Source organism: Bos mutus, chromosome 13 (assembly GCF_027580195.1).
Source record: "Bos mutus isolate GX-2022 chromosome 13, NWIPB_WYAK_1.1, whole genome shotgun sequence".
Lineage (NCBI taxonomy): Eukaryota > Metazoa > Chordata > Mammalia > Artiodactyla > Bovidae > Bos > Bos mutus.
The window spans coordinates 56,665,743-56,896,087 of NC_091629.1; the positions used below are offsets into that span (position 1 = coordinate 56,665,743).

Genomic DNA, 230,345 nt, shown 5'->3' on the forward strand with positions numbered 1-230,345 from the left:
GACCTCTGTGTCTTCAAGGTTGAATAAGAGGTAAAGAGTCAACCAGGAAAATGGGTCAGAGGCCCATTAACTTGGACTCAACTGTTGCTGAAAGCCTGTGTCACCAATGTCTGCTTTAACTGTCACATGGTTCCAGGATGAGGCCTGGTTGGAGTCACCTGAACTTGCCCTTCCCTCCACCCCACAGCCAGGGAGTCACTCTCTCATTCATTCAACAAACATTTATTGAGCACCTACTATGTGCCAGGAGCTGTTCTAGGCTCAAAGGAGAAACCAGCAAACCAAATGGACAAAACTTTCTACATTCCATCTCAGGGAGACAAACTAAACCAGAAACATAAAAAAGAAGCAAAAGAAATGTGTTAGAAGATGGAAAGTACTGTGGAAAAAATAGAGGTGGATAAGAGGAAGTGGGAATCTTGGAAGATTAAGCCAGCAAGACTTCCTAATGAATTGGATGTGGAATGTGAGAGGAAAAGAGGAGTCTGGGGTGACCCCCAGGTTTTGGCATGAGCATCTGAAGTGCAGAATTGCCGACACTTGAGTAAGGGTGAGGGTGGAGCAGGGTTGAGGGGACGACCAGGAGACCAGTTTGGACATCTGAGGGTTGAAAGGTTGGACATCTGGGGGTTGAAAGGCCTCCTAGACATTCAGGTGGAGATGCTGAGAGTGAGCTGGTTTTGTGGAGCTTGAGTTGGGGAATGAGGCCGAGGCTGGAGTTGCTGGCATGAAGGGATATAAAGCCATGGCCTGGATGGTCACCAGGGGCTAAGCCTTGGGGTGTGGGGAGAAGGGAAGGATCACAGAAGAGGCAGACAGGAGTGACCACTGAGGTAGGAGGGCAAGTAGGAGAAATATGATGCAATGGGTCTAGTAAGTCAGGCTTAGGAACTAAGGGGGTCGTCCGTGGCCTTTCGGGAGGAGCCTGGCTGCAGTAATTCTCCATGTCTGGGTGACTTATCTTTTACCTTCATGGGAGGCTGAATGACAGCCTCCAGATATGTCAGGTCCTAATCCCTGGAACCTTTTGTTACCTAACAGTGGGAAATGGTCTTTGCGTGTGTGATTAAGAATTTTGAGACTGGAAGATTACACTGGATTATCTGGCTGTCTTTGTAATAGAGGCAGAGGGAGACCTGACCCAGAGATGACACTGTGACCATGGAGGGGAGCTCGGAAGGCTGCAGCACAAGTCAAAGAATGGGGGCAGCCCCCCGAAGCCAGAAGAGACAAGGATCAGATTCTGTTCTAGAACCTCCAGAAGAAGTGTCGCCTTGCTGACATCCTGGTTTCAGATGTCTGGCCTCCAGACCTGTGAGAGAATGAACGTCTGCTTCTTTACGCCGCCGAGTTTGTGGCATTTTGTTACAGCAGCGACAGGAAGCAAATACAAGCTGCCTGGTCTCAGATAGTTCCGCCCCTAACTTAGTCGTCGTCGTCATCCAACAATTGTAACAGCCCCGGCACCAGACTGCCTGTCCCAAAGCCTTGCCCTCCACACATAGACTGATGGGTAATTCCTTCCTGAATTCCCTCAGCACAGAGCCAACATTTACTAGCCTGAAGCACAGGGCTTTTCCTGACATGGTCCCTGAGTACTTCTCCTCCTTTATTTCTCACCACGTGGCCCCATCACTTTTGCTCCAGCTGTATCAACCTCGCTGCAGTTTTCAACTGTTACATGTTCTCTCAAACTGCTGAGCCTTTGCACATGCTGCCCCCTTTGCCTGGAACACTCTTCCTCACCCCAGATATCGATACGGCTTGTTTTCTCATTGACTTCAGGTCTTTGCCCCAAAGAACTTCCTTGATGATAGATTTCAAAGCTCAACCCCCTCTTCACCTTCATGTTTCTGATTCCCTTGCCCTACCCTATCTTGCCCCCATGGTACTTATCACTGCCATGTACTTAACTTATTTGTTCATTGTCTGTTGCCCCTGATTAGAATTAAATTTCACAGGAACAGGGAATTTAAACTGGGTGGCTTAAACAATAAACATTTACTACAGTTCTGGAGGCGCCGGCACATAGAGTCAATGCCTGCAGAGAACTTTGAGCTCTTCATCCCCTTATAAGGGCACCAATCCCATCCTAGGGGCTCCACCCCATGACCTCATCCAAAGCTAATCACCTCCCAAAGGTCCCACTTCCAAACACCATCACACTGGAGATTAGGTTTCAACATATGCATCTGGGGGGGATACAAGAATTCAGTCCACAGCAGGAGGATTTGGGGGTGATCTGGAAGGTCTCCTGGGATTTTCAGCCCCTTGTAATCCTTGAGATCAAAGATTCCTCTCCTTTCTGAGCCATGGATCTCTTCACTGAGCAAATCTTTTGAATGCATAAGATACGTTATATTACAAAAGATTCTAATTATTTTGAACTGCAGTTATCAAAATATTAAAAGCAGACATTTTGATATAGTAATAAGTGTGTTTATTAATGAACTGAATACCAAGAGCTAGGGACGGGTCTAATTAGTACCATAATTTTGAAGCGGTGATGAGCATAAGTGATCTTTCAAGATAGCAGCAGCAACAGAAATGTGATATGAAAATATCTGTGATTTCTCTTGGTGACAAACACTGACAGGCACTGCAAGCACTGTGGTTTGCCATTGGTCTTCACAAGGGAAGGAAACGGTGAATTTCAGTAAGAGGTGAGTAAAGAGAAAGATGATTTTTTTTTTTAACGTCCAAACCAGCCCTCTCCATTAAGATCCCCTGTCATTAATGGAGTTAGAGGTGAGCTTGGACCCCATGATTTTTCAGTGTGGAGAGACGCTTCTGACAAGTGTACCCCCCTGGCTAAAATAGGGACTCCTGGGGGACAGCCTCTTCACCAGGCAAACCTGAGCAACGTGTTGGGCCTGCCCCCTCCTCCCTTCAACCCCTGGCAGTCACAGACCGTCCGTTCTCAGGAAGACCAAATATAAACATTTCGAGATTATCTCGAGAACAAGATGTTTGTTTACTTTAGAAATTGCAGACATGGCGAAGCACTCAAGCCCACAACTGCAATTAATAATAATTTAGGTCAATCTTTCCTGGGGCGAAGCTACATCTTGATTTTAGAGACAAGACAGTGTTTTTCTTGTTTTGTGTTCAGGTAACATTATGTTGTTTATCTATTCTTAGTCATAGATATTTGTATTGCTTTTTTCCCCTTCACTTATACGAGCATTACATGCTCACTGTAAACATTTCTGAACACTGCAGAAAGTGAAATTTCCCCCATTGTAACCTGTTCCCCAAGAGAACCACTGATGACGGGGCAGAATGCATCATATGCGCCTTTTGTCATCACGGTGTGCTTCCTCACCTTACCACTCATTTAATTCTTTTTTTTTTTTCCAAATAGCGTTCTATGAAAATTGTTCTATAACTTGGGCTTTTCACCTAAGATACCACAAGTGTTATTTGCCTATGTGTCTGTCTCCTCAACTGGAATTTGGGGTTTAGAGGGGGAAGGTATCTACATTTTAGTAAAAGTGAAAGTCATTCAGTTGTGTCTGACTCTTTGTGACCCCATGGACCATATAGTCCATGGAATTCTCCAGACTAGAATACTGGGGTGGGTAACCTTTCCCTTCTCCAGGGGATCTTCCCAACCCAGGGATCGAGCCCAGGTCTCCTGCATTGCAGGTGGATTCTTTACCAACTGAACCACAAGGGAAGCCCGAGAATACGGGAGTGGGTAGCCTTTCTATGCTTTATCAATCTTTATAAATCTAAAACCTTGCCAAATAAATTGTACATAATAGAATTCAACAAATATTTGCTGAGCTAATAACCAAATGAATGACTAAGCGAACTTTTTTCAAAACTATGTCATAAACACCTTTCGGTGTTTGTCCACTGACGGATCTTTCATTGTTACAGGGTAGCTGAAAATGACATTGTATGGATGTGATTAACTTTCAATAACCACTAGCAGGTACTTGAACTTGGGCTGCTTCCAACTTTTCAAGCTTATATTTATTCTGCACTGAAAATCCTTGTAACATATATATGTTTGCTTACTTCTTTATGCATTTTTTTAGACTCAGAGAAAGGTTTATTTTGATAGGTATTGCCAAATTTTCCTTACTCTAGGTTGTACCAGCTTATAATCCTATCACCAGAGAATCTGTGTTTCTGTTCCCTCACTGAATATTTTAAAAAATAATATACTTTGAATTTTCAAGCTAATAGGAAAGTTTCTGGAGAACTCCAAAGAACTCCCATAGAGCCCCTCACCCAGATTCTCTTTTTTTTGGGAGGGGGGTGGCGGCAAGAATACTGGAGTGGGTTGCCATTCCCTTCTCCAGCCAGATTCTCAAACTAACATTTTTATCACATCTGTGGTCTCTTTCTCCATGATTCTTTTTCTGAATCCTTGGAGGGCAAGCAGCAGACATAACATCCCTCATCTCTAAACACTTGCAATGCATATTTCCCCAAACCAAGTTCATTCTGCTACACAACCCCCATGCAACCCTCCAAATCAACAACATTGCTACAGGCACCACCACCCAATCGACAGAATCAATTGTGCTGACTTTGTGCCTTTTCTCTTCTTGTCCAGGATGTTCTCTAAGAATATGTATTGCATTTAGTTCTTAGGCACCTTCAGTTTCCTCCAATCTAGAGCAGTGCCTCCATTTCCCCCTGTCTTTTGAGTTCTCAACAGTGCTAAAGGGTATGAGTCTTACATTCTGTAGGATGACCCTCAATCCAAATCTGCCTCATTCCCTTCATTCCATATTCAGGTCATGCTTCCTGGGCAGAAGGACCACAGAAATTATGCTGTGCTCAATCAAAGCACCACGGGACTCCCCTGGTGGCCCAGTGGTTACAGTTCCATGCTTCCAAAGCAGGGGACGTGGGTTGATCCCTAATCAGACACGACTGAGCGACTGAACTGAACTGAAGATCCCACAAGCTGAGTGGTGTGGCCAAAAAAAAAAAAAATCAGTGCCCCATATCAAGAGGCATGTGGCAGTGCTTCATGCCACCCTGGAGATGTTAAACTTGGTCTCCTGGTCACATTGGCGCTTGCCAGCTTTCTCTACCTAAACTCACCATCCCCTTTTGTAATGGACCTATATGTCGTGGGTAGGCTCTCTGAGATTATGTCAATATCCTGTTCCTTGTCAAATCTCCATGGATTACTCCTGATGGATCAACCACCTCTGTGCCTGTTGCCAAATGGAGATTTTCTATTCCCATCATTCCTTCTACATGGATTCATTGGCTTTCTATCATAAGGAAAAACTTTTCCCTTTCTCCAGTTTATTTGTATCACCAAGAGTTCATGGATTCTTATTTTACAATCAATTTTTATCATTGTTTATTTTTATGCTCAACGTGTCCAACAGGAGCCCCTTCAAGGACAAAGTGTCTCCTGTGGCCTTTTTGACATGTCTCCATGTTTCACTGATCATTTCCTTACTTCTGGGCACAATGAGAATTTCTAGGTTCATCTTCTCCCATTGCATTTTCCTGGCCTCAGCCTTGGAATCAGCCATTTATTTGATTAGTTTTGATTCATTTCAGTGGAGGATGGTAAAAACCAAGGTATGGGTGCTCAGCATGCTTGTTGCTACTAGGATGTCTTGCTTCTGTCTAGACATCGCTTGGTTATCTTGGAGTTGGTGATGAACAGGGAAGCCTGGCATGCTGCACTCCATGGGGTCACAAGGAGTCGGACAGGACTGAGCGACTGAACTGAACTGACCTAACCTATCTCTACCTATCTGTGTATGTATGTATCATCTATCTTTGGATCCATTTACCTTTGTGTAACTATATACCCATATCAGTTCACTTCAGTTCAGTTCAGTCGCTCAGTCGTGTCCAACTCTTTGCGATCCCATGAATCGCAGCACACCAGGCCTCCCTGTCCATCACCATCTCCCGGAGTTCACTCAAACTCACGTCCATTGAGTCGGTGATGCCATCCAGCCATCTCATCCTCTGTTGTCCCCTTCTCCTTCTGCCCCCAATCCCTCCCAGCATCAGAGACTTTTCCAATGGGTCAACTCTTCGCATGAGGTGGCCAAAGTACTGGAGTTTCAGCTTTAGCATCATTCCTTCCAAAGAACACCCAGGGCTGATCTCCTTCAGAATGGACTGGTTGGATATCCTTGCAGTCCAACTTATAAATTCGTTCTAATGTACTTCTATGTATATTACAGAACCATGAGTTTATATCCATACCTCTAATTCCAATCAAACATCTCAAGGTTCTTTACAGGCTTCCCTTTTGTGTTTGTAAATATCTTCTTAGGCAATGAAAATCTTGGCTCTTGTTATCCTCAACATTTTTCTTTATTTCTTTAATTGATTTGCTTATTTTCTTAATGTCACCAACCTCCCAATCTTGCCTTCTGTCTTCTTTGCCCACCAGCTCAGCATCCCCGTCGTCATCCTGCAGCTTTGGCTGCTGTGACTGTCAGCTCATGTCTCCAGGCTGCCCCGCAAGCTTCCCTTACCACTCAGCTTCCTCGGTCATCAGGCCCACAGGCCTCAGGACCTTAGCATGACCACCCTCCCCGCCATGCCCTTGGCCACTGCCTAGTGCCTCCGTGCTCTTACTGCACCCCCCTCAGAATTTTCAATTACTAAATTTTGCCGATTGTAGAGTTTCAAAGAGCTGTCGATGTTGTAATTTGCATTCTTTAATCATCAGTGAGGCTGAGTATCTTTTTATGTTATTTCTTACTTGAAAGGCTTGCTCATTTATTTTGCTCATTTTCTACGAAGTTCAGCTATTTTCCTATTGATGTGAAAGACTTCTTTGTACAGTAGAGACCTTGGTTCTTCTGTATATATACTACAGTTTGTCTTTTGATTTTGTTTATGGTGCTCATTACCATTTTAAAATGTTATATGATAAAATTAACCTTTTTTATGGTGTCCTATTCCTCAATTTTGGTGTGTTTTCCCAGCATTTTAATTATTTAAAAATATGTAAACCATTGAACTCTGGAATTTATTTTGGTATTAAGAGGGTGGTTGGGTTTTTAACCCCCAAAGGGCCAACCAATTATCCCACCATCTGTTTATTGTATAAACCATAATCTTCTCACTCGCTTAAAATGCTGCCATTATTATAAATTAAACTTCAATATATTTTTGGCTCTAAATTGGATTCCCCATTCTGTGTCACTGATTTGTCTATTGCTTTAGGCAACCTATCTCATTACTGATCACTATAGTTTTATAGTACATTTTACTACCTGGTAAGGAAAATTCTATTCATAGAAGGGTTAATCCAAACAAGAGTGTAGACAGGAGATAAGAAGTATTTATATTTAGCACCTGTTAAAACAACTTTGGACTTCCTTGGTGGCTCAGATGGTAAAGTGTCTACCTACAATATGGGAAACCCCGGTTTGATTCCTGGGTCAGGAGGATCCCCTGGAGAAGAAAATGGCAACTCATTCCAGTACTCTTGCCTGGAAAATCCCATAGACAGAGGATCCTGGTAGGCTACAGTCCATGGGGTTGCAAAGAGTCAGACACGACTGAGCCATATAACTAAGGAAAATTCCCCTTTATTGTTTTTTTTCTTTTAAAGGATTTTCACAGCTCTGTACATTTACTTTTCTTTGCAAAATTTAGAATTATCATGTTAAGATCACAAAGAGTATTTTTGAGTTTTTAATTTGGATTGTGTTAAATTTTATATGATTTGGGGAAGAATTTATATTTTTTGATGTTAGGTTCTACTTAGAAAAAGGTATCTATTATTATTAATGCAAATCTTTTTTTATATTTTATGTACCTATGTGTGTTTTATTTTCTTCTGCATTAAAGATTCTACCCATTTCCAGTTACATTCATTCCTAAGTATTTTCTTGTTTTTGTTACTATTGAGAAGTGTGTCTTTTATTCCATAGTATTTTCTGACTAGTTTTTACTTGTGTATGTGAGCATATTGACAGGAAATAGCAGTCCCTGATATGAATCAAGGCAAACTGGAAGTGGTCAAACAAGAGATGCCAAGAGTGAATGTCGACATTCTAGGAATCAGTGAACTGAAATGGACTGGAATGGGTGAATTTAACTCTGATGACCATTATATCTACTACTGCGGGCAGGAATCCCTCAGAAGAAATGGAGTGGCCATCATGGTCAACAAAAGAGTCCGAAATGCAGTACTTGGATGCAATCTCAAAAACGACAGAATGATCTCTGTTTGTTTCCGAGGCAAACCATTCAATATCACAGTAATCCAAGTCTATGCCCCAACCAGTAATGCTGAAGAAGCTGAAGTTGAATGGTTCTATGAAGACCTACACGACCTTTTAGAACTAACACCCAAAAAAGATGTCCTTTTCATTATAGGGGACTGAAATGCAAAAGTAGGAAGTCAAGAAACACCTGGAGTAACAGGCAAATTTGGCCTTGGAATATGGAATAAAGCAGGGCAAAGACTAATAGAGTTTTGCCAAGAAAATGCACTGGTCATAACAAACACCCTCTTCCAACAACACAAGAGAAGACTCTACACATGGACATCACCAGATGGTCAACACCAAAATCAGATTGATTCTATTCTTTGCAGCCAAAGATGGAGAAGCTCTATACACTCAGCAAAAACAAGACCAGGACCTGACTGTAGCTCAGACCATGGACTCCTTATTACCAAATTCAGACTTTAATTGAAGAAAGTAGGGAAAACCACTAGACCATTCAGGTATGACCTAAATCAAATCCCTTATGATTATTCAGTGGAAGTGAGAAATAGATTTAAGGGCCTAGATCTGATAGATAGAGTGCCTGATGAACTATGGACTGAGGTTCGTGACATTGTACGGGAGACAGGGATCAAAACCATCCCCATGGAAAAGAAATGCAAAAAAGAAGAATGGCTGTCTGGGGAGGCCTTACAAATAGCTGTGAAAAGAAGAGAAGCGAAAAGCAAAGGAGCAAAGGAAAGATATAAGCATCTGAATGCAGAGTTCCAAAGAATAGCAAGAAGAGATAAGAAAGCCTTCCTCAGAGATTAATGCAAAGATATAGAGGAAAACAACAGAATGGGAAAGACTAGGGATCTCTTCAAGAAAATCAGAGATACCAAGGGAATATTTCATGCAAAGATGAGCTTGATAAAGGACAGAAATGGTATGGACCTAATAGAAGCAGAAGATATCAAGAAGAGGTGGCAAGAATACACAGAAGAACTGTACAAAAAAGATCTTCATGACCCAGATAATCACGATGGTGTGATCACTGACCTAGACCCAGACATCCTGGAATGTGAAGTCAGGTGGGCCTTAGAAAGCATCACTACGAACAAAGCTAGTGGAGGTGATGGAATTCCAGTTGAGCTATTTCAAATCCTGAAAGATGATGCTGTGAAAGTGCTGCACTCAATATGCCAGCAAATTTGGGAAACTCAGCAGTGGCCACAGGACTGGAAAAGGTCAGTTTTCATTCCAATCCCAAAGAAAGGCAATGCCAAAGAATGCTCAAAGTACCGCACAATTGCACTCATCTCACACGCTAGTAAAGTAATGCTCAAAATTCTCCAAGCCAGGCTTCAGCAATATGTGAACCGTGAACTTCCTGATGTTCAAGCTGGTTTTAGAGCACATGGGCTTTGGAATGTGACTACCTGGATTTCCATCCCAGCTCTGTTATTCACAAGCTGTGTGACTGTGAGCAGGTAACTTTGCCTCTCTGAGCCTCAGTTTCCTCGTTTTTAACATAAGAATGAAAATGGTACCTATTTGATGGCAATGTCCCAGCAAATCCTTGATAAATATTTGCTATTGCTATTATTATTGTTATATAGCTACTGTTATTATTTAAAGTTTTGTAATGAGTTATTTTCCTGAGCTATTATCATCTCACCCTCGCCTTCTCCCACAGAGTCCAAATGTCTGTTCTTTACATCTGTGTCTCTTTTGCTGTCTCACATATAGGATCATCGTTACCATCTTTCTAAATTCTATATATATGCATTAATATACTGTATTGGTGTTTTTCTGACTTACTTCACTGTATATTAGGCTCTTTTTTGACTTTTTTGACGGGATGTACAATTCTATAGATTTTAATACATGTATGGATACGTGCAGTCACCACTATAATGGAGGTACTGAATTATCCTATGACTACATACAACTGTCTGTGGTTGCTAACCAAAGAGGTGGGGGCAGGGAGGGAGAGAGCAGTGATGACCAAGAGGAACTCGTGGGGCACAAGTTGTGGGGTTCCCAGGAATGCTTTCATGGGGAATGTGGCAGAATGATGGACTCTAGTTAGTGGGATGGAAGGCTGAGAGTCATAATGATTGGGGTCTTAAAATTACTTTGTGGCCATTGAGTATTGAAATCTGAGGGCATATCAGTTAACATTTGTTTGAAATGTAACCGTTTAAGCCTATGAATTTTCTTCTCATTATGGCTTGAGCTGTTTGTATTGATTTCTTCTTTGAGGCAAGAGTGGTTGAGGATAGAAAATGTCTCAATTTCTGTTTTCTTTTGCCTTTACTATTACTGTACATTTTTATTGCATCAAGGTCAGTGTTGGTGACCCATGGTATATCTACTTTTAGAATTTTTAGGTTTTCTTTGTGGCTTAGCGTATGGCAAACTTATACAAATCACATTGGCACCCAAAGAAGAGTAATATTCTCTGCACCCCATGTACAGAGTGTAAAGATACCATATATACTCATATTTGATCAATTGTTTAAGAGATTTTTAAAAGTTTTAAATTTAATTTGCTAATTTTATTTTTGGCTGCACTGGCTTTTCGTCGCTTTGTATGGGCTTTCTGCAGTTGCTGTGAGCGGGGGGCTACTCTGTTGCAGTGCACGGGCTTCTCTTATTGTGGAGCACAGGCTATACGCACACGGGCTTCAATATTTGCAGCACGTGGGCTCGGTAGATGCGGCTGGTTGGCTTAGTTGCTTCGTGGTGTGTGGAGTCTTCCCAGACCAGGGATTGAACCCGAGCATTGGCAGGTAGATTCTTAACCACTGTGCCACCAAGGAAGTCCATAATCAATTTTATTAATCATATTATTAAGATCATTTATATCCTTACTTGTTCAACTTAACTATCAAAAATCAAAAAAGGGGGAGTTCCCTACTCTTGTATTTCTATTGATTCCACATTGTATTTATATCTATAATTTTTGCTTCATATATTTTGATGCTACTTTATCTGGAACAGAAAATGTCATGACGGTTATTCTAATGTTTTCTATCCTTTATAGTTATGGGCAATGCTTTTCTTTTCATTCAATAATTTTTGTTTTCAATTCAACCTTTTCTGATATTCATAACATAGTAAACTAACATGTAGTTTCTTTTTTTCAAGTTTAAGGTATATAATGTAATCATTTGATATATGTGCACATTGCAATATTACTACTACAATAAGGTTAGTTGACACAGCCATCACTTCACATAGTTATAATTTTTTGTATGTGGTGAGAACTTTAAAAGTCGACTTGATTGTGATTTCTTTTAGTCTGCATTTGCCTGGCACATCCTGGAAAATCATTTTACTTTCAACTTCTGTTCAGTCCTTCTCCTGGCCTCCCACTTTCTCTGAAGGATTGATATTTCCTCCCCAACCCAATTTAGTTATGATCCGAGAGGGCTCAGTGGTAAAGAATCTAGCTGCCAATGCAGAAGACACAGGAGCCATGGGTTTGATCTCTGAGTTGGGAAAATCCCCCAGAGGAGGAAATGGCAACCCACTCCAGTATTCTTACCTGGAAAATCCAATGGACAGAGGAGCCTGGTGGGCTTCAGTCCATAGTGTCACAAAGAGTCGGACACGACTGAATATGCACACATGTCATGGCAGTCTGGGTTTTATGTCCAAAACTGTTTAAAGAGAAATGTTGATGGATCTTACGTCCTTGAGTAAGTACGGATAAAGTATTCGTTGGGTATAGCATTCTTAAGTCACACTTGTGTTCCCTCAAAACTGTGCAGATGTTACTTTGGTCTTTGGACATCAAACGTTAGTGTGGAGAAATTGAAGGGATTCTGATATTCTTCCTCTTGCTAATAATTTGGTATTCCTGGGTGGGGTGTTTATATAATTGCCTCTTCGATTCTTTAAGTTGAACATCTTGAACATCTAGATTTTCATATACACTTTGAATGTTCGTATTCACTTTTCCCTTTTTATATGATGGGTTATTTTTGTGATGTATTTGTTTTGTCCTCTTTAAGGCTACTCATCTTTATGTTAACCTCCATTGTCTGTCATCCATAACAATTATCTTCTCTGAATTGCTCCTAACTCTTTGTTTCTTTTGCATTTTGTATGGTTTTCTTTCTTTTTTTTTTCCCTGTAGACTATCTTTAACATTCCCAAGTTATTTTTCTGCTGTGTCAGTTCTGCCCTCATGGTTTCTTATCTGTTTAGTAGCAGCCTCGTGGTATTACTCTGATCCATAATTTCTTACCTTGGCCCTGCAATTCTTCTAATCTTACTTTGTTATCATCTTATTTTCAGTTTCTTTGGGATTGTGATACATTTGTGGTCTTTTTTTTTTTTTTTTTCCTGTTTCCTAGCCCATGTCTTTTTTCAAACCTGTCTTTGTTTTTAACATGATCTACCCCTTCCTTTCCTTTCCTGCTGTGTTTTGAAAATTTCTGTAGTTTTAATATTATTTTGTTGTTATTTCTGTTGTTATTTCAACTTATTTATCTTTGAACTGGAGGAGTTATTATCACGTCTCTTATTTGCCTAGATCCAGAACAGCTGGAGTCTCCCATACTTCCTTGTCTGTTTACCTGGGTCTTCTCTGTACCCATCACATCTTGAATATCAAGGCTGCTTTTCTGGTGCCTAGAAGGTAACAAAGGAGGAGCTGGGGACCTGGATGGGAGTTACAAGTGAAACTTTTGTGACTTTCTCCATATAGCACCTGGAGAGCTTAAAGCCATGCAGGAGAGTCACTCAGTGCAGTTAGGGACACATCCAGCTGGGGACAGTGGCGAGGGGGGACACTCTTAGTTTCAGATGGTGCCAGCAGTTTCGGAGACAGTCCACCTTTGGAGACCACGTCTCGGCTATCAGAACAATCAGTTTCAGACCATGGGTCCAGCCAAGCTCTTCCCTGTTCTTGTGAGATGGAATTTTAAAGATCTCAGCTCCTCCAGCTACTGACAGGGAGGGAGAGAGGCCAAGTGGGTTATTCTTTGCATTCCACATCTTTCCTGGGCTGCCTTGCCCACAGGAAGTGTTGTTTTCTCTCCCCATTCTGCAAAGCCTCTATTTGTTGTCAGACTGTTTGTCCTGATGTTCATCCCCTTGAAAGAGCTTTGCTTCCCTCTCAGCTACAGGCAGGGATCCTAGGCTTGTCTGCATTTGGCCAACTCACTCTTTTCTAGGGTAAGGAGGGTGGTCTTCTAGACCTGTGATTCTCACCTAGAAGTGATACTGGCCCCTTCCTCCCAGGAAACACTCAGCAAAGTCTAGGGATACTTTTGGTTGGCACAGTTTGGGGGGGACAGACCAAAGTGTTAGTCGCTCAGTCATGCCTGACTCTTTGTGATCCCATGGACTGCAGCCCACCAGGCTCCTCTGTCCATGGGATTTTCCAGGCAAGGGTACTGGAGTGGGTTGCCATTTCCTTTCCAGGGGATCTTCCTGACTCAGGGGTCAAACCCAGGTCTTCTGCACTGCAGGCAGATTCTTTACCAAATGAGCTACCAGGGATCAAACCTGGGACAGACCAAGGATGCTATTAAGCATTCCACACCACCCAGAAAAGCAAAGAATTCTCTTGTCCCATGTTTCCATCCTGTGAGGTTGGAAAGCCTGCTCTAGACTGACATACCCTGGCCTCTCTCTTGGACAGTGCATTCTCCTGGTCCCCACCCCACCAAACGGGGTGATGTCATGAGGTTCCTCTGAATGTCATCCATTCAACCTTTTCACCATTGCAGGGATAATCAACATATCCGTTCTTAAGTCCTATTTTTCCTGTTTCCAAATTGGTCCTATTTTTTTCTTTTTCAGGAAGACAGTTTTCAAAATTCAACCCAGGGGGTTGCAGTCCATTCCTAGCTTCAGAATTGCTGGCTAATTCTTGGTTATTTAAAATGTCTTATTTCCTACTGTATATACAGGGGACTGTGCTCAATGTTATGTGGCAACCTGGATGGGAGGGGAGCTTGGGAGAGAATGAATACGTGTGTATGTATGGCTGAGTCCCTTTGCTGTCCACCTGAAAATATCACGACATTGTTGTTTGGCTATACTCCAATATGAAATAAAAAGGTTGAAAAATAAAATGTATTCTTGCTCATTCTATTCAGTTGGAAGCAAGGGATGTTTAGTAAGCCCATGTTGACTCTTCGATCTTCCTTGAATGTTTCAGATAATTTTAAAGAAAACCTTACAAATAATTCAGTTATTTGATTTCCTATGACTATTGGGGGGTACATTTTCAAATCTCTCTTTCCTGTGCATTATCTCATTTAATCCTCCAGCAGCCTATTGAAGTAGATATGATTGTGCCCATGTTTTAGTGGGTTTTATTTGTCTGTGGCTAGAGAGCCGATGTGGCTTAGATCTGCTTGACTCGAAATTTTCTGTCCTTTCCACTACACTGCAATCTTTATCAACAAATGAAATAATAACCTCCTTGTCTGCTGGCAAGTGTGTTGATCAAGGAAATTGGATTCTGACAAGACATTTTCCACCGTATCTGTTCTACCTACGGGCATGTTTAATTGAACTTAACTGGAACAACTACCCAGGGTTTTCGCGTTTTTGTTATTTCTTTGTCTATCTCATTGTTGGACAACTGTAAAAATTCACCATTGTTATGTTATTAGAAATGCGACGATATGTGAATGTGGTTTTCTCCCCTGCCTATTGGAAGTGGAAGAAATCTCACCAAAATATTGGCTCACCTTGGGTTGGAATTTTCCACCTGGACCCCTTATATTGAGGAGTCATCCTAGACTATGAGAAGAAAGTCTAACCACAATAAGGCTCATTTTTGGAAGGATCGCCAACTCCCTAGGGTACCCCTCTCTCCACAAGTCTATAATAAGAAGTTCAGTTGTCTCAGGACTCCTTTATTGGAGGACAGAGATATTTCAAGCTAATCCCATCCCTCCGTTTCCTGCCAGCAGCTGCTTTTCCTGTGAAGGCTCCTTACCTCTGTGCCCGACCCCAGCACGGAAACCAGTGACTTGTCCAGGATTCTTCAGTCTTCCTCAGTTTCACCATCCAATTAATTATTCTGTCCTGCCTCTGTCCCCCACACAGCTCAATCATACATCCCCCAGTCTGGCTGGACCCCTTTCCTCGTAGAGGAAGAAAGAGGAGAGAGGAAAGGTAAGAGGAAGGAAACAGTTTCTTCTCTTTGTTGCCAGCGTATTCTAAGGAATTTGATATCACGTGGATTGTGTCAAATCCAACTTGGCTTTGTGTCCTTGGCAAAGCAACACATCCCATTTCTGAGCTTGTTTTCTCAACTCGCAAATGGGGGTAACGACACAGGTTTTGAACATGAAGTGGCACAGTGGACCCGGCACACAGGGGTATATTTGTGCCAGCCTGCCTGTCCTCCCTTCCTTCCTCTTTCTTTCCTTTCCTCATGGAGAGTCTGTCTACTGAATTCTATTTATCCATCCAGGCAAATGTTTCCCCCACCCCTGCCCTCCTAGTGTGTGCACTGTTTGGGAGGGTGGGCCATGGGATGAGGCTGTGAGTTGCAAACACATCAGCTCCTCCAGTTGCCGTTGCTGGCCTACAAATGTCAGATTCATCCAAACAGTGATTTCAGGGCAGACTTCTTTTCTGATGTGTTGGTGCTTCTTAAAAATTAAATGGAGAGAACACTGAGATGTCAGAGGACATGATGAACTCATGGCAGGAGAGAGCTTCCCCGGCCCCTAAAGCTCTCAGATTAGACCCTGTGAGGAGGGCTTGGTCCACTCCTCCCCCAAAGCAAAGGGTGTTCCACTTGCCCCGAGGTCCTGAAGTTTAGGGGGCAGACCCTCAAGGCTGCCCTGAGTTTATGGCATCTCATCCCTTTGTGCACTTCCATGTAGAACTGGGTCCCACAGGAGACCCGCACACCTGCCAGTCAGCATCTCCCTGACTTGTCCTTCCTTTTGAAGATCGACTTACTGAGGTATAATTTACATATGGCAACATGCACCCATTGTAGGTGTCCAGCTCAAGGAGCCTTAGCTGGGGCCCACATTCATGTAACTACCATCACAATCAAGACAGAACCTCAATCAGTTTTTTTAAATTTAGAGATATTGCAACCATCAAAAAAAAAAAACAAAAAAAACAGAGTTTAGTATTTCAAAATAGCACGAATTTGCCACCAGGGTTTTTGTTTTGCTGTATTTGCTGTGGTTTGTTCTATTTCTCACTCTCTCTCTTCCTCTCCCTTCATCTACTCTCTGTTTTTAAAGAAATGGAATAAAATTCTTTTGAAGAAATTAAGCGTTGCAGATACGCTTGGAGACTTCCTCACTCCAGTCCCCGAAGGTAACTGCTGTCACTTCTTGTTGCTTAGTCTCTTCAGTCCTATCTTTGTGACCCCAGATAGACTGTAGCCCGCCAAGCTCCTCAGGCCACGAGATTCTCCAGGCAAGAATACTGGAGTGGGTTGCGGTTTCCTTCTCCAAGCGAGCTTCCTGATCCAGGGATCCAGTCTGCGTCTCCTGTGTCTCTGGCATTGGCAGGCAGGTTCTTTACCACTGAGCCACCAGAGAAGCTCAGCCACTGTCACTACCTGTGTTTAAAGGTAACAAGCTCTCCCCAAGTTTTAAAACTCATTGCATTGTATGTGATCACAGATAATTATACTACACTGTTCTGGAGACTTCTGATATTTACATAAAATAGTGTCACAATGTATGTGCATAATGCACACAACTTATTTTTACTCAGCGTGTGCTTTTAAGATCCATTTACCTTTCTGTTAGTAGATGTAGTTCATTTGCCGTAACATAGTGTTAGAGCGTAAGAATGGTTTTAAATTTCCTTAGCCAGTACCCTACTGACAGGCCATGAGTTTCTTTCCTTCTTTTCTTCCTATTTATATTCATGCTGGAGTGACTATTCTTGAGCCCATGTGTAAGAGGGACTCTCAGGTGTTTTCCTAAAAGTGGGAGGATTGGATCATTGGGTCATAGGATCACAGGACAGACACATCTCCGACTTCACTGGGTTTTGCCAAATCTCCAAGGTGAGAGTACCAACACCCTCACCCAGAATGTATGAGAGGTACTGTTTATTCCACCTCCTCCACATTTGGTCTTGTCAGATAACTCTCCTCAAACTGGTTTTATGAAATGGTCTATCAGTTGTTTTAATTTGTATTTCCTGGATCATCCAGCTGCCCGGCCGGCGCTGGTGGTGAACAACCAGCCTGCTAATGCAGGAGACATAAGAGACACGTGGTTCGATCCCTGAGGGAGAAGAGCCCCTGGAGAAGGAAATGGCAACCCACTCCAGTATTCTTGTCTAGGAAATCCCATGGACAGAGGAGCCTGGCGGGCTATAGTCCATGGGTTTGAAAAGAGTCCGACACAACTGAAGCGACTGAGCACACAAGCACGATCATCAGTGATGCTGAGTGTGTTTTCATATATGTATTAGCCTTTCAAGTTTTTTTCTGAGAATGCCTGTTGATACCTGACTGTTTCTATTTCCTCTACAAACTAAAAGACAAGGTCCACAGTTGAGGTGGTGGGGATTGGAGATTTGAGAGGAGAGGAGAGGAGCTGAAGAGTGTGAGTTATCTTCCTTTGGGCTGCTCAAAAGCAGTATCTGAGACAAGAATCCCAGAGCATGTGGTTTATTTGGAAGGTGATCCTAAGATACACAGGCAGGGGATGGAGGCAGAGAAGGAGAGGAAGCCAGTAAGAGGAGCATGGTCAAGCCCATTGCCACAGTGGGCAACTGAAGGCCCATCCCAGTGGAGAATTCTGGGATCCACCCATGAGGAGAGGGAGCTGAGGTATCTATATGCCAGCTTGGGTGGTATTTGCTTGAAGGCTGCTCCTGGCTGGGCATTCCTTTAGGTCCCCAGCACTTAGACGGATGCAGGGGTGGGGAGACAGCTCTGGCCACCAGGGAAAGCCCTTAGGCAATATGCAAATGATGGCAACTAGAAGTTGGGTCAGCACTGGTACGGTTAGGGTCCAGGGGTCAGAATGAATTTACCAGCAACAGACTCTGAGCAGTACCATAAAGGGTCTCTTGGGGTGAAGGGTGGTGGTTTAAAGGAAGCCCCAGAGCATAACAAGGGCTCAGAGGACCTGGGCTATCACCAGCCCTCTGGCTTACAGATGAGAAACTGAAGTACCCAGAGGAAAAGAGAAAAAGAAACTTTTCCAAAATCATAAAGTACTTTTAGCATGCCAAGGTGGCAAGTTGAGTTCCCTTGGGACCTTGTACAAAAGAAAAAAGCCATTTAAAAACATTTTTATTTTATGAAAGTAAGACACAATTGTTAGAGAAAATTCAGAAAAGATAGCTGGAAGGAAAATTAAGAATCATATTTATAACCCAGAGACAACTATTGTCAACAACTTGGTCTGTATCTTTCTAGTCTTTTATTCTAGACATATTCATATCATATCTGTATGCTGGTTTGTTGGTTTTTTTTTTTTTGCCAAATTTCAAGCACATTATACATGCAGAAACTACTGTCCTGTAATATGATATTTTTCATGTTACAGTGTATCATGTATCTCTTTCATTATCATTGAACACTCTTCTACATCAGTGTTAAAGTGCTTCCCAATATTCCACTGTTTAACATTTAAGTTGTTTGCATTTTTTCATTATTATAAACACCACTGCAGTAAATTTCCCAGAAACTAACTCTGAGCATGACCATGCTTCTTTCCTAAGAATAGATTCCTAGGAATAGAAAAACAAGAGTAATGTTTTTTAAGGCTGTCACTGCTGCTGCTGCTGCTAAGTCGCTTCAGTCGTGTCCGACTCTGTGCGACCCCATAGACGCAGCCCACCAGCCTCCCCCGTCCCTGGGATTCTCCAGGCAAGAACACTGGAGTGGGTTGCCATTTCCTTCTCCAATGCATGAAAGTGAAAAGTGAAAGTGAAGTCACTGAGTCGTGTCCGTGTCTGACTCTTGCGACCCCATGGACTGCAGCCTACCAGGCTTCTCCATCCATTGGATTTTCCAGGCGAGAATACTGGAGTGGGGTGCCAGCTGTCACTACATATTGTCAATTTGATAAACTTTGCTAACTTTAGAAACTGTACCCAACTGCTTAGGTCAAAATTCTTGAGTCATTCTACATATAGTAATTTTGTATTTTGAGGTAGAATTTCTGTAGAGTCCCTGGAATTGGGTTTGCTGAATAAAAGGGTATAGTTATTGTCCACTTAGATAGACACTGTCAATTACCTTTTAAAAGTGTTTACCCCATTCACAGAACAAGGGAGGAAGACCAGGATTTGTTCTTATAGGCAGAATAAAATATAAAAAAAAAATAAAAATAAAAATAAAAATAAAAAATAAAAGTGTTTACCCCAACCAATTTGTTCTTATCCCCCCAAATATTATTTTTCTTTTTCTTATTTTTTTTAAAACTATTAGATACTTTAATAAAGTTAAGTAGTAGTTTTTTTTTCCCCATATAGATCAGGAATAGTTTTTAAAGTTAATTTTTAGGTATCTTTTACTTTTATTGTTTACATGAATGCAATTTTTAAAATCTGCCATATTTTCTAATTGATCATTGTTGGAAATCTAGAAAAACTATTGATTTTAGTGTATTTATTTTTAAACCACCTGCTTTCACTGAGATGATGATTATTTCTAACAGGTTTTTAATTGATTTTCTTGTTTTTTTTTTCCCTACATAGAAAATTATATAATGTGCAAATATTGATCGTTTTGCTTTTATTCTAATATCTACACCTCTTATTTCATTCTTTTGCTGAGTGACGCTGATAGCACCTCAGAAGAGAGTGCAAAAAGGGTAGTGATAGCAGTCTCTTGTTTTTCTCATGATTTATGGGGAATGTTCCTGAATGTCTTCCCATTGATTATAAGGCTAACAGTCATTTGTTGTCAGTGTGAAATTTCAGGGGGCGGGGAGGAGTTCATGCTATGAAAATATCCCTCTATTATTATTTTATGAAACAGTACTATCAAAGGTAGATACTGTTTTTTAAAAATGATTTTTAGGCATTCATTGAGATTATTCTTTTTCTTTCTATATGGATAGTCTATCAAATTTAGAACAATCATGGCTTAATCTCACACTTTTTTTCTGCTAACGTTTTTAATCTCATCTCACATTGCCTCTTATTTGCTTTATTTTATTTAATATTTTTTCAGGTACATTTAGAATTGGGTTTATAGTGGTCCATTTCATGCTTTGTCTACTTTTTTACATTGAGTCTGCATAATTTGTAAAAATAATTGAATTTTAACTTCATTATGCATTGGAATTATTTAAATGGCAAGAGACTGCTATAGTATTTGAATGTTTGAGAGAATTCTACTTTGATGTTAGCATTGCAGCTCCGCCTTTTTCTTGTTTGTTAGCAATTCCTAGAACATCTTTGCTTTTCCTCTCACTCATAATCTTTTTCAATCATTTTGTTTTACTTGAATGTTTTGTTGACATTCTGGAACTGTATTTTATGTTTTAATTCAAGTAAGTTTTTTTTTTTAAAAATATGTGTATATCCCATTTTCATTTATTGCCATAATAATTTCTGTTGTTTAAAAGTGTTGTTAGGCTATTGTGTCTTTTGTGCTGTGATTCATAGCAGTGTTATTTGCTTTGAGTCTTTTGCTGTATTGCTTATAATTTTAAAAGTAATTAATGACCACATAGATTCCATGCTTTGGATCTATTAATAATTGAAGACAGTTAACCCTATATTCTCTAATTCATCAGTTTTAGAAGACCTGGTCTTTCATGTCTCTCTATAAGAGTAAGAAAATATACATTTTTACTTCCTTTTATTTTTTTCCTCAGTCAACCTCAACTCCAAATCTAAACTACCAGATTTACTTATCTATGTATCCTGAATTTTTGTTCCACTGTATTATGTGCATGCTAAGTTGCTTTAGTCACGTCTGACTTTTTGTGACTCTATGGACTGTAACTCACCAGGCTTCTCTGTCCATGGGATTTCCCAATCAAGAATTTGGAGTGGCTTGCCATTTCCTCCTCCAGGGGGTCTTCACAATCCAGAGATGGAATGAATGCACATCTCTTACATCACTTGCATTGGCAAGAGGGTTCTTTACCACTAGTGATTCCAGTGTATTATAATGAAATTATTATCAATTCTTGTATCATATGCCTATTTCTCATAGTTATTAAGTCAATTCCATATTTGGGATTTGAGGCTCACCACAACCCTTCCATGACACAACTTTCCTGTTCAAAAATATTTATTTATTCAAGTAGTTCTTGAGGAAGAGTTTTAAAGTAATCTCCTCCTCAAATTCTCCAATGTTTAATAACATCTTGTCTGTTTCTTTAACAGGTAACAGGTATCTTGTCTGGGCTTAGAATTCTGGGACCAAGTTCCTTTTATTCCTTCAAACCTTTTTTGTCTTCTGGCAGCAATCTGAATGGCAGAAAAGTCAAGATTCTATTTCTTCTCCATAGATATTTACATAAATTTCTATTTATATGTAAAATGAAAGAATTATATCAGAATTTGCCTTGCTATTGTTTTTTATTTTTCCTCTCTTTGGTGGGCTGCTTCCTGCTTCAATCTGAAGTCCTCTTTCATATTAGGAAAGATTTCTTCTTTTATGTTTCAAATGTTTTTTCAGTTTATTCAGGTCTTTCTTTAAGAATACCAATTACCATATATGGGATCTCTGTTGTTTTTCCTATTTGGGTTTTCTTATTCTCTTGTTTTTCACCTCTATGTTCTGTATTATTTTCCTCACATCTTCCTGCAGTCTTGCTGATTTGGGTTCCTTCAGTGATGAATTTGCTTTTCATTGCTTCTTATGCCGCATTTTTTAAAATGTTACAATATCATTGTTCATTTTCTTAATATTTTTCTTAGTATTGCCCATTCTTTTGTTAACTGATCTGTTGTTCTAGGACCTCATTCTTCATCCTTTTTCTTTAAGAGTGTTTAATTTTTCCCCATGCTGTTGAAAATTGATTCACCCCAAATTTTCATCTGTTTTATGGGTTCAGTTTTCAGAAACATACTCTTCACATCTCTATACTGCTGTGTTTGCTTCCTTCTCTTCTGTGGTGAAGTTTTTGCTTATGTCTCCTTTTTTCACCTTTGACTATGATTCTATTTAGGATTTTTATTTGTCTCAGACTAACATGGCCAACTGAGCACCCAAGAATTGATGCTTTTGAACTGTGGTGTTGGAGGAGACTCTTGAGAGTCCCTTGGACTGCAAGGAGATCCAACCAGTCCTTTCTGAAGGAGATCAGTCCTGGGATTTCTTTGGAAGGACTGATGCTGAAGCTGAAACTCCAATACTTTGGCCACCGGATGCGAAGAACTGACTCATTGGAAAAGACCCTGATGCTGGGAAAGATTGAAGGCAGGAGGAGAAGGGGATGACAGAGGATGAGATGGTTGGATGTCATCACCAACTCAATGGACATGAGTTTGAGTAAGCTTCGGGAGTTGGTGATGGACAGGAAAGCCTGGCGTGCTGCAGTCCATGGGGTTGCAAAGAGTTGGACACAACCGAGTGACTGAATTGAACTGCACATGGCCAGATTTTCCTTGGTGATTCCCCATACCTCACACTCCATCCCCTATGTATTTGAGTGGCTTTGGAATCACCTTACAAGTACCATCTAAGTGTCTACATATTTGGATGCAATTAGAGAAAAATTAAGAGGGATACAAAACCAACAGAATCTATCAATTACTTCAAGGTAGGAGTAGAGGGAGAGAAAAACTCAATTTTGTTCTTTAAAAATCTCTTTTTAAAAATAGGCAAACATTATGAATGGCAAATAAAATTTGCTTGTAAAAAGATGCTTGAGTTCACTGATATCTATTGAAATGCAAATTAAAACAACACTGAAACATCATCTCTTGGAAAAAACATTAAAATTCTATAATATCTAGTACAGTAAAAATATGGGGGAAGATGCACTATTACAAGAAATTTTTTTAAAGGCAATTTTAAAACTGTGTCATGTAACTTAAAATGCTATTTCAGGCATTTAAAACCCACACTGAAATGGGGCTATGGATAGAGTGGGTGGATTTAGTCTTAGTGTATTTTGTTTTCAGTGGAGAAATAATTCATATACTCTTAAGAATACTATGAACAAATTCAAGATCAGACTTAATTTTGCATTAGGATTGCTTTCAGTTTTTCTGGACTGATATTTCACTTACAATGGTGGTATCTCTCCACTGCTTTATCATATACCAAATACATCAACATTGGGAAATAGATACATACAAAGCCTGAGGGCTACAAGATGACCTTTGAGCCCTAGTTGGTGGCTCTTGTCCTCAAACTCTACCCTGGAGAAACTGTAGAACTTAAATTTGAGGAATTAACAAAGAAATACTGGCAAATTCCTGGCAGTCCAGTGGTTATATCTGTGCTTTTCTACTGCAGGATTTGATCCCTGACCTAACAGAAGCAGAAGATATTAAGAAGAGGTGGCAAGAATACACAGAAAAACTGTACAAAAAAGAGCTTCATGACCAAGATAATCACGATGGTGTGATCACTCACCTAGAGCCAGACATCCTGGAATGTGAAGTCAAGTGGGCCTTAGAAAGTATCACTATGAACAAAGCTAGTGGAGGTGATGGAATTCCAGTTGAGCTATTTCAAATCCTGAAAGATGATGCTGTGAAAGTGCTGCACTCAATATGCCAGCAAATTTGGGAAACTCAGCAGTGGCCACAGGACTGGAAAAGGTCAGTTTTCATTCCAATCCCAAAGAAAGGCAATGCCAAAGAATGCTCAAACTACCACACAATTGCACTCATCTCATACACTAGTAAAGTAATGCTCAAAATTCTCCAAGCCAGGCTTCAGCAGGACATGAACCATGAACTTCCTGATGTTCAAGCTGGTTTTAGAAAAGGCAGAAGAACCAGAGATCAAATTGCCAACATCCGCTGGATCATGGAAAAAGCAAGAGAGTTCCAGAAAAACATCTATTTCTGCTTTATTGACTATGCCAAGGCCTTTGACTGTGTGGATCACAATAAACTGCAGAAAATTCTTCAAGAGATGGGAATACCAGACCATCTGACCTGCCTCTTGAGAAACCTATATGCAGGTCAGGAAGCAACAGTTAGAACTGGACATGGAACAACAGACTGGTTCCAAATAGGAAAAGGAGTACGTCAAGGCTATATATTGTCACCCTGCTTATTTAACTTCTATGCAGAGTACATCATGAGAAACACTGGGCTGGAAGAAACACAAGCTGAAATCAAGATCACCAGGAGAAATCTCAATAACCTCAGATATGCAGATGACACCACCCTTATGGCAGAAAGTGAAGAGGAGCTAAAGAGCCTCTTGATGAAAGTGAAAGAGGAGAGTGAAAAAGTTGGCTTAAAGTTCAACATTCAGAAAATGAAGATCATGGTGTCTGGTCCCATCACTTCATGGCAGATAGATGGGGAAACAGTAGAAACAGTGTCAAACTTTATTTTTTGGGGCTCCAAAATCACTGCAGATGGTGATTGCAGCCATGAAATTAAAAGATGCTTACTCCTTGGAAGGAAAGTTATGACCAACCTAGATAGCATATTCAAAAGCAGAGACATTACTTTGCCAACAAAGGTCCGTCTAGTCAAGGCTTTGGTTTTTCCAGTGGTCATGTATGGATGTGAGAGTTGGACTGTGAAGAAGGCTGAACGCCAAGAATTGATGCTTTTGAACTGTGGTGTTGAAGAAGACTCTTGAGAGTCCCCTGGACTGCAAGGAGATCCAACCAGTCCATTCTAATGGAGATCTTTAATGGAGATCTAATGGAGATCCTGGGTATTCTTTGGAAGGACTGATGCTGAGGCTGAAACTCCAGTACTTTGGCCACCTCATGGGAAGAGTTGACTCATTGGAAGAAAGCCTGATGCTGGGAGGGATTGGGGCAGGAGGAGAAGGGGACGACAGAGGATGAGATGTCTGGATGGCATCACCAACTTGATGGACATGAGTTTGAGTGAACTCCGGGAGTTGGTGATGGACAGGGAGGCCTGGTGTGCTGTGATTCATGTTGTCGCAAAGAGTCAGACATGACTGAGCGACTCAACTGAAGTGAACAGAATGGCCAAAAAAGCAAAAACAAAAAAACTGTCAAAAATTCTTGAGGACTTTGAAGGTCGCCAGGTTGCCTTGAGCTGGTGTGTGTGTGGTGTGAGTGCATGTTCATAGTGTGTATGTGTGGTGTGGCGTGTTATGTGCGTGATATGTAGTATGTGTGGTGTATATGTGTGTATTGCATTTGGGGTGTGTGTGTGTGTGCTCATGTGTGTTGATGGGTAGGGGATAAGGCAAGTAAAGGCAATGGTGGGAAGATGGCTTAGAGCTGTGATTCTCAATCCTGGCTGCACATTAAATATTACCCAAGGAAGCTTCTAAAAATATTCACACCCGATAACAATAGGAGAATGTTGTTGTTCTTAGGAGAGTCATGCTGAAGTCTTAGAGATGAAAGGTTATGTCTGCAAGTTACTTTCAAATGGTTCAGCAAAATAAAACAAAACACTCTGTACTCCCATGAAGCGGGGAGAGAGAGAGAGGAAGGGAGAGAAAGAGACAGAGAGGGCAAAAGCAAGTGTGGCAACGTTTGGTGAATCCAGGTGAAGATCACACTGGTGTTCATTATACTATCTTTTTCAACTGTTTTATAGGTTTGACTTTTTTTTTTCCCTAAAATACAGTGTTGAGAAAATCAAGGCACATCCCCAGACCTCTGGAGATGCATATTGTAAATTTCCAGGTATTCTGATTTTATCAGTGTGTGATGAGCTGGCACTTTTAAGAACGAGGATAAAAACCCGTTGTTGGGATGAAGGAAAGCTTTTTAAAAGTCCCGCCTTTGCTGCTCCTGAAACGCCGTGATACCACCTTGGACGGTCACTTCACCATAGAAACTGGAAGCAACAGCCCAGACCTCCAGTGTCAGCGGAACCAACACAGAACAGCAAGGGACTCTGCTGGCATCATGGAGTCACGGACTCACAGCCCCCAGAATAACTAGACAGGGAGTGCCTTTCTTAGGGAAGAAAGACGGGAAACTAAATGCATCCCACCTGACACAGAATTATTGAGACCGATGGATCCAGAATTTAAAATAAGCATTACAAAAAGACTCAAAGAAATAAAGCAAGATGGAAAGAGTGTGAAGAAAAACTAAGAAATTGTTTAAAAGAAGCGATATTAAGCATGAAAAACAGAACAGCTGGAGGAAAGAATACAAGAGATGGGATGGATCAAGCAACAATTGATAGAACCTCAAGGAGATGTTGATAATTTATTATTTGCCATTGGACGTTTTATCATATTCTACTCTGAAATGGACAGATTAAGTAGGCTAAAAATAATCAGAAATATTTTTTAAAAATCTTCTATTTGCTCCCAGTGTTTTGAAATTTCACAATGATATCCTTTCGGTGGACCCCAACTTTTTTGGCACGTGGGACAATTTCATGGAAGACAATTTTTCAGCAGATCAGGGTGGGGGCATGATTCAAGTGCACTGCATTTGTTGTGCACTGTATTTCTTTTTTAAATTTCTAGTCTAATGCCACTGCTGATCTGACAGGAACTACCGGTCCATGGCCTGGAGGCTGGGGACCCCTGCTTTAGTCTTTTTTTGTGTGCGTCTTGCTAGATACTTGTGGATTTTTTCAATCTGGAAGTTGAGATCCTTCTCTTTGGGGAGAATTGCTATTATTTTGTTACTGACATATGGTAATATTGTGATTTATAATGAGAAATATACGTTTAGTCTTTGACCCCTTTCCTGGCACAGAGCTACTAACACCCTTCGAATTTCCCGTGAGAAGAGTGTCTTGTTACGTTATTGAGGTCACTTTTGGCTAGCCCTTAGGTAACCTAAGGATGGAGGCTGGTTGCCAGGGGAAACAACCATGTCATTAGAGGGTTAGAACTTTCAGTACCCCACCTTCCATCGCCCACTCCAACCTCTGAAGTTGGGGAGAGGGGCTGGAGGGTGAATCAGTCACCAATGGCAGATGATAATGAAGCCTCCAAAAAAACCCCAAAGGACCTGGTTCAGACAGCGTCCAGATTGGTGAACACATGGAGATGCGAAGACAGTGTCTGTCCTGGAGAGGGCTTACAAGCCCTGTGCCCTTCCTCCACACCTTGCCCTGCACAGCTTTTCCATCTGGCAGTTCCTGAGTTTTATCTTTTCTATAATAAACCAACAATCTAGTAAATAAATTATTTCTCTGGGTCCTATGAGCCACTCCAGCAAATTGCTGAAACCTGAAGAGGGGGTGATTGGAATCTGATTTCTAGCCAGTGGGGTCAGAAGCACAGGTGAAAAACTGGACCTGTGATTGGCCTGGGTGAGGGAGTCACATAGGATTGAACCATTTACCCGTGGAATCTGATGCCTCATCCAGGTAGATGGTGTCAGAATCCAGTTGAATTGTAGGACTCCCAGCTGGGGTCTGAGAATTGCTTATTGGCGTGGGGACCTTCTCCCACATTGAAATTGCTACCAGAACCCATGTATATACTCCCCTATGCTCCTCTGGAACTCCTCTTATTTGGATCATTTCTTGCCTTTCTTGCCAATTTTCTGTATCTTTGTCTTTTTGGTCCATTTTATGGGAGATTTCCTCATCTATATCTTCCAACCCTGCTGCTGATTAAAAAAAAAATTTCTCCTATCTTATTTTTAACTTTAAGAGCACCCTCTTGTTCTCAGAATGTTGCTTTTATCAAAAATAGAATCCTGTTCTTGTTTCATGCTTGCAACCCTTCATACCTTTGAGGAAATGAATACTTAGTAAAAAGAGGTCTTCTTCCTAAATCATATCTCTTTTTTGAAATCCCTTTGTATTGGTTTTTATTGCTGTTGTAACAAATTAACATGACACAAATTTATTGTCTTACCATTCTGCAGGAAAAAAAAGTTCAATATGAGATGGTTAGATAGCATCACCAACTCAATGGACATGAATTTGAGCAAACTCCAGGAGATAGTGGAGGACAGAGGAGCCTGGCGTGCTACAGTCCTTGAGGTTGCAAAGAGTCAGACCTGACTGGACGACTGAACAACAGCAGATTTCACTGGGCTATAATCATAGGACTGTGTTCCTTTCTGGAGACTCCATTTTCTAGGCTTTCGCAGCTTTTAGAGGCTACCACATTCCCTCCTCACAGCCCCATTTCTCATCTGCAAAGCCAGAGACTCACAACCCTCTGACTCTTTCTCTAGTTGTCACATCTCTGTCTGACCATAGCCAGGAAATGTCCTCAGCTTTCAAGGCTGCGTGTCATTAGATGGGGTTCATCCGGATAATCCAGGATAATCTCACCTCAAAGTCAGTTGATTATCAAGCTTACTTGCCTTTGCAGCCATGTAACATATTTAGCACATTTACAGGTTCTGGGGATTCGGACATGAACATTTTGAGGGGTCATTATCCTGCCTGCCATTTTTTTAAAAAACAAGTTTGAGTTCTGATTTTCACATTAGAGGTTTTCTCAGATATCTGGTAGTCCAATATCTGAGTTATCTGAACATATTTAATAATAGGGGACTAAGAAATGTATCAGAAGCTCTGAAAGCATGAGCCGAGCTTGTTGACTGTGAAATTCCCTGTGAGTGATTTGACTGGTCATGCATGCGTGCCCAGTCACTTCAGTCGTGTCTGACTCTCTGCGACCCTATGAACCGTAGCCCACCAGGCTCCTCTGTCCATGGGATTCTCCTGGCAAGAATACTGGAATAGGTTGCCATGACCTCCTCCAGGGGATCTTCCTGACCCAGGGATCAAACCCGAGTCTCCGAACTTGCAGGTGGATTCTTTACTGCTGAGCCACTGAGGAAGCCCCTTAACTGGACATATCCATGGGCAAACTCAATGTTAGCAGCTTTGGGACTTTCCTAATGCACTGCTCTGATTCCCAGAGAAAACTTTCACAGTCGCCTGCCTGGAGGAAGAGGGCCTGCCTTCACACTCTGAAGATGAATAAGGGAGGAGTCGGGGGTTTCAAAATCCAGGGAGTGAGTGTTGGCTTTGTTCTTTGTTTCCTTCAGTGTGGCTTGGTGTCCTTTTTTCAGGGACTAGACCTTCAGTCCTCTGTCTGGGTATGATCCGTCGGGGAGGGGAAGGGGCAAGGGTATTGGACTGTTTCCCTAAGAGACTTCCAACCCCCCATCCAGCTTCTACTTGAATCTTCTCTGCCTCTAGAGATTCCTGATAACAATTGCCGATTATTTTGGCAAGGTGGGAGGGGTTTTATATAAATTGAGTTGGTTCTTGGATTTACCCCTGCTGTCTTAGAACTCAGCTTTCTTAATTCTCAGTTAATATGTTTCACTTGTTCCATCTTTCAAAATGTTGTTGTTGCTTTTCCTCTTACTGGTCCTTTTTAATCTGTGCTTTATTTGTTGTTGCTAAATCCCCTTTCATTGTTTTCATGGAATTTCTAAAGAGAGCAGAGCGCAATGCTTGGGTTCAATTCATCAATTCATCATCTTTAACTGGAAATTGGTACATTTTTCTATATTTGTTGTACCTATTGGGCAACATGGAGATGGGGAAGTGCCCTGGCCCACTGGGGGGCGCCTCTTCTGATTCTCATTTTTCTCCCTTTTTGGAAGTGGATCAATCAGATTGAAGAGATGTCAAGCTAAAGGAAAAGCTCATTACTATAGGCTTTCTGTGTTGAAGACTAAGGATATTCTCACCCCAACCTTATTTGTTGATGATGTTGGTCTATATTTGTGAGAATAGTCTCAAGATGACTGTCCCCATCTTCCATGATTCTGCCTTCACCTTGATAACATCTGGCATATGTGTGTGTGTGTGTGTGCATGCATGCATGCACATGTGCGTGCATATACTCCTCATTCTTTAGAATGCTGTACCCTCAGCAGTATTCAGACTCTGGCTCAGAGAAATGTGATAGGAGCATTGCTCTTGTATGGCTCCATTACCATGGTTTCAGAATGCTGTTTATGCAGGGACCTCGGTCTCAGATTTTCTCAGGACTTACCTAGGTCTTTCTCTTCATGCCTCCTATGTGGAGATAGCGCCGTAACTTTGCATTAGTTTTACAGCCATTTGTGCTAAGTCTCTAAGTCCGACTCCTTGCTATTCTATGGACCAGAGCCCACCAGGCTCCTCTGTCCCTGGGATTCTCCAGGCAAGATTTCTGGAGTGGATTGCCATGCCCTCCTCCAGGGGATCTTCCCGACCTAGGGATCCAACCCAAGTCTCTTACATCTCCTGCACTGGTGGGTTCTTTACCACTAGCACCACTTCGGAAGCCCCTCAACAGCTGGGTTGCCATTTCCTCTTCCAGGGGATCTTCCCAACCCAGGAAATGAACCCAGGTCTCTTGCATTGCAGGTGGATTCTTTACCATCGGAGCCATCAGGGAAGCACTTTACAGCCATAGGAACATCCAATACCATACATGTTTAATTAACTACAGGGCAAACCAGAATATAACACATATCTCCATCCATTTTCCAATTTAGAATAGCCTCTGGAGAATCCCAGGGACGGGGGAACCTAGTGGGCTGCTCTCTATGGGGTCACACAGAGTCAGACACAACTGCAGCGACTTAGCAGCAGCAGCAGCAGCACCAGATTCTTCAGTTCAGTTTGGTTCAGTCGCTCAGTCGTGTCTGACTCTTTGCGACCCCATGAATCGCAGCACGCCAGGCCTCCCTGTCCATCACCATCTCCCGGAGTTCATTCAAACTCACGTCCATTGAGTCAGTGATGCCATCCAGCCATCTCATCCTCTGTCATCCCCTTCTCCTCCTGCCCCGAATCCCTCCCAGCATCAGACTCTTTTCCAATGAGTCAACTCTTCGCATGAGGTGGCCAAAGTACTGGAGTTTCAGCTTTAGCATCATTCCTTCCAAAGAAATCCCAGGGCTGATCTCCTTTAGAATGGACTGGTTGGATCTCCTTGCAGTCCAAGGGACTCTCAAGAGTCTTCTCCAACACCACAGTTCAAAAGCATCAATTCTTCACAGTCCAACTCTCACATCCATGCATGACCACAGGAAAAACCATAGCCTTGACTAGACGGACCTTTGTTGGCAAAGTAATGTCTCTGCTTTTGAATATGCTATCTAGGTTGGTCATAACTTTCCTTCCAAGGAGTAAGCGTCTTTTAATTTCATGGCCGCAGTCACCTTCTGCAGTGATTTTGGAGCCCCCAAAAATAAAGTCTGACACTGTTTTCACTGTTTCCCCATCTATTTCCCATGAAGTGATGGGACCAGATGCCATGATCTTCGTTTTCTGAATGTTGAGCTTTAAGCCAACTTTTTCACTCCCCACTTTCATCAAGAGGCTTTTTAGTTCCTCTTCACTTTCTGCCATAAGGGTGCTGTCATCTGCATATCTGAGGTTATTGATATTTCTCCTGGCAATCTTGATTCCAGCTTGTGTTTCTTCCAGTCCAGCGTTTCTCATGATGTAATCTGCATATAAGTTAAATATGAACAGATTCTTAGTCATCTTAAATATTAAAAAAAAAAAAAACTTTAGGGCATAGTGGAAACAGGTGTTTACTTACAAAATTTTTTGGAATAATTACACACATTTAGAATTATATATTACAAAAATAATTTTATTTATTGCTTTATTGCTTTTTTCCATTTATTTTTAACAAAATTTATTTATTATTTATTTTCGGCCGCCCTGTCTCCACTGCTCCTGTTCTCTAGTTGTGACGAGCAGGGGCTACTCACTGTGGTGGTTTCTCTGGTTGCAGAGCATGGGCTCTGGAGCACATGGGCTTCAGTAGATTAAGCTTACAGGCTTAGTTGCCCTGAGGCATGTGAGATCTCCCCTGTGGGGATCAAACCCATATCCCCTGCATTGGTAGGCGGATTCTCAACCACTGGACCACCAGGGAAGTCCTGCCACTCATGTTTTAAGGAGCAGTTTTGTTCAAGGTCTTCACCAGTATCTCGGACATCAGTGTTCTTGTCATCTGTAGGGCCATTTTGGGGGGAATCATCTTAAGTTTTCCACACCACATTATCTTTATTTCCGTTTAAGGCATTTGAGATACACTAACGTTTGAATCTATATTTTTGCTTTCACAGAAACCTGTATCCCAAGCCACAGTAATGCATTGTGTCAGGACAGGTTTGGGTTGTTTAATTTGTCCTGGTGGTGTTTGTGCATGACTTCCACAGACAACCGTTTCCTGTATTGATTTTAAAGCAAGCTTTAAGAGGCTTGTTTACAAAGACATCGGACGCCTGCAATTGTGAGGTGATACCTCCAGCAATAATTACTAAATCTGTGTCAAATTTCTTTGCCTTCCTTATTGACTGACTCTGTCAGGTGCCATCTCTAATCATCCCAAACCAGCATTGATTGAGGTCATTTCAGGTCGTTGTTTCCTCCCCAGACAGGATTTTTGTTCGAAACAAAGAAATTGAGAGTGACTTCCCATAATATGAGAGATTTTGTAAGGACTAAAATTTAGGGCAATTCTTTTCTGAGAGTTAATTTTTAGAAATATATAATACTTTAAATTCGTACTGAAGTGGTCTTATTACTAATTACCAGTCCTCTTTCATCATGATCTCCTTGTTTCTGGTTCTACACTTTGATCCAACAATCAGCAGGCTTTGAGTACAGTTGTTTTTAAATATCATTTACACACTGATGACTTTCAGTTTTATACCTTCTGACATCTCCCTTGATCTCAGCTTATATATTCACCTGGCAACCTAACACTTCCAATTGATGTCTAGTAAGCATCTCCAATGTAAACCATCCAAAGCAGAATACCAAAGTACTGATTGATCCCCTCACTCCCTACTTTAGAATCTGTTTCTCCTTCGTGCGTGCATGCTCAGTCACTCACTTGTGTCCGACTCTTTGCAACTCCATGGACTGTAGCCCGCCAGGGTCCTCTGTCCGTGAAATTTTCCAGGCAACAATACTGGAGTAGATTGCCATTTCCTCCTCATTTCCAGGGGTTCTTCCTAACCCAGGGATCTAAACCCACATCTCTTGCAGTTCCTGCATTGGCAAGGCAGATTCTTTAGTGCTAAGCCACCTCACTCCTCCTTATTTCAGTTAATGACTTCATGCATTTTTCTGCTCAGGTTCAAACACTAAAAAGTTATTCTTTATTCTGTTCTTTCCCTCATCAACCCCCAGTACCGAATTCATCCCAAATTCTATTAACACTTCCTTCACAATCCACTCATTCTCATCTTCAAACCTTTTATGTGCTACTTCCTCTTTCTGTAACATGTCCCTTTGGACATGCATAGGACTCATTTCATTCAGGTCTCTGATGAAAGAGATGTTTAGATGTCCTCTTCCCAAAAGCAACCCACTGACATCTTACTTTCAGCTTTTCTGTATCCTTCTATTTCAGATTTATCTCTTGTTAAAGAACATATGAGTTTTATACTTTTTAATATGGTTTATCTTTGTATTAATTTTGACCCTTTTGACTATTTATATTTAGTGTAATTAAGAATGTATTTAAGTTTAAATCTACCATTTTACTGTGTAATTTCTATTTTCCTCTATCCTTTATTTTTTTCTGTTGAAGTTTGTGTTTTTGTGGCCTCTTTTGTCACCTCAGTAATTATACATACTTTTACTATTCCTTTAAAGGCTACCATAGAGACTACAACAAGTGTCCTTGACTTATCAAAGTCCAACATTAATGTGTATTTTTATCTTCTTCCCAATCAATGCAAGGGTCTTAGAACACTTTAGCAGTGTTTATCTCCTCCCAACCTGGTTGCGAGATTTAAATGGAATAGGGTATGTAATGATAGGGACCAAATTTTGTTCAATCTTTCTCTCCTCTCATTGAGGGAGAAGCTTCCTATCCTGTCTTCACCCTTTGGTTCTATGAGCTGTCAATCATTGCAGCTTTTTTCCCCTGGACCAGAGCTGGAGAATGGAGCCTATTGGGCCAAGCAGAAATCTTCCTAGGAGTTTTCAAATTGGAGTTAAAGGAAGAGGTGTAGCATCTTTCAGATGGGAGAGTGCGGGAGGTGTGAGGCAGGGAGTTGGTGGCGTCCAGGTGGCCCAGGAAGTCAGTGTGGAAGAATGAAGCCTAGAGAACGCTCTGGAGGCATTTCTCCTTGGTTTCTGGTTATTTCTGCAGCAGCTGTAGCTCGTGCTGTATTAAACAAACATACACATCACTTATTCTATCTTAACCAAGCTAGATTACCATAGATTTCTGACTCACGTCTAAAGTCACCTAATTCAGTGATCAGACACCCAAGGACCCTCAGATGAGGTCATTTTGCTCCTTCATCCTTTCTCTTTTCAGAGCCTTTATCACTCCAGTTTTATATCATTGTCTTCTCTGTGATTCTTACTTTCCCATCAGATCTGAGGTTGTGTGCAGAGAAATTTAGTCATTCAACTTGGTCTTCCTGGTGAGCTATCTTGGGGTTCAATTGGTGTTTGAGGATGTGTTGATTAACTCACAAGGCTCAGGCAACAACAGTTGAGCATCAGAGTCCTTGCTAAGGGAGTGAGGGTACTTAGAAAACTCCAGTATGGTTGCCAGGACTTCTGCCAACTCCCAAGGAGGGCTAAATTTGGACTTCTGTGAATTTCAATGGCTAATTTCATTTCCACTCAGTTCCACCAAACCCAAGTTTCTGGAAGTGCGTCCTGAGACTCCACATATGTATCAAGCAACTGGGAGATTTTAGCATGACCAAAACCCGAGACTCTCTGGAACTGAGTCTTTTATGCAACTCTGAGTTAACAGTCTTACTTCTTCAGATTTCTGAGCAGAGCATTTTGGGAAAAGTTATGACCAAAACGAGCCAGTGAGCTTAGTTTCTTATGCTAATGGTTCCAGAGGCCTCATAATTACATGACAACACGAGTGTCCCATAATTAGCGTCTGCTGTTCTGTTCCTGGGGGTCAATTGTTCTGCAACAATGGCCATGCTCAGCCCTGGACAGCCCTCATCCCGCTCAGCTGCTCCCCTCCACATTCCATTCTCATGAGAGAAGAGCCCCGAGTTCTCAGGGCTTTAACCCTCTCCTGCCAGGACCCAGGGACCAGAGCCAAGCTGGGAGGGGTTCACGATCTGCTGCTGAGCACCTGAGGGAAGTGGAAGAAAGATTCCAAGAAATGACTGAGTGTTTGGAGCAGCCAGCACTTTGCATCTAAGACTGTGTTTCTCACCCTGATCTAACGAAGCATTAACTTTGGGGATGGAGGCATAGGAATCCTCCCGGTGACTCTGATTATATTAGGATTTGGGACATATCGGCTCAATCCTTACCTCTTTCAGGCTGAAGAGTTGGCTAAGAGGGCAGGAAAACTTACCCCTGACACGTTTCTGTCATTCAGACTCCCAAAACAGGCTTTCTCCTCCTCGGTGGAATGACGAGTGACCAAGCAGCAGAGTAGTGTGGTGACAAGAACACCACTGAATCCGACCTGGAAACCTGTGTCAAATCCTGGCTATCAGCCACCAGCTATGTGACTCTAGGAAGCTTGTTTCATCTCTGAGCTGCTAATTCCTTACCTATAAAATGAGGATAAGCATGCTTGTGTGCATGCTAAGTCACTTCTGTCATGTCTGACTCTTTGGGACCCTGTGGATTGTAGCCCACCAGGCTCCTCTGTCCACGGGATTCTCCAGGCAAGACTACTAGAGTGGGTTGCCATGCCCTCCTCCAGAGGATCTTCCTGACCCAGGGATAGAACCTGCATCTCTTATGTTTCCTTGCACTGGCAGACAGGTTCTTTACCACACGTGCCACCTGGGAAGCAAGGATAAGCATACCCACCTTTATTACTTGGATATTTCTTTCCCCTTCTTCTCTCTCTCTCTTTTTTTTTTAAGGAAAGATCCTTTTATTGGGGTGGACATGGAGCACGCACTAGTCCATGATAAAATGACTTAAGAGAAAGATCCTGAAGGGCTGACTTCTCCCCCTTACTCAGTCTCAGAGCAAGGTCTCGGCACAGAATAGGTCCCAGTGGAACTTGAGACAGGGCCAAGTCTTTAAGGCCTGGACTGGTAGGAGAGGGGCTGGGAGAAGGGCCCCCCACCTTTGCCGGCCAGCCGCAGCAGTGTTCCGGCTCTAGACACTCACAGACACGCTCCAGTTTTCCAGAGGAGAACTGGGGGGCAAGAGGAGGAAGGAGAACTGGACGGGGGTGGGGGTGGGGAGGTGAGTAACAATATATATATATATTTTTAAGCATCTACCAACATGACACTACTGGATCTGACGTCCCCTGTAACCATCACTTGGTACATTTTACCAGCGTAAATAAAAACTCAAGGAAAATAAACACATTGGCTTCTATGAAGTTGGAGGCGGTGTGGAAGGGGCATGGTGGGCCGCTGGAGGGGGTGGGGGTGGGGGTGAGGGTGGGGGTGGGGGTGGGGGTCGGATGGGGGTGGGGGTGGGGGTGGGAGGGCGCTACCACAAGGCAGGTGAGCGAGGAGCAGACAAGACAGGAGGCGCCTGTCGGGGAGCGTGAGCCTTAAGTGTCCTCGTCCACGTCGGGCTGTCCTCCGTGCGACCTTGAGGGGGCGCGGGGTGCCGAGCTCTCGCCCCCCAGGGCCACTAGCTCCAGGTCTCTCTTCCTGGCGGCATTCTTTCTGTCCCATTGCTGATGTAGGAAGCACAAAAGAATGTTTTTTCTGTCACGATGATCTGTTCAGACGGGTACTCCCGAGTGGGCAGGGAGACCGAGGGACGTCTGTTCGAGGCTTTGCACCCAGAGTCGGCATGAAATCTACTAAAATTGCTTTTGTTGTAGACAGGCAGTGCTTTCAGAAAATCTACCATCTTGTTTCCTCAGCTGCGGCCACCACAGCTGCCTTCTTGCCCCCAGTAACTCACCCCCTACTTTTACAATATTCTTGGCATTATGAGTTTAGCACCCAAGGTTCTGACCAATGGATGGTACTTGGGTGTCCACAAAAACCACGTGGGGAGCTTTTATAGAATGAAGACCTGACCAGTTGAGCTGGAATCCTGGCAAGGGCATGATTAACTTGGGAATAAGTGTTTGGGGAGAGCTCTGAAGGTCCTCCTGATAACACTGCTCACACCCATTCATGAGAGACTCGAAAGGACTGTGATGTGTAAAAAGTGCGTGATTTTACAGAGGCATCAGTTTAAATTGTGCACGTTGATACGTTCAAGTTAGCAGGGAGTCAGCCTGGCATGGACCTGTCTGTCTTCTTTCTAAGATTCACAGGGGTCCAAACACTTTATCTGATTCTCTTATTTAAGCTTGGATTTGTACTGCTAGCCTGGGCTACTGCCATGAGCTCCAGACTCATGCATCCACCTACCTGCCTGCTCTCTGCACCTAGAAGTGAACAGACTTCTCCAGTGAATTTGTTCCAACAGCTCCTGATCTCCCCATGCCTGTTCCACTCTCAGTCTCAACAGTGACTCAATTCTTATACTGTCACAGGCTGAACCTTCTAGCCCTTACTACATCTTCTTCTCCTTCTACTCCACCTCCCCAAGGCTCAGCGGTATAGAATCCACCTGCAATGCAGGAGACACAGGAGATGCAGGTTTGATCCCTGGGTCAGGAAGATCCCCTGGAGGAGGAAATGGTAACCCACTCCTATATTCTTGCCTGAAAAATGTCATGGACAGAGGAGCCTGGCAGGCTACAGTCCACGGGATTGCAAGGAGTCGGACATGACTGAATGACTGAATACATGCGCGCACACACACACACACACACACACTCAGGGTACGGTATCTTTACCATCTTCATGGCTGCCCATCCTAAGCCACCATTACCTCTCTCCTCAATAATCACTCTAGCACCTAAACGATCTTGCTTCTTTCACCCTTGACTTGCTCCAGTCAAATGTCACCTTAACAAGAGTCCTTTCTGCCTCAAACACAAGCCCCTCACTCCATCCCATTTCCTATTTTTTTGCTTTTCTTTTTAGCATTTATACTAGCTCTGATAATTTTGTTTATTTTCTTATTGTCTGTTCTTTCCTAGAATGTAAGTCCCAAGAAGGTATGAGTGTTTGTCTGTTTTATCAAACATGCTGGGTTCCCAGTGTTAAAAACAACACCAAGTGCGTGACAGGCACTCTGTACATGTTTGTCGAATGAATGAATGAATTGCCCACAACAACTACATATTACTGCCTTCATTTTACTAACCAGGAAACAGAGGTTCAGAAGGTGTTACTTTCCCCAAGGCCACACTATAAACAGAGTATGAATAGATTTTTGAACCCAGGACTGATGAGTTTAGAAATCATTCTTCTGCATGTAGAGGAGGGGCCACTTTTGCAATCTACCATAATTTCCTTCTAAATGTAGCTCCTGCAATGGCATTTCAAATCGAGATTACTATTCTCATAGATGAATGTGGAAGCTTAACTCAAAGACAAAGCTCTCTGCTCTGAGCCAAGATAACCCTGTAACGCAACCATGGTCAGTACTGACATGATAAGGAAATCTACCCTACGTGGCTCTTTTGCTCAGTGTTTCCCACTGGAGAGGAATCATAAAAAGAAAAATACTCAAACCATGGGAAGCCCGTTTGTAAAAAGATTTTATTTTATTTTTTCAAGACATGTAATGTCAGTAGTTGCAGTGCCCAGGCTTCACTGCCTTGCGGCAAGTGGGATCTTAGTTCCCTGACCAGGGATCAAACCCTGTGTTCCTGAATTGGAAGACAGATTCTTAACCACTGGATCCCAGGGAAATCCCAGCACAAAGATATCTATCACTTAAGTACTCATTTATTTAGGAGAATCCTTGAGAATTCTAAGTCTGAGCTGCAGGGCCCATTTGAGAAGTCTGGGAGCCGAGAAGGAGTGAGCAAAAGATTCTGTGAAGGAGCCATTTGGGAGGTAGGAGGAAAAGAAGGGGCATGTGATGTTCTGGGAGTCAAAGCAGAACAGTGCATCAAGGTGGGTTCCTGGAAACAAGATCAGAAAATGGTTTAATATGGAGAGAATAACGAAAGAACGAGAAAGAGAAAATAATGAATCTCCACTCAAGGATATAAAATAGGACTTTAATCAATAAAATAATAAGTACATGATAGGGCTTCCTATCCTGAATAGGAAGTGTTGGTATAGAAAGGATTTACATTCTTCTTAGATTAGTCTTTATTTTAAAAAATTAAAAAAAAAAATTTTGGCCACATCACATGGCATGCAGGATCTTAGTCCGCCGCCAGGGGTTAGATCGTACCCCCTGCAGCGGAAGCTCAGAGGCTTAACCACGGGACCACCAGGGAAATCCTCTTAGATTAGTCTTTAATTCAAGGTAATCCCGATAAAAACATGTCCCTCAAATTGATGGGACTTTAACAGTTATTATGAATCTTGACCATTAGGTTTGAAAGAATAGAATAGCCTTTCCTGAAAAGGAAGCAAGAGTGGGACTCGCCCATTCATAAAACATGTTGCCAGTTAAAGAGATGGGGTGATGAACTGAAGAGGGCCCAGAATGAAAATATAGACTCAAAGGTCCATGGCTATTGTCAAATAATGAAGTGAGTATTTCACATTTGGGGAAGAAATGATGAATTATTTATTAAATCCTATCTAAATTGGCTCACCCTTGGGATACAAATTTAAGTTAAAAACTATCGTCAGGTCTTACTCCAAAATAAACTTCAGAGATAAATCAAGGATGAAAAGAGGGGGAAAAAAGCAATCCTTAAATCCATACAGCATAAAAAAATTCAAGAGAACATTTTCGTGATCTTTTAGAAAAACTAAAGGAAAAGATTGACAGATTTAATTGCAAGAAAACAGATTTCTCTTTTAGTTTGCTATTGTTTTTTAGAGGACATTTCTATAGAGCAAAAGAAGGCTTGAAGCTAAAAGACAAACACTAATGTGGAAGAAAAACTTTAAAACATCTATGAGAGAAGGGGTTAATAGCATTAAGATTAATTTTGAGGTTAAAGTTGAGGGTTAAATAAATGCTTAGGTTGACTGCCTTAGACTGCATCGGCCCTTCCTCCAGTAGGTTTCCACCTCATCTTCCAGGTGGGCAGGCTGGGCCATGGGGAGGTTGCTAAGTACCAGGAGCTGAAAGAACCCCAGTCTTCCACCCAGAGGCCCCCCTGGATCCTCCTGTTCCCTCCCCACAAAAGGGGTGGCCATGGGGACCAGGAGGAGTCATCCAAGTCCTCTTTCCCTGAGGCTGATCCCAGGGAAATTGAGGCCATCCTGGGCATCCACCCTGGAGGGTGAGCGGCTAGAACTGGTGGGTAGGGGGTAAGGGGTGTGCAGCCTGAGGGTAGATGGGGGGAGATGTGGAGGTTGTGAGCAACATCAGGAAGGGGATTGGAAGAGAAGAAGATCTGGGGATGAGAGCCATAGGTGGGTAGGATTTGAGGTCAGAGGGGAGTGTCATAGGCCCCAGAAATGTCATTTTTGCACACCCCAATCCTCCAGTTTGCAGTGAGTTCCCTTTGCTAAAGGGGAGGTACACTCATGTCCTTGTTTTCAGGAAATGATGTGATGTATGAAAGCCCGTCTTAGGACATTAATTACCTAATTGCTTTATTCATTCAAAGATGACTTGTTGATCATTTGCTCTGATCCACACGGTGCTGGGTGCTGGTAATACTCCCCATGCCTTTGTTGACACATTTTGAGGCAATGTGAGAACACAGGTTTAAAATGAAAAACCACGAATAACAGATTTCTCAGCAACTATAAGTCGCTGCCTTCTAGGGGAGTGGGAGGGGGTCAGAGAAAAAACAGGGTTTGGGTTTCCATCCTGTTTCCTAAACCTGCTGTGTGCCAGGACTGGGGGAGACACTGAGATAAAGGGCTCATGAATCTCCATTGCTTACTAATTTCATGGAGGCGCAAACACAGGGTCACACAGTGTCCACAGTGAAACAATCTTTGAACTGACACAGCCAGTTTCAAAGCAGCTGAGATGGGTTGCCTTTTTGGCATTTGATTTTTGGTGCTAGGCCAAAAAAAAAAAAAAAAAAAAAAGAGGGTGGGGGATTTTATCATAAATACTGCTATCTAATCCTCTGTCACTCTGTAAGGGTCCCTTTGAATTTTTGACGGAAAAGATGTTTGTGTCCGGGTCCAGTTTCAGGACAAAGGGATGTTAACGAGCACAGAGCTCAGTTGATAGTGTTTAAAAACAAGTTCAAAGATCCTATATTTTGTAACCGAGTTGCTGAGTAATAATAGAAGAATTGCTGGCCCAGCAGGGAGAGCCTGGCCGAGCCCTGCCCACAGAGGCTGACAGCACAGGCTCCTCCTCCCGGCTGCCAGTAAAGGCCAATACTCAGTCCTGATGGCCACAGGCTGCTCTCCCCAAGCTCAGGCAGAAGAGAGTGGTGCACTGGGCTGTTTTTCTGAAATGACACAAAAACCTCAGTCGTGCTCTGGGGGATTGATTTAGAGGTCGGGGACTAGGTGGGTCAGCACAAGACTGGGAAACAGATGCCCCGGGTTCTAGTTCTGGCTTCTGACTTTGGCCAAGGTCTTCTCTGAGGCCCTGTTTCCTCATCTGTCTCAAAGGGGTCATGAGCTGGTGAGTTCTATTTCCCAAGACTCCATGAGGATCCAGCGTGAGAGAGTCCATGCCCACCCCCACAAAACTCACCTGCATGGTCCAGTTAGAATCTCAAGCAAGGCTGAGAGCTCAATCTAAGGCTCACTTGGTGGCTGCTCTTGTCCTTGGCCATGACCACACCTCTGTACCCACCTTCTTCACATCCCTGTCACCTCCTGTGTCCATGAACCAAACATCAGGGGCACCCCTTCCATTGTTCTGAAAAGGCGTCTTTCCAGGTGTCGACTACATTTCCCAGCCTGCCTTGCATCCAGGGTGAGCTGTGGACCAGTTCTCATCCAGAGAACGGGAGCGGAAGTGATGGGTCACTTCCTGATTGGGGTTTGTATGAAGTAGCTGGAACTTCTCCCTTCTCCTGGCCTTTATCTGCCTGCTCAACGCAAAGGGCTCCAAGGCCCTTGGGGTATGATAGAGCCTGAGAGAGAGGAAGCATGGATCCCTGAATCATCACATGGAGGAAAGCTGTCAATCAAAGAGTAACAGTGAGGTTAAACCACTGATATTGGGGTGTTATTTGTTACAGCAGCTAACATCACCCTAAAAGAGACACTGTCTCTGTGTACTTGTTTCCTCTGGCACACCTTCCCTTCCAAACCTCTCAGGCATTCACAGGTAACATTCAGAATATTGGGGTCATTGATTTTATCAATTCAGCCATTAATTGAACAAATATTTATAGCTCATTTTCCATGTATGAGAAACGGGGCTGGGCGCCTGGAACACAAAGCAGATTCCACCCCGTCCTTCCTGGAGGAGCTCATGGTCTAGTTACTGGCCTGAGGCTTCACCCTCCCATCTCAGGAGCCAGTTCACAGCCTAATCTTCTGGTCCTGGACTTCACCTTCTCTCTGAAGGCCAGCCTACCCTCACTGCTGAGGACACACCCTAGAGACAGTCTCTCCCACTCCCCCGTATTAAATTAAAACCTGGCGGGCCTCACTATACCATCCTCAGCCTTCTCATAGTTCCTCTAGCCCAATCCCATGGAGACCTCAAAAACCAGAACCTCCACCCCTTTGCATACTCCGTCCCCTCCTGCCTTCTCTTCTCTTAATGAGGATTGACTTGGAGATTGAGAGTTTTCACTGCTCCTTTGCAAATACCTTCACCCTGTGTGTGGAAGGCTAGAAAATTTGGGTGGACTGGAGTGTGCATGTTCCTGGCAACCCAAGTAGGCCCTAATGATCCTGGGGAAACTGCTAATTTATCCTGATTCTTGCCTGGCCTTCCTTTGGACTTTTCACCACCTCCCCTCAACAAACGCTGCCTGGAGCTTGGACTGAGGAAACTGTTGCCCACCCCTGGGAATGGGCATCTGAGTAATATATGTTTTTTCAAACTTACTTTACTGCCTTTTTAAGTAGAGGGATTTGGACGTGGCCACCGGGCTTAGCCAACAGAATGCAGGCTGGATTTCAACTCTACTTGCCTCCTTTACCCAGTACACAACATGTACAACTGTTCATGGTTGCCCTGGCTTTGAGTTCCTAAGCCTGGCTCATAGGGTCCTCCCTCTGGCTTTGTCTCTCCAGCATTATCCAGGCCTCCCTGCCACGCTCTGTACTCTCTACCTATTGCCAGCTTCACAGGGCTATTACATATCATGGACTACTAATACTTCACCACTCTGCCTTTTTGCTTTTGCTGTTTTATCTGAACAAAGCATTGTTCTTTGCTCAGCCAGCTCTGGTCATTCCTTTGTTTGGGAGTGTCCTCGGCCTGGAAGTCTTTCTGTACTCCTTGCATCCTCCCTTCTTGCTTCCTGCAGCCAGGGTCACTCCCGCATTGGGCTCTCGCTGTCCTCCACTGCAGTGTCTGCACACACAACTGTCTGAACGCAGCCCTTGTTGGGCAGGGACCACGTCTGTCACCCGGATAGCCTGCTCCAGCCCTGGACCTGCCAACAGAGGACAGCAGGAACGGAACTAAATGAGGAAGATGACTTTGACCTCAAGGAGGGTTTGGTACAATGAAATGAATCTGTACTGAGAGATTCGCTCATTCTTGATCCACTGGTTCAACAAATACTTTCAGAGTACACCTTGCATGCCAGGCACTGTGCTGGTACACGGTGAATAAGACAGTTCTGGCTCTGTTGGAGACCGCAGTCCTAGCTTCTATTAATACATACATCGCTGGATCAGAAAGAGGAATGTGAAAGGTGATGCTGATGGGAGCAGTGATAGAGAGCATGAAAAATGCTGTAAGAGCCTCAACTGAGCCTAACCTGCAGGCAGAAGGCTCTGGCAGCAGACGGAGGGCCATGGGTGTAGCCTGGGTCTGGGGCTGTTCTCTACCCACCAGTGACCTTGAAGAGCCTAGGCCTGGAAGTCAGGATGCTGGGTTCCTAGCCTTGCTCTCACAGGACCATTTCAGTCATCTCCCTAGGTACTGCCCAGCCCCACTTCCTCCCCGGGGTTTCAGCTTTCCAAGGCTGAGTGGCACACTTGAGCCCCAGATCTGGTCAGAGTATGTGAGGGGTGGTCCCCTGTCCTTAGCACAAGCCCCTTGCTCTTGGGAACAGAGATCATTGCAGATCCAAGGGTGGCCAACACTCTTTTCTGGGCCAGAGCCAGGCCGCTTGCTAAAATTTGAAGAACCCATTTGCTCACCCACTGCTGCTGGAGTTGCCATTTAATAACCAAGTTTAGAAGATTCAATTAAGATTGGGAACCACATCCCTCTTCCAGGGAGGCCTCACAATTGGTATTTTTTCTTTGCAAGAGCATGAGTGGGGCCCTTTGCAGGGGTTTTTATACAGCGAGCAGCACAGAGAGAAAAAGGGGGAAAAAAACAACTTTGGCTCAAAGATGCCAATAAAAGGGGATTTCTTTTCCCGGTCTCCCCATGGAAGGTTGTCAACAGTGCAGGCATAATCGGGCCGGCGGCTGCCCTGCTCAGAGAGGGGGACGTGCGCTCCTTTGTTACGATGGGCTGAATAGGATGTCCCTGCACCCAGACCTGGCCTCCCGGCTAACAAAGGGCCCCTTTGTCACCCCGGGCAAAGAGTGCTGCTGAGGTTGCCACAGCAACTCAGGGACAGAGACTTAACGTGCAAGTGACATTTCAGATGGGAAGCGGGCATTCAAAAATTCAAATTTCTTTATGTATAGTGGCTTCCTTCTCTGGATATTTTAAAGGAACCATATGGCAAACAAAAGAAAAATAAATAAGCCAATGATAAACAAATAGCCAAGCAAACGAACATCACTGCAAGTCGCAAAGCAAGCGGGTTCGTCCTCCCTTGGTGGGTAAAAAGGCTTGTCGACAGCATCACTGGGGCCCCTGAGCGAGCTGTGTGTTCTCCTTATCCAAAAGGCAATCGGACACCAGTAAAGAAAGTTTGAAAGCAAAATCATCTAGAATTCTACCTGCTGGATTCAGGACACTTTTTCTCTCTCTCTCTGCATTCCTTAGACAGTCCTGTATGATCCCCTGCATGCCAGATGAAGACCTGGGGTGGGGGATGCAAAGATAAGGCAGATTCTTTCACTCCAAGGTGGATGGTATGGCAGGGTTCCCAAGTACCATGCTCTCCTTGTAACTCCAAATGGACTTTAGTTGGAACCGAAGACAGTTGCTCATCAGAGGGAGTAGCCAGTGCTGCTTCGGGAAGGGGAGCAGCAGCATAGAGGAGGGGAACCTGAGAAGGGATTTGCTGCCAACCCAGCATTGGCACTTAGTCGCTATTTCCTGGATGAAATGAGGGAGGAAGGGAGGGAAGGAAGGAAGAGTGGGAGGCAGGGCTCTCTCTCCATTCTTTTAAAGGGGAAAGCATCGTAAATACCAGGATGCAGGCAAAGCGGCAGGCAAACAAAAAAGCTCTTTAAACAATTGCCACCACAATATACCAAGATCTTTTCCTTCACCGCTTTTTCATAACAATTTAGTAAACAATACTGGAGGAATATTACAGCCAACACCCTTATGCCCACCACCTGAATTTGGCTATTGACATTTTACATTTTCTGGCTTTATTACATATGTATCCATCTAGCCATTTCTCCACTCATCCATCAATCTTTATTTTTTGGACACATTTCAAATGCTGGCATGGTTTAACTCCCCTAGAATATATCAGTATGTGTGTAATTAATAAAAGTCTGATATTTGTTTACCTTTTTTTCTCTTGATTTGAAATTTACGTGCAATGAAACATGCAAATCTTTTTTTTTTTAACAAACTTCTATTGAGAGTCTGTTACATTTTTTTTGCTTTGTTTAGTTAGCATCTAATCCAATAACTGGTGCATGCTAAGTCACTTCAGTCGTTTCCGACTCTGTGCGACCCCATAGACAGCAGCCCACCAGGCTCCCCCGTCCCTGGGATTCTCCAGGCAAGAACACTGGAGTGGGTTACCATTTCCTTCTCCAACGCATGAAAGTGAAAAGTGAAAGTGAAGTCGCTCAGTGGTATCCGACTCTTAGCGACCCCATGGACTGCAGCCTAACAGGCTCCTCCATCCATGGGGTTTTCCAGGCAAGAGTACTGGAATGGGGTGCCATTGCCTTCTCCAACTGGTGCATACTGGTTGTTTAACAAAGGTAGTTTTTTTTTATTTTATTCATTTTTATTTTTGGCTCTGCTGGGTCTTCGTTGCTACATGGGCTTTTCGTTAGTTGCAAAGAGCGGGGGCTACTCTCTAGTTGCAGTGCGAGGGATTCTCGTTGCAGTGGCTTCTCTTGCTGCCGAGCACAGGCTCTACGGCACTCAGGCTTCAGCAGTTGCAGCTCCTAGGCTCTAGACTGCAGGCTCAATAGGCGTAGCACACGGGCTTGGTCGCTCTGCAGCAGATGGGATCTTCCCGGATCAGGGATCAAGCCAGTGGCTCCTGCATTGGCAGACGGTTTCTTTACCACTGAGCCATCAGGGAAGCTCTGTACAAATCTTAAATGTACATTCTCTGAGTTTTGACAACTGCATATGCCTGTGTAACCCAAGATACAGAACATCAGGATCACTCCAGAAAGTTCCCTCATGCTCTTTCCCAGTCTATCGTTAACACACACGTGTGTGCATGCACGCACACACAGACACACACACCACCACCACCACCATTTTGTTATTTGTTTTTCACTTACCACTGTAGGAAAATAATTTTTCACATTGCTTACTAGCCTTCATGGTAATTTGTGCTTTTCACTGATTCCATTCTTTAGTCTCCTAAGGTCTGCTCTGTCCCAGGCATTGGAGACACGACCCCATATGAGATGGTGCATGAGGGTTCTGGAACTAAGTTGCTTGGATGTGAATCTCAGGTCCAGAGTTCTTTAGGGCAAGTCACCTAACCTTTCTGAGCTTCACTTTCTTGACCTGTAAGCTGGGAAGGCTGACAATGACAACTTCACAGGTGGTTGAGAGAATTAGGTGAATAATACACGTCAGACACTCAGTACATAGTAAGTGCTCAGTGGGGTTCTTCAGAGTCCATAGCTGAGTGGTTGCTGTCAGTATTCCAGGACCGAGAAACTCTTCTTATTTCTCACTGCCATAGCCAGATTTCTCTCTGTCCAATTTCAGCGACTCTAAGCCCTACTTTTCTGAACATCTTTGGACCAGGAAATTTAGGCTTCTCCCAAGTAGTTTCTTGAGACCCCCAAGGAAGAGAACTGGAAGAGAGTGATCAGAGAGTTGTACATCTTTTATTTTAATGTACTTGTTCTGATATTTCTTCTAAGGCTGGGCCTATTTACAAACCATCAGCAATTGGGGAGTGGCTGTCACTCTAAGGGGCTTTGTCAAATATCTTCTTCAACATGAGAAGTACCAATAAACTCTATATTTATTCTCGTTTGCCCAAGCCTGTATATCACTAAGGCTACTACAGGTGATGGAGAATATAGACCAGAGGGGTGTCTGGGCCCAAAGTGGAGTCTTATCCTTAGAAGAGGGAAATATTAGCAGATATTCTTAAGCTGAGTCAACTGAAGATGGGCCCAAGGGTAGAACCAAGAGATACCCAATTTCTTTACTTGCCTAACTCCTAAATATCCTCCCGTGCCCAGTTCATCATCACCTCCTTCAGGAAGCCCTTTTTTGTGTTCCCATTCCCATTCTTTTTCTCACCTCTATTGTGTTTCCTACACTATTTAATTGACTATTTGTTTGTCTGCCTTCTCAGTTCAGCTGTGAGCTCCTTGAGAGCACAAATTAAGTCCTTATCATAGTTCAATCTCTAGTCTCTGATATGTGATCAAAAACATTTTTCACATATTAGCTTTACTAATATTTGCCAAATACTTTATAATTGCCAGATAATTTATAATTGCCTCTCTTTAAAATTATTACTTTTTAATCCAGTTGCTATAGAAAATTTGTGGATTAGAGGAGAATATAGAAAATAGAACATATATAATACAGAAAAAAATATAGTCTAATGACAAAGACAAACCTTGATAAAGAAAAGGAGAGAGAAAGAATGGATAATAGATACAGAAGAGTTCTTAAAACCATAAGACTAAAACACCTTTATACTAATACATTTGAAAAGTTAGAGACAAACCTTGATAAAGAAAAGGAGAGAGAAAGAATGGATAATAGATACAGAAGAGTTCTTAAAACCATAAGACTAAAACACCTTTATACTAATACATTTGAAAAGTTAGAGAAAATGAGCAACTTTCTAGAAATATAATTTACCAACATTTACTGGAGAAAAATATGACATAATGATACAATTATAATTTAAGCAGTTGAATCAGTTACCAAAAGTCTCCCTCAACTCATTAGGCAAAATGAATATAGCCTTGACATGCAAAGCTTGGCAATAACAGAAAAAAATTTTAAGAACAGTTTCAACTACTAACATAGATGCAAAAATTCTAAATGAAATTATGCAAATGGCTTTAGCAGTGAGCTAAAAAATGAATTATGACTTAATAGAATTTCCAACAGTTATCCCAGGAATTCAAGGATGGTTCACCATGAAAATACATATTAACATAATATAATTTACAATGTTAGTAAGTTAGAAGATAAAATCCAGATGATTATTTTAATAAATGCTTAAAAAGTGTTATAAATTAGAATTAATCCATGATCACCAGAAAACTCTCTTAGCGGAAGAGGAACTAAAAAGAAACTTTTTAATTGATAAAGAGTATTAACAAAAGTTTTTGGAGAAGGAAATGGCACCCCACTCCAGTACTCTTGCCTGGAAAATCCCATGGATGGAGGAGCCTGGTAGGCTGCAGTCCATGGGGTCGCTAAGAGTCAGACATGACTGAGGGACTTCACTTTCATTTTTCACTTTCATGCACTGGAGAAGGAAATGGCAACCCACTCCAGTGTTCTTGCCTGGAGAATCCCAGGGATGGGGGAGCCTGGTGGGCTGCCATCTATGGGGTCTCACAGAGTCGGACATAACTGAAGCGACTTAGCAGCAGCAGCAGCATTAACAAAAGTTTACAGTATCTTACTTAATAGCTTAATGGTGAAATGTGAACTGTGTACCTATTAAAGTAAGGAAAAAGACAAGCATTCCTGATATCAACATTTCTATATAGCATTGATTCTAGAGGACGTGGACAATGCAATAAGAAAAAACAAACAAGTAATAAGGTGATTGGAACAGAAAAGCAGATTCAGTTTCCCTCCCATCCTCTTTGTACAGATAATGGGACCATTCATGCAGAAAATTCAAGAGAATCTACAGAAAAACTGTTAGAATAAGAGAGTTTAGTTAGTTTTGTTGACACAAGATATTCATCCACAACTTTAATAGTATTCCTTTATATTTATATGTCATTGTTGTTTAGTCACTAAGTAGAATCTGACTCTTTGACACCCCATGGACTGTAGCCCACCAGGCTCCTCTGTCCATGGGATTTCCCAGGCAAGGATACTGGAGTGGGTTGCCATTTCCTTCTCCAGGGGATCTTCCTGATCCAGGGATCAAGCCTGTGCCTCCTGCATTGGTAAGTGAGTTCTTTATCACTGAGGTGCCAGGGAAGACTTTATATTTATATATATACATATATATATGTATATATATAATTTCTAAATATTGAAAGACTTTTTATCAAGAAACTCTCAATTCTCTCCAAGTTAATTTAGTAACTAAATACAATTCCAATAAAACACTAACAGAGCTTTCTTTTTTGTATAAGGTGAAATTTACATGTAATATTAGAGAGATACAGTGAGGTCTAGTGGGCTTCCCTGGTGGCTCACACAGTAAAGGATTTGCCTGCAATGCGGGAGACCTGGGTTTGATCCTTGGGTTGGGAAGATCCCCTGGAGGAGAGCATGGCAACCCACTGCAGTACTCTTGCCTGGAGAATCCCCATGGACAGAGGAGCCTAGCAGGCTGTAGTCCATGGGGTCACAAAGAGCTGGACATGACTGAGCCACAAAGCACAGCCACAGTGAGGTCTGGTGGTTATGAGTGTAGGCTTTGGAGTCAAATCAACTAGTTGAAAATCCTGCTTACACCGTGTGCTAACTACAGATAAGTTACTTGGTCTCTGTGCCTCAGTTTCTTCATTTGTAAAATAGCAATAAGACTAGAACCTACCTCATGGGGTTGGTCAGGATTAACAGAGGTAATATATGTACAACATTTAACACAGTCAGGCACACATCTGGTACTAGGTACTTTTTAGCTGTTATTAGAATATCTTTTAATTTCTTCTTAGAGAACTGCACATGGTGGTTTATTTAGATTTCTTGTTTCTTTTTTGAGTGGGGTTCGTTCACACTTAATTTTTCTGTGTTCTGTCCTTCTGTAACCAGTGCACAGTAATATACAGGTGTGCACACGGCACAGACAGGTAAGGAATCCTTGAGAGTTCTCAGGGAATGTGGTCCAGATAGCGCACTCATTACAAGCTCTTTGTGTTGTAAGACAATCTGCACGATGTAATTTAAACTCAAGTGTAGTGTGCTGTTGCAGAAGGAGCATGAATTCCAAGTACTCATGAGGAATCCCAGCTCTGCAAAGTTCTGGCTGTGTGTCTGAGGTTCAGGGAATTTTCTCTAAGCCTGTTTCCTCATTTGTAAAAAGTGCCTTGATAATAATGCCCACCATGAAGGCTGGTGGGGGGAGCTGATAATGGGCTGGTTCCCACAGCAGGGCTCCATGATCTCTAGTTCCCTCCCAAGGGTTCTCCAACCTTTCTCCTTCCTCCCAGCACCATCCCCTCTCCCCATGAAAGTCCAAAGAGTGTAAAGTCTCCCAGATGGGCTCTGGCACTGCCCTTCTGGAAAACTGGAGAGGGATTCATGGGTGGGACATCCATGAATAGGACATCAGGGTGGGTGGGACATCAGGGCGAAGTTCCCTCCTTTTCTGAGGCAACTTTAGAGTTGTTGACTAGGAAAATGTGCCTTAATAACAGTGACTCACAACTAACTGGTGCTTCAGAGTTTTAGAAATGTTTTACTATTGATGTCCTCATTGCTTCTCACAACAAACCGGTGGAATGGCACCCCACTCCAGTACTCTTGCCTGGAAAATCCCATGGACGGAGGGGCCTGGTAGGCTGAAGTCCATGGGGTTGCTAGGAGTTGGACACGACTGAGCGACTTCACTTTCACTTTTCACTTTCATGCATTGGAGAAGGAAATGGCAACCTACTCCATTGTTCTTGCCTGGAGAATCCCAGGGATGGGGGAGCCTGGTGGGCCGCCATCTATGGGGTCGCACAGAGTCGGATATGACTGAGGCGACTTGGCAGCAGGCAACAGCAGGCACTACTTTCCCATTTTTCAGAAGAGGAAACTGAGCCTCAAAGAGGTACATTGACTTGGATAGGGCAAAACAGGGAGTTGAGCAGAGCCGGGGATTTAAACTCAGAGCCCTTGGTGTCTCAGTGCTGTTACATGAAGGGCCTGAATGAATTATCCTGTGCTAAAGTCTCTGCCACACATGCATTTGGTTCATTTGATCTTTCCCAGCAGACCTTTTGAGTGGAAGTTGTGGGCTGACTTGGCCAGTGGTCAGAAATCATAGGTTGGAGTGCTGTTGAGGGGGCACAGTGGTTGGGGCCCCAAGAATGCCCAATGGATGCACCAGACAATAGTCACCCACTTCAACCAAGTTCCTGAAGCAGATGCATGCATGCACACGCACACACATGACATGAGAGTGCCTAAAGATAGCAGAGTTCTGCTCTGCTATTAGATGGACTTGAACCCTGCGGCAGACACTACAGGGGCTCTGCCCACATCCCCACAGACTCACCGTTCCAGTGCATGAAGCCCGAACTGCCAGCTCTTGGAACCTGCATCTCCTTGCCTGTTGACTCTCTGGTTGCCAGAGCCCCATTCTACCTTTCAGGCCGAACTGCCTTCTGAGCGCAATCTTCAACCAAGACTATGAGGAGCTGGTGGGTAAAGACTCCAGCTCTCTGCCCCTCAAGTGGAATGACTCTGTGGCAGTGTTCCACATTGTTTTCCAGAATTCCCCAGTGGAGTGAGGCTTCATTTGCCTGCAGTGGTAATTTGCTTGATAACGTGCCTTTTACTGACTGTCTTTCTTTCCTGGGATCACTTTTCCACCCCTTTCCCATGTGTCCTGGAATCCCTCTCCAGTACATTACTTGCACTAGGATTCTTGCTTCAGAATCAGCTTTTGGAAAATTCCAACTAAGAGAAGTGAGCCTTTCCCCAATCCAGCTTAACATATCCATGACATCAAAGCCCGGGTCAGATCTAATGCACAGTGGCCACTGGAGGGGAAGAGACACTGCTGGAAGCCACCCACATGTGCTATACTGTGACTCCCCTGACTGGCAAATGTAGCCCATCTGTTCCCTGGAATCCGAACAATTCAGAGGTGACTTCTTCCTGAGTGTATGTGTGTGTCTGTGTCGGTGTGTGTGTGTGTGTGTGTGTAGATAGGAAATCCCTTGAGAGCTCTAGCTCTCCTGGAAGTGGGCATGAAACATCCATCCTGTGTTAGTCACTGGAGGCACCAAGATGAATGAGGCACCATCATCCCTCCTTAAGATACTGTCAGGGCAGTTGTGTTATTACGGTTGGGTGAAATCTAACTCTAACAGTCCCGTGTGCAGACAGTTATTGGAGCAGCAAATTGCAGCAATGAGTTGGATTCTTGGAGAAGTCTTCACTGAAGAGGTGTTACTTTCATTGAGTCTTAGTGAATGAGCTAGAACTTGTTAGGGTTTTCGTGGTGGAAGGAAAAGAGAAGGGGGTTAAGAATGACCAGACACTTAAATCTCCCACCTGGAAGTGACACACACCACTGTGCTCATGTTTCCTTGGCTAAAGCAAGTCACAAGGTCATATACCTAAGTACCAGTGGGTGGGGAAGTACAAGTCTACCACATGTCCACATGGAAATGATTCAAACTAGCCAATCCTAAATTTGTTTATGCTGCTCTGGCTGTTCCTTCACTTGCGTGTATGTGTGTGCTCAGTCATGTCCAACTCTTTGCCACCCTATGGACTGTAGCCCTCTAGGCTCCTCTGTCCACGCAATTTTCCAGCAAGAATGCTGGAGTGGGTTATTTCCTCCCCCAGGAGATCTTCCTGACCCAGGGACCGAACTGGCGTCTCCTGCATTGGCAGTGGGATTCTTTATCACTGAGACACCGGGGAAGCCTGTTCCTTCACATGGTAACCACAGTAAACGTTCTTGCCTACAATTATTCCATGTCCCTTGCCTGCTACCTGAAGCTGGTATTTCCCTATGTGGCCCCTACGGTATGGCCTGCCTCTTCTCTTGGAAACTGTGAGCAACAAATTATCTTTTCAATGTCAATTGTTTCCTGATCTATCTTCCTTACCATAGCTAAATAATAATAAAACATATTAAGACACATCCATATTCTGAGATATCAGCTATTGATGATATCAGAAACTGAGAACTGGGAGATGCAAAAGCAGATACTCTGGGTCCTCACACTGGATTGTGGCAGGCAGGGCAAGACCAACCCAGCCTCAACCAGCTGAGAGACTCCCATCTCTCAGAGGAAGAGAAGCCCCACTCCCGTTCTGAGAACAACAAATGAGGCTGAGGCATTTCTTTGGGGGAAATGAGTCATTGACTTCCTATCTGATCAACTCCCAACAAAAAACGGGCAAACCCAAGCTCTGGGGTCTGCATGGCTTCCTTGCTGGGCTCCACTGCCAAAATGCCCAGAGATCTCTTTGGTGCTGACCTTGCTCAGGGAAGGGAATGGACATAGGTGACTGACAGGGTGGCTGAATTGCTTCCCGAAGCTGACCCACTGCACTTGGGCCTCCATACTCTGGTGGTAATTGTTCTACAGCCTCAACCAGAGTCAGCGAGACCAAGACTGTGGAAATATGGGCAATGGAAAGTGGGATTCCAGGCTTAGGTACCACTGATTGATTAGTCCAGCTATTAACACTATGATGCTAAGGATTCCTCACTAGGCCTCACACTTCTTATCTGTAAAATCACGACAGCAGTCTTATTTCCTGACCCAGAAGATTTACTGTGAGGACTGACCTCCTCAACCTGCAAAAACAAAATGAAATTAAACAAAAGAGCAAGTAAAAAAAAAAAAAAAACTATAGCAGGCAACATAATAAATGGTGAAATATTGATAGTGTTCCTTTGAGATCAGGAATGAGATAAGGATGCCTGTTACTATTACTTCTTTCCAAAATGTACTGGCAATACTAGCCAGTGCACCAAAGCAAGAAAAAGAAATAAATGTTTAAAGATTGAAAAGGAAAAATGAAAACTCTCATTTTTATAGATGAAGTAGAATGTTCGCCTGAGTGCATTTGTGCGTGCTCAGACACTCAGTTGTGTCCAACTGTTTGCAACCCCATGGACTGTAACGTCACAGGCTCCTCTATCCGTGAGATTTTTTAAGCAAGAATACTGGAGTGAGTTGCCATTTCCTCCTCCAGGGGATCTTCCTGACCCAGGGATCAAACCTGCGTCTCCTGGGCCTCCTACATTGGCAGGTGGATTCTTACCACTGTGCCACCTAACAATCTACAGAGAAATTGTTAGAATAAGCGAGTTTGGCAGGGTTGCTAGATATAGAGGCATTGCACAAAAATCTATTTCTATGTATGTTCCAGATCTCTATTCCCAAGTAACAAATCGTTCCAAAACTTTATGATTTAAAATTATAATTGTTATTAACTCTCATGATTTCTGTGCATTTTGGATTGAGGAAGAACTCAGCTGGATGTTTCAGGGTTTTTCATTGTTTCAGGATTGCGGTCAGTCCGTATATGGAGCTAGAATGGCAGGGGACTGGTGGCATTTTCTTCTCCTTTTTCAGTCTTAAGGTCACTGCATATGGATTCTCTGTGTGGGCTACTTTAGACTTCTTCAAAGCATAGCAGCCTAGGGCTTCTTACATACTGCTTAGTGTTCCAAAGACAAATGTCCCAAGACAAAGAGCCAGGCAAAAGATATATCAACTTGCATAACCTAGACTCAATTCTGTATCACTCCTGCGACATTCAACTTATTAAAAACCATTAAAACCAACACTTTTAAAGAGGAAGGTTATTAGACTCCACTATTTAGGAGGATATCAAATAATTTGCAACCCACTCCAGTACTCTTGCCTGGAAAATCCCATGGACGAAGGAGCCTGGTAGGCTGCAGTCCATGGAGTCGCTGAGAGTCGGACACGACTGAGCATCTTCACTTCCACTTTTCACTTTCCTGCATTGAACAAGGAAATGGCAACCCACTCCAGTGTTCTTGCCTGGAGAATCCCAGGGATGGGGGAGCCTGGTGGGCTGCCGTCTATAGGGTCACACAGAGTCAGACAGGACTGAAGTGACTTAGCAGCAGCAGCAAATAATTTGCTGATGTATTTTAAAACCACCACACTATACTGGCAGCAAACAGAAAATTTAAAAAAATCCTCACATATAAAAAAACCATTGATAATAGCATCAAAACCATAAAATATCCAGGACTAAATCTATTAAAATGTAAGTTCTGTATATAAGAAACTACAAAACACTGCTGAGATGACTTTTTTTAAAAACCTAAATAAATGAAGGGACATACCATGTTTATGGATATGAAGACTTAATATTTACTAATGTCAGTTTTACTCAAATTGACCTAAAGATTCTATGCGATAGCAATCAAATCTCAGCAGGATTGTGTGTGTGCCAGTGTGTGTGTAAACAAACAACCTTTATTTTAAAATTTTTATGAAAGTGCAAATGTCAAGAATAGGCAAGGCGCTCTGGAGGAAAGGTGGGTAGATTTAGTCTATGGGACATTAAAGACTTATTGAAAATTACAGAAGTTCAGTCAATGCGACAATGGCTCAAGGAGAGACAAACAGGCTAATGGAACAGACTAGAAAATTCAGAAACTGTCTGATGAACATATGGACTACCTGGTTTATGACAAAGTTAACACTGTAGAGAAGTGGGAGGAAAGGTGATCTTTTCAATAAATGCTGCTGGGTCAGTTGGATTCAGATTGGGAAAAAAAAGGAGAGGGACCAGTGGGAAATTCATTCTAATGAGATATGACAATGAATTTTAGAAACAGTTATTGATGAAATGTATTTAGAAGTTCTTTCCTTTCTGAGCTGTAATTTCCTTCTGTTGTTCCCAAACCTTTAGTGAAAGCCTCTTTCCCTCACCTATCTTGTATCAGGGCATCTTTATGGTCATAAATAAGTGGAGAAAGCAATGGCACCCCACTCCAGTACTCTTGCCTGGAAAATCCCATGGATGGAGGAGCCTGGTAGGCTGCAGTCCATGAGGTCGCTAAGAGTCGAACACGACTGAGCGACTTCACTTTGACTTTTCACTTTCATGCATTGGAGAAGGAAATGGCAACCCACTCCAGTATTTTTGCCTGGAGAATCCCAGGGAGGGGGGAGCCTGGTGGGCTGCCGTCTATGGGGTCGCACAGAGTCGGACACGACTAAAGCGACTTAGCAGTAGCAGCAGCAGCTTGAAGCCAGGACCAGCAAAGCCCAGATCACAGTTGGGAGCTAAGTTCCAAGCTGGTTCCTGTGAGGGCAAGGGGCTCACTCCCTTTTCTCCAGACGCCATCTCATGTTCTGCTGCCACTCAAGACTCCCATTCTGACCTGCTTCCTTCCACCTCCTGGCCTCAGACCCTTCCCAGCTAGGCATCCTGAGTGTGCCAGAGTCGGGAACCAGAGGGCAGGGCTGGTGGCACAGTCCGTGGAAAGTGAGGGCATAGAGGCCCTCCGAGTAGACAATTCTTAGATGGGAAGGGGAGGAACAACACAGGCTAGCTATCCGCTGGTGATGGGAGGAGTGAGGGGCTTTTTTTTGGGGGGGGGGCCCGTTTCAGTCACCTCTCTGCCCCACTGTGGGAGCCATCTCACTTCCAGTCTCTCGCTCCAGGAGACCGTGGTGGTTAGTGGTGGTGTTTGTTGGTTGTGGTGATGGGGGTGGCCGATTCTGGCCGCTCCCCCAGAACTCCACTTCCTAGTCTATTCTTTCTATGACCCTTCCCTCTCTCTGTCATTAAAGGATGCTTTAGACTCCTCCAGGTGGCTTCAGTCCTGGATCCTCTGGGTACCGCGGAGCCCACTCCATCACCGATCCCACAAGTCCTTGCCTCAGTTTCCTCATCTGTAAAGTGAGAATTTAAGCAGCAGCCCCCCACCCCGCTCAGGGCCACTCTCTCAATGATTCAGATCAGTGGGACCGGGAGCGGGGACATCCTACGATCGGCCGGCCTCGGGCTCTGGGCAGCGCCGGGTAACGCAGCATCCATCTCCGAAAGTGTTCCTTCTCTTCTGCCACCTTCAGGGCTCAGCAACGCCCTGATATCTAGGGCGGGAGAGTCCCACTACTGGGGAAGGGTGTAGTACGGCTTTCTCCCTCCCCTCACCCTTGGTGGCGGAGGGCGGGACGGGAAAGGGCCGTCTGGACGGGCGCGCAACCCTCCGGGACCCGCGGGGGCGGCGAGCCGGGCCGGGGACCCGGCGTCTGCCCGGACCGCGGGAGCGATCTTCCCCCGGGGCCCAGGCCCCCGGCCCTCCGCTGCGCCCGCGGCCGGAACAATAGCGCGCGCTGGCGGGCGGGCGGGCGGGCGGGGGCGGGGCGCTCCGCCGGGCGCCGCCCCCGGCCCGCCCCCCGCGCTCACACACCCGCTCGCACACTGGCTCCCACCCGCCGCCCGCCCAGGCACTGCCCGCGGGAGCCGCCGCCGCCGCCGCCGCGCCCGCCATGGACGTCCGCCTGTACCCCTCGGCGCCCGCGGTGGGCGCGCGGCCTGGGGCCGAGCCGGCCGGCCTGGCGCCCCTGGACTATTACCACTGCGGCAAGGTAGGCGGGGGCGGGGTGGGGGCCCGGCGGGCGGGGCCTGCCCGCGCCTTCGGACCCCGCGCCGCGCCGGAGCGTCCCGGGCTGGAGCGCGCGGGCAGCGGTCACCTGGCGGCTCGGGACACGGGCGCTCTCGGGGACACGCGCGGGGAGATGCCGGCGGTGCGGACGCGCGGGCACACGCACCCCCCCCAGCCCTGCCGACGGGCACACACGCCGCTCACGCCGATCCCCTTGGTGGTGACACTCAACGCCCGGAGTTGTTGGGATCACAGGCAGAAGTCAGCCGACAGTTGCTCACACGAAGTCACAGTGACACACTCACCACGTCCCCCCTGACGGCCTCGCCTGCATTCACGAGCCGACGCGCAGTGACCCACTCTCGCCCAGCCATGCACCTGCTCACACTACCGTCCTGCACAGGTCACCCTCATCCGTACACAATCACACGCAGTCACGCGCCCACCTGCACTGTCACCCCGCCACGCACAAGTCACCGTTCTCACGCGACGCCGCCGCACACCGCGTCCCGTGCCCCCACGCCGCCACACGCAGCCACAACTCGGGACAAGCACACAAAGAAGTCGCTCCGACAGTCACTCGCCCGCGCTCCCAGTGACTTCCACAGTCGCACGCTGTCACCCACAGCCACCCACCCCGTGGACGGTGAACCTCAGGCACATGAATCGCCCTGACAGTCACCCAGTCACGCGCGGTCACACCCAGGGGCAGCAGCATCCCGCCCCCTCTACCCCGCGCCCGGCCATCCACACCCGCGCGTCGGGGTTTTTAACTTCTTGCCGCCGAAGCGCACGAATTGGGCCGTTTACGAATCGGTAAATCCGGCGGAGCCTCGGATTCCGAGCTGGCAATGGCCCATCGAGGCCTTTCCCCTCCCCGGAACGGCGAGCGGGCGCTCTCCCGACTGGAGTTGTGGTGAGGGGAGCCCCTTCTTTCCCGAGATCGCCACCCCTTCCCGCGACCAGGTCCTACCTGGAGCCAAGTCCCCGCCGCGCTGCCCGGCACGGGCGCGATGAGAGCTCGCGCTTCTGAAAGCCGGGACGGGCGGCGTCCGACCCTGCTCCGCGCTGCCAGCCCAGCCCCGGACCCTGCCGGGCAGCGCCGCAGTCCGAGACTCTTCTTTCGCCCGGGAGGGAACTTTCAAACTTAAGTTAGGAAGCTGGACAGTCAGTGCGTCCGCTAGTCGGTTCGTCGGTCCCGGGCCGGCCGGAGCCGAGCGCGGCTTTTCGTCACTCGGAGCCCGGATTGAAAGGCGCGCGTGGGTTTCCCCGGGGCCAAGGCGCAGACGCGCGGGCTCCGTGGCGCTGCGTGGTGAGTGCCAGTCCGGTGGCTGGGTCGGCGCCCCTCCGGGGTTTTAACCGCACCCCGCAGGCTCTTCATCAAGCTTCTTGCTATGGGGATGCTGCGGGGAGGGGGCGTCCCCGCGCGGAACCTGGGGGCCGCCCCGGCTGAGCCTCTCTGGCTGCGTCCTCAGGCCTTGGGGAGCGGCTTCTGGAGTCTGGGGGCAGAGAGCCCTGCGCAGCTCCCCTGGAGCATGGGGTGGGGTCCGGGGCCCCCAGACCTGGGGCGGGGACGGGCGGTAAATGAGATCGCGCGGAGGATGGGGCGATTTATCTTTGGTCCAGTGACTGGCAAAGTTAGAAGCAAAAGAGGAGGATGGTGTCTTCAAGAGAAGGCCAGTTTTCTGGCCGCTTCCATCTGATGGAGGGAAAATTGATGAGAAGTAGTAAGTGGAATCTTTAGGAAGCAGAAGACAGTTGGATGTGTGTGTGTGGGGGGGGTGGCAATTGTCTATCTGCTGCCCTTGGCTTTGTTATTTTTTAAAATATGAAGTTGGCAAGGTTCCAGCCTCTGGTCTGGGGGCATGGGTGAGTCTGGGGATGTGTGCCTCAAAGTCTGGTTAGATGGGTGCCCCTCGCCTGCAGTGCTCCTTTGCAGGGTGATGTTTCTGTAAACCCCTTTAGAGTGGGGTGGTCTCCTAAGGGGGCCTTTGGGAGGTGGCATTCAGCCGAGGCCCCTGCTTTATTCTGATGTTCTGTAAAGCTCTGACTCAGCACCAAGATCCAGTGTGAAACCCTGGTGGGAGGAAACCAGTCAGGGAAGGAGAAGCTGGTGATACTGGTTTCTGTCTGCGATCTCCCGACCCCTAGCCCAGAGCTCAGGGTGTGTCCAGGTAGGAGGAGGGTGGCGGTTGGATCACTAGGGTAGGTGAAAACCAGATCTGACTTTCTACTTGGGAAATGCTTCTCAATCCTGCAGCCTGGGGGCAGGGGGAGACAGAGGATGTCACTTGGCTCAGGGAGGGACGAGTCAGAAGCCTGTTGGTAGCAGATCACCAATGGGCACTCGCCTTCAGTGCTAGTGGTTGGGGGTGGTGGTGCAAGTTGTACCAAGGAACTGATGCCCCTTGTTCTACCAGGCTTCTTGGTACAGCAAGGAGGGATTGGGGAGATCCTGGTCACTCTCCAGACTGGAGGGGAGACACACCCAAGATGCAACCATGACCACAATTGGGATCTATAGACTGGGGTGCACAGCCAGGACGTGACCCACACGTTGGGGGCTTGGTCACTGGAGTCTAGATAAGAGCCAGGTTCCAACAAGGACCCAAACCTGAGAAACACAAGGACAAGCCTTTGCCAAGTGATGCTGGACAACCATGGGGCAGTTGACCTGGAAGGCCCTTGGTGACTGTCCCCTTAGTAACCCTCTAACATAGAGATTCCAGCCTCTTTAAACCAAAGTCATGAGCAGTGGCTGTTCTTTTGGTATCTTTTGTTTGAGAAAATGCACAGTGACAAAGCTGCTATGGTTTCATTTTTGCTTTGAAATAGATGTTTATTTTATTAATCACAATAATATTAGCATACATTTGAAAAATAGCTTATAAGATATGAAACAGGCACATTACTTATTTCATGTAGTGATGCTGCCTGGTTGAGCATAGGGATTTGTGGCCTTGTAGCTCTATATGTGTCTCCCTACGGGGAACAGCTGATCCCCTCCTTCTTCCTTCACACAAGGGGAAACTGAGTCATGGAGTAGTACACTCACAGGTTACACAGCAAATGAAGAACACAGCGGAGGCCTGAACCCAAGTTCCTGGACTCCCAGTTTGATGCTTGACTGGCATTCCCCACAGGTCTCTGTCATGGTTTGGGAGTTAGAAGTTATGATATCCTTCTAGGGTAACTATGAAGTCCCTTTATTTGGGTTTTGGCAAGGTGGTTTAGCAGGATGAGCGCATTGTCTGGGGCTCCCCGCTCAACTACGGCAGACTAGTGGAAACTGGCCAGTGGCATTGAACAAATCTGGATTCAAATCGCGACTTGTGTCTTTGTGACCTAGGGCAAATGATTTTAGCTCATTGAGGTATGATTTACATGCAATAAAATGGAAATTTGAAGTGTACTGTTCCATGAGTTTTGACAAATATAACCACCCTTGTGACCCCTATCCCAATCCAGATATAGAACATTCTGTCACCCCAGAAAGTTCCCTCATGCTTCTTTCCAGTCAATACCACTACGTCTGGAGGAAATTACTTACCTGATTTCTATTATCAGTGGTTTATTTAAATTCAGTGTATGTGTACTAAGTCAGTTTAAGTCCTAGAACTTCATATGAAGCATATACATTTTTGCATCTGGGTTCATTTTGCTCAATGAAGTGTCCTTAAGATTCATTCATGTATTTATCCCTAATTTGTTCTATTTTATTGCTTAGTAATATGACATTGTGTTGGTTTATTTGTTCACCTGCCGATGGACATTTGTGTTTGTTTCCATGTTGGGGCTGTTATAAATAAAGCTGCTGTGAACATCCTTATACAAGTTTTCTGTGAGTGGGGCAAATTATTTAATATCTTTGAGCCTCAGTGTCCTCTTAAGGACATCACTGTCTACTTCTGAGGTTCAGGAGAGTTAATTGAGTTAATATAGGGTATAAAAGTTCTTGGCACATACTGGCTAGTAGTTAGATAGTAATGGTATCAACCACTTGGGACCTATTCCAGTGAGAGGCTTAGCATCTCTGTGTTCCACATATCCTTCATCCCTGTTTCAAACATCCTTCAGGGCCAACTTGGGTACCACTTTCTCCATGCAGTGCTCCATGGTCAGTAACCTTCTGTCTTTTTCCAGGCATCCCCCCAAGAACTGGTTACTGCATGGGTTTTGGCATGTTCTGCCATCCATCATTCAGTCAACAGTTACCGAGCACATGTTTGTGCTAGGCACTGTACTTGGCAATAGAAGTGAAACAAAGTGACTCAAATTGCTTCCCTCTGGAGCTTATGTATCAGCATGGGAAGTCATAAATATATGGATGAGATCGTTATGGTATTGTGACCGATGCCATCAGTACAACTATGGAGAAAAAGGAAGCAGGGAAGAGAGTTAGGGGTGTCAGGTCCAGGGACTGGTTTGCCGTTTTAAGTAGTGAGGTTGGGGAAGACCTTGTGGTCTAGACCAGGAGTTCTCAAATTCATGTACACAATAGCAATCATCTGGAAAGATTTGAAACACAGGTTCCGGGGCACCCCTTCCTGCCCTGAGATTCTGATTCAGCTAATTTGTGCTGGGGTCCTGAGGGTCTGTGTGTCTGACGAGCTCCCAGTCCTGCCGCTGCCACTCCGGAGACCACATGTTATGCAGCAGTGGTTCGGTTGTTTGTATACAGGGCTTTGTGGGCTCCCACCAGGCAGGAACCATGCCCAGCACCTGGCACAGTGCCTGACCGATAATTACTCAGGAAATTGTGCTGGTGGGTGAATGATTCAACTCTCCACCCCCACAGTTCTGGGCACGGCATCTTGTCCCTGGATGCGATCTAGACAAGCTTGGGTAGTGCATGATTGGTGGCTCCTTGTGACGAAAATCCACGAAGTGGGAGGGGCTGGTCCCACCTTCACCCAGACTTGAGATTGGAGAGGCCTGCTCAGCATCCCTGGTAGGTGAGGTCCCCACGGCATCTTTCTCCTGGGACACTGGTGGCTGTGGGCAGGTCCCTGGGGGAGGAGCCCTGGGCTGGCTGGTCCTGGGGGAACTCTGGAAGGGCACCTGTGTTTCTGTTAGGAGGCTTTTTCACTTTCTGTCCAAGGATGTTCTCTATAGGATGTCCTCTATAAGATGTTCTGTATAGGATGTCCTCCCCCAGCCTGTCCCAAAGATTCCACAGCACCACACTTCTATACCTTACCGATGTCAGGAGCAGCAGCCCAGGTCTGGCACAGCTGTCCCCAGTCTACTGGATGACCTTGAGCATGAAAATGCCATACCCTGGGCCTGTGTTCCCCTCTGTGCAAAAAGGAGAGCAAATTAGTGACCCTTAGCCTTGTGAGATAGGGGGCTGTGGTGTGGAAATATAATGAAATAAAGTCTGGGCATGTCTTTATAACTGAAGAGTGTGGTAACTGTAAACTATAAACTGTAAACTATAAACATGTCCTTTATAACTGTAGAGGATTATGCTTTTGGAAGAGATGGGCTCTCATATACTTCAGTAGGTAGGTACCACCGTCTCTGTCTCCCTTTACTTTTGTGTTTCCTGGCACATAGGTGCTAGGTAAATATTTGCTGAATGAATGAATTCAGAGCTGGCCTGTTGTTCCCTGTGGCTTGAAGAACTTAGCATCTGTTTGGCTCTTATAATCTGAAGACTTTTGTAGTGAGCGCCTGGTGTTCAGGGTACGGCAGAGGCCAAGAGTCTTTTGGCTGACCTGACATTCCTAGAAGAGCTTCCCTGCGTAGGCCCGGGGGACTGAGCCCAGCATGGAGAGCAGCCAATAAGCTGGGAAGAGCCTTACCCTTATCCCAAGGATCCCCGGGTGGCATAGCTGCCAGCCCCATGTGGTTCTGTAGGGCATTTATTTTGCTCCTCTAATTTCCCAGTGCTGGTCTCAGGTTAGAAAGGCAGCGTAAATTCTGTAACCCAGCAGACTTGGCTTTGATCCTCAATGCAGGCAAGTTATTTTACCTCCCTGTGCCTCAGTCTCCTTATCTGGAAAATGGGCACATCAATACTTACCCCCCACCACCCCCCGCCCCAACCCCCATAAGGTTGCCTTGAGGACTAGAAATCCTGCTTGTAAGGCACTCAGCACCAGCAGGAAATGCTTTCATTTCTATTCACAAAGAGCAGCACAATTGAAAGTTAAAATGCAAGAGGAATCTAGTTTCAGCGCAGGCTGCTGGGGGAAGGGTCTTCCTAACGTGAGATCTTTTCGTGCCATAGTCTCTAGATCTGATTTTCCCGGGCCTCCGGTTTGAAGCGATCTCTGCACAGCATTATGGAGGGACAAGGGCTGTGCACTTCCTTTGCGTCTTTTTTTTTTTCTTCCTTCTTGAATCTTTGTGGGAGGGAAGGTGGGTTTTGGACGCAGAGAAGACCAGTACAAATTGCAGCTGCGTGGTTCACTGGCGAGGGCTGGTGACCTGTGCACATCATTTAACCTCTCCAAGTCTCAGTTTTTTCCATCTGTACAATGGAGGCATAATGCCTTCCTCATATTGTTGCTATGAGGCTCAGATTAAAGTAACGGATATGGAAGTTCCCTGTAATCTAGAACAGTGTTTCCCATCCTCAGCAATATTGACATTTTGGACCTGACAATTCCTTGTTGTGGGGGTTGTTCATGCATAATAGAATGTGGAGCAGCATTCTTGGCCACTACCAATTGATGCCAGTAGCACCTCCCCTTGAGTCATGACAATCAAAAATATTTCCAGACTTTGCTAAGTGTTCCCTGGGGTGTGGGGAGCAAAATCACCCCTGTTTGAGAACCACTGATCTGGAAAGTGGTGCAGGTAAACTAGGAGATGATGGTGATGAGAGTGGCAGAGATTGAGGTTCACGCTTTCTGTCTGGTATTTTAGTCCTGTGTCTCCCTGTCAGCAAATCCTTTATCCACATGGTTGGCCATTATCTTTTTTTATTTGTTTACATGGACCAAAAACCTACGGTAGTGATGTTTCAGCATGGTTTGGGAGCAGCAGGAAAAACATATGGTAAGTCATTATTAACTTAATGAGTTGTGGTAAATTGTAATTTTATAACTTAGTGAAAACATGTTGTATAACACAAGATAATAAATTTTGATCAATTATCCTGAGGCTTAAATTTCCTCCTGTACAGTTGCTGTTTCTGGTGTCTGCAAGAAGGAGCAACAGCGTTGTGGTTTTACAAGGCTGGATTTTCTGCTGGGTTTTGCTGATGCTCAACAAGTTTTCTTGAGTGCCTACTGTGTGCTAGGGGATTCAGACCTGTCCTGAAGGCTCAGTGACTCAATAGGAAACTTGGCTTTCCTAGATGAAAGACCATGTGGATCTGTAATATTTTAGCTCAAAATGCAGAGTCACAACTATATAACTGTCTGGGGAAATGATAGTGTCAGAGGTATGAGTAGGCTTCAAACAGCAGAGTCTTACAAGAAACACCAAGCGGGCTATGTGGGGTGCATGCAGAGTGGTGGGAAGACCTTCTAGGCAGAGGGGCAGCTCTTGCAAGGTAGTTTGGGGATACTGTCAGCCTAAGTTGGGGTTACCGGCCTGCAGGAGAGAGGAATACCAGTAGGGGTCATTATACAGAGGGTTGAATTCGAGCTGCTTAGGTTTTAGGTGGAAAGATGCGGGGCCGCCACAGTTATTGTTCAGAGTATGAAATATTCGTTGTTGCTGGATCCAGACCATTGTTGGTGACCGTCTCTAGGTCTTCTGCTGTAGGAAAATTTTTGTTTGTTTTTGGTAGAGGGTTTAATATTATTATCAGAGATCAGATCAGTCGCTCAGTCGTGTCCGACTCTTTGCGACCCCATGAATCGCAGCACGCCAGGCCTCCCTGTCCATCACCAACTCCTGGAGTTCACTCAGACTCACGTCCATCGAGTCAGTGATGCCATCCAGCCATCTCATCCTCTGTCGTCCCCTTCTCCTCCTGCCCCCAATCCCTCCCAGCATCAGGGTCTTTTCCAATGAGTCAACTCTTCGCATGAGGTGGCCAAAGTACTGGAGTTTCAGCTTTAGCATCATTCCTTCCAAAGAACACCCAGGGCTGATCTTCAGAATGGACTGGTTGGATCTCCTTGCAGTCCAAGGGACTCTCAAGAGTCTTCTCCAACACCACAGTTCAAAAGCATCAATTCTTCGGTGCTCAGCATTCTTCACAGTCCAACTCTCACATCCATACATGACCACAGGAAAAACCATAGCCTTGACTAGACGAACCTTTGTTGGCAAAGTAATGTCTCTGCTTTTGAATATGCTATCTAGGTTGGTCATAACTTTCCTTCCAAGGAGTAAGCGTCTTTTAATTTCATGGCTGCAGTCACCATCTGCAGTGATTTTGGAGCCCCAAAAAATAAAGTCTGACACTGTTTCCACTGTTTCCCCATCTATTTCCCATGAAGTGATGGGACCAGATGCCATGATCTTTGTTTTCTGATTGTTGAGCTTTAGGCCAACTTTGTCACTTTCCACTTTCACTTTCATCAAGAGGCTTTTAAGGGTGGTGTCATCTGCATGTCTGAGGTTATTGATATTTCTCCCGGCAATCTTGATTCCAGTTTGTGTTTCTTCCAGTCCAGCGTTTCTCATGATGTACTCTGCATATAAGTTAAATGAACAGGGTGACAATATACAGCCCTGACGTACTCTTTTTCCTACTTGGAACCAGTCTGTTGTTCCATGTCCAGTTCTAACTGTTGCTTCCTGACCTGCATACAAATTTCTCAAGAGGCAGATCAGGTGGTCTGGTATTCCCATATCTTTCAGAATTTTCCACAGTTTATTGTGATCCACACAGTCAAAGGCTTTGGCATAGTCAATAAAGCAGAAATAGATGTTTTTCTGGAACTCTCTTGCTTTTTCCATGATCCAGCGGATGTTGGCAATTTGATCTCTGGTTCCTCTGCCTTTTCTAAAACCAGCTTGAACATCAGGAAGTTCACGGTTCACATATTGCTGAAGCCTGGCTTGGAGAATTTTGAGCATTACTTTACTAGCGTGTGAGATGAGTGCAATTGTGCGGTAGTTTGAGCATTCTTTGGCATTGCCTTTCTTTGGGATTGAAATGAAAACTGACCTTTTCCAGTCCTGTGGCCACTGCTGAGTTTTCCAAATTTGCTGGCATATTGAGTGCAGCACTTTCACAGCATTCACTTATATGGATCTGGCATCCTCTTTCCCTTTTTATTGCAGTGTAGTTGGTTTACAATATTGTGTTAGTTTCAGGTGTGCAACAAAGTGATTTAGTCATCATATATGTATTTTTTTTTCAGGTTCTTTCCCATTATAGGTTACAAGACACTGAATACAGTCCCCTGTGCTATACAGTAAATCCTTGTGGTTTATTTTATGTGTGGTAGTGTTCATCTCTTGGGCTTCCCAGGTGGCGCTAGTGGTAAAGAACTCACCTGCCAATTCAGGAGATGTAATAGTTGCAGGTTTGATCCCTGGGTCAGGAAGATCCACTGGAGGAGGGCATGGCAACCCACTTCAGTATTCTTGCCTGGAGAATCCCATACATGGACAGAGGAACCTGGTGGGCTATGAGTCCATAGGGTCACAAAGAGTCAGACACGACTGAAGTGACTTAGCGTGCATGCAGCGTCTATCTGTTAATTGCATACTCCTAGTTTATCCCTCCTCTCCTTTCCCCTTTGTTAATCATAAGTTTATTTTCTATGTCTGTGAGTCTGTTTTTGTTTTGTAAATAAGTTGATTTGTAGTATTTTTTAGATTCCACATGTAAGTGATGTCATATATTATTTTTCTCTGTCTGACTTACTTCACTTACTTCACTATTCTTTAAGTCTGTCCATGTTGCTACAAATGGCAATATTTCATTTTTTATGGCTGAGTAATATTATATATATGTATGTATGTATATAAACACACACACACACACATCACATTTTCTTTATCCATTCGTCTTTTGTTGGACACTTAGGTTGCCTCCATGTCTTAGCAATTGTAAATTATGCTTCTGTGAACATTGGAGTGCATGTATATTTTTGAATTAGAGTTTTCATTCTCAAAATGAAATTAGTTTTCATTACTCAAAAAAACTATAAATAGAGGCTCATCTGAGGCACATTCTTCAAGACCTCTTTGCCCTGCCCCAGTGTAAGTCAGCAGCCATGGTGGTCTCTTTACCAATCTTTCATCTTCTCTGAGTAACCAAGAAGCTCAGAGGCAAATGCCTGGGTCACTTGTAGGCATGATCTAGGATATCATGGGACATCTTTTGCTCATTAATTCACTCTCAATTTCATTTCATTCTTCTGTCATTTCCCTCTTTGTCTTAAAAGTGAAAGTGAAGTTGCTCAGTCATGTCCAGCTCTTTGTGACCCTGATGGACTATAGCCTGCCAGGCTTCTCCATCCATGGGATTTTCCAGGCAAGAGTACCAGAGTGGGTTGCCATTTTCCTTCTCCAGCAGATCTTCCCAACCCAGGCATCGAACCTGGGTCTCCTACATTGCAGGCAGACGCTTCACCTTCTGAGCCACCAGGGAAGCCAATATTATTTTTTATTTTATTTTTTAAAAATTTTAGCTGCACTGGGTCTTCATTCAGGTGCATGGGCTCTTCATTGCAGTGTGTGGGCCCAGTAGTAACAGCACGGGCTTAGTTGTCTCGAGACTTGTAAGGTCTTAATTCCAGGGATCGAACTTGCATCCCCTGCATTAGAAGGCAGATTCCTAACCACTAGACCACCAGGAAAGTTCCCCGCCTTTCTCTCTTTTTTAAAATTGTTTTTATTCTCTATAAAATACCCTGAAATATGTTAAGAGTTAAAAAAAAGTAGAGCCTCTCATTCTCTTTCATTTTCTCCCTGCCCTCTCAGCCCTGCTCCCTAGGGTTAATCATAGAGTGAAGTGTAGTGGGTATACTTCCAGGCATAACCATTCTTTAGTTCAATGCTTCTAATAAGCACCATTTCTATTTCTGTAATCACTTTTTCATTTCCCAGAATACTGTATTGTTTCTTGATTGATCTTATGTTATAGTAGCCCATCCTTTTCTAAATGGATATATGAACATCTTGAATCTTTTTGAAGACGATAATGCAGTTGTTCAAAAAAGTCATTTTCTGTTTGCTGCATTAACTCTGTTTTCTTGTTGACTAGCTCTTCGGTTCACTTCCTGGTCCCTCTTTTATGCTGATATTTTCTACAAATGCCTGGTGAGTCTTGGTTGACATTTATTTGTAAACAAGGTTCTAGATTGATCTATCCTGTGGTTGAAAGTTTCCTCAACATCTGTGAAAGCCACGAGCATGTAGGTAGGCAATGCAAATGTTGGTTTTAGGTGCCCTTGAGTATGGTCTGTGTGTAGACATTTGAAGCTGGGGACTTCTGCTGGAGCATGGGGCAAGCTCACTTGCAGCTGGGTGGGGACCTCTATTTCTCTTATCAGCAGTCACCCGTGGGCACTAGTGCACTTTGTTCCTCCTGCATCATGCCCATCCATGGCAAGGGGGAATCCTTGAGACAGATTTCTTGCTTAATTCTAGAGTTCTTCTCCCTGGCTTGGTCCTAGGTGAAAGCCAACAGTCAGCTTCTCTGAGGACTGTTGTTGTTCAGTCACTAAGTGTGTCCAACTGTTTGCGACCCTGTGGACTGTGGCACGCCAGGCTTCCCTGTCCATCGCCAACTTCCAGAGCTTGCTCAAACTCATGTCCATTGAGTTGGTGATACCATACAACCATCTCATCCTCTCGCCCCCTTCTCCTGCCCTCAATCTTTCCCAGCATCAGGGTCTTTTCCAGTGAGTCAGCTCTTTGCATCAGGTGGCCAGAGTATTGGAGTTTCAGCTTCAGCATCAGTCCTTCTAATGAATATTCAGGGTTGATTTCCTTTAGGGTTGACTGGTTTGATCTCCTTGCAGAGGACTATAGGTTAACACAAAGGTCAAGTCTCTTAGGGCTTTCAGCCCTTGCTGCCTGTTCTTTGGGATTTTCTGGGTTTCAGTTAAGAAAATAGCTTTTCCTCTTCTAAACCCCACTAGAATGACAAAAAAGGGGAGACAGATATAAAACAGATTTTCATAATTCATATACACACATATATATTCATAATTCAGATAGATGAAAGCTGAATAACTCCAAAAGGGTCGGTAAGAAAACAAGAAAGGAGTGGGCATCAGAAACATAGAGAGGGTGCTGGAAAGTAAGAAGTTGAAGAGAAAGAGGGTTGAACTGAAACCCAAAAAACCCCAGTCTAGTGGGTTTAGAAGAGGGGAGTAAAATTATGTGTTCTATGCACCATCTTGAAAAAAAAAAGCACAGTCTCACTGACTTTTATTTCTAAGGTTTGTGCTGTTTTATGGAGAAAAGCAGGGTCAAAATAAGCACAAATTATTCTCTGAGCATTTACTGCAGGCTCAGCCAGGCTCTCTTACTTATATCATCTCACTAAATCTTTGTAAGAACTGTGCTAGACACACACATCCCCACTGTGGAGGTGAGAAGACTGAGGTCCTAGGAAGTCACGTTACAGAAGGCAGCAGAGGAGCTGGCTGGCGGAGCTGGGGTTCAGACTGCCCTCCCCGCTCCTATCTCCTGCAGCCTCCGTGGTGCCAGGTAGAGCTTCCTCCCTCTGCAGGGATGCAAGAGTGGACCAGCTCACCCCTTGTTTCAACTGTTTCGGCACTGTCTATTCTAGGGGTCAGGGGATTCCCAGCTGGGCCTCCTGCCTTGGTTTTCAGCTTCAAACAGCATTTGGTAGTAGAATGCCTTCACATTAGAGCTAATTAAAACGTGCTTATGTCGAAGTTGGGCCTAATTGGTAGGAATGATTTAGAAACTTGTTGGAAAGGAGTCTACCTCAGTAGTCTAACCCAGGGTCAGTCTCATGCATAAATTTTGTTGTCCCACTGTGCTGTGTTTTGACTTGAACTGTACTTGATAATTGGTGCTAGTGGTAAAGCAACTGCCTGCTAATGCAGGAGACACGAGAGACCCGGGTTCCATCTCTTGGCCAAGAGGATCCCCTGGGGGAGGGCATGGCAGCCCTCTCCAATATTCTTGCCTGGAGAATCCCATGGACAGAGGAGCCTGGCAGCCCACAGTCCATAGCAGAGCAAAGACTCAGACACAACTGAAGTGACTTAGCCTGCACACGCATACTTGATGATGTGGAAGATGGACCCTGGGCCTTTCATTGCTCATTTGTTCTGCAAAGATTCAGTAAGTGCCTATTGGGTGTTACCTACGTTATTTAAGGAGATCCCTTTACTGACCCCCGCCAACCCCCCACAAAAAAAAATCTGGGATGGTTCCTTGCTGTCCTTCAAGGGGCCAAATGACCTGAGCAGCAACCCCCACCTCTGCTCCGTGTGTTCTCTGCCTTATATATCCACCTAAGCTGTAAGTGAACTTTTATGCAAAACCAGATAGTGGATTCAAATATGGCTTTTGAGTTCTGTGGAGGTACTTGGGTTCATATCCTGGCACTTACAAGCTGGGTGACTTTGGACCGCTCACTTAACCTCTCTGCTGCTGCTGCTGCTAAGTCACTTCTGTCGTGTTCGACTCTGTGCGACCCCATAGATGGCAGCCCACCAGGCTCCCCCGTTCCTGGGATTCTCCAGGCAAGAACACTAGAGTGGGTTGCCATTTCCTTCTCCAATGCATGGAAGTGAAAAGTGAAAGTGAAGTCGCTCAGTCGTGTCTGACCCTCAGTGACCCCATGGACTGCAGCCTACCAGGCTCCTCCATCCATGGGATTTTCCAGGCAAGAGTACTGGAGTGGGGTGCCCTTGCCTTCTGAGCCTCAATTATCTTACATAACTGTATTTGCATCTCAGGTTTGTGGTGAGGCCTCTGGGAGGTCAAGTAAGTTGTATCCTCCCTTGTTCTAGTCCTGGGTGTTGTTCAGGTCATCTGGGCCCTCGAAGGACAGTGAGCATAGGTGTCATCCCAAGTTTTTTTTTTGGCTGCACCTTGCAGCATATAGGATCTCAGTTCCCTGAACAAGGGTTGAATCCACACCCTCTCTTAACCCCTGGATTGCCAAGGCAGTCCGCATCCCAGGTTTTCATGTCTTTTGTAAAGGAGAGGTCTAAGGAGCTTTCAAGTTCAGAATAAGTGTAGTGGTGTTTCTGATCGGGATAGTCTCTTTCTTCCTCTACATCAGTTCTCTTCTTTCTCATGGACGCTCTCACAAAGACTGTAAGGTTCAATGAAACATTCAGCTTCATAAGACTCACTCGGGAGACCCTTGGTACCTGTCTCCTCGAAGGACTTGGAACAAGAACCACTGCTTGGCCAGCAGGACACACGATCTGTGCCTTCTCTGCAGAAGTTCCAGCAGAGGTCTCTGACGTTGTCCATGGAGGGGGACTTCTCTTTTCTTTGTCAGCTCTCCACAGTGCCAGGTTTTAGTTCAGATGCAAGAGAAGAAGATCCTCAGTAGGTGACTTTGGAAACCACTTGACTTAAAAGCTTCAGTTCCCAAAGGACCATCTCATTCTCTAGTATCTACTTCCCTGCAAGGGGCATGTCGGTTACAAGAGTCATTACACTCGGGGGAAACCTCAGATATGGCTTCTTTTAAAATATGTATTAACTTGGCTGTGCCAGATCTTAGTTGCAACACTTTGGATGTTTGATCTTCGTGGAGGCATGTGGGATCTTTAGCCACAGCATGCAGGCTCTAGTTTCCTGACCAGGGATCGAACTCGGGGCCTCTGCCTGGGGAGCACAGAGTCTCAGCCACTGGGGAGGTCCCACATACAGCCTCTTAATCAGATAGTTATAGTTTATTTATAGTTCCTTCCAGTCCAGATGCAACTTATCAACCAAGGGTCATTTTTACCATAAGCAGAGTGGCCTAGTAACATAGTTAGCATCCTGCCTTCTTCAGGTTTCCGGGGGAGTTATGCTAGACAGTTAACCAAGGTGAAAGGCTCTTGCAAAAGGGTTTGGTGAGCCCTTTATCCACATTCGCCATCCTGTTTTCCCCTAGGGGTGTCGCTTTTTGGCAGCTCTTTCAGAGGGGTGAATGAAGCTCTCAGTATGTTTTGAAATGTATCCCATGTTTTTGTATGTCTTCTGATTGATTATATAAAGACACACACTCACATTCCAGTCAAAAGATATGCCTTGGAGTCATATTGACCCAGAATCAAATTCTGGCTTTGAAACGTAGAGCTAATTCATTTATTCCTTCATTCGTTCAGCCAAGCAAAGAACATTCTCTGCCTGCTGTATGTAGGCCTTGGAGGTAGATGCCAGACATGAACAGATGATGAACACCTAGTCCTTGTCCTTGAGAAGCTGAAGTCTGATATACTAGAGAGACAGGCAGAAAGAAACAATTCCAATGGGTGTGAGACTACCAGGCCAGGCAGAGGCTAGAGTGGGGTGAGGGGAGTCAGGAAGGCTTCTCAGAGGAGCGGACACCTGGCCTGTGCTTGGAGGTGAATTGGCCAGGTGAAGAAGATAGGGAAGAGCATTCCAGGTAGAAGGAACAGCATGTGCAAAGGCATAGAAGGGGCCGAGAGGGCACTTGGAAAGCTACTTATTACCTCTAGGCCTCAGTTTCCTCATCTGCAATATGGAATTAACTGTGTTATCTGTTGATAAAATTAAATGAGATAATAAAGTGTGTTTAAGCATCTGAGATACTTAATTTCTTTTTCCCTTTACAGATCTGTTTATTGATGTCTAAGAGCCAAAGTTTGATTTTAAATGAGACAAAGAGGGAAAAAACTCCAAACCTGAAGGGCCTGTCCTCCCACCTGTGCAATGCATTTCCTCCATCGGCCCTTCTGTTAGCTGTTTTACTTATCTTGTGACTGGAGCACTAAATGTTTGCACACTCTCTTAGATTAGGTCTTACAGTATCAGCGAAGCACAGAAGTGTGTTTTCCTGATGGCACCACATTAACAACAAGCCCTGCCTCTGTTGCAGCATCTTCGCACAATATTCTCTCTGCCGGCGGCCCTGCCTCTGTCCAGTGCTTAGTCAACATGTCCTGTCACTTGCTGCTTTATCTGGCTCTTCCGAAAGGCGGCCACCTCCCACATACCAGCTGGGGACGCTTAGCTTTGGGACAGTCACTATCCGATGGCCAGGAGCCACACAGCACGACGCGCTGAGGAGCCATCTCGACTGTGATTGGGTTTCGTTTGATTTGTGAATGAGATCTTGTCATTTTTCTGGGCAGAATTGCTCATGGGTCTCTATGGTGGCTTAGTGAACTCTGCCCAACCAAAATCAGACCTCTGCTTAAAACCTTCCAGTGCTTCCCCTGGGTGTGTAGGTAACGATAAATGCCTTGTTTGGTCCAGACATCCTGGTGTGATCTAGTCTGCTTTTCCAGCCTCACTCCCAGCTGCTCTGTCCGAGGCCCTGGGCTTTGAGTTGGGGATACGATGGGGAGCAAAACCAGCCTCCATTGACTCCATTCTGGCCACCCCGGCCTTCTTGCTTTTTCCCCAGATGCCCCCACCCGCATGCTTATTTTTGCTTGAAGGTCTTTGCATATGCCATTGCCTTTGTGTGAAATGTCCTTGTCTTCATTCTGCACAAGGCTGTTTCCTGCTCATCCTTCAGGTCTCAGCTTTATCCTCACCTTCTCCAAGACTCTGACCCCCTCATCTTTGCAGTTACCCTGTTATTTTCTATCTCAGCCCCCACTGTGTTTTTCCCCCTTGTATGCTAGATCCGTAGGATGACTTGAGGGCCTGCTCCACCTTGAGGACAGTAAGCTTTCCAACCACTGGAGTCACGCTTGTTTCTTTCAGCACTGAGTCTCCAGCACTTAAACGTGGTGTCTGCTGGGTAGTAGGTGCTCGGTGATAAGTTGTTGAAAGAATGAATGAATAAGTGTGGTGGTTATGTTTGCCAGAGATAGCCATCATAACATATCCCAGGCTGTGTTTCCAAGAATAATTCGGTGTCACCCTCTCTGGGCCTCCATTGGGTATTTGTGCATTGTTGCCAAGAGGATTAAATGCATAAATATGAGAGACACAGTGTCTGGGGCTTTGTAAATGTTAATAAATGTGAGTTCACATTGTAAAGACCATGCTGAGCCCAAGGAAGACGGTTGAAATGGGAGTCAAGAGGGTTGGTGGTAGAAACCCTTAGGATTTTTCATCAATGCTTGACTTGTTGGGGGAAGGGCTGGTGGATCTCAGCCCCATTTTGTCCACTTCCAGTCTCCCTCTGGGTGATGACCTTGCCATTTTTAGGAGGGAGGCATCACTCCCAGTTGCTTGGGTTGGGGGAGCTGGAGTGCAGTCAGCCTGACCTTCAGAGATAAGGAAATCTCTCTCTAGCCCATGGGAATGCTTCTGTTGGGCAGGCAGGACTTTTTTTTTAAACATTATAAGGAAAGGTTTTTAATTACTTGTGAAAAACTAAATTCACCTTGTAAAATAAACCATGTAGAGCAAAATCACAGTTAACTGAAGTGTTAACATCCATAGTGAATGATAAATATCGTAGAGAAAGGTTCCACTGTTAATGTACTACCCCTCATCAAGGTTGCTAAAGGTCTTCCTTAAGTGGTGGCATCAGGCTATAATCAAGATCTCTGTGTGGTTGGGGACTGCCCTGGTGGTCCAGTGATTAATCCACGGTATAATGCAGGGGACACGGGTTCAATCCCCGGTTGGAGAACTAAGATCCCACGTGCCATGGAGCAACTAGGCAGCATGTTGCAGCTAGAAAATCTGTGCACCACAATGAAAGAGCCTACGTGAGTTCACATCGCAAAGACATGCCGATCCCAGGGAAGAAGGTTGAAATGGGAGTCAAGAGGGTTGGTGGTTGAAACTCTTAGGATTTTTCATCAGTGCTTGTCTAGATGGGGGACAGGCTGGTGGATCTTAGCCCCCTGTTTTGTCACAACTAAGACCTGAGGCAGCCAAATAAATAGAAATAAATAGATAAAAAATAAACTTCTATAAAAAAATCAGTGTGGTCACGCAAGATCACCTGCTGCTTCTTACTAAACTATAAATCGTGAAGACTGTGTTCCCTGCCAAGATGTTTAAGGAATGGGGGAGAAACCACCCACTACTGTCCAATCACACAGACTCGAGAGCATGTTTATTTGGGCACTTTCCTTCCTTACAATTTAATGCTGCTGATTTCTCCCTTCCACCCAGTCCATCAGAAACCCCTTACCCGTCTTTTTCTTTTCTCATGTGTCATTTGCCTATTCATTCTGTGTATTGTTTTTGTCCCACTAGATTATCAGCTTCACAAGGGCTGGCTCTCTGCCGGTGGCTCGTGGATGTAGCTACGAGAGCTGTTCTCACTGTGGTGCCTCTGGTTTTGGCATCTGCCTCCCGCCTGGCAGACTCCTATGGACATGTCTTTTAAGTTTCTGCTCAAGTGACACCTCCTCCAGGAGGCCTTCGCTGCTTGCCCCGCCTCCAGCACCTGGCATACCATAGCCTCCCCGAGAATTGGAGTAGTTTCTGCTCCAGGAGATGGGCCTTGAAGGCCATGTCCAGGAGTTTGGACTTTGTCTCAATGGTAGTGAGAGTTGAGGTGTGCTGCTCTTATCTTTGTGGCTGTCCTATGGGGAAAGCAGTGGATGGGACAAAGAATGTCCAAGGGGACAGTGGGGAGGTGGTCACTGTGATTTAGAAGAGGATTGATGATCGCTGCACACTCCAAAATGGTAACCACTAGCTACACGTGACTATTGAGATTTAAAGTAAAATCAAATAAAATGTAGTTCCTTCATCATGCAAGCCATATTTCAAGTTCTCTATATCCCCCATGGACAGTGCAGATATAGAATATTCCTGTCATTGCATAAAGTTCTGTGGACCGCACTGGCTTGGACTATACTGCTGGGATGAGAGTGGAGAGAAGTAGAAGGATATGGGAGATGTTAGGAGGTAGACTATATGTGATTTGGGGATGGATTGGCTATGGGGTATGCTCGAGATGGGGTGTCAAGGTTCAGACCTAGGCTGCTGGCCACAGCCAAAGTTGAACTCCTGGCTCAAAGGAGTGAATGTTTTTATGTCTCTGGATTCAGGACGTGGTGCCAAAGTGTCAGCCATGTCCACCAACAGCCCAAGAAAGCACCCATCTTAAGGCAGCCTCCTGGCACGGCTAATTGTCTTTTGAAAAACCTTCAGTTTTTGTATGTCTCTTGTCAAATCCGCCTTCACTTGGGGTCTAAAATGTGGATCATGAGATCTTTGTGATCAGGGAATTATATGTATATTAATGCAGATTTCAATCAGAAGAGTTATGTTTGCCATTGTGGTACGGTCTGATGCTGTTTAAATGCCTTCGGTAATACCTTCAATCAGACAGCAAATAGAAAACAGGAAAGTTGGTAATAAAAAATGAATTAGAGCGATTAGCAAAAGGTGAACCACTTCCCTCCTCAGGCAACAGGCAGAGATGACAAGCTTTGCACGGTTGCTCCTGTCCAAACACCCGGCAGGATTATTGCAGCCTCTGGGAATGGCCCTGGGGTCCGCTAGGCATGTAGGACTTGGTTATTGCCTTTCCTTTTGCAAAGGTCATAGGCATCCCCTTGGAGGGGCTCTGTGGGGCTCATTCCCTGGGGTGGGCTGGAATGGGGCCTCTGAAGAGGGGTTTCTGACTCATGGCTGGTCAGGAATGTTCTTCTTCCAAGGCAGTGACATCAGTGGCCTTGCTCCCCCTCCCTCCACCCTCCAGGGCCCTGGGGAATCTGGACCTCTTTGCACCATCTTCCCCTAAAAGTGCCCTTGAGGAAAATTTCCTAGCTGTCTGGTGTTGGGTTGGGTCCCTTCAAGAACACAGTAGAGGACTTCCCTGGTGATCCAGTGGTTAAGAATCCACCTGCCAATGCAGGGAACATGAGTTCGATCATGGTCCGGGAAGATGCTACATGCCGCGGGACAATTAAGCCAGTGTGGCACAATTACTGAGTCTGTGCGCCTAGAGGCCGTGCTCTGCAAAAAGAGAGGTGACCGCAATGAGAAGTGCGAGAGCAACTAGAGAGAAAACTCATTGCAATGAGCTCGTCCCACTCATTGCAACTAGAGAAAAAGTCACACAGCAACGAAGACCCCCTACAGCCAAAAATAAATAAATAAATAGTTTTTTTAAAAAAGAAGGTAGTAGAGGCAGACACTCTAATTGACTAATGCAAGCACTGGGACTGGTTTCTGGGGGCATGAAAGAAAAGCAGAAGAAAGAAAAACAGAATTCTGGTGACCGTGTAAAGTGTGTGAGACTGGAACTCAAATCAGAAGAACATAGTACTTCTACCTCGGTTATGCTGGAGCTCACATCCAGCCAGAGCATGGAGCACGGAGATGACATAGCTGCTTAGCCATACAATTGCCACAACAGATGGGCAGGTTTGGGCAATACCATGGTTGGATGATCCCCACGATGGGATAACTATCTCTGTTAAGCCAGAGCGTCTCAAATCATAACTTTCATGGGAATCACATGCAAGTTGGTTTCTATAAAAAGGCAGTTTCTGATTTAGTAGATCTGGGTGGGGTCGGAAAGCGTGTGTTTCTCATGAGGTCCAGATGATGCTGTGCTGCTGCTGGTGAGTGGACCACAATTTGAGGACTGAGGACTTTGTGTCAGGCTGAGCTCCCTAGCGGCAGAGCTGCTTCTTATAAAAGAGAATCGGTGGGGACTGCTTTTATGAGGAGGGGAGTGGGGGCAGCAGGGCAGGGAGAAGATAAGCAAGGAGGTGGTCTGCCTGGAGACCTGCTTCATCCTACAGGGATCCCTGAAGCACGAATGATGCTATAGAACTGGTCCCATCTTGAGATGGAGGGTGGCCTTTTGTACCTCCATCTCAGGTGGTCATGGCCATGGGCTTCCTCAGGAAGGGTGGGGAAGCTGGGTCATGCCCCCTAGGCTTGTCTATTAGCCAAGAGCAGTTCTACGGAGAAGAACAGCTTGTATTATCACTGAGGGGCAGTTGCACAGCCTGAAAAGGAAGATCGGGGTATGGGAGTGGAGACCCCATCAACACCCACACTGTATCCTTGCCTGACAGTGACCTTCAGGTGTGTGGATGGGGGACAGGGTTCTTGGCTTTTGTTTGAACTCACTGTGTGACCTTGGGTAAGCCACTGTGCTCTCTTGTGCTGTAGCCTCACAAGATTTTGGTTGTGATTGGTCCTTGGTCCCTATACTCAGGTTGTAATGGGGCCTGGGGTAGGGTTGGGGATTGGTTTCAGTTCCGTCGCTCAGTCGTGTCCAACTCTTTGCGACCCCATGGACTACAGCACTCCAGGCTTTCCTGTCCATCACCAACTCCAGGAGCTTGCTCAAACTCATGTCTGTCGAGTCGGTGATGCCATCCAACCATCTCATCCTCTGTTGTCCCCTTCTCCCGCCTTCAATCTTTCCCAGCATCAGGGTCTTTTCCAGTGAGTCAGTTCTTCACATCAGGGGCCAAAGTACATGGGTTTGGGGCTTGGGAAGGGCCTGGAGTGTCAGCCCCCAGGGTTTGGATCCTGTAGCGGGGGCCATGGAAGGCCATGGGGTAGGTGTGACGCTTGCAGGGGGAATCATCCAGTGTCGTTCCCCTCTGCTCTGGGAACCTTCTGTCCCCATGCGGGGCCAGCTCCCCCACGTGTCAGCCTCCCTGGATTCAGTCTCATCAGTGTGTGTTGGGGCGGGGGGCGGGCAGTTGCTGATTCCATCCTGGAGCCTTCCTGACCACCTGTTGACATTTGGGGTCCTTGGGGCAGAGGGACCTCCGCATTTGCGGTAGGTGCTTTGTTGGACAGAGGCCAGGCTAAGATGCCGACGTGCTCATGCTCATCTGTGCCCCCATGGACTGCAGCCCGCCAGGCTCCTCTGCCCGTGGGATTCTCCAGGCAAGAACACTGGAGTGGGTTACCATGCTCTCCTCCAGGGGAGCTTCCCGACGCAGGGATCAAACCCACATCTCCTGCATCTCCTTTATCGGCACGGGGTTATTTTTTTTTTACCACCAAGACACTTGGGAAGCCCAAGATGCCGACTGCGGCCCAGGAATCATTCAGGGGTCTCAGAGCTGGTTGCCTTGCCCCGTGATGTGCCCACCTGCATCCTTCCTGAGTGGCCAGTGCCAGGCTGCCTGCTGGTGCCTTGGCAGTGAATGGAGGAAAGACCACAGATAATCATCCTAGATGAAGACAGATGTGGGCTTGAGGTGTGTCTGCCTTCAGGGCAGGGGCTCAGTTCTGAATCTTCTCCATTTTTCTTCATGCTCTTCACCACAGCCTGAGTTTTCTCCCCTTGTCAGAGCTGCCAACATGGAGCTCTTTTCCTCTCATCCTTCAAGCAAGCCTTTCTCTTTTTCTCTCTCGATGTTATGTAAGCTACAGTCACAACTTGTCACCAGGCACAAGATATTGATCTGAAACATGGGAACTCTTACTCCACATGGTATATTGGGGCAAGGTGGCAGAAAGAGGTGCCAGTGGAGTAGAGGTGGGGACAGAGGAGGAACTACTATTTATAGAATTTCTATGTGCCAGGCACAGTGTTCCATGACTTATGTATACTGTCTTATTTAACCCTCACCATAGCCCTGCATATTATGTATTGTCACCAGGTCAGGGGACATGTATCAGGTGACACCTGAAGCTCAGAGAGGTTGAGAAACTTGCCCAAGGTCACTCACCCTGACAGCAGCAGAGGGAATCAGGAACCAGAATCCGTCTGCTCTGAAGTTGTGATCTTTCTTCTGCAGCACGTGTCTACCAAAGAGTCTTTAGCTTCCTCTGGGCAGCTCTTTCACATCCACTCCCTGTTTAGACTCAGTCTACCCCTCCTAGGGAAACTTGGTTTGGGATGTGTCATTCTCACTGCAGAGATGGGCAAACTTAGGCACAGAGGCAGTGGCCACCTTGTCTAGGCTCAAGACAAAGTCACAGACCAGCAGGGCTCAAACCCGGAGACGTGACCTTCACCTCCCAGCTGCTTTCCATTTCCCAAGAAGCTTTTGTTGTTTTCAGCTTGATGTTGTATTGGTCAGACCTGAGCTCTTTGGTTGTGAGCATATCTTAGCTCCTGTATCAGCTACCTTTTGCTGCATAACAAGTCACCCCAAATTAGTGCTTTAAAACAACCACCATTTTATTTGGTCACAATCTGTGGGTTGGCTGGAGGGCTTTCTGAGCCAGTCTGGCCTCTTCAAGGCTCTGTCCTGCATCTGTGGTCAGTTGGCCGGTCAGTTGGCCACTGGCTGATTGAGGATCGCCTCACTGATGTATGTGTCTGGCAGTTGACAGGTGGGAGGCTGATTGTTGGGTCAGCTCTTCCCAGTCTCTCATCCTCCAGCAAGCTCCCTCTGGCATCCTCATCTGCTGCTCCCGGGTTGTGAGTGCAGCGAGTGAGACTGTCCTGGGGCAGAAGTGCTTTTCAGGCCTTTGCTTGCGGCACATTTGCTGCCATCTCATTGGCCAAATGGAGTCACATGGTTAAGCCTGCCTTCAAGGCATGCACAGACAGACTCCGGTGCTTGATGGGAGGAGGTGTAACATTACAGTGCAGAGGTTGCATGTGAAACCTGAGACCCTGTGGCATCATTTTAATCCACCACAGCTGCCCACACTCTTTCAGAACAGCAAACACTTATCAAGTCCCTGCAGTGTGCCAGGCACTGTGCCAGGGACCCCAGCACAGACCTAGTGCTGCACTTATGTGGCTTTCAGTCTAGTTAATAAATAATCCCATAACGAAACCCAATGTGACCATGACAAGTGTGATTAGCAGGGCTGCACGAGTGCTGTCTGACTGGGTAACAGGGAGGGTCAGGAGGACTTCTGTGACCCTTAAACTGAGACTTGAAGGAGAGCTAGGAATTGCTAGATGGTAGGGACTAAGGGGAAGCATTCCAGGTAGGATGGCATGTGCAAAGGCCCTGTGGAGGGAGGAACCTGGCACATTTGAGCTCCCGGTGAAGTGCCAGTTCCCTGGCAGTGTCAGCAGGCTTGGCTGAGAAAGGAACTGTTGCTTCATAGCTGTCCCACGTAACACAGGAGTGAGGAGAGACCCTTCCATGGGTGGCCCTCTCACAGGGGCAGCTGGGCTCTGTGGTCTTCGGGAGGAGTGGGGATTGATGCTCCCATGGGCACCCAGGAAATTCCGATGGAAGAGGAGGGATCTGAGTATTGGAAAGGGCAAAGAGACAGCGAGGGGAGGGACATAGGCATAAAACTGAGGATGTGTGGGGTGCTGGTTAAGTGCGAGGCTTAGATTTAGTTCTGTTGGCCAGCAGTCTTTGAACTGAGAATGGTGTGGTCAGATCTGGGGTGGGGACCTGAGTGTCAGGTCCCCCTGGGGAACTCCCTGCTCACTCCTGTGAGCTGCCGTTGATGTCTCTGAGCATTGGATAGGGTCCTCTCAAGGCATATCAGGAGGTGCAGTTTTGGGAAAAGGCCTGAGTTTCCTGGGAGTCAGAGTAATGATCATAAATGAACCAGCACACAGCTGGAAAAAATGGGACAGGTTAGACAGATCCAAGTTTGAATCCCTGCCTCTCGCTGACCCTGGGCAAGTCACGGCCCAAGCCCAAGCCTTGGTTTTCTCATCTGAAAGTGGGGTTTGGTTCCATCCACACTGGATTGGGTAGAGGGGGGACCTGGGGGTGCTGAGTTACCACCAGTGCCTTTGCTTCTGTGCTTGCAGGCTCTAGCCTGTGTGCAGCTGAGGACAGAGCAAGGGACCTCAGTGATTACACGGTCAGAGTGTAGCAAACACTCGTCTTTACCAGGCCTGGATGTCAGGGAAGCTGTCTTTCCCAGAATAAACAGAAACCATGGCAACCGTGATGTGTCACGTGGGCCAGCAGCCCATCCTGCTGCGGATGGCCAGGGGGAAGGCCTGTCATTGAGGCCGACTAGAGGTGGGGTGACCCCCAGAGACTTCCTTGATCCCCTTCCCTTCTTGAGGTAGGATGGTGAAGTTCTGGAAAGATCAGTCCTGATTCAGGCTTTCTATTCAAACTCAAATTTTATTACTTAATTTTTTTTGTCTTGTTCCAGAAGGCATGTCTTGAATGAGGTAAGTTGGAGCAAACCTCCCTGGCCTCCCCAGCCCTCTGGCATCTGCTGATGGAGGCCTTGGAAGGGTTTGCCAGGACGATGCTGGAGGTGAGGCAGGCACCACTTGGTTGGCAAATCTACTCGGAGAGAGAGGCTACAGGTGCAGTGGGCTCTCCCCTCTCCCCAGATATGCAGTGAGGCGGTGGTTTTAACACTCAGTATATGGAGAGGCTCACCCTCATCCAGGGTTCACAGCTAGTAAGTGGCAGAGCTGGGATTTGAACCTGGCTCTTCATGCTTCAAAACTCATTTCCAGGGACTTCTGTGGCGATCCAGTGGATAAGACTTCGTTACTTTCCAATGCAGGGGGCGCAGGTTCCAACCCTGGTCAGGAAGCTAAGATCCCACATGGCTCACAGCCAAAAAAAAAAAAAAAATCCAAAACATAAAACAGAAGCAACACTGTAACAAATTCAATAAAGACTTTAAAAGTGGTCCACATTAAAAAAAAAAATTCTAAAAAAATTAAGTTAAAAATACCAACAAAACAAAAAACCCTCACACTGCCTTTGACTGAATTGGGCACTCAGCCACCAGTGTGGCAGGGAAGAGGCCTGAGTGGGGGTGGGTGGCCTGGGATGCCTGGCCCCAGCACCAAAGGGTCCAGGGCGGTGGTGGAGAGACAGCTGAGGTGGCCTTCATGGGTGTGTGTGTGTGTGTGTGTGTGTGCACTCAGTCGTATCTGACTCTTTGCGACCCTATGCACTGGGATCCTCTGTCCATGGAATTATCCCACCAGCCCATTCTATCCATGGGATTATCCCAGCAAGAATGCTGCAGTGGGTTGCCATTCCCTTCTCCAGGGGATCTTCCCAACCCAGGGATCCGACACGAGTCTCCTGCATTGCAGATTCTTTAAAACTAAGTCACCTGGGAAGCCCTGAGGTGGCCTTGGAAGACTCGGAATGCCTTCAGTCCTCGTGTTTCTCCCTGGCAGTCTCCCTTTGCATCTCTGGCAGGAGTGAACTTGTGCCCTGACTTCTAGAAGTGCAGCCTTGGCTTGGCCGGGAGTTGGGAGAGGGGCTTCCTGGAGTCCCTGGCTTCTCCCTTTGTGCCTGCAGCCATCCGGACTGGACAGTCAGAGCCCAAGCGCGGCGAACCCCTGGTCTCTCGAAACCTCACGTCCTTATCTATAAGATGAGGGACTCAGTCTACAGCATCCTGCTGGGAGCATGCACAGTAGAGCCCAGAACCTTAGTTCCAGTCCTCTCTGTGACACCTAACTAGCTGTGCACATCCAGTAAGTTACCCAACCTGTACCTCAGTTCACGCCCCTGTAAGATGGGAATACCCTACCTAAGAGGGTTTTCGTGGGGAACACTATTCTTAAATGTGCGGAAACAGTACCTGGGACAGAGGATGTGCTTTTACTAGTGTTACCTCTTGGGGTTGCTGGGAAGTTGGTGTGGACATAGGAGGACCTGTCGTGCTTGGCAGAAAACAGACACTCGGACGCTGTTAGCCTTTTGGTTGAGGAAAGGAGGAAGTGGATGGGATCAGTATGGAGGGGACCTGGGTAGACAGACTCCTGGACCAGCTGTGGGACCCTGGGTGTCTACCTCTCCATGTTTGGCTTTTGGTGCTTGCTTAACTTTGGTCATTCTTTCACAGGAACACATAGGAAGATATAAAAGTATATATAATACATTTAGAAAACTGCTACAGATGAACCCATGTGCAAAACAGGAATAGAGATGCAGATGTAGAAAATGGACATGTGAACACAGGAGGAGGAAAGGAGGGTGGGGCAAATTGGGAGACTGAGGCTGACATATGTGCACTGCATGTCTAGCATAGAGAGCTAGTGGGAAGCTGCTATATTGCACAGGGAGCTCAGCTCAGTGATGACCTGGAGGGCTGGAATGGTGGCGGTGGTGGAGCGGGAGGTCCATGAGGAAGGGGATATATGTATCCATGTAGCTGATTCACTTCCTTGAACAGCAGAAACCAACACAACATTGTAAGACACTTACACTCCAATAAAAAGAGAATTAGAGCCAAGGAAAATATAGAATAGAACAAATTCTAAGTGAAAAATGAAAACAGATATGTTGGCTTTGGGTCCTATAGTTAGTGAAATTGGCGTACACACATCTGGCTCTCCAGGCTTCCTGGTGGACAAGTAAAAAGGGAAATAGATTTATTCCAGGATTTCTTTATCAGGGGAAGAGGCTTGGCAGCTCCTCAGGTTTAACTGGCATTTGGAATGAAGAGAAACCCCTTACCTGCTTTATTGACATTCTCAGGGCTCAGTTTCCCCAGGGAGGGAATGAGCCCCTGCTCTCTCGCCTGTCTGGCTGCTTGTGGGCGAGGGTACGCGTGCACGCCTGGCATGCAGTGGGCACCTAGAGGGAGTGGTTCTCAGCCCTCTGTCCCATCATAGCAGCACCTCTCAGTGTCTGGGCATAAGTTTGAAGTCAGTACAAAGTCAGCGCACACATCCCTGCTCGTGTTCTAGAGCACAGTTCTACCATCAGAACGCAGTCAGGGGGAGGGTTTTGTGTGTGGGGCATGGAAACTGTTTAATTACAGGACAGCCCTGGTGGTCCAGTGGCTGACTCCGCGCTCCCAATGCAGGAGGTTCTGGTCAGGGAGCTAGATCCCACGTGCTGCAGGGAAGACCCGCAAGACCAAATAAATAAGTACATAATAAAAAATAGGTCAGCGGCCAAGGCCAATGGAAGCGTTTATAAAATGAGACTGGCACGTGGCGTGGTGCAGAACTCCCACAGGCGAGTCCATGCAGTGGTTGGAGGACCGGCAAGGGCCCAATGGGTGAAACTGTGCGATCAGACGTGAGTTCAAATGCGGGGAGGGCCGTCGGGATGGAGAGGGGAAGTGGGAGGCAGTTGCAGGGGATGTCGGGAGGCAGGGAAGGGAGCACCCCCACGTGTGCAAGGTGGCCCCACGGTGATCAGCGTTTCCAGCGAGGCAGCACGTGGGGTTAAGCAACCACGAACCCTGGTGGTTGTGAGGATCCAGGCAGGACCCCTTAGAGACTCAGAGTGGCTCCAGTTACTTCCCCGGGGCGAGATTTGTTCTACCTCGAAGCAGCTCCATGGCTTCTCAGCACTTGTAGGTGCTGACGGCGGCATCACAATATTGTGAAATTAAGCCGCAAAGCCGACTTCATTACCGGCTTACCTGGCAAGGGAGCGGCCGCCTTAGTTAGCGCCGATGACTGCGTATGACAGAGCTAAAACTGAACTTGGCAATTACCGCTCATGAGCGCGTCTCGGTGCTGTGAAAGGAAGGTTCCATGGAAATCAACCCTGGTAATCACAGGGTTTAAAATTAGTCAGTTACTATTAAGGTTGTTCTGTCAGTGTATGCTTTGGGGTGATGCAGGGGAAAGGGCCATGGAAAGTGGGGTTCTTGCTGTCTTGAGTTACCTTGTGTTCACCTGCGCCAGATCTGTTTTTTTCCATTAGTTTCAGGACAAAGGTTTGAGAGACCCCACCCTGTTGTGCTGCCAGGTGCCTGTTTGAAATCCGGGTCCTTTTTAGAGTCCTTTCCTCTTTATTTGCATGAGCTCACACCTCATTCTCAGCTTTTCGGTTTTATCTGCACTCTGAAGGGGTTTTCCTAACAGCTTCTTGCATCTCCTTGGGATGCTACACAGGCAGCTTTTGTGGATTCCTAGTCCGAGGGGGAAGAAATGGTGTGCTATTATTGAAGGTTTCTTTCTGAGCCCTTCATGGAATTATTTTTATGAAGCCTTGGCTTGAAATTTTCCATCATCTGAGAACAATGATTCCGTGTTGCCAGTCAAGAGCGAGGCAGTGAGGGGCTGGTGTGCTTGGCTGGGAGAGTCAGATGGAAAGCACAAGCTCGTACAGGTTCAGTTCTCAGTTGGCTTGGGATGTGGGCCCTGATTCTCGGGAATGGGGAGATGGGATCTCGAGGCAGCTTATTGCTTTCATCCTCAGTTTCCTCATCTGTAAAATAGGAACCTGGGCTGGGCAGGGGTGAGGCTTCAGTAAGATAATGTAGGGACAGTAGGACCTCAGCACAGGTGCCTGCTGGTATTAACAGTGATGTTTACGGTCCACCCTTTCCATAGGAGACCGCTGCTTCGTACAGAGATCCTGCGAGACATTCTTAACGCAGGCTCAGATAGGCTTTAACTTTGTCCAGGTCTTCTCAGCGAGTGGCTCAGCTGGTTAAGAATCTGCCTGCAATACAGGAGACCTGGGTTCAGTCCCTGGGCTGGGAAGATCCCCTGGAGAAGGGAAAGGCTACCCACTCCAGTATTCTGGCCTGGAGAATTCCATGGACTGTATAGTCCATGGGGTCACAAAGAGTCGGACACGACTGAGTGACTTTCACTTCACTTCTCAGCGAGTAAGGACCTGGGTCAGCACTCAGACTCAGGCCATCTGACACCCCCCCCCATCCCCCTAGAGCCTAGCTTTTGTCCCTGTCCCCACTCTGGGAATAGCTGATCATCAAGGAAAACAAGGCAGCCGGGATGAGCTGCCTGGAGGACGGGGAAGAGAGAAGCATTAGAACAGAACCACCTTTTCCAAAAGGGCTGCAGCCCTTTCACAGGAAGCTGAGTCATCTCTCTTTGTTTTGAACCAGAACCATCAAAAATCTGAAAAATAAAAATAAAACTAAGAAAATGCTGAGTTTCATCATGGTGCAGGGGCCCCTCCCTGGCTCTGCAACATGGGCAGCTGAGCAGAGGATCTTTCGAGCTGGGACCCCCATCACCCTGCACTGCTGGGCCAAGTACTCAGCGCCGAGCAAAGAGCCCTCCTTCCAAAATCTAGGTGCTGGCGTTCACCTAGCTGAGCTGCCGGTACCCAACCTGCCAAAGGGGCGTTCCTGCCTCACTCAGCACCATCTGCCCCGTGGGGCTGGGACTCTCAGGGTGAGCGAGTCAGGTTGGGACGCTGCTCTGTCACTGCACACTGAGGACAGCATGGTCACAACCCCAGCGTTCCTCCTTCCAAGACATCCAGAATCTTCTGTCCTCAGACTCAGCCTCCCTTCCCCCCAACACGTGGTGGAGTTGTGTTTGATGGAGAATGTCAGGACCTCCTGCCTTTATCCCATATCAGCCCCCCTCTTAACATGCTTCCTCCATTCTCCGTGCACCCAAACTTGGCCCCTCCTGCAAATATCAACCCGAATGACACCTGTTCTGTGAAGCCTCACTCAGCCCATGACCCTGGGCCCTTAGTTGTGAACACTGTCTTCCTCCCACCATAACCTTTCACTACATGTGTGAGCTAGGGGGTCTTTTTTTTTTTTAATTTTAAAAACATTTATTGGTATTTATTTTGGCTGCACTGGGTTTTAGTTGTGGTACACAGGATCTCTTTTTAGTTGCGTGTGGGATCTAGTTTCCTTGACCAGGGATTGAACTGGGGCCCCTGCATTGGAAGTGCAGAGTCTCAGCCACTGGGCCACCAGGGAAGCCCCTGGGATGTCTTTTTGATGATACCAACAGTGCCCTGCTCACACATTGCCCTGGCGTCTGGAAGCCCGCCCTTCTTGATGTGGGACCTAGGCAGAGGGAGCAGAACACGCTCAATGAGTGAATGGATGAAAACATGATAACTGAGGGGCTTTTACCTTCACTCTCTCTGTGTTCCAGTCAGCTACACCTTTTACTTATCAGCATCTCTGGTTTCCAGTGATCGAGATTAACATTCAACAAACGTGAGCTTCTTTCCGTAGCAGTGAATGCTGACCGTTTCATAGGTGCCTAGTATTCCACTGTCCAGAGAGTTGTGATTTAACCAGAGTTGTGATTTAACCCCTCTCAGTGGATTTTATTTTTGTTACCATATTCTCAAAAATAATGTTGCAATGAAGAATTGCCTGACAGAGGCAGAAGCAGGACTTCTTTCTCTTTGAAGCCTTTTCTTTCTTTTTTGAAATTATTTTAATTTACTTATTTATTTCGGCCATGCGGTACGGCATGTGGGATCTTAGTTCCCCAACCAGGCATTGAACCCGTGCCCCCTGCAGTGGAAGGATGGAGTCCTAACCTCTGGACTGCTCTCTCTGAAGCCTTTTCTAATCCCCTCAATCCATCCTACTGCTGACGTGCTGGGCAGTGACCCCCATTATCATGTGGCAGTTGCTGTTGCCCAGGCCCTTCTCTCTGTCTCATAGTTCATTGTGATAAGTGGGGTGACCCCCCAGGACCCTCTCACTTAGTCCTGGATGCCCTCAGCTCTGTGGTGCTTTCTCAGCAGCCTCTGATGGTTCTGTAATGTCCCAAAGATTAAAATTAGCTTCATACCACCCCCTACACTACATGGTATTTAGTAGGCACTGTCATCCCCATTTAACAGATGAAGAAACTGAGGCTCAGGGAAGTTAACTGTTCTAGCAGGCAGCGCAGCAATTCAAACCCAATTCTGTTTTATTCCAAAGTCCACCTTCTTCACCAAGCCCTGATTTAACCGTGCTTGTATGAATGTCAGTGAGGCTGCTGGGGGATCCATAGTGCTTCAGGCCAGCACTGTCCTGGGCTTAATTCCGCTTTATGGTGGGTGACCTTGGGCCTTGCTTGGCCTGCTGGTTTCAGAGGAGTGGGAAAGGAACCAGGGAGGCTCTTATGTTTTTGTTTTAAACCACAAATGTAGTACATGCTTGTGGAAAAGAAAAAAAAATGAAATAGAAAAAAAGCAGCAGCTGAAAATACCTCCTTCTCCTACTCCCCAGGTTAAGCACTATTAACAGTTTGGCATCTTTTACAGTGCGTATCCAAATACATATGCAGTTATGGTTTTTATAAAAAGGGGATCATGTCCTTGACTTTCTCCCAACCGGTTCTAAGTCAGTACCTACACATCTTCCTCATTCCATCATATTCCATAGAATGGATGCACTTCAGTCGATTCAGCCTGACCCCGTTTTAGACGTTTAGCCTGCCTCTAATTCTGCTCTGTAATGAGCAACATCAGTGGGCTTGCATGGTGCACGCAGGTACAGGTATTTCTGCAGAATGGATACTTGGAAGTCTAATTGCCAAATGAAACGGCATGCAAGTTTCACACGTTGACAGATGCTGCCAAATTGCCTTCTGAAAGCCCTTGCAGTCCAGCACCCGCTCCCAGGGCAGTGGACATAAGTGGGGAAGGCTCTTAAGCCACAAATAATACGGAGCCAGGCTGCCTCCCCTTCCGCTCCATGAGACCTGGAGCCACCAGGAGCTCTGAACGCACAGGCCCAAATTGGGATAGAAGATGGATTTTGATAAAAGAGGTTAAATAACAGGTTTTTCCATTTCACCTTATAGGAATGGGATGGGGGGCGGGGGTGCCGGGCCTCCAGCCAATAGAGGACCAAGAGTTGTCAGGAGGGCTTATAAAGCTTGCTATTTCTGGCATTTTTCTCTTTCTCTGCTGATTATGCAGCAGAATTGCACAGAGGCTGTCGCGGGCGCGTTCTCTCGCTGCCTGGGCTTCTGTGGAATGAGACTCGGGCTCCTTCTACTAACAAGACGCTGGTGCATTGCAGGTGTGTTTCAGCAGAAGGTAAGCAGCAGGCGCCCACCACCTCCTGGGTTAGAGGTGGTCAGGCTGGCACTGCCAGGGTGAAGACAGATGATGTCTGGGTGGGGGCCGGCAGGGATAGACAGGTGTCTGTCACGTTGTAGAATGAAGATGCTTTGGAAGGTCCAGGAGGCCTGCAGTTGGCAACTCCTTCCTAAAAAGGAATTCTGGCAGTGGCTGGTGCCAGCCCCTGGAGAGCAGGTGTCGGTGCCTAAATGCTCAGAGAGCATTTGTTCTTTCACTTATCCGTCCATTTAGCATGCCCTGCAGTAGGCCTGGCCAGGTATGGTGGGGCGATATGGCTAACTCAGATTGAAACAAGGGCACATCTGGCCCATGGCATGGTAGGAGCCCAGCAGGTACCTGGGATGAGGGGTGGGAAGAGCCTTTCAAGGCAGCGGGGGTGAGGGGTAGCCGGGGATGTCACCAGGAGCAAAGTTTGAGCTGCCTCTTCCATTGGATTTAGGAGTTTGTGGAGTCAGGAAAAAGCCCTCACCCGTTGTGGTGAGTGCCACCTTTTCCTCTACTCCATTAACGATTTTGAAAAGATAACCAGTTGAAAGGACAGCAAAAAATGAGAAAAGACATGGTAACGGATTTCAGGGGGAACACATACACATGTAACAGGTGACCGGGAATGTGAGTGCAGAAACCCAACATCCGTGGCATTTTCCCCGCTGTCCCTGGGGAGATCGTCTTTGAGATAGGAGTTGGCGAGTTGGAGGTGGGGCTTGTCACACTTGGCAGGGCTGCACCCCGCTGAGCAGAGCGAGCAGGAGGCCTGACCTCTTCTGGCGCTCTGATTCATCACAGTCACTGTCAGTGTTGCAAATCCAGCAGTGAGCATGTGCGTCCCAGAAATGGAAGCCCTGTAACACTCTCAGGCCTTCTTTCCTGGGTTCGGAAAATCCCAGGTCAACTGAGACCAAGAAGTGTGTGCTCTCTACTTTCTGCACACTGGGTGTCAAAGCAGGCAGTCACAGGCTTTGCTCAGCAGGCTTTGGAGCCAGCCATCCATGGAGGAAGTAGCTGTTGAGTGCCCACTGTGTGTCAGGGGCCGATCAGGTACCGGTTGCAAATGTCAGCTCTGCCTCAAATACGGTCTGTGACACTGGGCAAGCTTCTTGAGCCTTGCAAGTCTGTCTCCTCATCCACAAAATGGGAACAATGATACCTACTTTTCTGTGTGGTGCTGACTGTGTGTGTGTGCGTGCATAGGTGTGTACGACCTGGGGAACTCTCCCCTTGTGCTTGTAGCCCGAGGCTCTGTGTTCTGGTTCTCTTCTTAGGAAGCTTGAATACAGGGCCACAGTCGTTTTTTGCAGCCCTGGCTGATACAAATTTCTGTATGTCTCTGATCACACCCATGAGCTCTTGACAGGGAGAGGAGTAAATTACAGGGGTTTACTGGCTGTCTTGACACAGAACTGACTCTTATTTTTAACACTTCGTGAAGGCTTATCGAATACCAGTCACCGGCATTGTAGAATACAATTGGGATCTCAAGACAGTAGTCTCTTTAGTAAACCAGTGTTAGCTGAGAACCCTGGGTCAGGGAGGAAGACCTGGGGAGGGAGGGAGGAGAGGTCTTGGAGGAGACGGTGTGGCTGGAGTATCACCCACACCCGCCCTGAACCGGGAGAACAGAAGCTGAACCCAGTTAAGACTTGGCCATGAGCTCCCTGCTCGCTGTGTGATCTTCAGCACCTTACCTCTCTGAACCAGAGTTTCCTCTCCTACAAAGTGATGGATTGTTAGGAGGATTAAACAAACACTTTGTTGGTGCTCAGTAAATAAAAACACTCATGTCTCTCTCGAGGAAGGCGCCCTGCAGAGCTTTTGACAGGGTGTGGCACACAACAGGCACCCCTGAAAATTACGGAAAGAACAAAGGTTCCCGGGGAGTGGGAAACCGGAGTCGCCTGTACGTAGCCTGCTAAGTAATTGCTTCATGATCGGGGGCAAGTTCTCTACCTTTTTTGGTCCCTGATTCCTTCAGAGAAATAATTTAGGCTGGTCCCAGAAACTCCAGATGCTTTATTCCGTGTTGGAAGTCAAGGCTGTATGGGGACCCTCCAGAAGAGGAAGAACTGCGTGTTTGAAGTTAATTTCCTTCTCATGATTAGTGGCACCCACAAGGCCTCCTCATGCAGCCACAAACCAGTAATTAATGAAATTAGGGGCAGAGGCAGGGGTGCAGAGTTTCCTGAGCGGGTGCCCCTGTGGCACCCCCTGTGATGGTCTTGGGGGCCCGAGGGCTATCCAGGAGTCATGGTCTCTGTCTAGTCAGGGGGCCTGGCAGGTGTTCACACGTGTGGAACAATGACAAGCGAAGTCCTGAACTATCAGAGATGGGATTGAATTCCCTAGCTTCTCCCAGACCCTGCGGTGCCGTTTTCCAGGGAGGGTGTGAGGGTCCCCCGCTATGGAGTGTCTGTCGAGTTGGACATGAGAATGGGCATAGGAGAGCCTGGATGGGCAGGCTTTGCTCTCGTGATTTCTGACTCTGAGACTTCAGGCAACATTCTCACCTTCTGCAGGTCTTACAGCTGAGGCGTGGGAACCGCCAGCCACTAAGGACGGGGAAATAGTGTAGAGAGGCAGCCTTGGTTTGCACATCCTCAGAGCTGCCAGAAAGTTCATTTGAAGGAGACAGTGGCTCTGAATGGTCCTGATCTTGATGCACGTGCGCCCATCCCCAGACATGCCCGCTCCCGTCACCCCATCCTGGTAAACCTCATGGCCTTCCAGTGCTTGGCTTAAGTCATCCCTGACCCCTCTCTCTGCCCTACTCCCTGATGACTGCACCCCTAGGCCACAGCCACGTCTCCCTGCTTCTCTATCACCTGTGCCTGGGTGACACAGGAGCCCCTATCCAGGACTCCCTAGCTGCACCTTCCCTCTTAGAGTCTGCTCTGTTCACAGACCCTCCCCCAGTGCAGTCTCCACGAGCAGCTCCTCTGCTTGAATCCTTGGTCACTTGGAGCCACTGGATCTGTTCTGAAATCTTTCATATGCCTGCTAGTGGGGCTGGGGCCCCTGTTGGATCTCAGGCTTTGCAGTCAGAGCTGGCTTCTGCCTCCTCCCTCCCAGGCAGAATCACTGCCCTCCTGCTTCCTAAAGCTCCTCCCCGCTAGCCGAGAGAACATGCTTCTTGGTTTTGTGCACCCAGACTCTTTTATCCAGAATATGCTTCCTTTACTCCTCGAACTCCCGCCTTTCTTTTTGTGTTAATAAATTGGCTCAGATGATTAAAAAAAAAAAAAAAAGCCACTTTCATTGCAGAAGACCTGGGTTTGATCCCTAGGTTGGGAAGATCCCCTGGAGAAGTGAATGGCTACCCACTCCTGTATTCTTGCCTGGAGAACTGGACAGAGGAGCCTGAAGGGGTCCTGATAGCTTCTGATAGGGTCGAAAAAATTCAGACACGACTGAGCGACTAACTCACATTAAAATTAAGTCATTATTTTTGGCTGTGCTGGATCTTCGTTGCTGTGTGCTTGCTTTCTCTGTTGTGGGGAGTGAGGGCTGCTCTTCACTGCAGCGTGTGGGCTTCTCCTTGCGGTGGCTTCTCTTGCTGCAGAGCAGGGGCTCTAGGTGTGCAGGCTTCAGAAGTTGTGGTGCACAGGCTTCAGTGCTTCTTGGCATGTCGGATCTTCCTGGACCAGGGATCAAACCCGTGTCCCCTGCATTGGCAGGTGGATTCTTAACCACTGGGCCCCCAGGCACGTCCCTCTTTGCCTTTTCCCGCAGACCATGTTGTGGCATAACTGCTCCCTAGAAACCCTCTCTGATCGCCACCTCATCCCAGCCCCAACAATTTGAGCCAGAGGCCCCTCTCTTGTGCCCACTGTATCACAGTCCTTCCCATCAGTGCTATGATGCTCGGAGGGGATTGAAGGCATGTATGATGTACCTAGACAGCATATTAAAAAGCAGAGGCATTACTTTGCCAACAAAGGTCCATCTAGTCAAAGCTATGGTTTTTCCAGTAGTCATGTATGGATGTGAGAGTTGGACTATAAAGAAAGCTGAGCGCCGAAGAATGGATGCTTTTGAACTGTGGTGTTAGAGAAGACTCCCGAGAGTCCCTAGGATTGCAAGGAGATCCAACCAGTCCATCCTAAAGGAGATCAGTCCTGAATATTCATTGGAAGGACTGAAATTGAAGCTGAAACTCCAATACTTTGGCCACCTCATGCGAAGAGCTGACTCATTTGAGAAGACCTTGATGCTGGGAAAGATTGAGGGCAGGAGGAGAAGGGGACAACAGAGGATGAGATGGTTGGATGGCATCACCGACTTGATGGACATGAGTTTGAGCAAGCCTCGGGAGTTGGTGATGGACAGGGAAGCCTGGTGTGCTGCAGTCCATGGGGTCACAAAGAGTCGGACATGACTGAGCAACTGAACTGAACTGATGATGTACCTTTAGTCTCATACCTTCTATAAGTCTGGATAACACAGACTGTCTGCTTGGTAAACATTACTTTAGATAGTAAATGCAGAGAGCCCGTTGCTAATTTACAGCCTTCAGACCTAGACTGACTGGATCAGAATCCTCAGCCTGTGGTTTGACTTGGCTGTGTGACCTCAGACTAGCCACCTAACCTCTCTGAGCTTAGAGGGTCAAGAGGTTGACAGGATGATACCTATAACAAATTCCTACTTCTTTCCCACTTACTGAACAGGAAGTGTCCCCAAAGATACTTGGAACATTTAAACAGCTCCTCCCTGTTGCTCTGAGCAGAGGAAACCCGAAGAGGGGCTGGGCCCAGCAGCCCCTGGCCCCGTGCACAGAGGAGCCCTGCCTTGAACCCCAAACAGGAGCAAAAATAGCAGCCATGGGGGCAGCCTGAGATGCAGAAGCCACAGGAAGAAGCCGCAGGCCGAGCGGATGTCAGCTGCTTGGGGCCCCTCTGAGGTTCCTCGGATGTGCCGGGCTACGTGTGCTGCCCTCACGCCTGCCCTCGCCCGCTCCTCCAACCACAGCATCAGATAAGGCAGGCGGAAAAAGTGCTGCCTTCCTCTCTCCGGGGAGGGGTAATCTCAGTGCCATCTGGGGGTACACTCTCTCCCCTGTTAACCTCTCTGGCCTCCCCTCCCGCCCCCCTCACTAGCTCTGCCCACCTTAGTGGTCTCCACCAGCACACTCCTACCTTTGGGTCTTTGCCCGGCCTCTCCCCAACATACCTGCCTGGCTGGCTCACTCACCTCTTCGCAGTCTTTGCTCGATTGTCACTTTCTCAGGGAGGCCCACCTTGACTACCCTGTTCAAACTCTCACCACTGCCGACTCATCTCACCTGCCCCACCGTTTTTTCTCATATAGGTCTCAGAACCGTCCAACGTACTAAGTAAATGACTTACTACATTTACCATTTTTCTTTTAAAAAAATTTCCCCCAGTGGACTCTGAGGCCTTTGGGGACCATATCTACAGTGGATGCGGGGAGCTCTGGGCTTGTGAGGAGGGTCGATGCTCCTGGGCCTGCCTGAGGGGATGCGCATCTTGCAGGCACCCAATTCCTGTTGCACCTGGTCTTTTAAAATATATTTATTTATGTTATTTATTTTTGGCTGTGTGAGTTGCCCTGAGGCATGTGGGATCTCAGCTCCCTGACCAGGGATCGAACCTGTGACCCCTGCATTGGAAGGTGGGTTCTTAACCACTGGACTTCTAGGGAAGTCTGCACCTGGTTTTGGCCAGATCCCAATGCTGCCCACATTTCCTGTAATGCTAAGCACTGCCTGGAATTTCAGCAGCCTGGCAGATCCATGTGTGCCCATGGAAGGATGTAAGATCTGGGTTCTAATCCCAGCTCAGTCGCCTAATAGCTGTGAGACCTTGGGCAGTTTCCTTTACCTTCCTGAGCCTCAGTTTCCTCATCTGTAAGATGGGCATACAGTGGGATGGTGTCCCAAGGGCCCAGCACATGTGCGCCCAGTGCTCGAGTCAACTCTAAACTGCCTTATTTGAGATCCAAAAGGCTCTGAAACCAGCAGTTATTTTGCAAATATGCTGCAAACTCATTCAGCTCCCAAGTCTGATCTAAACTGACAGACATAATCTCTACCTAGCCCTCTAGGGATTCACTGTAGAAATCTGAAAGTGTCTTAACTCGGACCCCACAGAGGCTACTACCTAATTTGTGGAATTATCACTTCCTCACTTTTCTGAAATCCAAACAAATTCTGAATTCTGAAACTCTGTGGGTCCTGGCTAAGGGCTGTGGACCTGGGCCTGTGAGTTGCTGCTTGAAGACCCTCCTAGGGTCTCAGAGGCCCCATGGGGCCTTTGACAGCCACAATAAAGCTAGAAACCTCTAGTTTCCTCTTGGTTTCTTGGCAGCCAGTGTCTTTTTAGTTACCTGGGTTTAAATTGAGTTCTGTTGGCTGAGGGGCAGAGGTTAAGGCTTGGGTAGGGTAAGCTCCGGAGTTCAAGCATTTTGGGTTTGAATTTAAACGGAGAAATTTTTTTTTCTTATGAATCATCAGAAAAAGAAATCAGAAGGAAGTGTGTGACCAAGGAGAGGAAATTAGGGTTTGCAAAACTGTGTGAGTCACCCCTTTTCTGACTCCTGGGTGATCCCTTGCTCTTGGCAGGTTTCATTCATCTCTGAGACTCTTAGTTCTGAATTTTGGAAAATACACTGGAGATTGTCGTGGTTTTATTCTGACTTCAACCCTGCTTCCCTTTCTAACCATCAATATAAATTTCTATTTTTGAATCACTGCCATGCTCTTTTACTTATTATTTCTTTAGCAAGTGTTTCTACCCTGCTCAGAGTCCTGCTTCCAGGCGCTGGCCCTGGATCATCACAGAAGCTTCTGCCTGGCTCCCTAGACAGGCTGCAATCCTATCTCCCCCAATCCATTTTCCACCCAAGGCCAGAGGCCAGTTTCTAAAATGCAGCTCATTCTATGAAAAATGCCGTTGGTAATTTGATAGGGATTGCACTGAATCTGTAGATTGCTTTGGGTAGTGTAGTCATTTTCACAATATTGACACTTCCAGTCCTAGAACATGGTGTATCTCTCCATCTGTTTGTGTTGTCTTTGATTTCATCAGTATCTTACAGTTTTCTGTGTACAGGTTTTTTGCCTCCTTCAGTTCAGTTCAGTTCAGTCACTCAGTCGTGTCCGACTCTTTGCGACCCCATGAACCGCAGCATACCAGGCCTCCCTGTCCATCACCAACTCCCGGAGTCGACCCAAACCCATGTCCATTGAGTCGGTGATGCCATCCAGCCATCTCATCCTCTGTCATCCCCTTCTCCTCCTGCCCTCAATCTTTCCCAGCATCAGGGTCTTTTCAAATGAGTCAGCTCTTCTCAGCAGGTGTCCAAAGTACTGGAGTTTCAGCTTTAGCATCAGTCCTTCCAGTGAACACCCAGGCCTGATCTCCTTTAGGATGGACTGGTTGGATCTCCTTGCAGTCCAAGGGACTCTCAAGAGTCTTCTCCAACACCACAGGTCAAAAGCATCCATTCTTCGGTGCTCAGTTTTCTTTATAGTCCAACTCTCACATCCATACATGACCACTGGAAAAATTCTTTTTGTTGCGATGGTAAATGGGATTGTTTCCTTAACTTCTCTTTTTGATCTTTTGTTGTCAGTGTATAGGAATGTAAGTGATTTCTATGTATTAATGTTGTATCCTGCAACTTTATTGAATTCATTGATTAGCTGTAGTAGTTTACTGGTGGCATCTTTAGGATTTTCTATGTATGGTACCATGTCATCTGCAAGCAATGACAGTCTTACTTCTTTTCCAATTTGCATTCCTTTTATTTCTTTGTCTTCTCTGATTGCTGTGGCTTGGACTTCTAAAACTACAGGGAACTCTACTTACTGCACCATGGTGTCCTAAATGGGAGGGAAATCCAAAACAGTGGGAGTATATGTATATGTAGAGCTGATTCATTTTGCTCTGCAGTAGAAGCTGACACGGCTACCCTGGTGGTTTAGTGGTGAAGAACCGCCTGCAATGCAGGAGAAAGAAAGAAAGTGAAGTCGCTCATTTGTGTCCAACTCTTTGGATCCCATGGACTGTAGTCTACCAGGCTTCTCTGTCCATGGGATTTTCCAGGCAAGAGTACTGGAGTGGGTTGCCATTTCCTTCTCCAGGGGATCTTCCTGACCCAGGGATCAAACCCAGGTCTCCTGCATTGCAGGCAGACGCTTTACCCTCTGAGCCACCAGGGAAGCCGAGAGTCAGATTCAATCCCTGGGTGGGGAAGATCCCCTGGAGAAGGAAATGGCAACCCAGTCCAGTATTCTTGCCTGGGAAATCCTGTGGACAGAAGGAGCCTGGTGGGCTACAGTCCATGGGGTCACAGAGAGACATAACTTAGCAGTGAAACAACAACAAGCTAACACAATATTGTAAAGCAACTCTACTGCAATAAAAATTAGTAAAAAAATAAAATGTAGCTTACAATCTGGACTTAGGTCTCCACCCCCCACCCCCACTCCATGTAGCCCTGAAAAGCCTCATCAGGTCCTGTTTGCCTGAGCAGCTCAGCTCTCACTGCCTCCCTTAAGTGGGTCCTCCTCTCCTGCCCTCTGGCCTTGGCAAATGCTGTTTCCACCACCCTCTCCCACCTGGTGGTTTCTCCCTCACCTGATTAATTCTGCTCAGCCTGCAGGTAGGTGGGCTTAGAAACCTCCTCTGAGAAGTCTCCATGCTCCCGTGAACTCTGGCTCCCAGTGCACTTATCACCCGTTTATAATGGCTGGTCCTTCCTCTTCAGTACACCAGATACTCAGAAGGACAGAGACTGTGGCCTGTCCATCACTGGTACCATCCCTGGCATGGAGAACAGAAGCTGCTTCCAGGAAGACTCGGTGGACTTGAGACAAATGAGCAGCGTGGTGAGGGGTGACTCTTGGGCAGCCGGCACTGGTCTCGGGCACTCATCTACCCTGCTTCCCGCTGGCTGTCTGCCTGGGGGCGGCTGCCGTGTTCCTTTCCAGTAGGCTGGAAGCTGCTTTCCACGGCAGGAACGTGGAAAGTATCCCAGTTTCATTACAGTAGGTGTGTTTCATGTACATTTCTCCCGTGTTCACAGAATCAAGCGCTCCGTTTTTCCCTATGTACTTGTCTCTTGCTAGATTGCCTCCTGTGTGACGTTCCTGTTCGTTCTTGCTTCTTCTTGTCTGTCGGCACCTTGCTGTCTCTTTAATTTGACTACGCCGTTTCTGCACCGTATATATTAACTGTCTCATAGTTGGTGCTGCTATTTTCTTAGTCTGATGTCCTTTTCATTTTGGTTTTATTATGCTTCCCTCTACAGAAGATATGAATGTGTATATATTTGAATCTGTCAATCTCCCTCCCTCCGTGATTGCTTTGAGGACTGAGGAAGTTATCCTGCTGCCAGAGATCTGATAAGCATTCTGTCTGTTTTCTGATATTTCCCTGTAACGTGACTTTTTATACTTAACTCTAGAATCTGTTCTCAGGACATGTTGGTGGATGGCTGGCCTGGGTATCTAGTCCAGTGTTCCTAAGTGGGAACAGGATAACCCCTCATCCTTTTCATGAAATAATTGGTCTTTGTCTCTTTGTTTCCAAAAGGAGAGGCAAAATAGAGTGGCTGTTATGGGCAGGAGCTAGCAGAGTTAAGATTCTGATTTTGTCACTTTGTAGCCGTGTAACCTTGAGCACTCTGCTTACATGGAGCTTTTGTCCTCTGTAAAAAAGGAGTCGTAGCATCTCAGTTACAGGCTCAGGCTCCTTGCAAAGGCTGTCTGAAATATCCTAGGTGAAGCACTCCATGCTGTGCCTGGCGTAGAGTAAGTGCCCTCTGTAACCGGAATGTAATGTGTTTCCGTACAGAGTTGGGTCTGATTCTGCACTTTCTTTCTGTTTCATTGATGTGAAGTTCTCCGTTGACAACCCTGCCCCGCTGCTTTAATTATTTAACTGTTTATTTAACTGTTGCTTTGCAGAATGTTTTATCTCAGGCCAAACTAGATGGCACTCCCACGCCCCTATTACTCTTCTCTTAGGAATATTGTTTCAGACTCTCACCGTTGTTTTTCAGTGAATGTTGACTCTTCCCGTGCACTCTATATAGCTGACCTCACAGCCACACACACACACACACACACACACACGCACGCACACGCGGCGTTCTCACCCTCCCTGCGGCCTCACCCCCCAGCTCTCTGATCCTGTGGCTCCTCTACCTGGCAGGTGTGCATCTGCTGACCCACCTGGCCTGTCTCTACCTGTGTCTCCCTCATCACTCCAGCTGTCACCAGTGCTGGTGTCTGTACTGCCTCTGGAACCCAACCTTCCCTGGGGATGGTTTCTGTGTCCCTGGTCCCCTCAGAGCCTGGCAATGGCCAGTACATCATAGATTCTCAGGTTGGGGGCTGGGGAATTCGGATATGCTGATACCACCTTGGATTTTGAGGGTAACCAGGATGAGTTTGTCATTTTGGGGGAACACAGGGTCAGAGACCCTAGGAATGTGGTGATTGCAACTCTTGGCATGCTGTTGCCAGTCACTGGGGGCCATCTACCAGGCTCAATTTTCCCCAGAGGGATAATGAGAAGGTCTGAGAGCCCGTCAGCCCTGAGGTTCTGTAATGTATCTCTGACTGGGTGGCCTGATAGTGGAGATGAATCTGAAGAACTCGTTGGCATGTGCTCCGCCTTGGAATGGGGTTTGCTCTCCCTTCCTGAGTCTGGGGAGAAAAGCCCTGTTAAGACAGAGATTCTAACTGCTTCTAACTGCCTTCCTGGCTTCTGTGTTGCAAGGTCCCCAGGGAGAGTCCAGACCTGGGGCATAGGAGTTCCATAGTTAAGAACAGAGGGTGGCCCTCAGCCTAGGCAAGTGGCAGGAGCGACAGAAAGATCTAGCCTCTCGCGGGCACCTCAGGGTGCCCACACACTGCCAGGCAGCACACGCAGTCCTGCCAGTCCCATTCCCACTTTACAGGGGAGACATATGAGAATCAGAGAACTGAGGTCCTTGTCCTAGCCACGCAGCGACCAAGTGCAGAGCCTGGGCTTCCAAAACCGCCCTGCTCCACTGTCCTCCCGGCTCCCAAGTCCGAGGGCTGATTTTCATACACTAAAAAATACAGCAGCAGTGTTTATACAAATCGTTTCCTGGGTTATCTGGCACTGGCAAAAGGAAGTGAACTTGGTACTTTGTCTGTGTTAGGTTTTGGGGTTAGAGGCATCAGTGCCAAGTTCAGGTGACCTAAAAAACCTTTCTAGGTCAAATCACAATTTCAAAAGATTTTTTTTTTCCTTTCTTTTTTTTTTTAACCGCCCCACAATTGAACGCTGTCGTTGACATATTTCCCTTCCAACAATACCAGCCCTTTGTGGCATGATTGAGGGCTTGTTTTGTAGCGCTGGGGAGAAAATATCTTCCAAATCATCTGCTTCTCATTGTCTCAGTCACACTCACTCCCCCCATCCCCACGCCACAGTCCCCCTCCTCCCCCAACGTATGCTCATGTGGCTTTTAGTTAATTGTCTTTGGCAAGGATCAGTTTTGGGACTTGTTCCCAACCACTCAGATGATGGATAATTGTCAGGCACAAATACTGGCCGCTCTGGGCAGCCTGAGGCTCTAGACTGCTGACCGCAGCCCAGCCTCTGGGCAGCAGGCTGGAGGCAGGTAGCTCTGTGCCTTTGTGAGTAGCAGCCAAGGCCATGGAAGTAGCCCAGCCCAGTCATGAGAGAATGGGCTCTGGAAGTGGACATCCTGACTTTTGAGTCCTGACTCCCACCACTTACTAACTATGTGGCCTTGGGCAAGCAGCTTAACCTCACTTGACCTCAGTTTCCTCATCTGTAAAATGGGAGCCTTAGAAGTGGTAACTCAGTGGGAGGGGGTGGGAGGGAGGTGCAAGAGGGAGGGGATATATGTACACATGCAGCTCATTCACTTTGTTGTGCAGCAGAAGCTAACACAAGGTTGTAAGGCAATTTTACTCCAATTAAAAAAGTAGCAGCTCACCTTGCAGGGTTGTTGTAAGGATTATATGAGTTAAAAACTCCCAAAGAGAATGGCTAACCACTCCAGTATTCTTGCCTGGAGAATTCCATGGACAGAGGAGCCTGTCACGTTCTCTTTCATTGACATATTAAGCAGGCTGTAAATGTTGCACAGTTTAGTTACAATGAACGGATGATCATAGCTGTGAAGGAAGCTGTTGTAAATCACCCAGATCCCTCCCTGACTAAGATGCTTATCCTGCCAGCTGTGAGGAGTGGCGGCTACTGCTACTCATAGTTGAGTCTCTCTCTTGGTATTAATTGCCTTTGGTGGAAGGAGGAGCCTTGTCCAAGTTTATCAAACACCCTTCTCTGCCTCAGCCTGGACCCAATGGCTAGCCTACTTGGGAATGCAATGGCTCCTGACTCATCTTTGCAGAGCCGTCCCAGCTCCAGAGTCTCCTTGGGACGGACTGAAGCCTCTGTTTTTGACTGCATCACAGTTCAACTTGCCCTCTGCCCACCAGCTTCCCTTGCTCTTCTTTAGTGCTCCCCAATAAACATCCAGCTGGCAGATTTCACTCTGAGTCTGTTTCCACGGAACTTGCCCTAGAACATCAGTTCATCATCAGATGTGAATGGGGCTTGATATGCATTTTAAAGCAAGCATTTATTTCCCTTGTTTTTCCAGAAGCTCTTTGAGGCGTGGCCTCAGAGCTCTCCACCACCCCTGGTCCCCATCTCTGGGTGGGTGCCTTTTCCCCACTCCATACTTGGTTTGGTAGGCTCCCTCTGCTCCCAGGGTCCTGGCTGAACCTTTGAATGGGGATCGGTGGCTTCAGGACCACTCTTCAGGTGGGAAAGAGAAAGCTCTTAGCTCCTGCACAAACCGCAAAACTTAAAACTTACTGCACTGCAAGGGGCCCAGAGAGCCTCACCCATTCAAACCCTCCATGTCCCAGTGGGGAAACTGAGGCCCAGAGAGAAGAAGCCTTGTTCAAGGCCACACAATGAGTAGGTGCCTCTCCTCCCAGCCCTTGGAGCAGAGGGTGCTATGGGGAAATAGTGGGGCAGGCTGGTCTTACGAGCCAGACATGTGGCAGTGGTTACAGCATTGTTGTTTAATTGCTCAGTGGTGTCCAACTTTTTGTGACCCCATGGACTGTATCCCGCCAGGCTCCTCTGTCCATGGGATTTCCCAGGCAAGAGTACTAGAGTGGGTTGCCATTTCCTTCTCCAGAGGATCTTCCCAATGCAGGGATCAAACCTGGGTCTCCCACATTACAGGCAGATTCTTTACCAACTGAGACACCAGGGAAACCCAGTTACAGCATCAGGGTCCAATAAATGCTTCCATAGCTTCCCCCCAGCAGAGGGGCAGCCAGCCTGATCCGAGAATGGGTGTCAGCAATGGCTTCCTGGAAGGGACAGTGTGGGAGTGAAAGGGAGCTGACAACAAGGAAGAGATTGAGAAGGGAGATTCAGGTGGAGAGTTCAGAGCCACAGAGGCCAAGAGGGAGGGAAAGCATGGTGCATGCCGGGAGGTCCACACATCTCCAAAAGAGCAAGGGAGGAATGTGAGAGAGGGATGAGAGGCCAGGCTGGCAGGACTCAGGTCCTTAAGTGCTTTGAATGCTATGGTAAAGCGTTCTGATTTTCCCCCCACCATAGGGAAGATGGACCTTGGAGGAGAGTCACTTGGACAGAACCAGACAGGGTCCTTATCTGTCATGATCTCCACTGGCCCCTCACTGCCCAATCGAGTCTGTGCATAGTCTGTCACTGTGGAATAGATGAGTGGACACAGGAGGGCATGGAAGGTTCTGGAGAAAGATGGTGCCAGGTGCAATGCAAGGGATGGGTGAGAGCAGGGACAGCTCCTGAGGAGGGAGAGCTTATCGTTCAAGGCTGGGAGTGTGGGTTCCCCTTCCACACCCTAGAGCTGCCCACTGGCTTCAGCTTAGATGAGACTCTGGCTCATTGGGGCTGAGAACATACCTGTGGCATCTTCTGCAGTGGACGCCTCATGGGAAACCATCAAGATCATGAGCCAGGTCTGATGGGGTCCTGGCCCTGCTCTTGAACGTTCCCCTTGGACCCCGCCCTGACCCACTTCTCGGGCCCCAGCTCCCTCTAGCCACAGGCAGCACTGACAGCCCCCTGGGAACCATTCCCCCTCACAGCGGCCAAATGAAAATGTTTGTTGAAAACAACATGTGCATAATTAAAGCTTAATGAGTGCTTGTCTGTTTGGAATGTGCAATTAGATTTATAATCGAGGATGGAAGCGAGCTCCAAATGGCTTTAAATGGAGCTGAGAGAGAAGATAATTTTTGCCATAAATCTGCAGTAACGCAGACGGTATGTAAGTTACCACCAGGGGTAGAATCACAGGCCTGCCAGGCGGCCAGGCTGTGCCCACTGAACCACTCTGTCCATCAGGTTGTCCTGGCAGCTGCTGGGGGTGCTCAGTAGGGGTCTTTGAGGTAGATCTGCTCTGGGTTGGAGCTGGAGTTTTCTTGTGTCTTTCCATCGCTGAGCTCTATGGTCTGAGCTGACAATGGGGAACCGAGGGGTTGATGCAAGTCCGGCTGCCCTGGCTACTCTAGGGGTCCTGGGCCAGGCAAGGAAACCTGCATCATCACCTTGTCACCTCTGGTCTGGAGTATGGGTCCACATTTTGTCCTCTGCTGTATCCCAGAACTTAGAACTCACTGTGGATGGTGACTGCAGCCACGAAATTAAAAGGCAGTTGCTCCTTGGAAGGAAAGCTACGACAAACCTAGAGAGCATGTTAGAAGAAAAGACATTTTGCCGACAAAGGTCCATATAGTCAAAGCTAAGATTTTTCTAGTAGTCATGTACAGATGTGAGAGTTGGACCAGAAAGAAGGCTGAGCACCAAAGAATTGATGCTTTCAAACTATCGTGCTAGAGAAGACTCTTGAGAGTTCCTTGGACAACAAAGAGATCAAACCAGTCAATTCTAAAGGAAATCAACCCTGAATATTCATTGCAGGGACTGAAGCTGAAGCTCCAATACTTTGGCCATCTGATGCAAAGAGCCAACTCATTGGAAAAGACCCTGATGCTGGGAAAGATTGAAGGCAGGAGGAGAAGGGGATGACAGAGGATGAGATGGTTGGATCACCAAGTCAATGGACATGAATTTGAACAAACTCTAGGAGATAGTGGAGGACAGGGGAGCCTGGCATGCTGCAGTCCATGGGGTCAAAAAGAGTTGGACGTGACTTAGCAAGTGAACAACTGCATTTGTTGAGTGAATGAATGCCTCTGTGCCAGCCTCTTGCCTTAAACATCACTCTCCCTCTATGAGTCTCAGTTTCCCCATTTCTGAGTGGAGAATTGGATTCAGCTTTTGCTATCTCTAAGTTTCTGAGTCTGAAACTGTAGTGGCTGGGACAGCATCTTGACCAGCACTGTCCAATAGAAATATTATGCATACTGTCTATATCACTTCAATTTTTTAGTAGTCATATTTAAAAAAGGAAAAAGAAACAGCTGAAATTAATAAAATATTTTAGTTAGCCCCGTATACCCAAAATGTTATCACTTCAGCATGTAATCAATATAAATATATTGATGAGGCATCTTAATAGTCTTTTTTGCTATTGTTGTTCCAAGTCTTTGAGACCTGATGTGTATTTTACACATAAACTCCTCTCAGTTTGGACCAGTCACATTCCAAGTGCTCATGGACTACTGCACTGTTATAGCCCAGGTCTAGAAGAAGCGAGGTTAGAGCCAGCTAGGAAGGCCCTACTTCCCTGTCTGTAAAATGGGGCAACAACTCTCATCTCCCAGAGGAGCCAAGTGCCTGGTAGCACGCTCTGCCACCAAAGTTGTATTGATCACTGTCTTTTCTCACTACCTCCTAGATAGTTTTTATTGATATAACAGATGGCACCATCTTATGTGACTCTTTTTAGTGGTGAGGAGGCGGTTCCTGCAGTGACCACAGCACCAAACTTGCTCCAGAGACTCCCAGCCCCCCAGCAGGCCATATCCAAGGCATAGTCTCTCCTTCCTGGCAGACAAAGTCCCTGGCCCAGGGTCATGAGGTCACCTGCTCTGGTTCACTCAGCTTAGAAACAGTGGGGGTAGGAAGCCAGTGTGGGCTTTGGGGGTTCAGCAGCATGGAATACAGAAATCAGATTGGGCCCTTGTTGGCTGTGTGGCTTTGGGTAGATCCCCTAACCTCTCTGGGCCTCAATCAGAGCCCTGGATTTCTTGGTGGGCAGAATAAGAATGTGCAAAGGACTGATAAGGAGAAAAGCTTTTTTCTTTGGAGAGAAATTGATGTTTGATATTCAGGAACAAAGCACGAAAGTCATCATCATGGGAAAAACAAACCCAATTAGACTCTCTGACAAAGAGTTTAGTTTGCAAATTTTATTTCAAATTATATATGGCAGGCGGGCACCAAATTACATATGGCAGGCAGGAAAGAATCCCACTTAAGCCCTCACAGGTTTGCATGAAACCCCATTCATTTTCTTCATCTACAAAAGAGAAGCAATTATATCAACCTCCTAGGGTTGTTGTTCCCATCACTTCATGGGAAATAGATGGGGAAATAGTGGAAACAGTGTCAGACTTTATTTTTGGGGGGCTCCAAAATCACTGAAGATGGTGATTGCAGCCATGAAACTAAGAGACGCTTACTCCTTGGAAGGAAAGTTATGACTAACCTGCTGCTTCTGCTACTGCTAAGTCGCTTCAGTCATGTCCAACTCTGTGCGACCCCATAGATGGCAGCCCACCAGGCTCCCCCATCCCTGGGATTCTCCAGGCAAGAACACTGGAGTGGGTTGCCATTTCCTTCTCCAATGCATGAAAGTGAAAAGTGAAAGTGAACATATTAAAAAGCAAAGACATTACTTTGCCAACAAAGGTCTGTCTAGTCAAAGCTATGGTTTTTCCAGTGGTCATATATGGATGTGAGAGTTGGACTGTGAAGAAAGCTGAGAGCCAAAGAATTGATGCTTTTGAATGGTGGTATTGGAGAAGACTCTTGAGAGTCCCTTGGACTGCAAGGAGAGGTCAGGCCTGGGTGTTCACTGGAAGGACTGATGCTAAAGCTGAAACTCCAATCCTTTGGCCACCTCATGCAAAGGGATAACTCATTGGAAAAGACCCTGATGCTGGGAGGGATTGGGGGCAGGAGGAGAAGGGGACGACAGAGGATGAGATGGCTCGATGGGCATGAGTTTGGGTAAACTCCAGGAGTTGGTGATGGACAGGGAGGCCTGGTATGCTGTGGTTCATGGGGTCACAAAGAATTGGACACGACTGAGCAACTAAACTGAACTGAAGGGTTGTTGTAAGAATTAAACAGTGTAAGTAATATATTACCTTATAAGTTTTATATATATGTGTGTGTGTGTGTGTGTGTGTAATAGCTAACAATTTTGAGTGCTTTCTCTGCACTAGGCAATGTTCTAAGCACAGAAATTTGTTTAATCCAAATGATAGTCATACACGTTTTCTAGATGAGGAAGCAGAGACATAATAACTTAGTTTACAAGTTGCACAGCTTGAAAAGCCAGCAGATTTGGACCCAGGCAGCTTGGCACCCGAGCCCGTGTTTGTACCCATGGTGCCATCATCCTTCATTAAGAGACGGTGGGCCTGGACTCGAGCATATGGGATCTGGTCGGACTTGAGCCCAAGGCCCTCTCCCTGTCCAGTTGCATCTCTACAGGGCCTCTCTGCCCCTCCTCCACCACCTCCCTGCTCCGAGGTGTATCTCTCTGTGAGACTTCCACATAAAACCGCACTCTCGGCAGGACCCAGGGCGCAGCTGCCACATTTGCTGCCTCGTTGCTTTTGAACTGTGTTTTATCTGCGCAGAACAAGTGTTCTCACGGCCCGGTGTCGGGGCAGGCGGGAGCCGTGTAGGCTGCTTTGATTGTTTCCTCTTTAGATCTCCACGAGGCACATCTCTTGGTGTCTGCAACTGGCCGGGTTGAGGGCTGTGCATCTTTGGTCTTTGATGTGTGTCTCCGTGCAGAGGGGAGGGTCAGCAACTTGTACACAACAACTGTTGCTTTGGTACCTAGAATCGAGGGTAGATTCGGAACTGATTGGAGAGCTATACACAAGCTACCAACCACTTTGAGCCTTGCCTTGCTCACCTCTACAATGGGCCTGGTCGTGCAATTCATTGGGAATTCTGGGGCTTTCCAATGAGATGACCAGGCATGGCTCTGGGAGGAGGTCTGAAATAGAGTAGGTGCCCACTGGCCTGTGCTCCCAGCAGCCTCAGATGTCACGTTCCCTGCTCTTTGCCTGGCCAGCTCCTGTGTGTTCTCCGTCATGGGGCTTCCAGGCTACCCTTTTCAGAAGATTTCTCTCGAAAGACACTTCTCTCTTCCTCCATTCTTCTATGGTAACTTTATCCTACCATGGTCACATTTGTCAAAGATGAGGCTGCCGTTCAATATGATGCTGAGTTCATTGCCGTACTTTGCAAAGTTAGTCTGTCCAAATCAAGCAAGAGCTGGGTTTTGTAGGGTTTGAGGAAGCATGGAGTCCTGGCATAGGGGACTTTCAGAAGCAGGAGGTTCTTGGGACAGGCTGACCGCCACCTGTGGACGTGTAGCTATGGTGGTGAGACTGTTAATTGATCTCTTGACTTTCAGAGGATGGGTGGGTGCAAAACTGTCACTGACCAATTAAGACAAGCTTTCAGACAAGGTTTTTATTTGCTCCTGTCGTGAGACAGTGGCCAAAGAATGGCCTGTGTTCATTTCTCAGGTTTGGAGAATAGGAACATGTTATTTGCCCAAGCTTCTCCAAAGGACTGGGGACTCCTTAGGGGCTGTGTCATTACCATTACAGGATGCCTGGTATCTGTACAATGCCAGGCACATAATCACTAGATACTAGCCAATGAACAATGACTGTTGCCCCTTCTGTGACCTCAGAATTCCTTTGCTGTTACCTCTTTTCAGGGCCCCGTGACAAGCTTTGTTTATCATAAACCCTCGATGTTGGGAGATGTGTTACTCAGTACATTGTAGGTGCTTGGTACCTGATATAAGGGCATTGACTGATTTCATTTTGCCTCAGCACATGTAAATTTGGTCTTAGACCTAAGACCACGAGTGGGAGTGAATACGAGGAAGACACAAGGGGCATGAGGTCAAAGTGGAGGGGCTCACCTTGAACAGAAGGGAGACACTTCACCTATTTAGACTAAAGGAAAGGATGTCAGGAGGGATGTGATGTTAATAAAGTAGGGGAGGGGAGAGAGTTGAGGGGATATCTGATGGCCTCCGTGACACAGGAGACATGGTTCTCTGCAAGACTGAGGGCTACTGGGGCTGATGAAGGGATAATAATCTAGCATATTATAATAAAAGATAATATCTATTAAACACTTGTCAAAAGTTATCACCATTATGAAGTATTATGTTATAGAGTATTCAGTTCAGTTCAGTTCAGTTCAATTCAGTTGCTCAATCATGTCTGACTCTTTGCGACCCCATGAACCGCAGCACGCCAGGCCTCCCTGTCCATCACTAACTCCTGGAGTTTACCCAAACTCATGTCCATCGAGTCAGTGATGCCATCCAGCCATCTCATCCTCTGTCGTCCCCTTCTCCTCCTGCCCCCAATCCCTCCCAGCATCAGGGTCTTTTCCAATGAGTCATCTCTTTGCATGAGGTGGCCAAAGGATTGGAGTTTCAGCTTTAGCATCAGTCCTTCCAATGAACACCCAGGCCTGATCTCCTTTAGGATGGACTGGTTGGATCTCCTTGCAGTCCAAGGGACTCTCAAGGGTCTTCTCCAACACCACAGTTCAAAGCATCAATTCTTCAGCTCTCAGCTTTCTTCACAGTCCAACTCTCACATCCATACATGACCATAGCTCGTATCTAATATATGATAACAGATATAAAAAACTTTTTAAGGCAGTAATAATTAACTGCCATCATTACCATTTTACAGGTGACGAAACTGAGGTAAGGAGAAGTTAAACCCAAGGTTACACACAGCTAGAAAGTGTTGAAACCAATACTTCTATTCAAGAATCAATGCTGTTGACTGGGATGTCACACCATACAGGGAAGATGAATTAAGTCCAAAGCTAACTTGAGATGGGGACTTTAAAATTGGGCCCAAGAATATGGGTTGATAGAAGCAAGCTGCACTGGTTAAGGTTGGAGTGTGTAGCCAGAAAAAAAAACACCTAGAAAGAGTTGGCTTTCAGTGGGTAGAGAAAGGGAGGAGGGTGCTCCAGGCTGACGATGGGGAAATATGTGCAAGCTTCAAGATTCCGGAGGTTTCTTGCAGCCTTAATGGGAGCTGAGGCTTAGGGCTGGTTGTTATGGAGGGTCCCGTATGCCAGAGCTAGTGATGTGGGGTCACTTCAGGGTTTTGATCTGAGCAGTGAAATGATTACCAAAAGATTGCTAGTGATAGCCAGGGTGGAAGGAAGATGGATTGGGTGGGAGGAAGCTGAGCAGAGGACTTCTGCTGGTGATTGATCAGGAGGATGTAGGATGGAAGGGGTCCAGAGTCACCCCAGGGGAACTCTGTAGAATGTGACATCTCTCATGATGGCCAACCGCCAGAGAAAGAGCAGGCTCATCCATGTGTCATGTGTTCAGTGTTGGGTGGGTTGAATTTGAGGTACGCATGAACCAAATGGGGCAATGTTCAGGGGTAAACTGTGCATTGGAATCTGGAGGCAGCTTGGCTGAAGATGAATGTTTGAGAGTGACACGTGGCAACCCTAAGAAGCCATCAGCTCAGTTCAGTTCAGTTACTCAATTGGGTCTGAGTCTTTGCGACCCCATGGACTGCAGCATGTCAGACTTCCCTGTCCATCAGCAACTCCTGGAGCTTGCTCAAGCTCATTGTCCAAAGCAAGTGTGAATAGAGAAGGAAATACCAGACTTATCTATCCCACCCACCTGTTTAACCCATTCCATCAACCCAGGCATCTCACTTGCCCATGCCAATCATCTACTTGTTTATCTCACCCACCATCCCAAGCATCTTCCCATTACCTGTCTCTTCATACTCACTCACCCATCCCAGTTCATTCATCTATCTCTCATCCCTCTCATCTCAGCCACTCATCTGCCCATCCATCCATTCATCCCACCTTCTAATTCCATCTATCTGACCCTTGAGTCATCTCTTTGTCCACCTACTGGCCCATCTGTCCCATTCCTTCCCTAAACCACTCAACTCGCCTGACCATCCACCCATCCATTCATCCCACCCATATACCTCCCCACCATCCATCCACTCATCTTACCCATCCCAACTATTTACGTCTCTATTTACCACCAGCCGCTGGTGACTTTTGAGCACCCAGAATGTGGCTAAGTCTAAACTGAGCCATAGTGGAAGGTTAAATACACACTGGATTTCAAAGACAGTACCAAAAAAAAAAGACTATAAACCATCTCATTTACAATTGTTTTGTATTGATCATGCATTGAGATCATAATGTGAATATATTGGGTTAAATAAAATGTCTTTAAAATTAATTTCACCTGTTTATGCTTTTTAAACTCTGGCTACTAGAAAATTTTATATTACACTTGTGGCTTGCTTTACATTGCTGTGGAACTGTGCTGACTTGTACCATCCATCATCCACTTATCCATCCATTTATCCATCCATCCTTCCCATCCTTCATTCCCTCCCTCCCTTTCATCCATCCATCTACACAGTTATCACATTTGTCCATTCCACAGATATTTAATTCACACCTACTATGAATCAGTGGCTCTGTGGGTCTTAAGAATAAGGAAACTGAGGCTTCAAGCAGTTACAGAGCTTGCCTGAGGTTTCACAGATGGAGCTGGCATCATCTGACTTGCAAAAATCAGGGCGTCTTGCCTTTCACCTTGCCTACCTATTTGCTAAGTTTGCTTAAAGATAGAAAGGGGATCTATCCTTTTCTTGGGGTATGTGGGGGGTGGCTGTTGGACTAGAGGACTAGCTACCCCTCTCACCAAAGGGACCACACATTTTGAGGAGAGACAGACCCTTCAGAAGCCTCTCCTTGGTGGCCGTCATGAAAGGGTTATCCTGACACATTCGCTGTTTGCAAAAATGTGGATTCTTTCAGATTCCCAAACTCATTTCCATGACAAAACTCTTGGGAAGAGAAGATGAAGGGCTGGCTTTTGCAGAACAATCTTCCAGCTGTAATGACGACTGAAGATGGCGCTGGGAAAAGGAATTATAATTAGAATATGAAATGGGGAAAATTAATCTATTCCAGTCAGTGGTAAGAGATGTTCTCCTGGTGTTTCATGGAAATTCTTAGGCCCTTGTCCCCCACCCTCCCATACACACACATATTTTTTTTCATGTTTTAAAGTGTGCAGAAGGTTGTGTGATGTGAAAAAAGATTTTTGACTGAGGGATTGAGAAGCTGAAATATGCACAGAATTTAAGTTCTTGGGTGTCTGTGTGTGTCTCTACACGCTCATGTCATCTGTTTGTGTGCACGTTTCTGTGAATTATGCACGGATTCAGTCGCAGATGGAGGGTGTATTTATTCGCGTCCGGGCATCCCCTCCCTCCCCTGTGTGCAGACTCTAGGTGTTGTGTATGTTGTGTACCAGTCACGTAAAGGGTCTGTGCTGTGTGCACTCGTGCTTATGTTCCGGACACCTTTGTCTGGGACGGTTGGTGTTACCCATGCTGGGGTACGTGTGTAACTGAGTGGTGTCTTGAACACTCTGTGGTGTGAGCTGGGCCCCCTGCCAGTTTGTGTTGCATACGTTGTCACCATGCTTGGGCACACTCATGCATCACATACCTGTGTGTCCATGAACTCACAGCGTCACCGCTGTACGCTGGGTGTCCATGTGGGCGCTTTGGAGCTTTTCTGTGCACATGGAGGAGGTGGCTCTGCTGTGTCAAGGCTTTGCGACATCTCCCCTTCACCCTGGGGGCCAAGCCAGGGGAGCCCGGGGGGTCTCAGGGGCCCCTCCCCTCCTTCCTTTCCCCTACAAGGGCTCAGAGGTGGTGGAACACTGGACAAAGGCTGGCAGAGAACAGAGCCCCCAAACCACCCACTTGGGGCCCTCTTTTCACAGCTGCTCAGTAGCCGGTCCCAATCCTGTGTTCTAGGGCACCATGCAAAGCAACCAGTGGGAAACCCAGCAGAGGCTGACCCAACCCTGCCTTGGGAACTTCTGCCAAATTCTCAGATTTTCCTTGAAGCAGGAAACAAGCTTTACTCTGCCACATGGCTGCTCTTTCTTGTTTGAATAAAGGGCAAGTGAATAAGCCCACTTGAGGGGACTCTGATGACCTCATGGGAATCCCCTGCCCAACCCCTGGCACGCATACCTCAAAATCTAGGATCCCTGCTGCTCTTCCCAGCGTCGTTCCCCACTGCTCACCGTGGGTAGGTCCTCCCTGCATGAACCACAAACACATACTCATCAGATCCCTATTATGTGCCAGGCCCTGAAGAATGACTGGTTATGTCTGGGGACGGGGGCTGCAGCCAGGCCGTGATTCCTGCTGCCAAGGAGCGTACACGCTCATGGGAGAGACCAAGCCCAAGAAGCAAACAGACCACTGCTGTGCAGTGTCTCCCTGACTGTGTGATCTTGGACAACTGTTTATCTTCTCAGCTTATTTCCATGGTTTGAAACGTTGGTAGCTGTTGTTGGTTTAGTCACTCAATTGTGTCCAACTCTTTGCAGCTCCATGGACTGTAGCCTACCAGGCTCCTCTGTCCATGGGATTCTCCAGGCAAGAATGCTGGAGTGAGTTGCCATTTCCTTCTTCAGGGGATCTTCCCCACCCAGAGATCGAACCCGAGTCTCCTGCATTGGCAGGTGGATTCTTTACCACTGAGCCACCAGGGAAGCCCAAAATGTTGGTTGTTGAAAAAGCTAAATGAGTTCTTTTATGAAAAGCATTTTGCTTGGTGCCAAGTATATTCATTCATTCACCCAATGAACAGACACTCATCAAGTATTTGTTCATCGCCTGCTGTACATGTTGGGGAGCAGGGCTGGGGTGGGGAGAGAGAGCAGACCAGGGTGGCTCTGTTCTAGCCAGGAGTTAATAAATGGGATATTACACAGAGTTTGGGGGCATATCTTTTAACCTACATTAAAAGATATGCCCTGTATCTTTAACATACACCATACTGTTTGATGACTATTGCTTTATAGAATGTTTCAAATACCTTGTTAAATTTAGTCCCCTCAGACTTCCCTGTGGCTTAGTTTACACTTGCCAATACAGGGAACAAGGGTTTAGTCCCTGGTCTGGGAAGACTCCACAGGCCATGGGTTGACTAAGCCCATGCACCGCACCTACAGAGCCTGCATTCTGGGGCCTCTGTGCCTCAACTACTGAAACCCGCATGCCTGAGGCCATGCTCTGCGACAAGAGAAACCACTGCAAGGAGAAACCCGTGCACTGCCACTAGAGAAAGCCCAGCAACAAAGACCCACCTAACCCAAACTATCCCAAAGAAAGGCAATGCCAAAGAACGCTCAAACTACGGCACAATTGCACTCATCTCACACACTAGTAAATTCTCCAAGCCAGGCTTCAACAATACGTGAACTGTGAACTTCCAGATGTTCAAGCTGGTTTTGGAAAAGGCAGAGGAACCAGAGATCAAATTGCCAACATCCGCTGGATCATTGAAAAAGCAAGAGAGTTCCAGAAAAAACATCTATTTCTGCTTTATTGACTATGCTAAAGCCTTTAACTGTGTGGATCACCACAAACTGTGGAAAATTCTGAAAGAGCTGGGAATACCAGACCACCTGACCTGCTTCTTTAGAAATCTGTATACAGATCAGGAAATAACAGTTAGAACTGGACATGGAACAACAGGCTGGTTCCAAATAGGAAAAGGAGTATGTCAAGGCTGTATATTGTCACCCTGCTTATTTAATTTATATATAGAGTACATCATGAGAAACACTGGGCTGGATGAAGCACAAGCTGGAATCAAGATTGCCAGGAGAAATATCAATAACCTCAGATATGCAGATGACACCACCCTTACGGCAAAAAGCGAAGAGGAACTAAAGAGCCTCTTGATGAAAGTCAAAGAGGAGAGTAAAAAAGTTGGCTTAAAGCTCAACATTCAGAAAACTAAGATCATGGCATCCAGTCCCATCACTTCATGGCAAATAGATGGGAAAACGGTGGAAACAGTGACAGACTTTATTTTGGGGGGCTCCAAAATCACTGCAGATGATGACTGCAGCCATGAAATTAAAAGACACTTACTCCTTGGAAGGAAAGTTATGAGCAACCTAGATAGCATATTCAAAAGCAGAGACATTACTTTGCCAACAAAGGTCCATCTAGCCAAGGCTGTGGTTTTTCCAGTAGTCATGTATGGATGTGAGAGTTGGACTGTGAAGAAAGCTGAGTGCCGAAGAACTGATGCTTTTGAACTGTGGTGTTGGAGAAAACTCTTGAGGGTCCCTTGGACTGCAAGGAGATCCAATCAGTCCATCCTAAAGGAAAGCAGTCCTGAATATTCATTGGAAGGACTGATGTTGAAGCTGAAACTCCAGTACTTTGGCCACCTGATGCAAAGAACTAACTCATTTGAAAAGACCCTGATGCTGGGAAAGATTGAGGGTGGGAGGAGAAGGGGACGACAGAGGATGAAGTGGTTGGATGGCATCACTGACTCAGTGGACATGGGTTTGCGTAAACTTTGGGAGTTGGTGATGGACAGGGAGGCCTGGCGTGCTGCAGTCCATGGGGTCGCAAAGAGTCAGACACACCTGAGCAACTGAACTGAACTGAACTGAACGAAAAATAAATAAAATTTTTAAAAGATATTTCATTATTATTTAATTATTTAAAAATTTTAGTCCCCTTCCACTTCCTTGACCCCATGGACTCGCCAGAATACTGGAGTGTGTAGCCTTTCCCTTCTCCAGGGGATTTTCCCAACCCAGGAATTGAATCCAGGTCTCCGGCATTGCAAGAGATTCTTTACCAGCTGAGTCACAAAGGAAGCCCTCTTTCTTTTAGAACATACTTATCAATTATGTGTGATTTTTAGAATGGTCTAATTTTTATCAAAGAGTAAATATCGGACCACGGTGACCTATCAGATAGAACTTAGGAGCTTTCGTTGAGAACTCTCTATGCTGCCCAAGTCATAGTCCTATCCTTGATACCAGTCTTATCGGGCATTGGGGGCTTGGGAAACCATCAGGACACGGTTCCAGCCTTCACGCTGCTCCATTCTGGGCAGAGGACAGATGGAGAGACAATCTAGGTTGTTAGAGGGACAGCCAAAGGAAATAAAAGCAGTGATGTCCAGCCTCTTGCAGAAGGTGGTTTCTGAGCAGAGACTTGAAGCCTGAACTCCGTATGATGGATGAAGCCCTGCATTTGGGGTCATGCTCAGACTCTAGACACGGCACAGCCTTTTCTTTTGTGAATCCAGCAGTCACTGAAGGACTGTCCATCCCTGTGTTGGGAAGGCACTTGGGTATAAGTCCTAATGCCACTGCCCTGATGAAAAGATTGGCCTGGTAAAAGACAATGCAAGCGGTTGCTTCATTCATTCATTCAAGAAGCATTTATTGAGTGTCTGTTCCGTGTCGGGTGCTAGTCTAGATATTTGGGAGGCATCATCAGTGTACAGAAAGACTAAGACCCCTTGGCCTCGAGGGCCCTTCATTTTCATAGGGGAAATCCAACTGTGAGCAATGAATGTGGTAAATAAGTAAATTACATAGAAAGCTAGAAGGTGACGGGGCGATGGAACAATGAACAAGGGTGAGCAGGACAGGGGGAGTCGGGCGTGCTGGGCTTTGGAGCCCACCGAGATCGGAGGCTGGTGTCTGAGCCAGTTTGTTATGAAAACCTCTCTGAGCAAAGAGGGTCTGGATGAACTGATGATTGCAGGAATGTGGGCTTTTCCAACCTCCGTATGGACCGCTTGGTGATGTCCATCCAAATTACAGATGCACCCACAGTTGGATGCAGCAATTATTCAGACTAATCCTACAGATAGACTCACACCCCTGCAAAATGACGGATATACAAAAATATTCACCAGAGCAATGTGGAATAGCACAAACCTGGAAACAACTCAATTGCCCATTTGCTCAAGTAGTTCAATATATATGTTATAGCCATGCTAGGGCATACCAGAAGACAAAATTATGATCTGAGAGAAAACACTTTCCAGGATGTGTTGCTAGGAGAAATATAAGGTGTGAAATGGTGTGTATAGAACATTGTCATTTATAGAAAAGAAGTGACTCTAATGTATTTCAGGGACTCTCTCTGAAAGGATATGGAAAGCTGGTAGATGCAGTGATTATCTCTGGAGAGGGGCAGTGGATGCCTGGGAGGTGGGGGCAGGCGACTTTTCATTCTGTTGCTCTTTGTGTACTTTGGGAATTTTAAATCATGTGAATATAACCTAATAAAAAATTCTTTTCAATTACAATAAAATGGACAGCTGGTGTTGGTACTCCACCCAGATCTCTTTGTTGTCCAGCACAGCTGGACAATATTGTCCCCCATCTGCTGTGAAAGTATTAGTTGCTCAGTTGTGTCTGACTCTTTGTGACCCCATGGACTGTAGCCCACCAGGCTCCTCTGCCCATGGAATTCTCCAGACAGGAATACTGGAGTGGGTTGCCTTTCCCTTCTCCAAGGGATCTTCCCGACCCAGGGTTTGAACCTCGCTCTCCTGCATTGCAGACAGATTCTTTACCGTCTGAGCCACCAGGGATGAGTACAGGCTGAAAATGGCTCACAGCTGGCACAGTTCCCTGGAAAAATGTCCTTGGCCAAATGGGGGCCACCCTTCTCAGGTGATGACTCCCTTCTGCCCCTTAAGCCGCCACCAATGACTGACATATATGGGTTACAGAAGCCCCACCCCTGGTTTCATGCAGGAACAACTCTGCGGTACCAGCCATGCCCTGGAGCAAGCTTGTGGTGGGATAAGCCTACAGCAAGCCTCCCACTGGGGCTCCCTCCTTGCTTAGCTCCTTCCCATACCCTATCCTGATCCCTCCCTCCCTTACAGGTTATTGCTAAAGCACACTTCTCAAAGATCACATGCCTTTGAATCCTTGTCTCAAGCTCTGTAGAGAACCCGATCCCAGAGGCTTGTCTCAAGTGAAGGGAGCTGGAATGGAGCCAAGCGCTTTGCACTTTCCGGGGCAGCGTCCCCTGGAGAGAGGTTTACTGTTGTCAGCCCCTTTTGACAGACGAGGCACCTCTGGAGTGCAGTCTCCAGTGCAAGATCACACACCTTGAGAAAGGGGAGCCAGCTACTCCAGAGCCCCTGCTTCTCCAGCTACACCTGCTCCCTCTTGCAGACGAATTTTCCCAAATCCAGCCTTGGCAGCGTCTCAAAACACAGGGTTGTAGTTCCTGTACCTGGTTTCTACCACAGTCCTCACTGCCCGTGGTCAGGGACGGCATGGGAGGCAAGGGTAAGGGGACAGAGCCCTTTGGGATGGTCATTCCTGGAGGATGGGACGGGGGCAGGCTGTCCTGATCCCAGGGCTCTGGAGATCTTGGCCTCCCTCCAGCATGTGGAATTCCAGCTCTAGCTGAAAGCCTGATGTCATTTTGGCCAGGAGAAATATTTGCATACTTCCAGAGATGGGGAGCTCAGTACCTGACAAAGCCATCTGTCACATCTATGGACAAGGTGTAAAGGGCAGAAGGGTATTCCTCTCTGTATCCTGAGTGTGATGAACCCAAACTATGGAGGTCATGAAATAAGGACACTTCCTTCTCCCCTAGAGGGAGCTCTGCTGAAATGGAGACTGGGCATCTTGGGTTCAATCTTTGCTTCTCTGGGGTCCAGCCTTTTCCCCTCAGCACTATAGTCCCCTGACCTCCTCGGGCTTCTCCTGGGCCCTTCCGGAGAACATTTTCATCAGAGCTGCCTCTCTGTTTCTCTGTTCCAGTTTGATGGTGAGAGTGCCTACGTGGGGATGAGTGACGGAAACCCAGAGCTCCTATCAACCAGCCAGGTGGGTGCCCAGCCTCCCTTGGGCTGCTGGAGCTGAGCTGCTCCCAGGGCGGGGTGGCAGGGGTGCAGAGCTGGAGGCATAGCCCACTACTGTCCTCTCTCAGAATGATCAAGAATATCAATTGATTGTTAACATCCAATTGTTGTAGATGTTATATAACATCTAATTGTTAGGGACTTCCCTCGTGGTCCAGTGGTTAAGACTCTGTACTTCCAATGCAGGGGGCATGGGTTCAGTCCCCAGTTGAAGAGCTAAGATCCCAGATGCCTTGCATGCAGCAAAAAATTTAAAAAACAAAAAACATGTAATTGTTAAGAGGCCTGTCTAAATCATAGATGTCATTGTTCTTGTACTGGTGACTTTCCAAATTAGACTATAATTCTTTAACAGGAAAAAAAAAAGCCTTTATAAGCTTTTTTGAACCAAGTCTATAAACTTCTGATTTTTTTTAGAAAGTAATGTCGATTGAGTTTTCCTTCAAATGGACAAACTGGGACTATAGTGTTTCCTGTAAATCAACTACCTGTCTACTCTTGGCATCATTGAAAACTTGATAAAACTCAAAACATATTGTCTACACTCTCCACGCACAGAGGGGAGATTTTCAGCACCAACGAATACACATGTCACATGCCCCTGGTGGCCCTGCCTCTTACTGCCACACAGCAGCCATGGGGACAGGTGCTGGTGTGGAGGCACTCACACCCATGCATCAGCTTTCAGGGTTCTTCTGTCTACCTGGCGTCGTCTCATGCTCTGGGGAGGGTTGTGGACATGGAGGAAAGGGAAGAGAGTGGAGGCTTCCTGGGCAGCTTTTCTTGGTGGGGATGGGAGCTGAGTCATCCCAGGGAAGACCAGCCCTAGGCCCAGTCCAGCCCGCTGTGAGTCCCAGACACCAGTTGGACAGATTGTCCACTGTCAGCCTGGTCTCTCTCAGCCAGGAGCATCCTCAGTCTAGACTCAGATGCCACAGAGGGTCCTCACTGCAGTCTGGGACCCCAAGGAGGGTCCTGCAAAGATCCTGGAAGATGCTTCCCAGTGGTGCCTCCAGGGTGGCAGCAGCTCGGGCTGCTGGATGGAGGATGAAGGGGTTTCGTAGCCGTTGACAAACGTGAGGGATCTGGGAGACAAGCCTGCCCCTAGAGCTGCTGTGCCCTCTCTGGCTGTGTAATCATGGCAGTCATGGCAGTTGGGTGGCTGGGGTCACATTTTCCAGCCGGAGAAACAGAAGCCTATTAATTCACAAATACTTATGTGCTGTGCTACGTGAGAGGTCCTAGTGGGGACACAGATGAGAAAGACATGGGCTTGTGGCTCTTGGGGAACACTACTGACAAGGAAAGAGACTATGTCTCAGTGTGGCGTGGAAATTCTGTTACAGGGCGCTGGAGCCCACACCCACCCTGACCCCCACCCCACCCCACCCCCGCCATTGCAGCAGGGCGCTGGTGGGCCCACATGCCATCCCCTTCTCTGGTCTGTGACCATGTGAGCACCAGAGGGGCTGCTGAAAAGCTGCCTTTATATTGCACTGACAAGCTGCAAGAACTGGTGGGTAAGACTCCAGTCCTGGAAATGCCCATTTTGGAAGAAATCACAGAAGTCATTTAATTGTCCATAATTGGAAATGTGGTTAGTTCAAAAGCCAGAGCTTACTCCTGAACCTCTTATCTGAGTCCTTTCACAGTGTTTTGATTTGTCGTTGCTCAGTCGTGTCGGACTCTTTGCGACCCCATGGACTGCAGCACACCAGGCTTTCCTGTCCTTCACCATTTCTTGGAGCTTACTCAAACTCCTGTCCGTTGAGTTGGTGATGCCATCCAACCATCTCATCCTCTGTGGTCCCCTTCTCCTCCTGCCTTCAATTTTTCCTGGCATCAGGGTCTTTTGCAGTGAGTCAGTTCTTCACATCAGGTGGCCAAAGTACTGGAGCTTCAGCTTTGGATTGCGTTTTGTTAACATCCTGACTCAGAACTGTGCTATGCTGGAGTCTGCTCTGGCTCCGTCCCTAATGGAGAGGGTTGGTACTGCACTTTCACCGAGAAGGGCAAGTGAGACTCAGGAGCTCTGTGTCTGCTCTAGGCTTGGGCAGAGGGGCACAGTCCCTCAAAGGGGAACTGCAGGACAAATAAACGTGGTTATTTCAACTGGCTTTCACGACAGCTTTGAGAAGTGTCATGAAAAAGTAAGATGTTACCATTAACCCCATTTCATAGATCAGGCAACTGAGGCTCTAGGATGTTGACTGACTCAGCCAGGGAGCGGTAGAGATGGAATTTGAATCTGCACGGCTAGAACTCAAAGCTCCGAGTCCCTTACTGTGTTTATGGAGAGCTCCGTTCCCACCTCAAGGCTATTTTCAACTTGCTTCAGCCTAAATGTCACTTACTTACAGAGCTCTTTGTGAGCCCCAAATCCAAGTAGGTCCCTTCTCCATTATTCTTTCTCATGGTACCTCCTCCTTTTAGTTCACAGCGTTTGTCACTGTGGTTTTTGCTTATTTGCATAATGACTTGGTTAACATCTGATTTCCACCCTAGACTGTGACCTCCCTGAGGGAAGGATCTGGTCTCTCTTATTCTTTGTTGTGCCTTCCTACTGGGCCATACTGCCTGGCACAAAGGAGGCATTCAGGAAACACTTATGTAATGAATGCATTCCTTAACAGTGGAACAATGTGGCTGGATTCCCTAAGGGTCCTTCCTGGTCTCATGCACTGTTGCTCAGAGAGTCTCCCTAACTTAGAACTTTATAAAGGAGATAACAGGATTCCCAGAGTCCATATGGTGGTGTGAGCCAACCTTGAGACGAGCAGACTTAGCAATTACAGTCTAGACTTCTTAAAGTGTACCAGTTAGCTTAACTTGCACACCCCACCCCCCAAATTTAGTGGCTTAAAACAACAAATATTCATCTAATTCATGATTCCATGGCTTGGAAGTTTGGTTGAGTTCAGCTGGGTGGCTCTTCTGGTCATGGCTAGGATCATTTAAGTGCAAGAGTCAGCAGCCAGGTAGGCTCTTAGCTAATTGTTATGGGGGACTCCCTTCTACTTCAGATGGTCTCTCCTGTTGCAGCAGGCTAGACCAAATTTGTTTACATGGTGGGAGAAGGGTTCCCCAAGCAGCAAGAGCCATAGCTGCGTGACCTCTTGAAGTCTGGCATATGACTACTTCTAGCACATGCTGTTGATCAAAGCAAGTCACAGAGTCAGTCTAGAGTCAAGGAATGAGGAAATAGACTCTGTTGATGGGAACCACTGCAAAGTAATATGGTCTTTTAACAAACTATCACATGTGGGAAACATGTCAGATGTAGTACATGCTAATTTTACTTAAAAATAAAAATAAGACCTGCAGCTCCAGTGGTTTGGTAGGGTTCCACTGACCTCTAGTTCTTTTTGTTTTTTGAAGTATAGTTTATTTACATTGCTGTGTTAGTTTCAGGTGTATAGAAAAGTGATTTGGTTATTTTGTGCATACATATACATATATATATGTACATATATTCTTTTTCAGATTCTTTTCCATGGTAAGTTATTACTAGCTATTGAATATAGTTCCCTGTATTATCCAGTAGGTCCTGTTGTTTATCTGTTTTATATATAGCAGTGTGTATCTGCTAATCCCAACCTCCTAGTTTATCCCTCATTCCTTTTCCCCTTTGGTAACCTTAAATGTGTTTTCTGTGTCTGTGAGTCTGTTTCTGTTTTATGAATAAGTTCACTTGTGTCATTTTTTTTAGATTCCACGTGTAAGTGATGTCATAAGTTATTTGTCTTTGTCTGGCTTACTTCACTGCAGAGTGTTATTCTCTAGGTCCATCCATGACTCTGCAAGTGGCAATATTTCATTCTTTTTATCGCTGCATAATATTCATTTTATATATATATATGTATATATATAGACACATATATATACACACCATATCTTTATCTATTCATCTGTTGAATAGATGAAGGACATCTATTGAATAGGACAAGGCCTCTAGTTCTTAATGGCAAAAGTTCTGTGTCTTTCCTTCCAGTCTTTTCCTTGGAATGCTTGCTTGAACCCACACATGCACATTTGTACCTGAGAACCAGTCGTGGTGCGTGGTCTTATCAACTGTAGGAATTGTATTGTCCCAGTTATCAAGGCATGGACATAAACATGTGGGCAAACAAAGGCCTCATAGCTAATAGAGGATTCAGAGGATAAACACTTGAAATGGCATGAAATGCATTTATAAATATGTTATAATAATTGTATTTATATGTATAAAATAAATTTTATTTACATTGTATTATTATAAATACAACTGTATTTTGTAAATACAGTTAAATACAAGTGTCATCTATTTACCAAGTGTTTATTGGGCAATTATTATGTGCAAAAGCTCTAGGTGTAAGCAGGAAGCTATTTCTAGATGTTTCCTTCCAGAAAGTCCAATTTCATCATGTTAAAAACCTTGCTCTTTAAGGTAACCTTCTGCTGAAACATGGTATTCCTTATCTCTGTACCTGAGACAGAGGTTCCTACAGGATGTATATTAGCCAACTGTGTCCCCTCGTAAAACCTTTCAAACTGGTTCTCATAGGCTTGAAGTTTCTTTTGTAAATCTATGCTTCATTGTTTGCTTTTTTGCAAGTCTACAAAATTCCTGCATAGCAGCTTTAGTTTCCATATATTATCCCTTTTCCTCCCTCCCTTGAGGACCTTGAGTTTCTTTGCTACCAGACTTTCCTGGGTGGTCTGAGCCTGAGATACAGTAGTCAGACATAATTTCTGGCCCATCAGTAGCTTCTGGGGGTGGTGGGCCTGGTAGAGATCAGCTCTTCCCCATCCTGAGAGGATACCCCATTGAAGAGTTACAGGGATTGATTGTTCCTGATCAAGTGACCCGGAAAGAGTTTCCCTCTTCCTGGGATGAGAGTGAGGAGGAAAAGAACTGGGCTTGGATCTTAGCAGACCTGGATTCAGATTTCCATATACCAGATTTCCTGATTACCAAAAATTCCAAATTTCCCATATACCAGCCAAATGCCCTTATTAATTTATGTCAGCTTTCTGTCCAGTGGGAGAAATAATGCCTGCCTCCTAAGGCAGCAATTCCCATCAGTTTGGGCACCAGTTTCCCGAAAGACAATTTTTTCACGGATAGTGTGGTGGTGGTGGTGTTGGGGGCAGTGGGTTTGAGATAATTCATGAACATTACATTTGTTGTGCACTTTATTCTTATTATGATTACATCAACTCCACCTCAGATCATCAGGTTGGGGACCTCTGTCCTCAGATGTTTTGAGAACTAAATGAGGTGTGTGATGTGGATTCTATTGGTACATCCCCCGTGGATTCCCTTCGCCCGCCCAAAACATCCATTGCCTAGGTGTTGTGAGTGTTGGCTTTTACCTGTTCACAGCTGCCTCTTCCCTAGACAATTCTCTGCTAAACATGAATCAGGAAGGGGAGTGGGAGATGTTCTAGAAGGCCATGCCCCTTGTCCCTGGAGGGAATCAACAGGGCCACTCCCCATGGAGTTCTAGCCAGCTCAGCTCCATTATCTCTGCCCTGTCCTGCTTCCCTCCCTCCCCTTCGCTAGAGTCACTTCTCAGTAAGTCGCTCTCATGGGAATCCCCATCTCAGTTCCACTTCAAGAGAACCTAACCTAAGAGAGTATGTAAAGTACCAGTGTTCAAAAAAAAACTAGCTGTGTCTTCTTTTTATTGTTTTTATTACCGTAAATAATGCTTTGGTCACAGGGGGTGAACCTCTGGTCACTTCTTGTGCTCATTTACGGCTCTGTGCCTCTGTGTGCAGCGTTTCCTCCGATGGGAATCCCCTGGCCACTCTTACCCAGCAAATACCTGTTTGTTCTCTCAGGGCCATTGCAAATGTCACCTCCTCATTACAGCCTCCCTGGCTGTAGGTCGAGTTTTCCAGTCTTGTGCCTGTAAAGACCACTTTTTAATTGAAGTATAGTCGATTTATAATGTTGTGTTACTTTTCAGTGTACAGCAAAGTGGTTCAGCTATATATGTACCTATATGTTTTTTCATATTCTTTTCCATTATGGTTTATTATTGCCTATTGAATATAGTTCCCCGTGCTGTACAGTATGTCCTGGTTGTTTATTTTATATATACTAGTTTGTATCTGCTAATCCCAGACTCCCAATTTATCCCTCCATCACGCCCATTCCACTTTGGTAACCGTGTCTGTGAGTCTGTTTCTGTTTTGTAAGAAAGTTCATTTTTATCATATTTTAGATTCCACATTCGTGAAGATAGCATACGGTATTTGTCTTTAATCTCTAGGTCCATCCATGTTAGTGCAAATGGCATTATTTCATTCTTTTTTATGGCTGAGTGCATATACGCCACATCTTCTTTATCCGTTCATCTGTCGATGGACATGTAGGTTGCTTCTTGGCTATTGTGAATAGTGGTGCTGTGAACATTGGGGTGCATGTATCTTTTCAAATTAGAGTTTTCTCCAAATGTATACCCAGGAGTGGGATTGCTGGACCATATGGCAATTCTATTTTAGTTTTTTTTAAGGAAACTCCATACTGTTTTCTGTAGCAGCTGTGCCAATTTACATTCCTACCAACAGTATAAGAGCGTTCCTTTTTTCTCCACACCCTCCCCAGCACTTATTATTTGTAGATGTTTTGATGATAGCCATTCTGACCAGTGTGAGGTGATACCTCACTGTGGTTTCGATTTGTATTTCTCTAATAGAGATACTGAGCCTCTTTTTTCATGTGCATATTGGCTATCTATAAATAGCAGTTCTGCTAAATATTTCAGACTTTGTTTTAAGAATGATTGAAAGAGCTTGTGTATATGTTTGTATGTATGTGTTAGAGAGAGAGAAAACTGGCACATGACTACTTCCAGCATATTTTAATAGTCAAAGCAAGTTACTAGACTTTGTTAGTGAGAGATGGAGATAGACTGAGATTGAGTGATGTGATCAGATTTGCAGAGGGCTTAAAAATTCTCGATGGCAAGATTGGATACAGGAATACCAAATGGGAGGGTGTGATAATAGTCGAAGTGAAGGATGATGTATTGTTCTAAACTGTGTAGAGGCAGAGGCGATGGGAAGAAGTAGATGGATCTGAAATGTGTTTTGGAAATAAAGTCGGTGGGTCTTGATGATGAATGCAGAGGGAGAGAGAGATAGAGGAGTAAAGGATGACTCTTAGGCATCTGTGATGAGTCTGTTTTCCGGCACAATGGCACAGTTTTCTAAGTTGGAAATTGTCTGGGGAAATGCAGGTTTGATAAGGCCAGAATTGGATGTGTTACATTGGAGATGTCTATCCAAGTAAAGATGTCCAAGTAGGTAGATGATTATACAAGTCTGAAGCTCATGGTGGAAATGATTTTGAAAGTCCTTAGCCCATGGTATTAAAACCTTGAGAGGATGAAATTTACAGAGGCAGAGGGAGTGAGAAGACCAGAGGGCAAATGATTCTTGAAGTGTTGAAGTCTAACATTTGAAAGCAAAATAGAGGAGAAGACAACCATGAGATAGGTTGAAAATCAGTGGCTGGAGAAGTAGGGACCGTGGAGTCTTAGAAGCCAAGGGCAGGGTTCCAGGAAGGAAGGAGGAGATCTGGGGAAAGATGCTGTTGGGCCCAGCCACTTCCCTATCAAAGGATAAACTTTAAATAAATTAAAGTTGTAAATGTATTCAAGAAAACCATAATGGCACTAGAAAAAAAGTCTTTACAGTACACATTACAACTTTGGAGTAGGAAAGGTGTTTCCATGACTCAGCCTTAAAAGAAAAGGCATAAAAAGTTGACCATAAATTAAAATGAAGCACAATTTTGGCATGGCCAAAACACCATGAGTCAAGTCAAAGACAAACAAAAAGCTGGGCCAGAATGTTTTCAACTTATGATATACTGAAAGGACTGATTTCCCTTCATATATAAAGAGTTCCTAGAAATCAATTCAAAACCCAATGAGCAATAGGTTACAGACAAATAAATATAAATGGATATTAAATATACGGAAAATGCTAAAAATAGTTCATGAGAGAAACAAAACTAACATTTTCATCTATTAGATTGGCAAAAATCCAGAGACTTGATAACAAACTCTGCTGGAGTCGATGGAGGGAAAGAGGCACTTTTATACATCACTGAAAGGAGAGTAAATTGGTATAATCCTTAAGGAAGACAAATTGGCAGCATCTATCAAAATTAAAAGTGCATCAACCTTTAGCCTAGTAATTCACTTTTTGGAAATATATCCTACAGATATATCTGCATACATGAGAAATGATGTATTCAAACTTATTCATTTTTGTACTCTTTATAATGGCAAAAAATTGGGAAAAAAATCAAAAGTGCAATAATATGGGACTAGTTGCAGAAATTATGTACATCTAGCAAATGGAGTGCTGTGTGGTTATAGAGACAGAATGAGGAAACAGGAGTGACAGAATTCTTTAGACACATTACTTACTGAAAAAAAGCAATGAACAGTAAGTATATTACCATTTATGCCAAAAGTATAGTAAGAATGTAAGTTTCTGTGTGTTTGTATAACTCTGGAAAGATATATAAAAGTGAAAGTGTTAATCACTCAGTCGTGTTTGACTCTTTGCAACCCCATGGACTGTAGCTCAGCAGGCTCCTCTGTCCATAGAATTCTCCAGGCAAGAGTGGGTAGTCATTCTCTTCTCCAGGGGATCTTCCCAACACAGGAATTGAACCTGAGTTGCCTGCATTGCACGCGATTCTTTACAGTCTGAGCCACCAGGGAAGGATTTATGGAAACTAGTAAAACTGACTTTGTACCTTGTGTGTGTGTGTGTGTGTGTGTTATGGTTATTGAGGAGGTAGACAAGGATAACAAAGAGACTTTTCACTGTACCTTTGTACATTTTGGGGGTTTCCAACCATGATGACTTATTATCACTTCAAAAAGTTAAATAAAATTTAAACAAGAAGCAGCAGAAGGTCCATGCTTCTGAGGGGTTGGTTGGGGAAGGAGTTGAGATTCATTTGATGGTTTTAGCAAAGAGAAAGTCACCCTGGACCTCAGAAGGAGCAGCTCTGATGTGTAGGGGATGTCCTACCCATCCCAGGGTGGATGGAGGAGGGAGTATGAGGTGAGGACATAAATGGTAAGTCTAGACAATGTTGAGAAGTCTAGTGGGGAAGACGAGCAAGGGCCATAGCTGAAATGAGATGAAGGCTCCTTAGAAGGGGTTGTTTTTTAAGACAAGAGAGTCTTTAGAATTAATCTCAATAGAAGGCATCTAGGAGAAAGGGTAATGCTGAGAGCTCAGGACAGGGAGGAGTTAACTGATGGCTTAAGTTTTGGGAGAGGGTGGGAGGCATGGGTACTGTTGCATCACTGCCCAGAGGTGGAAGCTCTGGCCTTTTAGCCAGAAGGAGGACTGAGGACCAAAGGAGTGCTGCTTTATAGATAGGATGGCTGGGAGCAGAGGGCGTCTGTACCAGTAAGCACCTGTTCTCAGAGAGATTGTGGGTGGGTCACCTGCTGAGAGGGCACTGGAGGTTGGAGAGGGTGGGGAAGGTCTGCGATATTTGTTGTGGGTATGACACCACCCTTATGGCAGAAAGTGAAGAGGAACTAAAGAGCCTCTTGATGAAAGTGAAAGAGGAGAGTGAAAAAGTTGGCCTAAAGCTCAACATTCAGAAAACGAAGATCATGGCATCTGGTCCCATCACTTCATGGCAAATAGATGGGGAAACAGTGGAAACAGTGTCAGACTTTATTTTGGGGGGCTCCAAAATCACTGCAGATGGTGACTGCAGCCATGAAATAAAAAGATGCTTACTCCTTGAAAGGAAAGTTATAACCAACTTAGACAGCATATTCAAAAGCAGAGACATTACTTTGCCAACAAAGGTCCATCTAGTCAAAGCTATGGTTTTTCCAGTAGTCATGTATGGATGTGAGAGTTGGACTGTGAAGAACGCTGAGCACCAACGAATTGATGCTTTTGAACTGTGGTGTTGGAGAAGACTCTTGAGAGTCCCTTGGCCTGCAAGGAGATCCAACCAGTCCATCCTAAAGGAGATTGGTCCTGGGTGTTAATTGGAAGGACTGATGCTAAAGCTGAAACTCCAATACTTTGGCCCCCTGATGTGAAGAGTTGACTCATTGGAAAAGATCCTGATGCTAGGAGGGATTGGGGGCAGGAGGAGAAGGGGATGACAGAGGATGAGATGGCTGGATGGCATCACCCACTCAATGGACATGAGTTTGAGTAAACTCTGGGAGTTGGTGATGGATAGGGAGGCCTGGCGTGCTGCAATTCATGGAGCTGCAAAGAGTTGGACACGACTGAGCAACTGAACTGAACTGAACTGATGGAAGACTGAGTTCTTGGTTCAGGTGCTGTCGGGGTGGATATTAATAGAGTGAAGCCAGGGCAAGGATTTTCCAAGCAGGTGTACCAGAAGGACATCCAAGCTTCGTTGCCCAAAAGAGGGACTGAAGCGAAGGACTTGGAAGTCCAAGTTTGGAAAGGAGAGAAGAGAGGGCACCCTGGGCTCTGAGAGCCCCTGGGGGAGGAGCTGGACAGTAAGATATCTAAATCACAGAGTGGGACTTGAATGGTGATTTGAAGTTGAGCAGCTGTGGGCGTTGATGGAGGCTCTCCTCTCTGGGGGGAGGGCATTGACAGAGTGAAGCAGGCATTCCTGGGGGTGAGGAGCTGAGGGCCCAGCATCATCAGCATGATGACTGAGCTGGAGGGACTCAAGGTGATGCTGGGGTGTGATGGATAGGAAGCCAGGGCTGAAAGCTGGGAGCATGCTGGGGAAAGGGGACACGCTGGGGAGGCATGAGGCACTGGATGCTGATGGAGCTGAATAGGGTGGGGTGGATTTGTAGGGGAGGTAGACAGAGGTCTGCCTGGGACACTGGGCAAAGAGAAGGATGTCAACCCCATCCTCAGGGATGCCTGGTCTGTTTCTTACCACCTGGATCAAGCATCAACCTCCACTAGGTCGATGGTCTAACCTGGAGGCCAGAAGACAGGTTGCTGGTTAGGGTCAGATCTGCAGTCCCCAGGCACTGCCCCTGTCTTGAAGGTTCAGCCTCCTTCCAGCAGGGGACAGTGTAGGATGCCCAGAAGGGGGAAAGAGCCAGGAGACTCTGAGTTTCAGGTTCAGCTCTGCCCTGTTCCCCTCACCTTGCACTGGTATCTCTCTGAGCCTCAGCTGGCTCATGTGAGTAATGAAGGAAGATGGTCTGTTGGCTTTTTCCAGCCCTTAAATAATGCTGGTGATAGTAATGAACATTTACCAGGCACTTCCTTGGGCTCAGGCTCGGGGGCTCCGTGTTCTCCACGGCTGGTGTTCTTTCGTCTCTCAGATAGGTAAGGTTGCTCTCCCATTTTACAGAGGAAGACACTGCAGCCATAGAGAGTCTTTTTGAAGCAAACAAAAATACTTCCAGAAAATGTACCAGGAGACAGAAGACCTCTTGCCACTATTGAAATCTAAGAGTCTAGGCTTTGTAACTCCGGCCCCTGAGTCTGTCTACAATATAAAGGGCAAAGATGACATGACTTTTATTGCTTTAATTAAAACCTGGGTGAAGAGCTCCTGATTCATATGAAAATGAAATTGTGTTCTGCCTGCTGTGGTGCAGAGAAGGGAACGGCAGCGATTACTGCTAAGATTACAAACAATCAAAGAGAAAAGGCCTTTTGCAAGCATTTCCTATTAAAGCCACAAACATCACACTTTAAAAATAATTATGGTTGTGTTATCGGAACATGATTCATGAATTCTGAATAAATATGAGGGGCCTTAAAGGAAACTGTTTCAAGACTGTAGATTGTGTTCAAATCTGATGAAATTTAATATCACTTCGCAGCTGGAGAAGAAAATGCATGAAAGGGGGAAAAAAAACCACGCAAGCTATGTATACGGAGAGAATTGAGTATATGTCAGGCTGAACTAATGAACAGTCCCTCATGTGTCCTACACATGTGCTCGGAAAAATGGACCAACCTCTCTTGTTTTCTTTGAGAGAAAACTGCTGAGAAAGTTGGTGCTTACACCTCACCAGTCTTAATTATGTACTGCAATAGCTAATCTATCTATCTATCTATCTATCTATCTATATTTGTTTTCAAGTTCTAGCCTCCTGGCTGTTAAAAGTTTAAATAGTTGAGGGCACAGGCGTGGGAGGCATTAGGGCATGGATTCGTGGGCAGAATTTGGGGCTTCCCTGGTGGCTCAGACAGTAAAGAATCTGCCTGCAATGCAGGAGACCCGGATTTGATCCCTGGGTTGGGAAGATCCCCTGGAGAAGGGAATGGCTACCCACACCAATATTTCTTGCCTGGAGAATTCCATGGACAGAGGAGCCTGGTAGGCTACAGTCCATGGAGTCTCGGAGTCAAACACAACCGAGAAATGAACACTTGGTGGGGCAGGGGTTGGGGAGGACCTTGGTCTGCGCTTACTATGCCTCCCCCATAATGCTGATATTTTTTGTACAATGCAGTGAATGTTTACGGCATGTAGTTTTGTTTCCTTCCAACTATTATGAGAGAAATTGAATCCCAGGAAACGTTCACTCTCTCTAAAAGGGATGGAAACAATGAAGATGGTGCAGGAAGTTTATGGGTTGGGGGGAGGGAACAGCATTGCATTGGAAATGTAATTTCAAGGGTTTTATTGAAAACAACACCCCTTGCCCACTCCCAGCCACCTGGAACTCAGCATCTTCTATAGGGCCTGAGTCTTTCCTGGGGAGGATGGGAGAGTCCCTGGTTTCACACACTTGTCTGTTACAGTGGAAGCTCACCCAGGGATTAGCAAGTTGGAGCGGGCCAGAGGTGGGACCTTTCCAGAGTGGTCCTGGGTCCTTGGACCCTGGAGGGGCCGGAGCCTGACTGCGGCCTCTTCAGCCTCTTTCCCTGGGCGCCCTTGGGTGGTTTATGTGCCCTCTCTGAGCCCTGCTTTTTGCATCCGTGAATGGGGGCTGATTGGGTGTCTCAGGGTTATGTCTTTAGATGGGTTGGCCTCTTCCACCCCCTGCCTGAACCCCAGAAGGGACAGTGGTCTTTTCAACTGACCAGAGACTGGCCTCCCCCAGCTGGCTAAAGTCGCCCCCAGGCTGGAGCAGCCCCCGAGATGGAGTCTGGTGACTCTGAATGAGGTTTCAGCCCACCATGGGCAACCATAAAGAGATGCTGTTGGTCAGAGAGTTATAGAAGTAATGACAGGGGAAGACAGACTGAGCTGGGCTCAAGTTCTAGTCTTGACATTTCATGGCTGGGCGACCATAGTAAGTCAACCAGCTATTCTGAGCCTCAATGTTGTCTTTAGAAGTTCTTCAAAGTGATTTGGGGGGAAGTAAATAAGGTGCATTTATACCCAAAGTTCTTATTACAGTCCTCGGTGTGTGGCAGGGGTACAAGAGCATGAGGTGCTATGTCTCACAGATGAAGAAACTGATTTTCAGCAAGGTGAAACAACTTGCCAAAGTCATCCACCCAGGATGTGGTGGGCACAGGAGATAAAAACAGCGTCAGAAGTATCAGCAAAGAGGAGGCCGGTCAGTGATTTTATCTAATGACAGTCAAATTATATGAAGGGTTGAAATTGCTAAGATGATGTTGGAACTACCTTGCTTTTAAAATGTACCAATAAATGCCCCCCCATCACAAAAATAGAAGATGCCCCCTGATAATTGCCAGTCGGCTAAAGTGTGACCCCTCCCCACCCCCACTCCATTTGACCACACTCCAGTCTGGTGCCCCAGGCTGGGTTTGCCCAGCCTCCTCTCATTATTATTAAAAATCTGGTCCAGACAGCCAGTGTCTCTGTCTCTGATATAGTCAAAACCTGAGACTCTGATGGGAAACAAAGGCCTGGGTGTGACATGGTTGCCCTGCCAGACCTGGCATCCCGCATCCTGCAGCCCCTGGGAAAGTGTGGAGTGCCAGGGACTCAGGGAGTCAGGTGAGAGTAAGAGGCAGGTCTGGGACTCCTACCTCTGTTTCGTTCTCCCTGTGTGACCTTGACCAAATTACCTAACCTCTCTTGTCTTAACTTTCTGTTTCTGTAAAGTGGGGGTATTATTACCGGCCTTACTTCCCTGATGACTCAGCAGGTAAAGAATCCGCCTGCAGTACAGGAAACACAGGAGACGAGGATTCAGTCCCTGGGACAGGAAGATCCTCTGGAGGAGGAAAAGCAACCCACTTGAGTATTCTTGCCTGGAGAATCCCACAGACAGAGAAGCCTGGTGGGCTACAGCCTAAAGAGTTGCAAAGAGTTGGACACGACTGAGTGACTTAGCAGCAGCAAGCAGCCTTACCTATCCTGCAGGATAAAAAAACTAGCAGGTGTAGCTTAGTTAAGTGGTTCAGTTGAGTTAGACTGGTTAAGTGGGTGTACGTAGTTAAGAAAATCGATTAAATGGGTCTCGAATAACCTGCTTGGCCAGTGATGAATATGATAGGAACTTGATAAAGCTTTTGTTTTTGTTGTTGTTAGAATGTGCCATGCTGAGAAGTGAAGGAGCTAGGTAAATATTTGGAGGTAGGCTCCAGTTTTTGGTGAAAAAAAATTTTTTTTTTTTTTTACATAGGGCCAGGGTGGCATGAATTATATGAGGCTTATATTTCAGGTAAACAGAAATCCAGCCCAGATACCCTCAAGCCAGGCCAGCACCAGGGCCTTGTAGATGCACTGTTTGCTTGGTGTCAGAGTCTGATCAACAGCCCAGGGACGTGGAGCAAGGCGGTGGCTCTCAGGAGCCTGGGGGGCTGGGGTGCACAGCCCGGAGGGGAGGTTGTGCCTGGCCGGTGAAGGATGGGGAGATAGGCCGTAGGAATGAGTGTTTTCTTTGGAGAGGGAGATGGAGAAGGAGCGCCTGTGAAAGCCTTGTTAGCATTGTGAGGTGGCCTGACCTGATCAAAGTCCCCTCAAGAAAACCTTTAAGTTTCCTGTAGCAGCTCAAGGCCTTTCAAGTCACTCTGTGCTCCTTTGGGCTATTTCCTATGCTGGGATGGCCCTCTAGAGTGGTGGGTTGTGGCTGGAGATTGTGTCTGTGTGATATGTGAACATGGAGCATTGATAGTTTTACACTCGCTGTCAGCCTTAGCAAACAATCCAGACAGCAATAGGAGAAGAAGGCGTTTTATTAAGTGTTCCCCCCAGAATGTAGAAAGTGGAAAAAATAGAAGAAACCAAGTTGGGCAAGGCTGTGGAGGCACTGGTGCCCTCGTGTGTGTGTTAGTCGCTCAGTTGTGTCTGACTCTGCAACCCCATGGATAGCCCACCAGGCTCGCCTGTCCACAGGATTCTCCAGGCAAGAATACCGGAAGTGGGTTGCCATGCCCTTCTCCAAGGGATTTTCCCAACCCAGGGATCGAACCCAGGACTCCTGCATTGCAGGCAGCTTCTTTACCATCTGAGCCACCAGGGAAGCCCATGAATACTGGAGTGGGTAGCCTATCCCTTCTCCAGGGGATCTCCCCACCCCTGGAATCAACCCAGGGTCTCCTGCATTGCAGGCAGATTCTTTACCAGCTAAACTACCAGGGGGAAAAAAAAAATAATAAACTACCAGGGAAGCCCTGGTGTCCTCATACATTGCTGCATAAATTGGTACAACCACTTTGGAAAACCATTTCTCAGTATAGAGCTCAGTGACCTAGTAATTCAACTCCTGAGTGTTCACTCAACAGAAATGCATTCGTCTGATCACCCAAAGACATGTATAAGAGTGTTCATAGCAGCACTTTTCATAAAAGCACAAAACTAGAAACAGTCCAAATGCCTATGAACAGCAGACTGGATAGATTATTGCAAAATATTCTTACACAGTGAAATACTACACAGCATGGAGAAGGAGCAATTTATAACCAAGTGCATAAATCTCAAACAACAGGTGAATGGAAGGAGCCAAACACCCAAACAGAGCGTTCCGTATGATTCCATTTACATAAAGCACAGAAACAGGCAGAGTTAATCTATGGTGATAGAGATCTGAATTGTGGTTACCCTGGTGGTGGGGGCCAGGGCGGGTAGTGAGGGGCCTTGAGGAGCTTTGGAGGTGCTGGTAAGTCTTCTGTCCTTTTTTGGGTGCTAGTTACACAAGTATTTTTATTTTGTGATGATTTGTCATTGAGTTGTCCACATAGGACTTCTGCACTTCCTATTTATACCCTATGTTTCAACAAAAAGGAAAAAGAATTATCAGGGTATTTGTATAGATGTCTCTATTTTTAGAGATGTGGTATGATGGAGAAGGGAACCTAGCCAGATTCGGTCATTCATATCTTGTGTCAATCGTCTCACCAAGGTAGTGCCTTTTCCCACTGGGAGTGTGGAGGGACTGGCCCATTACAGCCTGAACAATTTATTTAACTTTCTGGGAGGGGCAGAATTCTTTTAGCCTCATAATGGATGATGAGCTGTGAAATTGCTCCAGGGCTACCCCAGGGGAAAAAGGGGTCTGGGCTTCCCTGGATCTGCCGTGCTCTGCTGGCCCCGACTTTCACTCCCATTTCTCCATGGGCAGAATTTTAGGAACTCTGAAAACACGAACATCGAAAAAAAATGTTTGTGTGCTCGTGTGTCCTTGTGATGCTATGTTGTGGTGTCAGAAAATCTTGTTTATGGAATATTTAGAGATATCTGTGGAAAAGTGCCTCTGGGCACATGCACATACCAGCCACACACCCCAAGTACACACCAACCCACCAACAGACACACCCACACCAACACACACACACACACACACGTCTGCAGGCATTCATGCACAAGTACAAGCATATATGCACTTCACACTCACCCTGTCCTGCTTGCTGATACACAACCTTGCAAGCGCTAAGCATCATTCTGTGACTCGGGGCGAGTTACTCAACCTCTCAGTGCCTCAGTGTCCTCATTGAGATGGAGACGATAAGGGCACCCAGCTGGTGGCACTGTTGTGCGCAGTACACACACATATAGACACACACAAATGATACTTTTATTTGTAGATGGTTGCCTCCCTCCTAGACTGTTGGTTTCATGGGCGTGGGGACCTAGCACTTAGTAGGAGCTCAGTTAATATCTGGTGACATAGTGAGTGAATGAACAACTCTCACTAATGCCCTGGCACACATGCTAACTTTTGGCACATACACATACACATTTTTTAAATATGTATACATGTCTGCCTATACACCCATCCTCATGTGTTGACATATATAGGACATATACATGCACACACCCAAATAGCCATGTCCGGGCCCAGGAATCAGGAGAGTGGGTGTTTAGCTGCAGTTTTGAGACTCTGGACTGGAAGTCAGAGCAAAGGTTCTGTTCGTGGCTCCATGTTTATTACGTGGTCTTGGGTAAGTCTTCCCACCTCTCAGAGGTTAAGGATTCCAAGCTGGGATGTGACAAAACTGGCATTTGAACCATGGTCTGTCTGGGTCAGAGTCTATGCTTTTAATACTAAGGCCTTGCTATCCACAGTGTGACCCATGGGCCAGGAGCATCCCCTGGAGCTTGTTGGAAATGTGGCATCTCAGGTCCCACCCTAACCTCCTAAGTCAAAACCTGCGTTTTATCAAGGTCCCCAGGTGGTTTCTGTGCTCAGTACAGATTGAGAGGCATAGCCTGGGGTACACTGTCTGCCTCAAACATTAAGGAGGGTCCACATTCAAGGGGCTTAGCAGCTGGGTGGAGCACAGCCGTATGTCCACCTGAGGACTGCTGGAGAGGAGAGATCAGAGAATAAGGGAGGAGGCAGCTGGGAGCTGCCCATGGAGACAGAATCAACACAGGCCTTCAGCATCATTCCTGAGGGAGCCTGTCCCTCCTATTTATAAAGAGGCAGAATCCCACAGAGATTAAGAGCTAGACTTTTAAATATAAAGACAACATGTATTCATTATCTTACAGTTCTCGTGTGTCAGAAATCCAGGTGTGGCTTAGCTGAATGCCTCTGGCTCAAGATCTCTCATGAGACTTCAGTTGACGTGTTGATCAGGGCTGTGGTCTTATCTGAAGGCTCAACTGAAGGGAGATTTGCTCCCAAGCTCATCAGTGGTTGTTGGAAGGATTCAGACCCCCCTGAGCCAGACTTTCGAGTTGGAATCCTGGTCCTAACCCTTCGCAGCTTTGTGACTTTCAGCCAGTTTCAAATCTCAATGCCTCCCTTTCTTCCTCTGTGAAATGGATTATAATTGTAGGCCCTACCTCCTAGAGTTGTTGTGAAGATAAATAAATTCATGTATGAAAAGTCATAGGGCAGGGATGTGCTGAGTAAATGGTAAGTACTATATAGATGTTTTGCTGTTATTATTATTTGAACAAAGCTTCAGAGAAATGGAACAGCATAAGCTGGCTCACAGTAAACCTTAGGGGTCTGGATAAGCTCTGGGTTGCAGTCTCCTGATGGGACTTTTGGGGCACATTAGAGGGAGTATGGGGTCCAGGCTGTAGAAGGAGTCCTTGCTCCATTCTGTACAGAGCAGGCTTAGGGTGCTGGGCTTTGTCCTTGGTCCCACCACCTGGGAAAGCAAAAGGGTATTGTGGTTGTTCTGAGAATGAGCAGGTGTCACCTGGCAGGACAATGACCTGAGCAGAGGGTCCAGCACACCCAGGGGCCTGGTGATACCACAGCTTGCAATGTCTGGGACAGGAGTCCTTGGATGCCAGACAGGTACTGTATCCCTGCTCTGAAGGCAGGTAAGCCTCGAAAGGGTCTGAGCAGGGCAGTGTTCCTGGAGCAATGCAAACTGGGGGTCTTCCCTGCTTATCCTAGTATCACAGGCCCTCAGAGCACTCATGGAGACCAGTCTCTGAGGACTTCAGCACCTTCAGCCCCAAACAGCTGGTGTGGCACATTTTTAGGTGATGCTACTTAGGTAGTTTTCAAAAGGTAGAAATGGAAAGGAAAAAAAGCTGCAAATAGACATAATTTTTTCCCAGAAGCTCTTTTAACACAGAAACGACAGGAGAGCCTGCTCCTCTTTTTAAAATGCTTTTAAAATCAGCACCACTTCATGTCTGCCTGTGTACCTGTGAATCAGTGACACATACATGGATTGAATTTGGGTTTGAAAATCCATTGGTCCAACTCCCTCTTTTCACAGTTGGTATAACTGAGACCCAGAAGCAGCAGTGCCGGTGAGTTTCCTAAAGTTACACAGACTATGAAGGACAGAGCTGGAATTCAGACACTTTCACAGGAAGATGATTTCTAAGATGGGGACAGGGAACCAAGAGATGTCCATGGGTCAAGTTAGAATTACTTTGTGCTAAGCAGTGTCTCTAAGGAGAAGGCCACCTCAGATCTTTGCTCTAACTTCTTAGAACAGGGAAGATGGTGCTGAGCCAGCCCTCTGTACCATCAGTGGGATGTTAGTAAATTCATTTATGTATTCATGCACTAAAAAATGTTTATTGAGTACCTACTGTGTGCCACACAGTGTCCGAAGGGCTGGAGACACAGCTGCAAACACAACAGTCCAAAACCCCTATTCTCATTCATTCGTTATTTCATTCAACAAACATTTATTGAGGCCCTACTATATGCAAGGCACTGTTCTTGGCCCTTGGGATAATCAGTGACCAAACAGTGGAATTTATATGCTAGAGAAGGGAACAGACAATTATTGTTGTTCAATTGCTAAGTCATGTCCAACTCTTTGCAACCTCATGGACTGCAGCACACCAGGCCACACTGTTCCTCACTGTTTCCCGGAATTTGCTCAAATTCATGTCCATTGAGTTGGTAATGCTATCTAATCATTTCATCCTCTGCCACCCGCTTCTCTTTCTTGCCTTCAGTCTTTCCCAGCATCAGGGTCTTTTTCAATGAGTTGACTCTTTGCATCATGTAGCCAAAGTATAGAACTTCAGCTTTAGCAACAGTCCTTTCAATAAATGTTCAGGGTCAGTTTTCTTTAGGATTGATCTCCTTGCAGTCCAAGGGACTCTCAACAGTCTTCTCCAGCACCACAATTCAAATTATTCGGCACTCAGCGTTTTTTATGGTCCCGCTCTTACATCTGTACATGACTTTGGAAAAACTATGGCTTTGACTGAATGGACCTTTGTCGGCAAAGTGATGTCTCTGCTTTTTAATACACTGTCTAGGTTTGTCATAGCTTTCCTTCCAAGGAGCAAGAGGCTTTTAATTACATGGCTTTAGTCACCATCCACAGTGATTTTGGAGCCCAAGAAAATAAAATCTGTCACTGCTTCCACTTATTCCCCTTCTATTTGCCATGAAGTCATGGGACCAGATACCATGATCTTCGTTTTATGAATGTTGAGTTTCAAGCTAGCTTTTTCACTCTTCTCTTTCACCTGCATCAAGAGACTCTTGAGTTCCTCTTCACTTTCTGCCATTAGAGTGGTATCATCTGCATGTCTGAGGTTGTTGATATTTCTCCTGGCAATCTTGATACCAGCTTGTAATTCATCCAGCCTGGCATTTCACGATACACTCTGCATATAAGTTGAATAAGCAGCCTTTTATGTAGCCTTGTCATATTCCTTTCCCATTTCCATTTCCCAGTCCATTGTTCTATGTCCAGTTCTAACTACTGCTTCTTGACCCACGTACAGGTTTCTGGAACAGGCAATAAGTATCTTTAAAAAGTCAAGAATTTTGTGTGTTAGATGGTAAAAGTTCTAAGGAGAAGAAAAACCACCTCTAGGACAGGGGTCAGCAAACCATGGCCCATGGGCCGAATCTGGCCAACCACTTGTTGTTTGTGAATAAAGCTTTATTGGAACACAGCTATGTTCATTAGTTTCAATGCTGTCTTGACTACTTTCATGCTCCAGAAGCAGAGGTAAAATAGTTGTGACAGAGGCTATATGACCCACAAAGCCAAAAAGTTTTATTATTTCCACCTTCATAGAAAAAATTTTGCAGACCTCGCCTTTACAACATCCAAGGGAAAGTGTCAAAGAGGCAGTTGGGTATGTGATTGTAAAAAAAAAAGTATGTTATTAAAATAAACCTCTACCAGTTATTAGAAAAGGGAGCCTGCTTATCTGTAAAATGGGATAATGATGGTGCCCAGGCCACACCCTGTCACTCAAAAGCTGTGACCCCCAAGTTACTCCCAGCCTTCCTACTTCAGTTCTCCTGGAATTGCTTTCTCCTAAAGAAGAAGGAAACCCTTCCACTAATTGCTTATTTTTCCAGAAGCATCCCCCACAAGTGGATCAGTCTGGAAAGCTGCCTGAACCTTAAAGTGACTCGGATAATTTCCTGAGCAAAAAACCTGCAGGGATTATCATGTTTGTTCCCAGATACAGTCTTAATAAACAAAACTCATGTCAAGTGGGACTGGTTGTCATTGTCTCATTATGACACCTCTGTCTGCTCCAACCTAAGCATTTCAGGGTCAGGACCACCAGAGGGAGAGTTTTCTGTGGTCTCCTCCATCCCCGTTGCCATGGCTCAGAGGTTCTGCCTGTAAATAAAGGCTTAAAAAGCTATTATATCCTCCTCCCCTCCCCGCTGCCACCAGAATCCACATTTAATTTTAACAATATGGCTTTTTCACTCCTGTTTCGCTTATATATGGCATCGGCTTTTATTTATTTATTTTTGAGAAGCATTTTTAGCCCTGGAAAATGATAGCCCAACAAGAAGGCATTATTGTACTGATTTTCAGAAGGGTGGCAATACTCCAGATCTGATGGACTATAAGACATGAATCAGAAAAATTCTATTAAACATCTCTGGGACGGAAGACACAGGGGTATTATCCAAGATGATTAATTTGACTCAGTCATTATGGACACAGACAAGCCTGACAAAATTGCATTTCATTCCCCACTGAATTCATAAAAGCACTGTACACATAGTAAGTTATGGCGCTGGGTGCCCTGATCCAGTTGACGGGGCGTTAGGTTGGGGAAAGATGCTGTTTTCCTTATTTTGAATACAGAGTCAGGAAACACTGAATTGAATGACAGTCCTCTATCTGAGATGTTCTTACAGGGTGTGGGTTTGATTTGTTAAGATGGTAGATGGCCATGTAATTTACTGTGCAAACCAGGATGATTTTAAGGTGAAAGAGGGCACTATTAAAAATTACCCCAGGACAAGAGGCATAAAGCAGGACAGTTCTGGGCTAATCAGGACTGATATATGTGTTGGGACAGGCGTGAATAATGGTAGAGCATGTGTTGGCCCCAGTCAGTCTGGGCTTCTTGTCTTTGTTACCATAAATACTGCCTGTGTGACTTTGGATAAGTCATTTTTCCATGTTGAACCTCAGTTTCCAAAACAGAAAAGATACTAACCCTTGTATTGCTTACACCCTGAGTTTTCTGTTTGTTTGTTTGTTTGGCTTCCTTGCGCATGGGGGAGGGGACTGTGTTGACCTCTGGCCCTGTGTTTTCATCTTGTTTCCTTGTATAATTCTCTCTGCGGTGAGGTGGGGTTTGTTCATAGAGAAAGACACCCAGGAGTAGGTAGTTGCGATGAATTGCCAAAGGTCCTTCAGCAAGTAAGTGGCAGGACTGGAATTCCCCCAGCTCAGTGTAAGTTCGAAGCCAGCACTGTTTCTGTAAATTAAAAAAAAAAAAATAGTACCCACTGATTGTACATTTCAAGAATCTTCAAGCTTTTGTGGAAAAAGTATTTCAAATACATGAAAGCATTTGGAGCTCCAAAGTCCGGTCTCAGCATAAGGTGTTGCTGTCAGTCTGGGTTTTTCAGCAGACTGGACTCCACAGGGTACAAGAAAGCAGAGGTCCACGCTTGTCCTTTCCTTCCCGGCTCATGGTCTTGGAAATTGCAGTGGGCAGGGGGTGGTCTGTTGCCTCTCCACCCACTCCCGTTTCCTGTGATGCTGCTGGAGGCTCCAGAGTTAGGACAGGGGAAGGCAGGATTAAGGAATAGGATCAGAACATCACGCTCACTTGTCTTGTTGATATCCTCGCCTTTGTGCCTGCTGCTGTAGCAGACCCTCACACATGGCCTTTTTCCCTTGGGGCGCACTGAGCTGGGGATCCACTCTGCAGGTGGCATACCTGTTGACATACCTCCTGCTGCTAAGACACTCCCCCTGCCCTATCAGGCTGCTGTTCTGGGTGAACCTCTTTGGATACCTACAGCCAACCACGGTCCTTAGCTTTCATCTGCCCCCAGCAACTCATCCATCCCGAACCTGCCACACCATGGACGTGCAGATCGCTCTCTGACTCTCCTTGCAGTCTCTTCTGGCGGCTCCAGCTCTCCTCTCATCTTCTAGAACCTCCTAGTCACAGAGCCTCTCGACTCTGGAGACACAATTTGAGTCCTCCTGAAAGCTCTTTCTCACCAGACTTCACCAGGGAATGAGGTGCCACCACCCCTTTTGTGTTGCACTCCAAGTCCTGACAGGTGACAGAGGTCTTTCTCACTTGGCTTGAAAGCGGGGGTTCAGGATGAGAGAAAAGCCAAATCACCCTCAACTCCTATAGATTCCTCTTCAGTGAATCTTCTGCCTTCCACAGCACAGGGGTGGGCGATGGAAACTGGTAATCCAAATGTCAGCCAGACAATCTTCTGCTGCTGCTAAGTCGCTTCAGTTGTGTCCGACTGTGCGACCCCATAGACGGCAGCCCACCAGGCTCCTCTGTCCATGGGATTCTCCAGGCAAGAACACTGGAGTGGGTTGCCATTTCCTCCTCCAATGCATGAAAGTGAAAAGTCAAAGTGAAGTCGTTCAGTCGTGTCCGACTCTTATCGACCCCATGGACTGCAGCCTACCAGGCTCCACCGTCCATGGGATTTTCCAGGCAAGAGTACTAGAGTGGGGTGCCATTGCCTTCTCCAAGACAACCTCCTAGTAAGCATTAATTGGATAAACCAATTAAATAATGAAAGGTATACTTCTCCAAGATACAATTGTTAATTTGCAAATACATAACAATGCTCTGAAATATATGAAGCCAAAAATGGACATACAGCAAGAAATTGATAAAATCACAATCATGGTGGAAATTTTTTGACCTACCTGTCTTAGAAACCAATAGATCAAAGAGAAAAAAAGAAAGCTAATAGTTATTTAGAAGATTTACACAACAGAATTAAGCTGAAAATAATAAACATTTATGAAAATTAGCCTTATACTCTGTTACAAAGGAATTCTCAACAATAACTTTCAAAGATTCTATGTATTTTTCATTTCTTTTGGGGCGTCCTTTTTTTTTTCTTGTCAGTTTATTACTTTGTTAACCTCTTCAAAAAAAATTTCCTCCTCATATTTATGTAAAATTTGTCTTCTGTAGTACTTTTTTAAGTCTTTCTTCTAACGACTTTTGGTTTATTTGTTTTTGTTTCTAGCTTCTTGAGTGCTGAATTCATCTATTTTGTCTTTCTTGTCTTCTAATAAATTCATTGAGGTAGGAAGTTATACATTTTTCATTGTCCACCTCTCACAGATTTGGTCAGGTGGTATTTTCATTGTCTGTAATTTCAGTTGTGATTTCCTATTTGACCCCAAATTTACTAGATTTGTGCTTAAAATGTCCAAGTATTTAAGAAGGTCTATCTCCCTCCATGTTCTTCTGCTCCCTCTTTCTCTCTCTTCTTTCTTTGTTGTTAAAAACTAGATTAGTAAAAAAAAAAAAAAAATCATAGAATGTGGCCCATGTCATCTCTACCTTTTGATAAGTTTGTAATTATCTGAGTAGTTAGTACATGGTCATGTTTTTTAAGTGTTCCATGCACATTTGAAAAGAATGTGTGTTCTTTAAATTGAGACAAATCAAGAGAGGAAATTGTGTTATTCAAATCTTCTGTCCTTACTCATTTCTATCTGATCGATTTGTCAGTTTTTGAAGAAATGTGCTAGTGTCTCTTTATGTTTTGGGTTTGGTTAAATCCTCTTTGTACTTCTAACAGTTTGTCAACGTTGTATATCCCTGTGGTTTATCCGTCTACATAAAAGACTTTGTCTGTCATTTCTTCTTAGTGGATGTGTCATTTATCAACTTCAGTATTGCTCTTGGTCTCTTTAATGCTTTTTGCCCCCAAATTGTGCTTAACTTGTTATTAATTTTGCCACTTCTGCTTTTTATTTGCCTGATGTATCTGCTTAGTTTTAACCTTCTATGTAATTTTATCTTAGGCATGCCTGTTATAAATGTCATGTGCTGGATTCATTTATTTTAATCAAAATTTTAATTTTTTATATTTTAATAAAGGACTTAAAGTCATTTGTATTTATTGTGATTACTAGTAGTCTTAATACTCTCATTTTATGAAGGTTATAATATTTCATAATTCATTTCTATTTTCTTTTTCTTTTCACATTTTTGTTAGATTGATCAGGCTCTGCTTTCTTTTCCATTTGTTTTTATTTTTGTTCTTGTTCCTCTAATGGTGTGAAATTTCTGCTTTTATTTAAAATTATAATAAATCGATAATAAATGAATTCAGCAAAGTTTCAGGGTGTAAGATCAATATTCAAAGATCAGCTGTGTTTCCATATACCAGCAAAGAACAATTAAAAAAAAAAAAAACTAAGAAAACAGTTTCATATGTCACAGCATCCAAAATAATAAAATACTTAGAAATAAATTTAACCAAGGTGGTGAAAGACTTGAATGCTGAAAACTACAGAACACTGCTGAAAGAAATTAAAGAAGAGCTTAATAAATGGGGAAGACATCTTGTGTCTGTGAATCGGAAGTCTTAATTTTGGTAAGATTGCAGTACTATCCAGGCAACCTACATGTGCAATGCAATCCCTGTCAAGTTTTTTAGAAGAAATAGAAGAACTGATCCTCAAATACATAAGGAATTGAATCCTGAATTGCCATAGCAGTTTTACAAGAGAAGAGCAAAGTTGGATAACACTTCCCGGTTCCTACAAGAGCACCACAGTCAGAACAGCGTGCTCATAGTATTCAGTTCAGTTCAGTTCAGTGCAGTCACTCAGTTGTGTCCGACTCTTTGTGACCCCATGGACTTCAGCACACCAAGCTCCCTGTCGACACCAACTCCCAGAGCTTGCTCAAACCCATGTCCATCGAGTCGGTGATGCCATCGAACCATCTCATCCTCTTTCATCCCCTTCTCTTCCTGCTTTCAATCTTTCCCAGCATCAGGGTCTTTTCCAATGAGTCAGTTCTTCACATCAGGGGGCCAAAGTATTGGAGCCTCAGCTTCAGCATCAATCCTTCCAATGAATATCAGGACTGCTTTCCTTTAGGATGGACTGGTTGAATCTCCTTGCTTTCCAAGGGACTCTCAAGAGTCTTCTCCAACACCACAGTTCGAAAGCATCAATTCTTCAGCGCTCAGCTTCCTTTATGGTCCAACTCTCACATCCATACATGACCACTGGAAAAACCACAGCTTTGCCTAGATGGACCTTTGTTGGCAAAGTGATGTCTCTGCTTTTTAATATGCTGTCTAGGTTTGTCATAGCTTTTCGTCCAAGGAAAAAGCATCTTTTAATTTCATGGCTGAAGTCATCATCTGCAGTGGTTGTAGTATAAGGTTGGACATATAGACCAATGGCATAGAAATAAGAGTCCAGAAATAAACCTCTACGGCTGTGGTCAGTTACAATTATTTTCATCAAGGGTGCCAAGGCCAGTCAACAGAGAAATAACAGTCTTGTCATCAAATAGTTTGGAACAACTGGATAACCATGGGCAAAATAATGAAACTGGACTGTACTTCATGCTGTATACAGAAGTTATTTCAAAAGGGATCCATGACCCAAGTCTCAGGACTAAAGCCACAAAATTTTAAGGAAGTTTAAAGCCACAAAATCTTCTAAGGAAGAAAACATAGGGTAACTCTTCGTGACCTTGGATTTGGCTATGAATTCTTAGATAGGACATCAAAAGCATGAGCAACAAAAGAAAAACAATGAATTGGACTCCATGAAAACGAAAAAAATGCCTTTGTATCAAAGGGCATTATCAAATGAAAAAAAGGCCTACAGAATGGGAGAAAAATATTTTGCAAATCATATATCTGTTTTTAAACTCTGTGCTTAGCTTTTAAGAATATTTCTTTATTTTTAAATGGAGGATAATTGCTTTACAACTTTGTGGTAGTTTCTGCCATACATCAGCATGAATCAGCCATACTTAAAGGTATGTCCCCTCCCTCTTGAACCTTCCTCCAACTTTCCACCCCATGCAAATCGTATATCTTATAAGGGTCTGATATGTAGAATATGTAAAGAACTCTTACAACACTACAATGAAAAGACAACCTAATTTAAAAATGAACAAAAAGTTCTAGACGTTTCCCCAAAGAAGATACGCAAATGGCCAAAAAACACATGGACAGATACTCAACATCACTAGTCATCAGGCAAGTACAAATCAAAACTACTCTAAGATACCACTTCATACTCACTAGGATGGCTCTAATAAAAACGGACTTTAAGTGTTGGTGGCAAGGATGTGGTGTAATTGGAACACTCATACATTGCTGGTAGAAATGTAAAATGTGCAGCCACAGTGGAAAAGTTTGAGTTCCTCAATAAGTTAAAAATAGAATTATCACATGACTCAGCAATTCCACTCCTAGCTGTATGTACACACTTGTTCATAGCAGCAGTATTCACAATAGCCAAAGGGTGGAAACAGCCCAGATGTCCATCCCTGGATGAATGGATAAACAAAACTGGGTATATACATATAATGGAATACTGTTCAGCCACACAAAAAAATGAACTACTGATACATGTTACATTGTGGATAATGTACATTATGCTCAAAAACATTATGCTAAATGAAAGAAGAACGTAAAATTGCATATTGTATGGTTCCACTTATGTTAAACTATTCAGAATAGGTGAATCCACAGAGACAACACAGATCGGTGGTTTCCAGGGGTTGAGGCCGGGGGAGAAACTACTCAATAAGTAAGGGGTTTTCTTTGGGGGATGATGAAAATATTTTGGAACCTGATAGAGGCAGTGATTGCAAAACGTTGTGAGTGAATATACTAAATGCCACACAAGTGTTAATTTTAAAAGAATTATCTTTTTGTTGTGTGAATTTCACCTCAATAAAATTTTTTAAATTCTAACAGAAGTATTTAAACTTATATTTTCCTTGCAATATAAATTACTAATCAATAGTTGTAATCTTAAGGGAAGGCATAGGTTCTAATGAAATCCTCTAGATTTTTAGTTTGTGATCATTATTAATTTTATAATCCTATCCTGTACCTTTTCTATTTTAGGAACCAATATAGTCACATTACATATTGAATACTATAGTCACCTTATGAACAGATATTTTGAATTAATATACATTGTAATTTTTCAGCTCACTACTCTTTCTAGAATCCTTTTCTTGATTTTTTTTTATCGTTCTCTGGGTTTGAACTTTGAATATTTGTTTCAGAAAGGGTTATTTAATAGAATATATATATATATATATATATATATATAGGCTTCCCAGGTGGCTCAGTGGTAAAGAATCTGCCTGCCAAAGCAGGAGAAAGAGGAAACACAGGTTTGATCCCTGAGCCAGGCAGATCCCCTAGAGTAAGAAATGGCAACTCACTCCAGTATTCTCACCTGGAAAATTCCATGGACAGAGGAGCCTGGCAGGCTACAGTCCATGGGGCTGCAAAGAGTTGGACACAACTGAAGCGACTTAGAACGTACACACACACATATTTATTTTTTTACTTCCTATATTACAGCCATGTTAGTTCCTATGGCTAATTGATTCACTTGTCATTTTATTTTATTGTGGTAAGCAAATGAGTCTATTCTGATAGTTTCATGGAACATAAGCTTATCACTGCAACAGGCTTTGATCCATTGGATGTTCTTAGACTCCTTCCTCTCCATCACTTTCTCAAGGCCTAGGGCCCATCCCCCACCCTTGCTTGTTTGTCCCCCTACCTCAAGAAGTCATCAGCTTCCATGTTTAATTAAGCCTCTTCCTCCTAGGAATTCCCTGAGAATGCTTAGCCTTCTGACCCAAGGGCAAGCCACAAGGGTTGTTTGGATCAGTGCAGTAGTCTTCCTTTCCTGGAATTGGTGCGTGAAAAACCGGACAGTTTCCCGGATGCCCCTTCTACCTCATCTCTATTGCTTTGCTCTGAGTATAGTTGATTCAACTAACTCGTTCTTTAGTTGATTTGGAAAGAAAAGCACAAAGGGAGGAACTGAGAAACAAGCTGATTCTGGCAGCCTCCTAACACGCCTCTGCATGGTAGACGTCATGTGTTGATAAACCCCTACTTCCTAGCCCTGCTGTTGGCTGCAGTGCCTCTTTCTCCCCACTCCCACCCACTCCCATAAAGGACACTTACAGATTCTCATCCGCCAGCTCTGAGAAGGGGGGAATGTTGGACTGATTCAAACAACTTGTGTCAGCCTTGGATCAGAGCCTAGAGTAAGCCTTCTCCTTAGAAGGGGGGACTCTTCATGGTCTGCCAGTCCGTTCATTTTCTTACCACTCTTTCTTCAGGCATTTGCTGAGCAGCTCATTTGTTCATTTATTCATTCATTTATCAAAGACTTTTTGAGCACTCATTACATGCCAGGCACTGTTGAAGAAACTGGGGATATAACAGTGGACAAGACAGGTGAAAATCTCCTCCTCCATGAAGATATTCTAGTGGAGTAAGGTAATACATAATAAACATAATAAATCAATAAAATGTGTAGGATGTTAGAAAGCATTAAGTGATGTGTGCATGCTCAGTCATTCAGTCTGTCCAACTCTTTGTGACCCCAGGGATTGCAGCCCGCCAGGCTCCTCTGTCCATCAGATTTCCCAGGCAAGAATACTGGAGTGAGTTGCCATTTAGTAAGTGATAGAAACAAAGAAATTGTAGAACATGGCTGATGATTTGTGACTTTAAATTGAACAGTGAGGGTAGACCTCATTGAGAAGTGGATGTTTGAGTAGAGACCTTAGGGATGAAGGAATGAGTTTTGTGAATATTTAACAGGAGAATCTGCTAGAGAGAGGAAACAGTCAGTGCAAAGGTGCTGAGGCATAGCCATACCTAGTGTGGCCAGACTGGCGCAAAGAAGGAACACTTCAAGAGGTGATGTCAGGAAGGTGAAAGGGATGTAGGTGGGAGTGGGGGAGCTGGGCCATGTAGCCATTATAAGATCCTTGTTCTTTTTTATTGAATGAACAATTCTTTAAATTCTGCAGTGCTGGACTTTCCTGGTGGCCTCGTGGTTAAGAATCCACCTTCCAGTATGGGGGACACAGGTTCAATCGAGGATTGGGAAACTGAGATCTCACGTGGTACAAGAAAGCTTGTGCCACAGCTAAGACCCAACGCAGCCATAAATAAATATAAAAAAACTTCTACAGTGCTTTACAGTTTTCAAAAGTTTCATATGAAACACACATGGTTTCATATCATCCCATAATAACCCTTTTCCCCTCCTACTCTGTACTCCCCCTTCCCACTTCCCTCTCCCACTGGTAACCGCTACTTTCTTACCTGTATTTTTGTGTCTGCTCCTTTTTTTTTCTATTTTCACTTTTGTTTTGCTATAATTTGTTGTATTTTTTAGATTCCATGTGTCAGTGATATCATACGGTCTATGTCTTTTTATGTCTGGCTTATTTCACTTAATATAATGCCCTCCAGCTCCATTCATGTTGCTGCAGATGGTAAAATTTCATTCTTTTTATGGCTGAGTAGCCTTCCAGTGTGTGTGTGTGTGTGTGTGTGTGTGTATGCTACGTCTTCTTTATCCATTCATCTGTTGATGGACCCTTAAGTTGCTTCCATACCTTGGCAATTGTAAATAATGCCACTGTTAGCACTGGGGTGCATGTATCTTTTTGAATTAGTAATTTTGGCTTTTTCTAGATTATAACCAGGAATGGAATTGCTGAGGACTCTGTTATTGAGTAAGAAGGGCACTCCTGGAGGGTGGTAAGCAGAGGAATTACATGAACTTACATTTTGACATGTAATTCTGGCCTCTGAGTGAGAATAGACCATAGCAAGAGCAGAGGCAGGCAAGCCAGATAGGAAGCTACTGCAGTCCTCCAGGATAAAGAGGATGGTGGCTGGGACAGTAGTGGTTCCATATGTCTCTGTTCTGAAGGTGGGGCCATTAGCATTTCCTGACAGATTTGGTGTTGGATATGAGAGAAGGAAAGTAGTCAAAGGACAGCTCCAAGGCATTTGGCCTGAGCAATTGCAAGGTTGGACTTGCCATTAGCTAAGGAAGAGAAAACCATGAATTGACAGGTTCTCTTCTAGATGCATTAAATTTGAGATGTCCATTAAAAAGCAAACAAAGGTGTCAAATAACAGTGGGGTCCATGAATCTGGTTCAGAAGAGAGTTCTGAGCTGGACACATAAGCTGGGGAGTCAGCAGAACATAGATGGTATTTAAATCCAGGAGACTGGATGAAATGCTCAAAGACTGAGTGTGTTTAGAGGAGAGGTCTGGGATCTGAGCTCTGTGACATCATTAATAGGTTGAGGGAAAGAATGGGAACCAGCAAAGGGCATGGAGAAGAAATGGCTTGTGATTTAGGAAGATCAACATCTGTGATGTCCTAGAAATATTTGAAGAAATTTATTCCCAGGAGAAAGCGGGTGGCCAAGTATGTCAAATGCTGCTGAGAAGGTCAAGGGGGACGAGAGGGCAGTGAGATCTGACCATTGGACTTAGTAACATGGAGGTTACTGGAGACCTTGACAAACAGTTTTGGTGGATGGTGGGATGAAAATGTGATTGGAGTGGGTTTGAGAGAGGATGGGTGGATAGGAAAAGATAGCTCTTCCCAGAAGTTTCCTTGTAAGGTTTTGCTAATATTTTTAGCTTCTATAGCTTTTACAACTTGGCATCTCTTTCTGTATTCTCATGAGGACACTGGTGCTGAAGAGCAACTTAGGCATCACTGAGGCCCATCTCTTACTTAGAGGAAGTGAGGAACTGGAGTCTTGAAGAGGTCTCTGACCCAGTGTGGGAAAATGATGGATTCAGAGTCACAAGACCTGGGCTTCAATCCCAACCCAGAATTACTTGTGACACCTTCATTCGCTGAACTTCATCATCTTCATCCACAGAATGGAGAGAACAGTCACTTCTTTGCAGAACTCATGAGTTAAATGGAGAGTGAGTGTGGAAATGCTGGGTCCAGCGACTGACAGACAGTATGAATCCATAGCAGGCTGGGCTGGTATTCAGGTATCATACATTTAGGATTTAATTGCATTCAGAGGAGGCATGTACATGTTTGTGTGTGTAGTTATTTTTAAGTGTGCTAATTGCCTCTTTAAATGAATTGTCATAATTGTGTGATTCCAATATTTTGATACAACATATGCTTAGTTTTGCAAAAGGCTTCTGGTCCTTTGGGCTGGTTCCAGTGTGTTAAGGTTTTGGTTTTTAAACGAAAGGTGTGGACTCCAGCAGTCATTTGGCTTTCACTGTCGTGTGCCTTGTGACAGCACCTGTTGTGGGTGCAGGGAGTAGAGAGGAAGTCAGCCGTCCACAGACGTGAATAGTGGCTGACTGAGGGACTTCCGGTCTGTTGGGAGGGACAGATATGGAAATACCCAGATGAAGTCTAAACCCAAAGCCTGGTGCATCACCCTCTTACATGTGCTCACTCATCACATTCTAATTGAGCACCTACTGTGTGCCAGGCACTGGTGACACAACAGCCTTAACCCCTGGCCTGGGGTCTGGAGGAAGGGGACACAAACTGAAAGTAAGGAATGAGTCACAAATCGTTGCAGGCGTTAAGAAGGCACGGAGAGTGTATGTGAGGCTGCGGAAGGGAATCTTGACCCAGTGTGGGAAAGGACGGTTGGATGGCATCACCAACTCAATGGACATGAGTTTGAGATACTCTGGGAGATGGTGAAGGACAGGGAAGCCTGCCGAGCTGCAGTCCACGGGGTCCCAAAGAGTTTGGACATGACTGAGTGAACAATAACAACGATAGCTATGGTTATCATGGCTGGACCAAAATTTGTTTTTTAGTGCTTACACTCTCAGTTTGGCCATGAAATGGCACAGCCTCTAATGATTATTAGGGCCCAGAGTCCCAGGATCCATGCCACAGACTAGAAAACATTGCCTTCCTTTGCAGACAGTGGAGGGAGTGAGACCTTTTTCTAACTGTGTGACTTTGGCAAGTAAATTCCCTTCTCTGTACCTTAGTTTCTGTATCTGTAAAATGGGCATATAATAACAGAACCTCCTTCATAAAGAGGTTGTAAGAATTCAGTACATTAATCATCTGTAAAATGTTTATAACTAGCATATTTAATGTACAGTAAATGTTATTTATTTATATTTCCTAATTGAAAAAATGCTCAAGGAAGTTGTTTTCAGAAGAACTGATGCCTACCAGGACATGGTTTCCACTTATATGTCAAGCTTCATCAGGAGAAACTGGATCTTCCCTGGGTCCCCTCCCCTGTCCTTCTGTTACTACTGGGTACCAGCTGTGGGACTCCCATCGAGTTGGATTGAAATCTCATCGATTTGATTGAATAGCCAATGTATATCATTAGCCATGGAACTTGAGAGGTGGATGAGCCCATCCCCTGTCCCTCTTAGTGCAAGAGTGAGGACTGAGCCCAGAGAGAGGCGATGACAACCTCAGATCGTGCAGGAAGAGAGATGTAACTTTAGGTGTATGCATATAGAGCAGCTAGGCGGAGGTTGGTCCCCAAACATGTGGGCTTGGCCCAGCGCTTGGAAGCAACTTCAGATGGTAGGGAAGAGCCAGATCTTGGTGTGGGAAGTCCTATTCCGTAGGGCTGCCAGTGCCCTTTCCCCCAACAGGGTCACTGCTTCCTGGACTGCTATTTGCCTAAAATATGAAATAATCTCACAACATCCATGCAGAGGGAGCCAATGAGCAAGAGCTGGCTTGGGGTCTGGGTCTAAGGGCTGGGCATGAATGTGGCAAGGCACTATCTTCTCAGAGCATGTTTCTGTGAATATCAAGGACAGTCTGGCTTCTCAGGTGGCTCAGTGGTAAAGAATCCGCCTGCCAATGCAGGAGGCACAGGAGAGACAGATTCAATCCCTGGGTTGGGAAGATCCCCTTGAAAGGGAAATGGCAACCCACTGTAGTACTCTTGCCTGAAAAATTCTATGGACAAAGGAGCCTGGCAGGCTACAATCCATGGGGTTGCAAAGAATCAGACATGACTGAGCATGCATGCACGCTCCTCAAAGACCAGTCTAGGGCTCTTCCCCACAAGTTGTGGTGAGGTTCAAACCACAGGCACCCAAGGAGAAAGGTGTTGACACCAAGCAGGGGTTTTAGAGACCGTGTGGTCCCCACTCCAACCATTGCTGTTGTTGTTCAGTTGCCCAGTCGTGTCTGACTCTTTGTGACCCCATGGACTGCAGCAGGCCATGCCTCCCTGTCCCTCACCATCTCCTGGAGTTTGCCTAACTTCATGTCCATTGCATCAGTGATGCCATCCAGCCATCTCATCCTCAGATGCCCTCTTCTCCTTCTGCCCTCAATCTTTCCCAGCATCAGAGAGTTTTCCAATGAGTTGTCTGTTCGCATCAGATGGCCAGAATACTGGCGCTTCAGCTTCAGTATCAGTCCTTCTAGTGAATATTCAGGGTTGATCTCCCTTAAGATTGACTGGTTTGATCTTCTTGCTATCCAAGGGATTTTCAGGAGTCTTCTGCAGCACAACGGTTCAAAGGCATCAATTCTTTGGCATTCTGCTTTCTTTATGGTCCAGCTCTCATAACCGTATGTGACCAGAGGGAAGACCATAGCCTTGACTATATGGATCTTTGTCGGCAGAGTAATATCTCTGCTTTTCAACACACTGTCTAGATTTGTCATCATTTTCCTGCCAAGAAGTAATCGTCTTCTGATCTCATGGCTGCAGTCACCATCCAGTGATTTTGGAGCCCAAGTAGAGGAAGTCTGTCATTATTTCCACCTTTTCCCTTCTATTTGCCATGGTGGCTCAGACGGTAAAGCGTCTGCCTGCAGTGTGGGAGACCTGGGTTCGATTCCTGGGTTGGGAAGGTCCCCTGGAGAAGGAAATGGCAATCCACTCCAGCACTCTTGCCTGGAAAATCCCATGGACGGAGGACCCTGATAGGCTACACCTCATGGGGTCGCAAAGAGTTGGACACGACTGAGCGACTTCACTTCACTTCAACAGGGGCAGATGCCATGATCTTAGTTTTTTTAATATTTAGTCTTAAGCCAGCTCTTTCACTCTCCTCCTTCTCCCTCATCAAGAGGCTCTTTAGTTTCTCTTTGCTTTCTGCCATAAGAATAGTAGTATCTGCGTATCTGATGTTGTTGATGTTTCTCCTGCCTATCTTGATTCCAGCTTGTAACTCATCCAGCCCGGCATTTCTCATGATGTTCTCAGAATATAGGTTAAACAAACAGGGTAACAGCAGACAGCTCTGTCGTACCCTTTCTCGATCTTAAACCAATCAATTGTTCCATACAGGGTTCTAACTATTGCTTCTTTACCTGCATACAGGTTTCTTGGGAGACAGGTAAGATGATCTGGTATTCCCATCTCTCTAAGAGCTTTCCACAGTTTGTCATGATCCACACAATCAAAGGCTTTAGTGTCGTTGATGAAACAGAGATAGATATTTTTCTGAAATTCCCTTGCTTTCTTTATAATCCAGCAAATGTTAGCAATTTGATCTCTAGTTCCTCTTCCTTTTCTAAACCCAGCTTGGACATCCAGAAGTTCTTGGTTTGCATAATGGTATAGCCCAGCATGCAAGATTTTAAGCATGACCTTACTAGCATGGGAGATGAGTGCGATTGTCCAATGCACTCAGTACCAATTTGGTACTGCCTTTCTTGGGAATTGGGGTGAGAGCTGACCTTTTCTAGTCCTGTGGCCACTGCTGAGTCTTCCAGATTTGCTGACATAATTAATGCAAAACCTTGATGGCATCATCCTTTAGGGATCTGAATAGTTCTACTGGAATTCCATTGCATCCACTAGCTTTATTAACAGCAGTGCTTCTTAAGGCCCATTTGACTTTGCACTCCAGAGTGTCTGGCTCTGGGCGACTAACCACACCATTGTAGTAATCCGGTTCATTACGATCTTTTTTATACAGTTCTTCCGTGTATTCTTTCCATCTCATCTTGATCTCTTCAGTGTCCACTAGGTCTCTACCATTTTTATCCTTTATTGTGCCCATCTTTTGGCAGAATCCTCCCTTGATGTTTCCAATTTTCCTGGAGAAATCTCGAGTCTTTCCCTTTTGTTGTTTTTTTCTGTTATTAAGCACTGTTCATTGAAGAAGCCCTTTTTGTCTCTTCTAGCTATCCTTTGAAATTGTGCATCTCATTGGATTTATCTTTCCCTCTCTCCCTTGCTTTTCGCTTCTCTTCATTCCTCCACTATTTGTAATGCCTCCTCAGGTAACCCCTTTGTCTTCCTGCTTTTCTTCTTCTTTGGGATGGTTTTGTTTACCGTCTCCTGTACAATATTATGGACCTCTGTCCACAGTTCTTCAGGCACACTGTCAACTAGATCTAGTCCCTTGAATCTATTTGTTACCTCTACTGCGAATTCATCTGGGATTTGATTTAAGTCATACCTGGCTGGCCTAGTATTTTTCCCTGATTTTCTTTAGTTTAAGCCTGAATTTTGCAATGAGAAGCTGATGATCTAATCCACAGTCAGCTCCAGGTCTTGTTTTTGCTGACTGTATACAGCTTCTCCATCTTCGACTAAAAAGAATGGCACTGAAACATGTATAATATCATATATGAAATGAATCACCAGTCCAGGTTCAATGCAGGATACAGGATACTTGGGGCTGGTACACTGGGATGACCCAGAGGGATGCTACGGGGAGGGAGGTGGAAAGGGGGTTCAGGATGGGGAACACGTGTACACCCGTGGCGGATTTATGTTGATGTATGGCAAAACCAATACAATATTGTAAAGTAATTAGCCTCCAATTAAAATAAATATATTTATATAAAAAAGAATGTAATAAATTTGATTTTGATACTGACCATTTGGTGATGAACATGTATATCATCTCTTGTGCTGTTGAAAAAGGGTATTTGCTTGACTAGTGCATTTTCTTGGCAGAATTCCAAAAATTTGGAATTCTAATTCCAAGAAGATGACTAATTCCAAGTTAGTCTCCTGCCATAACTCCACTCAAATCCTACCCATCCCATCCCTCAATGACCTCATCCAACAAATATTTATTATTGTTAATAATAATAACAAATATTATTTTACCACGAACCAGATATTGTAATGGGCTTGAACTGCCCTAGCTATTTTTTTATACTTTGTTGGTGTATAGTTGATTTACAAAGTTGTCTTAGTTTCATATATATGGCAAAGTGTATCAGTTATACATACACATGTACATGTGTATGTATATCTTTCTTTAGATTCTTTTCCCATACAAACCATTGCAGAGTATTAAGTAGAATTCCCTGTGCTATTCAGTAGGTTCTTGTTAGTTATCTATTCTATATATAGTAATGTGCATATGTCAGTTCCAATCTCCCAATTTATCCCTCCCCACTCCATCTCCTGATAACCATAAATTTGTTTTCTACATCTGTGACTCTACTTTTGTTTTGCAAATAAATTCATTTGTATCCTTTAAAAAATAATATTCCACATATAAGTGATATCATGATATTTGTCTTTCTGTGTCTGACTTACTTCACTCAATATGACAATCTCTCCATCTATCCATGTTGCTGCAAATGCACTATTTTGTTCTTTTTTATGGCTAAGTAATATTCCATTGTGTATATGTACCACATCTTCTTTATCCATTCATCTGGTGATGAACATTTCATTTGCTTATATCCTGGCTATTGTAAATAGTGCAGCTATGAACACAGGGTTCAGTTCAGTTGCTCAGTCATGTCCGACTCTCTGTGACCCCATGGACTGCAGCACGCTAGGCTTCCCTGTCCATCACCAACTCCCAGAGCCTACTCAAACTCATGTCTATTGAGTCAGTGATGCCATCCACCCATCTCATCCTCTGTTGTCCCCTTCTCCTCTTGCCTTCTATCTTTCCCAGCACCAGGGTCTTTTCCAATGAGTCAGTTCTTCACATCAGGCAGCCAAAGTATTGGAGTTTCAGCTTCAACATAGGGTTGCATTTATCTTTTTTAATTATGGTTTTCATTGGGTATATGGCCAGGAGTGGGATTCCTGGGTCATATGGTAGTTTTATTTTTACATTTTTAAGGACCCTCCATACTGTTCTCCATAGTAGCTGTATCAATTTATATTCCCACCAACAGTGTAAGAGGGTTGCCTTTCTCTATAACCTCTCTAGCATTTATTGTTTATAGGTTTTTTAATGATGGCCATTCTGACCAATGTGAGGTGAAATCTCAACGTCGTTTTGATTTGCGTTTCACTAATGTTAATAATTAGTGATATTGAGCATCTTTTCATGTGCTTTCTGGCCATCTGCATGTCTTCTTTGCAGAAATGTCTGTTTCAATCTCTGCCCATTTTCTGACTGGATTATTTCTTTTTTTGACATTGAGCTGCATGAGCTGTTTGTATATTTTGGAGATTAATTCCTTGTCAGTTGCTTCATTTGCAAATATTTTCTCCCATTCTGAGGGTTGCCTTTTTGCTTTCTTTCTGTTTTCCTTTGCTGTGCAAAGGCTTTTAAGTTTAATTAGATCCCATTTGTTTATTTTTGTTTTATTTTTATTACTGTAGGAGGTGGATCAAAAAAGATCTTGCTGCAATTTACATCAAATAGTGTTCTGCCTATGTTTTTCCCCCAAGAGTGTTAGAGTTTCCTGTCTTACATTTTGATCTTTAGTCCCTTTTGAGTTTATTCTATGTATTGTGTTAGTGTTCTAATTTCATCTTTTTATGTGGAGCTATGCATTTATTGAAGAGCCTGTTTTCCCTCCATTACATATTCTTGCCTCTTTTGTCATAGACAGGTGACCACAGGTCACCATCATATTCACCAGTACCTTAAGTGTCCTTCATCGGTTCTGGAATATTCCCAGTCATTATCTCTTCAGTTATTCCTCTGCTTCATTCTCACTCTTCACCCTCCAGTCTGTTGATTAAAGAGATGTCCATTTTTTCCTCAGTTTTTCCTCTATGTCTTGAAACTTCTCTTTCATGTTTTCTCAGATCCATCTTGCATTTCACATATAACTCTTCTCCTAGGTCTAATCACTCTCAGAGCATAGGAAAGGAAGAATGATTTTCCAGGCTAACATAACCTTGGTGCTGAAACCCAATAAGAGCAGTGTGAAAAGGAAAATCATAGGCCCATCCCACTCGTGAACTAGATGCAAAAATCCTAAACAAAATATCAGCGATCAAAACTTAATAATGGATAAAATAGTACATTACAGCCAAGTAGGGTCCAATGCAGAAATACAAGGTTGCTTTCGCATTAGGAAAACCAAGTGTAGCAATTTACCGTATTTAACTGAATTAAAGGAGAAAAGGCTCATTTGAGCCTTTCAGTAGATGCAAGAGAAAAGAATTCAATAAAATTAAAAATTGATGCCTAATTGAAAGAAGAAGGAATACAATTAACCTGTTATAGAATACCTATAAGAATCTATGGCAAACATTTTGCATGCTGGGTCACTTCAGTCATGTCCAATTCTTTGCAACCCCAGGGACTATAGCCTGCCAGGCTCCTTTGTCCATGGGATTCTCCAGGCAAGAATACTGGAGTGGGTTGCCATGCCCTCTTCCTCCTCCTTGCCATGTCTTCCCTACTCAGGGATCATGCCGCCTGAATTGGCAGGCAGGTTCTTTACCACTAGCACCACCTGGGTGCTTAGTGATAAAATATTGAGATACTTAAGGAAAGAAAGCAAGTATGTCCACTCTTACCATTTCTATTTAGCATTGTACTGGAGCTTCCTGGTCAGTGCAATGAGGTGGGGAAGATGAACAAATAATGTTTGGAGAGAAAAGTGTCCAGTGTGGCTCCTGGGGGAATAGCTTGTGCTCCTGGGGGAATGTTTGTACCATTTACCGAGATGAGAAGACCAAGAGAGGACGCAGATGGGGACACCCAAGAGAAAGTCATCCAGCTGCCCTGGAAGACCACCAGGTATGGAGCCAGGATACTTCAGCTCCACTCCTGGCTCGTCTACCAACCCTGCACAAGCCACTTTCCTCCAGGACCTGAGCTCTTCCATCTGTAAAATGGGTGGATGTAGACAGATGGATTCATGGTGGGCTACAGTGGCCAGATCTGGTGGGAAAACAGAAAAACAGGTGAACAGGTGGTGGCCCCACTCTCCAGGAGGGCAGGTTTCTGTATACAGACTGTCCAGTAGGAGGAAGCACCCACTGCAGATGGGTCAGGAGTCTGACTGCATCATCTTGACTGTGTGCCTTGCAGAGGGACCATCCCCTGTCTGCTTTGCTAAGGGGTGTTCATTGTGGCTATCACTGGTGCTGTCAAGCCTGTTCTGCAGTTGTACAACATTGACCTGCAACAACCTGCCCTTTTGATATTTTAGACCTTCAACAGCCAGAACGAGAGCAACGAAGACTATGAGATCCCCCCAATAACACCTCCCAACCTCCCCGAGCCATCCCTTCTGCACCTGGGGGACCACGAAGCCGGCTACCACTCGCTGTGCCACGGCCTCACGCCCAACGGACTGCTCCCTGCTTACTCCTACCAGGCCATGGACCTCCCAGCCATCATGGTGTCCAACATGCTGGCCCAGGACAGCCACCTGCTATCAGGCCAGCTGCCCACGGTGAGTCCCTGTTACCAGCCATGGTTCCTGCCGGGTTACGGCAAGGAAGGGAGGACCCTCTGCTCAGGTGCAGGGTCTGGGCTGTGTCGGTCACTTGCATGGGGTCCGCAGAATATGGGGGGTGGGCATGGAGGGAAGTTTGTGTTCTCATGCTACTTGTTTCTGAAGCTCTGTTTATAATATATTGATATTATTTGTTTTATTTTTATTTTTAATAGTATAGTCTCACCTTGTAAAGGCTTTATTGAAGGAGAATTCCCTGGTTTCCCAGTGGTTAGAGCTCCATGCTTCCACTGCAGGGGGTCTGGGTCCAGTTCCTGGTTGGGGGACCAAGATCCTACAAGCTACCTGGCACGGTCAAAAAAAAGGCTTTATTGAAATTGAAATATTGTTCACCTACTATGAAATTCACCTATTTAAAGTATACGGTTCAGTAGCTTTTAGAATATTCACAGAGCTGTGTGACCATCAACACAAGCTATTTTAGAACCTTTTCATCACCCCACGAAGAAACCTTATACCCTTTAGTCATCACTCCCAACCCCACCCCCATCTCTAGCCCTAGGCAACCACTAATCTACTTTCTGTCTCTGTATAGTTGCCTCTTCTGCACATTTCATATAAGTGGAATCATATTATTTAAAAAATATTGTGTCTTGCTTAAGCTGGGAGGGAAGAGGGTGGTGACTGACTTAGAGTTTTGAGGATAGGAAGGACTTTGGCAGGCAGACCAGCACAGGAACAGGACCTTCCAGGCCAAGAACAGCATGTACAAAAGCAAGAAGCAGGAGGCTCGTGTTGTGCCCAGGTGTGGCATGTGGGTCGCTCTTACTGGGCTGGAGAGGAAGAACATGGAATCGCATAGGAAGAGAGGACATGAAAGAATTAGTAGGGCCTGGATCATAAGGATCCTGAGTCCCGTGCTGAGCAAGGTTTGAGTTTTCAGCATGAATGAATGACTGGTTTGAACAATCAAGACCTATAGAAAGACAGTAGAGAATTCTTTTGTATAATGAGGAAAATCTCCTTAATTCTAGTACTTCTAGAATTCTAGTACTTCTTCTGAATGACTGGGGTATATGTTTCTTTTTGCTTTTTCCTTTACAATTAATATTATATTGATAGTCACACCTCTTAACTTCATTCTTAAGTGACAAGAATAAAATTCAAAGAAGCTGATGCAGAAAAAAAAAAAAAAAGACTGAAATATCTAGGTATTGAGAGCTGGACAGAGGGTTTCAGGCATGGCTGGATCCAGGAACTCCAGCAATATCATTAGTATCATCCACACAGCAGGCACGACGGCTACCGGCAGCCAGCATCTTCTCTGATGTCTCTGGTAGGTGGTGGTGTGAGTCTTCCAGGAGGAGGACACCATGGGTGGACCAACCACTGTATCTCCTTGATTTTGTCAGAAACACACCTGTGGGAGGGCAGGAGGGATTGCTAAATTGATTTCTATAAGAATCACATGACGTTGGATGGATCCTGTTTATCCCTACCAAGGCTGTTCAGAGGTCACAGCCAAATTTGTGGCCCAGTTCTATCTGATGTCTGAGACCTTCATTTACACTGTTTATCATCCACCAATCTTGACTATATTCTATTTATTTATTGTTTACTCTTATTACCACCAAATCTCCTTGCTTAAAAAGAAAAAGAAGAACAACCTGGCATACTCTGTGTATTTTCAAGAGCCACGTCACTTTTATTTTTGTGAAGCTAGGTGAGACGTAGATGAGAGACAGGGAGAGCAGGAGGAAGCCAATTCAAGGCCCACATTTTCTACTGTTCACTAAAGTGCTCAGTGGAAATTGCTGCTCCATTTCTTGAAAAAGGAGCCCATCAATAATGCAGACCCTCAGCTTCCTCTTCTCTCTCGGAGACCTGCAGATTCCACAGTGTATGGTTTTAATTCCATTTTGTTACAATGCTTTTGCCTTAGCTGCTTGCCCAGCTAATTTCCTAGCAAAAACTTCACAACTCCAGACGGTCCCGGTCTGGGATTTGTGGTAACCCAGGCGAGTGCACGGCCTGGCTGACATCTCTGTCGTGTACCCTGGGGAGGCCCGTGGATGCAGGCGTGCATCTGCCTGGGGTTCTTGGTCACAGTGTCACTGGCCTGGGATGCTAGTCTTCAGCAGACACAGTGTCGGGTAGTGGTTAGTGCATAGGCTCTGGCATCCCACAGACCAGTGCTAACCCCGCCCCACATCCGGAGCTTCAATCCTCTTTTCTTACAGTGACGGGTATCTGAGATAATGTATGTAAAGTCTCAGCAAATGTCTGGCAGAGAGTAAACAATCAGGGAATATTTGCTATTGTTATTATTAGTCATAAAAATGAATTCCCACTGTAACGAGTGGCAGTGTTTTCCGCAAGTCTCACTTACCTAAAGGAACAGTCTCCAGATACTCGCAGGTACCTTGGTAGGATCACCTGGTTATAAGAGCTCTGATCATTGCAAAGGAGATTATCTGTTTATCAGGATGACCCCCTGATCCCTTCGCCTAGGAAACGCCTTTGTTGGGCTTAGTCCAGATAGGCACTTTGGAGCCATTTTCCAGATTCCTTTAAAACTAGTGCATGTTTAAGATGCTTCACAAGTTCAGATCGCTTTAATTCTTTCATTAGTGAGAGTTATCAACGGTTCACTGGGTTTTCTATTCCCTCGTTATGAAATGAAAGGTAAGCCAAACTATTTTACCCAGAGGAAGGCTGCCAAACCAAGTGGGAAACCAATTAAGAACACGTCCATCCATTGGGACCATATGCTAAAAAGACAGTTGTTTTTAAAAGATGTTTAAAAAATATTTTTATTTATTTATTTTCGGTTGTGCTGGGTCTTCCTTGCTGTGCAGGCTTTTCGCTAGTTGCAGCAAGCGGGGTCTGCTGTCTAGCTGAGGTGCACGGGTTTCTCATCGCAGTGGCTTCTCTTGTAGAGCACAGGCTCTAGAGTGTGGGCTCAGTAGCTGCAGTGCTCGGGTTTAGTTGCACTATAGCATGTGAGATCTTCCCAGACTAGGGATTGAATCTGTGTCTCCTGCATTGGCATCAGAGGTAAAGAATCCTGCCAATGCAGGAGATGCTAGAGACACAGTTTGGATCCGTGGGTCAGGAAGATCCCCTGGAGTAGGAAATGGCAACCCACTCCAGTATTCTTGCCTGAAAAATCCCATAGACAGAGGAGCCTGGTGGGCTACAGACCATGGGATCGCAAAGAGTCGGACCCAACTGAGCGCTCACACATTTGCATGCACACTCCTCCATTGGCAGTCAGATTCATTACCACTGAGCCACCAGGGAAGCCCAACAATTGTTTTAAATTTGTCTGAGCTGAAGCTTGAAGGTGTGTGTGTGTGTGAGTGTGTGTGGACATGCATGCTATGTGGGTGATGTTGGAGTTTGTGTCAGACCCCCAAGATGTGAAGCACCACGCAGGGAGGTTTACAAACATTGTCTCACATAACACTCCCAAGTTCCAAGTGAGGCAGGAACGACTGCGGTAAGGAAACGGAGACTCAGAGCAGGTAGGTGATTGTTAGTTTCCTGCGGCTGCTGTAACAATTGTCACAAACTGTGGCTTAAAAACAACAGAAATTTATACTCTCACAGCTCTAGAAGATGGAGGTCCAAAATCTGTATCATTGGACTGAGAAACGTGTCGGGAGGGGTGACCTTCCTCCGGGGTCTCTGGGAAAGAATCCATCTTGTGCTTCTCCAGCTTTCTGTGGTCGCCGGCTGTCCTTGGCTTGTGGCTACATCACTCCAGTCTCTGTCTGTCATCACATCGCCTTCTCTTCTGTCAGTGAAATCTCCCTCTGCCTTTCTTATAAGGATGCTTAGGGACTTACAACATATAGGGTTAATCCAGGATCATCTCCCCATCCCAAGAGCCTTAACTTTTAATTACATCTGCAAAGACTCTTCCCCCTCCCCAAGTACAGAACCATTTACAGGTTCCAGGGATTAGAATCTGATATCTTAAAGGGGCCACTTTTGGGCTTAACCACAGTAATCAGTCTTGATTAAGAGCCAGCTAAGTACCAGACATTGTTCTGAGCTCTGGACCTACAAGATGCCCTTGAGGAACAACCAGTGCAGGTAGAAAGACAGGTGAGGAGCCCACTTCTGAACATGTAATAAATCCTCTGATAGAATCAGTGCATGTTGCTCTGTGCACCTAGAAGAGGCACCTGGCCAACTAAGAGTTTACATGCTGCAACAAAGATCCCACGTGCTGCAATTAAGACCTGATGCAGCCTAATTAATTAATTAAAATCACAAAGAGGAGGCACCTGGCTCAGATGTGAGGTTACTGCTTCCTAGGGGAAGTGATAACCTGACCCTAGTATTAATAGTTTATGTACTTTATGAATGAATGAGTATAACATAGTTATTAAGTCCCCAAACCAGAATTCACTCCCAGCTCTGTCCCCTACCATGTACCTCACAGTTTTTAGCAGCTGCCCAAGGGGTGGAGCAGCTTGGCCACAGGGCCACTGGGGGCACAGAAGATGGCCCAATGACGAGGTGCCCTCTGCATAGGCTGCGATGTGTCAAGGAAGTGGTCCCTGGAGCAGTGGCATTTGACACTAAGGCATTTGACAGCCCTCTCATTAATGCCAGGCCCTCTTGGCTCTGATGCCAGAGGTCACCAGTTCCTTTTGGTCCCCTGCCCAGCCCGCATGGTCTCCCAGCTTGTGTGGGAGTTGGTTCTTCAGTTTTAAAGGTATGGCTGTCGGCAGGAGGCCTGTACAATATTGGCTTCAGGCTTCTTTTACAAAATTAAATATGCTCAAGGCTTCTCCCTCAACTTCAGCATCTTAACTGATTAAACATTCATTTCCAAGACAAAAAGAGTCAATTTAGTATGAAAGATATATTTTGCCAGTTTAATTTAAAGCGCTGCACCTCCATCTGACCCCTATTTTCATAACTCAATAATTTTATCCTGTGTTGATTGTCTCATTTTGAGAGAGATATTGTGTGTATAAATCAGTTTCTAAAATACCCAAAGAAACTAGAAGAGTGGAATTTATTAAACAGCCTCTGTTAAGTCTGAAATAATTTATTTTGGAGTCGTCCTTGGGAAATGTTTGAGCTCACCGTCCTGGCTTACGCAGGAGAGGAATTATCCTGGGAAGGGACAAAGCCTGATGCTCCTAGATAAGTTCTCAGGGAACCTGCTCCTTTTGCAAGACCAGAGGAACTCCTTGGAGAGCCTTGAACAGGTGGAGATGGGCCACGATGGGAAATGAGTTCTGGCAAAAGCAGCCACAGGTCCTGGTGATTTGGGTAATCTGGGGTCTCCCTAAGATGAGCGCTGGTCATTGGCCATCCGCTAGGTCACTGGAACTTTGTGGTCCAGTCGTGGGCTTCAGTGAGCACAAGAGTGGCACACAGGCATCATTCAAACATTCTCCTCCAGCACTGACTCTTCTCTACTGCTTTCTCCGGGGATTTGAGTAAGTAACTTCTCTCCCAGCCTCAGTTTTCTTTCCCATCGACAGAATGGAGACTGGAATTCTAGATCTGGTGAACTCGCAGATAGGAAAATGGGAGTGACTGCTTTGTCAGCTGTGACACACTGAATAAGCATATGGGTTTGGGGTTGGATAGACTCCCCCTACAGTGACCACCACACATGCCACTGGCCGGGGGGCTCGAGCCTCATCAACTTGGACTCACATCCTGAGTGCTGGACTGGTAGTTTTATACTGTCCATGTTCTAGGTCCTTGTCCCAAAGCATCGTGCCAAGACTGGACTTTCTCCCTGCACAGAGAGGGCTGGGGGCATACCGAGTGAAGGATCTTTCCTGGCTGGAATCCTAGGATAGGCCGAGGGAGAGGGCTGAGCAGTTTCGCAGTTGCACTTCACCCCCTCGCCTTAGAGGTGGTTCCCATGAGACAGCTTGCAGCCCTGGCTGAGGTTCCAGAGCCTGAAGGCAGGGCTCAGAGCTTGGGGGCAGGCTCTGTGTGTTGACCCAGGGAGGGGAGTCCTTCATATTCATCTCCCCATCACCTTCCCCCTTCTCTTCCTATTCTCACTCTTCCCCTCCAATCTCCTGTTCCTCCCCTCCTCCCATCCCTGACTCACTCCTCTTCCACCCAGAAGACCTGATCTCCCTCTAGATGATTCTCACAAATTGACATGCAAGAGGTCCTGTCTGGAGTCTGAGATAAAGGGACCAAAGGCCCCAAACCTTTGATCCTCTGGATTTCTGAGCCGCAGGGCCAGTGGAAACCCATCACCCTGTCCAACCTATTAATTTGATTGCTCTTAGTGCATAAATTGGTTTTTGTTTTGTTTTACAATTGTTATCAGTTGGTTTTTGCTGTGTAACAAAACTACCCCAACACTTAATGGCTTAAACCCCAACACTTAGTAGCTTAAAGCAAACAATGAACTTTTTCTATTTCCTGTTCTTTTGTGGAACAGCAAGGTAGTTCTTTTGACCTGGACTGGCTTGGCTGGTTTCTGGGGTCAGCTTGCAGCTTGGCTGGAGCTGCATGGCCTTGGATGGTCTTGTTCACAACTTGGCAGTTGGCTGGGTCTGTGCAGGTTATGTGGCCACAGGTGACCTGGGCTTGTTCACATGGCGATGGTGATAGGGCTCCTGAGAGCATCAAGAAAAAGAGGCTCTGACATGCAACCACTTTTCAAACCTCTGCTTGCATCACATGTTTTAATGTTCCTTTGGCCAAAGCAAGTCGTATGGCCAAGCCCAGAAGTAGACCCCAAAGAGAGAAATGGCTGAGTGACGTTGCAGAAAGGTATAGATGCAGCAAGGGCAGGAATTTGTGGCCATTTGTGTGTGTGTGTTTCTTGATGTTTAGTATTATCCAGCAGTTGTAAGACCTTGTAGCTAGATGGTAAAGAATCTGCCTGTATTGCAGGATACCTGGGTTCGATCCCTGGGCCGGGAAGATCCCCTGGAGAAGGGAATGGCAGCCCAACCCCCTCCAGTATTCTTACCTGGAGAATTCCATGGACAGAGGACCCTTGCGGGTTATAGTCCTTGGGGTTGTAAAGAGTCAGACATGACTGAGCGACTAACACACACACAAGTTCCCGTAAGATAAGTAACATTACCTAAATTTTACAGATGAAAAAAAAAACTGAGGCATGGGGGGATTAACTCCTTGCTCTGAGTCACAGGGTGGAGAATAACAAATGGTAGAACTGGGTTTTGAACTTAGGTTGGCCTAACCCCAGAGCCCATGCTCCTAACTGCTGGGTAATGTGTGTGTGTGTGTGTGTGTGTGTGTGTGTGTTTGTCATTCAGTTGTCTGACCCTTTGCAACCCCGTGGACTATAACCCTCAAGGCTCCCCTGTCCATGGAATTCTCCAGGCAAGAATATTGGAGTGGGTTGCCACTCCCTTCTCCAAGGGATCTTCCTGACCCAGGGATCGAACCACGGTCTCCTGCATTGCAGGCAGATTCTTTACCATCTGAGCTACATCTTATGGGAACTTAAGAGAATTCAGTGATCAGATGTAGGCATGTCCCCAGTGCCTGGCACACAGTGGACATTCAGTAAATGTAAGCCACTCTATTTGTTCATTTTACTGATACAGTTTGGGTATCTCTATTGGTCCAGCCTGACCTGCCTGGGGTTGGCTTTGCTGGAGGTGTCATCAGACTCGCCAATGCTCACCAATCCAAGAAGTGGGTGTTGGGGAAGGCAGATCAGAGGGTGGGGTGGCTGTGGGTGGGGAGTGGACCCCAGCTGGGGGTGGACAGGGGATGGGCATGGTCATTAAACCAGGACCTCAGTCAAGGCTCAGAGCTTGACAGCAACAGAAAAGTGTCAGTTCTCCTGCTTGCCAATAAAGAGAAAGACCTGAACTCAACTCTTCTTGGCTATGTGACCTGGAGAAGGATCCATCTTCTGGTAAAAGCAGGGCATCCATCACCGATTCGATGGACCTGAGTTTGAGCAAACTCTAGGAGTTGGTGATGGACAGGGAAGCCTGGCATGCTGCAGCCCATGAGGTTGCAAAGAGTCAGATATGACTTGGTGACTGAACAACAACAAGGGCATCCATAGGGCTTCTGTAGCTGAGCTTCTCCTGGCTGCCATGTTTTTGGCTAATTTCCTTCTGGGGAGTGGGAGTCGGGATATTTATCTCCCAAATGGACCTCTGAGAATCCTACGCAGGGTGGCAGTAGACCAGAGGTTCAGAGGTTCCTTTTTATTCTACAGAGTCTGGATGAAACTCACTCCCCCTGTTTTTTAGAGGCAGTAAGCGAAAGAAATATGTCTTTTTACATTTTATAAAACTCAGAAAAATGGCTTTAAACAGCTTTTGCTCTCCTGCTATAATTATTTATTTTCAAACACTCCTGCAGGGGACTGCTCCGTTTTCTTATCCTGCACTCCTTTTTCTCATAAATGAACCATCACTCCAATAAATCATTATGAAAACAGAGACTAACACCGGCTCTGAAAGGTTGAAAGATTTATGTAACACATTTATGTTTCCCATTTTCTCATTCTGGTACTCGGCTGCAAAAGCTAAGCTAATAAAAGCTGCTATTAATATTTCTTGTTGCCTAGCAACCCCAGAGCGGGAGTAATAGCTTCAGCTAGAAAAATAGATGACCGATAAGGAAAAATTCAATTCTTTTATTATCTCAGGGGGAAATGGCCTTTTACTGGAACATTATGATGTACGAGTGTGAAGTTGAACACAAAAGATTTTTGTGTGTGTTTGTTTTTCTATTTTTAATGAACATTATTTTACCTCCACTGACTCTTTCAGGGCACTTTTGTTTTCTTTTGCACTCTGCACCTCCCTCCATCCCTCATGCTTAATTTAGTAGCTATAGTAGTTAAGAACCTGTCGGCGTATTTTAGTTTAAAAGTGGGTTTTGCAAAGGTTTATAACGCAGTCATAAAAATGCAGTCCCTGTTAAAACTCAGGCCAGTGATAAGCCAACACACAGGCTGGTTCTCTGCAAACAGGCTCACGTTCTATTGAGAGATAAGACTCGTGGTTTTCTCTAAGAGAAAGGTCAGAAAAGAACAAAATGTGTTCTTTTCTGTGTCCTAGTTTTCTTTGGAACCCGGGGAAGCTGTTTCTTTTGAGAAGGGTTTGCTCTGAAGTTTGAGGTATGTTCAAAGTTGGAAAAGATAGGGCTATTTATTGAGCACCTGCTGTGTACAGATGTAGTACCACTGCCTTTTCCCAAAAACCCTCTAAAGTAGGTACCACTATTATCCCCATTTTTCAGATCCAGAAACTGAGGCTTAGAGAAGTCAAGGAGTCAGCCCAAGGTAGCATGATGCCGTGATGTTCCGCTCCTTGATGTTTAGTATGGCATTTCTCAACTTCGCCCAACCAGCATTGGTGGAGGGATTGTTTTCTGTTGTGGAGGGCTGTTCTGTGCATTGTAGGATGTCTAGCATCCCTGGCTTCCTTTCACTATTCCTGGCCTCTAGGAACAATCCCCAGTCAAAAATTTTAAAATAGCTCCTCTCATGGCCAGATATTCCCCTGTAACAAAATCACCCCTGATTGAGCACCACTGCATGCCATCCCCTCTACTTGGACTCCTCTTCCCCCTTGTCAACCTGGTGGTCTCCTATTCCTGCCTTAGGACCCGATTCAGAAGTCATTTTCTCTCAGAGGCTCTCTGGATCCTTTGAGCTGGATGTAGGGAGAGGCAGGTGAGGCATTTGCTTCCATCACAAGATTTAAGGGCATGTGCCAAAACTCAGGAATCAAGACAAGTCCTTTTTTTATACAGCATTTTTAAAAGGCAGAATTGCCACCAAAAATATGATGAATCGTGTATCAAAAATTTAAATAAAGGTAGTATCTGACTAAATTCCTGGAAATATGTGGTTGTCCATTCAGATGCCTTCCGCACCACCAGCCCGGCACGGCCTGAAGGCTGGGTCTGTGCTTTATGCTTTGCTCTGCACTAGCATCTAACAAAGGGCCTGGTTCAGATAATATTCAGTCTCTGTTTATTGATGGAATAAACAGGAGGAGAGATTACTTGTCCAAGGTCCCACAGTGAAAATAAGGGTAGAGATGGAATTCGGACCCAAGTCTCTGCCTCGAAGCCCAGTGCCTTCTGCACCCTTCAGGCTGTGTATGGAGTGAATCAAGTTTGCCTACAGGGTGGTATCTAAGTCACAGGGGACTAAAAGATGCAATGGGATGCTCCCAGCCTGGGGGAGGGGGAAAGGGAACAGCAGCTGTGATTTCAGCTTGGTGTCCACTTGGCTCTCCGGGTGGCTGACTTAAGCAGCCACCAGCCCTGTGCCAGGCAAGAGGCAGCAGCTCACTGATGTAGAGCTTCTCCTAGAACAGAACCGTGACGATGAGCCTCCGGGAGCACTACTAATGCTCCCCACAGTCATGGATTCTGTATCTTGGCCTTTAGAGGGCAAGGAATACTCCTCATTTGACCCCCATTTACTCTAGCTGGGGCTTCCTTGGTGACTCAGATGGTAAAGAAATTGCCTGCAATGAGAGAGACCCAGGTTCAATCCCTGGGTCAGGAAGATCCCCTGGAAGAAGGCATGGCAACCCACTCCAGTATTCTTGCCTGGAGAACTCCTTAGACAGAGGAGCCTGGTGGGCTACAGTCCATGGGGTCGCAAAGAGTCGGACATGACTTAGCAGCTAACACGTTCACTTTCCTCTAGGTGAGCTTTTCTAAATGTGTGGATCCTGTGCTTAGTTGCTCAGTCGTGTCCGACTCTTCATGACCCCGTGGACTGTAGCCCACCAGGCTCATCTGTAATCTGCTAACATTTATTAAAACATTTACTATGTGCTCAACATCCACTTAAAGCCCTTTATATTTATCTCATTCAGTCCTTCGTCCTGAGAAGGAGGTACTATTATTATTGCCATTTTGCAGATGAGAAAACAGAGGCACAGAGAGAAAAACCACCTGGCTACACAACCACCAAATGGTGGTGCTCAGATTTGAAACCCAGGTGCTGGCTCCCCTGCCTGTGAACTCAGTATCCAACCTGTACAGCCTTCACGTGAATTAATGAATGAGCAAGGGGGTGAGCGAGCCAGGCCTGAGACCCACTTTAACTGACTCTGAGTCAAGCCATTCACGTTCACAGGTAACCACAGCATAAAGCGTGAGGTGCTAGTTCGGAATGAGGAGCAGATGAGTACTAACAAGCTTGGAGGAGAGAGGTAGCAGAGAGCACTTCTTGGAGGTGGCATCCTAGGGGCTGGGCCTTTGGAACCAGACAACAGCAGCAGATGCCTAGGAGAAGGAAATTTCACACCTGCCTGGACTTCCATGTTCAGACCCAATTGCCACCTGTTCCACTGGGATTCACAAAACGATTGTGAGGTTTTATTAATAGATCACTTGAGCGCCCTCTAGTGTCCACCCTCTGCCAGGCTCCCAGTCAGAGCTGTGATCCTCTGGCCCAGAAGGGTGCAAGGGCCACCAGGCATTTACTTCCAGTCTGGGCCAGATGCCCAGCGTGGCAGAGTACCTCTCCCTCTGAGACCGGCTCCCGAGTCACGAGGGAAAACTCACAGAAAATCTCAGCAACATTCGTCAGCTGCAGCTTCGATATTACCCAATATAATGGCTCTTTCCTCCTAGTGCATATTCAGTACCACGTTTGGGAAAATGAGCTTTTAATGTACCATCAGCATTGCTGAGAAACCATCTCTGGCTCCGCAGAATGTCTGGAGCACATAAAACTTGAGATCTATTGGAGTCATTTTTCCCGGCTCTGCTGGATAATGAAAAGTCAGTCAGTCCCCTGCCCTCTTTCTCTCGTCTTGCGGCTTTGTCCATTTAGTACTCGGAGTCTTTATAAAACGTGACAAGACAAATAAAACTCATCAAAATATTAAGGCTCCAGAGGAGAGCATCGCTGTATTACTATTGAGGCCAAGGTGTCCTGGGGGAGGTTTCGGCACACTGGCTGGTCTGGGCTGTGGCCCCAGCTGTGGTAGTGGCAGCCTGGGGTCCAACCAGTAGCACTTAACAGGGAGTCTGGAGTCCTGGGGTTCCTCCTCTGCCCTGGTGTGTGACCTTGGGCATTACTCCTCCTCTCCAAGCCTCAAGTAAGATGGAACTGATGCTGTTTACCCTGCCCTCGCCTCCTGCCCACCCAGAGTGGCTGTGAGAACCAACTGTACTGTTGGATAATCCTGATGCTTAGCTTTGTGTGGGATGTAACAGGTGTCTGATACAGGTTTGTTGAATGACTGAGTGAGTGAGTGGGTGAGTGAATGAATGAAAAATAAATGGTGCCGAGGCAAACCCTTCACAACTGTAGAGCGCTGCCTACACTATTGCTGGTAAGTAAGCCAGATGGGGACTCTATTTCCATTTTCTATTCTATTGAAAATAGTCTATTGCATCTTATGGCCCACCTTATCTAACCCTACCATCAACTTTGGAGGGAGACAGAGTTAATCTCACTTACAGGTATATCCCTGTTGACAAGGGGCTTGTCCAGAGACACACAGCCAGGAAGTGGTGGAGGCAGGATAGGAACCTTCTTCCCTTGACCCCAAGTTTTGTGCCCTCAACACTGCACAGAAGCATCCTTTGCCCAGCCTGTGGTCAGAGTTCTCACCGGACACAGAGATAGGGTGGGGGGGGAGGGGCAAAAACATTGGCTATTTCTCGAGACTCTTGGTAGCAAGAAAAAAGTATTTAGACCTTGTCATTGGGTTGTGTTGGTTGGATGAAATTTTGGGCCCCAAGATGCTGGAGCCCTGAGGAATCCCTTCCAAATAAGCCATTGCTAGTTCTTATTAGAAGAAGACGATGGCACCCCACTCCAGTCCTCTTGCCTGGAAAATCCCATGGATGGAGGAGCCTGGTAGGCTACAGTCCATGGGGTCGCTAAGAGTCGGATACGACTGAGCGACTTCACTTACACTTTTCACTTTCCTGCATTGAGAAGGAAATGGCAACCCACTCCAGTGTTCTTGCCTGGAGAATCCCAGGGGCGGGGGAGCCTGGTGGGCTGACGTCTATGGGGTCACACAGAGTCGGACACGACTGAAGTGACTTAGCAGCAGCAGCAGTTCTTAGTATCACCCCGGCACTGGTAGAAAGACCTGGAAGCAGGAAACCTGGCTTCATGGCCCATCTCTCCACCGCTGATGGATGATAGAACACAATCCCTTTCCTCCCAGCCATACTTTCTTCATGTGTTGAATGGACCAACCCAAATGAGAGCTGTGGAGAGGATCAAGAGAGACAACATCTCCAAAGTGTGTCATGAATGGGCCCCGCAGGGGGCTGTTGTCAGTGGGGGCTGTTGTCAATGGTTGGGGGGTGGGGGTCTAGAGGAACTCCGAGGTCAGATGTATGATTGGCTGTGTGACCTCAGCCATCCACTCACCCTCTCTGTGCTGCAGTTTCCTCACAGGATTGTTGTGAAGAGTAAATGAGATATTCCAGATGGTGTCCAGATCTGTGCTAGAGGGAGGTCTGCTTGGTTCCGTAGGGAGCTCTCAAGCATGAAGCAGACCACTGGGTGCGGTGTGATCAGGCATTGGTCACAGGCCAGGCTGGGTGGAGCTTGTGCATAACTTCCTAGGCAAGATGGTTTGCCGGGGACCAGCCCCGGCTGATCCAGGGTATTCAAAGGAGAGACGGCGTAGGCGAGGATCAGGATACAATAGCTTCAATTAGATATTAATTAAAGATATAAAGAGTAATAGAATAAGGATAGCTCAGTAGGAAAATTCAGTGGAGAAAAGAGGCTGAGTAGCTTGGTTTACACGGGAGACCAATAAAACTTCAAGACAAGAAGTTTGCACCACTTACGAGGGCCGCAGGCGCCCTTCCGTTCTCCCGAAGGAGAGGAGACACTGAGGCCTCCCGGTCGGATCTTAGAAGCCCAGGCATAATTAGTAAGCATGGTGGGTTCCACGCCCAGATGGAGACTCAGCCAGAGTGAGAGAGAGAGCGACATGGGGAGACCAGTATTTGAGAAACTGATGGTCTTTATTTTCCAGAGTCTGTTTTTATACACTGAGATGTTATACAAAAGTCACGTGGGGACAGCAGTCCTGACTTTTATTAAAGTCAGGTGCTTCACACAAATGTATACAGAGGTCTTAGGGGTGTTACATCATCTTCTGGCCAGGGGGCCTGCTGACAATTCTGACCCTCTCCTTGTGACAGCGGTCAGTCAATCAGGACACTTATTTCTCCAGGGCTGATTATTCTCAAAACAGACGCCACCCAAATAAAGTTACATTCCTACAGGGCGAGGGTGTAGTGGGTTTTAGTTAAGGAAAGAATTTACTTAGCCTAAGGTCTAACGTGATTAATATCAAAGGTTAATTCTATATATTCATTAATGTGTGTAAGGGCAGGGGATATGGAGACTTAGCAACAAACATTGGCTCAACAAATGAAAAACCCTTCACCAACACAATTTCTAATCAGCCCATTATACTTATACTAATAGTTTTCTAACTTTTCTAAGGAACCTGTTTTTAGAAGGTTTAAAGCATCTCGTGCCTCTCACGGTTGGGAGGGTGTGAGCAATCACATGTGGCCGGACAAGCCTTCGGAGGCCGGAGAACCTTCAGAGGAGTTCGTAGGTTAAAACACTCTTGTCACGCCCAAGAGTTTTTATTGACTGGAGCTCTAGGTTAACTCCTTCTCCGAAAGAGGTCGTGGGGGACAGCCCCCCGTAAAGTCAGAGGTGTAGGTAAGAGCACAAAGTAGTAAAGTAGGCAGGCTCTGGTTATGGGGGTAGATGCTTGAGGATTTCCAGGGGGACTCCTGAGGCTCGATCCCGCCTTTGCGTATGTCGAGCCTCCTTCCTCATGACCTTTGTCACGGGCGGAGTACCTCACTCTGGCCCCCAACAATGGTTCCCACTGGCCAAGGGCAGTTCTTAGAGAAGGAGGCAGCCGGGAACCTTTGGCAGCCAACACTCCCAAGAATCGATCTCTATGGGCCTCCGGCAGTATTGCCATCAAAAATGAGATCATGGCTCAGTGGGTAAAGAATCCACCTGCAATGCAGGAGAATACAGGAGATGTGGGTTCAATCCTGATTCCCTGGAGGAGGAAATGGCAACCCACTCCAGTATTCTTGCCTGAGAAATCCCATGGACAGAGGAGCTTAATGGGCTATAGCTCATGGGGTCGCAAAGAGTCGGACCCGACTTAGCAATTAAACAACAACAAGGCCTGCAGGATCCTGGGACGTTAAGGGATGCAGATTCTCAGGCCCCACCCAAACCTCTCAACCTTTGTTAACCAGTCCCCCAGGAGATAGTGATCCAGCCCAGAGCCGCTGGATGGCCGTCAGCCTCAGCTGAGTTGTTTTAGGACCCTCGGAACTGTCCCTTGTGTTTCTGTCTGCCTTGAGAATTTCATCACACCTGTGACAGTTGCAAACCCTTTATCCCAGAGAATGCAGAGGATCCACACGTGTAACTTCTGACTCCTCCCAGCCCCTCCTGCCTCCTTTTGGCTAGGCCTCGAAGCAGACACCCTGGCCAGGGAACCATCCGCCCCCTGGGATCAGAAGGACTCCAGGCCACGTCTCCTTAGATTGTGAGGCTTCACGGGGAATTGTGTACCAAGGGCCTATGCAGAATTAGAAGCAAAATGTCGTAGGCGGGTAAAGAAAGGGAACCCTGGGCAGGGGATGTCACTGGGACTTCTGTATGACCAAGAGGCAGGGTCTGGGGGACAGTGCGGTGCTTGAGGAAGGGTGATCAGGGCAGCCTGTTCTTGGAAATCACGAGAGGACTGAGTATGAGGAGTTGGACACTCAAGCAGACACTGCAGTGCTGGCCACAGCTGGACCCGATGAACTGTGCTTTGGTTAAGGGCGCAGGGTGACAGCAGAGCATGGGCCTCCTGCCCGAGATCCTGGGCCCAAAGGGTCAAGCCGAGATGGCCACTCCCCCACCCCACAAAACTCCTTGCTTGGGAACCCCGGACCTCCGGCCCCTCTGCCTTAGCACGTGAGAGTCCTCCTCTCCACCCCTTTCACCTGCCTCTGTATTTGACATGTTCTTACTTGCTGTGCCCTGCTAGAAGAAGCAGACTAACTCCAGCCAGCAGATTGGCTGAGCCCTTCTCTGCATGTCCCCCCACCCCCACCGTTGCAACCTTGGTCACAGTGATGTATCTTCTCCTAACTCTATGCCCCAGCACATGGCTGAAGCCTGCCGCCCCCGCAGGTGTCCACAGCACAAGTGACCAATGGCCGGCCAATGACACTAAAAACAAAGCTGTCCTCTGGGATAGAGGCTTAGCCTCTACTGCCACCCCTCACCCTGGACACTTGCATTGTGTCTTTCTGCCCCTGACCACTGCCCTGCTGAAAGGGGGGGGGTACTTTGCAAAAATTAATATCTCTGACTTTGGACTTCCAGAGACCTGGATTTAAATCTGAGTTCCTGGGACTTCTCCAACAGTCCAGTGGTTAAGACTCCACTGCAGGGGAAGTTTAATACCTGATTCAGGAACTAAGATCCCAAGTGCCCACCCCCCTGGCAAAAAATCTGAGTTCCTTCAGTTGCTTGCCGTGTTGAACAAGTTATTCACATACTCTGATCATTAGTTTTCTTATGCATAAAATGGATATATTAATAACCCTTACCTTATGGGCTTGTTTTGAAAATTAAATGTTATAATGCTTATAAAATGCTCAGCATGGTAGCCATAAATATGCTATTATTTGTCTCTAAGCACTTCGTGTGAGCTGCTGCCTGTTTTTTTTTCCTCTCTGCCAACCCACATGGAGCACTCTGTATCCTTCCTAGTTTCCCCCCAAAAATCTACCTACCAAAGTATGGGTGGACAAAGTTACTTCCCTGGGGACCTTCTCGGCAGGGGGTCTCCATCACAGACAGTTGACACAGGCCTGTGCTCCCAAGTCCCCTCTTTCCCACACTGACACTGTGATGACTTGTCTGTCTCATCTCTGCCCTCATGGCATGCGTGTCCTGTGTCACAATCCTCTTGATTCTCTCAGACCATAATCCCCCCAGTTTCAGCATATGCCCCTAGACCCACGGATCCAGACATACCTCTGAGCTCAACTTCAAGAAGATTCCTCCGTTAATAGGACCTGCCTTCCTTGGGGGTTAGTTCAGGGCCCCTTTGGTTTGAACTGAGCATCCTTGGGTCCACCCTCCACCCTGAGCAAGGTGCATTTTATACACCTTGCTCAGTGTATATAAATATATAAATATACTGGTATATTTCTCAGTGCAGTACAGTCAAACAGGGACAGTTTGCTCCCAGAGAGGGATTCTGGTTGGCAGTAGTTCAAGTGCCCCAAGCAGCAGCCCTGGATGGGATGGGACATGGAAGAGGTTTGTTGAGGAGGGAGAAAAAGAAGGCAGGAAGTGGGGGGTGGGGAGGTGGAATTCCAGACCGTGATACCAGAATTCTACATCCATAGAAGGAAGACAAGAAAGAAGGAGGGAAGGAAAGTGGGGTGGCCTGTGGAAAGCGTGGCCGTGGCAAGGGCACATTCATGGAGACAGAAGAGCACAGCTGGGCCCTCAGAGCATTTCCGTGGCCAGCAGAGTCCACACAGACCTACTTCTCCACACAGGCGAGGGAATGGCATCTCCATGGTTGCCTGGACCTCTGTTCCTATAGGAAATGTAGTGGAACTCATGACAGGCTGCCTTGCTGGGAACTGTGATCAGTCCTTATCCTCCCGGGCCGGCCTTGGCTAAGTTCCTGTCCCCTTCAGCTATCACCCCCGCTGATCTGGTGACTTAACATGTGTTACCTGCTCCCAGGAGCTCTGTGTCCCTGGCACTCATACACTTCTCAGGTTCAGGTCACCACACCTGTCCACGCAGTCACAGTGGGGAAGGAGATGGCAGGAGGGGTCACCTCCTTGCCCCCACGGGGCAGCCCTCTGGCCTCCCACCAGTCAGGGCCAGTTCCTCCTGCCCTGATGGCAGAGTTCTCCTCTCTCATCCATAACCCCAGACGTAAGAAGCCCAAAGGGTCCTGAGAGCAGCCAGGACCTCCTGTGTCCTCTGGCAGGAACACAGGTACCAGCTTCTCCAGCTCGGCAGAGCCCAGCATTGCTGGGTCAGGGTAATCCCCTCGTGGGTCATGGGGAGTGATGAGGAGGAGGGGCGCTCCTGCTTCCACGCCTGGGTTCCTCAGCCCACGTGTACTGCAGTCAACCATGTGGAGGCCTCCAGTTGAATGCAAATACCACAACTTCAGGGTTAGCGCCCCATCTTCCCAGAGCATTATCTCTAAGCTCGTGCTTCCTCTGCCTCTGGAGAAGGCCATCCCTGCGTTCTAGAGGCCAGATGCTGGCCTGATAAGTGATGTGAGCCATAATCCTGTGGTGACAGTTCCATCCCGTGCCTGTGTCTTTGTGAAGTGGGCCCCCTGGTGGGATGCTATGCCAGGTGTGAGTCCATGCCTGCGGACCAGGCTTTCCGTCCATCCCCAGAGAGTGGTGCCGGCTGAGGCGGGCTTTTCCTCCTCGTCACAGCCAGGCGTGTGAATTGAGGCAGGGGCACTGGTGCACCCGTGTTTTGTGCATGATTTGTGGTCTGCTAGCTCCCTTTTGACCGACTCATGCCCTCTGGTTCCTGCTTGGGTTTGATCCTGGATATACTTTATTTTGGAATTTCATTATATCTACAGGTTAAAGTGGGGAGATTTTATATCAATATACTCGTGAGTTGTCCCCTTCAGAAACAATGTGTATCTCCATTTATTTAAATAATTTTTGCTCTATAGCTGTATGTATATAAATCCATACATACGGATCTAACATATTCCATATACACTTGTTTTTTTAGAATTGTATATTTTTGCATTGCTATCGTGGTTAGGACTTCTTGATTATGTTTTCTGTTTTTGTGTGTGTGAGAGTAAATAAGAAATCAGTGTATCTTTTATGTTTAGTTTTATGTGGCTGTCTCAAATTCTAATTTTTTAAAAATTTGAGGTTTTCTAGAAATGTTATCACATCTACAAAGAAGAAGCTTTTCCATCTTCTTTGTTGTTGTAACTCATCTCTCATCTCTTTTTGTTGCATTGCATTGGGTCAAACTTTCACTTAATAGGGACGATATCAGTGACCAGTGATCTTTACTTTCTCCCTCAATTTAATGCGAATTAGATTCCCCCTTGGCAGGACTTCCTGGTGGTCCAGTGGCTAAGACTCCTCTCTAAGCTCTCCCAGTGCGGGCGGTCCAGGTTCAGTCTCTGGTCAGGGACCCAGATCCAACATGCCGCAACTAGGACCAGTGCAGCCAAATACATTCTAAAATATGAAAGAAATTCACCTTGGCGTAAAGTCAGTTTTCTTTAGCATACTTTAAAAGACATTTCTAATCTTTGAGTTCACTCATGATTTTTGTTGAGTTTTATCACATGCCTCGAAGGTGTGCATTGTCCTTTAGCATACTTTAAAAGACATTTCTAATCTTTGAACTTACTCATAATTTTGGTTGAGTTTTATCACATGCCTCGAAGGTGTGCATTGAGATAATCATATGCATTTTTCTTTCTTAGTATATTGAGTTAATAAATTTTATTAATAGGTTCCCAGTACCTGTTAATATATTCTGATTGGATATGGTGTGTATGTATACATACATATTTAAATATATGTACATACACACATATATTTTTAATATGAGGCTGAATTTAATGTTGTACTATTCTACTTAAGATGTTTCTTTTGCATTTTTTATAGTGAAATGGGTCTGTAGTTTTCTTTTTATAAGATAGCTTTCTCATATTTCTGTACTGAAATACAAACTATACCATATATAATTACTATACAGGTTATACCATCTTTGTAAAATGAATAGTTATCTCACTGAGATCTATACAGTCATTACCATTAAATCGTAGTGTAATGTTATATTTTTTATAGTATTGTACCTCTAATTGTATCCCATTCATATTCCAAAAGTTGTGTTTTATAGTTTCTCTTTTTTTATGCTCATCTTTAATCACATTATTGGCTTATCAATTTTGTTTTATTCATTTTATTCAAAGAACCAACCATCAGAGTTATGTTTCAATTCTCTTACTTTTCTTTTTTCGTATTCATTTCCCCTTGTATGTTTATTAATCCCTTCCCTTGTTTCCTGTGTATGTTTAGAGTTTCCATTTTAAATTCTTTAATTCATTTACTTTTATTTTTATTGTTTCATAATAAAAAATTTTGTGGTTGTACCTTTTTCCTGAGTATGGCTTTGGCTGTACCCTATAAATTTGAAATGAAGTGTTCTTACATCCTTTACTTCTTTCTGTCAAAAACATAGCTTTATCCATTTTTCTATAAATGGGAGATGGTTGTAGTAAAAATATTAAGCACAAGCAAATACAATGAAGAAATAAGACTGTTAAAACAGCACCATTGGGAATTCCCTGGTTGTCCAGTGGTTAGAACTCTGCACTTTCACAGCTGAGGGCCCAGGTTTGATCCCTGGTCAAGGAACTAGGATCCCACATGCTGTGTGTGGGCTAAATAGCTTCAGTCGTGTCCAACTCTGTGTGACCCTATGGATCGTAGCCCTCCAGGCTCCTCTGTCCATGAGATTTTCCAAGCAAGAATACCGGAGTGGGTTGCCATTTCCTTCTCCAGGGAATCTTCCCAACCCAGAGATCGAACCTGCATCTCTTAAGTCTCCTGCATTGATATGAGGATTCTTCACCACTGGCACCACCTGTGTGGTACAGCCAAAAAAAACCAATGAAAACCTGCACCATCCGCAGATAACCATGATTAGACTAATGGTTCGCTAAGTATCCTTTTAGTCATAGCTTTGTGAAAACTAAGATCATGGCATCTGATCCCATCACTTCATGGCAAATAGATGGGGAAACAGTAGAAACAGTGTCAGACTTTATTTTGGGGGCTCCAAAATCACTGCAAATGGTGACTGCAGCCATGAAATTAAAAGACGCTTACTCCTTGGAAGAAAAGTTATGACCAACCTAGACCGCATATTCAAAAGCAGAGACATTACTTTGCCAACAAAGGTCTGTCTAGTCAAGGCTATGGTTTTTCCAGTGGTCATGTATGGATGTGCGAGTTGGACTGTTTAAAAAAAAAGGCTGAGCACTGAAGACTTGATGCTTTTGAACTGTGGTGTTGGAGAAGACTCTTGAGAGTCCCTTGGACTGCAAGGAGATCCAACCAGTCCATCCTAAAGGAGATCAGTCCTGAATATTCATTGGAAGGACTGATGCTGAAGCTGAAACTCCAATACTTTGGCCACCTGATGCAAAGAACCAACTCATTGGAAAAGACCCTGATGCTGGGAAAGATTGAAGGTGAAAAGAGAAGGGGATGACAGAGGATGAGATGGTTGGATGGCATCACCGACACGTTGGACGTGAGTTTGAGCAAGTTCCGGTAGTTGGTAATGGACACGGAAGCCTGGTGTGCTGCAGTCCACAGAGTCACAAAGAGTTGGACACAACTGAGTGACTGAACTGAACTGAACTTGTGACTTACACACGTGATTTACATAAAAAGGACCATAATACGGTACCATTTCCTGTAGTTTCTGGTCTCTTCTGTTGGAGCCGTTCTGTGACCTGCTGATTTTGTACAACAGTAGGGAGTGCGTGTATTTCCATGCCCATAATTATAGGATGTGCCCTTATTTTTCCTGGTGGCCTAACATTTGATTTATGGATATCTCATTGTGAATGTAACCAGTATTCTATTGATAGATGTTTAGGCTATTTCTGACTTTTCTCTATTATAAAACCCTCTTGGGATGGGTTCCTTAGGAGTTGTGAAGATGACTTTTGGAGGGTGTGGTGTCAGGAGAGGGAGGAGAGGAGAACTCTGCCCTGGGCAAGCCCTCTTGAGTCTCAATCTTCTCATAAAATGGGAATCACCATAGTTCCTGCCTCATGGGAGGATGTGAGGATGAAGGAGGAGCCATTTGTGAAAGCTGCAAAACTATTTGCAGGTGGCAGGGGCTCACAACGGGGAGAGGAGACACATATTCCTCTGACCTGGCCATGGAGAGGGGTGGGAGCTCTGATTTTCAGCCTGGATTCTAATCCAGCCTGCTAACCCTGAATGGTTGTACCTGCTTTGGCAGCATTTGGCCATGGCCCTTAGGGAGCTGGGGAGCAGGAAAGGCCTGGCCTCCTCCTATGTCCCTCGTATTGACTCAAAGCCAGATGTCCTTAGACCCACTTTGTCAGTTAATTTGTGTGGGATTAGGCAGTGGGAACCACCGTGGACTTCTGTGCCTTGGATCTGCTGTGCAACCTCAGGGCCAGTCCTTGCCCTCTCTGAGCCCCCCGTCTCTGGACCCTTCCAGCCTGATCACCCACAACTCTTCTGAGAAAGTTTGTCAGAAATAATGTCTGCTGCCTCCCCCCCTCCCCAGCATTTCAATCTCCCCTTAACCAGGGACTTCAACAGGCAGTGCTGTTCTTGAGAGTTCATAAAAACATGTAAACACGGGCGAGGATACAAAATATTGAGCGGCAAGGCAGTAAAACATGCCAGTGTTTGTTGTGTTAATTGAATATTCATGAGCTGACTGTTTAAATTACAGTTCACAACTGTTGCAGGGCCTGATGAATAATTTAAACGAGGGTGGCCAAAGAGATTTCAACACCACATTAGCACACCGCTCAGGATCTGCTACAGAGAATTCATAATTAGCTTGCAATATCCTATCATAAATTCTCTGGAAAGATGGTTTTAATTAGCACATGTGTTAATTCAGAATGTAGAATGTTCCCCATTCAGGGGGAGGGGAGTGAGTAACCCTTCCCTTTCCTTGTCTTTCCCTCTCGCCTGGGGTCCCGCCACCTGCCAGCAGTCTCTGAGCCGTGCTGGGCCTATCTCCTGAGTCCCTCTTACTTCCACTGATCTCGGCTTCAGGCCCACCGCCAGACCCCAGCTCAGCATCCCCTAGTCAGGGCCGAGTCTGGTACAGAAGCCTGTGAACTTGTCTCCTGCCTCCGTCTGTCCCCTTCTGGTTCATTCAAGAGCTGGTTCCTCCCCACCAGGACCGCTAGTGCAGCTTTCTGAAATGCAAATCTGGTTTCATGCAGAGCCCCTCAATTGAGGAAGCCCAGAGAGAGGAAAGAGGTTAAGCAAAGTCACGCGGGTATTCAGGGGTACACCGGGACCAGCCGACCTCAGCCAATCTCTACACCTGTGGGGATGGCCGAGGTCACCACTAGCAGAAGGAACAGCATAAGCAAAAGCAAAGAAGCAGGAAGCTGCCATGTGGGGACAGCCAGCGGGGAGCCAGGCGGGGAGAGGCTTGAAGGAAGCGGGGACCTAGCTGTGCCTCGATGCTTGGAGAGGAGGACTGGGAGGCGGGTCTCACGGGGGGCTCAGCCTCCATGGGCCTGGCTTCCGGAGGTTGCCACTGTGGAGCCCAGAGCTCCCAGGCCTCCTTGGTTCACTCCTACATCTACCCAATGCCTGCTGGGTGCCAGGCCTGGGGCTGGGCACCGGAGAAACAATTCCAAGGAGAGTAGCCACGGTCCCTGCCTTCACGGATGGAGCACATGACCGGCACCATGTCCACATGCTGGTGAATGTATGATTCTGGACATGACAAGGGAAAAAAAAAATAGCAAGATGCGTGAGAGGCCATCACCTGGGGACCCTGGTTTATGGGGCGAGCCCAAGAGGCCTCCCTGGAGGTGCTGACATTTGAGCAGAGCCCTGTAAAGCGACTCAGGGTTTTGGAGGCAAACTGGGTTCCCAGCAGAGGGAGCTGGGCCCATAGATCAGAGCTGCCCCACCCCCAGAGGGCAGTGCTTGAGGACGGGGGTCTGGCAGAGTCCCCACCAAGTGGTCTGGTGTTGGGATGGGGCTGAGCTGGTAATAGGCATGGGGTCTGGACTAGGAATGAAAAAGGGGTGTCTGTCCACAGGGAACTCATTGCTGGGAGGAAATAACCCCCTTTTCTGGTCCCAAATCTTGACTCCAGTGCTTAAAGCTGCAAGACTTTGAAGAGGACATAGGAAATTTCTCAGCTTCATTTCATCAGGATTCCTTCCTGTGTTTTTTCATTCATTCTGTATGCTTTTATTGAGCATTTACTATGTACCAGGCATGCTCCCAAGCCTTGGGCAGATGAGTCCCTGATTCATGGAGCTTATATCCAGTGGGGTACACAGAGAGACAGACAAGGAGATAAGGGAGTAAAATACACCCTTCCTGCCCCCAGATGGGGAAGCTGAGGCTGGCTAACAGCTCAGCAGAGGCATCTTCCTGGAACGAGGCTCAACCCCACAGCTGTGGGCAGGGGCACCAGGCCTCCTTCCAGTAGGAATCGAAGACCAAGTTCAGGAAGATGGAGGATTCACAGTTGGACAGGTCATTTTGGTTATCGGCCTCCCGTGACCGAGGGTGCTGGCTCCCTCCTCAGCTCTCCCTTGTCCATCGCATCTGCCCCGCCTACCTCCTGACCCCACCTCTGGCCTCTTATCCTGAGCACAGGGAATCTGCCAGACTGTCTACTGCTCACAGCTACTTAGGCACCCACCACCTGCAGGACCAAACCCTCACCACCTCTCATGTGCCCCTGGGGGCTCCCCGAGCTGCATCCCTGCCTTGACCCCAGTCCTAGGAGTGCCTTGGGGCTCAGGGATGACCATCGTGCTGACTCTGGACCCCAGGCTTTGCCTCCAGTCTTGCTTTAATCATAGCAGTTTCCTGGTGGATAGTCACCCCCTCCCAGTCCTTCACAGAGACACAGAGGAGTCCGGCAGTAGTCAAAACAAGGCAGATAACAGAACCATTCCCTCGGGCACTCTAACCCCGTGCCTGCCCAGCCCACACTGCACCCTCCACCCTAAGCACTGAGAAGAGCTCAGATGTGGGGTCAGGCAGACCTGGGGTGGGACCCGGCCCTGCTCCATCTGAGCTGTGGACATGGAGCAGTTAATTCACCTCTGAGACTCCGTGGGCTCCTCTGTAAAGTGGAGGCTGCAGAATGTGCCTCACAGGCTGTTAAAAGGATCACTGGAGACGGGATATCCCGTGAGTGGCAGAGCCAGGATGCCCCCCATCAGTTCTGCAGTGAAGGTCCCCTCGAGGGCGTTCCTGTGACAGGAACACCTGCCCTCCCGGATTGAGCTTTGGCATCTAAATAGAAAGTCATCCTTTGACGCTGTCCTGCTATCCCATCTCACCCAGCAGAACTTCCAGAAGGAGTCATTGGCCCAGGTTGTCTGTATTCCTTCCCCTTGAATTCACTCTGGCCTCCGCCCACCCCACCCAGAATATGAAACCTGGTAGTAGTTTAGGGCCCCAGTGGCCTCCGCATTGCCTAAGTGTTGCCAAGTGTTGCCAAAGTGTTGCCAAGTGTTGCCAAAGCCAACACTTGAGATTTAGCTCAGTTAGATCAACTCGCCACCCCTTCTTCCTGGAACAGCCCGCTCCTCTGCTTCCTCAGTGTGACAGTGAGGCTCCTGAGGTCCTTCACTGCTCAGAGCACCCACTCCCAGCCTCCTTTTCAGGCCTCTTCTTGGCCCCCTATGCCCTGCCTGATCCTCCGTTGTGGATGGGTACCTCCAGGACCCCAGGCCAGTTTCCACTGCTTAGTCCCCTTCTTATCAGACCACGTAATCGACCATCCCCACATGGAGACCCCACTTCGATGCTGTGCCGGAGCTCGGCCTGTTCACAGCTGTCTGCTCTTCCCCACGTGGCTGGACCTGCCTTTTCTCCCTTGTGACCAGCCCAGGAACATCATTGGCTGTCCAATGTCATCCTTGACCCTTTGCCATGACCTGTCCCGAATCCTGCCTCTCTCCCTCTGTGTCTCTGATAGCCATCTCTTACTTTCCATCTTCCTGAATCTGTGTTGGTGGTTGTGTCACTTTTTACCTGGGAGCTGCCACGTGCCACATAGCAGCCAAGCTCGCCTTTGTAAAATTCAAGTCGCTGATCTGCTTTTCTGGACTCCCAGTGATGGAATGAAATCTGAAGGCCTTCACTTGGCATTCCAGTCCTGCTCCAGCCTGGCCCCTTCTTGCATCTCAGTCTCATCCTTCCCTGCCCTTCTTACCCCTCCCCACTCTCCTTCATCCCAGCCAGGCTTTCTGGATTCCTTTCTGGATTTCCAGTCTGCCTCAAACTAGATCCCTGTGGCCTTGGCTTTCCTTTCAGCCCCATCACTGTTGTGACTGCACCTTGATTTAGGGGCGGAATTGATCAATGTGTCTCCTCCATAAGACTGTCAGCTCCGTGGGGCAGAAACCACACCTGTATTAATCACTGTGAATCCCCAGTACAGAGCTGAGCACATAGCAGATACCTAGTCCATACACACGGGCTTCCTGCATGTCTCAGAATCTGTACAGAATCCACCTGAATGCAGGAGATGCTGGTTTGATCCCTGGTCTGGGAAGATTCCCTGGAGTAGGAAATGGCAACCCACTCCAGTATTCTTACCTGGGAAATCCCATGGACTGAGGAGCCTGGCAGGCTACAGTCCATGGGGTCGCAAGAGTTGGACATGACTGAGCATGCATGCACACACACAATCAATATAGATGGTTCTTCTGTGATGAGAGATGCTGCAAAATCCTAAAAACAGAGCTTAGGGAAAACAGGGCTTTCAAGACCTCTGAAGCTTTGTAGTTAGAGAATTGTAATGATCCCTCGGAGAAGGCAATGGCACCCTACTCCAGTACTCTTGCCTGGAAAATCCCATGGACGGAGGAGCCTGGTAGGCTGCAGTCCATGGGGTCGCTAAGTGTCGGACACGACTGAGTGACTTCACTTTCACTTTTCACTTTCATTGGAGAAGGAAATGGCAACCCACTCCAGTGTTCTTGCCTGGAGAATCCCAGAGACGGGGGAGCCTGGTGGGCTGCCGTCTATGGGGTCACACAGAGTCGGACATGACTGAAGCGACTTGCAGCAGCAGCAGCAGCAATGACCCCTAATGCAGATTCTTGCACAGTGGATAGATCCGTGTTAAACCCTTACCACATAAACTCTCAGTGAGAACTGGGAGGGTGGCTTGATGGAAGGGTGTGTAAAGATACCTCTTCACCACTGGGTTACAGCAAAATGCACAAAGACTGGGAGACACTTTCATGCCAGGATGTGTGGCCAGATGGGATGAGAGTTAGATGGTGGGGCCCGTGGGCCAGGGGAGCACAGCTGACTCCTCCACTGCTCTCTGAGTTCGGCTGGATTAGCATCGTCTGCAGTCTGAGGCTGTTCCTTGGTGGCACAAAATGTTCACGCTCTAGAAGAATCACCTGTGCGTGAGCAGGGCTTCCACGTGGTGCCCCCTCCGCCCGTTCACAGGGATGGGGTAGTTTGTGTCCCGGGAGCGCAGGTTATAGGGGACACACTGCACTTGTTGAATGGGCGAGTGCATTAATGGTAAATCACGGATTCACATGGTTCGCTCAGCTGTCCCTCTGCTGGATTTGGTGGCCTTTCCTGAATGACAGGGCCTGTACCTGCCTTCCCTGTGTCCCAGGGTCTGTGGCTCAGAGGCAGTGCCCTCTGGACCCTGGGACTTTGACAGATCACAGGCCTCAGTTTCTTCCCTCAAGGAACCAAGAACATCGCTTGTGGTACATGGGAGTAACCCCCAAAATGCTTGCTGGAGACACCCCTGGGCAGCCCAGCAAGAGATGTTTCATTGTCCAGGAAAAAGAAATGAGCTATGTGCCAGTCAGGGTTCTCCAAGGAGACGTAACCAACAGGACGTAGATAGATACATAGAAGAGGAAACTTATTATAAGAATTGGCTTTTGTGGTTTTAGAGGCCGAGAAGTCCCATAATCGGCCGTCTGCTGGCTAAAGAACCAGGAAAGCTGATGATATAATTCAGTCCAAGTCCAAAGACCTGAAATCATGAGCCCCAGTGACTGAGGGCAGGAGAAGATGGATGTCCCCGCTCAAGAAGAGAGAGTTCGCCCTTCCTCTGTCTTTTTGTCCTATTCAGGTCCTCAGTGGACTGTCTGATGCCCACTTATGTTGAGGAGGGCCTTCTTTTTCACTCAGCGGACAGATTTCAAATGCTAATCACTTCTGGAAACACCCTCACAGACACCCAGAAATAACATTTTACCAGCACCTGGGCATCTGTTAGCCCAGTCAAGTTGACACATAAAATTAATTATCCCAGGGACTTCCCTGGTGGTCCAGTTGTTAAGAATCTGCCTGTCAATGCAGGGGATATGGGTCCGATCCCTGGTCCAGGAAGATCCCACATGCCTCGGGGCAACTGATCCCATGCACTGCGACTAGAGAGTAGCCCTCGCTCGCCACGACTTGAGAAAGCCTTTGAGCAGCAACAGAGACGAGTGCAGCCCCCCCAAATAAGTAAATAAATAAAATTAATCATCCCAGGCTCTGAAGCTGAGCAAGAGGGGTGGATGTGGGAGATGAGGAGGAGATGGCCTTGCCTGACCTGGAGGTGGAGTAGATGTAGGAGGTAAAGGAAGAAGGAGACTGAGCAGACAATTCACTCAACCAACAGCCTGCTCTGTGGCAAGTGCTCTTCCAGTACAAACACCTGTGAACAAAACACAGCTGTCTGCTCATGTGGAAAGTACATCCTGGCAGGGGGAGCACGATGAGAAAGACAATTAACGAAGAAGTCGGATGGTGTGTTCACTGGTGGTCAGCGCTTTGGAAGGAAGACAAAGAAGAGTGGTCCAAAGGGGCTTGGGAAGGCAGGAGGGGTGGGGTGGGGACAGGTTGCAGTGTTAGGTGGGATGGTCAGGGAAGGCCTCAGGTAAGGGGAGGTTTGAACGAAGACTGGAAAGAGATGAGGGAGTAAGGCAGGTAGGTGTTCCTGCAGGTGGGGAGGAACATCCGAACAAAGGCGATGGCTAACTTCCAAGCGGCCCGCCCTTGGCACTCTTGACATATGGGGCTGGGTAGTTCTCCATGGCGGGGGGCTGTTCTATGCCTAGTAGGATGTTTAGCAGCATCCCTGGCCTATTCAATGGACATCTGACTCAATGAACGTGAGTCTGAGCAAACTCCAGGAGATGGTGAAAGAGAGGGAAGCCTGGCATGCTGCAGTCCGTTGGGTCACAAAGTGCTGGACACGAGTTAGCTCCCGAACAACAACCAGCCTACTAGATGCCAGTAGCATCTCCTAGTCGTTAACTGAAAAAAAAGTGAAACTGAAAGTGACTCAGTCATGTCTGACTCTTTGTGATCCTGGAATTCTCTAGGCTAGAATACTGGAGTGGGTAGCCTTTCCCTTCTACAGGCGATCTTCCCAACCCCAGGGATAGAACCCAGGTCTCCTATCATAACTGAAAGTATCTCCATATATTGGCAGATGTCCACTAGGGGGCATCACACTGAGCTAGAGGAGGGCCCTGAGCTTCGATGTGCAAGGGATGGTAGGAGGTACGGGTGCGGAGTGGAATGAATGAGGAAAAAGCAATAGGGAGAGACCAGAGTGGTATGCGTGGAAGTGATGGCGGTGGGTTGTTTCAGAAGCGTGAAATGTAAGTGAAAGTGTTAATCACTCAGTCGTGTCCAACTCTCTGCAACCCCATGGACTGTAGCCCACCAGGCTCCTCTGTCCATGGAATTTTCCAGGCAAGAATACCTGAATGGGTAGCCATTCCCTTCTCTAGGGGATCTTCCCAACCCAGGGTCTCCCACTTTGCAGGCAGACTCTTTACCGTCTGAACCAGGAAGCCCCAGGAATACTGAAGTGGGTTGTCATTCTCTTCTCCAGGTCCAGAAGCATATAACTTGGTTAAGACTCAGGCCTTAACTCAGAGTGAAGCTGGGGGCTAGTGCAGGCTCCATCCAGAGGAGTAAGAGCCTACATCCTAGATAGGGGAAGCCTGAGGACCACACCCCCTAGGAGAAATCCCAACCCAGCAGAAATCTCAAACCCCCAGCAGGACAATCCCAGTGTCTCAGCATCCTGTGTTTGCAAACCTTTCTTCAAAGACAAAACCAGCCCCTAAGAGGACAAATGGCTTTCCATTTAGATCCTTCCCTGCTGGTGCCTACATATTCATAACGGGATGATCACTGTAACCAGGAATGGGGCTGTTGCTTTCAAGAATAAATTAGTCTGACGCTTAACTCAATAATTAAAACTGTGATGGTGCTCGGCCTGCGGGGATAATGTACTATTATTATAGTCGTTTGTTTCAATTAAATGCTTACTGATTTTACAATAGCAGCTGGGCACCTGGGCACTGTAGCTATTACTCTGAACAAGACATCTCAGATTTCTGGAGAAATTTGTCAGTGTGCGATGGATCTCCCGCCAAGCATGAAAGTTTATTAGAAATGCTTGCTGATGAGGCTTCAGGGCAAGAGGCAGGCGCTGAGGAATGCTTCCTATTGGCTCCCTATCTCTTCTGTGCTGGAGTTTTATACTTTATTTATTTTTGGCTGCACTGGGTCTTCATTCCAACTCACGGGTTTTCTCTAGTTGCGGCGAGCGGGGGCTCTCTAGTTGCAGGGCGCAGGCTTCTCATTGCAGTGACTTCTCTTGTTGCGGCTTGCAGGCGCTAAAGCATGGGCGCGATAGTTTGTGGTGCACAGGCTTCATTGCCCTGAAGCATGTGGGATCTTAGTTCTACCACCAGGGATTGAACTTGTATCTCCTGCACTGGCAGACAGATTCTTAACCACTGGACCACCAGGGAAGTCCTCGTGCTGGAGTTTTTTTCTTTCTTTTTTTTTATTTTATTTTATTTTTTTAATTAATTTTATTTTATTTTTAAACTTTACATAATTGTATTAGTTTTGCCAAATATCAAAATGAATCCACCACAGGTATACATGTGTTCCCCATCCTGAACCCTCCTCCCTCCTTCCCTCCCCATACCATCCCTCTGGACAGCAAAAGAGACACTGACGTATGGAGTTTTTTTCTTAAAAAAAAAAAAGCTTTCTGTGATTCCTAGCTGTCCAGTGGTTAGGACTCTGTGCTTCCACTTCAGGGAACACAGGTTTGATCCCTGGTTGGGGAACAAAGATCCCGAATGCTGCCTGGCATGGCCAAGAAAAGAGTTTTCTGATATTTGACTCTTAAAGCCTGAGGATGCTTCAGAGAGTGCTGTATCTCTGGAAATGTCGATCTTGGGGAGCTTTGGTTGTGACTTTCCACATCACTGATTCTGGGGTGCGGTAACTAAAGAACACCCTCTCCGAGATGGCCATGTCCAAATCTTGGAAGCCTTTAAATATATTACCTTATACAGCAAAAGGGATTTTGCAGATGTGATTAAGTTTAAACCTTGAGATGGGGAGATTATTCTGGATTATTTGGATGGACCCAGATGGGGAAACAGTGGAAACAGTATCAGACTTTATTTGGGGGGCTCCAAAATCACTGCAGAAGGTGATTGCAGCCATTAAATTAAAAGACGCTTACTCCTTGGAAGAAAAGTTATGACCAACCTAGATAGCATATTGAAAAGCAGAGACATTACTTTGCCAAGAAAGGTCTGTCTAGTCAAGGCTATGGTTTTTCCAGTGGTCATGTATGGATGCGAGAGTTGGACTGTGAAGAAAGCTGAATGCCGAAGAATTGATGCTTTTGAACTGTGGTGTTGGAGAAGACTCTTGAGAGTCCCTTGGCCTGCAAGGAGATCCAACCAGTCCATCCTAAAGGAGAATAGCCCTGGGTGTTCTTTGGAAGGAATGATGCTAAAGCTGAAACTCCAGTACTTTGGCCACCTCATGCGAAGAGTTGACTCATTGGAAAAGACTCTGATGCTGGGAGGGATTGGGGGCAGGAGGAGGAGGGGACGACAGAGGATGAGATGGCTGGATGGCATCACCAACTCGATGGACATAAGTTTGAGTGAACTCCGCAAGATGGTAATGGACAGGGAGGCCTGGTGTGCTGCGATTCATGGGGTCACAAAGAGTCTGACACGACTGAGCGACTGAACTGAACTGAACTGAATGTGGCTCAGAGATTAAAAGCGTCTGCCTGCAATGCAGGAGACCTGGGTTCGATCCCTGGTTTGGGAAGATCCCCTGGAGAAGGAAACGACAACCCACTCCAGTATTCTTGCCTGGAGAATCCCATGGACGGAGGAACCTGGTGGGCTACAGTCCACGGGGTCTCAAAGAGTCGGACACTACTGAGCAACTTCACTTCACTTCACTTCAATGATGTAAGCAAGAGTCCTTATAAGAGGCAGGCAGGGGGGTCCAGCATTGGGAATAGCTGATGTGACAATGGAAGCAGAGAGAGAAAAGGCCATGTGATGCAAAGCCATGAGCCTAAGAATAAGGACCACATCCATCCTAAAGAAAAACAATCACGGAGACGTACCAGCCCTACCCACACCTTGAGCTTAGCCCAGTGAGATGGATCCTGGCCTCCAGAACTGTACAGTAATGAGTTCGTGTTCGTTTGTGGTAATCTGTTACAACAGCGATGGGAAACTGCCTTACAGGGTCTCTGCTGCTTCTCAGAGCCCTGGGACAGCTTTCCTCCAGGAAGGCGGTTCTGCTGTAAATCACAGGACACCCTGGTGGCTGTCAGTACACAGACCTGGCTTCTGACCCACCTCTGCCTGAAGCTCTCATCTGGCAGGCACCATCCCCGCAACTCGGCTCTGCACATCCTAGCCTCCGCTACCCCTTTATCCTCATCTCCTGCTCTTCCCGGGATCTGTGGTCAGCAGGCTGGAGGCCCAGGAGAGTTGGCGGTGTGGCTCTGATGTCCCAGCACTCAGGAGGCAGGCTCCCTCTTCAGTTCAGTTCAGTTCAGTCGTTCAGTTGTGTCCAACTCTTTGTGACTCCGTGGACTGCAGCACGCCAGGCTTCCCTGTCCATCACCAAATACCGGAACTTGCTCAAACTCATGTCCATCGCATTGGTGATGCCATCCAACCATCTCATCCTCTGTCGTCCCCTTCTCCTCCCACCTTCAATCTTTCCCAGCATCAGGGTCTTTTCCAATGAGTCAGTTCTTTGCATCAGGTGGCCAAAATATTGGAGTTTCAGCTTCAGCATCAGTCCTTCCAATGAATATTCAGGACTAATTTCCTTTAGGATTGTCTGGCTGGATCTCCTTGCAGTCCAAGGGACTCTCAGGAGTCTTCTACACCACAATTCAAAAGCATCAATTCTTCAGCGCTCAGCTTTCTTTATAGTCCAATTCTCACATCCATACATGACTCCTGGAAAAACCATAGCTTTGACTAGATGGACTTTTGTTGGTAGAATAATGTCTCTGCTTTTTAATATGCTGTCTAGGTTGGTCATAGCCTTTCTTCTAAGGAATAAACATCTTTTAATTTCATGGCTGCAGTCACCATCTGCAGTGATTTTGGAGCCCAAGAAAATAAAATCTCTCACTGTTTTCTTTGTTTTCCCATCTCTTTGCCATGAAATGATGGGACCAGATGCCATGATCTTCATTTTCTGAATGTTGAGTTTTAAGCCAGCTTTTTCACTCTCCTCTTTCACTTTCATCAAGAGGCTGTTTAGTTCTTCTCTTTCTGTGATAAGGGTGATATCATCTGCGTATCTGACATTATTGATATTTCTCCTGGTAATCTTGATTCCAGCTTGTGCTTCATCCATCCCAGCATTTTGCATGATGTACTCTGCATATAAGTTAAATAATCAGGGTGACAATATATAGCCTTGATGTACTCCTTTCCCAATTTGGAACCAGTCTGTTGTTCCATGTCCAGTTCTACCTGTTTCTTCTTGACCTGCATACAGATTTCTCAGGAGGTAGATCGGGTGGTCTGGCATTCCCCTGTCTTGAAGAATTTTCCACAGTTTGTTGTGATTCACACAGTCAAAGGCTTCGGCGTAGACAATAAAGCAGAAATAGATGTTTTTCTGGAACTCTCTTGCTTTTTCGATGATCCAGCAGATGTTGCGATTTGATCTCTGGTTCCTCTGCCTTTTCTAAATCCAGCTTGCTCAGCCTTTTTGTTCTGTTTGAGTCTTCAGTTAATTAGATGATACCCACCCACGTTGTGTGCTGTAGTCCATGGAGTTGCAAAGAGTAGGACACGACTGAGCAACTGAACTGAACTGAATTGAACCCATGTTGGGGAAGGCAGGCTGCTTACTCAATCTGCTGGTTCAGATGTTAATCTCATCCAGAAACACCCTCACAGACACATCCAGGATAATGTTTGGTCAGATGTCTGGGTACGCGGTGAGCCATCACACTGCTCCATGCCCCTGTGCCTTTGCTCATGTGGCAACACCATCCCCCCGCTCTTGTCTTCTGCAGACCTCCTCTCCAGGAGCAGCTCAGAGTCTTTCTTGTGGGAAGGTTTGCTGGCTCTCCAGCCATTGGAGGGGCTCCTCTCTGTCCCCCTCCCTGATCCTCCTACACAACCATGCTATTGCCCCGGTTGAAACTGTGTGGCTACATCTTTGCCTTCCCCATCAGACTGTGCATTCCAGGTAGGGTGTTTTTAGTCCCCTGGTTCTATCCCAGGATCTCAGACATAGCAGCCCTCAGGGCAGGTTTGTTGAATGAATGAGTAACAGGAGGAGGACTAGACAAGTAAAAGGACCACAGAGGCAGTTCTGATGAGGGCAGCTGAAGGCAGAGGCTCAGTCGAGGACATGAGAAAGAGGCTCAAGACAGCCACGGAAGCTCAAAGTCAGAGGACAATGGCCAAAGGTCTCTGCCACTCTTCCAGACCTTTCTGATTTGAAACAGAGGCTGTGATATGAGTCAGACAGAGCAAAAGCCCAGCTGGTGGCCAGGGCAGGGTTAGGCCGGGGCAGCACACTGAGCAGCTGTGTTCTAGGACACGGCTGAGCAGGAGGGTGAGGTAGTACCTGAAGACACAGGGAACTAGTCAACCCTTAATTCAAATCCCAGCTCTGCCACTTACCACTGTTGACCTCAGGCACTTTACTGAGCCTCAGCTTCCTCCTCTGTAAAATGCTCCTGATAAACACACCTTCCTCCACTGACTGGGTGAGAATGAAATGTAGTCAGGTCAGTGCCTGGCAGATGTTAACTGCCAAATACAGAGTAGTGCTTCTGTCACCATTTCTATTTACTTAACAGCATTCAAGGGGTTGGCAATCCATGTCTATAAGTCAAACCTGGCCCTCCACTTGTTTTTATAAATAAAGTTTTATTGAAACGTGGCCATGCCCATTCGTTGACTTATTGTCTGTGACTGCCTTTTGTGCTATAATGGCAAAATTGAGTACTTGCATCTGGTCCATAGAGCCTAAAATATTTAGTATCTGGCCTTTTACAAAAGAAGTTTCCCAACTCCTTATCTAACAACTATGACAAATATCTTTGAAGCACCAGCCCTGTGCCAGGCCTTGTGCTGTTATTTTTATTGTCATCAGTGCCTCCTCTTGGCTTCTTGCATATTTCTCTCATATTCCAGAAACTGCCATTGCTTCTGCCCTCTTAGCCCAGTTGAGATCCAATTCAAGCTTACACCCTGAGCAAGTCCATGAGGGCATGAAGGAAAGGAAACCTCTCAGGTTGAAGACCTACTATGTGCCAGGTTCTCTACAGTGCTCTCTTTTCATTGGCTCCTTACAGCTGCCCTGTGAGAGCGGGTTCATGACCCTCCACCCGTATTAGAGGTGTTGAGATCTGTGGGTACACTGCAGGGAAGCTAAGCCTGTGTGTCACAACTACTGAGCCCATGCTCTAGGGCCCTCCAGCTGCAACTACTGAAGCCCGAGTGCCCTTGAGCCTGTGCTCTGCAACAAGAGAAGCCACCTCAGTAAGAAACCTGCACACCACAGCTAGAGTAGCCCTGCTCCCCACAACTAGAGAAAAGCCTGCGTGCAGCAATGATGACCCAGTGGGGCCAAAAATAAGTAAATAAAATTTAAAAACATAAAAAAAAAAAACATGAGCAAATGCAGTAAAATGATCTCAGTCTTTGAAGACAGCAAGAATTCTGACTTTCCCACTACCTAGCTGTGTGACCTTGGGAAAGTTACTTACCCTCTCTGGGTTTCAGCATCTTTATTATAAAAGGGAGACAATAGGAGGCTTTATGTCAAAGTTTGTTCATGAAGCTCCTACCACAGTGCCTGGGACATAACACTCACTAACTATGATAGTAAGTATTGGTATTATTATGACTATTCTTACCATCCTCTATGAAGCAGAGATATTAGTATATGTTGGAAAGAGCTCCTCTGAGACTATGAAAGGGATTGTAAAATGATGGTCAGTGGCTTGTTCATTTTCCTTTGGGGTTTGATTGTGCTCAGAAATAAGAAGTTTCCAGACCCTTTGGAGCTGAGGTAGAGGTTTCAATAAGAGAATTAAGCAGAGCCACTGTTGCCTCCAGGAAAAAAAAGAAACTCCCAAGTCCCTGGGCAGAGCGTGAGGTCATATTGAATGACACCTTGTCCCTGCCTTAGAGGAAGCAGGGCGGATGTGCGGTCGTGAATCAGCAGAAAGCGGGAAGGAGACAGGTGTGATTGCTTCTCCCCCTGCTATGTGGGGGTGCCTTCGGCATCGGGGATGCTCTCCGTAGAGATTGCAAATGAAGCTTTGCGGAAAAACACCTTTGTGTCCTGCAGCCCTGAGAATCTATTAAGCCAGGCGAACCTAATTATGTTCACAGCGCCGCCACCTTACCATTTCCTCTGTTTCATCCTTCCGGGAGAGGCTCAGATGTGGCTCCTGGACGTGACCATATGTTTCCATGAGACGAGCAGGAGGCTTGGTTCATTTAGTTACCAGCCATCTCATAAGCGCCAGCTGTGGTCTGGGCCACCTGCTTGGTGCTGGGGAAGCACGTTATATCACTACACATAAGCAGATGCTCCCTCCCCACCAGGATGAGCCTTGGGGAAGGCCCAGGTAAAAGTCGTGGCCAAAGGAGGGAGGAGCGGAAAGGTCAGGGAAGGCTTCTCTGAGGAGGTGATGTTTCAGATTAGCCTCGAAGATGATGATACAGAGGAAAGGACCAGTGAGCCATGGGGGAAGCTGTCTCCATTCTAGGAAGAAGACCACATGTCCCAAGAAGCTTTGGGAAGAACCTGGAGAGGTTGGGAGGAAAGAGATGGTGCAGAGGGTGGGGGCATCCTACAAGGGTGGGACCATGCCAGCAGGTCGTGAGGGAGCTACTGGAAGCTTCTGAGAAGGGAAGAGACAATTATACTCCTGAAGGGTCACTCTGGTGGCCAACAGAGCACCTGGGCTTGAGGAAGCCATGCTGGGAGCCAAGAGGAGGGCTGGTGTCTTAATTTGTGACCCCCATTTGGGATCCCCCATAAAGCAGACTCCAACACAAATGTTTGGGTGCACATAGTTTGCTTAGGGGTAATCCCAGGATGCTCTGGGAAGGAAGAAGGGAAGAGGGACAGGAAGGGAAGAAAGCCAAGAAAGGGCAGGGTGGTGAGCTGTGACCACTTGGAATCTTGTTTCGGACCCTCCAGGAAGTGTATGGGATGGAACTTAGAATTGTCCTCTTGAGTGGGGAATGCCGAGATTTTATCCACAAACTGCTGTCCCTCAGGGGTTGAGGGTTACTTCTGGGTTCAGCACTTCCAGTGGACAGAAAACACTCTCAGGAAGGGAGACACAGGAAGCCATCAGCAGGTACAATAACCCTTGGACTTGGGCGGGGGGACCTCCAAAGTAGGCCAGGGGCAAATGGGCAGGCCCCTCACAGCATCTGCTGTAGTTGATTAGGACAAAAGGCAATGGTTTTCCAACCTGTTGGGCAGACCAGGGTGAATTCTGGTTGGGGAAAGTGTCCTGGGAGCTGATGGAGAATTCTAGAATGTGTGGAGGTATTGACATTGTCTGACCATTTCTGTGTACTGTTCCTGGGAGCTCACCTTTTTTCCTTCCAAATTCTAAAATTGGCTTTAACCAAAACACTTTCTTAGGCAGGATATGGGAATTTGGAATCATCTCTGGGAAATGCCCCCTATTTGTAGGCATCCATGCAGAAGCCACGACTCACCCAGGGGGCCTGGAAGAAAGGAGGGAAAGTCAGATAAAGCTAGAGGAATGCCAGTGTTGAAGGAGTGGGCTGGAAAAGACCAGAAAGGAGCAACTGGTTAGGTAGTTGGGCAACCAGGAGCCAGGCCCTGGACAGAGGGAAGAGGGCTGCCTGGAGAGGCAGCAGTTCTTGGAGTCAGGGACTGAGGGGTGTCTTTGGGGAAGGTGTCATAGCTTAGAGAGAAAGTACAATGGTCTGAGGAAACCCAGCTCCACCTGCAGTAACTGTGTGATCATGGGCAAGTCTCTGAACCTGTCTGAGTCTTGACTTTAGTGGGGATGATGATATTATCCACCTTATTTGATGATTAAATGGGCCATACATGGAAAAGCTTAGCACTGCTTCTGGCACATATTAAATGCTTAACAGAAGTTTCTCCTCTTCTTCCTCTGATGAGGCCAGTAGTGAGGAAGATGAAGATGATTAAGTGGTATTGGTAGTAATGAGGGTACCAAATGACCAGCTGCTGGTGGGAGGGGAGGGCCTAGTGACAGTGAGGAAGCTGACTGTTCTGGGGAAAGTTGGGGCAGAAGTCCTTAGGAGCCTTGGAAATAAGGGAGATTTTCAGTTAAAGATGGGAAAGAAGTGAGCGTGATTCAATGCCAGTGAGATACTGTCGCAGAAAGGGTAGACCAGTTGACCAGATGGAGGATGCCTTAGGCCTGAGACAAGGATTCTTGTGTGTGTTGTTTACTGAAGGAGAGGAATCAGGATCCACAGAGTAAAAACTTCAGCACACTGGCACCACAGAAGGTGTTTTTAGGCCTTTATTATATTTTTATAAGTCTCATGCATTTTGGGCTTCCCTAGTGGCTCAGGTGGTAAAGAATCTGTCTGCAATGCAGGAGACCCAAATTCCATCCCTGGGTCGGGAAGATCCCCTGGAGAAGGGAATGGCTACCCACTCCAGTATTCTGGCCTGGAAAATTCTATGGATTGATGAGCCTGGTGGGCTATAATCCATGGGATCATGAAGAATTGGATACAATTAAAAGTCTCTATTCAGATCCTATATAAACACTTTATAGTGATGTTTTACGTCTTGAATGCCTACGTAAAGCTATTCTTCTGTGTGCGTCCTTCTGAAACTCTTCACTCAGTATTGGTTTGAGTTCATCGTCATTGGTAGGTGTGCCTCCAAGCCATTTGCTTGAACTCTGTACAGAATTACATTGTGTGAATACATCACAAATTTCCACCATTTCCCAACTAGCAAACATTCAAATTATTTCCAATTTTTCTGAAGTTAAAAGATGCCATAACAAACTTTGTTGTAGTGTGTAATTTTTGAAAGTTAATATCATAACTCTCAAATATAAAATGAAACATCAGATTATTTAATTTATTCATTAATGAAGAAGCCAGTAAAATATTATAATCAGCTCAAAGGAGAATCTGATGAATAAGTACGTATATAGGCAATCAAGAGTGCTGAAATAAGATTTCTAATAATTGCAAAACTGATTGATATCTATAGAGCAAGAATATAATGTTCAGGTTCTTCTTTTCTACATGGTAAGATCAATTAGTACCTCTATGAGACAACATTTTTTGCCTTTTTATACACAAGAGTCAGTTGCATTTCACCTCATACCCATTAGGATGGTTACTATCAAAAAAATAAATAAGGGAGAGAGAGAGAAAACAAGTGTTGGCAAGGACGTGGAAAAACTAGAACACTTGTTCACTATTTGTAGGAATATAAAATGGTGCAAGCCCTTAGGATAACAATATGGCAGTTCCTCAAAAATTAAAAATAGAATCACTATATGAGCCAACAATTCTGTTTCTGGGTATATATCCAAAAGAATTGATAACAGGATGTTGAAGAGGTATTTGGACATCCACGTTCATAGCAGCATTATTCACAATGGCCAAAATGCAGAAGCACCCGAGTATCCATCAATAGATGAATGGATAAACAAAATGCAGTATATGCATACAATGGAATTTTATTTAGCCTTTAAAAGGAAGGAAAGTCTGATGTATGCTACAACATGGATGACCATTAGCATATTATGCTAAGTGAAATAAGCCAGTCACAAAAGAAAATGAACTGTATGATTCCACTTCAGGAGGTACCTAGTGTAATCAAATTCATAGAATAGTAGTCAAATTTCAAAGAAGTAAAATAATGGCTGCCACGGACTTCAGGGAGGAAGGAATCAGGAAGTTATGGCTTAACAGATACAGAGTCTCAGATTTGCAAGATGAAAAGAGCTCTGGAGATGGATTGTAGTGACAGTAATATAGCAATGTGACTATACTGAATGCCACTGAACTCTGTACTTCAAAGTCGTTAAGATGATAAATCTTATCCTACATGTGGGTTTCTGTGCTCAGTCATGTCCGACTCCTCTGTCCATGGGATTTTCCAGGTGAGAATACTGGAGTGGGTTGCCACTTCCTTCTCCAAGGGATCTTTCCCAACCGAGGGATCAAACTCAGGTCTCTTGCAAATGGTTTCTTTACTGCTGAGCCACTGGGGAATCCTATGTGTATTTTACCACAATTTCTTTAAAAAATTAATGATAAAAAATAAGTACTAATTTCATTTTTGTACAGCTTACAAAGTTGTAAAATAGGGACTTCCCTGGTGGTCCAGTAGTTAAGACTTCACACTTCCAACACAGGGGGTTGTGTGCAAGTGGGGTTGCGGGTTTGACTCCTGGTCGGTGAGCTAAGATCCCACATGCATTGTAGACAGAAAACAAATAAAATAAAATAAAAACACCTTTAAAAAAAAAAAAGGCAAGGGGGATTTTCCTGGTGGTCCAGTGGCTTAGACTCCACACTCCCAGTGCAGGGGGCCTGGGTTCAATCCCTGTCAGGGAACTAGATCCCACATGCCACAATGAAGAGTTTAGATGAACTAAAGATCCCACGTGTCACAACTAAATTTGTGAAACAGCAAATAGCCTGTGTGCATGCTCAGTCACTCAGCCGTGTCTGACTCTGCGACCCTATGGACTGTGGCCTGCCAGGCTCCTTGTCTGTGGCATTCTCCAGGCAAGAATACTGGAATGGGTTGCTGTGCCCTCCTCCAGGGGATCTTCCCCACCCAGGGACTGAACCCATGTCTCTTATGTCTCCTGCATTGGCAGGCAGGTTCTTTACCACTAGCTCAACCTGGGAAGCCCATAGCCTAGTCAAAGACAAAAGTATACATTCCTGTAGAAACAGATGACCCTAAGCCAACACCTAGGATGCCATTGAAAGGGCATTCATTTGCCCATTTCAAAGTCTTTCAAATTTTCTGCAGTATATATGTGTTCTTGTGTATGTGGGAAAGCTCTTTATATCTTGATGTAGATTTGCTAGATTATAGGATATGTATCATCCGATTGCTTCCTAAAGTGTGTGTCTTACCAGTTTACACCCCCACCAGTAGTACAAACAGAAACCCAGATGTCCAGGAAACAAATGAAAAGATGTCTGACTTCTCTAGTAAAGAGGGCAGTGCAAATTAGAACAACTTTGGGAGCATTTCAGACTTAGAAAATTTGCAAAAATTCAAAGTCTGCCATTACCAAGTGTTGGTCATATATTAAATTCCTGAGTCAGGAATATCTGGTTGAAGAATTCTAAAGCAGGCAGCCAGGAAGAAAAAAAAGAAAGAAAGAAACAGACGACGAGCCCTAAACACAGAGCCCCAAGGCTAATTTGCCCTTGAAGAAATAATGTCAGGCCCTTGTTTAAAATTCATGGAAAGAAAGGTGTGTACATGTTGGGATGGAAAAGGGGTGCTTAGAGAATAGATATTAAAGGCTACTCTTTTTTAAAAGTGTTTAAAATTTTTCCCAGCTTTATTGAGATATTATTGAGATTTAGCATATTTAAGTTTAAGGGATACAGCTTGATGATTTGATGCATGTATATGAAGTGAAGTGAAGTGAAAATCACTCAATTGTGTCCAACTCTTTGCAACCCCATGGACTATACAGCCCATGGAATTCTCGCCTTTCCCTTCTGCCCGGGGATCTTCCCAACCCACGGATCAAATCCAGGTCTTCCACATTGCAGGCGGATTCTTTACCAACTGAGCCACCAGGGAATGTGAAATAATTACCACAATAAATGTGTGTGTGTGTGTGTGTGGTGATAACTTTTAGGATCTAGTATTTTAACAGCTTTTAACTATATAATTGGAGAAGGCAATGGCACCCCACTCCAGTACTCTTGCCTGGAAAGTCCCATGGATGGAGGAGCCTGGAAGGCTGCAGTCCATGGGGTCGCTGAGGGTCGGACATGACTGAGCGACTTCACTTTCACTTTTCACTTTCATGCATTGGAGAAGGAAATGGCAACCCACTCCAGTGTTCTTGCCTGGAGAATCCCAGGGATGGGGAGCCTGGTGGGCTGGCGTCTATGGGGTCGCACAGAGTCCGACACGAGTATTGTTAGTTATAATCACCATACTGTACATGCGGTCCCCAGAATTTATTCATTATATAGCTAGAAATTTTAACTTTTGAAAACCTTCACCCATTTCCCCCAACCCTCTGGCAACCACGTTCTACTGTGTGTGTGTGTGTGTGTGTGTGTGTGTGTGTGTGTGTGTGCGTACGCTTAATCTCTCAGTGGTCTTCGACTCTTTGTGACCCCATGGATTGTAACCCTCCAGGCTCCTCTGTCCATGGAATTTCCCAACAAGAATACTGGAGTGGGTTGCCATTTTCTACTCCAGGGGATCTTCCCAACCCAGGGCTTGAACCCATATCTCTTATGTCTACCTGCACTGGCAGGCAGGTTCTTTACCAACTGAGCCAGCCACGTGGGAGTAAGAACACAAAGGATTTGTCTTTCTCTGTCTCGCTCATCTCCCTCAGCATAATGCCCTCAAGGCCTGTCCACATTGCCACAGAAGGCAGGGTTTCCTTCTTTTCTGTGGCTGAACAACATTGTAAGATGTAAAAACCAATATCAGATTCCCAAAACAAAAGCTTCAAAGAAAGATTTTGATGGAAGCAGAAAAGTTATTGGCAACTTAGACAAACGAAGGGGCTTCCCTGATAGCTCAGTTGGTAAAGAATCCGCCTGCAACACTGGAGACCCCAGTTCGATTCCTGGGTCAGGAAGATCCACTGGAGAATGAATAGGCTACCCACTCTAGTATTCTTGGGCTTCCCTTGTGGCTCAACTGGTAAAGAATCCGCCTGCACTTCGGGAGACCTGGGTTCAATCCCTGGGTTGGGAAGATACCCTGGAGAAGGAAAAGGCTACCCACTCCAGTATTCTGGCCTGGAGAATTCCATGGACTGCATAACCCATGGGGTCACAAATAGTCGGACACAACTGAGCGACTTCTATTTTCACTTTAGACAAACCAAAGGAATCGAAATAATCATCACTGACAGGACAGAGAAATGTTACACTATTAATCTGCAAACACAGCTCCAAATACTGTGAAAATACACAAAATTTAAACATCTTTTGGGGGGTGGGAAGAATTTGGAGATTGAGATTGACATATATCACTACTATGTATGAACTAGATGGTTCATGAGAACCTGCTGTGTAACCCAGGGAACTCTACTCAGTGTTCCGTGGTGACCTAAATGGGAAGGGAATCTTGAAAAGAGTGGATATATTATACATATATACGTATAACTGATCTCAGTTTGCTCCACAACAGAAACTAACACAGCAATGTAAAGCAACTATACTCCAATAGAAAGCAGGGACTCAAACAGATATGTGTACCACAGTGTTCAAAGCAGCATCATTTACAATAAGTAGAAACAACCCAAATGGATGATAAATGAGTGGATAAAGAAAATAGTATATTCATGCTTATGTGTGTGCTCAGTCACTTCAGTCATGTCCAGCTCTTTGCCACCCTATGGACTGTAGCCCCCAAGGCTCCTCTGTCCATGGGATTCTCCAGGCAGCAGTACTGGAGTGGGTTGCCATGCCCCTCAAGGGGCTCTTCCCAACCCAGGGATTGAACCTGTGTCTCCTGTGCCTCCTGCCTTGCAGGTGGGTTTTTTACCCACTGAGCCACCTGGGAAGTCCAGTATATTCATGCAAGGGAATTAGTATTCAGTCTTTAAAAGGGAGGAAATTTTGACTCATGGGAGAACATGAGTCAGCCTTGAAAACATTATGCCAACTGGAATACTGTTGTGGTTTAGTTGCTAAGTCGTGTCCAACTCTTTGCGACCCCATAGACTGTAGCTCCCCAGGCTCCTCTATGGGATTTCCCAGGCAAGAGTACTGAGGTGGATTGCTATTTCCTTCTCCAGGAAATCTTCCCAACCCAGGGGCTGAACCCATGTCTTCTGCTTGACAGGCAGATTCTTTACCACTGAGCCACCTGGGAAGCCTCTGAGTGGAATAAACCAGACACAAAAGGACAAATACTGTATGATTCTACTTAAGTGAAGTACCTGGACTAGTCAAGCTCATAGAGACAGAGAGTAGAAGGGTGGTTGCCAGGGGCAGAATGAGCAGGAATGGGGGGAGGGGTATTGAAGGGGTACCGAGCTTTAGTTTTGCCAGATGAAAAGAGTTCTGTGGTTGGATGGTGGTGATGGTTGTATGAATGGACTTGATGCCATTGAACTGTAGACTTAAAAATAGTTAAAACGTAAGTTTCACGTTATGCATGTTTTACTACAATAAAAAAAGAATGTTAAAAAATAAGCATGTTTGGGTCCCCAAGGAAACCAGAATAAATTCTCTAAAGTACAAACGGTACAGATTATATTCTTTGATCACTTTTGTTATAAGAAATGAATAGCAGAAAGGAAAGAAACAACAAAAAATTTTAACCTCAGAAATTCCAAAAGTCTTCTTAAACATCGGTTCCATGAGAGAGGAAATTAAAAATAAAATTTAGGAATAAGTATATCAAAAAGGATAATAATGAAAATCTCATGAGATGAAGTCTGGGAAAAGCTAAGGTCATGTTCAGAGGGAAATTCATAGCATGAAACATATTTCTAAACATTGAGGATGAAAATAATGAATTGAAAATGTGACTCAGAATTGAGGGGGAAGCAACACCAACCAAACTGCAAAAGCAGAAGAGATTAATAAATATAAAAGAATTAGATAAAGATACTATAAAGAGATGAATAAAGATAAAGAATTAGAAAGCAGAGAAAGAGTAGACCCGATAAACAAATTTGAGATTTGATTATTTTAAGGAGGAAAAAAAACAATCCCACAAAATAAAATAGAAAACTGATGAACTTCTCCAATAAAAAGGAAAAGGAAAACACAGATACTAGATATTAGAAATTAGAATTTGACCACAAATTTAAAGGAAATAAAAATAACTATAAGAATATGTAAATTGGTATGCTTCACTGAACAGTGTGTGTGTACCTATATACATGTATAATTTTTAGGTGAAAAATACACACTGTTCTAAATATGATTAGTACGAGAAGTGCCTGTATGTAAAACTCAGTAGTTTTCTTTATATTCCAAAAATAACCAGTTAGAAAATATCCTGGGGAATAGATAGTAAGAACACTACTGACCTATGGTGGCGGGGGGAAAGTGCAAATGTTCTTAAGGGATTTATTTTTTTTTTGTATTTAACAAACCCTTATACAGTATAGGGCTTACCGTGTGCCAGGCATATTTAATCCTTAACACCCCTAGAAGGTAGGTTTAATCATTATCCACATTTTTCAGATGTAGAGACTGAGGCACAGAGAGGCTAAGTAACTTTGCCAAAGTCACCCAGTGTACAAGCGGAACCAGATTTCAAAGTGCAGGCGGCTTCCAGCATCTCTGCTCTTTGCTGTTATGCTGTACAGGGAATAAATGCAAAGATATACCGTGTTTCAGGAGAGAAGATCCAATATCATCAAATAACTTATTCACAACTGAAGTGGGCTTTCTCACGAGGGCTGAGATGCTGACCGGCCAGACGTCCAGGGTGACTGTCAGCAGAATGGCGCCCCCCAGGGGTGCACCGAATCATGCAGGGGTCCCTGAGGAAGCCACAGGTCAGAGCAGACCGCCTCCTCTGAGTCTGACAATGCTGATGTGCTGGCCCTTTCTAACTCAGCAAGCAATCTCCTCCTCTCTTAGATCCAGGAGATGGTCCACTCGGAGGTTGCTGCCTATGACTCGGGCCGACCAGGGCCCCTGCTGGGCCGCCCGGCAATGCTGGCCAGCCACATGAGCGCCCTCAGCCAGTCCCAGCTCATTTCTCAGATGGGCATCCGGAGCAGCATTGCCCACAGCTCCCCGTCACCCCCAGGGAGCAAGTCAGCGACCCCCTCTCCCTCCAGTTCAACTCAGGAGGAGGAGTCGGAGGCACATTTCAAGGTACGTGGGGATGGAGATGCAAAGGCTTCAGATGCCTTAGAACGCCTTCCCATCAGCAAGGGACAGGCCCTGTGGGAAAATGGGCATCACCTACCTCTAGAAAAGACTACAAGAGTATAACTATCCCCTTTGTCGGAAAACAAGGAAAATTCTGGAAAAACGTGATGACGTCTTATTCCTCAATGGCCAGTGGATCATTTTGGTGGCATTGATGGCAATGGCAAGATCCTCAGGGCCACATCTTGTGGCCACTCTGACCTTTCAGGAGGACCACAGAGATGTGTAGTCCAGCACAGGGCACCTCTGGGCATCACTGTGAGAGGGAGCATTAAAAACAACCCCCCACTGCGGACATGACCCCTGCAGATCCCTGGAACCAGGGGTTGTCCTGCTTCTTCAAGAACATTCCAGGGAATGAGAACTCACCACCTGTCCAGCTCCTGAGCTTTCTTTGCACTGACCCCAAGCCTCCCTCCCTGTCAAAGAGCATCTTGTTTTACTGGAGCAGGAAACAGAGACCCATCAAAGCCAAGGATGCCTGTGCTTGCCCGGAATCTCCCACAATGCCTCTCCCACAGTCTCTCCTTGAGCCACTGGTAAAATCAAGACTTGCTCCCTCCCACAATGTCTGCCTCCCTTTCTTCTTCATAAGGGCCTCTCACTTCTTTCCACGTGGTGTCCCTGAAGAGGCCTGGGGCAGTAATTGTGGCATCCATCAGAGACCCTGACCTCCTGGCTGGGGTGGGCACATCTGGATCCTGGTCCAGCTTCATCCTCAGGGTAACTTGATCACTACTGTAGTCCAGGCAGGAGGTGCTTTTAATTTAATTTAATTTGTATTTAACAAATCCTTCTAAAACACTTGCATGGGGCAGATACTATTCTAAGGACATGACAGGTATTAATCCATATAATCTTTATCACAACCCCATGTGGTAGGTGGCTTTATTATCTCTGATTGCCACATGGGGAAACTGAGGCACGGAGAGGTCAAGTGACTTATCAGGTGTCACTGAACCAGGATTTAAACGAAGGTGGTTGTAGTCTGGCTCTAGCACACGTACTCTAAACCACCCGCAACGCCCCATCTGCTCGGCAGACAGAACTGAGGCTTGGAGAGGTGGGTGACCTCAGAGAAACACTCAAGAATAGGACTGATGTGGCCACAGACTGCCCCTCACCGTCCCTCAGACCCACAGACCTGAGTCTGGCCCGTGGTTTTCTTACCAGTTTACGATATTACCCTCATTTTCTTGGAGCATTAGAGCCACAGTCTTCGTGGCAGGATCCATGGCCTTTGGCCAAAATCCCTGGTCCTTGGGTGGCCTGGGAGTCCTAGTCGGTGGGGGACGTGCCCACCCCCTCCATCCTGGAAGCCAGGTGCCCACAGTACTGAGATCCTGGAGTCTGACTGCATCAGAGGCCAGGTATCCAGGGTGAGGTCACCCTGCTGACAGTTACATTAACCTCTCTCCCATCCAGCAACTTCAAAGAGGGTCAGAGGGACTAAGCCACCTGCCCCAAGTCGCAGAGCTGAAATGTGGTGGAAGAGACCGGTCTCATTCAATCAAGAATAATCTTTGGGGATTATTTGTGATCACAAGAAGGGAGAGGTGTTAAGAAAAGATATATATATATCCAAAACTTGGAAATAGTCCAAAAACAGATAACTGCACAGTCTTTCAATGTATATCACTGCCTTATCAACAGGCTCAAGAATTATCTGATGATTCTCTGGGAGATTATACTTTCCTTTTGATTCCTCCCTCATTATTGATGGGGGCTTTTACATTCTGTAAAGGAAGATGTTAACTTGGGGTGAGGGCAAAGTGATGAAGAGGTAAGCAATTTTTGTTTGATTGCAAGGCAAATTAATTTTTCCCTGTAGAGACACAAATGACTTCTGTGCAGCAGAAAAGACTAAAGGCTCAGAGGTGATGGTTTTATTGCTCTATAGGGCAGTAACTTGTTTCTTTCTCTTGTGTTTTTTTGAATGAACTTTACCATCATTCTGAATGAAAAACCCAGGGCTCGTACCCAGGGCATGTGTGCTCATTCGCTTGTGTATGATTTATGTGTGTGTGTATATTCAAGCCCAGCGGGTGGCCAGGGCATTGCCAATGTGTGAGGAGGGCTGGGCAAGCTGGGAAAAGCTAAGGAAGATCCAGCTCGGCCTAGGCTGGGTCGGTTAGCTGGAGGTCCTGGGCTTCTCTGGTTTTCTAACTCCCCTCACCTGGGCAGATGTCGGGAGAAAAGAGACCTTCAGCCGATCCTGGCAAAAAGGCCAAGAACCCAAAGAAGAAGAAGAAGAAGGATCCCAATGAGCCACAGAAACCTGTGTCAGCCTACGCACTCTTCTTCAGAGACACTCAGGCTGCCATCAAGGGACAGAACCCCAGCGCGACCTTCGGGGATGTGTCCAAAATCGTGGCCTCCATGTGGGACAGCTTGGGAGAGGAGCAGAAGCAGGTGAGCCCCCATCCCTTTCTGGGCCGTCCCTCAAGGCTCTGTAGTCAGACTTGGAAGGTCTGGAACCAGGTCCAGCCCCTGGAACTAGGGGAACTAGCCTCTGCCCAGCCTCTGCTGAGGACTCTACTGGGCTCACTTCGCCCATCTGTAAACCGGGGAGGTAGGCCCAGTCCCATTTGGCTGTTCTGTAGCTGTGTTCACTAGCGACTTGGTTAAGTGGGGGAGGAAACTGGACCTCTGCTGCCTCGTCTGTTAAATGGGAACAAGCATCTCCAGCCATCGTGTGCCTCCAACTCTGAAAGTCTGGGGTCCAGGTCACAGCTTTCCTACCCACTGGCTGTAAGCCTGTGGCTTCGCCTCAAGGGCCTGCGGGGGGGATAGAAGCAGACCTAGCTCAGAGGTTAACGCCAGTTACCAGCCCTATGAGCTCAGGCTGACCACCTGACCTCTCCCCGATATCACCCACATCTTGGATCTTTCAGGCCTACAAGAGGAAGACCGAAGCAGCGAAGAAGGAGTATCTGAAGGCTCTGGCAGCCTACAGGGCCAGCCTCGTTTCCAAGGTAACATCTGGGATCCCTAAGCCCAGTCCTTGAGGAATAGAGCAAGAACCGAAGTCCATGGGAATGATCAACACCACAGGATAAGACCAATGTGGTCCCTTCTCTGGGCTTCCCAGGTGGCACTAGTGGTAAAGAATCTACCTGCCAATGCAGGAGACATAAGAGACCTGGGTTCAGTCCCTGGGTGGGGAAGATCCCCTGGAGGAGGGCATGGCAACTCACTCCAGTATTCTTGCCTGGAGAATCCCCATGGACAGAGGAGCCTGGAGAGCTATAGTCCACAGAGTCGCACAGAGTCGGACTCAACTGAACCCCTTAGCACACACGCATGCGGTCCCTTCTCCAGGGTACCTCCTGTGTGCCAGCTCATGCTGCGTACTTTACACACATCTCATTTCACATGATTCTTCCAACAAGAACCCAGTACACAGGAGTTAAGCAACTTGCCTGGAAGTATCCAGTCTGTTAAATGGCTGTACTAGGATTCAAACCCAGTTTGCCTGTCTTCAAAACTGGCCTTTACTCCTGTCCTACGCTCAGCCTTCTCTGTTGACACCAGTATCACAGGAGGCTCAGCATGGTGGCGGTTGCGTGGTCCAAGCCCGGGAGGAAGGTGGTCTGGCACCTGCTACAGAGGACATGGTTTCTGAATTGGGCCAGAAAGGGCCAAGCAAAGAGGGTGTCCCAAATCAAGGGAACAGCCAATGCAAAGGCACAGAGGCTGGGAGAAGCCCACAGAGAGGATAATCCAGCTGGGCGATGCTCATGCCTCGGGCCAGGCTGAGGAGCATGGGTTCGCCCGTGGACAGGGGAACCCCCAGGGATTAAAATATGGGGTGGTCGGATGGTCAGAGCCAAGGGTGGTGGGTCCTGAGTGATCTCTCGTGAGTCCCCTGCTCTCCCCCGAGGGACGTGAGAGCCAGCCAGTGGGTTACAAAACCATGTGGGTCTCGTGGCCCAAGTTCCAGCTTATCCACGTTGGTTCCGGCTTATCCAGATTGGTGTCTGTTTCCTTCCAGAGCTCCCCTGACCAGGGTGAGACCAAGAGTGCTCAGGCGAACCCGCCGGCCAAGATGCTCCCCCCCAAGCAGCCCATGTACGCCATGCCGGGCCTGGCCTCCTTCCTGACCCCGTCTGACCTGCAGGCCTTCCGCAGCGGGGCCTCCCCCGCCAGCCTCGCCCGGACGCTGGGCTCCAAGTCGCTGCTGCCCAGCCTCAGTGCCTCCCCACCGCCACCGCCCTCCTTCCCTCTCAGCACACCCCTGCACCAGCAGCTGCCGCTGCCACCCCACGCCCAGGGCACCCTCCTCAGCCCACCTGTCAGCATGTCCCCAGCCCCCCAGCCTCCGGTCCTGCCCGCTCCCATGGCACTCCAGGTGCAGCTGGCCGTGAGCCCCTCACCTCCAGGGCCACAGGTAAGCAGGACCCAGCGAGAATGCGCTCCTGAGGAACCCCCTTGTGGAAAGGGAAGGCAGCTTGGGATTCCAAATACTGGCCCTGCCACTCACGGCCTGTGAAACCTCAGCCTTGGCACTTTATCCCTCTGAGCCTCAGTGACCACATCTGTGAAATGGGATGAGTACACCTGGCCTGAGATGCACTGGCTGCAGAGAACAGCTGGCAGGTTCCCAGGCAGATTCTTCAGATTCCTAGGGTATCCCAGGCCCTCCTCTCTCAGCTTCTGTCCATTCCTGCTCTCTGGCCAGAGAGGCTAAGGCCACTGAGCCTTAGCTCCTGGCTCTCCCCAAAGCCTCTGAAGCCTGATCCCTGCTAATTGCTCCATGGACACTGGGAATTACAAAGCCTGCTTGACCCTGGGAGGTCACACAGCCCAGTAAGTCCATTTTACAGAGTGGGAAACTGAGGTCCAGGGAAGGAAAGTCCTTCACCACCAGCACCCCACCCTTGCAGCTAAGACTAGGACTGGATTTTCCAGAAGGTGCTCTACCAGGGAAAAGAAAGAAGTAGTCCAGGCAGACGGGCGGAGCAGAAATTTCATATAAGCCGGGGCAGTGTCTCTGCGAACAGCCCCATCCCCTCCTTGCTGCCTGAGAGGCACCCCTTTGGCTCGCCTTTGCTCACCGCCTCCTCCTCCCCTCTCGGCAGGACTTCCCTCACATCTCTGAGTTCCCCAGCGGTTCCGGACCCCGCTCCCCTGGCCCGTCCAACCCCACGAGCAGCGGAGACTGGGACAGCAGTTACCCCAGCACCGAGTGTGGCGTCAGCACCTGCAGGTGGGCCTCACCCCCACCCCTGCCCACGGTGGGAGCTGCTGAGGGCAGTGTGAGGGTAGCATGAGGATGGGGTGATGGGGGGAAAGGGCAAGGAGGACACTGCAGATCACTGTCACCTGCAGGAGGGCCTCGTGGGCACCAGGTGCCCAGCGTCGTCAGGAGAGGAAGTAGAACAAAGCAAGGACCCGTAGGGACTCAGCTGTCTGGGGCCAGGCCTGGGGGATACTGAGGCCCATCTTCGCTCTTGCTGTTTTTCCTTCCATCCTGTTATTTTTCTTTTCCTTCTTTTTTTTTTTTTTTTTAAGATTTACTTATTTATTTAGTCTTCCCTGGTGGCTCAGATGGTAAAGAATCTGCCTGCAGTGCAGGAGACCCAGATTTGACCCTGGGTCAGGGAAATCCCCTGAAGAAGGGCATGGCCACGCGCTCCAGTCATTCTTGCCTGGAGGATTCCACAGGCAGATTTATTTAGTTTTGGCTGCACTGGGTCTTTGTTGTGGCTCACCAGGCTCTAGAGCTCGGGCTCAGCAGTTGTGGCGCAGGAGCCTAGTTGCCCCGTGCCTCGTGGAGTCTTCCTGGAGCAGGGGTGGCCCCTGCCAGCGGATTCTTCGCCACTGGACCACCAGAGATCTCCACCCTGTTTTCTTTTCTCACAAGTGCTTCCGCGTGGCATTCATAGCTAGAGCAACTGTCTTTGGTCAGCTTCCCGAGGAGCAGAGCCTGAAGCAGGAATTTGGTGCCCTTGATGATGTATATTTGTTCAGGGAGAACCCCGTACCAGTAGTGGGGCTAGGGCAGCGGCTGGGGCAGGGAGGAGCCTAGCGAGGGTGTGGCCTCAGCCAGAGACTGGCTTTTATTTTTTAATTTATTTATTTTAATTGGAGAATAATTATTTCACAATACTGTGATGGTTTTTGCCATACATCAAGATCAATCGGCCACAGATCCACGTGTCCCCCCAATCCTGAACCCCCATCTCCCTCCCCCCCATCCCTCTGGGTTGTCCCAGAGCACCGGATTTGGGTGTCCTGCTTCATGCATGCAACTTGCACTGGTCATCTGTTTTCCATATGGTAATATACATGTTTCAGTGCTGTTCTCTCTGGCTTTGGCCTGATCTCATGGGAGCTCTGGGTTCCAATCACAGCACAGATTTGGTCCCATTATTTGGTCCCATTTTTTAAAATAAAATAATTTTTTATTATTTTTTGGCCGCACCGGGTGGCATGCAGAATTCTGTGTTCCCCAACCAGGGATTGAACCAGAGCTCCTGTGGTGGAAGAACGGAGATTTGGTCCCAACTTTTAAAAGTTCTAGCTTTTTGTATCCTCAGCGCTGAGGACCGGGTGGTCTCCCACCAGGATTCCAGGAAGGGTGTTTGGTTCCGCGCGCACACACACACCCCCCTCCAACGCCACACACACAGACACACACACCACACAGACACACACACCCTTCCGACACACACACACACCCCTCCGCAGCCACACACACCCCTCCGCAGCCACACACACACACACATCCCTCCGCCGCCACACACACACACACACACACCCCTCCGACACCCCGCAGGTGGATAGTAAAGACGGGACCGGCCCAGACCTTCACGCATCTTCCGAGGGGCCGCTGAATCCGGGGAGGGGATGAATGGCCAGTGAGCAGCTGTCCCCATGCACTCGGGCCCTGTGTCCAGCTCCGTGAGGACCAGGGGACGCCTGGGTGGGGGGCGGTCACATCAGCTCTGACAGCCCCTCCTTTCTCCCCAGCCTGCTCCCCAGGGATAAATCGCTCTACCTCACCTAAGCCCGTCTCCCTGTCCTCCCTGAGGCTTGCTGGAAGGGCGCTGCTCAGAGCCTGAAGGGCTGACAGCAGAAAAGAGGCCTCGGCAGGAAGCAGGGCGCCGGCGCGGAGCGCAGTGAGATGCCCGGGCGCAGGGCTGAGGCTCTTCCTCACCTCCCGGCAGACTCTGCAGAGGCCGCCCGCCGCCCGCCGCCAGCCCAAAGAACCTGCTGGAACCTCCCGCCCCCTGACCGCTTGCTCCAGGGTTCCCGTGGACCCCGCGCCTCGCCTGCCGCCGTCCCCTCCGTCTGGTCGTCTGCGCCGGAGCTGTCCCTGGCCCGGTGGCCCCGCCGCAGGAAACCACCCCAGATGCGCCGGGCGGGGGTCGGCTCGGCGCCAGACGTGCAAATCCGGTTTTACAGTGTGAACAAGACATTATGACACTTACAAACTGTTGGCTCCATGTAAGTATTAGTTGACTATGTGTTTTAGAAGCTGTGCTGAAGACACCTGTAAGATTATTTTGTTGGGATGGGGTGGGGCGGAAAGTAGATTCCTTAAAGGTAAAAAAAAAAAAAAAGGCATTTTATATGACCGTTAGCACATTTTTTTTTAAGTTTTATCTCAAGGGAGACGTGCACAAAAGAGGCTGCCAAACCATTTCACCCTCTGTACAGCAGGAACTGGACAATTTATAGCCACACTCAGAGACATTGCGCTTTTTTTTTTTAATCATACATTCATCTATTTAAAACAGCCAGCAATGACTTCTGTCTGTTTACGAGGAACAATCGAGAACAAAATTGCAGTTTTTATCATAAAGTGTGTGTGCTTTGGGGTTTGGTTTGGGTTTGGGTTCTTAATGTTTGCAGCTGTTTTCTGACCCTGCAAATGTCTGTCCTGGTGCCCAGTGCTTCTCTCGAATTTCTTTATAATAAAACTGATAAAAAGTTGGAAACAGCCTGTCTCTCTTTACACTTGGTAAGCCAGGGGCAGGCCCTCTGCAGTGATCCTTGGTGGTGGGATTCGCCAGGACAGAGCCCCTAGTGTCAGCCAGGTTGAGGGCAAAGTCCCCCCTGCCCTTTCTCCATCCCTGAGGGTCTCTGTGGGCGACAGAGCCTGGATGGCCTCAGTCTTGCCATCTGTAGAAGTGGGGCGATGATGGTGCCAGCAAGTAGGTTCCCATGATGATTCAAGGTGCTCTGGCCTTGCGTGCTGGCCACACAGGGAGCTCCCATCAGCAAGTGACCACAGTGAGTCCCTCCCGACCACTCCCTTGCCCCCAATGGAGCTTCTGTCCTCTGGAAGTTTCCAGGCTGGTGGAGGTGAGAGGTGCATTTAGGGCAGCAGGAGCCCAGGGTGGGAAGAGGGAGTCCTCCAAACCCAAGTATAGCAAGCATCTCAGGGAACTCTTAACTGGTTTTCCTGAAAGATGTTAGGGGTGATAACCTCAAAATAAAGTAATAATTATGTGACTATTTTAGCCATTTCTGGAAAAATCACAATTGCCTGGTGTGGAGGAGCTAGGGGGAGACTGCAGCTCTTGGGCCTCATGACACAGCTATTTTGAGATGAAGAGCAGGTTTAGGCACCCCAAACCAGGCCCATGACCCAGACAGAGGAGGCTGCATGGGTCTGGCCCCTCGTTCTCCAATCACATAACCCTGCTTCACCCAGATAACAACTCCTGGGATAGGCACAATTTCTCTGAGCCATTTCCTCACTGGAGGACTTGTAGTCCACTTTGGAAAAAGAAAAAAAAACCCAGCCCAACAAACAAAAACAACATGCTGTCATGTCAGTAGCGTCGTTGCAGTGTGAGGCATAAATATTTCATGTGGTTACAATTTCCTGTGTGGAGCTTGTCAGTAACACACAGATGACTTAGAGAGTTTAATATTCGACTCTTGCTTCTCTCCATACACTGGAGAAAGCAACATTGCTGGATCACTGGGATCCACGCACACAGTCCCAAATAAGAGTGCTAGGCTATTGGGTTCTTGCTGCTGAGGTGGACGCTCCCACCTGCTCTCCCACCACTACCCCACATCGCTACATCAGGATCTCAGGGTTCCTTTGGCCACATCCATGTGCTGATGCTGGCCTCTCTGTCAGCACCAGGGATGCTCGGAGGCACCCAGACGGAGTCTGAATACCCTGCCCACACGTATCAGGGGGTGGCCAAGTGGGTGTGTCCCGGGGGGTTCAGAGAGTGGAAGCAGAGTGCATGGATAGTGGAAGGTACAAGGTTGATTTCAGGGTGAGGAAGTCCATGGTGCCTACTATAGGGGAAGATGTTGGTGCCCCTCCCAGACCCCTTTATGGGCTGGCTCCTGAGTATTGGCTGTTCACTGGTCACAGCTGCCCCCTTTGTCCTAGTCGTCACCCTGGACCAGGAGGGGATGCCCCACGCCCCAGAGCTGCCCTCCTAACCAAATAATGGAGCAGCCACTCCGTGGTACCTCTCATGCTCCAAAGCTCCTTGGGATCACAATGCAGCGGCTCCCCATCTTTGCTTAGCTCCTTCTCCACCCTACCCTGCTTCCCTCACTCCCCTACTCAGAGTACCCGCCTGGTAAATTTCTTAACCCAGAAACCCCATCTCAGGCTCTTATTTCTCAGACAATGGATCCACAATCCTAGCTGAGCAGAGTGGGGCCACACCAGTAACGTTCCATATTCTTTCCCTGGCTCTGGCCCTGCCTTCAAATGTAAGACTTTGAGCCCTTGAAACCAACCCAAGCCTTACACAGGGGAAATCTAGGTTCTCACATGTTCGCAAAGAAATCCTCTCAGAACTTCCCTGGTGGTGCAGTGGCTAAAACTCCACACTCTCAATGCCGGGGGCCCAGGTTTGATCCCTGGTTGGGGAACTAGATCCCATGTGCCGCAACGAAAGCTCCCATATGCTGCAATGAAGATTGAAGGTCCTTCGTGCTGCAACTAAGACCCGGAGCAGTCAAATAAATATTTTTAAAAAAGAAATTGTCTCCCCAAGGAAGTCCTCTCTCCAGGAAGTAGTGTCTGCTACCTCTTCCTATTCTGTCCAGAGATGATGCTGGTTCAGCCCATGGAGCCCCTGGAGCCTGATGCCACACCCACTGTAAAAGCACTGAGGCTTCTTCACAGATGCCCCCACCCTGTCCCTGTGCCCCTAAAGCTGCCACCCTGGGCTCAGAATAGACCAGCTACCGTTGCAGCCATGGCGCCCCCAATCTGCCAAGGCCAGTCTGTGTGGCCTGGACCCAGTCCTCGAGATCACATGTTATTGTTGCTTGGTCCCTACTGCAGGGCTCCTGACCTGGTGAGGACCCTCAGCTCCTGCCTGCGGCCCGCCCTCCCCAACCCGTCTCCCCTCTCTGTGGAGCTGATCCAGGAACCAAAACTGCTTGCCCTTCCAGATGCCAAATGCTTGATTCAGCTGCCTGCATCTTCCAGCTCCCCCACAAAACCCTGGAATCCTAGCAGGGGCCACAGCAGGGGCAAAGGCCAGGCTTCTCATCCCGAAAGGAAGGTGTGGCTGGTCCTGAGATTGCCCAGAGCTAATCCCTCCCTCTAGGGCTACATCTGAATTTCCATATTAGACAGAATGTGGGCAACATGGCCCAGATGGGCTTTCCAATGAATTTTCAGAGTCCAGGATGTTAAAATTCAATTTATTCATTCAGCAGGAATACAAACAAGTGAGCAGTTTACTCTCTGCCAGGCCCTCAGCTGAGCACCCAGGACCAAGTGGAATCGGACACAGAGTCTGCCCGTCTAGGAGCTTACAGCAAGTTGGGGAGGCAGAGAATGAAACCAGTAATATTAAATTAATCCTCAATTTATAATTTCATATCATAAATCATTAAAAAAACATACATTTAAAACTACTATGTGGCCAGTGCAAAAAGAGGGAGCCGGGAGAAGGCAGAAGAGGGGCCCCCAGTCCAGCTTGGAGTCTGCCAAGGCTTCCTGGGTAGCTGACATCTGGACTGTGCCCTGCCTGGTGACCAGGACTGAGCTGGAGGACTGGCCCGTGCCTGAAGAATGCCATATTTTCCTGATCCTGACCTCAGAGGCTGACTCTGTGGTTGTGATTCTGCAAAGGTGAAGAGGGGCGGGGAGGGATGAATTCAGAGTATGGGATTAACTGATACACACTCTGTGTATGAAATAGACACGCAGCAAGGATTTGTGCTATACAGGGAACTATATTCAATATCTTGTTATAACCTGTAATGGAAAAGAATAGAAAGAAAAGAATATAGATGTGTACCCATGCATGGCACATGGGCACAATGCCATACACATTACATACCACATGCCCGCCAGGCCCATGCATACACCCCAGTATGTCCTGGCTAGTACATAATACGAGAAACTTTACCTCTGTGTAGAGCTTAAATAACAACAATAATAATAACTTCAAAGAACTTTCCATGTATTAGCTCATTATTATTCACAGCAGCTCTTTGAAGAGGAGACTATTACTCCAAGTTTCATATGAGAAAATGGGAAGGAGCTTTGCTCAAGGTCATGGAACTCGTAGGATGCAGAGCCAGTATTCTCCCAGGCAAGCTGTGCCTGGATCTGTCCCTCATCACCACACACAGCAGCCCTTTGTCTCTCTGGCCTGAGTTTCACCCCGCATTCAGAGCTTACCTGGGCCTCCAGCCTCCCTTCTCTCCAAAGGAAGGGTGTTCCTGCTGCCAGAAGGCACCGCCACCCCCACCCACCCATCTCTGTCCATCTGACCTTGTCAGCCCTTGACCTTCGGCAGGAGAGCTAGACCCTGCAGTGGAGGAAGACTGCCCTCCAGATGTTCCTATGAAATACAAAACGGGTTAATTAGCACTCTGTCTGGAAGATCCCCTGGAGGAAGAAATGGCAACTCACTCCAGTATCCTTGCCTGGGAAACCCCATGGACAGAGGAGCCTGGCAGCCTCCTCTGAACAACTTCACTTTCCCTTCTTTCCTTTCACCAGTACTTATAAGATATCAATTGGTAAGCCCCCTTAGAAAGTAAAACTGAAAGTAGCTCTGACGTGTCTGACTCTTTGTGACCCCATGGACTATTCAGTCCATGGAATTCTCTAGGCCAGAATACTGGAGTGGGTAGTCTTTCTCCAGGGGATCTTCCCAACCCAGGGATAGAACCCAGGTCTCGCACATTGCAGGCAGATTGTTCACCAGCTGAGCCACAAAGGAAGCCCAAGAATAAGTCCTCTTAGAAGGGCCCCAAAATAGTTGTTCCGATCAAGAATAGCAGATGGTGGTGTGTTAGGTTGGGAGAAAGCAGTGGAGAAAGGGCTCTTGAGGAAGTGATCCTGGCGACCCTCACGGCTCCAGCCATCCCCTCCCACGGGATGCAGGTGTGGATGGTGTCAGGATGCTGGCTCCAGGAGATGTCCGTTCACCCATTTCTTCTGGAGCTCCACGTATGAGTGTGCTGGGTATGGTGATGTTTGGCCCTGAATCAACTTCTCTAACACATACGCCTCAGAGGTAGCCCTGGTCACCCACTCTGGGCTATTGGAGCTGTTCCCTCCCGCCAACATATTTTATACAAATGAGTAATGACTAAGAGGGATTCCCTTGTAGCTCAGTCGGTAAAGAATCTGCCTGCAGTGCAGGAGACCCAGGCTTGATCCTGGGTTGGGAAGATCCCCTAGAGAAGGAAATGGTAACCTACTCCAGTATCCTTGCCTGGAAAATCCTACGGACAGAGGGCTACAGTCCATGGAGTCGCCTGAGCGACTAATACATCTTAATGAATAAGATGGCTAGTCGGAGACGGGGACAAATGCTCCAAAGACAACATAATAGGGTGACACGAGAGGAATGGGTGGAGGGAGTTGTGGCCACTTCAGACAGGGGATGGAGGTGGCCAAGCAGAGCCCTGAGAAGGTAGAGGAAGCAGCAGTGACCATATCTTAGAGGACAGATTGCCTGAGAGAAGAAAAGTCTCGTGGAGGGGACCTGGGGCAGGAAGAAGCCTTCTTGCTCTGGACTAGCAAGGAAACCAGTGTGGCTGAGGGATGATCAAATGCGAGTGTGGACCAAGATGGGTTTGAGGATGCAGCTAATGGCCTGATGGGGACTCCTAGGCCACAATAAGGAAGTTGGACTTTGTGGTCAAGGCAGTAGGAAGTCACTCGAGTGGAGGAGGGACACGATCCAAACTGCCTTTTCACAAGGTCTCTCTGGCTGCTGGGGGTGGGGAGTGGAAGTGGGGAGATTCGTCAGGGGGGCTGTGCAGTCATCCAGGGGAAGGACAGTGGTGACACCAGACAGGCTAGTGACAGTGGACGAGAGGGATTGAGATGGCTCAGATGCACTGTGTCACTGGAAGTGATGGGGGCTTGAGGTGTAGTTGGCTCAAGGACAGTTGTTGGCCGAGAGAAGCAGCACTTGGGGCAAGGAGTTCATAGTCCGATTCGTAGGAAGCTCATCCCATCTCTGCCCTGCCATACGTTCACCAGTTCCCACCATGTACTGTGGGATTATTATTGACTTTGAGGGCTGGGAAGGAATCAGAACCAGAGTACTGGGCAGGAAAGGGCTTCCTCAACTGCAGCCTCAAAGCAGTTAAAGAAACTAATATGAAGACCTTCTAGTCAAGGGAGATTAGACATGGAGGCCCGCCGTGATTTGGCTGTCGCCCTTGTAGGTATGGACTTAATTCAGTTCAGTTCAGTCACTCAGTTGTGTCTGACTCTTTTGCGATCCCATGAATCGCAGAACACCAGGCCTCCCTGTCCAACACCAACTCCCAGAGTTCACTCAAACTCATGTCCATCGAGTCGGTGATTCCATCCAGCCATCTCATCCTCTGCCGTCCCTTCTCCTCCTGCCCCCAATCCCTCCCAGCATCAGAGTCTTTTCCAATGGGTCAACTCTGCATGAGGTGGCCAAAGTACTGGAGTTTCAGCTTTAACATCAGTCCTTCCAATGAGCACCCAGGACTGATCTCCTTTAGAATGGACTGGTTGGATCTCCTTGCAGGCCAAGGGACTCGCAAGAGTCTTCTCCAACACCACAATTCAAAAGCATCAATTCTGTGTCGCTCAGCTTTCTTCACAGTCCAACTCTCACATCCATACATGACCACTGGAAAGACCATAGCCTTGACTAGACAGACCTTTGTTGGCAAAGTAATGTCTCTGCTTTTGAATATGCTATCTAAGTTGCTCATAACTTTCCTTCCAAGGAGTAAGCGTCTTTTAATTTCATGGCTGCAATCACCATCTGCAGTGATTTTGGAGCCCCCAAAAATAAAGTCTGACAGTTTCTACTGTTTCCCCATCTATTTCCCATGAAGTGATGGGACCAGATGCCGTGATCTTCGTTTTCTGAATGTTGAGCCAGCTTTTCCACTCTCCTCTTTCACTTTCATCAAGAGGCTTTTGAGTTCCTCTTCACTTTCTGCCATAAGGGTGGTGTCATCTGCATATCTGAGGTTATTGATATTTCTCCCGGCAATCTTGATTCCAGCTTGTGCTTCATCCAGCCCCACGTTTCTCATGATCTATTATGCATATAAGTTAAATAAGCAGGGTGACAATATACAGCCTTGATGTACTCCTTTTCCTATTTGGAACCAGTCTGTTGTTCCATGTCCAGTTCTAACTGTTGCTTCCTGACCTCCATATAGGTTTCTCAAGAGGCAGGTCAGGTGGTCTGGTATTTCCATCTCTTTCAGAATTTTCCACAGTTTATTGTGATCCACACAATCAAAGGCTTTGGCATAGTCAATAAAGCAGAAATAGATGTTTTTCTGGAACTCTCTTGCTTTTTCCATGATCCAGCGGATGTTGGCAATTTGATCTCTGGTTCCTCTGCCTTTTCTAAAACCAGCTTGAACATCTGGAAGTTCACAGTTCACGTATTGCTGAAGCCTGGCTTGCAGAACTTTGAGCATTACTTTACTAGTCTGTTAGATGAGTGCAATTGTGCAGTAGTTTGAGCATTCTTTGGCATTGCCTTTCTTTGGGATTGGAATGAAAACTGACCTTTTCCAGTCCTGTGGCCACTGCTGAGTTTTCCAAATTTGCTGGCATATTGAGTGCAGCACTTTCACAGCATCATCTTTCAGGATTTGAAATACCTCAACTGAAATTCCATCACCTCCACTAGCTTTGTTCGTAGTGGTGCTTTCTAAGGCCCACTTGACTTCACATTCCAGGATGTCTGGCTCTAGGTGAGTGATCACACCATTGTGAGCTGACTATGGCTCAGATCATGAACTCCTTATTGCCAAATTCAGACTTAAATTGAAGAAAGTAAGGAAAACCTCTAGACCATTCAGGTATGACCTAAATCAAATCCCTTATAATTATACAGTGGAAGTAAGAAATAGATTTAAGGGACTAGATCTGATAGATAGAGTGCCTGATGAACTATGGACAGAGGTTCGTGCCATTGTACAGGAGACAGGGATCAAGACCATCCCCATGGAAAAGAAATGAAAAAAAGCAAAATGGCTGTCGGGGAGGCCTTACAAATAGCTGTGAAAAGAAGAGAAGTGAAAAGCAAAGGAGAAAAAGAAAGATATAAGCATCTGAATGCAGAATTCCAAAGAATAGCAAGGAGAGATAAGAAAGCCTTCCTCAGCGATCAATGCAAAGAAATAGAGGAAAACAACAGAATGGGAAAGACTAGAGATCTCTTCAAGAAAATTAGAGATACCAAGGGAACATTTCATGCAAAGATGGGCTCGATAGAGGACAGAAATGGTAGGGACTTAATTATGTCTCCTCAAAATTGTATGTTGAGGACTTCCTTGGTGGTCCAATGGTTAAGAATCTGGTGGCTCAGATGGTAAAGAATCTGCCTGCAATGTAGGTGTCCCGAGTTTGATCCCTGGGTTGGGAAGATCCCCTGGAGAAGGGAATGGCTACCCACTCCAGTATTCTTGAGAATTCCATGGATGGAGGAGCTTGGTGGGCTACAGTCCATGGGGTTGCAAAGAGCTGTACATGACTGAGTGACTAATGCTTTCACTTTCATTTGCCAACACAGAGGACAGGAGTTCCGTCCCTGGTCCAGGAAGATGCCACATGCCTCAGGGCAATTAAGCCCCTGCACCCGAGTCTGTGTACTTTAGAGCCCACGTACCCCAACTAGAGGGTAATCCCCCTTGCCACAACTAGAGAAATGAAGACCCAGTGTAACCAAAAGTAAAAGATAAAAATTAAAAAATCATGTTGAAATCTAAACCTCTGTGTGATAGCACTTAGAGGTGACTGGGTTTAGATGAGGTTATGTGGCGGGGGTGGGGGTGCCCATGCTGGGATGAGTGCTCTCATAGGAAGAGGTACTGTGGATAGTGACTGCGGGCATGAAATTAGAAGATGCTTACTTCTTGGAAGGAAAGCAATGACAAACCTAGACAGCATACTGAAAAGCAAAGACATCCCTTTGCCGACAAAGGTCCATATAGTCAAACTGTGGTTTCTCCAGTAGTCATGAATGGATGTGAGAGTTGGACCATAAAAAAGGCTGAGCACCAAAGAGGTGATGCTTTCAAAGTATGGTGTTGGAGAAGACTCTTGAGAGTCCCTTGAACTGCAAGGAGATCCAACCAGTCTGTCCTAAAGAAAATCAGTCCTGGATATTCATTGGAAGGACTGACGCTGAAGTTGAAGCTCCAATACTTTGGCCAACTGATGCGAAGAAATGACTCATTAGAAAAGACCCTGAGGCTGGGAAAGATTGAGGGCAGGGGGAGAAGGGGGCAACAGAGAATGAGATGGTTGGATGGCATCACAGACTCAATGGACACGAACTTGAGCAAACTCCGGGAGGTGGTGGAGGACAGGGAAGCCTGGTGTGCTGCAGTCCATGGCGTCGCAGAGTCAGATTCAACTTATCAGCCGAACAACAACAAAGAAGGGACACGGAAGAGGTGTAATTAATTCCTCTCGCTCTCTCCTCCCTCTCCTTCCCCCCTCCCCTCTCCCCTTCTCCCTCTTTCTCTGCCAGCAGAGATCACAGGGAGCAGACAGCCTTACATCCTCACCCCAAGACACAGGTCTCATCAGACCCTGGTGGCACCTTGATCTTGGACATCTAGCCTCTAGAACTGTGAGAAAATTGATTTCTGTGGCTGAAGCCCCTCAGTCTGCGGTGCTTGTCATGGCAGCCCAAACTGACTGCTATGCCCCGAGAATTATTAAGGGCTCTGGAGGGGCAGGAAAACAGGGGCAGGACCCCCTGGCGCTTGGGGCGTGCAGAACCGGGCAGGGCTCGGTGGCATGAAATCCTGCCAGTGGGACATCCACAGTAATTTCATGCTGTCTGCTAACAGCAATTATCAGGGACACGGGAGGAAGGATGTTAATATTCAAGGTCCTCGACTTCAACATTTAAACCAATCATACATGTATAGAGCTTAACAGGTCAAACTACCACGCAGCTTGTAACAACACGGCTCTCCACATCTTCCAGCCCCGACTCCTACCACCTGCCCTCATACCCTCAAGGCTTTTAGTATTTCCTCTGCGGCTTCACACAGAAATATGGCTGTACTGCTATTTTGTGATTTATCCATTTAAAAATATTATTCATTCACTTCTTTCCCTCCATCTAAGGGACACTTACAATGAGACAAGCTGGGATCTGGCATCCTTTGCTGCAGTGCTTGCACCTGGATACATCGCTCCTCCTTGAGCACCGAAATACAAAGAAACTATATGGGACTAAAAATAACTGCATACATGTGGAGTTGGGGCAAACGCTGGATGAAAGATATAAAGAGACCAAAAAAATCCCAACTGCCGCTTTTGAAGAGCCTGGAGCAAAAGCAGGGTACTGTGCATATCCCCTGCACACAACACCACCTAAGGGAGGGGGGTGCAAAGCACCCAAAACACACCCTTACCCTCACCCCACATAAGGAACCAGCTTGCCCCGCTTCGGGGAGCAAGCGAGGGAAACCCTGATGCTTTAGAAGCCCCAGTAAAGCCTTGCCTGAATTTGGCCTCTGATTAATTTCTATCAATCAACAAGGTCAAGAACCCCGTCGGTAACAATAATACTTTTTGAGGACCTACTCTGTGCCAGGCATATTCTATATAAAGTCCGTTTTATTTCTCACACAACCCTGTAAAATAGTTGCAATTAACCCCATTTCCCAAATGAAAAAAGCAGATGCAGAGAGAGATGAAAAAAATAATTGATCCCAGAGCAAGTCAGTGGCAGAGGCAGGGTCTGAACCCCAAGCCTGTAGCCTTCATACTTACTCACGTGTCATAGGGTTGCTCCACAGTGTCACATGGACATTTGGGGCTGGATAATTCTTTGTTGGATGGGAGTTGGGGGAGGAGGTGCAGTACTATTTTGAGCATCACAGGATGTTAGGTAGCATCACTGGCCGGTACTGGATGCCAGTAACATCCCTCTTTCTGACTTGTGACAACCCAAAATACCTCCCGACACTGCCAATGACCCCTGGGAGGCCACACCACCCCCAGCTGAGAACCACCGATGTATCAGAAGCTTGGGCTGGACTTCCTGTTGCTGTGGGCTAGTGCTGCCTTAGGTGGGGAGCCAGGCTTGGCCTCTGGAGGGCCTCCCCCCTCTCTAGCCACTGCTCTCCCTACAGTGTGAGAAGTCCATGGAGCCAAAGAGACATGCCTACCTAGCGCTTCCGCCTTTCTGAACAACATTCTGTTTCCCACGGCCTGCCTGGGCTTGTGGCCAGTTCTCCTGGCTACTGGAGAGTGTCCTTCTACCCCTGAGAGGTGGCCCAGGGTGTTGCTGAGGCTGGAGGGAGGTGCGCAGAGCTGGACATTTGAACTAGGTGGTCTGGACACAAATTCCAGGCCCTCCACTGCAGGCTGCTTGTCCGAGCTGGGAAGGACAAACTGGTGGGTATGAGGCGGGGGGGGGCCTCCATTTGTATCTTGTCTTAACCTGCAAACCTCAGAGCTGGCCCCTGGCTGCCAGTGTAGCTGGTGGGGATGTGGTCACACATTTGGGCACCTCACTTTGAAGAATTTAGTCACCTCTGTTTGTAGAAAAAGAGAGGATTTAGGCTCATCTGTCTCCACCTTTGCTTCCCCCAACTCTGTCCAGATTTCCTCTTCTTATAAGGACACCAGTCAAACTGGCTGAGGGTCCACCCTAATGGCCTAACGTTTGAACTTAATCGCCTCTCCAAAGGCCCTATCTCTAAATACAATTACATTCTTATGTATGGAGGGTACGGCTTCAACACACAAATTTTAGGGGAGACACAATTCACTCCTTAACAGATGGAGTGATTGATATTAATTAGAAACTCCACAATGCTGATGAAGTCCAACCACTGGGTCAGGGGCCAAGCAAATGGAAATCTAAAAAGACACACAAATTGGACAAGATGCTGCATGGGTCCATGCAGTAGCCAGTCACCCTGATCACCCTGCTTGGGAGGATGCTGTGACGTCAAAACATGTCACATCCACCTCCAGCTCACTGTCACCTGTCCCAGGAAACCCACACATCTGTGTGCCATGCACACTGCAGTTAACTCATTTACTGACACATTCGGGACAGCACTGATGGACAGTGCTGCCTCCCACATCTCTGGAATGACACTGGGCCAGGACCATTTGTCACCTTTCCTGGCTGTCTTCCTAAAACTCCAAGATTCCACCCAGTTTTTTTTTCCAGTCCACCAAATATTATTAGTATAAATGGAGTCAGCACCGTCATTGGCATAAATGGGGTTGCAAATTCAAATGATGTCAGAGTTGGGCAGATAAGATAAACAAAAGAGACAACAGGGCATGGTGAGGACTGTGGCTAAGCGGAGACCGACGTGTGTGTGCTCAGTCGCTCAGTGGTGTCTGACTCTTTGCCACCCCATAGACTGTAGCCTCCCAGGCTTCTCTGTCCATGGGATTTCCCAAGGAAGAATACTAAGAGTGGGTTGCCACTTCCTCCTCCAGGGGAATTTCCTGGCCCAGGGATCGAACCTGGGTCTCCTACATCTTCTACATTGCAGGTGGATTCTTTACCGTGGAGCCACTGGGGAAGCCGACAAGTGTAGACTGATGCCCTGCCCCAAAGCATTTAAATTTAATGTGTTTTAAGGTACCAGCCTGGTCCAAACAAAAGTTTGCCAGCCAAATGCACCCTCCAAGCATTTAGTTTGTGCCTTCCATTGAGGGTATGGTTAAGCGTATGGGCTTTGAAGATGGACAGACAGACCTGGGTTTAAATCTTAGTTTCTAACCTGTGGAACACAGTGGCATTTGAAATCACAGAGCAGTTGTGAGGAATATATGAAATAATGCATGTAAAGTGCTTGGGCAAAGCCTGGCACATAGTAAGTGTTTAATTTATAGTAGCTTTTATGGTTATAGTGAATCACAGAATGGCAATGGTGATGGTTTGTTGTTGTTTTTTTTTAAATAAAAGCAACGTTCTCTTGAGCACATTTATGAAAGCATTCATGTGTGGAGCAGTGGCGCCCCTGGTGGTCATGATCAAGAACTGCAAAGCAATGTAGCCAGCCTAACTGTGGTCTTTAGGGTCAAATAGACAAGGAGTTTGAATCCAGTTCTGCCAGATACAAGTAGGTAACACAGGTCATTTACCTTCACCCTTATCCTCCATTCCCTGCTCCCAAAAGTTATTATTCCATGGAGTGGCTCTATTTTTTTTTTAATATTTATTTGACTGCACCGAGTCTTAGTTGTGGCACGTGAACTCAGTTGCAGCAGGAGGGATCTAGTTCCCTGACGAGGGATCAAACCCAGTCCCCCTGTATTGGGAGTGTGGACTCTTAGCCACAAGACCACTAAGCAAGCCCATGGCTCTGACAATTTAATGAAACAATATAATATCACTTGGCATGCAAGTGATATTACTAGCTCTTAATAATAGTGCTGGCTACGATCCTAGCACCCAGAACACCACTGGCCACAGACTGCTAATATCCCTCCCTCATGTGAGAAGGGAAATGGGTGGGTGATTATTTATTTTTTCTTCTTTTGGGTACGAGTGAGGAGCTGTTTCTTTGGCTCGGAGCACTTGGCCAGAAAAGATACCCTGTGGATACCTGAAATTTTTCTAGAGTAAAATATTCCTTTGGATAATGCATTGCTCCCTCCAGACTTCACTTTTCAGGTGAAAACTCCCCTGGAAGGATAACTAATATCCTGTGTCAAATGCCCAGGTAAGGATGAATGAACCAGCTTCTTGCCTCCCAGACCAGAGGGGCCTGGGAGACACTTTGTGTGTCATTACCCCCTCCCGCTCGCTCCACACACACCCTCCACCCCACTTGCTGTTCTGCCTGGAGAGGGGACTTCCTTCCTTCTCAGAGTCCAGAGGCAAGGAGTGAAGTAGGAGGTAGATGCCCCTGCACACAGGGGAAGCAATTGGAGATTCGTACCCTGTGGACCGATACTTCAAGATGAGAATGGCAGGACAATTGAGCGAGGAGGCTGGGCCCTGCCCAGACAGAAGATAACAGATCACATATTCCTCATTCTCAATGTCAAGAGACCTCCCTGACTACACATGCGCAGAAAGGGTTCTTAGAGGTCAAAAGGGGAGTAATGCTGATGCCAAGCTACCCACAGGGGCTTCTTCAGCAGAATCCATCTTGGCTAAGAGATGCATGTGCGCACATGAGAGGACCCTGAGATATACCAAATAGGAACCAGGCAAATCAAAATGATTAGCCAAAGGAAAACTGGAAGAAATGCTCCACGTAAGTGATTTAAACTGCCATGAGGATACAACTCTGCAACTGAGTCTGCCTGTGTGTCTATCCACACATACAGTGCTCTTTTTTTCCTTCTAATAAATACTTCACTTGTTTCACTATCTCCCCCTCCACTCTCCACACCCCGCCCCCGCCCCCTGCAGAGCCCGAGGCAAGGCCGGGGCTCAGACCACAGGGTCTCCCTGCTTCAGCTCCCTCTGAAACAGTTCCTCCCATGTCAGCCTTGCTTCTCTTCCCATATCCTGCTCATACCTATTACAAGGTCCTGGGCTCTTTTTCTGGCAAACAGAAGCCCTTTCCAACTGGAAAACGAGGAAGAGGAGCCTCCACTTGCTCCCTGGGCATGCTGCCCCACTGCCAAGTGGAGAACTAAGAATAGGGTAACAGCTCATATTGATGAAGCGACCTTGAAGGAAGTAATCTGCTCGCTTTCAGAGGAGGGGCCGTACGGCCAAGAAGCACTAATGAGGGAGAAGTTTCACCTCTAGAGACAGTCTTTTGGACAAAAGAAAAATGAGCTACCTGAATTTCAGCATACATGCAAGTTTTGTGTTTTAGTTTGGTATTGTGTTTATTTTGAGCTACACATTTGAGGGTGCACCACAGAACTTTTTCAGGCTTGAGGCCGCCAAAAGTCATCATCTGGGCCTTCATCTCTCCCAGCACAGTCAGATCCTTTGTTGGCTCATCAGAAATTATGAAAATTTTCATCTTGCCACAAATCCCTCATCTGGATCCCACAGCTCCCAGGCCCCCCATCTTTTTTTCTGCCTTGGAAGAGTCCTGCCAAGACTCCAAGGCAGTGGTAGTGATCACAGGCCCTGGTTAACATCCACGAGGTGGTTTTAAATTCCTCTATGGCACAAGACACCTTCAAAGGACCTTGGACCTGGCAGCGGAGGACAAACTTCCAGAGGTGTCAGTGGCCAAGGCTGAAAAGGGGACCAGCCAGGCTGTGTGCTGCGCTTCAGCCCCCAGGGGGCGCCGGACTCCAACCAACCTTACCTGACTCCTCGTTCCAGCCGGCTCTGGAATGAGCTTTCCCCCACCACCCCAAACCATTCAAGGGGATTAGAAGGCTGTCATCTGCCTGCCCCCTCACCTCACACTCCCACTTTACACACACACACATACACACAGGGCCAGTCTGCAAATCCCCCCAACTGGGCTGGCTGCCCACTCCCCCCTTCTCTTGGTGCACTTTATTCAAACCTCTGCAGAGTACAACTCCTCCCTCCTCACCCCCACCCCCTCCATCGCCCCTGCGGTCCTTCCAAACCCATCTTTTTTCTTTGGGACCCCTGGATTATTCCAGGGTTTTGACAACCTCTTTACCACTCATGAGCTACCTCATCGGATGCTCACAACCATGATACCTGTAAAGAAGGCAATGGGGCAGGGATGACGGTCTCCTTGGCAAAGAGGAAACTGAGGCCTACAAAGAGGGGGTGTCTGGCATGCAGTAAGTCAGTGATGACACTGGGCAGACAGCCAGGACTCCTGAGCACCAAAGAACTCTGGAACCTGCCTGAACTCAAGCCTACTGGTGAGGGACCCTCCCCTCCAACTCTCATGGGGGCTGTTGGCTTGACTTAGCCACTAAAATAAGTTCAAGATAATTGCTTTCCCACCCCTGGCTTGTTGTGTGAACTTGGGCAAGTCTCTCCTCCCATCTAAGCCTCTGGAAGCTATGATGATGGCCTATAGGTCCTTCCTTTGACTGAGACGCTCTGTGACTTTCTGACAGGAGCCCGAATCATCTCCACCCACTTGAGGTTTCTGGGGTTTCAATTAAAATGCAAGAAGCTTGTGAGAGGGCTAATGACTGTACTTCAGGTCAACAGCAATAATGACCCCAAAATGGGAAGTCTGCACTTACTGCTCTCAATTACTGGGCTTTATATGAGCTTTAATGTTTAAAGTTATCCTCACTACAACCCCAGGAGGTAGTAGTATTTTCTCTGTTTTATAGAAGAGAAATTGAGGCTCGGAGAAGTGAAGTAAGTATCCTAAGCAGGACTAGAGCCCAGGGAAGCCAGTCTCAAAAGGCTGGCTCTTTTGGGACTTCCCTGGAGGTCCAGTGGTTAAGACTTTCAAAGCAGGGGGCACAGGTTCCATCCCTGACTGGGGAACTAAGATCCTGCGGGGTGGGTGGCCAAAGATTTTTTTCCAAAA

At 46.4% G+C, this 230,345-nt stretch overlaps 1 protein-coding gene and 1 pseudogene across 4 annotated transcripts; one reads left to right on the forward strand and one right to left on the reverse strand.

Moving 5' to 3' along the window:
* Positions 1-36,666: 36,666 nt before the first annotated feature.
* Positions 36,667-37,234, reverse strand: LOC138990542 (DET1- and DDB1-associated protein 1 pseudogene; annotated as a pseudogene).
* Positions 37,235-57,807: 20,573 nt separating this feature from the next.
* Positions 57,808-214,423, forward strand: TOX2 (TOX high mobility group box family member 2). Of its 4 annotated transcripts, none has more exons than XM_070381769.1 (9): positions 57,808-57,979; positions 119,469-119,534; positions 159,973-160,218; positions 206,181-206,420; positions 208,662-208,889; positions 209,372-209,452; positions 210,472-210,867; positions 211,559-211,686; positions 213,453-214,423. In XM_070381769.1, exons 1-9 carry the CDS (start codon positions 57,881-57,883, stop codon positions 213,487-213,489), a joined length of 1,521 nt encoding a protein of 506 aa, XP_070237870.1. In that variant the 5' UTR covers positions 57,808-57,880; the 3' UTR covers positions 213,490-214,423. The 4 variants fall into 4 exon arrangements, with proteins under 4 accessions (XP_070237870.1, XP_070237869.1, XP_070237871.1 ...); XM_070381768.1 differs by having other exon boundaries at positions 213,650-214,423; XM_070381771.1 differs by lacking the exon at positions 57,808-57,979 and adding an exon at positions 59,179-59,308 and having other exon boundaries at positions 213,650-214,423.
* Positions 214,424-230,345: the final 15,922 nt, after the last annotated feature.

What these genes read in the sequence shown, in the direction of transcription:
- TOX2 (XM_070381768.1), top strand. Translation starts at nt 57,881, where the DNA reads ATGGACGTCCGCCTGTACCCCTCGGCGCCCGCGGTGGGCGCGCGGCCT. An exon ending in CCTCACCTCCAGGGCCACAG is followed by an intron (nt 210,868 to 211,558) that starts GTAAGCAGGACC and finishes CCCTCTCGGCAG; the next exon opens with GACTTCCCTCACATCTCTGA. An exon ending in TGTGGCGTCAGCACCTGCAG is followed by an intron (nt 211,687 to 213,649) that starts GTGGGCCTCACC and finishes ACCTCCCGGCAG; the next exon opens with ACTCTGCAGAGGCCGCCCGC.